Genomic DNA, 247150 nt, shown 5'->3' with positions numbered 1-247150 from the left:
CCATGGAGGGTGCCTTCACTTTGGGTGTCTTAGACCTCAGAACAGAAGAACCCCACCTTGTGTTCCACAGTGGTACCAGATGAGGCTCTGAAACCGCATCTTTTCCAAGTCAGTAACAACATGTTGCCAAAGGGGAATCTCTTCTCTCCCCCTCCTTTGCTTTTATACACATCTACCTTCATTGACCTTCATGGTAATAGTCACAGCTTGCACCTGGGTAAACGACAAAAGCATCAGCTCTGCAATTTGTTTTAATTTATTCCTCTTTTGACGTCTTCCTTAATTAATATCAAGAATCTTGTTATTGAACTTGAACTTCAGGCTCCAGACCGTAAGGCCCTGTACAGTACTTCCTCCAGGAAAGAGCCCTGTCCCATGGAGGTCCACTCCCAGGATGTAAATCACAGAAACCAAGAGAAACAAAAGGGAAAAATTGCCCAGTGTGACACAGCAGAGGAACCTGGGAACACAACCTGGATCTTCTGATTCCCACAGTGTCTTACCCAGACTTCGAAAAATACCTTCAGAAATTTGGAAGGGGTTCAAGGTCTGGAGAACCTGCCCATGGAGCATGACTAAAGAGGCTCCAGCTCCTTCACCAGCAAAAGGGAGGGCTGAGAGCAGGCCGCCCAGGGGAAGGTTTCTGTACATGAAGGCTCTTTCATCTGATAAAAAAAAAAGTCAGAGCAAGAGTCCTGTAGAAATAGGACCTGTTTTGTTTTTTTTTTTTTCCTCAGGGGAAGATAATCAGACTGTGAAATAACTCAGCTGGAGACACGGTGCCCTCTCCACTGCTTGACATAGTTAAATCAGAGCCAAGAGCCTTTCTGAAAGATGCATCTCGGCTCCTCCAGCAATTACAGGCAAGATGCCTTCGATGAAACTCCGCTCTGTGATGCAGGAGAGGAAATCAAAACACCTCTGATTTCTCGTCTTGATTTATAAGATGTGATTTGGGCCAGCACTCTGGGCTCTAGAGCACGCTGCCCTCCAGAGCAGCCCACTGCTGGGATGCCAACTTGCTTTCAGTGCAAAAGCACTACATGGGCAGGGGACGGTGAGGATGGCAGGGAATAGCAGGGGATGGGCAAAGGAAGGCAAGGGATAGCAGGGGGTGGCAGGCAGTCCCTTTCTCTGCGCTGGGAACCAGAGGATCTGCAGAGCCATGACACAGGCACCTGGGTGCTGCTGTGCATTGGGGAAACAGGTGTGTGTGTCCCTCTTTGGCTCTTGACTGAGGATGCTGATGCTCCCCTCGAAGTCAGTGAGCTCTGCCTGACCCTGCCTCTCTCTCTGGGCTGGGTTTCAGCTGATTTCATCCCTTCACAGAGGACCTTGCAGAGCCCCATCCACTGCTTTCCCTGCTTAGGAGCAGATGGTGGCCCTTAATTCACACAGCTTAGTTCTAGGATCTAGATTTAAAGAACAAACCCTCTATTTTCTCCTCAAAGGGCAGGGTGATGGTGTCCCTCATTGGCAGCTTTCAGGCTCTGCAATCTCCTCTCACCTGCCGCCTCTCTGAAAACCTCTCACAGAGCCAGCCTCTTGCTCTCTGGGGTCCTGCTCTCTTTCTCCCTGCTGAGATGAAGGCTATTCCAGGCATGGTGAAAATAGCTTTGCAGTGCTTTATTACCTACAGAAAGGCACATTTCAGGTGCAATTATTTTCAGAAGACCTATTTTCACACTCAATTGTCCTGCCTTTTGTATAAATTCAGTGAAAACGCCTTCCTTCCTGTCTTTTTTTGCACCCTTTCTCCTGAAATTTTGGTGTCAGGTGTACCAGATGAACCTTTACTTGAAGACGTGGATGTTGAAATGCTCCTTAAGCCCGGCCCTGCTGTTTGCTGCTCCCTGCATGGGCGTCTCCTGCAGAAAACCATAAGAAAGTTAATTTCTTCCTGGGAAGCGGGTTCCCTGCCTGGTTGCTGCAAGCAGCGTGTGATCGTATCGTTACTGCACAATTTCTCTTTGCTGGGACGCCCAGGGATGCCCCACACTGAGGAGGGAGTCTGCCAGGGCTGCCAGTCTCGTGTGCTTCTGCTGATTCACAGGAGCCACAGTGGCTGTCAAGAAGAGCTGGGAGGTGAAAGTCAGCTCTGGCAACACCGATACAACCAGAGAGCAAAAGAAAGTGAACTCAGTGGAAGTGAGAGACTTCCAGCAGCCCCAGGCTCGTTATGATGACAGCAACAGTCCTTCAGCCCTTGGATTTAGCCTCATCCCCTGCTTGTGACACCAAAGAGGGCTGAAGAGGAATCTGTACCTCCAAGAACAACCACAAATAATTTGCACCATCAAAATCCTCACTAGGTTGAAACAGGCAACCAAATTCATGGGACAAGTTTTACAGCTGTTTAAAGGGAGACATGCACCTTTTTATTTGTTCTCAGCACAGCTCATCCTCTGCAATCCAGGTGGGAAGGGCTGTGCTACCTGGTGGTAAATACCCAAACTAAGCATTGCAATTGAACCGCACTGGACAATGGTTCCACCAAACACAAACCCCAAGGAGACTATTTCATGGACTCTTTTTTGGATATACATTTTTAAAACCTTCCCGTCTCTCTCTGTTCATCACTCTTGTACAATCAGTGAGGCCAGACAGATCTTGTCCTCTCCCAGGGCTGCTGGATTGTCTGACGCTTTGATGGTGGTGCTTCAAGGGCTGCCCAGTGTAAAATTGATTTTCCAAATAGACCCAAACTATTGATCCCTTTGTCAGAAAAATGTCAGAGGGAGAGATGCCAGGCACGAGCATTGCTGTCATGGGGCTTCAGAGTGTGTGACAGGAGGACTTGCTGCAAGGACCCCTCTGGGAGCTGGGAGCACTCATTCAGCACGCGGCGATGGGTTAGTAGCATCTGATACTCGAGGAGCAGGCAATCTATCCTCAGAGGAAATCACACCTGCGTGATCCTCCTGAATAGCCCATTTCATGCAGACAGACTCAATGATGAACACTTCTGGCAGCCGGAATGCCACCGTGGCTGCCTGTGCAATAGTTCTTCCTCTTCTCTTACGAATTGCCTTGGGATCCCAGCTACAGATACTGAGGGTCAATTTCTCCATTAGTGGTTTTTACTGACATCAGCCCAAAAGAAGGCAAAACCTGGTGTTTCTTGGAAAACTGGCCCACTCTAGTAGAAGATGTTAATATGGACAGTAGGGGTAGAGACACCTGAATGAAGCTGTACATCCAGCCTGCCTGTGGTCACTTAATGTCCTTTTCTTTCTCTTACAAGGTGGAAATACTTTTGGAAAATCCCCCTTTTTTCTTGTTTTACATATAAACTATACTTTTATATAAACTATATTTATACATGATCTATTAAGTTCACAAAACACGGCAGCCAAGGGTGGCTCTGGGCCCTGATCAGACAGTGCCGTGGTCCAAACAGTAAATTAACATGCCTCCTCCTGTTTCGTTACCCACTTCTGTAGCATCCCTGGCGAGGCTGCAGGCTCAGCTCTGCTCCCTTTCCAGGGGGAAGGCACCACGATGGGCAGAGCATCACCCTAACATGAGGCAGTGGTTGCTAAGCTGAACTCATCTTCAGTAACTGGCCACTTAATGCTTCCCCACTCACACTGGCGGGGTTTGTCTTGGCTCCCAAGGTACAAAGGACTGAGGAGCATGAGTGAGTGGTGGCCGTTCCCAGCTCTCGACACAAGGACCGCACTGGGGCCAAGCACGTGCCTCCTTGCAGAGCTGCCTGCACTGGGCTGTCTCTGTGCTCTCGGGGGCTGGTTTCCAGCGTACAGCATCATCCTGCCAGAGCCTTTGTCAGCTCAGCCCCTCCTGGCACATCCCCTTCTCACCTTCTCCACCCGCAGGAGAGCCTCTACGGACATGCAGAGCACACCAGCCGTGAGGATGGCATGGAAAAATCATGGATTAGCCACATTGGAAAAGTGACAACACCCCCTGGCCCCATTCAGATGTGGTAGGAAGGAAGGACCATGAAGTGGGAACAGGGCTGTCGCCACTACAGCTGGCAAAGGGACCTGGAGGATGTTATGCTTTTTCCTTGGTGTTGAGCACAGGCAGAGCTCAGGGCAAGGGACTCAGTGGCATATTATCAGCGTGGGGAGCAGAGCCAGGGGGTGCTGGGAGCAGCCTCTCTGCAGGAGGGATGCGATGCTTCAGCAAATGCCTCCCTGCAAGCACCGCAGCTGCAGCCTGTGCACACCTTGGCTGCATAATGAATGTCCACACCAACACTGGAAAAGCTGCCTCAGTACCTAGCCATACCCTGAAATGCTGAAAAAAACTTAGGGCCAATTTCAGCTGATTTCAGGCATATTTCATGCATTTATCTCCCTCTCTGAGGACCTGATCTCTTGGGCAGTTGGTTTGGAGTCAGGCAAGGCCACTTCCCATACATTTTCACCTGCTGTCTCAGCACTGGGAATTCAAAATGCACCCAAAGGACAGAGGCGATAGGAATGAAAAGCAAGATGCATGCATGCATCTGAAAACATGACATGCCTTTTTTTTTTTTTTTTTTTTTTTTTTTTAAGAAAACATCTCTTATTCTTTCCAGCTCTTCACCTTCCTGCTCCGAAGTGGCTGGAGGAGCAGACACCGCCAGACTTCAATACATCCAGTAATGCTTCAGGGAGACCAAGTGAAAAGAGGTCTAAAACCAGCAGTGTGCATGAGGAATGGCAAGAACCAGCCTTTTCCATCAGAAGGAAGAAATAACACAGCAACTGAAGAAATGGGGAGGTGCAGAAGACAAATACTAGAAAGGGAACTGGAAAAGACAGGCTTAATGGCAAGAGAAAAACCAAACCCCATCCAGGTTGATTTTTTTTATAACATTTGCAGCTTGTCTCTTCATTTGCTGCACTGAATCGGCACACAGCTGGTGGCGGTGAAGAGGATGGGGCAGTGGATGGATGTGACACAGCAGCCTCGGCGCATCCAGCCTTGGTGCATCCAGCCTCGGCACATCCAGCCTTGGCACATCCAGCCTCAGTGCATCCAGCCTCGGTGCATCCAGCCTCGGTGCATCCAGCCTCGGCGCATCCAGCCTCGGTGCATCCAGCCTCGGCGCATCCAGCCTTGGCACATCCAGCCTCAGTGCATCCAGCCTCGGTGCATCCAGCCTTGGCACATCCAGCCTCGGTGCATCCAGCCTCGGCGCATCCAGCCTCGGCGCATCCAGCCTTGGTGCATCCAGCCTCGGCGCATCCAGCCTCGGCACATCCAGCCTTGGCACATCCAGCCTCGGCGCACCCAGCCTCGGTGCATCCAGCCTCGGTGCATCCAGCCTTGGTGCATCCAGCCTCGGCGCACCCAGCCTTGGTGCATCCAGCCTCGGCGCATCCAGCCTCGGCACATCCAGCCTTGGCACATCCAGCCTCGGCGCACCCAGCCTCGGTGCATCCAGCCTCGGTGCATCCAGCCTTGGTGCATCCAGCCTCGGCGCACCCAGCCTTGGTGCATCCAGCCTCGGCACATCCAGCCTCGGCACATCCAGCCTTGGCACATCCAGCCTCGGCGCACCCAGCCTCGGCGCACCCAGCCTCGGTGCATCCAGCCTCGGCACATCCAGCCTCAGCGCTGCAGCCAGCTACCCGCCTCTGATCTCCACGACATGCCAAGTCCTTTCCCGGCTGCCGCATGAAGTCTCAGACGACCCCAAGGCAAAGTCTGCCATCAGCTGCAGTGCCCCAGGCAGGAACAGATTTGTTAGTCTTCTCCCTGTCATTTATCTTGAGTTCCCTGCTCCTGGTGCAAACAGCGTGCAGGTATTTTGCCTTTGTGTCCTAGTGACTTCCCAGAGCCTTTACAGGTGTATCCAAAATTTCCAGATGGTTGCACAGCTAGTTCCATTAACAGCATTGTGTCTTCCTTTGCTTTCTGGTATGGTCATATTTTTTCCCTCATCGAACTCTTCAGTCCAAGCCTCACAGTTGGAAATTTTATTTTCCTGCTTTTAAAGAGTAGAACAGTGCCTTCCCTGGCCTCTTCATTGTCCAAATAATTCAAGGACCTGAGCACAAGAGATAAAACCCCATGCCAGGCAAACCTGGCGCAGGAGGGCAGAATTTTCTGGAGCAGCCGGTCACAGCTCCTCTGCAAACATTGCCTTCCTTCCCGGCACTTTAAAATGTTTTTTGCACTTGATACATTCTCTTCGAAAGAAAACAAAATCCACATTAAGCAGATTTTAAAGGGCTTGCAAACTTCCCAGCAGCCTTGAACTCACACAAGGATCAACGCTTCATGATAACAAACTCATCTGCTAGCCAAGCCAGGCAAAACCCCTGGCACATTCCCGATGTTTCTGACACCTGGGGGGAATCCACACTTTATACCACATTTTCGTATCAACAAATGGGGTCAAGGAGGATAACAACGAAGATCAACACTCAGTGAGCCTAAGCCACACAGGGAAGATTGCCTCGTGCAGTTTAGCAGCCTGATCTCTTTTAAAATAGCACTAAATTGTGCACCACTGCTTGAAAAGCCCCTTGCCTGGGAGAGATTTCAGCAGGAAAAAATAGCTGGAAAAGGTGAGAGCCAAGTAATTTTGCAGAGTTTACCTCTTTCTTTTTATTTGTGGTACGTAGATGACAGGCTATCTGACTGGTTTATGGGGCTTTGGTGTGCTCTCCGAGAGTTTCCGTGGTATTTCTGGAGGGCAGCTATTAGATGGAAAGCAGCACTTGCTACCATTCAGGGTTCTGCCCTCTCAGACATTTTGCAGCTACTGGAAAGATGCAAAAAGCCTCAGACAAAAAACCAAAAACCAAAAAAACAAAAAAAAAAAAAGGAAGAAAAAGGATCAAATAATAATAACAAATTAAAATAAAAACAATACATTCCTGAATTTCCAGAAGTAATATTGGCTCATAGGGAGGGAAGTGCAGACAACAGCTTATGTTGCTAAAAACCCAAGTTTGCACTGTTTTGGGTTCAGCGTTTTAGCCAACTGCTAAGAACTTTAGAGTAAATCTCAGCATTTCCCAGGGCCCAGATTGCATATTGGACCATATACCCTGAAATGTTTTTATTTAATTTGAGTCCACATTATGCTGCCTACATATGGTGACACACACATTTCATTTTATGTAGCAGATGCTGCTTTGCTATTGAGAATGTAATATACTGAGTACATTATAGTATCATTTGGTCTAGGGTAACTGCAGTGTTTTTTAACTCTGATTAGCCTTAATTTTAAACCTGATTTCCTAAGGAAATGAAGCCTATGACATCCTGCTCTGTATGCATGCCGGTGTATGCTGTGTATCTGTTCCCTTACCCATCATTCTCCTATTTCTTTAGAGCTCGGGGCCCAATTTCAACACAGTAGGGGAAAACCCAGTTTGCTTCCCCTCACGGTGCACAAAATGACTTCATGAGGGAGATTAAGTTCATGGTGCAGGTTCATGAGTCCCGGGAAACTGAGCTGACATAGCACTTTCCCCAAACCATCAAGCACTTCTGAAAATTAACGAGATAAGGCTAATAAGGCCATTCTCCAGCAGCACCTGGGAAGAGGTATCAGTCAGGTTGAATTGTGCTGCTCCATACAGGGACAAAAGCCCATCTCTGTTTTAATTAGAAGCTGATTAAGGTCTACAAGTGATTTCAGCTTGGCTAGCCTCCCTGCTAGCTCACCTTGCGGTCCCCCAGTTTAATCTGCAGCGACCGGTTCTCCATCCCAGCAGCGATCGCGTTGTGTCGGGGCAGCCCCGAGTCCTGGCATCAGGCGGGTGATGCTTGGCCATGGCTCTGACTGCATCCTGCTGACTGCGTCCAACCTGCTCGCTCATGTTTCCAGATGATTTCCACCGCATCAGCAGAGCTCCTTTAGGAGGCAGTGGGGCACAGCTGCGACTGAGACGAATGGCGCTGGGAAAGCCAGGTGACGCTTTTCTGCAGCTAATGTCAATGGTGCTCTGCACTTCTCTGGCATGTCTCAGCAAAATATCACGAGAGAATAAACAGCAGAATAACCGCATGCCCGTGCCCACCATTCAGCCAGCACAAACAAGAGCTTGGTCCCTCTTTAACAGACCAGACAAGGTGGGTTCTTCCCTCCATGGATCTCCAGAGCTTGGACCAGAGTGTTGGGGTAACAGGGCTGTGTGCCGTGGGCCAGTGAGGGGAGTGGGTCTGCAGGAGGACAGGAGCTGGCAGTACCACCACACTGGCCTTGCAGGGACCCCCTCTGCCCCCATGCTGGGCTGCCAGACCTCAGCTGTGCCATCGGCTGTGCCCGCTGCGGTGGAGGCGATGCTTGGGTTGATGCATGGCACAGCCAACACCTCAGGCTCCGCTCAGCCCTGAATTCATGAACTCTGCCATGATACAGTACAGACTCCGCCAAGAATGGCCATAAACAGCACTTAGTGATGCATAATATATGAAAATGGCTCATGCTGAGCTTTTAGATACAGAAGGATTTTTTTTCTCTTAATGCTATTACAACATTCTCCTGCAGCCATGGAAGCACCATCATAAATATTTAAAAGGAGGTTTAAAAGACCCAATCTGTACGAATTGAATATTTATGGCCACCAACCCCCCGACCTTTAGATTTAGGGTACGGCATACATAAACCAACCTTATTAAACTATACTCCACAGGTCAGCCTGGGGATCAAATCTGAACGGAAATCTCCTTCTGAGCATTTAGCATTTTTAAAGTTCCTAGTGGTAAACAAACAGAGCGTAATAAATAGGGATTCAGTCCTGGTAGAAGAGGGGTGTTCAAGGGTGAGCAAGACCTGCGAGGCCAGGGCTCTCCTCCCCACACTGGGGGAACAGCATCTAAAGCAGAGTGAATAATAGCAATGGGGTAAACTAACAAAAATTGGCCAAGGTGTGAAATGCAGAGAGAAGTGCAATATCGAGAATAACAGGCATCCCTTCTGTTATTGGAGAGTTTCCTCCAGCCAGCTCTGTTGCCTTGGATTTGCCCCATTATGGTGCTGAATCCCCCGTAAGACAAAGCCAGGTGTGCTCAGCCAAACCAGGACTTCAGCACCTTCATTCAGGTTTTTCCAGGAGACTTGCTGCAGCTGAATACTTCAATCAGAGCCAATCAGAGATTTTCAAAACCACCGTGCTTCCCAGCTGGCACATTTTTTTTTGTTTGGTGGTTTTTTTTTTTTTTTTGTTCCATTTCTTGAGAATTATGACTCACGCTCAGTGCTTTCAAGTTAAAACCCCACATTCCCTCTGCTTGCTCAGCTCATCAACCCAGTGCCCGAGACAGAGCCAAACCCACTGTGGAGAAGGATGGGAAGGGGGAGCCCTGCTGCACGTGCTGGCCTGCACCCCAGGAACCCCCTCACTGCAGGCAGGTGCCAGCACCAGGCAGATGATGTTGGGGCTGGGAGGACAAAGGCAGGAGCTTCTGGGAGCCAGGATTGGACCTCACACCAGATCCATCGTGGAGACGCAGCAGAGGGGATGTGCAGTGTCCATGCACTTGTGTGTTAGGTGGTTTGTTTTATTTAGGGTAAAGCAGGATCCTTTCAAGACCTCAAAGGCCCTTCAGATCTATTTGTAGTCAGGAGTTTGAAATGCTCCTCTGATGCATTCATGTATTTGAAAATGAGAGAGAGGCAAGAAGATAAAAGGGAAGAGTTTGTGCGTGGCAAGCACTGACCTGCAGAACCCAGTGCTCACAGGGACCACAGAAACATGGCACCTGATGAAATCCCATTCAAGCTAATGGAAAAAGTGAAAACCGTGAATATTTTCATCCATTTCTATTTGTCCTTGTCCCACTCTTGCCCTTTCCTTTTCCCTGATTTTTTTTGTTCTTCCTCCCACAGGAGAAATTTCCCTTAGCTGCCAGAGCACAGGTAGACAGGGCTGGGGCTGCAGGGACAAGCATTCAGGTTTCTGGCAGTTCATGGTCGAGCAGAACCGTGTGTGCCAGAGCCCATGTGTTAAATAACCCAAGCCCAGCACGGATGAGCAAGGAGCAAGGCTCAAGTGCCATTTAAAGCTTAATGGGGTTGGTAACAAGTGCTGATGGTTCAGTTTGGACAGTCACATTCTGAACTCATTTGCAGCGCGATGCCAGATGAGCACCACTCAGATGCCACTTACAGTCCTTCAGGGAAGAGGTACTGCAGGGAACGTTAGCAGCCACGGTTTTATATGTGCTGCTGTGTTTTCCAAGTGCAATCTTTCCATCTAGCCAGTGGCCAGTGATAATTAATGGGGCAAATGGGCTTTTATTGCTTTTCTGATGATGTTTTCCATGATTCGCGTTCACTTCTGCGAGGCGTTCCTATTCCCCTGCCATAGCGCTGGATTGATTGTGGCACTAAAACTGTCTACCAGGTGCATGTCACAAATTATCCATGGGAACTGGACATCATTTTTCTGACATTCCCAGATTTGTTAGCTGGAATTGATCCTGCCGCTACATTAGCTGGAAAATAAACAAAACCACAGCCAAGCTGGCCGCATGCCTATTGCTAGGAACCTGCTGGAAAAGATAGAAGATCCAATATTGCAATTAATAGGTCCGCAGGGGTGTTTTGAGAAGTGCTTCAGAGTCTTCACTTTGCTCTAAGCCTTTGCAGCGCCTTCAGTGCCTGCTTTCAAACTGAGCCAAAAGCTGCTAAGGATGATACCTGTGCTCCCAAGCTCGCTCCCCATGGAGACCCACCAGGATCTGCCTTTCTACTCCTGTTAGCGTTCTCCCAGGACCGCTGACAGCTTGGAGGGTTGCAAGGGGTAGCAGAGACAGCTGTCTCCACTCTTTCCACTGCAGTTCCTTGTAGAGACACTGGATCAAAGAAGCCTTTCGCCGCCCCGCACCCTGAGCGTGGGTCGCTTCATACCCAACCAGGCAGCAGCTAGAGGTGCTCGTGGGCAGCCAGGCTTTGAGTGAGGGAGCAAGCCTGAAGACTTCAACTTGGGTCTTTCTTAATCCAACCGTTGGTGGTTTGGGGTTTTTTGGGGTTTTTTTTTTGGTTGTTTTTTTTTTTTCCAAACCCAAGGAAATATCCTTACAATCTCTCTCCTCTCAAATTCGGATGGTGCCGGAGTTCCTGGGGGTGGAGCTGGCACAGAGGCAAGGCGGCTGCTTTGCCTTGTTTCCCCAGGAAACTCGCCCGCCTGCCAAACCCACCAGCAATGTTTCCTGGAGCCTGGGGAGCCAGAAAGAGAAACCATAATAATTATTTTTGTATGTAAATAGTCGGGAGACGTTCAGATGGGAAGAGCTGTGCGGATCACAGAAGGCCTTCGAGGGTGTAGGAAGGATTAATTAGTGTGAGTGGCTGTAGGATGCACAGGAAAGTGTGCTGGCTTTCATGGGTTAAAATGGTTAGGGTCCAGCTCTCATCTGGGGTGAAAAAGGCAAAGAAAACATCTGAACAGGTAGAACCAGACCTGTTTATGTCACTAAAGGATGTGTCCCTCTCCTGTAGCTTTTGGGAGCCTCTTTAATAAACTTGGCAGAGGGAAACATTTTCTCCAAGCTCTCCAAGGGGATACCCTGGGGAATCTTTGGCACATGAGAATTTGCGAACAGTCTCGCTGCTTTGTTCCCTTGTGTGCTCAGCAGTTTTGTCTCCTGTTCCCACTGTTTTTACAGGCTTGCTTTCACTGTATCCCTATCTCTGAGACTGATGGTCTCGGTGATGGGAAGAGAGTTCAGGGAATTACACCAGTCCCTGGGAACCCTCTGTCCCCTCCTGCTGCCCTAGGGTTTTGGTGCTCCAGCTCCCTGGGTTTTTAGCACCTGCCTGGGAAAAGACAAGGAGCCGATGGAGTTAAGCCATTTGCAGGGAGGGGGAAGGTTATATACATCATCCAAGCAAACCTTTATGGGTGTTTGACTAACAGCTGTTTGTAGGCACTCAGCACATTAGCAGTGATGCTGCCATTTATTGTGCAATCATCATTTTAAACCCTCTCCTTTTCTTCCCCTTACTCCACAATAACCAAAATGGTGCAATAAAAATCCAGCCCAAGGGAGACAAATAACCACCTTTACAGTTTGACCCTGGGCCTGATGTGCTTGCTGCTGGAGAGCTGGCTGGGAGCACGAGGGCTTTTTTGCTCTGCCTGGGGAGGGGGGGAGCAGCACAGGGACACCCCAGAGCTCTGCTGGGACCCTGCCTGGGGTGTCTGTCCCCCAGGGCTGGACCCAAAGGGGAAGGTGTCATTTCGGAGCAATCCCAGCCAAGCCACCTGGCGAAACCTTTCCAGTTTGAAATTGGTCCTGCTTCCCTTTTCTGTCCTCAGGGAGAAGAAAGCTGAGACCATGAAGGGAACTAAGCTGTTATTTTTGCTGGCTCAAAGGCACTCCAATAGCCATGGTTTTTTAAAAAAAATTAAATGCTTGCATCCAATTGTATTTGCACTGTGTAATGTCCTTATCCAACGCAATCACTTCAAATCACTGTTCTTCAAATCCTCTGGGGCATCTGCAGTGAACAGAGGGCCCAGGTCAAATATAAACCTTCTGGCTGATTTGGGAATGTGTGTGTCAGTGTTACCACTGCATTAATGAACCATGTAAATCATAGCCAGTTGTTAAATAATGGAAGGGAGAAGGAGGGGAGGGCAGAAGGGACTTTATACCCTTTATACAGAGACGTTTGCAGCTACAAGAAAATCTATGTCAGTGTTGCAACTTGCCAGCTTGGAGGACATAAGTTTTCCATCCAAATATTGCTTCTTCAGAGGCTCTTGCTGCTCCCAAGGGACTCTGTGGAAATTTGTAACTTCAGCATGCCTTTAGAGGCATTTGCAGAAGGCTAATAGGAATGTGAATATTTTTAGTTATTAAAAGAAAAAAAAAAAAGTAGAGAAAGACAGGTTGCTTGTCTTCTCCTTTAAGCTTTCCCTGCAGTGCTGGGATGCAGCGATCAGACTCTGCCGTCTGTCACTGACTCCCAAATACACAGCGATGGTTCTTGGTTTGTCAATCACCCTTCAGTCTGCACATGATAAAAGCCCAGTCCTGAGAGGGGTTCCTCAGTTCCACATAATGTACTGTCATTACTTTAATATTAAAGGAAAAGAGAGGGTAACCGGGGAACCGGACATATTGCTTGGCTGGCATTGTATTTTTTTTTCTGGCTGTCTCCCTTTCCTCTCCATCTGTCCCAAGCTTCAACACCCTTTCCATTTCACAGCCCAGAACGCAGCCCTGCCTTGCAGACAGGCTAGCTGGGTTTGCTATTTCACCCCTTCTCGGCTGGATAAACCCCTTTCCATCCCAGGCATTGGGGCCGACGGCTTATGGGCACCAGCTGAGGGGCCACACCAGAGAAGGCACCTTATTTAACAGCCAGGGAGGTGTAAGATATTGCAACTAGAGCAGAATACAACATTCTATCAAGAAACTACCTGGGCTGCCCTAGGACAAGCACCCACCACTAATACACATGTACCCAATGTTAAAGTTACTGTATGGGGAGTGTTTTGGGGCCTTTTATACTCTGTTTGTCATGCTGCTCACGTCACCTGCAAAAAGTTTATATTTCCTATCCATTTTATCAAGGAGACTTGTTTTCCACTGCATTTCCTCTCTAGAAACTTGGCACTTACCTATCCAGTGGAAATCCTTACTTGCTGCTGATGGGTTGAAATCGTAGCTTCAGTCTTTTCCTGTCGATACTCCTTTCCTGAAAATACAAACCAGGACGGTATAAGGCAGAATTGTAACTGTAGTTATCGTTTTCCTAAGTCATCTTTACTAAATTCATCGTGATGTTCCTGCCTGCAGTTTGGCTTGGGTTACTGTGGGCAAGGGTGTTTTGGGAGCTTTGTGTTTTGACATCAGTTGACAAAGCAAGTGAGATAAAAAATAAATAGTTCCTAATGATTCTCATCTATTACAAAACCCCAAATGGGTTATTTTTAAAGTTAGCTTTAAATATTCCAGTTTTTAAAAGCTGCCAGCAAAAAGAAAGGAAATGATTTTTTGCAGTTCCGCAGATGACCATCAGCTGGGTCCCTTCCGCAGCACCCAACATCCATGCTTCCCTCCGGGTGCCACATAACAGCTGGCAAATGGAGCGGGAGCCTGCGTTAGGCCCTCAGGTATGAAAATGTCAAGCAGGGAGACAGTTTGGTTCCAGATCTGGGTTTGCTGAACTGAAATACGCTTGAAAAGCCTTGGAGAAATGGTACCTAAAAGCTGTGGGTTGGGCTGACTGGTGACAAAAGAGACTTGGAGCAGCAGTGAATCATCGCAACGCGCTGCGCGTGAGCATCGCACCCACTACAGAGCCGTATGTCATCCGTGCACTGATGGGCTCACGCTTTGCCATCCTGATCCAAAGTACCCCGCTAAACACAAGAAGAAAAATACGTTAAGCTCATCCAACAACACTGGGACAGTATTTTCTCTTCACTCCTTATTCTCAGCATCAGATTGCTTAGATCATTTACCAGAGCTATGGAAGAGATGTGTTTACTTACACCGGCTTGCACTAGGTCAAGTCTGGAATCAGTCATCCACGGGGTAAAGAGTGACAATATTTCATGCCCAAGTAAACCGCCTTGTGAAAGAAATGAAGCTTACATGGTGCTTGGGCTCATCTGATCTTTATTTCCCGAAGAGACATATTTCCAGTGCTCATCATCATTATTAACACAAATGTTCAGAACTGCATGCACCAGGCGGCTGCTAGGAAACATCCGCCGCAACAGCAGCCTGAGCGAATTCAATTTGCCCTGCTCTAATAGCAGAGCTGGTCCTTGATTAGCCAAGGTGGGAGCTGACAGATCGGGGTGGCTGGGGGGTTAGCTGCCTTGTTTCCAATTTCGGCTCAGCTGGCTGTGATTGCTCGTGCATTCCCTGCTCCAGAGCAGGGCAGAGCGTCCCTGCATGATGCATACAGCATCTGCAAGTCCCCCTTCTTCAGGGGGACCCAAGAGACTGAGCAACAGAGCAATGATAGACTTGAGCTTACTGGTCCGTGATGGAGCTGTCGGCTGGCCATCAGGTTTCAGGCAGTTATAGCTGCATCAGAGAGGGCTTCAAAGCAGCGTGTCCTTTAACATCCTCTTCCAGTCAACTACGTACAAGAAGGCCCTCCAGTTTATACCCATGCCAGCGTCATGCAGCACATGTTGGTGATCAGGTGGGAACGCAGGTAGAAGCGTGGCAAGGGGGTGGTTGTCCATAGTCAAGGAAGAGGCTGGAAAAGCACTACTTATTTCAGGGAGCTCAGGGCCAGGCGAGCAAAGGTGGCTGAAAATAAAAACCCTGCCCAAATATTTTTCTCCAGCTTCTAACCAAGTCAGCTGGCTACTGCATCCCGGGAGCAGTGCTAGTCCCCTCAACCATCATCCCTTTCCCCATGACAGATCCTGAGCGAGATGAATTGGTGACTTAGGAAGAAAGGGGAAAGAAAACACAGGAACTGCAAATGAAAATGGTTTTACTATTGTGCCCCTTGATTAACTAATGCTGCTTTGTACACTAGTTTTCTACAGAGAGTGTGCAGCCCTGGTCTGAAGCCTAATGAAGCGTGCTGGCATGTGGGACGTGACTCGACTTACCCTAATTGCCTTCATTACAGCGTGTCCACAGCAACCCCCCGATTTGTTTCCCTTAGCTTCCCTCTGACCAGCGATGCCTCGCAGTGTAAAACCAATCCATTTCCATCTCTGCCAGGCCCACAGTGCTGCTGCAAGTTTTTCTTCCTATTTTGAGGCTGACATTTGCAAATATATGTATTTATACATAATCCCTTCTTTTGCTGAGGTGTTTTTTTAACCAAGCTAGAATGAGACAGATAGACATTTTTTTTATTTAATAGCGAGATGCCATCAATGCTTCAAGCTTCACATTTTGCTTCCGCGGGAGTCAGGTATTTACGTGCTGGAATAATGAACCATCAGCTGAGTTGCTGCAGAGTGACAGGGACATTCTGCATTTTATGGCTTTTTGTGCAAACAGTCCCCAGTCAATAAGTACAGATTTTCTCAGTAGACGACCCTATTTGCAATTGATATTTTCAGGGAAACAGTAAGGTCTGAGCTGGCATGATTCAGGGCAACAGCACAGGGTGAGATGTCGCTGTGTCGGAAATAGCCAACGATCAGTTCAATTGATCCTCATCTAGATGTGGTTCTTTGGGACCTGGAGTTGGAGAAATGTAATAACAACATAAATTTCTATTTTCTCTGCTGAGATTAGTGGCTTTGAAGCTCCATTACCCTACCCTTTCTCTGTGATTTGGTTTTTGGTGGGTTTTTTTCAGTGTTGATGCCTAATGCCAAACACCTGGCAGGCAGCATCCTCCACCCTGGAGTGTGCTGGTGACAGTGGGACATCACCCCGAGGGGGTCACGGCTCCCCTGCACACACTGTGCAGACTCAACCTGCCAACACAACCAGAAGAGCTGGAGAAAACCTGAAATTTCCACTCCCTGAGTGGTTCTAACAAGTGCAATGAAGCAAAGGAAAGCAAGCACAGAGCCAAGGCGAAGTGTAGTGCAGGGGTTAATAATACCAGCAGCAATGAAACATTTTGAAATGTTTGATAAGAAATGATTCCTTGCTTCCAGGCTTGCAGTTCCCCTTATTTTTGTCCCTCTTTGAGAGATTTTAGAGCGGTAAGGATTTTAAATACATCCACCTAATGCAGCTTCAGACAGCAAACAGGATTAAAACCCGACTCTAGAAAGGGAAAGGAAGTCAGATTACTTGTCAAAATTAAATTTGCCTTTGGATGCCATTACTTTCTACATTAAAAAGCTCTGGGGATCAGGAGATAAAAGAGCTAAATCCAATGTGGAGACAGGCGCAGAAGAAAACGTCAGCCAGCCAGTAATCCAGGCTCTATTCTCTAATAGGATCCTCCTGAAGTCAAAGAAAGTGAGAATAATTATTTAATTCCATTTTGAAGTCTGGCTTCTTTATCGACCCGGCTCAGCATTGCTGTTTCAGTAGTAAATCAACCGGTGGCATGGATTTCACAGCTCTCACCAGCTCCATGAGAAGTTTACTTTACCCTCCGTGCAGAACAGACCCCACAGGTCTCAGTGGCATTCACCGATGGATTTCACCGCGACTAAAACATGCCCGGCCAAGGAGCAGGGAACGGTCCACCTCGACCCGAGTGGTAATTCTTCACCATAGCCTGTGGCCAATACTTAAAGTCCTCTCTCGGGTATTTTTTTTCTTTTTTAAGGGTAATAAATAAACCCACATATTATGCTGAAGCACAAACGTGCTGTTGCACCTCCTTATGCCACAACCACCATAAAAGCCTGTCCCTTTCCATCTTCCAAAGAGCCAGAGGAACCGAGCCTTTTCTAGCAGATTCTACTTTGTCTTTTGAAGTACAGCCACAGAGCCAAAATTACAGCCTGCCCCAAATATCCTAGCACCTAAAAAACTGTAACCATGGTTGCACAGTCATCTGCAGGCATGGTAATCTGCACAGACACGCATGTATTGACTCAGAGGATGATATAATTCTTCAGCATGGGATAAAAGACACGAGAAGCCCCGTGCCTTCTGATACACTGGTGGATTCAGGCCAAAGTTTTCTTTAACCCGAGCACTGGACAAAGCTCTTTGGCTACCGCTATGGATGGAATTTGCAATCAATAAACATTGAAGTCTGTTAGGGTTTAGTGTGAAACCGTACACGAGCAGTGCTGGTGGGCACGTGCTCTGGTTGCCAAACCCAGGGAGATCAGAAGATGGGCTCTACTTGGTCTTGTTTAATGCAGGCCCAGATCATCCCAGCAGTTCAGAGGTGGGCAAGAAGCAAGTGCTAGATATAAGAGTGTTATTTTTAATAGGAGAAGGAGAGCAGGCATCTCTGGAGAGCTACAGAGATCATGCACTGGAGTTCAGCTGAACGTGCGTGTCAAACTGCAGGTCAAGAATTATTTATCCAGAGACACTCTCCTACTCTAAAAAGAAATCCAAAAATAGCCTTGAAAAGCAATAGGCCTCTACCATCAAGTAAGGAGAACACAGGCTCTACTAGACCTCAACAACTTTGGGGCTGGAAAACGCACCTTTTTGCATTGAGAGGGCAGCTGTGTAGCTTGTAGGTGATCCAGAAGCTAAGAAAACATCTAACAGGATGAAAAAAATGGCTTTTAATTCCTCCTATATGGACTTACTAAGTATTTTTTCCTGCTACTCCTGGCACATGTTGGTACTCCAGCGGGGAAGGGCAGGGCAGGAGGCTCCAGTGGTGTCCCCAGCATCTGCACCAAGTTGCTTTGCTGGGGGCTGCAGGACCAAGAGCTGGTGATGCCTGCGGGGGCTGCCTGTGGGGTGGGCTGCTCCAAGGTGGCAGTGACTGTCAGTTGCTGGTGGTGGCCAGGAGGATGGTGCTTCCCACGCACCAGCCATGAGAAGTGCTTCCTAGTGGGATGTCGCGGGGTTCTGTGCAGGAGCAGGGCTGACAGCCCCTCTGCAGGGCTCCAGTCACCACGGGCACACTGAGATAGTCCTTTTAATTTCTTCCTCTTGTTTTCCTAACACAGTTTCTCCCCAGCCAGCTGCCTGTGGATGCCTTGTTACTCCTCAGCAGCTGGCAGTGACAGGTAAGTACTTGCACTGGGACACGGATGGACCAAATGTAGGTCACAAGCAATCCTTTGCTCCCCTCAGGAGCATCTGCCAGCACTACTGACTTCTTGAAGGCAGGAAGAAAAGCAAGCAGCCCTCCACATCACTTTGTCCTCCAGCAAAGCCAGACCCAGGGGACCCCCACCACCTCCCTTCCAAAATTAAAGACCTGTCTCTATCCTTCAGATGTTCAATATCATGCACCTACAAGTGGAAAGGACAGCAAGGCCATTGCCACCAACCTTGGCAGCCCATGTCATGGCCACAACTGCTGGCAGGGCCAGACAGTCCCTGCCACCCATCCTTCCCGCAGCCCACCGCATGGCCACGAGCAGCGCAGGTGCTTGGCCCCGGAGGGATGGTGCAGAGCAGGGCCTCGCTCTGCTGCATTTGCTTCTCCTTTTGCAACCAAACTCTGCGGCTCAAATGTTTGAACCTGGGGGTATGTTAATTTATACAAATAAGGGCAGTGAGGGGAAAAACTGCAGCAAAGCCAGCCAAGTGGATGCACCGGAGGGGTTTCTGGAGCTGGCAATGTGGGTTTAATGACAGAGGAAAGAGTTTGGGTGACATGGATCCTACTGGGATGCCATCGTCAGTGCCCGTGCCAGCCCTGGCACAGGCAAGGAGGTCCTTCATGCCTGATGCATTGCTTTTTTTTAATTACACTAGCTGTAGGGAAATATAACATTTTCCTTCAGTAATTCATCCCCATGGCTCTCCTATTCTGTCATTTTAATTAAAGCCAGCCCCAGCCACAGTTTGGATGTTTGCGGCGATTAGTATTAAATCAAGCTCAGGCCATGGGGACTGCCCCCTCTTTTGCTTTTTCTTGTTTTTTTTACAGCAAAACCCAGCAGGGTCTGAGGCTGAATGCATGGAAAGGGCAACACAGCTGCCAGTGTTTAGGCTTCAGACTTGGTTAGGGAAGATTTTAACTCATTTTACTGAGTTCCCACTGGCTTTGCTCATCACGGGGAGAGAGGCAGCCAGGTCTGGGGCTCTGATGGTGAAAATGGGGAAAACCAGCTCCTGGGAAACTTGCTGCTGCCGGAGGCAGGACCGTGACCACCACCTCCTCCTATGAGCCGCTCACAGGTTTCTCTGGGATGGAGAGCAGGCAACAGGGTTGCCATGCGCCAAAGCTCAGCCTTGGGACTTCCCATGGTTGAGCTGAATTTTTCAGCCAGGTATCTCAATTTGATTTTTCTTTGGAGAAGAGCCAGCTATTTATTTTGATTCTCTCTCAGTAAACCCACTCTGAGCCCTCATCTTGCATACACAGAGCAAAAGAGAGTCCCAGACCTTGTAAGGTAAGGAGGTAAAAGAGCCAGGAGCTTCGTTACCTGCCCTGGGTAGATGATGTCTGACCTGGCTCTGGCCATCCCTGCCTCCCAGCATGTGCCCATCCTTATCACTGGAATTTTCCTTAGTGCCTATCTTGAACCTTCCTTTGTTCAAGGTGAAATAATCTACCCAGAGCTGCTTTGATCATGGCCTGTGTTTTAATCACGAGCTATAAGGTATTTGGTGTTTTTCTTAAACCCACAGCTTCAAGGCTAGGTAGTTACCTGGGAATCACACAACTTACTGTAAAAAATCTTTTCTTGTTATCCTTTAGTGTGTCAGAGCCAAGGTGGAAAAACATGATCTGTGTCTCAGCTAATGGCTCAGAAACAAAGAAAGGAAGGAAAAGGAACCCAAGAAAGATTTCCTAAATTTTTGTCACACAGTTGCATGTTTTCCCTGTGCTTTATTCAGAGTATTTCTGAGCAGTAGCACGACAGTGCTCGGTGTTCCTGGTGACTAGCAGTTCCCAGAAGTCACAGTGTTGTCAGGGCACAGCATCATCATTGCCATAATCTGAATTTCACTCCTGCTTCTCGGCAGGGAGCGATTGCTGGAGGTGCACAGGACCAGAGCCTGGCATGAGCCGCCTCTGCTGCCCTCCTGACCCCCCAGCAGTCACCCCTTAGCATCAGCACCCATCCTGCAAACCCCTAAGGGTTTAACAGCCTGGGCATCCTGGTAGAGACAGCAGCTGAGCCCTCACTCCCATATCTGCCAAGGAGAGGAGTGTGGCGGGACTCCAGCTAAAAGCAGGCTGGCAAGGTGTCATTACCCAGGTAATAAAACCCGAACCAAACACCAGATCTACCGGCTGAAGGCTAAAGCCATGTGGGACCATGCACGTGTGTGGATGTGAAACTCCCTGAAGACAGTGGGTACCTTATTTTGACATTGCAGACAGGGGTGTCTTCTGCAGCGCAGGAGGATGCTCGGTGCTTTGCTGTGGCACGGAGGTAAGCGTGCTGGCCAAGGGGGGAAGTGAAAGGGAGGCAGTTCTGCCAACTCCAACTATCTGAGCAGAAGCAGATGGAAGAAACAGGAGGAAGTATTACAGAATGAGTCAAGACTGTGATTTTGCACAAGGCAAAACTGTTCTTTCCAAAAAACAGAAAAAAAACCCCAAACCAAAAAAGTTAATCTTGTCAACAAGTCCTTGAGGTCATGGAGACCGCAACCCTGCTGCAAACCCTCGCAGGGACACCCGAAACTGCCCCAGCTTTTTGCTAGACCTGAGCTGCAATTACACTGCTGAAAGCATGCACAGGAGTTCAAGCAAAGGAAACAGAGGGCTGTGCAGGCAGAAGCGGGGTTTGTCTGTTGGCGTCTCATCCTGTGCACGGTACGGGGAGGAGGGCAGCTGCAGGCAGCGGTGGTCGCCCCTTGCCCCTGCGCTGCTCAGGCTCCCCCCTGCAGTCCTCCACACCTTTAGCAAAGGTGTCCACGAGGGCACACATCCAGCCACTGGGTATCTGCCTCACCTTGACCCCTAGAAAATGAAACTGTGTATACAAAGACAGAATCCACAGCCTGAATACCAAGACCTCAGAGAAATAACAGCCATAGCTAAATGCCAAGCAAAGCGTGGAAATATTTCAGCAACAACCATAACCTCTAAAGGGAAGGACCAAAATTCTTGCACTAACCTAGAAGCACAGAAAACCTTCTGCTTTCAGCCACTCTGACATGTATAGCCTCCTTGGTAATGACTTGGTAATTAATAGTCATTAAAGTTACTCATCACACCTGACTCAGGCTTGCCTTTGACAAGGCTGTAGAGACTTTCTGTGATGGAAGGCAGTTTAACCCCATCCCTCCCCAGAATCTCTGAGCTGCTCCCTGCTCTCACCCAGGCTGTTGGTGCCTCTCGGGGCCTCCTGTGCACCATGGGATGCTGCACGTTAGCATCAAGCTGTTTCCAGATGTTGGGAAGGCTGGGGCCAGCCTGGGTCCTACCCCACGTCTCGAAGTCATATCTGAAACGTCAGACCACAAACCTGAATGATGCAAATGTTTTTTCACCACAAGCTGTGTTTCTGCCTCGCACCCAGCTGCCCACAAGCCATGACTGTGAGGGGGAAACAGGGACCTGCAAAGCCAGGGAAGCATCATGTCAGAGCTCTTCCCTGCTGTCCCGTTTCCAGGAGCAGCCAGTCCCAGGATCAAAGCACTGTTTGCTCCACTGCAGAATGAGCTGAGCGAGGGGGCAGACACAGCCCCCAGAGTTACAACGGGTCTGCGAATGCTGTGGGCTTGCAATGAAACACCCTGCACTGAAGAACTTACTGAACTGACCTTCCTGGAGTTTAAGGGCGAAGGGATGCGTGGTGCGTATCAGCACAGCTTTATATGAGTGCTACAGAAATGCTTAAGAATAAATTAAATGCATCTGACTCCCATTAGAAAGTCGAATCAATCTCATTTGCACGTCTCACTCACAACTCTCAAAGTGCTGATGCTGGGGGAAAGTTCCTCTGATTTTCCCTTTATCTCATCGTCTGTCTGTGCAGACTGTTGTGGTTTAACCCCAGCTGGCAACTAAGTGCCACGTAGCCAATGGCTCTCTCCCCCTGGCCCAGTGGGATGGGGAGGAGAATCAGAAAAAGGTAAAACCTGTGGGTTGAGATAAGAACAGTTTAATGATTGAAATAAAGTAACATATAATAATAGCAATAATAACAACAACAACAAAAAGAAATAACAAAGAGAGGAATAAAACCCCAGACAAAATGATGCGCAATACAATTGCTCACCCCCCACTGACCGATGCCCAGCCAGTCCCCCAGCAGGACCGGCCCCTCCCAGCCAGCTCCCCCGGGTTTATATACTGAGCATGACATTTTATGGTATGGAATAGCCCTTTGGCTAGTTCAGGTCAGCTGTCCTGGCTCTGCTCCCTCCCAGGTTCTTCTCCTCCCTGGCAGAGCACGGGAAACTGAAACATCCCTGACTTAGGGTAGGCACTACTGAGCAACAACAAACCAGCAGCGCGTTATCAACTTTGTTCTCATACTAACCCCAAACCACAGCACTGTACCACCTACTGGGAAGAAAATTAACTCTATCCCTGCCAAAACCAGGACAGACCTCTTCGCAGTCTCCTGTGTCTGAGCAATCTTGAACAACATGATGCCAATGCCTCACTGGGAGGCTGGAGCTTGACCAGACCCTGAGGAGGAGGATGGGCACCTGCAACTGCCTTCCTGGGCTGCCACTTTGTGCACAAGCTCATCTGCTGGTGCTCCCATCACGCTGCCAGCCCCAGCGCCCGAGGGCTGGTGGTTCTTGCTCACGGGCTGTCCCACGGGGTCTCTCCCCTCCCCCCCGATCTAGCCAACTCTGATGAGGGTGAAGAAGGTTCAATGATAGTAACGCAGAACTCGCTATTGCTAAATTCAGCTATTCCTGACAACGACATGGCAGGAATTAGCAACCCTGGTTAAATTAGTGCTGGGGCATCGTTCCCCTGTGATGCTACCTCCGACCGAAAGGAGCTTTCATTACTGGATTTTTCAGTATCTTTCTATCTACCCCGATAGCAGCGAGGGCTGAGCCCAGATCAGCCACTACGAAAACAAGTTCTGCAGAGACTTCGGCTGCAGAGACTCAGTGCGGGTTATCGCAAAGGAATCACTTTTGCTTTACAAAGGCCAGCAAGGAAAGCTTTCTCTGCTAGGTTCTCCTGGTGCTAAGATGAGCTATAAACTCAAGCTGACTGGAAGCCTGAAATATTAATCGATCAGCCTGCTTCTGCCGGCCATGCAGAAGTAATTGCTATGGAGTAAACCAGAGAAGAGATCCATTTATATCTCTCATGGAGTATTTTTCCCCAGAGGAAATTAGCACCTCTCTCCTAAATAGGGACTGTATGATTTTTAGTCTCTTTTTGTATGCTTGACACACTTTTTTCCTCCTTTGCTCATCCTAAAATGAACAGAATGAGGGAAGAAATGCTAAAGAATGGGAAGAAATATAAATCACAAGTTTTTATCGCACATACTAGAGAAACACTGGGGTGATGCAGATTTCTGGTTACCTGTGGAAGAAATCTGTAGGTGTAAAGATGTGCACATACAGAAGTAATCGAAGGGTAAAGCTGAGTCTTCTCTGTAGGTCAGGTACATCTCCAGCGTGGGATTCACGCTGGTGAGCCTCAGCGAGCCCCCGAGGTACCCACTGAGGGCAACAAGGATGCAGCTAGAAGTGTGTGCTGTGAGTGACAGCTGCCTACGCCTGCGTGTGCCGCCGGGGCTGCTGGCAAGGGAACGGAACACCCAGCTGGTGCTGGGTTTGGAGGGTAAGAGAACAGACTGGTGGGAGGGAGGATGCTCTCCTCCTTGGAGGAGGTAAACACCATTGTAACTGCTGGGCATGCACCCTTTGGGCTGAGGCACTCTGGGAGGTAAAGCAGACATTTATCTGGGATTTCATCCCGATCGCTAGCATTATTACTTGTCTACTTCTAAACTGGAACATAGTTTATGGTCAGGAAATCTTTGGTTATAAAATCTTTGGTCCTAAATTGATGAAGTCTAAATTAATTTGATCCAGCTGGGAAAGGGCTCTGAAGCCCACTGTGGTTTATTTCCATAAAAACATCTGGTTGAAGCACAGCTGGAATGGTCTGAACTAAAACACCTTCCTGGAACTGCAGAGCCAGGCAAGAAGTGTCCAAAGGGATGTGTGATATGAGCAGGGTGCATGTTTTGTCAACAAAACTACTTTCTAGGAGTGAGAAAGAGAGGTGACTTGGTACCTTTCTCCTTGCAAGCTTGAGGCTCTGGGCATGCTCCCCAGCTGGCACCAGCACCCACCGCCAGCCGAGTTTAACCCTCAACAGTGCATTTATATGCTACTTTCTGTGGCAAGAATATTTACACACAATGAATAAAAAATAATGATGTAGTATCAGCTTTATGGGCTTGGCTCGCTGGTACAGCGTAGGAGGAAGCCTGCAAACCAGCGTTCGTTATGAGCCATACATCCTCAGTTGTTGTACGTAATAGTCTGTTCCTAATGAAGCTTGAACTGATGCCAGCGAAGTTGTACAAATGTAAGGGAGAGGAAAAAATGCCAGGCCTTGTGCTTTAAGTCTGCATTAAATCTTGTCTGCTGAATAGATATTAAATATTACAGATCATTTTGCACCTGTGGGTGACGAGAGGCAACAGTGCCGGATACAGCACCTGCTGTATTTAATGCTTAGAGCCTGCACACTGGGTATCCAAGAGAAATGTATTGGGAAATGTAGCTCTGCACATCTTGTTAAACATGATATACATTGTGCCAAACTCTTCAATGGTTCAGCACAGTCTGTTGAACCACTGTAGTGAGGAGGAGGAGGAGCCCCTACTCAAAACCACTGGTTTATGAATGTGGACTTCATACATTAAACTTGACTGCTATTTAGCAGACTAGGTCTGGCAGCTCTGAGAGTGATTTGGAAACAGCAAATCACTTAGTACATTGCCTCCAAAACTGAACTAAATAAAACCCCCAGGAATAACCCAGTCCATGGTCACTGCTTCCATCGAGCTCTTTGCCCTTGAGATGTTTTTGTCTGCAGTCACATTACAGTGGTGCTGCAGGAGTATCTGTCTCATTTTAAGCATGTAACTGGAGATGCTCCAGTTTTATACTTTCCATTCCCCCCCTTTGAACACCAGTAGAATGGAAGGTGCAATGTCAGAGGTATGAGGAGAGAAGGAACATTTTACTGGGCTGCTCACCTATTGCTGTACACACACGCTCACAGCTGGTAGGTGCCAGATCTCTCTGCAATCCTTTTTCCATCATTCCTTGATGTTGGGGAACATTTGCTTTGTTTCAAGGGGTTAATCAGTACCCCAGACTGGAGGCATTTTTTTCTGATGTTCATGCTGGAGAACTGAGCCAACAGGGCGACAAGCAGTAAATGCCTCCTGTTCACTTAAAACCTGGGTGGTGATCAGTACCAGTATAGCTTAACAGAGGGGGATTTAATTGTAAACAAGACTTAAGCTGCCTCAGATTGTTCCTGGGGTTTGATCAGAGACAACTGAAATCATTAAGAGCTTTGCCAGTGACTTTATCAGGCGCTTTATTCAATTCCCAACTGATCCCATAAGAGCTGGGCTTGCTCCTAGTAGGTATTGATCCTACTTTGGCACCACCTCACACCTGAGGGATCCCTGGTGGTCTCAGGGAGGAGTTCCCTGCACTAGCACCCGGGAGCTGAGCAGGATACGGGGCCATGGGGGCGCAGGTGCTGCACCAGGGTCTGCCTTTCCGTTGCTTCCAAGAGGACCAGCCCCACCAAGAGGAAGACACAAAAGCCCCATGTTTACTCTGACCCATTTGTTCATCAGGTGAGGAGCAATGCAATACGAATCCTCTGTGACAAACAGATTTCCCCCAAGAATCCCATAAAGGATTTGGAAAGGACATTTATGGCTTCATAAAGCACTTTGCTAATGACTTGCTTTACCACTGCTAAATCAACTGAAATCATTTAACGCTGTCCTCTTGTAACTTTCTGCATTTGATCTACAGGGGAATTAAAAAAAAAAAAAAGAAAAAGAAAAAAGAAAAAAAGTGCTGACATTTGCAAAATACATCTCAACCCATATTAGATGGTGTTAATTAAAATGACTTGCTGGGTAATGAGCTACAAAAAAAAAAATATCAATCAGCGTCTTAGCGCAATTAAATCCAGCAAACCCTGCTCTGCGCTGGCGTGGGCAGCACCAGCTGCTCTGGCCCCAGTGGCACAGGGCTTACCTTGCAGCTGAGCCTGTGCAGCTCCCTTCGATGAATAATCCCTTCCACGAACCACCTCCTTCATCCCTGCAACACGGTATGATGGGATTGCCACTTTCGCAGGATTAAACAACTCCCGTGGGTGCCCCCCCAGGCAAGAGGAGCAGCCAGGTGTGCCTCGGCAAGGCACTGACGAGGCTGTGCTGAGGGAAAGCAAATGCTTCTGCTGCCCTTTCTTCCCCAGCATTTCTCCCTCCGTCCTCTCAAGCAGACCGTTTCCATCATTGCTGGGGACCAAGCACTGGACACAGAGGCTGCAGGTAGCACAGAGCCCCTCGGCTGCCCTGGCTGACCCTGACTTTGCTCAGAGCACCTGTGTCGAGACCTGGCTTTGATCAATACCAGCGATAACTTAAAGGATGCTCCAAGAACAAAAAGAAGAAAAAAAGCAATGGAGGGGGGAAAAAAACCCCAACAATACGAGCAAAATACACCGTTTCATCCCCAAAAAGGTGCCTTTCAGGTGGTTAGACTGTAGCGCAGATTAACAGCAAAGCGAACATTTCATAACATCATTGCCGGCACTCCGTGTATTTGAAAACCGAATTACAGAGTGAAATGCAACCACATCTCCAAGGTGGAGGATTTCTGTGCCCTATTGTGAAGCGAAGCTCGGCTGTGTACTCTCTAAGCGTTTTGCAGCTTCTGCTCCAAAATTGATGTAAACATCTGCCTTAGTTTAAGTGCTTCCTTAATACCAGTGCTTTACTGAGCAGGGGCCTATTTCAGAAAATGCAGTACAAGGCTTCTGCCTTCTAAAGCTCTTATTAAGTGTCAGAACAAAATGGGCAAAACTTGCTGGTAAAAGGAGCCTGGCTGACAGCGTTGGAGAAAAGTGGCCTGTATTCATCTTCTGAACAGATATATTCAGGCAAGCGGCGATAAAAGCTTCTCTGCTTTTCCGAACCCAGCCCTGGAGGACAATATGCAGAGATCGAGAAGAAGTTTAGTCTCGCAGGTTTGCCACCAAATCCATACAGCATATCATAAATAACAGTAACGGTCCTTTCTCATTGATTCTCTCTCGAGACTGTCATCCAAGTCACCAGCCTGGGGAATTGCAGCAGGGGCTTGGAGGGGAGAGGCGGCAGTGACTGCTCAGCTGGGCTGAGCAGGGTCTCCCAGCAGCTGTGAATTTTAGTTAATTCCTCTCTCTCCATTTTTGGCTTTGAAGCCATGCTGCAGAACCAGAAGTTTGTATTTTCAGACTTATTTACTACACCGTTACGCGAGATGTCAAACACCGGGGCCAAAGCATTCACACCTCACTGTTGTAGCTGTGCTTCTAGAAGATGGGGAAAAGTTAAAACAGAACCAGCAGACACACAGCTTTTCCCTCTCTCTAGCTCTCATCACCCCTTGTGTATTCAGACAGCCACAGAGCTGAGATACCTTTCAATTTTTTAAATAAGTTATTACTGCACAAGTATCCGGGAGCCTCGCCGGTCCCCTCCCTCTGTTCTTCCCTCCCCAGCTGTGTTTATCGCACACAATGGGAGCCGGGGCAGAGCCGCCTGGAATCGGCAGGAGGCTAAACAGGGAGAAGGAAGAGCATCTTCTGTTCCCAGAGCTAACGGGAGAGAGCTCTCCTCCCATCTTACACTTGCTCCCATTATTCTGCCATTAACAATGAGGCACAGCTGTGATGACTATGTAGGAGGAGAAGCCCTGGATGGGGCTTGATAAGCTGCTCACACACACAGCAAAGGAGAGGAGAAAATTCCTACTTGTCACCAGCAGCAAAGCAGGCACCGTTAAGGGGAAACCAGGATTTTCGCTTTCAGCCTTTGGGCTGTTCACCAGCAACAACTGGCGCCATGGCACGGAGCCTCTCCCTCCTAACATGGACCCAAAGAATTGATAAGAGCTGTCAGAAGAGGTTTGAATGAAGGCAACAGCACCAACACACCATAAGTGGAGGCTTTTATTTATTCCAGCAAAGCCCCTGGTGCGTGACCCTGTGAATAAGGAAGGTGGTCACACACACACTTCAGATTTAATTTGCATGACCCCGTGAATCAAAAAGGTGGTCACATACACGCTTCAGATTTAATTTGCTTAAATAATGTACTGTTAGGACAGATGAGAACCGGGGAAGTGCTCTGGCAAGTCTGTTTGCGGTGATATACTGAAGGCAGCTCTGAAATGTCATCCCTTGCGATACAGCTCTTCGGAGGACAGGGCAGATCATCGATCAAGATTTAAGCCTATGTAAAAAATGGATCATGTGCAAGAACACATGTAGCGAGTTGTTATGAAAACCCCTCCGCCTCCCTGCTGACAGTGATAAATAGCCCTGAATTTTCCCCCATGAGTGAGAAGAGCGCCAGCCTTCGCTCCGGGGAAGGCAGATCCAGAGAGACAAGTAGGATAGCAGATCACGAGTGAAGAGGATGGGGTTTTGATCAAGCAAGGAGGGGGGGGGGAATGAAGTGTTTTGACAAAGCTGAATACCAACACGGGGCTGGGAGGGCTCCGGGTGCTGCAGTTGCAAGCTGGAGCGTGCTCTGGCAGCTCAGGATGGATGCGCCCCCCCCCCCCCCCCCCCCCCCCCCCCGCTGCAATATCCCAGTGCATGGAGCCTGCCTGCTCCTCACACCTCGGGAGGACTGGTGCACCTCCCCCACACTTCTACAGCCAGCAAAAACGTTCACATTTTCTTAAAGGAAGACACCAAGCAAACAAATGGGAGTATAAGCTATTCATCACTGTCTGAAAATGATTCTCTAACTCTTAGGAAGTTCAAAGGCTAAAATGCAGGAGCAGACATGCTCGGCTGCACCTGAGCTGCTTCCAAATAGCTCCGCTCGGGATGTGTGTGCATTTTTAATTGCCTGTGTTGAGAGAGTGTGTTTTTCTAACTAGAAGGAAGATGGGAGGATAAATATAAATCCCTTTTCAGAATGAATTTTTATAGAAACCAAGCTAAGGTTTGTGCACACCATCACTTTTATATCCAAATTTGAAAGACTAGCACAGGGACACTACAGTCTTCTCTTCCTCCCCAGTTTGAATTTTTGTAACACAAAAATTAACACAACCTAGTTCTCTACCCCCCAAAAGCACTGGGAACCAACGTCAGGAGCAGCAGGGAGACTTTAGCATGTAACTGGCGTTGAGATGGGAAGGAATCATCCTCTCTTTCTTGTAAACCTGGCAAGACTCCCTTTAGCATAAAAGCAAATAAAAAGTGCCTGTGTCATTAAAAAACCCATATGGGTTGAAGAAATCATCAACAGAGACAGAGATACCAGAGGAGCCTGTTGCCTTCAGAAAACACTTATCAGCATCTTTGTCAGAAGGAAGCCTTATTTTCCTCTTTCTTCATAAACTACCAAAGATGATGGGATGCAGAAATAAATGATGAATGAAAGTCCTTAATTAAATACAAACCAAGAGGGACTTGGGGCACTGTATTTTAATTCAATCTTCTGACAGCACTTCATAAGCCTTGGGACAGTGTCTTACTCGCATTTTGTAATGCAAATGAACTGCTGCACTAGCAACCTTCACACACCCCCCCCCCCCCCCCAAGAGAAAAGATGGAAAAGTTAAAAGCTTTAGAAAAAACACCTCTGAGGGGCCAAGAAGAATTAGCCATTTTTGAGAAAAAAGAAGTGCTGCAGCCAGCAGTTTGCTTGGGCTCCAAAAGCAAAGCCCTGTGAGCACAGAGTGTCCTCCCCAGCCCAGCCTGGCTAGGTGGGATTTCCATGGGAGCTGCCTGGAGCAGCGTAGGGAAATTCAGTTCCCCCAGGAGAAAAGAAAAGGCTCCCATGGTCTGAAACGAGAGATTGTGAGAGGAGGCATCGGGAAAGAGGGTTCTTCTGCACTCGCCTTCTCCCATCAGAAGATGAGCCCTTTCTCTTGGGTGGGTCTGATCAGGAATTGGGCTCACATGGCTCTGAGCACATTGGACCCAAGCACCACCGGTGCTGTTAGAGCATCATGAATCTGGGCAAGACGCAGAAAAATCATGTTGTGGCCTCCAAGCCGGAGAGGGTCACCAACACTTAATGTAAGAAAAATAAAATAAATTCCATTAAAGCGATAAGAAACATCTTCCCCAAAACTTTGAGGGACTTCATATATTCTACCCAAAACATTGAGCCTTTACACCCATCTGGGGCCAACTCGAATAGCTGCTCCCTGCAGCTGAGATGGTAAAGGATAAAAAGGAAAGGATCAGCCACTGGTGTTGGACTGTTCCACTATAAACACATAGCGACCAAGTAACACATTAACACAGTGAGACTGCAAAGGTGCCTCCTAAAGTAGCATTTCATGTTCGGTCCACGTCGCTGCAAGCACAGAAAAAGAACTGAAAAAGCATTCCCTCTGTGAGCTTTTCTTCTTTTCTTTCCCCCTCTAGTCCTTCCAGATCTAATAAACAGGGCTAATAGACAGCTATATCCAGAGATTTACTGCGTTTAAGCCTGACATGAGGATCCAGAGATGAAGCCCTTAAGAGCAGATTTGTATTCAGCATGAGCTGTGAGTTCGGGGAGCAACGCCAAATGCGGCGCTGCAATTCCTGATTTCACAGTGGAAGACTTCAAAGGCTACAGGCACAGTGTCATCAGAGATGGGCTGAACTCATTCATGAGGTTTTTAATAAGACTCCCAAGCTCTCCGTTTCGGTTCTGGGAGGATTTATGGGTTTAGAGAAGAGCGGTTCTCGATACATCTTATCAGGAGTTCAAATAGGAGGAGAATAACTCTCTGGAAGACAAATGACAGTGGCTGGAGCTGGCGACAAGGGACCCGACTCCTGCAGCTGGTTACGGTCCCATTCCCAAGCCCCTAAAAAAAGTCTCCTTTTTTGCCGGCCAGCCTGGAAGCTGGAGGAGGGGCAGAGAGGCAGGATGCTCATCCACAACCCATTTTGCCTCCTCATTTGCCTCTGATATCTCTCACCTTTCAGCATTTCCAGAAGCCTAGAAGCATTCCAAGCCTTTTTCTTCAGCTGTACCCCCAGGAAGCAGAGCCTTTCTTCCATACAGCCCAGGAGCTCACTGATTTGGGGGGGCCTCACAGAGCAATCCATGTCAGAAAACTTTTGCAGGATCAGGGCTCAGGCGATACACAGAGGTCCCAGTGAAGGAAAAGCAGGTACCATTGGCGTCCCAGTACAAACCCATCTCACATGTCCCCCTCCAGGGCTGGACAACTGGTGTCCCTGTCACTGCTGACAGAGCAGAGCTCATCGAGCGCTGGGAGACAGACTCACTACTCATCTCTGGCAGACAAACTGACAGCTTAGTGCTCAATCATCAATATTAATTGGCTCATTAACAAAGGCTTTTAAAACCAGTCCCAGCCACAGGGGGAAGGGAAAGAGAAAAAGGGATGAAATCAGCACGCCCATCTATCTTCAACATTTTTAAGCTTTTGACTATGGATTTCTTTCTTCTACCCAGCATCAGCCGGAGCAGGGAGGGGGTGAGACTTGTGCAGTTAAACAAATCAATTGATGAATTTTCTCCGTGACATTCAGGGGCTGAGTCCAAGGCTAATCGTAAAAAAGAACTGCCAGAGGATTTTAATAAATCCCTTTAATTAAGTGATATGTTTTAGAATTAAATTATGATGAAAACTATAAATCCTTTCCCAACAAATGGAGTTCAGTGTGCACAGAAGGAAAAGGGCATTTCTCTTCTTTTATCTTTCTGGTTTTTCCACCCCATAATACATAGGATTCAAACAATTAATTACCAAACAATACAGGAGGCCACGTCATTTATCACCCTGCAATCCAGTCTTTTAGATTAGTAGGATTTGACCTTGCACTAACTAATCCTGTGCTAGGAAAATGGTTTAATATTTACTTTTTTTTTTTTTCCTCCTCTCTGAAGGGCTCTGGGACTTTGCTCCAAGGTAGTTCCCACTGCTGAAGCAGCACTGCAACCACCTCTCCATGCAGGTGGCCCAGCCTGGGACCTCCCTGTGAGATGTCTGAACAGTGTCCCCTATTAAATGCGAGCAAGGTCCATCCATGCCCTCAGCTCACCAACACCCCTTTAGAAACCTCAGCCCTATGCATCACCCCCAACATCGCATACAACTGGCCAGCCCCAAGGATATACAAGCAAAAGTGTTACTCATGCCACTAAGCACAGTGAAATACCCTTATACATGAGGGGTTTACATAGGGAGACTAGAATAATTTGGCACCAGTAAATGGGTCACTTGTCCCTGCCCACAAGGGACTTTGCTCATGCACCTCTTCATGATCAGAGTCAGCAGCAGCACGAAGACCCATTTGTGCTGGCTTTGGCAGGAACAGATTAGTGTCCTGCTCCTGCCCTTGCACATCCCTGGGCACACAGCAGGTGCTTGCCTGTTTCGCTGTATGTGGTTTCTTGAAATGAGAAGCATCCCTGTGGGACCAAGCTCAGCACCTTGCAAAGTCCCACCAGAGAAGAAACCTGCTGTCACGCAGGAGCATGCAGGTAGAGCAAGGAAAATCCCCTGTTCGTTCATCCTGACCAGACCCAAAGGCAGGGTGGAGAGCAGCTCCTCTCTGTGTGTAGATGTGTGGTTTATTAAGGGGGCTGGTAGTGAAATGAGAATTACAGAGGGATGCAGAGGAGGGAAAGGCATGTCTTGCTGTGATGCTCACACCACCCTTCCCTTGTGTTTGTGCCAGAGTGGCTCTGCTGAGTTTGTTTCTCAATTGCTCGTTTGTCTTGTAGATTGAACACAGAACTCATACAGTTCAGGATGGGGAAACCTTGAACCAGGGCAGCCAAGAGCAGGAAAGATCAGGGGTACATGAAAACAGTCTGGGAGAAGGAAAAAAACCCAACAACCTACAAAACGCATACAGTGCTGTGCACGAAGCTTCACCAGCTCAATAGGTTGCTTTAACCATCACCATTTTGTTGTATAGCACAAGAGCTGTCTTAATGCAGCACAGAGAGTCAATAAAGATGGGAGAGAAACTAAACAAGAGAGATTGTTCCCCAAGTTACAGCCCTGTCACAGCCGAGGCTCCCCGTTAGCCTATTTACCTTGCTCCACTATCAGACTTGCTGCATAAATAGAACTGTTCATTTTCTTCTCCCAGCCAGCTCACCTCCTCCGTTGGGATCTCAGTGCAAACAGCTCAGGGTACCAGGCCACTGCAATATTCTTTTCCAACAAGGCTGATGGCAATTTCAGGAAGGAAGAAAAAAAACAAAAACCTGAAACAAACAAACAAAAAAAAAATCCAATTGGAAGAGCTGCTGAAAGATTGCAAACAAGGAAATATACAAGTAAAACAATACAGTACTGAGAAAATAAAGAGGCTAATAATAGGAACTTTCTTAATATTAAATTCTCTGTTGCTATAGCCGGACTAGTGCCCTGCTGCTATTTCTGTAATCCACAGAGGCTGCACTAGGACCAGCAACGGCACTTACCACAACCACAGCTTTCACTTTTAAAAATGTTTCTCCATCACTAAGCAATTTACCCCCAAACCAAGCAGCATTACAGCCAGTTAAATTTCCCTCATGAATCTTTTTCAGTATTTATATTTGGGGAATCTATAAAGTCACAGAATTTTTTCACATTCATTAAAAAATATCCATTATTCTGATCAAAAGAAACCCCAACCAACTAGATCTTGGTCAGGTTTTTCAATTTCCAATGCTACCAGGACTAAACCTTCTGACTTACCTCCATCTGAATTCAGAGGAAAGGCATACATGAAGCAAGCTGCTTCCCAGTTTGCAAAGAAGAAGAACCCAGTAGCTGCTGGCTTTTTATGAGGCAAAAGCAATCAGGAGCCTCACCTGCTGAAAAGCCTGGTTTGCTACCATGTGCCTCAGAATGAACCCTCTCAAATCCTGGTAAATAGTGCAAGCCTGAATACTTTTCAAAAGGAAACATGACACAAGTAGCCCTGAGGTCTCCCTGTCTGGAAACATTTTCTGGGGCTATTCCTTTTTTTTTTTTTTTCCCATAAGCATCACTATTTGCAGAACAGGGGCACTTTGGACAGGGACATTCACCAACGTCACCTCGGGGTGGCACATCCATACGTTACCTCTTTATTGCCCAACAGCATATTGATCCCATGCTTTTCTGTCTCTGGCAAGATGTGAAAACCTACAGGAATCACAAGAAATATGAAAGTGAGAGAAAAAGGAACAGAAGCTGCTGTTTACCCATCCCTTAGTGAAACAGAAGGACATAAATTTCCCAGTAAATTCCCATCTCTTAAAAGATGGCAATTGATGAAACACAACTTATTGCTGGTAAAACACAATTGTTTTCAATAATTAATATACAAGTTACCTTTAAGAAAGGCAGAGGTCCTGCGGATTGGAAGGTGCAATTACTGTTTCATTAAAGATTGATTACATGTGTGGCCAGTCATTTGAATAATGGCTCTGCTGACACCTTAAATGGAATGATAAATGAGGTTGGGTCCACTGCTGTGACTTGATGCACAAGTTGACTCATGAATGCTAGTGAGAAACAGCAGCATCTTTCCAGCCCAAAAGGTCATCTGAAATATTAAAGAGCTGAAGATCAAGTAACTATGAATAAGGTCAAACAGAGTGTTGTGGTGACAGGACTGGAATTAATTAAATTATAATTATCCTACATTTATACATTCATTTTTATTTTCTTTTTGTTATGGAAGAAATCCAAAGGGATGGCCTCACTCAGCAGTGACAGGCAGGGTGTTTGTAACCAGCCACAGCAGAACAGTTTCTCTGCTGAGAGGGGAAAGGAAGGTGCCCATTTTAAATGATGGGAGCCATTGGTAAAAGGGTGGTTGCCACCACAAAGGTGTCATCTGATTGCGGAAAAAGGCCCATGAAATCTCGAGGAGAGAGAGAAGCCACCTCTCTCTGATCAGCAGAGCCTGCGGGACGCCCTCCCCTCTCCCCGCTGAGCAGGACCAGGCGTTTTGCACAGGATCCTTTGGGGAGGGCAGAAATGTGGTGGCATTTCTGAGGCTGCAGCATGGCGAAACTTGGCAAAGGCTCAGAACAGCAACCCCTGCCTGCAGTGCTCATTAGCTCTTCCGTGGGCAGGTCTTCCCACACCTGAATGATGAGCCTGGTGGGATGTCATCATTCCTGCTTGCACATTTTGCTGGGCAAGGTGGATCCAGCCTCCCCAGGCTGGGGCTGGCAGCCTGGGGATTTGCAGGAGGAGATGGAGCCCTTGATTTTCTTCCTGTAGCCATTGGCAGTCGCCTACACAGTCATTGCACACCCCTGTAGCTCCAACTCCCCTCAAAGGAAACATGAAAGGAAAGCATCCAGAGCACATCGTCTCAGGGAACAGGGGTGGGGGGAACAGGACGGACACACACAACGTTTGTTACTAAAAGTACAGCTTGCAGTTCAGCCCCACGCTTAGGGCCTGGGAAGGCGAGCGATGCTCTGTGGGTTTGCACCCCGAGGGCTCGCTGCAGCACCCATGGGAAGGAGAGCAGCCCAGGGTGCACATCGCAGAGACACGGGGAACCATCAGTGACTCTTCTCCCCCCACCCCTCAGTGTTCCTCACAAGCCCTTGCACTATCATCGAAACTGTGCTCGAGACAAAAGCCTGAAGCCCACAGTGTCTTGGCTGCAGCATCCTTGGGTTGTGGTGGCTGGAGCCAGCACAGCAGGGGGTGAGGCGGTCCCCTCTTTTCAATGGCAAAGGGGGGAGCAGGCCAAAACTGATGTCCTTCTGCAGCCAGCAAAGCTTGTAAGGCAGGAGTTACAGTAAGGAAGAACAAATATGCGTTGTAAGTAAATGCCTTAATTATATTCATGATTGGTTTTGTCCTAGACTACAGTGCTGAGGAGACCCTCTTCTATCAAAGTCAATTAAATGCTTGCTATTCTCCTAAAACCCAGCAATAAAACAAGAGCTGTACATATCCATTAAACTGCAGTACACATCCATTAAACTTGCTTTTGCTGCTGCAGTTCATTTACTGCCAGGTTTGGACTTGATTCTGATCTCGTTTATGTGAGTTTTACCCTGGTGTAATAGCAGAGACGTGGCAAAGTCAGTCTGGCTGATTTACTCCAGCTTGGTACAGATACTGACACAGTTACAAAGGGGGTGAGACAGATACTTTCATTTCAAAGACCTGCAAATAATCTTTGTGCATCAATAAACTCAAGAGATTAATGGTTTGCTAAACAGCCAGGTTATTCTACACACACACACGCACACACGCAGGTGCACATACAAATCTATATGCAGCTCTTGAAACAAATTTCTCCTAGAGATAGGAAAGCTTTCTCCTGGCAGGAAACCTTCAGGAAGTTTGTACACGAGAGGAGCACTGTCTGCCCACTCCTCCGGTCCCCTGGATCCTGGGAAACAGAGTTGGAGGTGACCACGGAGGGTGCAATGCTGGGGCTGGGCCATCTGCACAAAGCTGATCTCCCTCTGCAAAACAAGCTTCATTCCTAAGTTAGCAGCAGAGCGATCCTGGGCTGGGAACTTCCAGCTGTACTCACTTGTCAAACTAAATCACTTAAGAACAAAAGCTTCCCCCCCTTTGTATGAAACTTGGCTGGGAGTTTGCTTGTGTCGAGGGGTGTAATGCCCTTAAGTCTGGGACTGAGTTTCTCTGCTGTGTGCTACCCACCACCAAGAGCTTTACTGGATCCTATACTGTGCTGTCAGCCGTGCCAACACTTTCAAAATAAACATTCAGAAAAACATCCTGAGCTTCTCTCCTTTGCAGAGACTGAAATCCCCATCCCACTTCCACCTCATCCCCCCTCGCCCCACCATGAGGTCTAGTAGTGCCCTGGGCACAACAAATGTATATTCCCTCCTGCACAGTCAGGTTTTATCATATAGACAGTGCCCTGGGTGATGCTGTGGTGGCAGATAGAGCTCAGCCACCAGGCATGGACCATAGCGCATCCGGAAAGTTTAACAAGTTTAACTTTTTATAACTGCTGTTGGCATTTCAAAGAGTTCGTGGGGAATCTGCGCCTGCAGTGCAAGACAAGGTGTTGAAATTACCAGCACTTTAAAGATGCCTTTGCTGTCTTAAAATTTCCTTAAGAAGTCTCACAGTATTTTTCTTGAAAGGAGCTGAAGATAACAGGGAAATAGTAGAAAGGTAGAAAAGGGAAAGCAGAAATCAATGTGTGCCAGTAGGCAGAGCACAAGGGAAGTCAGGCAAGCAGAGGGACACTTCCACAAGCATCTACATATATGAAAAGCTTGTGTTGCAGTGGCTTTCATACAAAGTTGAACAGATGCCTTTGAAAAGAAGATTCCTGCATCCCAGCAGACACCAATACCTCCATCCCTTTGCCTCTCTGGAGGCTGGCCACCGTTAGCTGCCCTGTTTCTCACTCCCCTGCTCCAAGGAGCTGTGGATGCGCAGAAAGAAATGCACACGTGAAGGTAGAAGAAACCAAGGACTTCTCCGTTTTGGATGATGGGCTTGATGTGCCTTTGGGGTGACCCATGCTTATGGCTTTCATTTTGCCTTTAAAACAGCTGCCAGCACAAAGCTATAATGCTTCGTGGCAATAAGCAGGGCTGTAATGAACCTGACGAGAAGGAAAAGAAAAGGTCACCATGCCCTTGTCTATTAACTTGGCCCTGCAGAAAGACCCAGTGACTAATTAAAACTGTGGGCTTCACAGCCAGGAATACTAATGCTTACAGTGTACTGGCCTTAATTATCTACCTCTGTGTGCTTCTTCATGAAGGGGAAAAACATCCCATATTCAATCTAATTGGCTTAATTTTTATAACTATGTTTCCCCATGAGATCTATTTCTAAAACAATTTGGACTGTTCTTTCAGTATCCTTTTCTTATATCCTTATGATCATCTCATTCATTCTAATTTGGAAAGAGGCCCCATGAAAGAATACAAAAATCCTCGAGTTTCTTTTGTGCTGTGTAATGCATGATGTGCATTTCCTGACAGCAAGACTTCTGGGTCTCCTCCTCAATAATTCTTTATTTTTTTATTCCTGACTAGGAATAAAACCTGCATTTTTAAGGGAGAAGATGAAAAGCAACAGCAGCAGTGCTCCAGTGTTTGTGGTGGAGTCTTCTTGATTTAAAAATCAAGACAAGCAATATCTGCAAATGAAAAGTTCAGCTTCAAAGAGGAATAAATTCATTTACATGCAGGAGGTCTGACTGGTCTCTCTCTGCCCGCTAGTCTGTTAATCTTGGACTCCTGTTCACTGGGTGCTCCAAACCTTCCAGAAATACCCCTCAAAAAGCTGGAGTTTGCAAAGGGTTATAGTCTTTCTCCTTCTCAGTTTGGATTTTAATTATTGAAGAAAAAAAAACAAACCAACAACAACAACAAAAAAATGGTGAGAGCTTTGAGATTTATTGCATCCATAAAGGCTCTGTACACGGTGATTTACACAGCCCCAGCAGTGGTCTGACTCCAGCAAGAAAAATGTGTGGGACTGTGATTTACAAACACCTACCTGGCATTTTCAGAATTCTTATAGCAGCAAACTATTGGGTCAATAACTCTGTTAGTGATCACCACTGGGCGTTAGGTCAGATCCCATACACCTTTGTGCATGTTTATTTGCTTTTTGAATTCACATTGCCATCAATACTTAGTAAGGACGATGTATGCCCCCCTAGGACATAGGGGTATGTACCTGCAGGGTCCTAATCATGGCTTTAGGCTTGTTTTCATGGCCAGCTGCAGGAAAGCCATCAAAGCCAAGTCTTTATTTCAGCTGTTTCAGCTTCCCAGGGTGAAGTCCCCGTGGCTGCAGATGCTGAGCAGATGGGGAGCTGCTGAACGGTGCCAGAGGGCCACATTTCACAAGTGCCTAAATCCCTTTTCAAATTTTTCCTAAAAGCGTGATCCAATTCTTCTCTCCTTGGTTAGCTACAGGTAAAGCAACTAGTTTCAGGTGTGCTATTAAATTTGAGTCCCTCGGTTCAGCAGGGGAAAGAAGCAGCTTCTGAAAGCTCAGGTCCCACCTGAGGAGGCTGCAAACTGCTCCAGTACTTGCTGCCTATGCCAAGAAGGATGTATTGCCTCTTTAATCAATTCCGCAATGGTTCCATACCTTTGCTGTATAGGAAACCGTATCTGGGAGTGTCACACTGGCAAATAACAGCAGAGGGAAAGAATAATTTAATGCGCAAGGCATGGGAGCTAAGATTATTCCAGCGAAGAACTGAAAAGCAATGGGGAGTTGATGAAGATGAACAGGGAGGAAGGCTGACTCAGAGGTGTGATGGTGTGGAGGAGGCATGGGGGATGTTGAAGGAAGAGGCGGGCAAAGAGCCCCTCATTTCTTTTCCCCTCTGTGGTGACGAGCAGGAGATCCGTTCCCTGGAAATACACACTGGTGCAAGCGCCCTGGTTCCCTGGAGCTGGGACGGCAACAAATTATGGCGTGTGAGAAACCTTTAAAACATATTGATGTTTATGGGACGTTGTTTCATTTGCAAGCCATTACAGCAAATCTCAAGCTGGACATGAAGCTGAGCACCATAATGCTCTCTCCTCCTGATTCTTTTCCCTTTCCCCCGGCTCCTGAAATACAAAGCACGCCTTCGTGCCGAAATATATATATAGCCAGCCTAAAAGCGATGGAATAAATGAGTCAGCAGCATCCGACTTCAGTAATGAGATAACTCCTTTGAGCAAAAGACGGCGGGAACTACATGCCATAGCTAAGCTCTGAAATACCAGCCCCATGCCAGTGGGCCCTCGCCAAAGGAATATTTTGTTTTGTTTTCTGGGAGGGAAGCGAGCGCTGCTGGTCCTGCCGGCGGCAGGGCGGAAGCTCACCGGTAGGGACAGATGGACCCGGCCGTGAGTCACGGCAGGGAGGCTCCTCACGGCAGACGGCGAGAAGGAAAAACAACTCCGTGGTGTGGCAATCTGCCAGTCTCCCCATCCGCACCAGCAAAGTATGGGCAAAGCCATGCAGGAGCAGCCCCCGCCAGCCGCCCATCCCCCTCGCCGGCTGCCTGGACCCTGCTGCCCCCCAGCTCAGGATACCCAGGGAAGCCAGGCTAGGTCCTTGCATGGTCCTTGGAGGGAGACTCCTCCAGGTTACTGGAGGATGAGCTGCTCTCAGCCCTCATCTGCAGTCTTGGATCCACCCCTAGAGCTTCAGCTAGAGGGAATTGTCCCAGACATGGGGACACGATGGAAAAGTCATTTAGCACCATGTTGGGGCACGCACACACAGGGGAAAAGGTGCGGGAGAAGAGGTAATCAGTTAGAAATGATTTTTAGCAGAAGTTTCTTGATCATTATCATAAAAACTTAATGAAGTTTTTAATAATATGTTAACCTTTCCTCATTCCTCCACCCTGGGAAAAAAAATCACACCACTTCTTTGGTTCAGCAAAAAGGGCTGCCCTGGGGGGATGCAGTTCTTCCAGCTGAAACAGTCATTAGATTTAGCATAAGAAATAGGTTCCCTCTGGAAAACTCTTTTGGTGGCTGAAGGCCCCCCCAGCCACCAGGATCCAGATCCAAGGCCCAGCTCCCTCCTCAGAAGAATCTGCTTTTTCTATTTATCTTGTTTCCTTGCTGGCGTTTATTTATTATTTGGTGGATTTTGTTTTTCCATAAGCGAACGCGATGGTGTAAAAACTCAGCAGGGATAATAGATGCTTTATAGATGCCAGAAACGAAACACCAGCAGATGCTACACGGAAACTAAAGGCGTTGAAGAGCTTTCACTGCTCCCGTGCTCTTTGGGAAGTGCTGTTCCTTCCTCCAAAACTCAGTTTAGTGAACGACACTATGGTTTTCTCACACAGTATTTCATACAGAAGACTCCAGTTACTAACCGAGGATGCATGCTAGGGCAAAGGAGATCTCTTCCTCAGTCTCAGAGAAAAATAGCTTTGGAAAAAATTGATTCCTTCACTCCTTAAAGCCTTTATTTCTCACAGGTGGCTCCCCCAGCCTCTCCTGAAGCAGAGTCAGTCCAGATGATTACATATTATTTCTCCTCACTACTAGTGTTGCCACGGGCTCAGAAATATCGCCTGCCTCAAACACCAGCTCTGCAAAGGGCTAAGGTGGAACCGAAGCTCTGGACATGCCACAGGTTTGATGAATTCAGCATCAGCCCTAGCCTGGTGGGTCTCGTAAGCTCCTATAATTTCATTTTTCCTGCTGTGATTTATGGCACAAGGTAGAAGACAGTGTTTGTGATATTTTTGAGGAAGGCACTGGGGGTTTGCAAACAACTTTGCTCTTTGGGACAGAGTTGACAGGGGGAAAGAAAATGGCATTAACAGCAGCAGCAGCACATTGCGAGATTCCACGCAGCTTTGTAGGAAGAAGGGATGTGGAAACTTCTCACCAAGTATCTTAGAGTTGTGGATGGCAACAGAAATACTAATCTTTTCTTGATTGCCTGTCAACTGAAATTATTCATCCCGGGTGAGCAGAAATTTGCAAGGCTGCATTTCTTTGGTATTTAAACATATGGGCAGAGGATCCATCACTGTGATAAATGAATCCCGACAGATTTAGAAAATCAGCTACACCCCAAATCTGGACAGGGACCAGGAACTTTTTCCCCACTTTGGGGGAGCTGGAGCCCCCCCACCTCCATGCACCACATCACAAGAGAAACCTGCCCTGCGGCAGGTGCATGCAAAGCAGAGCAGGGACCACCGAGTCTGGACAACAGTAAATAAATCAACAAGTAAAACCAGTACAAATGGAAAGAGATGTTTATCCCCTGTGGCATCCCACACCACCTCTGTCACAGCCAGACCTCCTAAACATCCTCCTGCTTGATTGATACAGACCTGGGAGGTGATTCACCTTCACGTGCTCTGGTTCTGGAAGCCTGGCTCTGAAAAATAAGGGGAGTATGAGACCCCCGTCACAGCCAGGAACCGTGGAGCTGGGTGCTTCTCCCTGCACCCCTGTCACCCCCAAACGAGTCTGATAAAAATGCAACTCTGTGTCCTGTGTACAGGAATGAAGCCCACAGACCTGATCCTCACTGGGGCAATGGAACACGGAGCCACTGGCATCAATAGAGCATCAGCGCTCTGTACCAGCTGGGAAGAAGTCTAAGACTGGTTTATTGAGTGCAGTCAAGAAAGCATCTTTATGCAATCCTCTCTATAAATCATCTATACAGCGCCTATAAATCTCATCAGTCAAAAGAAGCAATACTCAATGATTTATTTTTACAGTTGGCTGGAAAATTTTCCTTGAAGCATCTCTTTTAGGAGAAAATAGCTTTTTAACAATATGGACATCTGGCAAAGTTTCTCATTTTGAAAAGTTTCTCACCCAGAAAAGAGCCATTTCTGAAGATTTCTGGAATTTTGAATGATGAAAGGAAAACTTAATATTTCGGTTTAGGTTTCTCCCTCTTCCCCACAAGAAAAGGGATAAATGTATTTGAATTCTATTTCATTTTTCATGGTTAGTTATGTTTAGGCTTCTGCCACATTGGGGGGATGCATTACAGGGCATCCATAGGATTACATGATACAGAAAAATCTCTGACTCCAGAAACATAGTTAGGCATGAAATATAAGGGATGAATTGTGAGAAAAGAAAACAGGTAGAAAAAGCTGCAGACTTGGAGAGGCCAACAGGCTGGGACCCAACCATGCATTTAGTCCCTTTACCTCAAACTCCTTGTGCCCTTGACTGAGTCATTTAAACCATCCTCTCCCCAGCTGCTGGGAGAAGGGGTAAGGCTGTCGCATCCGCTGCAGACTTGTTCTTGCTCCTGTCGCTTCTGTCTCTCCTCCCTTGTCCACGCATCAGCCCCTATTTTCAGCCAAAGTCTTTCAGGGCTGCTGCAATAAACGATAACAGCAACTATATAATGAGATCCACACTTCCCCCCCACCCCCCCGACCTTCATTTTCTTTTTCAGGCTTGATTACTGAACTCATATTTCCTCCAGATAATTTACACTATCTTGGCTGCAAACAAATGGGCAGTTTATCTGCAATTGGCCTCTGCAAGAGGATTGTGGCTGTTCTTGTACCGATGGGTTCGAGCTCTGGGTTTGGTTGTTTTTTTTGTTTTTTTGTTTGTTTTTTTTTTTACCTCTGAATGATATTTCTAAGCCCTTTCCCGGGCAAGGAGAGATAGTGCATTTGTTATTGATAGAATTTCCATTTAAATTGAGGATGTTGCTCAGTGCAACACGTGTACCAGTTAAACGAGACACTTTCCTCTGGCAAAAGGCAGCAAATTGTATGAAGGAAAAAAAAATTGTTGGGAAGGGGAGGGACGGAAAGGGAGAAATCAGAAAACTTAATTTGAAATCCAGCCAGATATATGTCTGCAATAAAACATCTAGATCTTAATAAAGCTGTGGGTAAAGCTTGGATTACATGCCCAGCTTTATATGCTATCTGCTATTCAGCAGCTGCTTCTCTTGAAAGCTCCTTTCTCTGCTTGCCAATCCGATTAGCTCTCTAGAAAATTAGAAACAAAACAACATGAAATCTTTTGCTTTTAAAAAATAAATGCAGCCATGAGAAGAGGGCTGGATCAGCCCCAGAAAAGCTTTTTTCAAGTGGATAATGGCTTCATGGGACAGACGTTTCAGGTGGATTTCCCTTTAGTCACAAATTGTTATTTGTACTGGAAATTAAAGGGAGGGATCCACTGAGCCATAGGAAAACGCATCCTGGTGTGGTCTGTGAGTCCTTCCCAGCCCTTCCCCAGCAGAAAGAAGGCTCCAGAGCAGCAGGAGGAGGATGAGCCTCCTCTCCTCATGGCCACACACCACCAGCTCTGCAGCAACGCCTGGGCAGCCTTCTGCAAGCATATTAAGGGGGTCCTGACCACCCCCACACCACACACCACACCCCCCCTCAGCTGGAGCCACCCAGGCTCTCCTCCCAGGTTAAAAAGCACCAACACAAACCAAACCCTGCAGCTCTCCCATTGCAATGTGCAGTGTTCCATCGGGTCACACACTGCAGCCCTCAGAAGGGGTTTGGGCTAATCCAGAGTTTGGGTCCAGGACTCTGAGCACCCTCACTCCAGCAGCCCAAAGCCAGGTGAGTGTAACTGGGGGCCTGAAGATGCTCCTGTCCCCGTGGACTGGAGCCCAGGACAGCAGGCAGCAGTTACCCAGGGCACAGGGGGTGCAAGAGGCAGCTCGCTCTGCCATGGGTGCTTTCTAGCCACAAGGACCCCGTCCTACCCGGTGGGACAGCTCATCTCCACCCACCCTCAGCTTTCTATTTCTTATCGGGAAAAAAAAAAAAAAAAAAAAGAAAGAAAAAAGAAAGAGAAAAGAAAAAAGAAAAAAGCCTTGCAGTGAACCAGCCTTGCCGATTACATCTTATCGGCTCTGGGCAGCTGGGGCAGGATCCAGTAGCCACATGCATGCTGGCCCAAGTCCCATCATCTTATTAAGTATAAAATACCCGTGTAAACCACCTTAATCTCTGCAGAAGTGAAACCATCCCGCATCTGCTTCAGAAATATGCTCAGGCATGGACTCAGCTGGCCAGGCTGTCCCTGCTCTGGGTGCTGGGGACAAAGTGGGGACACGGGGACTGTAAGCTGCTTTCTAGGACTAACGTGCTGAGCCATGTTTCTGTGCTGGGCTGGTTTGTTCCTCCCAGCAGCACAGGATCCATGAGATAGGCTCTTTTTTTTTGCCATTTGCAGGGTCACCTCTAAGTCTAAATCACAGGTGTGAAGTAATCAGCTCCATATTGTACGTTGGCGGTTGCTACGGGGGAAGAAATGATTAATTTATCACCCATTCCAAGATCTGAAGAAAGAAAGATAGAAAGGGAAAGAGGGAAGGAAAAGAAAGAATAAAAGGAGAAAAAAAAGAACCCTCAGAATAATTCTGCCTGAGGTGAACAGGAGCATTATTTACAGTCCAAATTTTCCACAGCCATTTGAATGTAAAGCAGAATCAAATCATCAATAACATTGTGCCCTGATCGGAGGGAAAAGACATCCGAGAAGGAAGAGGAGGGAAATGGCATATTTTCAGCTAGCTGGGGAGATTGCAAAGGGATTTTAATTCCAAAGATGCTGAACAATTTGCAGATGAGACTCTATGAGAATAAACAGCGTCTGGTCATAGATCAGCACAACTTGATTTTCTCCCCTTTAAGTGCAATGGTATCAATCTTTAGAGGGGAGGGAGTGAAAAAATCAAGGTGGCAAATGAATTATTCCTCATACCTTTCTCCTTACACAGGAGAAAAAAACCCCCACAGTGTGAACCAGGCACGCTGCTCTGCTGGGCAGACAGGCTTTGGCAGAAGAAGGAACTGAAATGCAAAGCAGGAAAGAAAGTGATGGGGGAGAAGGTATTTATATACAATAAATATTTAATACTGCTTAGTGTTTCCTCCTGAAGAAACTTAGAGCAGGGATTAATTTTTACACATTCTGCCTGCTCCGCTAATGCCCTTCGGCAAGGTTAATCTTTGCCCGCTGCAAGTTTGAAAATTAAATCCATGGTGGTGTACAAACTTCCTGCGTAGTTAGATTCAATTTCTTTCATTCGCCACCGAAATGATAGATGCATTTGGAATTCACAAACGCTTCCTCTTAGAGCAGGTAATTCATGAATAGATGCTCTCCTCCTTCCTTCTCCCCGCTCTCCCTGTTGTGTATCTTAATTAACGTTTCAAGTCTGGCAGCTTTTTGATTTCCGTTTCAACAGGGTCTCTGATCAGCCTGCTTGAAAGAAAAACCTTAAAGAGGGACAATTTTTTTTAAACTTTTTTGGCAGCTGCTCCTGCTTTCTCCTGAAATTCAACATCATGCCGGCAGCAGCAAGGAGCAGCTCTGGGCTGGGGTCCACCCTGCTGGGGAGATGCTTCAGTGCTGGGGGAGATGAGGGGTGAAGGGACGCACTTTCCCAACCCAGGCTTCTGTCTGGGACCCCCCAGCAGACTTCTGGATGTAAAGTAGCACTGCCATCCCAACAAGACCAAACTCTTCACCACACTTGTGTACGCGGACAAGAGACCACCTGTGGCAGAGGGTCCCCACCAGCAGGTTCATGGTCCCTGCTCAGCTTCCCCGGGAGAATTTTTTTGCACTTTAAGAGGCACAGTCAGTGCATTGCTTCCCTCGGGGTCCCCAGCAGGGCAGCATTACAACCCAGCATCCACCTTTTGCAGGGCAGGGATCACGGCTTGGCCACACCAAGGGATGTCCCCAAGGTCAGGCTGGCAGCCAACACCGACACGATGCTCGCCCAACACTGTTACTTTCTTGAGCACCCCAAGGTGCCCAGGGAAAGGTTCCCCAGGCGCAGCCCATGGCTCTGCCCTGCTTGAGCTGAGGAAATGGAGAAGAAGGAAAATTCACCAAGTTAAGGAGCAGCTGAAAAAGAGCCAAGCACAGCGTAGAAAAATTCCTGCAAAGAACATCTCATTGTCAAATTAACATATTAATAATTAGGCAGAATGAGAACGTTAAGTCCCAACACAGGGCCTGAAGATGGCATGTCTGCTCTCGGTGTTCAGCTGTGTCGAGCAGCGATTCCAGGGGTGCCTCTGAGCATGACAGCCTGTGCCTTACAAGATGTAATTGTAGCGCTTCAGAGCTCTTTTAGTTATGCATCTCTTAAAAAACAAGCGTGTTGGCTTGTCTCTGAAGGAGAAAAACAGCTTCTTCTTTAGGGTTTTCGTGTATTTGATTTCTTTGGGGTGTTTATTTTTGCTCTGGGCTATTTGAGAAAACCCATTAAATACAAGCATAAATTGCTAAGTTTTGTTTGCTGTGAAGGTAGAAACACACAGGGCCTGTCTGAACTATTGAGTTTGTGCCTCTGGAGAAAATCTCTTTGCTGCCATGATGCCCCAGGATGGAAAATATCTGCAGCCGGAGAAGTTACAAGGAATAAATGAAATGGCAATAGGTGTCATAAATACGACTATAGCACATTAACACTCCTCCTGTTTTGGAGATCAAAAGCAACAGCAGCTTTCAGCGCTGTGACTTGGGGAGAACCCATTATGAGCCCCAAATCCAGGAGGTGGATTATGTGCCCAGAGAAGATGCTGATACTGAAGCTTTCCTTGATGCGAGAGGGGTCCACCATTCCCCTCAGCTGGAAGCACCAAGGGAAGGATCAGTTGAGAGTAAATATTTCCAAAGATCCAAAGGATCACTTCATGGTGCTTTCAGAGGATAATCCTGCTGGAGAAGAGCTTGGTGGTGGTGACCTTACAGTGACAATCTCCGGTGGGTCACTAGCAGTGGCACAGCACCCTGCTCCTCTGGGAAGAGGAGCAGCACCACAGACCTATTGCGCATCCCAGTACTTGGCTGTAAGCACCAAAGGCCAGGGCTGGTATTCAAGCTTTGTGTTTTCTTGTCATTGCTCAAGTCACAAAGTTGCACTTTTATACTCTTTGGTGTCAATAGTGCCTCCTGGTTGAAATCAGAGCTTGGATTAAGCCAGACACCTTGAAAAGCGTTAAAACTCCGCAGTTTTGGGCTGTTGCCTAACAGCAGGAGAGCAGCACCACTTAAACAGTGACTGATAGATGTTGAGAACATCAGCTCAGGTTGGCTTCAAAGGTTGCTTTTGCCTTATAAAAAGAAAAATTCATGGAAAGAAAACAGGATGGAAAACCCAGAAGTCCTTACTGCGGTGACACTATGATTTATAGGTAATTATGACAAACCATTGCTTCCCACCCGCTGCTCTTGCACTATGCAGCGTGGCAGAGCAGAGGGAAAAATGGAGCGAAAAAGGGAGAACAGAAGAGATGGCTTGTCAGATGAGCTCAGCTTTAGCCCTCGGCAGCATCAAGCAGCTGCAGGGCTGGATTCTGCCCCACCACCCCCCACAGCACTGGGCAGAGCCTGTGCACGGGCTGCCCTGGCCATCTGAAACACAACTTTTCTCTAGGAAAAAAAAGGCATCAAGTCACACAACGCTGGCAGGAGCCAGGGTTGTCCAGTATTAAAGAGGCCAAGCATGGCTGAGAGCCCTTGCACCGGTAACCCTCATTCCTGCTGCAAGCTGAGACGCTGCTGAGCATTTCCAGCCACGCCGTGGGTGAAGGTCCTGGGCATTGCTGCAGCCTTCACCCCAACCCCGGCAGGGGGATCCCAGGTTTGCAGGGCCAAGTGACACAAGAATCAGCCTGATGTGACTCACTGCTGCAGCAGCCGCCTGTCCTGCTCAGATCACCCATGTTAAAAAAATATATTTAAAAAAATCTGGAAATTGCCTGGCTGGCGGATTGCCCGACTGGCAGAAAAGGCAGAGCAGTGAGTTTGCAGTGGCACAGTTCCTCTGCCAGGTGTTAAGAGAGAGGAGATACACCTGACTTGCACGGTATTTGCTTTTGCTGGAGACTCTGCAGCTGGCAGACTCTGCCAGGAGGCATCTCCAGCTCACTCGCTCTTTCTCATAGAAAGTCATTGAAAGAGCTGGGGAAAATCTGACCCAGCCTTTTGATTGAGACATTAATCAAAAGTCAAACCAGGCCCAGCTGGGGAGAAGATGCTGGACAAAAAGCTGCTGAACAATGAAAATAGCTCTGGTTTGCCTTGCATGCTGCAAAAACGTCACTCTAAATACTCTCTTCATGCTAAGGACACTCCTCTCCCCTTCTCATTGTAGCCTCCCACTTTGTCTTGCTGCTTCTCTTTTTCCAGGAGAGCTTTAGTTGCACTAAGGAAGCCCAATGCTTTGTATGAAACACCCATTCACAGTTTTTCTCCTGGGTTGTTTTGCACAAACTCACCTAGACCATAGGGAAAAAATGCCAAGGATTTGGTCTCTAAATTTAATTTTAGCCAATGCTTCTTTTTTAGCTCTTTTTATTTTTACCAGCCTCATGTAAACACAGTATTTAAGGAGCTGGGAGGAGCATCACTTTGAGAGATAATAATAGAGCAGGGTACATCCCAACCGAAGCTGTTGTGTCTTGCAGAAAGCAAACGGTGTGATCATGGCACGTCCCCGCACGGCACAGACTGGGCTGGGAGCGGTACCTGGCAGAGCTGCACCTCCCGCAGCATGCTGGCCCCCCCTGCTCGGGCTGCTGCTCCTGCCTCCCTTCCCCACCAGCTCCCAGGAGCAGGAACCTGTGGGTCACTGGTGGTGCAGCCCCAGGGTCGAAGCATGACTAGAATGAACTGCGTTTTGGAACAGCCATCCGTGCCATGCCAGCCGGGTGCTCGGCATGGGCAGCAGGGCTGGCAGATGGTGAACCCATGGATCCATCCCAGCCGGCCCCCACGCACCGGCTGCTCCCACACAGCCCTGGCCAGGAGGTACCTGCACTTCACCCCATGCCAGCAACAGGTGCAGGAGGCTCCTGTCCAAAGGGTAACTTCTCACTGGAGTCTCAGATGACTAATACATGGTTGAGCTTACACCAAAGGCTCTTTTCTCTGCCCCACTGCCTACACTTACAAACCATATAGGAGTGTACTTTTTTAGGGACAGCCAGTGCTCTACCAGCCAAAGCAAGCCAAGGGACCCCAAGATAAAAGACAGGGAGCCAACAGACACAGCCTGCAGCCCTTCCTTCAGAGAGGAAAAACCCCCAAACAAACAAAAAACCAAACCAACCAAACAAAAATATCCCAAGCAGAGCAAAGCAGACACCAGTAGCACTGCAACCCCCCCTCCCCTGCCCAGGCCAGCTCAGCTGCTTTTAAAGGCTGTTGGAAATGCAACTGGGTTCAGCTGCACTTGGTAACTCTCACTCCCTATTGTACGGGGGGTGGGGTGGTGGTGCTGCTCTGCTCCCCCACGGGCTGGGGTGGGTGCTGAGCTCGATCCTCTTGCTGCATCCTGAGGTTTGAGCTGCTGACCCTGCCCTCGTGCACCATCCCTGAGGCAGGGGAGGCAGCTGCTGTGCCAGGACCCTGCCTGGGCAGAGCCCCTGGGGGGTGCATTGCTTTGGGGTCAGCGGTCCCATCTGCAGAGCAAAACTCAGCTGTCTGGGGTGCTCGTGCTGTTTTGATAATCTGCTGCTTTCTGTTGTGGAACTTCCAAAAACTACCCTCTGTTTTGCACCTGGCAGAGTTACTGCATTGTGGCTGTAGCACCAAATCATGAACTTTCCTGTTATAGGAAAAGAGGTGAAAAATGTGCCATTGCTTCTGGGGCTGGCAGCACCAGAAAGAGTCAAATCCTTTCTGGGATCTCTGCTTTTTCCTAATGGCAGATCAAAGCTCCTCTTAGCAGTGAGACCAAGGCATTTGCTAGAAGTTTTTGCTGCAACCAGAAACGATTGAGTGCAAATCACAAGTGGCGAGTCAGCACGGGTGAGGTTAGTTCACCTTGAAGCACCATCAGGATCTAAGCTGAATCTTCCTAGGCAGTTCGAAGTAAGGCTATTTCCCCCCTAGTTTCTTCCAGCAGCTGTGGTACCTCCACATTTCTGGGGTCCATTTGGATGAAGATTTGGCCATAATATCCCAAACCTGTTATCTGTTTATATACTTTGACTAAAGGACGTTTGCTCCTTATCTGAACATCTCTCTTAATGTGAGATTACTGCCAATTGCAGGGACACAGCTTGGCTTGCTCATTGCAAAGCTTTGTGCATAGAGGTGGGCTCGTGCACACACATGTGTTTGTGCTATATGCACCTGCAGTGTTGCGACTAAGGACACGTTTCTAAGGTGCAAGCATCTTCCTGAACCTGCAAACCAGCCGCACCACCCAAACGTTCTTTGCAAGAAGCCCTCGAGAACCCGAGCGAAGCAAATCCAGCAGCGGCGGTTGGTGCTGGCAGGCAGACGCGTGCCACTTTTTACAGTGGTTTCTAGAGAAGCCGTCATCTTCTGGCACATCCCTGGAGCAAAACCCACAGGAGTTAAGGAGGAGAGGATGACCATAGCATCCCCCACGTTGCTTCCCCCAGCACGTCCGTGCAGCGGTGCCCTGGGGCCGAGACATGAGTTTTGGGGTTGAGGAGCTCATCAAGAAGCAGGAAAAATGGCTTGTTTCCTCAGTTCGTCTCAGGAGGAGAAGATCAGCTAGAGCAAAGGCTGCATTGCCAAGCAAAGACTCCTCAGGTGCCGTTGCCGCTGGGGTGGAGAAGCTGGTGGCCACTTCATGTCCTCATCCAGATCCCAGTCACCAAGATCCTCAGGCTGGACTTTTGCACTGTTGAGCTGATTGGAGTTTATACTAGAGGAAAAAACCCAAAGATTCCAGGCCTGGAAGTTCTCTGTCTGATGGGTTTAGTTTATTATTTTATAGCATATATTACCTTTTAAGCAGTTTCCCTGCTACTCTGATGAACTCTTCAGGCTCCACTGAGCAGAGGGGTCGTGGGGAAATGATGCTGCAACCAACTTCAAGAAGACATTCACATCACGTTGGTTTAGGTGGAAACAGTAAACTTGATTTATTGAAAAAAAAATCTATTACATTTATTCCTTTATTACACAGGTTTAAAATATTTAAAAATAGCTCTTATGGGCATTACACTTAAATTTTGACATGTTTATTGGACTTTGAAGAAATGTACAATATGTCATTTGACACTATATTTTAAAAAGGGCCTTATGTACTAAAATTTTTTTCCATAGGTTTTATTTTTCTTATCAACATTTGTTCAAGTCATATATATTAAGGGAGGAGGGAAATAAAATTACACAAAAAGAACGTCTGCAAATACAAGTAGTAATTTTATTGCAATATACCGTAGCTAAGTGGTCTGGGGAAACTGGAACAGTTTGGAGCTCAGTACAATTACAACACTGTGGAATTCAACAGAGGATTTTTTTTCTTAAAGCAAAGAAATAAAGGGAAAAAATAAAAGAAAGAAGCTCCCTTGATGAAAATTTGTAACAGAATCACATGACCTAGACAGACACACACGTGTGTACATACATCAATATATGGCTTTTCTGTTGCAGAGAGGAATGTGCAACCTTTTCTGACCTTCCCACTGTTCCTGAACAAGGCTGTTGCCAAGGTGACTGAGAAGCTGAATTCTCCTATATATTATTATATACTCCTTTTCACTGCTTTGCTGCCGGAGTCTGCAGTTTTTAGGGTAGCACCTTTGTTTTTTCCCCCCAAGTGGAAAAAAAAAAATAATTACAAGAGAACACAACAGAAGAAGGGAGATGGATGGACATGGTTCTCCTGGACCAAAAAGCACCGGGCGGCATCGCCGCTCTCTCCAGCATGGCTTTGCCTCCCTTCCTCCGATGCTGCTGCTCTCTGCTCGGGAAGGAGGAAGGAAAAGACATCATATGTAGGCATTTCTTCACAGTAAATGTGATGTCTTTTCCTTTATGGTGAAAGACCCCCCTTGGCTCAAGTGTTGTTGTAATACTCCAGGCCAAATAATAATACCCCCCCACACACCCTGCAACATCTATTTTCCAGCTGAAAGATCTGAACAAGGAAAATGGCCAAGGAGAAAACAAACAAACAAACAAACAGAAAAAGAAGATGGTGTCAGCAGGTTGCAAGCTGAAAACCCTGCACGGAAGAAAAAAAAAAAAAAAAAAAAAAAAAAGCCATCCTGGCAGAGCCACCGTGGGAAGACCAAGAAAACTGCAGACTCCCGGGAGCGCTCGGCGGGCAGGCACCCACACGGCTTCAGCATCACGTCAGGACATCCAACAAATACATAAATTAGCACCACAAACATTCAGCGGCTGAGTACAATCTGGTACGGTTCCCACCATATAAAACGCATGAATATTCTTGGGGGGGGGGTGGGGGGGGAGGGGAAAGATGTAAGCACATTTAATACTTTTTCTACGTGGACCGCACAAGCTACTGTGTACAATTAAGGAAAGGAGCAGGTCTTCTACATAACAAATATGAAGGTGGCATGCATTTATAATCAAAGACTGTAGCAAAAGCCTGCAGTCTGTGTTGAAAGTGGCTATAAAGCAAAGGCTGGTGGGAGATTGGCCAATGGCAGGGTATCACCAGTGTTGTATTAAAGTTATTCAAATAGATAGCACCACAGAGACATGTAAAAATAAAAAGCACCTTTTTTTTTTTTCCTTTTTTTTTTTTTTTTTTTTGTACCATTTTGTATTCAGAGAGGACAGATGGATTTCCCCTGCCACTGCAATCTGCCGCTGGGAATGGATTTCTTTTTATTACTATTATTTTATAAGAATGCTGAAGGAAAAAAAAAGAAGAATTAATTTAAAACACATATGTTAAGGTAAGCAAGTGTATAAAAAGGCAGAGACTTCAAGCAGATCCTGCTTTTACATCAGGGTTTGGTAGAAATCTTGTTAAAAAGTGGCTTTAATTTGCTTATTTTGAAATTAATCATTCCGAAAGACATCTGGGGGCTGGGGTTTGCCACTCACTGGGGCTTCATCCTGCAAAGACTCGTGCCTGGGCATAACTCCAGGGACCCCCAGATCCAGGCTTGGGGCTGAGAAGAGGCAGGAGCAGTGGGGACGTGAGCTGTCGTCTTCATTCCCAGGTGGATGCTTGGCTGGGATGGTGGTGGGAAGGGTGGTTGGTTTTAATCCAGACAGGGTCACATGCATGTTTTGAAGCCAGAAACATTTAAACATTTAAAATAATATACAATACAAATATTTACTTACAAACATACAAAAATATAAGCACCTTTAATACATGGGAAAGAGATGCCCAGTGTGAATTTTAGCTATCAAATTCATGGGGTTAAATTTTAGAAAACGTAAAATTAGGCAATTCCATGGAGAGATTAAAAATTCTGGAAATGGCCATGACGTCTACTTGCTAGAGCTGATCCAAATCTCGTGGAAGTCAACGAAATGCCTCCGATGAGCTTCGGCAGGGTTTGGATTGGAGCCAGGACTGCCAGGACTTCAATGTCAAGCTGAACACAGGAGTTTCAAGTTTTTTTTCCATGTTTCCTTAGAAACAAACAAACACACAATAATCTATAGACAAGCGCTTGGTATCGCTCCATGGCAAGAAGAAGTCTTTGATGGTGGTGGGGTCTGCCCGGTGGCAGTGGAGCAGCAGGGGTGGCAGCGGCGGTGGCAGGGGCAGGTCTCCGGGCCACGCATGCGGCGGTTGGTCATGCAATTCTGGATTCTGCGTCTGTCGTAGGAACGGTCTTCTCGGTCGGCGATTCGGTACGTGGGGGTGCGGTGGCACAGAAAAACTCGGGCGAAATGAAGAACAAAACAAAACGGAAAAAAATAACCCATCGCTGTCCAGTTTCAGAACGTGCATGTGACAAGAAATTCTTTTTTTTTCTTTCTTTCTTTCTTTTTTTTTTTTTTTTTTAATTAATTAAATGGCGCAATGAGGTTACGAGGTTGCTCATTTGGAGACTAGTTTTCAGGTGGCTCTTAGCCCATGAAGCAAGCTGGTCCCACCTCGAATCCAAATTTCTGTGATGCTTCTCCAAAGTCATTGAACATGATGTCGACTATAGGTACTTGCTCTACTTTGGGTGTGTTGATTTCCAGGATAGTCTTCTGATAGCCCTTCCTTGCCTGATGAGGAGAAGAGGGAGAGAGAGAAGCTCTGATGATGCCTCCAACTCAACAACAGCAAGTTAGCGTGAACAAGCATCCACCAGTCAGCTGGGAATACAGTGACGCTCTCACCCAGGCATTTTCTGAGCTGAATTAGAGGCACCCAGCACCCAAACCCCCATTTGCCCTGCAGATTTTAGCAGATGCTCTCCAGTGGGATGGTGACCACTGAGTGAACCCTGGGGAGATGACCGTCCTGAGCCCAGAATCTGGAGCAGAAGCAGCTGCTGCCATGCAGACCAAAAGACACCAACTCTGCTGACAGCACATCTCAAAGCTGGAATAGGAGCCTGGTAAAATTTCAGTGGCTGTGGTATAGCTGTTTTGCCTCCCCAAGGACACGCATGGGTTGTTGAGCAAATGTGAGCGATTTAATTTGAATATATTAGTTTGACTATTATCCGAGCACTACCGAAAAGATCACATTTAAAGTTTGATGGAATTCACAAGGTGATGTTGTCTTTTTATCGTGCCTGGTAGCCATACAGTTATTTCTGAAATATAAATAATTATTAGAGAGGAGCAGAAGTGCACCCGAGGGCATACAAAGCTGCACAAACAAGTGAATTTATGGAGCAGCTTTTGGCTCTACCTTACCCTCTGATTTGTGTGTCTCAGAAGAATAGGCTATATCACAGCTACTGAGAAAGGGCTGTAAGATCAGGAAAAACACATTCAACTAATAGCTTGAACATTAGCCCTGGAGATCATAGCTTGAACATTAGCCTGGCGCCGGCTGCAGCAGCCTCTGTCACGGCCGGAGCGCGGGCCCTACCAGGACCTCTGCAGCAAAGCCACGGTGGGCAGCACAACCACTTTTCACATGGTAGGGCTCGATCTTGAATATCCTGCCTCTAGGTCAAGGAAGGATGATCTACCAGGGTACCAGAGATGGTAAAGGAGATGCAGAGCCTCTTTCTGCAAGGCTGCAATAAGCTCCCTGGGCATATTTTACCTACTTGTTAAAGCCTACAGGAACACGTCTTGCAAAAAGGAGGGATGTGGCATGCCGGTTTGGAAGCGATGCCCAAAGCTCTGAGCCAGGAGACGACACCTCTGTGCCCCACCATCGCACCAGGGCTTGATCAGCCTCTCCTGGTGTCCCCAGCACTTTAGATCTTGCTGTAGTTATTTGCAGCGCTGCAATTGGCTGTGCTAATAGCTGCCTGTGAGAAGCAACCAAGCAAATAAACCCCAAGGACCTCCAGTCCTCTTTCCATGCAAATATCCTGCATTAGGGAGGGGAGCACAGGGCACCTGATCACTTAAACCAAAAGGGTTTTCAGCGAGCACATCTGCCTTAAAATGTGCAACGTGGGATCCTGCAGCATCCCTGAGACTTGAGAAGGGAAAGGGAGGGGAGGGCACTTTTTACCAAGGACACGTTGCATTAGCAGGAGATATGAAGTGCTTGAGGATAAACTTCCCCACATGGCTTCTGAGTGTTTCCAGAAGCGGGATGGATGCCCTTTCCCTCTCTTCGAGGTGTTAAAAGAAGTGATTCTAATCCGGTTTTCCTCATTGCTCCTACAGTAGAAAACGTGCGTGTGCCAGAACAGAACCACTTTCACCTCAAATTATGCAGAGGGTTTTTTCTGTCAAACACCTCCATCTTTCCGTCCCGTGGGCTTCAAGCGCTGCAGTTGCAGAGGGTGAGAATTATGCGTGCTTTTGCACCAGCAAGCTGGGTCTCAAAATAAATGCAAGCTGCACCTGCTTTGCCAAATTTTTAGCTCCTGAAGACAGATATTTTCAGAGCTTAATCCCCAATCAGGCAGCCGACAGAGCAGGCAGAAGCAGAGGGAGGATGCTGGGCCCCTTTGGGAACCCTGACGGCTGCTCGTGGGCAAAGTGAAGAGCACCGTGGGGAACAGAGGGCTGCAGCTAACGCCTGCTTCTGCACTCTGGGCAAAAGTCATGGGGGTCAGAGCTAGAGAAAAAGGTGCTAAAATTTGCATTTGAAATGTGAGCAGGGATGTGAACCTGTCTCCTGCATCCCATAGCATCACCTCATCTGCTGTATAGTCAGACCTTGCTTTGGTTTGTCTTTCGCAAGGGCACAGGTGGTTCCCGTGAAGGGCAGGGGCTTGCGAGCACAGAGCAAACCAAAGCACTGTGCCCGGGCTCCTCTGGTGGGCTTGGGGGATGCTGGGCTGGAGCTGGGTGCACCCCCATGACCAGCACAGCCCAGCGCCCTACCGGGGCTGCATGCAACCGTGAGCTGCTAAAAAACCCCAACCAACCCAATGCCAAACCCTTAGTGCTTGGCCTCCCAGATTTCCTGAGAGCAGTTAAAGAAATTATTGCCAAAGCTTGCAAAACTCACACACAATTGGGTGCTGTCATTGCTCACCTCTCTCCGTGTGAGTAAAGGGAATAAGAGCAAAAGCAAGGGGGGACATTTAAAAGCAACTGGTGGTCTTAGGCAGGTCCCTTCCTTTATGCACAGCCAGCAATAAAGCAAATTGATCTGATACCCAGAGGTGCTGCCGCTCCCCCTGACCTTGAGCGGCATCATGTATTCTCAGCATTAGAGAAGAGCAAGCCTGATGTCTCCCATGCTGGGGACAGCCCTCCAGGCAACTCCATCAACAGGTGCAGGGAACCTGGAGGCAGTCTGCTGGGAGCCAGATGGCATGGGACAACCAGGAGGGGGGGGCAGACACCTCCAGCAGCAACCCCTTTTGCAGGGACTGGCTGAGACCAGCTCTGCCCACGTACCGCGCAGCCGTCGAGGGCAGCTCGGATGTAAGGGTTGTTGTCGTAGGACATCTCCTCATCGTTGGAGCCCAGGAAGCGGATGGCCTTGTCGTAGCTGTTGGTGGTGGCGTCGTGCCAGGCTACAGACTGGTAGCAGTTGTAAGTGATGTTCTGGTGGGCTGAAGCGCTCAAGAGCCGGAGGAAAGTCATCTGCACCACTCCGATGGGGTTCCCATCCGAATCCACGTAGGAGAGCTATGAGAAGCAGAGAAGGAGAAACACTGGGCAGTGAGGGGCAATGCAGCGTGTCTGGGGGGGCTCTGAGGACCACCAGTCTCACCCATCTTTATTACGCTGTGCATGGGGCTGGGGCTCACCACCCCACCGGGGGGCAGACACTGCTGCTGCCACACTACGGGCACGGGGCTGCTCTGGTGCTCCTGCGGCCAGGGCAGAGCTACCAAGGGGCAATTACTTCTCTTCACTGGATGTGATCTGAGTGTGAGCTAAAAAACCTAAGGGTAATGGCAGGGCAGGAGGAAAAAGGAAGGGAGATTTCAGCCCTGATTGCAAAAGGGTGCAAATTTGGGGATATTTGTCTCAAGTTTAAGCCAGTATTAAGTGTACTACTTCAGCTTTAGAAGAGGAAGAAAAGCAGATTTTTTTTAAGGGTTTGGGGCTTTATTTGTCTGTCCTTTTTGACATGATTTTCTGACTCCTGTGGGTGTTTTGTTCTGCACACGCTGGGGTATTTCCCATTCATTTTTCCTGGATACCAACACACCATATTTTTAGCAATCTTTGCACTTAATCTGCAGCAATTCTGTTCCTGCTGATAAGGACTCTGTGCTACCCTGGTCGGCCAGGCTATGCTCAGCTAAAGGGAAAATGTATTTGTTGCCCTTAGGGCATGTCATCAAACACAGAGCTGCACTTGCACGTTGGGATTTGCTCCATTCTGCTTCTCAGGCTTCTTTTTCTCCCTTGTAGAAGAGTGTCTAGAAATGTATTTCTGCAAAACACAATTTATTGAAACCCAATGCCAGCGCCTAGGGGATTCAGGACTTTCTGGGACTTTCTCTCATACCCCACCAAAGAAGCAAATGCACAGAGGCACAGCTAGTTTGCATGTATAAACTGACTGTACTTGAGGTGGCATCTCCTGCTATGGCCAAGCTACCAGAGCTTCTGTTCATTACTGTCCTCTACAAGACAGCGGGTTTCTTTAGAAATAACCAGGAGAACCAGGCACGCAAACAGCGTAGTGTTCTTCAAGGTACATCAAGTTGCGGTGCAAGCTGCAAACAGTAGAAGAGATTCATAACCAGGCAATAAAATAACGAATAAAAAGATAATAAAAATAAATAAATATACCAACCGGTTGTCAGGATACTGTTGCACTGTCCTCCTGAGAGTTAAATATGACTGACCATGAGAGAGCCACGCATGCCAGAAGGAGAGCTACCAGAAAACCACCAGGACGTGGAAGGAAGGGGATGCAAAATGCTGACTACTTGGCACACACCCAAGGACACGTGGCACTACTGATCTGCAGGACCTACCTCTCTTTATTTGTTCTTATTTCAAATCGGTGCTGGGTTTGGGAGCCTGACTGCTAGATTAAGGGGTCTGGACTGCTGTTCTGCCTCTGCAGACAGCATAAAGGCTTTGCAACTGGAGCCGCTGGGAACCGGTTGTGCACATAAGGCTTGCTCGTGGGAACACGGTTTTTGCAAAAATCACTCCTTTCCTGTTTTCTCTGTGATAATTTCCCTGTGGCAGATGCCATATGGCTATGAAGGATAACAGGACAGGATGGGTGGCAGGCCTTGTTAGAGCTACTGGGAATTGTAACACACACAGAGGGAAAGCAGGGTCCAGAAGAAAACATCTGCAAACCTTTTATCCCTCTAAATGCAGTTTGGCTGCATCATGAGAAACAGTAAGGAATCAGCTCCAAGTACTCTATGTTATTGTTTAATGATGGTGCAGAAGCATCATAACAAGACCGTTACTTTGTATTTCATATTTATGATATCCTTCTTGCTTTAGATAGCCACGGAAGAAAGGCAAGCATCTTCACAGCTGTGCACCTCCTGCAAGCAACTGAGATTCACACAGAGCCCCCACATCAGCAGCCTGCACTCTCTGCAGTGCCGAGCAGCCAGGTGGGAATCTTCCCCTTGGCTTCAGAGATCCCTGTGGGCTCAGCCCCCAAAAAGACTGTGCTTGGGCTGTGTGGAAAGACACCAGGGACCTTCTCCATGGAGTAACAGGAGCAACGCCGCACCCAGAGGGGAACTCAAACTCATTCATCCTGCCCATCTACACACAGATTTCAACTGATCTTACATCCAGGCAAATGTCTCCCTAATTTACCAGTCTCATGGTTCCAAGCACTGACTGGGGCAAAATGAGAGGTACTTTAAAAAAAAAAAAAAAAAATCAAAATTTACTTTCATGGTTTTATGGCTTGTGTTTTTAGCAGTTTTTTGAGTTTGTTTAGGCAGGTCTTCTACGTGCTGGTGGCTTTTTTCCAAACAGAAAACGCAGGACAGGTAAAGGTGGCAAGAAAATGGCAACAGAGAAAGATGGAACAAAGGGCTCCAAGAGGCACTGAAATTCCTATTTTAGGAGATGGGCCCTAAGCTCTAGGTTGGCAATTCAGCTTCTAACGTAGCTGATAAACAGACTGCGAGGGGAAAAAAAAAAATAAAAGCAGAGAAGATGGAGAAATGGAGGTACTCATAACATTAACTGATGAAGTGCTCTGTAATTAAGCTATGAGTAGTTGCCCTCCAAGGAGCTATGAGGCTGAAGCCTTGGCTTTGCGGCCTTATTTGATAATGCAGAAAAGCTGCAGAAGCCATATCCTTCTTGTGGGCAGAATCAGAGCAGAATGTGTTTAGTGGCGACGCAATGAGGCTTAGGAAAACAACGCCGCAATTTTCTTTGTTGTTTGCCTTTTAAGGTGGAAGTTTGGGGCACCGCAAGAAACCTCTGCCTTGGGGAAAGGATGCCTGCAGGAGGCAGCTCAGCGTGGGACGTCAGAGCACCTCCTGCTTGTGGGGACAAGTCAGTTTTATCTGCTGAGTATTCCTTTCTTCTCTAATTCTCCTGATTTGACTGAGCGTGTTGCCTGCATCCTGCTAATCCTACAAGAATTGATACACATGCGGGAGATCTCTGTTGCTTAAGGAAACCTGGCTCGCACTCATCAGTTGCTGCTCTGACATCCCTGACCAGGGCTTAGGCTCCATGGCAGCGATCTATCCACAACATGAATGCCCTGTTACAAGACAAAATATCAGAGTTTTCTCTCTGTTTTATGTGTTACTGTCTTGCTTGACTGCTGACATCAAACGTTGTTTGACTGTACGACAGTTGTCCTTCCTTGAAAAAAAACAAACCTTAACTGTGACTAACTCAAATTCCTGCCCACCAGGCTTGGCAAAGGCACAAGGTTTGAGATCTTCCTTTAAACCAACAACTTCTTGCCTCCCAAGCTCCGGGGGTGGTGGGGGAGCCCCTCTTGTGGCTCATCTCCAGTGTGGGAGCCAAAATCCATCCTTTGGGGGAAAAATGCCGCAGGTCAGCGATGTGCGGATTCACCACTTCAGCCTGAGTACCAACAAGGAGGGGCTGCCCAAGGCAGCTGCAGGCTAAAGCATCACATTAGGGGTGTCTCAGCTGGTGGTATATGGGTACGATTATGGGGGACAGCAGCATGTGGACACCTTTTTTTTGCCGTAATGGGGACTGCTCAGGAGACAGCAACAGCCCTCCTGGCAGGATGCAGCACTCCGGCAGCGCTCTACAAAGAAAGCCCTGCCACAGCTCCAGTTCTGCAGGGTCCCCAGCCCCTCCTAATGCAGGGGAAGCTCGTCACCCGCTCCTACGTCTTCAGTCAAAAAGAATGGGAAAAAGTGCCCCTAGTGGGTTTCGTTTCTTTTTCCGTATTCCACCTTAAATGTTTTTACTGCAACTTGCGATGGGTATTAGTCCAGCATGCAGAGTGCAACAGGTCTGGCCATACCAAAGCAGATGACGTGCTCTGATTCAGACTAGAGGGCCAAGGTTAGCCACTTACCAAAGACCCCCGCTTGTACTGACTATACCATGTGGAAGGCTGTTCTTTGGGCCAACGAGCCATTTTACTCTGTAAAATATGACAGGGGTTAAAGAAAACAGAAAGCACCAAGATGCATCTTACCAGTTTACCGCGCTTGAATTCACTGAACCAGGAGCCTGGGTTTTCCTTTGGCCAAGAAGTAATTCTAGCCTAGTTTGTGGATGGCAAGGAGGGAAGAGAGAAAGAAAGAAAGAAGAAAAAAAAAAAAAAGAAAAAAAAGTTACAATCAGTTCCACAAGCAAAGTCTGCATGTCTTACTGAAACTGTCCCATTTCCTCAAAAACATTTTCTTAATCTTTATACACCAGGAACGAGAGCAGTTGGCAGAGCCCTAAGGTGCCAGCAGCCTCTTGAGCAGAACGAGGTGCTGCTGCCCCGGCTCCCCAGAACTGCCTCAGCACCAGCCTCCTTTTCCAGAGCCTGATCTCTGCCTCTTCAGCACTGGATGCAAAACCAGCAGTGCTGTCTATCGGCAGGAGAGATAAAAGGAAAGATAGAGAGGACAAAAGGAAATATCAATGGTAAAAGATGCGTTGATCTTCGTGGGAGGGCTGGGGTGGAAAAGCAATGCTGATAAGAAGGCTGCTGTCACTCCAACGCCAAATCCAGACACTGTGGGACTGGGAAAGGCAAAGAACGTGATTATGGAGAAGCTTCTGCCTGCGCCCTGCGTTCGTGCAGCACCAAGGTAGAGCACATCCTCCACAGTTGGTGCTGGACCATCGCACACGATGGAGTTCCAACTAGCTGGAGCAAGGCAGGGGGTGACCTTGACAAGAAATGAGCTGTTGGAGCATCCTTTACGGCAGCCCCATGTAAGCAGCTGAATTGTTTTTTTTGAGTCAGAGCACAAGGAAGGAGTGTGGCTGCCGCTTGCTCCCTTACCCTCCCACGAGCTCCCTCACTTCTGCTGTAAATCTCTCCAACAACAGCCCAGCTATAAGCAGGTGTCTTGGGATTGTCCTTTCCAGTACACGAGCCATAAAGCAAGTCAGTGTGTTTCTGCTGGGTTAGGGATGGACTGAGAAGGGATACTACTTCTTAAACTGCTGTGGCTTGTAATAAAACAACACGGCCAATACTTAATGCCGGTGTAGTAGCTGTTTTCATTTCTCTACATGGAAAAAGAGCAGGCTGAAGCTTTTTTCTTATTTACGACAATATTACAGAAGCGTAGCACAATTTGCATTTGAGGAGCATCGCAGCGGTCAGAAGAGCAGCTCCACAGTGGATGAGATGGGGCCAAAGAGCCACTTGCAGAATCATCATGGCAGAAGTCTGAGCAGCTGTAAGATCATGGGCAGACTCTGCTTTTATAGCTGTCACCATTTGGAGGAGAGCCATGGCAAGTTAATGCAAAGGAGAAGAAATCCATCTCCTATTTAAACAACCCGAACAGAAACTCCAGGAAGATTTACGTCGCATGTTATTTGCCCTGCACTGGCACATATTTCTGGCGGATGAAATTCAGCAAGCAAAGGGCTCTCCCTGAACAGCATTGCCTGCACCCTAACCCAGCTGAAGCACAACTGTGTCACAGGGAGAGCTCCCCCCGGCTCCTTTGCAAGTTTCTGCTTGGCCAGTGCAAGAGCTGCGCCCCAGGCGTCGGGGAGAGCAGCTCTGGAAAGCAGAGCGCGTGGGCGCAGGACAAAAATTATGAATATGGTTGAGCTAAGAACATCATTACACAAATAACTTAATCAACCTTGTGCATCGGAGCCAGGAAGAATGCTGAGACTAGTTGCAATCATTTAAGATCATTTACCCACAAGAAACACCAGGAAAAATGACAGGAGAGAAACATTTATCTGCTGCGCCTGAAGACATGGTAAGGGTAGAGGAATCAGCGGTGCTGATGCATGCAGACGGCAGAGCAGCAGCCCGGATGCGGGAGGGGAGGCAAGGAATGAGTTAAACAAAGCTCATGGGTGCCACAGTTCCTGTGCCAACACAGACTTCTCTGCCTTAGTAAAGCAAAGTAAAAAAAAAAAAAAATAACGTTTTAGTTTATTATGCCTGGGAAATCATCAAAGGCTTGTCCCAAATCACAGTTTAAATCTGACTTACTCAAAGAAATTCTCTTTGTAAACATATTCCTTATTATTTTAGAAGCCAACATTGCGTAACAAAGTAGTTCTGGATCTTTAATCCTTACTTGCTACTGTTCAATTCTCCTGAAATTGACTGTATATGAATATTCATATTAGGAAACAAGCTCTTAGCACCATAATATAGGAGAGAGAGAAAAAAAAAAAAAAAAAAAAAAGTTGTGTGGACTTACTCCTTCAGATTTCTTATCAGGGAAGATGCAAGTCTCTCCACCAGCTGTGAAATTACAGTAAACTTTGAAAGAGTCCCTGGAACATCCTTGGTTAGGATCAACCCAGTATTCACCTGGATGCACGAGAGGATAAAAGAATCAGCACTGTGGAGGAAGAATGATGAGCACTTCAGCAACCATCTTACCGGGGGGGGGGGTTCATTCCTGTCATAGGCTACTATTTACGTGTATTTTTTGGAGGAGTGGTTATGTTCTGATTCCACATAATACTGTGGCACCTTACAAGAATATTTTTTTTTTCATCATCACATATCCCCATTCTTAGAATACGGTATTTCAGTTGGAAGGGACCTACGACAGTCATCTAGTCCAAGTCTCCTCTAAGTGTTCCTTCTTTGTCAGCCACATTCCTCATGGGGCACCAGTGCCAGGGACCCCTTAAATCACTTCTCTTCCTGCACTCCCTTGTATTCACTGCACGGAGCTGGGAAACCCACAGTTTTTTCCCTGCCCCCCCCTCTGTCCCGGGACACACCATCTGGGAAATCAGGGTGACAGAGCTGCAGATCCTTGCAGGTACGCGCTGGGTTATGTTGAGTGCCCAAGGGATGCTTCATTTGCTCAATTTCCAGTTTCAAGGAATTCAGTGAGCCAAAAATTTCCTCCATGCCATCTGCATAGTCCATGTAGTTGTCAGCGTTTCCGTCGTCCACCAGCTGGCTGGCATCAATGTTTCGCCTGGTCCTCTTGGAAGACTGGATGGGCAGTGGCTGGATGACTTCTCCAGGAGGACCCTGATTTGTGGGGAGAGAAGATACGGCTTCTCATTGCATTGGCAGTGGGGAGGAGACAGAAGAGATGACCAAAGCAGCCACCAGTGCTGAGAAGCAGCATCACAAGATACACACTAGCCATGTAAAACACCCATGATGGTACTGATAAAAATGCTGGCCACCAGGCTTGAACACCGCATCCATCTTCTCTTGTCACCTTCCTAGTACTAACTTCTCCCTTCACATTCTGCTTTTTCCCCAGCATCTCCAAGTGCTGCCAGTCCACTGCTAGGACTCCTGATATCCTGATTCTTTGTCCAAAAATCTGCTTCTTAACATTACACCACCATTAAATCTGAGCCTCATTTCACTGTACTTCACTGTACACACGAACTTCACGTAATGGGTTCTACTTACAGGAGGCCCTGGGGGACCAGGAAGACCCGATTCACCCTTTGGACCTGTTGGACCCTGGGTGGAAAAACAAGGGAAAAACATATGAGTTACTCAAGAAAAAGCACTTGTCACTTATATCACATCTCAAACATTACTTCTTTTAATAGTCACTTGTGGCAAAAACTTTCTTCCTGTCCTTTCAGGCGCACAAGAGAAGTCTCCTCACAGCCCCCCAAGAAAATGCTGGGCTTTTTTTGTTGTTGTTTTTGTTACCAATGCTTAGGTAAAAGAAAAGATCAGTCAAATACTTGGGGTTAAACAGCCAAATTTTGCATAGGCTCCTCCAGAAAAGGAAATATCTTCCAATATGTGAAAATGTTAACACTCAAACCAATTCAAGGGTTTTAGAAATCAAATAAAATCTCAAAATTAATAAAACATTGAATTCTGCATGGGAACAAGACGTTAGGAAGTTGCCTGAGAGGAATTTTTAGCTGCCTGCATAGAAGATCTGTTACATGAAGCTTGCTTCAGCGTCGTATTTCTCACCGAGTTCTTCGCTTTTCAGCTTGCCACCTCCCGCTTCACAGTCTATTTTTAATACCCTCCAGCTTCCAGCAGTAGGTTTCCTTCTAAAGGACTAAGCACTGCATTCCTCCTCCTGATCTCTGCTGCACTGATGTTCAACGAAGTCCAGTGTGTGCAGCAGAAACCTTTCCCAATTACCATTTCTGCCTTAGACAGCCCGGACAGGCTGCATTTGCTACAGTCGTCTGGCTAATTGCCTTAATGCCACTGATATGCAGGAGTCGCAGCAGGTTATGCACTTAATAAAAGCCTCCTCAGCCTCTTTGTTTAACCATGTCTATACTCACTGATGATCCTTTAGCACCTTTGGGACCAGGTGGACCCTGTATAGAGAAAAATACAGAAAGGAGTCAGTACATTTCCTAGCAGAGAAGTCATCAGTCTTTCCTTAGAGAGAGACAGAGTGGTGTTATACAAGGCTTTTTTTTTTTTTTTTTTAATTCACTTCCCTTCTGTTTCCATTTTTCACATCCACTTGAGTTTGGTGGTGCTTTTATTTGCCTACATACAAAAAGCATTTGTGTCAGACCAATCTGTGTCAGCACTTGGCATTCCTGCTCGGACAGGGACTGGAAAAAGCTGTTGTGTGGTTACCGCAACCCGGGGCTAGCAAATGCTGGTCACCCAAGGGTGCAGGCTGCAGCCTTTGGGCATCAAATGGGGGGGAAAAAAAAAAAAAAAAAGATGCAAATAGCAAAAAAAAGCAGCAAGAAATCACCATGTGATTGTAGACAATCCAAAAGAAAGGGGGAAAGAAACAAGATGGGCTCATTCCCCTGCCTCCATCACACCACGGCACATGTGCCCATCTCTCAGCTCACACATCACACGTCACCCCCCCAGTGCCCCTGTAACTCAATCAAGTGGTTCTAGTGGGCTCAGCTGGGCAATCCCATTCCCATCAGCATTCTCATACAAAGTCAGGCCAGAAGGACTGAGCTGGGTATATCTGGGAGCACCATGAATGACTCCAGGACTGTGTAATTCCCTAGGAATTAAACAATAATTATTTGCCACATACTGGTAATCCTGGTGGCCCTGGAGGTCCAATTGGTCCAGAAGGACCTGTGATACCCTGAAAAATAAAAGCAGAACAACATGGATTTGCGTGCAGCGATGCTGGCATATAACTATACAACTAACACCTGCTCACAGATGACCACCTGGTTTTGTAGGACTCCATTCAAACCTGAAGCTTTAGCTGGTTTTTATGCATGTGCATGATGCAGACAAGAGCGTGACCAGGGAATCTCATATCTCGTTTAGGCACACAGCTTGAAAAATCAGCCCTCTAGATGCATACTTATTGTTACCATTTCTCCAAGTCTATTCAACTCTTTTCATATGACCCTTGAGAATCTGCTTGCTACTAAAATGGGTCATTTTGGAGCATCTCTACATTTCACATGTAGAATAAACCCCATTAATAGAGAAAATAGAAAATATTCCTCAAAAATGAGCCTCTTGCTAAGGTTGACCATCTCTGCTATGCCCTACCTCCTCAAAGGCAGCAAACCCCACAGCTCAAAAGCACATTCCATGAAGGTCTTACGGAATATTTACCTGTTCTCCTTTGGGTCCTGCTGAGCCCTGGGGGCCTGGGAGACCTCTGTCACCTTTTTCTCCTTGCTCTCCCGGTGGTCCAATAAGACCAATTAAACCTGGATGACCCTAGGGGAAAGCAGCAGATGTTAATTATGATCTCTCGCCGGAGGTAACTGAATGCCGAAGTGACCCAGCAAAGATATTTCTAGATAAAACCCCAAATATCTAAGCAAGGTGATAGGAGTTGGTAGCTGCCCCTGACACCTGGAAGTGGCAGAGCAGGAAAAGCACCAGATTTTTGCAACAGAAAATGCTACAAATGCAGAAAGGGAACTGCTGCACTAGAGCACCTGCTCGTTTTGTGTGCTACCATATATTACATAAATTTCTACAACACTGAGAATCATGCCCTAAAGCAAGCCAGGTGTCTGCAGCTCCCTGTGCCTTCTGCTAACGTGCCCGTGTCCAGGCAGCCTTGACAACTGGAGCTGCCATGGACTGCAAGGGCCAACATAGAGGAATGCAGCAATTTGGCTCCTCCACGTCACCTCATCATCACCACTGCTGGTGATACGGGGATGGGAAACCCAGACTGGGATCCAGACAGGCAGTGGCACATGCTTACCCACAGCACAACCTGTTTTATTTCTTGGGGCACACTCACGACTCTCCATTGCTCCTCTAAAGATATGTCCAATGCTTCCAGAACATAAGGGTGCGCACGGGGGGCTGGTGGCACTCCTCAGCCTTGTCCTGCCAGCTGCAGGACCCCTCTACAATGACCTTTTTTCCCCCACACCCAGGTCATGCAGCAAGATGGTGTGTGCTGTTCTTACCTTCTCCCCTTTAGGACCAGAGTCTCCTTTAAGACCAGGCAAACCTGCTGGGCCCTTTGGGAGATAGCAGGGGGGAAAGAAAAAAGGAGAGAATGAACTAATGTAAAATGCATTCACTCGTTTCAAAACCTCATGGAATTTGATGGTCTGGACATACCATTGGGCCTGGAGGACCATCTGGGCCAGGGGATCCTGGGAGACCTTGTTCACCCTGTAAAACAGTGCAATTCCCTCAAAACAATTATTCATGGTAGCACTGCTCCCACTGGGATTATTCACCCATCCTCATCTGGTCCCTGTGCCAGGTAACGTTTGCCCTGGCTTCTCACAGATGGTAAAGGCAAGAGGATTTGTGTTCCTTTCATGCTCAAATCTCCACTGGAAAAGGGACTTTTGGAAGTCATGGAAACTCTCACCCATGGAGAGTGGGAGCTCTTGGGAGCAGACCCAAGATTTCAATAAAACACGCTGGGAGATGATATTCGCTATGGTACTGTTTCCACTAAATATGTTTTATCTGCTGTCAGGCATTTAAGCATAGAGAGACCATTACACTGGGAGAAAGGCATCTTCCAAGGCAGACATTACGGTAAAGCACCAGGAACAACCCTGCCCAGAAACTTTCTCAGACTTTGCTCAGTTTGGGAATACTTACAACTGGACCAGGAATCCCTCGAAGGCCATCAGGGCCAGGCTTCCCTGGAGCACCCTGGGGACCAATTGGGCCAGTCTTCCCAGGAGGTCCTTCCAAACCAGCTTCACCCTAGATGCAAGAGGCAGCACGGTTTAATTTGCATTGGGGCATCAAATGATCTTCTCAAATACGCTGTGGCTGCTGCTAGGATGTCACAGAGTGAATGCAGGTCATGATTAATGCAGAATCCCAGAGGCAAAGTATGCAGAACTTTCTGTTCGTTGATTTTCCTACCACTCCCTACCCCTTATGCACTGAGGACAAGCCTCCAAACTTGTTCGCTTTCCACCCTTGCCTGTTTCTGCTGATTTCCAGCAGGAACAACCCTTTGGCTGTGAGCTCTCTGGAGCAGAAAGCTGTCCTGGGCTCAGTCCTGGGAGATGAGCTAGCAGAGGACATCCTTCGCCATCAGCTTTCCTGCAGCCGCCACAACAACTGGATCTATAATTTGCAATCCCACCCCACATGTCCCCACCACCCCTACCAGAACGGTCACGGTCCAGTAACACTGTGTTTGCCTTGGGAAAGGATGTAGGGCTGTGCACACCATATTATTTACAACACATTAAATTACCAAATATGGCACTTTGTCATTTCAAAACATGAAAAACATTCCCATGACCTTATCGAGCCCTAATTGTCTCCTCCGAGTTTGTTAAAAGATGAAACATAAGCTTAGACCTGAGGCCAATGGCCCCAAATTCAGCCTAATTTTTTGTTATACACAGCAAAATCAAATCCCTGTCATTTAAACACCAGCATTGTCAGAGGGTTATCTTTTAGGGATACAAAGGACACAACAGAAGTGAAATCCCGTTCAGCTCTTACCTTGGCTCCTTTCTCTCCTTGTCTTCCTTCAGGACCGGCTGGGCCAGGAGGGCCCTAGAGAAAGCACAAAATAGATGCAAAACAATTAGATTGCACTGATCTGCAACGGTCTATTGGAATTAGCAAAATGATGCTACAGCCCCAGGGAAGGAGACAAAATGGAGACAAATATCTCTGAAAAGCTTTTTAAATTAGCTTCTTGCTAAATGAATCCCTGAGCTCTGCCAGCAAGGCAGGAAGAGCAGGAGCACCTCACATTTGTGTTTTCTTTTGGGTGTTAAGATCTCAGAAAAATCCATGGGATTCGGTTGACAACTTCCCATCAATTTCCAATGGCTGTTGATGGCACATAAATGATTTTTTGAAATTATTATCTATTTTACACGCTACTGCCTTACATTTACCGTAGATCTAGAAATAACATTAGTTTCAAAAAGTCAATGCAAATACATTTGGAAAAATGCTCCTAAACAATCAGCTTACCCTTTTTCCTGGGGGTCCGGAGGGGCCTGGCTCTCCCGTGGGACCAGGGGAACCCTAGATGGAGAGGGGAGGAGAACAAGCCATAACTGCACCACGAGACATGGGAAGGAGGAGCAAACATGTAAAACTCGAGTCGAGATCTAAAGTTTATGCTAAGCCAAGGCGTGGGCTGCTAGTACAACTCCCGACACCTCCTCGGGGCTGCAGGTGGTATCTTGTTTTATCCCTTCCCACCACGAAGTACCATAAGGCATGGCAAAGTTAAGATGAAAGACTTAGATTTTGTTTTTCCTTAAGTTAATTTTTGCTTTCAGGATGTATTGCTAAGCAGCCTGGATGGATGGCAGCAGGCAGGCTGACACAGACAGGAGGGACAGGTATCAGGGGACCAGTGAAGCAGAAGCTGGTGGGAATTAGACGCTGTACATCATTCTGTGTTAAAAGCCTTTGGACCTGCACACAGAAGCTGTGGGAACTGGTGGGGAACAGATCTCATCTATCCAGTTACTTACAGTCTGTCCAGGTTCACCATCATCACCTTTGTCACCAGGGGGACCATCTTGACCCTAGAAAGGAAGAAGAAAGAAACAAGCAGGTGTATTTAGGGTATGAATAGGGTTGAGCAGACTGTTAGCAGCAGCAGATGTGCTTCAGCTGGTCTTCATGTCACCAAGTACTGTCCCTTCCCATCCCCTGCTGAGAACATGGGCAACAGCAAAGGTCCTGTGCCAAATCCTGTGGGTAGCAGCAGCCACATAGCTGCTGTCCCAGAGCTTGTAGCATGGTCAGATAATCTTATGGTAGGACTGCCTACTATTCCCAAAGTAAAGTAAATGCCTGAGAAGCTGCTGGTGAATGAACAGCGCACAGTTGATTTTCCAGTAAACCAACAGGAGGAACTGAATGGCCCTTCCGTGAGACAAACACTTACAGCTGGACCAGGTTCTCCAGGAGGACCAGGGTCACCAGGGAAACCAACTGGACCCTGCAAAGAGAGAAGGAGGATATCCCCAAGTCAGAGAGACTGCAGAGCACTACTGCCTGCTACCCTAGCGACAACACAGGGAGTCACCCTACGGAGCAAACCCTCAGTTCCCTACCCTCAAACACAACCCCCGACCGCATCCCATCTTTGCATCTTCAGTAATTCCATTCAGTCACTGCCACCAGCTCAGCTCTGCATCCAGACTATGCAAAGCTCCGAAGGCAACACTAGGAGCTTCATCTAGTTTTTCTTAAATATATTGGACAAGCGACAGCGAAACCCCCACAGCTTTGGGGAATGCGCAGATTAGAAGACTTTGCTTTTGCTTACTACATGATGTGCAACATTTTTTCACAGGAAGATCCTCTCAAAGCATTTAATGACTAAAACATTTCACTATTCTTCTCCATACAATGTCTATTGTGTACTTCAAATGATTTTGAGACCAGCTTTCAGATAACAGACTTCAACCAATAACACGATATCCCAAAAACCCATCTGTTAAGAGATGACTAACTCCCCTGCTTCCTCTGCTGTTTCATGCCATCTTTGCTTATCGCATAATAAATTTCTTCAGCCAGCAAGCATCAAAGAAGCCAGCAAGATAAATACTGTACCATTGTCATCTGGTATAAATCAGTATAGCTCTACTGGCTTCAATAGAGGCACAGCAATTAGCATCAGCGGGGATCTGATCCTAGAGGTACAACTCCCAAATTCACATAAATCTCCCCTAGACTATTTTGGAAGCTTTGCTCTGGTGCAGAGGACCTTGGCAATACGTAAACTCAAAGACGAAGTAAACCTGCTGCAGGCCCTCTCCATAGGGGTGAGTTTTCTGCTAGCCTGCAAAAAAAGACTAAGAATTCAAGTTTTTCTAGAAGATATGGTATGGCTGGGTCTTTCCTTCATTACCATCCTAAAGAAGGGGACTAATATCACATATTAGTGGAGTGATGGTAAACCATTTCAAATTTCCACAAAAACCTCTGGAAAACATATCTCCATGCAGAAGTCCCTGCTGGGCAGACAAGGAAGCACTGCTTGGGCAGGAGGGGGTACTTACAGGGCTGCCTTTGGGACCGTCATCACCTGGTGGACCTTTGGGGCCAGGTGGACCAGCAGCACCAGAGGGACCTGCTTCACCCTTTTCACCTCTTTCACCTTTAGGACCCTGTAAAGCAAAAAAGGTGTTTCTATTATTCAGGAAAACAATTTACGGCTCTCTAATTATCCTTTAATCAGTTCTGAGGAAGAAGCTCTATTTGTATCTCCAAACACGAGGATATGATTTAGCAGTCCCTTCCCACAAAGATTAAATGGTGTTCATGGTGTTCAGTCGTGGGTAGCCCGTATTCGATGACTAAACGTTACGCTAAAAATAACAAGTAACATGGCACTGTGTTGCCCAGCACCCAAACCAAGGATGTGGCTGGTTCAATCCTGCAGCCCCATCCACATCCATGTCTCTGGCACCCCTTCAAGCAGCTCCCCAAGGGACAGCGCTGAAGATAAGCTCTCCTTCATCAGAACAAGAGCCACTCTGTAGCATACTTACCGGGAGGCCAACCTCGCCGGGAAGACCAGGCTCACCAGATTCACCAGGTTCACCCTGCAGAGGGCAAAAAGGGATGAGCACGCTTATATTTCTGCAGGGTGTCAAGTCTGCTGCTGATGTAGCGAAGCCCCTGCATTGAGTGTTGTAGCAAATTCCTGAGGGCTTCGATCAGGTTTGCCTGGATGTTTTACCTTCTCTCCAACTGCACCAGGATTTCCTATTCCCCCGGAAGGACCCTGTGGACCATCTGCTCCTGGTGGTCCAGATGGACCTCTGGGTCCAGGTGGGCCTGGTGGGCCCTGAGGAGAAGGGGAGACAAATTTAAGACATGTTTCTTGGAGCAACGTCTATGTCAGTGATGAAAAGAAAGTATGAAAGCATCTCACCATTTGCCCAACGTCACCTGTTTCTCCCTTCTCACCAGGTGGCCCAGGCAAGCCCTGTGGAGGTGGAGGGAATGAGTTTTAGCTGTGAACATCTCAGGTGGAGCCCCAGTTCTCGTTACCCTAAGCCCTCCCTCGATGCTGCAGATTACCTGCAAGCCCACCGGGCCAGGGGGACCGGGGAAACCTCGGGGTCCTTCATCACCTTTCTGACCAAAGAGGCCTTGCTGTCCTCTGGGACCTGGCTCTCCATCGGCACCCTACGAGGCAAAAGTCTAACACAGCTTAGCAAGGACACGAGGTAGATGCAAAGCCCCGGCCCCACCGCCTCCTGCTGCAACCAGCAGCAATGCCCTGACGATGTGTTGGGCATCATCATCAGTGCCAGACAGAAACCGCCAACCCTTGCAGAACTTCCCAGATTTTATGGTAAGAAAGGGCATTTTTGCTAACAGGGAACAATACTCACAGCTGGGCCAGGCTGGCCGATGGGACCCTGCGGGCCAGTAGGACCTGGTGGACCCTGTCATGAAACACAAGTGCAATGTCAGTGTTAGGAGCACAGAGTAAAAAAAAAACAAACCTCACCTGGAAAAGGCAACGCCCTTCAACACAGCCCCCATTAAACATGCACTAATTCCCCAAACACAGACGGAGGACAGGGTCAAGTCTTCTGGACACACCAGCAATCCTCAGCCCTGGTGCCAGTAGCAAAGCAAATACGTCTAAACATATTTTTGCTCCAGCAAAGCAGTATCACACCACTCCTCTCTAGGTGCTGATGTGTAATTTATCTTCCTCAGGCTCTGAGCAGCACATAAAGGGTGCTTCGGGGTGCTGCAAGCAAGAGAAAAGGAACTACAGCCAAACCCAGCTTCAACGGCAAGGGCTTCTAATGTTTCACAGGTATTTACACAGTACATGAGGGACATGGAAACTTCTCAGTGTCTTGCTGGGAGCCGGAGGCTCACACTTCAGGCACTCACTCTTTTTTTACATCGTGTAGGTATTTGGAGAAGAAAGCAGATGACAAAGCAATGACAGAAGTAAATTAAGATTATATTGTTTTCTGTTTCCAGCAAGTCTCACAAATAACCATGCTCCTCCAGGGAAGCAGCTACGACGATGTCCACCCCACTCACCTGCTCTCCTTTGTCGCCCTTGCTGCCCTTCTGGCCAGGCTCCCCAATCTCACCCTGCCAGGTACAAAGAGCCACAGTTAGTTCACTTGGTGCCCACCTCCATATCTCAGCATTCAAGCATAGTGCTGTGTATCTGCATCCCCATCGCAGAGACGTCTATTCCCACAGAAATACCCAAGAAAGTTCTGGAAAAGGCCAGAGATTTGGCCACCCCAAGTGTAACCAAGCCCTTTTATATTCTCAAACCTTTCTTAGCTGCCATGTGATGCAAGAAACAGTATTTTGCAGACCTTGTTAGCAGCAATAAGTGATTCATCCCAGCTAACGTTTTCTAAGAATCCTTCAGTCCAGAGGGGCTTAATGAGAGAGTGGGGAAAGGTAATTAATTTGGAAAAGCCAGGCACCTGCGGGCAGGCCACCTGCTACAGGCTTTGGGGAGGCGAACTGTGATTTCAGCAAGCAGTTTGGCTGGCAGAGCGCACGCATCCCAGTTCTCCTGCTGCTCCCCAGACTGAATGCTGCTGACCTCGCGGGACTGCAAGCGCCAGAAAACATCCTGGTGTTACGACCAGCTGCACATCCAACACGACGTGGTGGAAGGCAGCATGGTAACAATGGGGCACGTTGCCCGGTTCCTTCCCAGAGAGACCCTGCACAGCAGGGAGCTGCTCTCACCTTGTCTCCATCCTCTCCGGGGGGGCCGACAGGACCTGCTGGACCCGGCAGTCCCACTGGTCCCTGGATGCCATCCCGGCCAGCCGGTCCCTGGGGACCCTTCTCACCCTGGAAGCAGAACAAGCAGGCAGGTCACACCGAGCTCTCCTCCACCCTCCAACCAACCCCTTACATCCCATTAATGTTTTATTCAGCTGCTAATGACCACCCCTGACTATATGGGCACATATAGCAAAACAGGTTTCCAGCTGATACTTCACTGGGCTCTCTGTGCTCGCTATCTAAAACAAGATAAAGTTTCTGTCTTGAAAGATAAAGAAAAAAAAAAAAAAAAAGACAAGTATCAACAGTGAATACCCAGAGAACAGCTGCGATTTCATTGCTGTAGCAATATAATCAGATTTAATCTGAACCCTCTGCCATCTCTCTCTGGATGCCAAACAAGACCCCAACTAATTTTTATTCTCACAAGCCCGTTTTTAGTGATTCTGTTCCTGGCTGTCCCAGCACACTCACTGCCTGCTCCCTCCCTGGCTGATCCCCAACAAATGAACATTTCTCAGGAGGCACCGAGCTCACTCCTGAGCTTCTGGACAAAGGAAAACACCTAAAGTGAATAAAGCAATCTCTGCTGGCCTCCTGCTTAAAGATCCACTCATATTCCTCAGGCCTGGAGCCTTCAGTCAAATTTGTTTGTTTATAGGAACTGAACAGTGAATATTTTTCAGTTTCCTTGTACATAATTTAATTGCATCTGAATCCTGGGTGCTCTCTTCCGAATAATTAGATGCCACATAAATTGCCTATTCATCCATCCACTGGTACATCATATAGGTACTTGACAGGACAGACATTCATAAAGCTGATTCACTAGGAAATTTTTGCCTCTGGACTAGCTGCTGGAGTTTCTAATAAGCCAGCAAATGTGGAATACAGTGGCTGATAAAACACTTCTGATAACAACCATCAATCACCGTAAGTGTCCTCACGGAGTCTGAAATCACTAATGCCAACGTTTGCTCATTTTGCTGGTCTGAAGCTGAGCTTAAGATTGAGGCAGGCAACCCAAAAGTCCCTGCAAAAGCCTTTGGGCATGAATTAAGAGGCACAGCCTTCCTCCTTAGGTCTGTCATGGTGCTGCGCTCTTCAGGGACAGGAATAGTCATCCCAGCCCACGTTCTCCTGCCTGCACGTGATATTTCACACGCGTGCCTGGGGAGCGAAAGACGTGAGAGTTTGCGCGGGCTGGCTGGTGAAGGCTCAGGAGAGGGACCATATGGCAGGACTCAGCCACGCTCTGCTCGGGCTCCTGCTGAGCGCAGCTCTTTCCATGGGCACCAGCGGGATGCCTGGGAACACTGATGCTGCGGCAGCATGCAGCATCCCGGGAAGCGGAGCTGAAACCTGCACAGCACCTTCCTGCGCTGCCCTTCAGCTGGGTCAGAGTGCGGGTAGGGATTTATTTGGGCTCAGTGGGAAGTGCTGCTACCATTGCATCCTCGTGAACAGTGATGGAGCTAGCTCACTTCTTTGCCCAGAGGCTTGTCCTTTGGCTGTTTGTCACCAGAAGGTCACACAGGCTGTCATTCCACCTCTTCAGTCCTTATCCCTTCTCATTGCCTGAAGACATTTCAGCCCCTGGGATCACATCCATTTTTGATAGCACGAGTGTCACAAACAGGGCAGATAAGCAGCTAATGTGCAGTGGCTTGATGTACCCATGATGAAAAAAATTGCTTTCTAATTTACTTTTTTTTTATTTAAGTCTTTTATACACCTACCCCAGGGACTGTGTCTCCATGCTCAGCTCCCTACTGTACACATTTCTATTTGACACACAGCTGTTAATATTTATACTGGTACTTACTGGGGCTCCCTTTTCACCTGCGGGTCCCGGAGGTCCCTGGGGGCCAGGTCGCCCTGGCAAGCCTATCGGGCCGGCTGATCCGGCGGGACCGCGCTCGCCAGGAGAGCCCTGTTCAGGGAAGAAGGAAGGAAGCGTTAACTGGAGTATCAAGCTTCATCTATACACAAAGAAAACCAGCAGTAGGATGCTGCAAATGCATCATCAGTGAGTGAGCACTTTCAATTGGGCGACTGCCACGTGATGATTTAGTACCACCAGCCTAAGGGGTCCTGCAGGTCTTTTTTGGGTTAAAATCCCTGGAAGGGCTGGGTTCTCCTCTGGATGGTGCAGGCAGCTCAGTTCCTGGGGGCACATTATCAGCTTGGAACAAGAGCACAACCTCCCTTCATAGCCAAGGCATCAGGGAGGTTGGATCCTGAGTGTTTTCTTCCAGGAGCGCTGCACTGAGAACAAATCTCAAGTGGGGACAACTTGCAGAGGGCAAGCAGGTGATTAAGAAGCAAAATCCTTGATGTCCTGAATCATTCCAGTTCCCTCAGCTTGTCACGTATGTTCACAGCTGGCACCACAAAATGACTGAACTATTACATGCGTGTCTTGTGAAATGAAGCAATATCCAGCAAGTCGTTGGTTAGTGCAAAGGAAATAACGGGTAAAGGCCTGAGCTGTGACTAACCCTCTGGCTTGGCTTGCCAAGCTTGTAAAGGCATTAGGTGGTGCCTGTAAGGGCAAGGATACTCACTGCTGGACCTGGGGGGCCTGGGGGACCTTCGTTGCCTTTCAGCCCTGGAGCACCCTGGAGGGAGGAAAACAGAGTCATTTGGGGAGGTGGGTGCTGCACCGCCCAGGCATCCTTCCCTCTGGAAGGACCGAGCAGCCTCTACTCACAATGGGACCAGGGAGACCTCTCTCTCCGGGGAAGCCTCGCAAGCCGGGGGGACCGTCCTTCCCTGGGAGGCCGGCGGGACCAGGGTCCCCCTGCAACGAGAGTGACAAATAGCTGAGGATCTGCAGACTCCGTAGAGACTCAGGTCCTCTCTCCGGGCTCAAGTCATGATGAGACACTGTGAAGCATCATTTCGTTTCTGAATCATCCTTCTCCATCTCTGCGAGAGGGGCAGGCAGCCGGGCTTGCACAGAGGGTGAATTCAGGAGGCTGCTAGTTCCTACCTTGGTCCCTTCTTTTCCAGTGAGGCCAGGAAGACCTTGTTCACCTGGGGGACCTGGAGGGCCTGGATGTCCCCGCTCACCCATTGGCCCCGTCTCACCGGTCGGACCCTGAAGAAACAGAGATCAGGGAGGAGGAGATGGTGGGTATCAGCAAAACAAGCACTGAAGGAAGAGGTACAGGCCATCAGTTTATAATCCTTTAGGTTGCAACTGCATGGAAGACGCTCCTTCCCTTAGTTGTCCCAGGCAGTGGCACCAGGAATCCCTGGAGAGATGCCTCCTTTGGCATCTAAAGGGACCTTGTTTTGGAAGCAGGCAACACTGCACTTGACATACTAGAGGCATTGGGAACCTCCGGAATGAAAGGGTTCACATAAATGAGACATGATGACTACACCTATTACGCTTAGGGTTTGGGTTTTGTTTTGCAGTGGTTTTTTCTTCAATTGAAAACTTCCTAGGTACTCTACAATCATGCTGATTTTCTTATATGGGGCGTAAATAATGGATTAGGCTTTTACTACATGGCAATTACTGACTGCCTCTGTGCTGTACACGGGCACTAACGGTGACGAGTGGAGCATTAGCCCCAGTGCAGAAGGTTCCCAAGTGGCCCATTTTGGAGGAGGACAAAAGCCACATGCATGAGACTATAACACCCCTGCACGGTGGTGTCCACTGGGACTGTGGTTGTAATTCATGTCACGCTGCAGGGTGCCACTTAATGTAAGCAGAACGATAACACTGCAATCGCTCAGCAACCACAGATCACGCTAACTACGCGCAGCAGAGCCAAATAAAATTGCCATAGAACCTAATTTGCACTTGAGAAGACAGACACAGCCAGGGAATTGCCCCTAATCAGGGAATTTACAAATCAGGGACTTTACACTATCATTAAAGAGGACACATTAATTACTTTCTAATTAAAGAGCAACCTCCCCAGTAGTTCAGGAAAGAAGACTCAACCCAAAGCCAGTCCTGTTCAGTCTAGGACTTCCTAAAGAATTGATCAGTGAGCCTCACATGCCTGTAGTTAAGGGGTACAAATTCTGGTTGTGCAGTTACTATTTCCAGATTTCACAGAGTTCTTTGTGACTAAAAGAAAAATAGCCCAACTCTGACAGAATCTGGCAGCACCTGATATTAAAGGAGGATGTATTCCTTCACAGCGGCATGTAAGAGCACTCTGGCATCACGCTTACACTGCCCAGCCACTGTACAGCCCTTGGAGATCTTGTTTAATTCTCTGGCTGCTTCAGGTTTTTCAGTCAGGTTGTGTGTAGCTGGTCTCTCTCTCACGTTACACCAATTTTACACCAGGGTAGCTCTGTTCAGCTCACAGCAGCCACCTTATTTACAGCAGCCTTCGGGCACATTTTCTAAATAGCATCCTTACGCCCCAACAGGGTGGGCTGGGACCCACTGGGGTATTTCACACCTTGGCCAGGAATTTCAAAGCTATGAAGCTTGCTTCAGTGTGACTTCACCTTCCCTGGCAGTCTCTATGCTGTGTAAACCTGCAGTCTTAGCAGCTCCGGCTGAACCATCAGAGCTGGGAGAGCCCACAGACCCAAACTGGGGAAGATGAGCTGCAGAGGGCTGCTGCAAGCCATTTGTTTCTTACCTGAGGGCCTACAACACCGGGGGGTCCTGGAGGGCCAGTCTTGCCTTGGAAACCCTGTAAGAGAAAGGTAAAAGAGAAAGAGATGACACTTGTGCCAAGGAGTACCCCAGCGAGGGTCACATACGCCACCCAACTGCTCCTCCTCTGGTGAAACTACTGACCGGGAAGGGATGGACACCCAAAGATAAAAGAAACAAGAAATCAAACAGAAAGTGGAAAATACGTCTTTGTACATTTATACAGGAGTGAAACAGAGGAAGAAGAAGGGATTCTGAAAGCTCAGCTCTGCTGTTTTCATGGAGCTTTTGTGGTTTGGCTGAGGGACTGGCCATATATATAAAAAAATCTGCTATGCTCATAAAACCTATAGAGGAAATAACTATTAAAAAATCAGTGTGTTTCTTCATGCTGAGCGATTCTTCGAAGCCATTCCCTTCTGTTCTGGTCCTGGTTTAAGCTTAGCTCTGTTTCAGGCTGAGCTCCCAGGAGCTCGGAGGCTGGGTGACCGTCACCCACTTTTGGCACTGGCAGCGCCAACCCCCGCCGAAGCCTGAACCCCCCAGCCTGGGGGGCTGAGCGGAGCTTTATTTCCTCCCTCAACATCTGTTGAAAGAAATCACAAACTTGTTTCTCTCCAAATGCTGACGAGTAGCGAAGTCTCCATGACAGCTACTCATAATGTCATTTTGAAGAGTGACAATAACAAACTATCACTGCTGCCATTGTTTAGCTCTCCTAAGCCACTCTTTAAAAAGCACATTAATTATCATTCTTACTATAGCATGCTGACAAGCTTGAGAAATGTCATTTAGGGCATACAGGCTATTTTCTCATTGCCACAAAGAGTATCAGATAAATCCCAAGCCAACGGTAATGTGTCATGCTAAAAAAACCTACTCAATGCTATTCTAGCTGTCTGCAGATCACAGAAAGTATCCTGTCATTGATGGGGAAATAGCAAAACATCTTTGTGAAATGAATGTACAATTTAAACTCTTATCGCAGAAAAATATTTCAGCCATTTCTATGCATGACTTTTCCTGTTAATCCGAAGAAAGGGGTTTCCTTTTATCCTATTTGAGCCTTGGGCACAGGGTATTTAGAATTTTTCATGGGTTGTTTAGATCCAATCTTTGTAAATCTAATATGGCCAAATATTTCTGCATCCTTCAGCACGCCTATTTGCTGCTAAATGAAAAGCAAAGCCCAGGGAAGTTTCTGACACACAGATTTCATGTCTAGGTTTTCTTGCACGAAGGTACATAGTGCACTGACAAGGCTACTGCTGGGGAAATAGTATTTAATTTGGTTTTATGTTTCTTGCCTTGCTTTTTGGCACTGTGTAAGGGAAAGAGGGACAAAAAAGGGACTCCTGCTACCTGGGTCTGTATGTCTGCGTGCATCCCAAGAGGATGCAGGGGAAAGTGGTCTTCACAAGCTTGTTCACAGCACAGATTAACAGAGTTTTTGCTTTCTGGAAGGATTGCCTGTGATAGGCAAGCTACTGCTGCAATGATTGAAGGAAGCTATTAGGGAGTACTTTCAGACCCAAAATAATTGAAAGCCTATTTCTTCATCCATATCCATGCAGCCCTGGAGTTTGAGGCTTTATTCCAGCCTCAAAAGTTGACAACAGCAGATGCAAGCAAAGTTTTTACTGCTGCTTCCAATTTGAATGTAGGTGTCCTGGATGTTACACATCACTCAGTCAAAGACGACTAAATGTCACAGTTAGGCTCTGGCAGGTGAAAACTCCTCTCTTCACCTTTAAGTTAATCCTGACCTAAGGACTGTGCGTTCGAAAATACCACAACCACTGCCTTACAGTCTTACGGAGTGTAAATAAATATCTGGTGTTGTGCCGAGCAGTATTTGCATTGCCTAGCTTAGCAAATGCCAGGCAAGTTAATTAAATTGTTGTGTGATAAGTTGAGGGGAAAAAATGCATAATGTGCAAAGCCTTTTTAATGCTCATTTGCTAGGAAAGGCAGTGGCGAAAAATGCAAAGCTGAGTAGAGGAAATCGGGTTTTCTTTTCCCCTGTAAAATAAACACAGAACAAAGAATCTACCTGCTAACATGCAGCATGCAGTGCTGGGGAGAGGGACATACCAACAACAGCGAATGAGCTGGATTGTAAACAGCTGAGGAAAAAGAATAAACATCCCCAAAAATGCCAAACAGAAGGATGCTAATTACTGCATGCAGAGGAATACATGGCAGAAGGGTCATTTTTGCTTAGGGTATCCTTCAAGCAAAATAGGTGCAGAAAACAGACCAGAGATGCACAACAGCCAGGGTATCATACCTTCCACATGCCTCATCGTTCTCCTTTGGTGAGAAACAATGATTACATCTGTGTAACAAAACCTTTTAAAATGGACAAAGCAGTACGTGTACAATAGTGAGGTACCTAAACAGCCAGGAGCCGCTCCCTGGGTTGCAGCAAGGGGTTATTGCTGGCAAGGGCTTAAGCAAAACTTGGTGAGGCCCTTGTGTGTAGCTCTGGCTAAAAGGCAGCGTCAGCAGAGATGCTGTTCTTACTTGGGTGCTAAGGCAGCAGCTGATACACAAACATGCTGCAGTAACCGGTGTGGACAGAAAAACTACAGCAAAACCATTGCGCTCCTCATCTTGGCCAGGAATTGCCTTCCTCCCAAAACAAGCATGGCCAAAACTGAGCTGTAACTCTTCTCTGCTGTGTAACAGTTCTTGGCATTGGCCACATGGTGCATCAAGAAGCAAAAAGCATTTATTTCTCCCCATTGCAGGTTCCAGAAAAAATAAAACCGCCCCTAACCCAGCTGGGTGTGGAAAGCTGAGCTTGCAAAGGATGGAGCCCGTCTCACATGAAAAATCTCGGCTATCACAGCCCTAAAGTTACGTCTCTGGAATAGAGAGATGTAGAACCTGCATATCTCCAAAGGACAGAGTGGGAAAGCAAGCACGGACTCTGCCTGTAACGCTCCGAGGAGTGGAGGCACAGCCTTCCCCCTTGGGAGGGCAAAGGGGTGAGCGCTCTGGTGAGTCCTTGGGGTACAGAGCCTGGCTGAAGGAGCTGCTCAGAAATCCCCCCACAGCTTCTTCTCTACCTCCCGAAAGCAAGAGCCACACTAAGTGCTGGTTTGTGCTGGTGTTGACCCAGACTTAACCCCAGCCAACATCCTCCCACCTCGCAAGGAGCTGCCTTCCTGCAGCAGCCATCACGGCAGAAACCCAGCTGCCTCCGATGCCGGTCACTGACATCGCTACATCTCTGCTCACATTTTCTCTACATGATACACACGTTGACCTCCCCAAACTACTAAAGGGATAGAGCTCAGAGAGGAGTTGGTGCGCAACCTCCACATAAATCATCATTAGACCGACCCGTCCTGCTCAGAAAAGGGTTGCTTCCCATAGACCATCCCGTGGAGCTGGAGAGACACAGACCTTCAGGGAAAGCAAACGTGTGGCCACATCTCCCCAGCTGCACAGAAAGGTTTAGAAAAAACAACCGGCAAGACGACTCAGGACTAATGATCTGCCCAGGATTTTTTGGCTACTTACAGTTTCTCCTCTCTGTCCGGGGTGACCAGGCAATCCATCCTTCCCAGGAGGACCCTACAGCAGAAAAACAGGGTGAGACGGATCATCACTAAGTGCTCAGTAGTAAAACTATGGTAAGGACTGAATCAAACCTGCTTGCATCCTTGCATTAGCCCCTATCCATTTTCAAAGTAAACCAGGGATGCTCAGAACCCTAAAAAGATACAGCCCTTTCCCACACTTCTCCCAAGGAAAGATTTATCTCCCAGGTTCAGAGCAGGAGCGAGCTGTTCACCACAGGGAAGAACATCACTCCCAAAAGGTTTCTGAGGGCCCCCACCAGTGTATAATAATTGCAGACACAGAAATGTTGCTCTGTTGCGCTGTCCTCCCAGTATACAGAGGGAAAATAAAGAACAGAGCAACCATGAAAGATCCTAGTGATATTGAGTCATTAGGAAACGAGCGTGTATAATCAGCTGCTGCAATTTACTTGGCTATTTAAAATCTTAAACTGTCGGGTTATTATCATGATGTCTCAGTAATGCCTTTTATTGGGTACGTCACCGCTTGTCAGAGGAGCAGCTAAGACTGAGCTGGCACAGGCAATCACAGCTGGATGGGAAAGACTTTATGTATTTCCTTGCATGTTCTAGAAAGAGAGTTACTTACAGGGGGGCCTTTTGGTCCAGGAAATCCAGTCGGTCCTTGAGGCCCTGGTGGTCCCTGGGATGCAAAACAAGCCAGAAAACACGGTTAAGGAAGCTGTAACACTTTACTATGAAATACTAGCTCTGTATGAACAGCAGATCGGCACAAAGGTATGGAAAGACAGCTACTTCTACCCCAAAGAAACACCCCAAAGTGCAAGAATAGCTGCGTGAGACCATCCCTTGAAAAAAAAAATGCATGGCAAGGTAAAAACCACCAGGTATGTTTAACCGAGTGGCCTGTCCAGCTGCATAAGGCACTGCAAACACAGGCTAGCAACCTCTTTGTGCCTTTCTCTCCCAGTGCTAAGAAAAATATGTCTTTTCCCATCCCAGCTCAAGTGAGAGCACCTGGGAGCTACCAGCTCCTGCAGGAATGAAGGAGAGCCCAGTGGCTCCAGGGCCAGTGCTGTAAGGCAGCTGATGGTCTTCCGAGAGCTGCTTCCCTGGAACGGTGTCAGCAGCAGCTCCCCCTCGCCCCGTGGTCACAACCAGCAGATGTGAAGCAGGGACCGTTTTCATACATTTCCTCCCTGGGCAATGTTGTAGAAAATTTACAAACAGTACAAAACCCAGGAGGGAAAAGAAAAAAAGTGGAAGTTGAGGCTAAAAGTCATTAAAGTCTTACTGTTTCAGTATTTTCCCCTTAGCATGCTGTAAGCAGCACGAGGTTCTAGGGGACCACCTCCTTCAGAAAACCTGGCTGTCAGCACAAAACCCATGGGTGACTCCTCTTTTCCCATGGAGCGATGCTTACCAAGACACCCAAGGTCCCATTCGAGCCTTCCTTGGAGAGCTCAGAAAGGACCTACGGACTGCAGGTGACCTGCGAGACCTCTCTCCACACAAGCACCTTCACCTTGGGCTTTGAAATGGATTTTTTCTTTTTGCTGATGGAGGTATGCTAAGCTGCACTGTGGCTCCAGCGGGCTGCCCACCCCTCTCTGCCTGACAGGGTACTTGGTAGGATGCTCACTGCCAAAAAACCTTCATCACCATCTCAGTCTTGCAAACCCGCCTCATCTGCCATGTCAGACTAACGGGCTGGGACTGAGTCCTGCTTCAGCTCCACCAGTTGGTCTTACCCTTTCGCCAGGAGGACCAGGGGGGCCATCACCACCAGAGTTGCCCTTTTACGAATAAAGAAAACAACACACCATTAAAAATACATATATCAACATTGCAGCTGCTGTGCACAAAGACTTCAAATGGCACCAAGCCCACGATGACACCACACCCCACTGACTCCCCCGGTCCCTCTCTATTAATAATTCTGTATCAGGAGCAGCATCCAGTGACAAACAAGCAGCTGCTCGTTCCCCCCACATTGGTTAATAAAAATACAGGAGAGATAATGTCAGCGAGCTCAGGATATTTTCACCACATAATGGCCTCCCTCCGAGAGATAAATGCCGCTGCAAAGACGAGGTATTTATCAAAAATTCATGCCAACACAAAGCCAAGACATTTATTTTTTAAGCTGGCAGCATGGTGGTGACAACGTCTCACTACAAAAGCTTTGCTTCCATCATCTCTGGCGACTGATGGTCAGTTAATTGGTCTCTGGAGCAGGTACCGGAGCTGAGCGTGCCTCCAGATTGGCTGGCAGGAAAATACTTATTTTGCCCGGTGACCAATCGTGGGCCAACAGTGTGCATGTAAAGTGGCTAAGCAAGGTGCAAGGTTCTGGAGACCACCAGCAATACCTGTCCCTTCATCCATGGCACAGCTTAAGGCTGCTTAGGTGGTTCAAACGCTACTTAAACACCAAAAAATAGGGCTTAGGGGAAGTGTCAGTGGATTGTAGGGTTGTGCTGGTCCCCGATGGAGGGGTGCTCACTCCCCTGCTGGTTGCAATGGCCCTTAATTCATGCATGCACTTAACGTCCTGCTGAAACACGGGCCAACATATTTTTAGGACGTGTGCATACTTTATGGTTGGACTAGGAGCCATTTGGCTGGGTAACGAAGCTCAGGCGGGCTCAGCTTTCAAAATATAGTGAAGAAAGGAGAGAAGGGGAAATGGAGAGCAATGAACCAGGTGGTCTCCTACGCCAACACTTTTTAGGACACAATGCCACTAGGCTTCCCAAAACCTTACCTTTGGGCCAGGTTTCCCAGTGCTTCCCCTAGGGCCTCTTTCCCCACGTGGACCCTTAATAAGACACAAAAGACGAGATTTTAGTTCTTGCTACCCACAGCACTTTGATCAGTCAAAGCACCCAAGTGCCTGAGCTGCACCAGGTCAATGAGTTGTCCCTCCAGCAGCAAGGGGATGACAGGAGCCTTCATCACTGATGCTGGATGGTGATGACTTTAAACCATATTCACTGGTGAGATCCAGCCCCAAATCCCTGCATCCCCTCTGCTCAGCTTTAACTGCAGAAGGCCAGATCCTTCCCAGTGAGGACACAAATCAGACTCCACTTTTCCCTGGCCTTAACAAGCTTTCAAAATGCAGAAGAACAAAGAAATGGACTGTTACCGTTGGACCGCGCTGCCCCCTTGGACCTGGTTTGCCAGGTGTTCCCTGGAATGAAAAAGAAATGAAGAGGAGTTAGCGGCCAACATCGTAGGCTGAGCTCTCAGCAGGTGAACCCCAATGGAGCCTATTGCACACAAACTGCCCCCGAAACCTCACCCGTTCCCATTTGCAACAAAAAGGACAACAGCAGGTTTACTTTCATCTCCTGATTCTTCTGTTTATTTTGATTTATAATGCTTGGGCAGGGCAGGACAGTAATCCCAAAGCCCAGATGACATCTACCATCTGATGGAAGGAAGCTCTTAAGAAAAAGTATCCCGAGCCCCTTAAAACACCACACAACTTTCAAAGACAAGGCCACCCCCTCGGACCATGCAGTCTCCTAAAAAGCCAGCCAAAAAGCTATCCAGCTCTGCCACCAACACCCATAATCTCTTCTCCCACTGATCTCTGCTCATCAATTCACCCAGCTCCTGCTGTGGGGAAGGGCTGGTCCTCTCTCCAGCTGGGAGCATGGCAGGCTGGCTTACACCGACACACACACACGTGTTGCAAGACCTGTGCTGTTAAATATTTAAGGAATGACAGCAGAAGAGTCGGATTCCTGCTCCGAGCAGTTATTTTATGCCACACAAGCCAATTAAGCTGCCCCACATATTTACAAATCTTTCTTCATCTCTGTGAACTTAGTGCTAAACAAGTAATTTAAGACATTGTTTTGCAGAAGCGACAAAGCAGCAGGCTCATGAGATCTGACAGATGCACTCAGCTCCCTGTAATGGGGGACTGTGATTAATCCTGACAGAAAAAAGACAGAGATGGCTGTGTCCTAAATCTGGCACTACGTTAAACTCCATTACCCCGCGCCTAAAACAAAACGAATGGGCTAGAGCTTTCTCCCTAAAACCACTATTTTGCTGGTGTCAAGTTTCCAAAACCATTCCAACAGTTTTAACTTTCTTCCTTCGGACCTGCCATCCACTATCGTTACCCATCACCTGTCAGAGGAAGAGAAAGACTTGCTTTCTATGTAAGGAACACAGAACGCTTAAAATATCACTTGCCATTTTCTGCCCCAAATCCATCATCTCAGAATCCTGCCTTCTCGTATTTGGTGCTAATTAACCAGGCGAACATAAAACAGAAGCTAGAAAACTTTACAATCAACTTTCTTCAAGCTACTAAAATTAGTCCCGCTGAATCCTCCTTGTTCGGCGGTTCCATTTAATAACGCCTGCTGGCATACCTGTTTTTAATTAATTGCAAAAATCATTTTAAAGTATTCCAGCTGGTTTTCCTTTAGCTACAGGAGGCTAAATTCAGAGCTGGTGGAGAGGAGTGTGTGCCACCTCCCTGCAGGTAGCCCCACAACACTCCCCTCCTTCTTCCTCAATTCTATTTTTAAGCAAAATATTCCCCTGCTTATTGCTATCATTAATCATGCATACAGCACTGTGTACTGATGCAAGGAATTTATATAGCACTGTAAATGTACACAGACCTATATTTTTCAAACAGGGATACCGAGGGAAAGGCATCTAAATTCAGATTATTTTCTAGGCACCCAAATAAATGGTCGGATTTTGGTACTTTGGTGCACTCCCCGCACCCCAGGCTCTGTCAGACAGGGCGAGCAGGGAGATCTATAACCTGGTGCTAATGACAGAGGTCTATTAGCTCTAAAAATAAGACCACTTATTCACATCTAACTATTGATTTTATGATCAGGTTTCGAAAACAGCCAAGCAAGCTCACCCGAGCTCACCTCTGGCTGCGGGCAGCTGGGTGAGAACGGGCACGGCGACGAGCATCCTCTCGCCAAAACCATCTTGATATTTAACAGGTCACACTTCTCCGAAAACTCAAAAATTCCTCCCACATTTTTAACTTTGTGAGCCCTTTCATGCAGCTGAACAGCCAGGAGCTGGGAGCTTTAGCACCGCAGGCTCTGCCAGCACCACAATTCTGCTGCCCGTGCTCGTGCGGGCAGATCTGCTGGTGCTGCTCTTCTGCCTTCGGCTTTCACCCTTTTTTTTTATTATTTAAGGACTTGGGAAGACTACTTATATTGCTGAAATAATGAGCTGGAAAGCATATTTCCATTCCTAGATGATGATGATTGTAAGAGAAACGTGTGATTCATATTATCCTGGACACATAAACAACTGCGTTGAACAGCATAATAGTAACACCATGTAAAAAGGAAAGACAAACAAATGATTTTTGGTTATTTCAGCTGCAAATTGGGTTACTCCACAATGCACTGGAAGAAGCAAATATTAGAAGGTCTCTTTCTTGATTATATGTGGACGTGTTCATAAAAATAGCAAATTTAGTGGTCTCAGGAGAAACTGGGGGGGGTTTATCAAGTCTAACTCAATGAGGCTTCAATTAAGTTGATGGCCTCCGTTTGGGTTGGCGCGGTGTGATCCCAGCTCAGTCTATCATTCTGTATATAATTGCTTTCTACTTATTTTAAATCGGATACTTGGGAGTGGGGGAAAAAATGATACCAAAACAGATACTGAAAACCACTATTTCTGCTATTCTTAAAACATTTTCAGGCTGGGCTCCTTTTACTAAATGAGGCATTTGTCCATGAAAATCTCTCTCTCTCCTTCCCCCACCTCACACATACAAGTACACTGATAAAACAAGCGCAAGCTGCTGGATTGGGTGTAAAATGGCAGAAATAGTCCAATCACACATTGGAGAGAGAGAAAAAAATGAAATTACCCTAAAATAACCCAATATATTTCTCTTTGACAGAGGCGTGCCAGACCATGCTCCCTCTTAGGGGTTGGGGTGCCTTCCCCTGCTCCTCACACACAAAACCCCCTTCACTTCTCCTCAAATTCCTGTCTCCTTCCATTACACCAGCGGTTTGGGGGCTGCTACAGCATGTTCTGGAGCCCGACCTGGCCCAGGAGAGGGACAGTGCCCACCAGGCACCTCTCAGCTCAGCAGCCAGTACAATATGGGCTTCTTGGCTTGAGATGCAAAACTCCCTTTTCAATTCCTAACCTGAAGATGTGTGGGGCATGCCAGGGGTGTAATTAAGTGTCCTCACTACCTCCTCCTACGAGCACAAACCTCATTTAGCATAAAAGGGAGCAAAGTGTTCCATTCTCCTCTGATTGCTGCTTGGTCCTGAAAGTCGGGCCCCTTCCCAGCATGTCTGCTCCCTCCCTGGTCCCTTTCAGGCTGGACATTGCCAAAATTCAACCAGCCTAACCCTTGGGTTTTTTTCCAATCTCATAAACCACCAGCTCCCGGTACCCACTCTGCTCCCTGAAAGGTTTCACATCCCAGCAGTCTGGCTCTCCATCCCACCAGAATAAAATTAGCAGATGGAGCAAACGGGATGTGGATGCTTGGAGATGCAAAGCAGCATGTCCCTGCCTCGCCGATGCCCTGTTTTTAGACCACCAGAAAATCCAGCCCAAGGATTTTATTGCTGTATATTTGATAAGGCGGGTGGTAATTATAGGGCTACAGTGAATTCAAGGCTGTCGTGGCAGCTGCCTTATTCATGGCCTCCCTCCTCCCGCCCAGCCGGAGCAGAGGGAGGGGAGAAGATGCTGCATTTGTAGTTTAGAATGAAATAAAATTACACAGTGGGGAGGAAAAAAAAAAAAAAAGAGGGGCGGATATAAACCAAATTTCAGTGGCATGATATTAATGCAGTGCAAAGTGATTTATGTTTTCTGGGCTCCTATCAAACACGTCTGTTAGAAGTCATTTGTATTTAAATGAGAGTAAAAAGGAAACTAATTCCACTCCCTCTCCTCACTCCCCCTTTTTGTCCCTGTGACCAGGGCTGGTGCAGAAAACAACTTGATGTTTGTACTCTTGAATTCAAGCACGTCTTCCACAAAATAATAAAAAAAATCACCAGTGTATTTAGACAATCCCTACCTGGAAGCAAAGTTGGTGGAGGTAGGGTGGGAGGTAGAAGCAAGTCTGTGGGATGGAGCCCCCACATTTTAAGGGTGTTGATGAATTTAGAATAGCTCCACTTGTTAAAAGGATGAACTTGTGTCTTTTCAGCTACACGTTTTGAATCTCAAGTTAGGCTAAAGATGGTTCTTGCTGCGTCTGAACAGATTCACCCATCTCTAATAATTACTGTTAATTACAAAGCTCTTCGTGCCCTAAGCAAAGTCTGACAGCGCAGGACGGATTCAGGTTCAGAGAAACCTCTTAAAATATCTTGAGGGAAAAACTTCCAGCGTTTAATTGGAAAGCTGCTGTCTGCAGAGCTTACTGCTATTACCAGCATCCTCCTTTCCAACAGCCGGCATCGGGAGCCTACTGCCGATCCTGCACTCCCTGTGCCCGGGACTTCATCCCGGGATGCCAGCAGGTGGGATGACGCTCTTTGGGCAACCCCTTTGTGCAAAAGCAACCTGAGCATCACCCAGCAGCTGCCTGCAATGGAGCATCCCCTGCGTCCTGCCCAAGGATCTTTCTTTGGAGAGGAAAAAATGAGCAAAGCAGCTAGACATAGCGGCTCTTACCCGTGTGCCCTTCTCTCCATTAGCTCCTGGAAATCCTGGGAAGCCGATTGAGCCCTTGGGGAAAGAGCAAAGAGAGAGAGAGAGGTTCAAGACATTGAAAGGGGCAGCTCTGTGCACCCACACCGGCACCCGCCAGCCTGGAACAACCCCTAGCGAGTGCCTGCTGGCATCTACAGCTCCCAACATTTGTTTTGTTTTAAACCTCCTTTTAATAAAAATAAAACTGAAACCAGACCCAAAATGACCTCAGAGATGAACATTAATCCAAAAATAACAAAAAAACCCAACCAACCAAAAAAATCCCAACCCAAACAACAACAACAAAAAAACCCCAACAACCAAAAAAACCAGGTCCACGCCTCATTAGGAGTCACTGCAAAGGCTCAAGCCCACGGTTCTACCTGGCGCCTGGGGAACAGGCAGGCTTTTGTTTTTTAGCTCCTAAGTCACTACGTTGCACATGAAATTTTAACTCCTGGCTTGTTCCTTTCTGATGTGAGTGCCTGGAGAATAGCTGCTGCTGCTGCTGCTTTTAAAATATAAATTAGTCAAAGAAATGCAAACCTCCTCCCACCCCCCCACCCCCCGATATAAAATGCAAATTAAAAAATAAACCATCAACACCACAACCAGGAAACAATCTCTTGCAGATAATTACGTCTCCAGTGTTAAACAAGCCTGCCTTTTTTCAAGCAATGAACATGAATAATAAAACACGATTCTAAAAAAAAAAAAAAAAACTTAACAAAAACAAGTTCCCAAGGCCTCCAGGGCACGTAAAAACTGGGCTGCAGCCTCAGTCTATACAGCAGAACTCAGAGCTTTAATTTAAAAGAGCATTTGAAAATGGCCCAAATGAAGGTTGGTGCATAGCTAAGATGCAAAGGATGTTTGCAAATCTGCAAATGGCAGTTTTATTTTAATTTCAGGGAGACCCTGGTTCATTAGTTATTCTCCTTAATTAGTTAACACTAGTGCAGACCTTTGAAGACACAATACAAGGAGGACTGTTACGCCTATTAATAGCATGGAAGCTCACATGGAGCCTATTTATAGCTGTCACCAAAGCTGTCCTGCATGCCCTTGGGGGCTGCAGCCCCTGTCCCCTGCATTCTTTCCCAGTGCTTTGCAGGACACTGAGGTGACACAGAACCAACCAGTCACCGATTGTCACCAGCTGAGGGCTGGGAGCTGTCGAGACCCATCTATATATTTGTCCTGCACGAGTGGGAAGGAGGGACCACGCAGGAACCATGTGGTAGGAAATACTACTGTTCCACATCGTCCCGTTAGCGGGGGCTGATCCCTCTGCACAGCACCACCACCAGAGCGGGCCTGGTGGCCCTGAGCCCCCCAGCATACCCCACACCTCTCGAGGACAGATTCCAGCCGAGTTACCTTTGGACCCTGCCGGCCCGGGTAGCCGGGCAGTCCTGGCACACCGAGTTTTCCCTGAAACACAAATAAAAGGGCATTAGCATGGGCGAGAGAGACCTCGTGAGCAGCTTCAGATTTGCACCAGCAGAAAGGGGAGATGCAAAGTGCAGAGAAGTCAAGAGCAAAGCAGACCTGGTGTGGCTGGAACAAAGCTGTTAGGGCACTGCCATCATCCTCTGCCCACCCTGGGGGAAGCCCAGTGGGTGTGATGTGGAGTGAGCACTGTAAATGTGTAGGGACCTAGCAGGGAATGCTTATTTTTTGCCATTTTTTTTTTTCAACTGGATGCACCCAGAAATTAAACTGGAGTCCACAATACTTTCAACTTCTCTATTTTTTTCCTCTGGACTTTTTTTCAAGACATTGTGCCCAAGCAGATAACCCCAAAGAGACCGTCGTCTCAATGCACTCAAATCACATTGCTGCAGTAAAGCCATGTCCCCTGGGTCTCCTCTGGTCTTTGCATTGAACAACTCAGGCCAGCCTTCATCCCGCTGCTCCTCTTCATCCTTCTGCCCTAAAACTGTACCCCCCCCGCTCCAGGCACTGCCCCAGCCACCCACCTGAGACACCCAGAAGCGGCTTTTACTGTAAAACATCTGTGGGCAACTCCACCCTTGAGCCTCACCTTTTCTCCAGCAGGACCAAGAGGACCAGGATCTCCGTTGGGGCCAGAGCGACCTTTGGGACCTTCAGGACCATCCTCACCCCGGGGGCCAGGAGGCCCAATTTCCCCCTGTTAATCACAAGACAAGCGTTGACAAGGCAGGCAGGTCCCAAACCCCGCGTTTACTGACAGCACCACCCTCACGGCTGCAATCAGGTACTTCATGGAGCTGCAAATACAATTCTTGGAGAAAGCTGGTCTTCACCAAGAGGCTCAGGTAAGACTGCAAACTGTAAAGTGTTATTAGAACACCAAGCTTCCACTCACGCAGCCTGGCCATTATCTCCAACAACAGCCGTCTTTTCCTGCAGCCCAATTATCTGCATGCAGCACCTCTCCACCGAAGCAGCCTTCATTAGCTCTGATTGCAAGGCACCCTTTTACCCACCCCCTGGTTCCCAAATTGCAGTTTGATGTGCAAGCAAGCCCTGGGAAGTGTTTAATTGAGAGTTGAACCAGACAACGGGAAAAGAAAGACCATGCTGGAGCTCTTGTACTGAAAATCATTAGGAAATCCGAGAGCAGAGGGGACCGAGCTATTAATGTGAATTGTTGTGACACTGCAGACTTTGGCACAAAACCCAACAGTTACCATTTTGTCACACAGGGTAACAGGAGATGCTGCCATGCTGGGAACAGAGGCAGCCGCCTTCTTGCTCACCAGAAGCTGGGTGGATGCAGATTTATCTGCGAGGCACTCAAGCACCCCTTGTCCTTTCATTGCTCATAAAGCACAAAGAGTTTGATGGTGGGAACTGGTGTCGCGAGCTTTGTTTGAAGGAGCTTATGTCTATCCGCATTTGGTTGGGACAAGAGTCACCTCCCTGAGATGCCACCTTCAGCCCCTCTTCTTTAGCAGGAAGTGGGGGCTGGGGAAGCTTTCTGTTGTTTTAACTGTTTAATTGCACAATTAAACACCAGACATGGAGGATTTGATGTCTACTTTCAGAAGCCTTCATGGAAGGCATTAATTTCTCCTTTAAACGTGGGGATGAATGACGGCAGACCTCTTGTGATCCCTGGGAGAGCTTCAGAGCTCGAGGGGACACCAAGCCCCAGGCGATGCAGCAGTCAGATAAAAAGGGGGGACAAGAACAGCCCCTTGTCCGCAGGGGCTGGCTGTGAAGATGGGCAGACAAGCTGCAAAGCCCTGTGCTGCTGCCGCTGCCTGCATCCAAGCGTGATTTGGGGTTTCTGGTGGTCTGTGTGTTCCACTCATTTTAAAAGCTTTTACAACCAGGCAATGTGCCCTGCTGCTACAGATACAAGCCTAATGCGACACTCCACCCCTGGCATTTTTCACAGTGCTGCTGTGGTTTCTATTAAAGTCTGCTCCCAGTAACTTTACACTTCTCGTTGATGGTATGGAATCACATTAGGCACGGCAAATAAAGATGCCTACCAGACCCTAGCTGTAATATTATGAGGGGAAAAGAGATACTGAAAATAAATATGTGATACAGCTGGATCATGCAGTATTCCTAGCTGTCAAACCTCACGGCGGGGCCCTCTATCTATTATTACTCAGTTTTATTTTACCTTCAAGGTGGAATTAGCAAATCCAGGGATTTACAACATGAACATGAAATTCCTGTGTTCCTGCCCTGGAGGTCAGACACGCCAGAAGGACTCTGACAGGAGCCCACCTCACTGCTCCCCCCAAGCTGTGTTTGCAGGGTAACACACAGGCTTGAAAGGCAAAGCAGCACAAGATCACATCGGTCATAGACTCTTACCCGGTCTCCTTTGATGCCCATATCGCCTTTGAAGCCAGGGAAGCCATCTTCACCCTAAATAACAGAGGGGAAAGAACAGACAAGGTGTACAGATGGAAAAAAAGAAAAATGGCTTCTCTAGTCTCAGTGTATGGCCCCTGCCCAGGATGACAAGATTAGATTCCCACGTTGCCCATCACATTGGCTCCTGTAAGCCTTTGGCATGCAGAAATGGGCATGGAAACCCAGCCAGGCTGCGACTGCCAAGGTCCCCTAGGGACCACAGCAAGTATTCCCTACATCCCATCTTGGCTGCAAGTCGAGATCACAAATCTGGCCCCATATGAATAACAATACCTTGCCAGTACTGGGAACCAATTATTTCTGAAGTACAACTGGTTTTATTTTCACGGAGGATGTTTTACACCACGCTTCGAGGCAACCTCTAGGACAGTAGCAATATTTCTTTCAGCCAAGAAGGTTTAATTGCAGAGCTCAAATCAATAATGTATTTCCATCCTACAGCAAATCTCTCATAGGCAATGAAGACACAGTTCCCAGAAAGACTTTTAAAGTTTGGAAGGTCCCTGCCAGGATCCCCTAGCTGAAATTGCTGGCTTTGCTGCTGAATTGCTGGAGGCAGGAATGAAAGCACATGGATCTGCTTATGGGACTGGGAGAGATTTTTCTACACCTCCTGCTCTTCCTCTGGGAGAAACCAATTGCATCTTTGAAACATGCTGAGACAGACTGTGTTGCCTTTCTTATTGACCTGGGTTTCACAAGCTGCTCTGATGACCAGGCTGGGCAGCATACCCCAGCTGTAAGGCACCACAAACCCTTCACAGCTCCACTGAATCACCTGAGCTGCCAATTTTGTCAGGAGGAAATCATCGCAGTGCTGGACCCTGAGCCATCAGTAACGGCTGGCCCCAGCAAACAGCTCAACACCTGAGCATGTCACTGAGGCTCAGTTACTCCCAGGTCCAAGCCAAGATGTGGTAGAACATCACAGCAAGTACCCAGCCTGCACCCACTCCAAAAACAATGAGTTACCAGTCCTTTGGGTGCTCATCCCCCTTGCTTGTCCAAGGGAAACCCTCTGTGCAGAGGAAAACGTCACGTGGAGCATCCTGAGGGACCAGTCTGCAAAAATGCTCAGAGGCTGCAGAAGAACCAATCCAAATGTGCAGTGTTAACTCACCTTTTCACCTTTGGTGCCCTTCAATCCACGAACACCATCTGCTCCCTTGCAGGATATAAAACAAAACGTTACAAGGACACAGGTAAGCTTAAGAGGTGCTTATGGTGATTTTTGATATGGTGATATCACTACTTATGGTGATTTTTGCTTCCTCCAATGTTGGCAATGGTATCTCTGTGAACTGTGATGTTCCTAAACATATTGCTAATCAAATATCAGCCACCAATCTGGCTTTTGGGTCACCAGACAGCACCTTATAGTCACAGACCTCTGCTGATTTGATTTGGCAGGTGGGGTTGGTGGTCTCTGCCCATTCCCTGCCGAGGAGTTAAGCTTCCAGGGTAAAACTCACTATGAAAAGTTTTCCTGCATGTATCTTCCCAAAAAACATTTCCACAAATGCCTTGCCAGCACACTGAGCTCACTTGAGTATTGACAGAAAAACCAGTGCTCAATCTGTGTCTGGACACTTGGGAAGTAAATCCATATTAAAATATCTGAGCACATAGCCAGAGATTCCCCCGCTGCTCTCCAGTGGGTAGCAGCATCGCGTCTAACACCCCTAAAGGTTAAGTTGGCTCTTTTTTACCATGGTTTTCATCTCTGTGCATGCACTACCTTATTTAAAGTACATTTAGGCACCAAAAAGCAAAAAAAAACCCAAACAAAAAACCAAGTAACATGACTGGTGTTATGCACTTGTGACATGGTGCAGAAGCTCTCCAAAGCTTCACCAAGGCAATCAGTCCATGGTGGGTGCTGAGAGTGGTCAGGATCTGTCCCCTGCTACAACATCAGCCCATACCTGTTGGGGACCCCCATGCTTCCCATCAATCCTGCCTCTTGGGATAAATAACCTTCAGGTATTTACATCAGGTGTACCGTGCAATGCAACTCTCAGAATAAATAACCAAGCTTTTATTTTGAGGAATAATATTTTGCTTGGGGTATTTTAAATTTTTTATTCCCTTCAGCATGTCAAGAAAAAGTTTAATTAAAGTACATGAAAATTTGTGCAGCAGGACTGGGTTCTGGTAAGTGAGGCAAGATCTAAAAGTTATTTATAACTGCAAATGCAATGAGACACTTTTTTTTTTTTTCCAAACTGGAGGCTTGTGCAGTGAATAGAACACTGCTTGTAAGAAGCAAAACCTTGTCTGTATGCACTACAGGTTTGGTGCACGACACACTTTCTCTCTATCACTCTAATGTGGAACAGTTCCGCTTTAGTGGTAAACACAACAGCAAACCACCCCTAATGGACCACTACATCTCAGTCTGCAACCTTGCAAGAAATGAGATGGAAGCTTGCTTTGGCTAAATACATCCCCCTTAAATTTTGAAGGCAGAACAGCCCATGGGCTTCTGCTGTTGAAAAAAAAATAAATGTACAAAGGGGCTTAAGAGGGCTTAACTTCACCTGTAGTCAGTCCCCAGGCGGTGTTTGTATCTGCTAGCACAGATCCCTGCAGATTCATTGGACCTTTGAGATGCAGGATGCATCTGCACCTGAATTAATACGTCTTGATGGGCATAATAGCCACAGCTGAATAGGGAAAAACATACCCACCGCCGCCTTATCAGCATGCAAGCGCTGCAGGCAGCGGGAAGGAGGGAAGAACTGGAATTCAATCTAGTGAAAAAGCACACTGCTGAGGCGCCCCAGCTTCTTCTGACAAGGTTTTGGATCAGAGGCATGAAAAGCTTGCTTTGTTTTAGTAATAGGCTATTTTTTAAAAAATTAACAAGCCTTGTTAAAGTCTTCACATTCTGGCTGAGATTTACTTTGGTTGTAAACTGGGAACTGTTGGAATGGGACAGACGATGTTCACGAAAAATGAAAAGACAAATCTCTCCAAAGCGCTGAACGATGCTAAGGGTTATTGGAGAGCAGGGGACTTGCAATCCTCATTGCCTGAGAGAAGACCCTGGACCAAGGCTCACTTGAGCAGTACAGTTGGTCACTGAGGTGTCCCTACATGCCCTGGTAGGACATCTGCACCCACTGGCAGTGTCCACCTCCAGCACAAGCTGGAGAACTCCAGTCAAACAAGCAACATCACGGACACTGTCTCTGTGTCCTCCTTACCTTGACTCCGCGTGGTCCTGGATAACCGATGGGGCCCTGAGGACCTGGTGGACCCTGGGGCGAAAAAACACATGCGAACAAGAAAAACACATCAAAATTCAACGTGAAGGTGCATCTATAAGGAAAGTGCGTGGAAAACAAATATCCCAGCCATCTGGCTGCTTCAGACCGGGTGGAAATGGTAGCGGCCACCTGAAAATAGCTCAAAATAGCACAGAGAGTGACAGGAACATCACCTTGAGCAGGTACACTGGGCTGAGCAGATGGCAAAGATCCATATAATAGGAAAGGAGGATGAGAGAGTCAGGACAGCAGTGGTTCCTTAGAGAGGGGATTTATACATAAGGCTGACAATTTGCCTCTTGGATTAAAGAAACTGAGTTCTCTGAAAGAAGAAGAACATGTCCAGCTGTCTTCCCCCTTCCAAACCATCCTGGTTTTGCAGTAACGCAACAGAGCTTGTGAGGACGATGATCACAGAGAGGAGTTATTGCTTGAGGCACCAGCCTCGGGGTGATGTCCTTTGGCCTCAGCTATGTGGGGGAGGTGACGCTCATGAAGCTTCTTTCTGACATCAAAAGCTGCAAATCCCCAGGGACAGCAATGACCTGTGCTAGACACGGTGCCCAACATGCCCTGCAAAAACTCTCCTTCCCACCTTCGCTGCCATGCTTTCTTATACCTGCAAATAAATCATGTTCTTTATTGAACCCAGTTGGCTTTTATTTTGCTCAACTCCCTAAAACAAACACCCTTCCAACTTCTCCCAGACTGAGACAGCCCATTTTTTCCAGCCTGACAGCCAGACGGAGCTGACGGGTCCACCAGCATCCCAGACCTCGTGCGAATGTTGGCTGGCGGAGACCTGCAGCACCAGTGCCGCTACAAAATCACTTTCCTGACATTTGCTAAATGCCTGCCAGCCCAGGGAGCACTGGCACAACCACTTAATTGGCTTCTCATATTCTGCAGGGGCTAACGAATGAATTTTCAGCCTGGTGTGACACCAGCCGGACAAACGGCTGCGGCTGCGAGCTGGGCTCTGTGCAGCGCCTGAGCAAGGCTCGAGCCGACGTCCATCAAAGCAGACTGTGCTCTAATCAAAGACTTTTGACAAATGTAACGTTTTTTCAACTGAATGGGACGCAGTGGGAATGCAGATGGTAAATCTCCCGGACAGACAGACGACTGTATAATTCAAGGACTCTAGCCTCCAGCAATATTCTCAAATATATTGTTAAAGAGGGACTTTGAGGTGGAGGAGGAAGAAAAAGAAAGACCAGGAAATACAAAAAGAGTTATTTTCTGCATTCCTTCTGCCACGAAGGGTACTTATTTGTGTCTGATTAAGGGAAGGCTTCCCTTCACAGCTTCAGTTTTTGTGCTGCTTGCCAGGAAAGCTGGGAGGACTTGAGAAAAGACCAGCCCAAGCCCCAGAAGACACTCTCAAGCAGACGCAAGCTGGGCTCAGCTTTCAAATTTCATCAGGGTTTGCTTCTTACCACTTCCACTGCCCCACATCCCCTGGCTGCCCGGCCGTCCCAGGCGCCCATGCAGATCTGTCCCATCCAGCTACCGTGACCTTCCCCTTCACAGTGACGGGGACCTTCTTGACACCTACCTGACTGCCCTTCTCTCCAGGAGGACCTTCTTTGCCAGGGTGACCCTATTAATACAAGAGACAAAGAGAAGAGGAAAATGGGTTTAGCACACATCTAATCCTTCCGAAGCCAACAAGCTCACTCAGGCAGCTACAATTTATCTGTAGGAGAACATCTGCTCCCCGGGAAGCTCTTACCGATATAAGCAGCCCCCCCCCCCCCCTCCCCCCCAAAGCCAGCTTGCAAGAGTAAGTTTTCCCCCAAAGGAAGAGAGGAGCATTTGGGTCCTTGGTGGTATTCTACCTGGTTATTTATCCTTTTACTCTTCACTACCTTTCAGCAGAGAGGCACAAACCATTTTGCAATATTCCTCACGTATTAGAACAACCTCCATGAGTTGAGCAGAAAGCTGCATATAAATTTTGCAGATAGGAAAACAGGTAAAATTTACTCCATGTGTTAGCAAACTTGTGAAGGTCACAAGATGCTCAGACTGGTCGGATCCCCTCATTAATTTCCTAATTCCTAGAGTCCATTACAAGATCCCATGACAAATGCTGAGCTAACCTGCATCCCTGCTAGACGGCGGCTGGCTGGATGCTGGCCAGCATTCCTCCTGGGATTTGATGCTGAATAACTCAACATCCAAGAGTTTCCAACATTCTTATTCACAGCCTTTAGAAGTCTTTTGCTGTAGGTGCAGTCAGTAGAAAATAAAGGTGTGAATTGCCTCAGAGCTGGAAGGATTAGTGAGAAATGGGGGAAATCCATGAAAGTGTTTTTTAGCGTTGATTTCTCTGCTGTCAGAACCAAAATGGAGCCAGGTTGGAAGATGACTCTTTAGGTGGCAATGCCTGTACAAAAGGAATAAGCCCCTGCAAAGGCACTCACTGCACACCCAGGGACCTTTTGTTTTATAAGGAAGATGAAAGCACATCCAGCTGCTCTAAAGCCACCAAGACCTTCTGCGCTCAATGGTTTCTTTACTTATGAACTCTCCTCTAAATACACAAAAAGCTTTCTACCAATATAACAAGGAAAAGCTTATGAGCATTTTCCATCATCAGTCTTCAGAACGGGAATGTCAGGCAAGCCAGATTTCAATAAACAAGCTGGCTTAATAAAGAAACAAAACGACAGCTGTCATTTTTACATCAACGCAATGTAGGAGGAAGATGCAATCTGAGTTTGTCCTGTGAGATTAAATGGCACCAAGAGCATCAGTGCACAAAAGGAGTCCTATAACCGTGCTTGCCTTCAGCTCCTGCTATCTCCCTGCACCCTGAGGGAGGCAAAATGGAAGAGCAGCAAGATTTCAAAAGCCTTTGTCCGCTCTGCACTAAATCATCACTATTTTCAAAATGCCCATCTCCATTACGGCTACTAAAATAAAAAACTGATGAGCAATTTGGTTGGCTTTCACAGCGAGATACTTCAGGGATTTTCAGGTATCTTCCAAGACCAGTTTCTACAAAGAGAATACGCGTGGGGTGTTTGTCCTTGGAAAGAGTGACCTGTATGTTTACAAACCTACAAACTGCATGCTACATGGCTACCTGCAGCAAGGGACCCGTGCCCAGGCACAACCACCTGTGCTCGGCTTGCAGGTCTTATACATCCTTCAGTCTGCATAAAAATAGACCTGGCATCTTCTCCAGCTGATCTTCCCTGGAGGCTGCTGCAGGACTTTCACATCAAAAGCTACAGCTTTAGAGATGTTCTGGGCTTTGCTTTAGCTGCTCTGTTGACTCAGCTAACAATTGTATGAATGTTCGAAATGCCCTCTGTAGGAATGATAATCCAAGGGTGGGAAATGTGATTTAATTTTTTTTTTTTTCCATGCTCTGCATTTGGATTAGTGGAATGTAACTATTTCACATTTGTCATTCTTAAAACCAGGTGCCTCTGAGGTGTGTAAAAATGAGATCAGGTTTAAAGGCCAGAGATTTTTAAGCCCAATTTCTAGAGGAAGGAGCAAATTACGTTTAAAGTAGGCTTAGGAAGAATGCACAAGAATACAACATTGACATGCAATTTCAGCCTGTGCTTATCACTGTTCTGCAGCAGTGCCCAGCAGCCCTGAGCGAGACGAGGACCACCCAGCGCGGGTGCTGCGGTTCACACAAACACACACATGGAGGAGACCATCTCGACCTTGGTGAGTTGCCAACCCATGTCAAACAGAGAGGAGAGACAGGAGGAGGGGAAAGAGAGGCCTGAAGAGATGGTGAGAAGCACCCAGCACTGTGCTGCGAGGCTGAGCAAAGCTTGGAGCAGGGACAGGGCTTCTCAAAGCCGTCAGCCCAGCCACAACGCAGGCAGGGTGAGCCTGACCTTTGCTGCACAAGCCCTTGGTGAACCCCAGGGTGGATGGGTGCAGGATGAGGCCCTGCAGCCCTGATGCTGAGCAGAGACCCAGGAAATAACAACTTACCGGAGGACCATCTGCACCAGGCATGCCAGGAAGACCAGGTTTGCCCAGCGGCCCCTAAAAACAAACAGAAAATCACCAGCTGCAATGGTCTGAGCCTCCAGAGCATCAGCGGACGGGGCTTTTCCAGACATGCCTTGTGATTTTCCTAGGTGTGAAAGGCTGCAGCGAGGTGAGTCTGTTCAAAAAGCTGCTGTGACTGGTAGGGAGTCTGCTTATTTCTGTGGGCAGAGTTGTTCCCACATCCTGGGAAACCGCGGCGTTAGTGCCAGCACCTCACGCATACAGGCCCAACAGAGCAAAGCGAGCTCAACGGGAGACTCTGGGTCGTAAGGCACCCAGGTGCCATCCTGCCACAAGGGCACGGTGCTGCACAGGTGGCTGGGGACAAGTCAGAGGACAGCAAACGACGGGGCTCACTGGACCAAGAAATGCCCATTCTTTGGTGCCCCATGGCAAGGCGATTAACTGGCAAAGGAAGAGCGGAGCTGCCCCAACCGACTGCGCTTGCCGCTTTAACGCCGCTCAATGATTACCTTTTTAATTAAGCAACCCCCTGCTTTCTCACACCACCGAGGAGTGCTGCCGCTGTTGCAAGTGTGTGACTCAGCACCGAAACACAAGTGCCCTTTTCCTGGCAGAACTGTTAACGTGCTCCTTCACAGGAGAATGATTGATGATGCTTCGAGTCCACCCCACGCTGCCCACACAGGCAGGGGGTTCTCCTGGTGCACACACCGGGACACACGCTCTGTCTCTACTCAACGGGAGCTGAGCAAACACTCGGAGAACTGCTACTCTGTAGGCAAACCCCTTCCCCTTGTTTAAATCCTGATGGTCCCAGGGCTGCCTGGGGGAACCGAGGCCAGCATTGACCCCACCACGTCAACAGCAGAGGAAAATCAGAGAGAGCTGGCACAGGCGGGGAGGAGGCAGAGGATCTCGGCTGAGCCAGCCAAACCCACGGGGCTCTTCCCATTACCATCCCGCTCAGAATTCCAGGCATTTAGCCACAGAAGACGACAATTTTCAGTCCTCTCCTGTTTTACCATAGGCTGCCTTCAAAATGTTTCTCTTAAGAGGGGAAATGAATGCAAATATTATGAATTAGAGGTAAACCGTGCTTTCTTGTCTCTCTTCTGTCTGGAATGAGAGGCATTAGACTTTCATAGACACGGCTGCAAACAGATGTTGTACATGGGGCAAAGGAGGAGCTGAAGTAGAAGCAAATGCATATCAATGGCAACAGTTGTCTTAAGTCAGAGCTGCAGCATTTAAACGTACTTTCTCTCCTGGGGGACCAATAGCGCCTTGTGGACCTGGAAGACCCTGCAAAAAGAAAAAAAACACCAAACAACTAGGGTCATTAAGGAACAAGTTATCCCTTCCAAATGCATTTTGGCAGTGCCTCAGCTGAGCATCATTCTAGTGCCTGCAAAGGCTGGGGACTTCCCCAGCTCCATTCATTCTCAAAATGTCTTGCAATAGATGATAAAATTTAGATTTTGCATGGCATGCCTCCTCTGGAGGGCTGCACCGCTCGGCCATGTGCAGCCAGGCTCATCCCCAGGATGGAAACAGAGATGCTCAGGAGTGAGACTTGCTGAGATCCGTGGAGAAGGCTGACAGCAAGGCTTGGACATCTGTATTACCCACCTGGCTCCAGAGCAACTGGATCGTGGGGTGCTAAAAAACAGACATAAGCCACAAGATGTGGCTCAGACACAGAGACTGCTTGGACCTGGGTTTGGCTTTGCATCATGGCAGCAAAAGCCAGGTGAGAACTGGGGGATCTGAAACCAGGAGCATTTTCATGAAGACTTTGGGCCAGGAGGAATTGTCAAGCCAGTTCCCAGCAAATCCCCTCATTGCTGGTCCTGTCTGGTGGGGGAGCAAAGCCCATTCAAAACCATCATTCCTTCTTCCTACTGATGCAAAGGAGTCCTCCTCTTACCTGAGCACCTGGGTTACCCTGCTGTCCTGGGGGACCTGGCTCACCTTGAGGACCCTGCGAGGAGACAAGGGCAGAGCTGAAGGCAGGAAAGGGGAGCGCAGAGCTGGTGCTTCCTCGGGTACCACAGCTTCTGCACTCCGCACAGCCCCGCGCCCCCCTGCAGCATCTTGACACCCTCTCTAACACATCTCCAGTAACCAAGAGCTCCTGGGAATGGGAAACAGCTTCTCTCCACGGTGGGAGGGGTGAAGTTATTTCAGGACACACGCATTTCTCTGCATGGACATGCAGCCCAACTGAGCTGAGCAGGGCTCTGACACTACCTGTTTTTGCGCTGGCTCTTCTGCAGGGAGTCCATTTTATCCAATTAGTACCAAGTATGAGCACATCATACAGATTTCTTTTTTTCCTTTCAGTTAAATTACTATATTCTGATATTCATTACAACAACACACATCTCGATGAAAATGTTTGATCTTTCATGGGGAAATAATGTGTAATTCCATCAGAAATTATAATAAATTAACATCCATTTGCTGTAGGAAGATATTCTCTGTGGTTTTCACAGGCTCTGATAGGAATCCAGACCAGGTGAAAAAGCAATTAGCAAATCTAATTTAATCGAGTACATTTTACATTTCCCTCTATAGAATATCCGAACTGTCTAAAATTTGCAGTGAAAACTTACCACATTCCCCTTGGGACCTGTTTGTCCATCCATACCAGCCACACCCTGAGAAAGGATTTAAAAAAACAGCACTAAGAAAGTATCTCTTTATTTTGCACCATGAATGCAGAGAAATTACCATAAAAATAACAAAACATCAGGAGGCCTTCTGGACTGCGTGGAAAGGGAGCAATTTTCTAAAGGTGTTTGCTAAAGCAGCCAATTTCACAAATCCAGTTTACACTTTAAAAAGTCATTTCAGTGTTTTCCTCACCAGTTTAACCTGCCCGTGAGGTAGAATCAGCGCCAGGTTGAGCAAATCCCGGCTAAGTACCACAGCCGGATTACCTCCAACAGCAAGCAGGCATGGGGTAGCAAATAAAGATGAAAAACGGGAACAGGACAACAACAAATGAGAAACGTCTCCGCTCAGATGCAAGCGCATCATTCAGCAAGGCAGCGGTGAAGGCAACGGGGCTGCGCTGCCTTGTGGCAAAACGGACGGCAACTGGGGTCAAACACTCCCTGAGCATCTTCATTAAGGGAGTAACATGGGCAAGTGGAGATGTCCTGCTGGGGGTTCCCCTGCCACCATTTTGCTCTGGGGCAGGGGGGGGGTAACTGGGGTGTAACATCACGCTCGTGAGAGATGAGACAGTTTTGGAGCAGGTCCTGAACCCTCATTAAAGTTCAGCAGGACTAGGAGCTCAAAGCAAAGATGTCTTTGTATCCCAGGGGGGTTAAGGGCTTCACCACGCGCACCACCACACGCTGACTGCCTTAGCTCTAGCAGCAGCCCAGGTTTTGGTTTTTAAGTTCTGGGACTTCAGCAAGGTGCAGTGATTTATGGAGAGAGCCCCTGCATCAGCACTTCCAGCAGCGCACGGCAGATGAGGTGACTGTCTCACGAATTAAAACCGGCATGTTCCTTCCTTGGCTTTCACCCGAAATATGAACAAACTGCTTTAAAGTCTCACCAGCCCTCAGGCAAAAGCTAATAGCAAAGTCACTGTGTTAATAACTCTCATTCTTCCCTTTCAGCCTGAGCGAAGCATTAATATTTACTCAGGTGGGCCAAATCTTCAGCTGCCATAAATGAATGTGATGCCACTGAAAATGGGGGAGAATATGGACTTTGAGCCATCACTTTTTTTTAATACCACTTTTTTTCATTACACAGATGTATAAAAATATGCAGCTGTATCATCTGCTTGGATGACTAATGGGGACAGGGCATTTTGCTCGGAAGGCTCAGCAGCCCTGGGAACTCACCGGTGGCCCCGGGGGTCCAGGCGGCCCCTTCGGTCCCAATAGTCCTCGGGGTCCCTGTTGGGGGAAACAAACGGGGTTAGTGGTCCCAGTGCCCTGCCACAAGTGTGGATCAGGGGAAGCTCGTGCACGGCTGAGCATCGCACTGCCCGGGGAAGCATCAGGGCTGGCATGGCAGTGACCTTCCTGGTTTTGCGGTAACAGCAACTTTCTCGGTTTACAAACCAGTAGAAGAAATCCTGTGGGCGCATATTCTTGGATTATAAAGATAAGTAATATAGGCACAGACATTTATTCTTTGGATTGGAAGAAAGCCCACTTAAACCATTTTTTTAAATTTTATTAATTTAATCATATTCCTGGATTACCCTGTAATGCACACGACGTAAAACACTTTGCAGCCAATTCATTCTAGCTGGAGAGTTTTACGAAGAATGACGTGATACCGCTAATGGATCATTAGGGTTAGCATTTCAAAACCTCTCCAGATTTAATTTTTATCATTGACAATCTATACAATTCAGCAAGGCTGGAAAAGGTTTTCAGCCTGTAGCATAAATGTACGCTTTCAAAGGCATTTGGTTCTTAAACCTTAAGCAGTCAGGACTCCTGGTATCATGGTGTTTTCTTTCCATTTCTAGCTTTCTTTGCAGATTTAACTTCGCATCATCTTCAGGCAAATTGGTAGGGTTGGAGCATCACATTGAATAAGCAGAGACATGGCAGGAGAATTGTATTCACTCTAGAGCAAGCTTTGCAAATCACACCCCTGCACCTCTTCTATCTGGAGCCCTCAGGTGGGTTTGTAGTAAAAGGAAAGGGATGGGGTCTTGTGTGTACTCAGCTGCAGATCTCAAAGCTCACCTTTTAAATGCAGGCCCTTTCTTAAATTAGGGAGAATTCTCTGAAGTACGAGAACTCTGGGTATTGACAGGGATGGTGCTCACTCACTGCCATGGAGGAAAATCGTTCTTGATTGATGGGCAGTTTTATCTGTCTGCCCAAATATTATAGATCCCCTGTTTCATTATGCAGAGGGGACAGAGGAATTAAAACTAAATGTTACAGGATAAAAGAGCAGACATTAAGGAAGTATCTGATCTTGGAGACTGCAGTGCAGGGATTTTGATTCTGCAAAAAACACAGTTTGCAGCAAAAAATAGATGCGTCGACCAAGTGGTCTGTCCCAGTCCCCTGAGACCTTCCTGGGCTAACGCCTCACACGCTGAGTCCCAGCAGAGCAGAAACTCGGCTTGTACCAGCTGACAATGGGAAATGGAAGGAAACAGAACAGGATGAAGAAAAACAAATTTTGTAAGGCCCACCACTAGTTTCAGTTACCACTCAATTTGGAAAGACCCTCTTTTGGCTCAGGGCAGAGAAAAAGAGAAATGTGCAGATTTACTTGTATACATTTAAACAACACGTTTCCTGTAATGCAATTTAAACCTTTACCCTAGCCATCACAGGTATTTTTACTTGTGGTGTTGAAATAAAAATAAACTTCCCTGCATGCATTATCATTATTTAAGTTCCTCTTTTGTTGCTGTGTTACCTGAGCACATAAATGCTTTTAAGAAGTTAATAACCCATAAGTTATTGCTTAGACATGTGCTAAGGAGATAGCTGAGTTGATTAATCTTTCCCAGAAGTTAATCAGACATCTCGTCTATAATTTAGTTCCAGTGAGTTTGTAAATGCCAACCCTTCCCTTTCTCACATGAAGTGTGTCCAACAGTTCTCATAAATTACTTTCAGGCCACCACGCTGGGCCTTAGAACAACAAAATAAGACATTTTGAAAGCAAAGCCGGTGGTAAATGATAGGTAGTTAATGTTCTTTTCCTAACAAAGGAAATGCATTTTAGATGAAGTAAGCAGCCAACAACTGTACTACACACACAAATCTACAGCCAGCCAGCAGCAGCATTTACCATTGCCAATAAAGTAAAAAATACTCGGTATTGGAGGAAAAACGCTTTCAAGAGTTTCAAATCGACAACCCAACTGTTTCTTTTCAGTGGGATACTCCCTGAAAGCATTTCTTTGGGTTGGTCAAGAGATTTTTGTTCAACACCACCAGCACCTCCTTTAGCCTTACTGATAACAGGAATTCCCTCCTTCGCTAGCCCTGGCTCAGCCACTCCGGCGTTCACAGCCCGTGGAGGCCCAACCATTGACAAACACTGCAGATTTATGAAGTTTTGTGCACCGTGAACAGAATACTGACCCCACTGAAGTCAGGGCTAAATGCCTCCTTGAGCTCAACCCTGCCAGGATTGCATCCAGCGATCTAAAAGGGATCACCTGCACCGCCCAGAACTAAGCATGCGGGCAAGGGAGCTACACGGCTCACAGGTAAAGCCTCTGCTCACTGCAGCTTGCTATGGATGCTCACGAAACACTATTTCACATATGTTTACCACGCAGAACTTCTACCCCAGCCTACTTACCTGAATCCTAAATCACACGTCAGAAAGAAGGAAAACAGGAAAAGGATGAGACCAATCTAAGCTAAGCTTTACCTTTACATTTTTTTCAAAGAGTAGCCAATGAGCAAACAAAATCAATGAGAATTTTGCTCATTAAGAAAAAAAAAAAAAACCACAAGCAAACCACAAAGAAAACCCCAAACACAAAAAAACAACGAAACAACAACAAAAAAACCAAAACACAACCAACCCCTCAGAAAGCATCTTATCTTCTTGGTAGCCATTTTAGTGAAAAAAAAGCAAAGCAGAGCTGTTACAGCACAGGTACTCTCTACACCATTCACGTGGATCTTCAAGCAAGAGAAGCCCAGTCCTGCAGGACCCCAGGGGTCTTGCTTAGCACCAGAAGAGCTGCCCCCCGGGACATCCCATATGAAGACCTTCACCAAAGCAGTGCTGCAGCACGTCAAGCCGAAGAAGATACTCACAGGTTCTCCAGGTAGACCTCTGGGTCCAACTTCTCCATCATCTCCCTGCTCAGCGGCGACGGCACAGAGAAAGGCAGCAGCAGAGACAAAACAAACCAGTTATATTTCACTCACATCACAGGTGTTTCATTCTTGTTAGATAATAATCACACAGAAAACCAGCTTCCCTGGAGCAATAAAAGGGTAGCCATGCATAAGGAAGACCTCGTAAACGTGGAAACTAATACAATGCGTGCAGAATTTACCAAGGATTAGAAATGCTGTAAGGATACTTCATAATTCATGTCGATGTTTATAAAGATGGATTTTGCTAACAGGCAAGATATTGCAGAAACAATTCAGGGCATGCGAGTCAATAACCGGAAGATTTATACCAAACCAAATGGCAAACCAGTACAGAAGCACCACCCTGGGAACGTGATTTAGCCAGATTAGGGCTTCTCAGATAAACCGGAGGTAGCAAAGGGGTAATTCCTCATCCCCCTGCTCCCATCGCCTGCTGATGCTCCACGGATCTCCCAGGAGTATGAGGTGGTGCTTCCCCTGAGCTGCTTTTAGATCACCCCAAACCTGAGGCTCCCTCTCAGGAAATCAATCCCAGCAGCCATCCCTTATAAATTCTCTTCTGCTGATAAAATTCATGCTGCTCTTCCCAGTTATGCCCTCCGAGCTCCTCTCCCTGCACACCTCAAACGTTTTCTTTTTCTCTTTAGGATTAAAGTTCTCCAGACACTCGTTTTTCCGCCGCAAGACATGGGTTTGGTCTTTTCAACTTCAAAGCACTTTACAGCCACAACTAATTAATCCTTACAACCTCATGGTGAGAAAGGTGTTATTATCTGTGCTTTACAGAGGAAACAAATAGCCAAAGGTGGAAAGAAAACATTGTGGAAGGGGATTAGAGCCTGGGAAATCCATACTTGCTCCTCCAATTAAACCACGTGCTCCTCACAGGCATGGATTCAGCATTTTCAATCTCTCCCTCCTCTTAAACCAGCCATTCTAGGCCTGCAATCACTTAGTTTGAGCTTTGCTGAAGGCCTTAAACTATTAATGAAACAGTGGGGAAAAGAGAAGTGAACAATTTAATCTTTGATTCCCACACTGTCTGGAATTTCTGTTCTCCAAGTCTTCCAAGCTCACTTTGAGGATTAATATTTTTCTTGTGTTGTTCTTTTTCCTTCTAACAAAACCCGAGTTTTCTGACTAGATCTTCAAAACTTAATTATTCTTTTCACTTTTATTCCCACCTCATCATTCCCTCTCACCACGGCCACCCGCAACATCCCCAGGACACAAGGGCGGGCAGCCGATGACACTCTGATGCTCGCGCGCTGGCTGCTCCTGCCACGTCTCTGGCTGCTCCTGCATCTGCTTCTTGTTTACAGGAGTTACTTATGAATTCAAAGGGCTGCCAAATCCAGAGACAGACTTACCCTCTCCCCATCCTCTCCGGGTGCCCCCGGGGGTCCGTGGGGGCCTGGCTCACCCTATGAAAGGAAGGCAGAAAAGGCATCAGACACACTCGGGCAATGGAAAAGGTTGGGTAATGTTGATGAACCAAGCAATGGACTTGACTTTCTGCCTCCACTGTGTGCTGAAGGTACTCATACCCTCACGGTTCCCATCTCTGCGCTCTCTGAAGCAGCAGACCCTGCTCAGGGCCATGTGTGGGCTCCAGCTCTGACAGACTCCTGTTCTCGAGGGGTTAGAGCTCACGGGAATTACTGGTGACATTTCACCAGGGGTCTGGGAACCAAGCAGGCACCGTCGCTCCTTCAGGAGGGGGACTGAGCTCTGCATGCAGTTATTGCTTTACCCAAGGCATGTTATTCCATTTCTAGCTGATTAGGCATCTCTCTCAGGCACTGTCTTCCCGTTCCTGTGTAGCTTGTAATCACGATGCAATCTCCACTGTTCAAACACTCCCTGGCTTTATAAAGCAATGGCTGCACTCTCTAGGGAGGGGAGGCATGAGCAGCCTGCCAAAATAACCGGCTTCTTGCATTTTTTTCCCCGTCGTTTAATTATAAAGCAAAGAGAAGAATCGCATTATAGTTTTTGGCAATTTCCATCCATGACTGCACTGTCTAACAGCAGGTTTTGCCTCTTGCTTTATTTTTCAGTCAGTGTTTTGTTAAGGCAATTCCCCCACCCTGGCCCACCTTTCCAATTTCAAGCAGTCCCAGAAGGATCTTGCAGTTTCCCAGGATGTGAATACTGTGCCTGGAGGGATGCTGTGACATCCCACATGCTCTTACGGGACACTATCATCCTTTCCTAACTGCACCACTGTGGCTTGTCCCCAGCAATTCCGCCCCCCAGCCAGCACCTCCCTGCCAAGGTTTCATTACAGACAGTGGCCAGAGCACAAGGGGAAGAAACTTACTCTATTTCCCTTCTCGCCAGGCAAACCAGCCAAACCATCAAACCCTCGGTCACCCTAAAAGAAAAACCAGTTTAGTACACATTTCCACCCACTGTTGAATATCTTTCCAATTTGTTTCCTTTCTGTGTCAAGGAGGGATCGATTTTCTCCCTCAGAAATTCTGCCTTGAACTTCCCACCAGACCAGTGATGGTTTCAAAGTTATAGATTAGAAAAAGAGAAAAGCTCAAAGTTATTTTAACTCCCCTCTCTTCCCCCAGCACCTACAGTTTCAAATGTTTTCCCATGTGAATGTCAGAGCTTCTTTGGGTGACTTCTCCATGATCTAAAGCATCTCCCTTGTGCACAGGCTCTTCTAGCCCAATTATTTCTTTATTCATTTCCATGGAATTACAAATGACAATCCACTGGTGAGCAAACTGGACACTAGCATTCCCACACCTGCCAACGGGTCCCCCAAATGCCATCCTGAGTTTACTGCAATCCATCCCATACATCCTTTTAACCCTCCTGGACATCCTAAGGAGGCAAAGATTATATACAAATACATTATGGAAACTGTCTTAATGAAGTCAAGGTCTGAAGACAGATCTATTTTGACCTAAAAAGGAATTTCATCAGCTGGTAAATTTACTGACTTCTCATGGATGCTTAAAGGTGTTGCAAAAGGGGCATCTCCATCCTACCCTGCCAAGAGCAGCCTGCTCTGCCTGACCCCAGCCTGAGCAGGCAGAAAGCCAGCTGTGAGACCAGGGACATATAGGGGATATATAGCCCCGAATAATGGGAAGGCAAACCAAGGCAAGGAGGGCTCCCAACATTATCTCTCTCCTTACACATCTCCACTAGCTCCTGCCTGCTGCTGTAAATGCAGTTCCAGGCCAAACAGAGCTTTGGGCATCCTTCTGGGCAGCATGATGCCAAGCGCGAAATAATGAGCTCTGCTAAAAGGCTGGGTGTGTTAATTTGAGCTTGGCACCGTGTTGAGAAAGTCCTGCAACTTCACGCTGGCAGAGCGCAGGCAGCGCTTGCCAGCATCTGCCTGCAAATGACCATGTGAATGTCCCCTATGTGTGCTCGTCGCATCCCTTGCCCAGCTCCATGAATACTCCCAAAGGAAACTGGCAACAATGAGAAATTCAAGTGTGAGGAAGAAAAAGCAAAACCCTATTAGCCCTAGGGCAGGTGGGCTGCAGGACCCTGCCTCCCTGGAGCTTTTGCCCATGCCCATGCAGCAACTCCAGGTCAGAGTGTGGACAGCTCATGGTGAACCATGGCAAGCCACAATAGGGTTTCTCTCCAAACTTGTGCCCTGATCCAGTCTCCTCTGTTCTGGGGGGAAATGGGGACAGGAATGCACAGAGACAGCCTTTTCCCCAAAGCTTCAACTCTTTGGAAAACAGAAAAGACACAGGGATGTTTGCAAGTCATGGGTGACACCGTCTCCTAATGACCAAGGTGGAAGGCATGGAGCACCACCCAGCAGAGAGAAAAGTCCCTTTGTCTCTATAAAAAGGTGAAGCCACTTGTATTTTCACATACTGATGGTATGTGAAAATAGTACCAGCTCCTCCCTTCTACAAATCCTTTACCTATTAGCAAGGAAAGGGAAGTCGATTACACCTGAGCAGATGGGAGGACAGATGGATCAGGCCAAGGCTGGCCAAGGTGCACTCAGGGTAACCAGCAGCTCTTTCCTTTTGGCAGGTCCTAGAGTATCGCTCTGTCTCTGCTAGCAGCAAATCTCCTTCTCCTTTCCAGGCGCTGCTCGTTATTCTGTTTTCCCTTCTTCCCTGGCATCCACTCCTTTGAGGGCAGTCGACGCTCATTAGAGCACTTTACTGGATAAATGATTTGCAGTCTCCTGTCTCTGTATCAAAACCTCCATCTATTCCAGCTTTAAGTATCTACATAATAAAGTACTTAAACCTTCTAATACATGATTCCCTGAGCAAACTTTCTCTGCATTCAATTTCAGTGGAACAGCTTCTTTCTTGTTTGATAATACCAGCGGATCGCAGCTGAATGAAGGGATTTTGTCTCAAATAAAAATACAGGGCATTAAAATTCCTCACCACGCCCTCTACATTTCCTCACCCAGTTAATAGGTATTTTTTTGGTAGTTATATTTTAGGATATTTCCAACCGCTCATTCATGTTTGTTTTTCATAATTGGGATTCCAAAGTATTTGTTCTACAACTGCAGCCAAGGGAGCATATTTCATTCTTAAGAGGATCCAGCAATTTTTAAAAGTTGCATTAAAAAAAAAAAAAAAAGAGAGAAAGAAAAAGAAAAGAAAGGAAAGATCACTATTCTGCCTTCTAGGTGTGTGTTTAACTTCCTCCTCTCAAACGTGGAGAGCCCATGACTTCACAGGAGCTGCTGAACCATTTCAAAAACCTCCTCCAAGCAAGGTGGGTTCCTTCTGCCATGGGTCCCCCAGTTCACGCTTGTTAAAAAGCAGATGCAGATTCTAAAAGCACATAAAATACGTGGCGCTACCTTTGGTCCTGTCTGGCCGGGCATTCCCCGGGCACCATCGCTGCCAGCTCGTCCCTGCAACAAAGAAAAGCGAAGTCAAATACAAAGGGTAAGCCAGGACCGCAGGGACATCTGCTCTTTGGTCTGCGGCTGAGTGAAGTTTTATTTAAGTCAGAGCTCACCGGCTGGGGAGCAGCTTCCCTTGGTGAGGGAAAAAATGCTGGTCTGTTTTTGAAGCAGCATTCCGGGCTCAGCCTGGCGCTAATGAGGGGTGTGAGACAAATAGCAGCAAAGCTGCTTCGCTATGTGGGATGCTGGGACATGGTCATTGATTTTAATTTGAAATAATTATCTTCCAGCACATTTGAAGATATGCTAATGATGATGTCCACAAATTGAAATGAGATAGATTTATTTATTTATTTATTAAGAAAGCCAGAAGTGGGTCACAGAAAAGACTTTCTCACTTCTTCCTCTGGCCAGCCAAATCATGACGAGCCAGAGGATGGCGTAAAATAAAAATGAGCACCAGGGATGTCGACAGAGCGAGTGAGCACAATTTATACCAACTCCAGAAACCCTCTGGGGACTGGATCCTCCTCGCACACTCCCGAAAAATTGGGGACCATACAAACCATCCCAGAGCATTTATGCAGCTACAACCTCAATGCCACAGAGAACAACAGAAAATAATAATAATTAAAAAAAGGCAACAGAAGAGTGGGAAGCATAGACTTGCAGTTCTCCCCACACTGTCTGCCTTTTAACTCTCATCCTCGTTTGTGTCTGCCCAGATGGATGGAGAGGTCCTGGACAAGCCACCAGCTGGCCTCCAGCCTGCTCTTGTGCAACGCTCTTCGTGCTCAGAAATTGCTTGGCAGCAGAAACAATTCCTAGCAGAAACTGTAGTTAACGCAGTCGTCAGCGCAGCTCCCAGGACACTCACCCTACGGCCAGGTTTTCCTGCTGGACCGGGAGGACCTTGGATGCCTCGTGGACCCTGCAAGGCATCAAGGAGAGAGGAAGAAATGCCATCACCCAAAGGCACAGCAGACGGACCCGGTGCCTGCTGGCATCGCAGATCAGGTGCTGAACCTGATGTGAACCCCTCGAGCACAGCCCGTAGTTCAAAATACAGAGGGAGGGCTCAGGACTGAGCATTTCTGGCCAGGAACTGCAGACGTTTCTCCATGAGGAAGTTTTTGCCCTGCAAGCAGCACCACATGGTGCAGACAAATCACTTCCCCCACCATCAGAAAAATGGGAATTTTCCCTCAATGCAGGATTTACAACTTGGAAGAACCATTTCCTGAGCATTAGCAAACTGCCCACACTCCAACCTATCTGGTATTTACAGGGCTCCTCTGTGGATATCTTTGCAGGAAAGGGCTACCACCTGCAGAATTTTACACTATTGCCTTAAAATTATTGCGAGTCCTGCATTTGGATACTCAAAGGGACACTTATACGCAAAACAGGCGTTCCCACACCTCCCTGCTTTCAGCTGGCTTTGGGTTACCGATTTTCTCCTTCACAGCAGCCTCTAAAGCGGGATCGCCTGCTTCACACCTACAACTCCCCCCAACCCCCCAGTCGCCCAGTTTGCCCATACACACCTGGGGTCCCATTTCTCCAGCTTCTCCCTTCAGTCCTCCGCTGCCTGGGGGTCCCTTTGGACAGAGAACATAATTTATTAACTTTTTTCCACAACAGAGCCCGAGGGAAGATTCATACCATGTTAAGGAAGAGCCATTCAGGTAGGGTAACCCAGAGCATCCATGGAGCTGGTGCCAGCTGGCTCTGCTCCATCCTTGCTGGCTCGTTCACTTACCATGGGGCCTGGCCGCCCCGTCAGACCCATCGGACCCGCTGGTCCTCTCAGCGCCAGCTGCAACAGAAAGAGAAACGTTGCTCAGTTGGTGCCTCTGCTCCATTCCTTCAACAGGACAAAGCCACCATCACACCACCAGCCACACATTCTCCCCCACGCCCCGAGAACCACGACTCCATGGTGCAATGTCCATACCCTCAGTGAAATTACCTAAAAACATCCAACCTGCTGTGCACCAAGTCCTTTCTGCACCCACAAATGGGCAAAGCTCCTGGACAGTGCATAGCTCTGCTGAGAGGACATGTGGACCTACACCCCGTCTGCCGGTAGCATCCTCCCCCCATACACCCACCGCGCACAGGAAGTACAAAACCCCTGTACAGACACGTACAGACACCCCCTGGCCCAGACCCAGGGCAGATGGAGGGGCAAGGAGTTACCTGCATTTAAACCAGATGAGAATCTGCCTCTGCAGGTCAGATCCCATTCTCCATCACCACGTAGAGACACAATAAAATGGATGCTTTTGGCAACAAGTCATTGAAGGCAAATGTAAAAACTTTGCCTGGACAAGCTATAGGCATTTGTTCACACATATTTAAAACCCCAATTATTTGGATTTAGGATTATTTTTTTCTTTATGATCCTAGGAGTTTAATTTTGGAGGATTTTTTTCCTTTTTTTTTTAGTTTGCTATTTCATATACTACAAACAGAACAGCAATTCTATTTGCAACAGGGGGCTTTTAGCTCAATAATTAAGGAGTCAAGTAACCATACATCAAGTCAGTAATTTCCATGGTGGGTAATGGGACTGGTCCACACTTTAAAACATCACTCAGACAATTTGTTCCCTCGTGACAATTCAACACTTTAAAAAGAGTTGTAATTATCTGTGTACTCCAGTAATTAAAATCTACCCATGATTGCACTTGGAATGGCATAAATATTGCACAAATGCTAGATTATGTAGCTTCTTTTTACAACACCCCATTAAAAGGGAGATACTCTGAAACACTGCCGGCTGGGACAATGTTCAGTGTCTAATGAAAGCCAAATTTTAAGGGAATAAATCAAACTAATAATGCAATTAAGAACAACGATAACGAGAAAAACAAACCCCCCAAAAGGAAAGAAGCCGGACTCCCTTTTCCATTCCTGCCATACCCTGTAACTTCCCCACAAAAAAAAAAAAAATCCATGTATTTCCCTTCCTGCTTTGCTATCAGGGCTGTCAGCTGAAATTGTCTGACAATAGGTTGAAGTTAACCAAAAAAATGATTTTTTTTCCTTTACAGAAATATTCAACTGGTCATCCACAGCCCAAAAGTCACCCACAATTTGGTTTTTTTTCAATTTTTCCTTAAAACTGAAAACAAACAAAAAAACCCCACCACCAAAAACCCCAAACAAACAAACAAAAACAGAGGAAAGGGACTTTGAGTGAGGGGAGGGAGGTTCTTTGTGTTTTTCATAACATCACAATATTCAACAGGCAGAAAAAAAAGAACAAAACCAGCGAGTCTAAGAAAGCAGATGCTTCTCATGGAATGTTCATCTGGTCAAAAATCCCTATTTCCCAGCAAAATAAAATGCTGATGGAAAAAAATGGAGGCAGCCTTGAAATAAAGACTGACAAGGTAACACCAGAAAAATAATTGACCAATACTACTCTCAGAGCAAGGTTTATGGACAGGAAAAACGCGGTGGCTGGTGGCATCAGGGACATGCACTCTACCTGAACATGTAGAAAATCAAACTCCTTTGTAAAAGGGGAGTTGGATGGAAACCAGAATAGCCCCAGCTAAGCCAACCCCCCTCCCCTTATAAACCTAAAAGGGGCACGTGCTACCCTGCTGGGTGGAGACCCCAACGGCCTTTATTTCATTCAAGGGTGAAATAAATGGCTTTTTAGCTTATTTCAGCAGACTGGCCCAAAAGGTCTGTGCTAAAGTGACCGCCAACAGCTCAGAATGACAGACAGGCTGTGTCCGAGCCACGCGACCCAGGCACAGACAGACGGGGGCTTTGGACCAGAGGAGCACACCTAAGCTCCATCCCCGGATGGCTGCATTTGGCAGGGAGAGGAGCAATGCCCCCAAAGCTGTGTTCCTTTGCAAACTGCCTCCCCAAACTATCTTCTGTTTCCCCCTTTATGCAAGGGTGTGCTTACAACCAGAATTTGGTCCCTCCCGGGCAACATCAGGGCAAACACAGGAGGAGGGCACTTCTGGGGTTGCCACGTGTTTCCTTCTGCTGAAATTGTGGCTCTTGCATCTCTGCTTTTAACATGTTGATGATCAAATGTAACTTCACACAAGTTCTCATGGAAGAAAAAACCTCAAAGCTGTACTGGCTAGAAATTAAGTTTGATTTTAAACAGATGAGTATGAAGCCTTTTACACTAAGGTACTCATCTAGGTAGGGAACAGGAGTTGTACGGGGAACATGCATGGTTGATCTTGTTTCACCAGTGAGCTACATAACAAATGCCACCAAGAATTACTTGATCATCAATCAGTAAGGTCATCCAAGGGGAAAACATTCACAGGGATAGTCACCATGGATTTTCAAATAAATATGTTGAAGAAAACGGCAGCCTGCCTGTTGAGATTTGCGGAGTTGGGAACCTCTTAAATCTGTGACATACATTTAATTATTACAAATTCACTGGAAAAGGGGAAAAAAAAAAAAAAAAGATAAATCCTTACAGCACCTTACAGCACATAGCATATATATATAGTTCATATAGACTCAAAACTGTCAGCATAAACAGCAAACACTACTGAGGGCAACAGGTCTGTGCCTACTGGTGCCAGCAGAAGGCCTGGTCCAAGGTCCGTAGGCAATTAAAAACCATGTCTCTAGGGCTTATTGCTGGCCATTGGTAAAAGGCCAAGTCATCCAGATGCCCTCACACCTCAAACCACACAACCAATTCCATCACAGATGAGAGGCGTTAGCATTGCCAGCACCATGGATGGTGCAAGTATGAAGACATCTCCAACACATTTATCCTGATTCTCCTCCGCTTCCTCAGGCAACTGCTGCAAGAGACATCCCCACCACCCTTCACTTACCCTGGCCTGCTGCAGGATGGCTTGGGCTTGGGCCTCCTGGGCTGAAACGAGAGGTCCCTTAGAGCCAGCATCTCCTCCTCCACTAAAGCGGAACTGATGGGAACAAGATGGAGAAAGCAGGTCACAGGGTTGCTGTCCCTGCACCCTCACTCTGGCCTGACTCCTAAACAATTCTGTTCAGCATGACTGACCCAACCCCATCCCTGTCCTTCCAGACCATCCCATTAACCAGCGCGCTCTCAGGTCACCCAGCTCACAGGCACAAACCGACTGTTCCCCGTCTCCGTCCCCACACAGCAGATTCTGCCAGCTCAAAGAAATGCACAACAAGAGGGATTGTAGGCTCTGAACTGTGAGGACCTCACACACCACTGTTCAAAACTAAGTTCTCACAAGGCTGATGTTCCCATGCGGATGCTGTTGGCCTGGAGACCCCTGGAGATGGGGTTGCATCAGGTTACTTGGCTGTAGCTGCCCGTATGCCCTGGGACAAAGGCTGTATTTCTCAAGCGTGGCAGGATGCTTCAAAGAACAGAGTTTGGCCGATTGTTCAAGCCAGGATCCTTCAGCACACAAAGGATTTAAAAAACCCCCAAGCATTAATGCTTTATTTTCCCAGACTTGAAAGGAGTTTAATGTTTTCTTCTGCCTCTTCTACCCCCCCAGCTACAAGCCCACTTCCCAGGACACACCCCCTCCTCCTGCCTTTAATTGCATGTGTGTTTGGGGTTTTGCAAGGAGGACTCTCCAGGCTACAGAACCTACTTGGACAGCTCTTTCACCTCCATTTCACCTCTGCATTCCACTTGGTTGGCGCTAGGTATATGACCACATGAACTTGGCAAGCAGATTCAAAGAGATGCAATTTATAGGCCTACAGTTGATTACTGTAGGGGCCAACAAATGTATTGTAATGGCCAGCTAAGCTCCATGTTGAGCGCTTGGCCCAGGCTGTCCTAGGCACCCTGCCAGAAACCTACACAAGTATCACCCTACCATTTGGAGCTCATACAAGAGTTTTGCGGTTTTTCACTAAAGACGCTTTCCCTTTGGTACCTAACCACTTATTTTCAGCAGCTGGTTTCCATAGGGTTTCCTCACATCAAAGCAGACACAAAAAATAACCATTCCTTTAGCATCCCAGGACCAAGAAGGCTGACTTGGTACTTGCTAGCTTCATGTAGAAGGGAAAAAAAAAAAAAAAAAAAAAGCAAAATAACCACTGGTCATTAAAAGAGAGCGGTTCATTCAGGTGCTTACAATTTTGGCATCTGCTTTGAAGAGCTGCTAGAAGGAGGGGTCTGCCTGGAAACTGGGCCCTTGGAGGTGTATTCCATTGCTTCTTCATGACTTTCACTCTCCAACACCATGCCCAGTCAGAAACACTTAAGCTCATTCTTCATTTATGGAAATTTAAACCTGCCTGCCCTGTGCTTTTGACCAGTGAAGAAGTTACAGCACTTTGCAAAGAGCAAATTTAAACAGGGAACTACCTGGACTCATCTTTTATACCAAGGAAAATGTGTCCTTGGTATAAGAGATGGGAGATTTCTGCAAGAACAGTCATTAAGAAGCAGCAAAGCTGAGAGGCTCGATTCATTTAAATGTTTTTTTTAGTTACATTTGTACTTACAGGCAACATAAGCATTGTCCCTGGTGGTCCTGGTAAACCATCTGCTCCTGGAAGACCTGGGCGACCAGGTGGTCCCTACAAGAAGAATAAATAGAAATAAACTCCTGTAGTGTCATTTTAGTTGCAACCATACTTGAGCAGTTGCGGCTGTAAAGGCACGTATCACAATACAAAAGGTCCCCTATCTTGACTGACTGGCATCGAGCACACAGGCATCCCAACGCTATGGCAAATTTTGTAGAAACACATCTGTAAGCACGTATGATTTTTCTTAAGTAATTCCCTCTTCTTACATCCTGGCCCCCGTATTTCCAGGGTCTGCCATATGCAGTTTTCGAGCGAGCAATAAAAGTCTTTGCAATGTTCCAAGTTAATGGAATCAATGCTTAGTTGGGTCTGTTAAAACCTATTAAAAAAGTATATGAAACTTCATAATTCAAGTCAGTGAGATAGAAATGTGGAAAGATAAATACATTTCTGTGTATGCTCAGTCGTCTGGGTCATTCCATTTTTCTCCCTTCTGTCTTTTTCTTTTCCCAGTCCTATGAGGCTACTTCCATCTACAATGGAGTGATGCTGTCAGCGGCTGTAAATCAGCAAAACTCTCAGGATCTCAATGGAGCCGTGCTGATTAACATCCGTTGTGTATCTTTAACTTGTACTAAAGAAACAAGCATGCAGTAAAAGATCTATTGATGAAGCTATAAATAATCAAATATGGCCAATTTTCCTAAGACAGCCCATAGATTATTTGTATTCCCAACTGCGTACTTGGCAAAAAGTTTAAGTTAACACAAATGTGCACATCCATCCAGCAATCCTACATGCAAATGAGGATGACATCCAACTACTCGATGCGCATGCCTAATTGCAATTTTCACATCAGCTCGAGAAGCCGAAGGCTTCACCACTCAAGTCCCAGTGATGCCAAGAGGAGCCCTGGTGCTCATTTCATGGCAAGGCAGGCAGGACTGCCCGTCCAACAGCTCCAGCTTGAGGACTTGGACAGTCCCCTATTTACTAAATGCCAATAATAAATCCATCTGCGGAGAACCAAAGTGCTTCGAAGGGCAAGCAACAAGTATCTATGTTAGTTCTCACTCTCTTCAACCTGCCTGAAGCCCTCCAGCCTGTGCCAACGCCAAACAAAAGTGAAAATAAAACCCTGCCACAAATCACAGACATACGTGGACACGCTACAGAGACACAGAGGAGCCAGATGCTGCCCTAGGAAGTCGCACACTGATCCCACAAGGCAAAGGGAGGTAGATAAAGGTGGGAAAGGAGGAGGGAAGGAGAAATAGCCAACAAAGTCACTAAAAAAATGGAGCATTTAAAAACAACAAACAACCAAACCAAGTCATTTGATGTGTTATCCTTGCCTCACTGTCTTCCAGCAAGATTTTGGCGCATGACTTGGCACCTCTCACAACTCTTTGCTCCCTCTTCATCCGTTCCCCTCTATGCCACACTCCATTTAACATTTGTCTCCCTCTTAAACAGGAACCCAAAACATGGAAGCCAAAGTTTCAAGCGCTAAATTAGAGCCCAGCACCAGGGTGGGGGTGAAGAGCTGCCAGGGCTCCACCCAGCCACAGGCAGAGCATCGCTCCGCTGGCCTGTGGCCGGACCCGCTCCGCAATTACAGGGCAGAGCAGCGCTGCGGCCGCCGAGCCCAGGTCTGCACCGCAACCGGCCCGGAATAACAACGCTGCTCCCAGCGCTGCAGCAGACAGCACTGCAGCCAGTGATTTATCAGCAAAAAGAGAAAAAAAAATCAACAACCCAGCAGCTCCCTCAGCACTGAAGGGAGACTGCATAACACGCCAGCCCATCCATTTTTCAAGACAAGCTCATGATGTTAACATTCACGCTGTTTACTTAGTCTGGCCAACACTGGAGTCCCTGACTCCGCCGATGAGGTGCAGAGGGCAGTCCCATCTGTTGGAGCAGAAGCACAATAAATAATTTAGGCCAGACTCATTTTATATAATAAACGTTCCTCCATCTCCCTCTTCTTTAACTCTGGTCCTGCACATGACAGATCAGGAATGAGCCTGTTTAGCTCTCTGTGTGTACTCTGCCTGACAAGCCTTGATGCAATCTTTTTATCCATAAGCGCCTCTTTTTGTTTCAGGTTGGGTGTGTGAGGTCTTTGCCTTGTGGGGTGCAGCAGCAGGGGGCAATGGTATGGAGGCAAATCAAACCCATAAAGCACTTCGTAAATTTAAATTCATGAATGCCTTTAAGAAATGCAGCACGCCAGAGTCTCAGTTGGTGTAAATCTGTGCACTCTCATTATGTAAATAGAGATCTGCTGATATATAGCAGCCAGAGATGGGGACTTCAGCTTTTATTTGGTGCAGTGCACTAAAATGCCATGCTGAGTGCAAACACTAGTGCAATAATTCAAGGGAATGTTTAAACTGAAACCTCGGGGTGTTAGTGCTCAGGCTCCTTGAGCAGCAGACAATGACAGACAGAGCGATGCCCAGCAGCCCACAGTATTAAGCCTCAAAATTTGTTTTAAGTGCCTCTCTCTAGGATTATTTTTCTGATATTTTCAGCCCTGGTCAGAAAATTAGGCAACTGAAGATCTTTCTCACAGTATTTAGTGTCTTCCAGGTAAGGCATTGCTTAACATCTGATGGAAAAAAAAGGGCATCCCTGAAGATGTCAAGCCTTTCAGAACCCCAGTAAGGATTTTAGGGATCCTCTTAGACTTTTGAGATGCAAAACTGTTCTCAGGGGGAATAAGTCCTTTGGGATGCAATGATTGAATGGTCTTGGAAGACACAGCTAGTGCTTTGCGACCAGCCTTACCCCAGAGGCATGCTGATCAAGCCCAGAGCACCCAGACACCCCAGATTTCCAAACATACAGCAGGGTCAGCGACAGAGCTGCAGTTTGCTCTAATGCTGCACCTCATCTCGTTCAAAAGGGCACGTTTTCCCACTTCCTCCATTCCAGTCTGGAATATCCATGAAATAGCTGCCTGGTCTCCTAAGTGCCATATTTCCTTTTGCCCACAGCTCAAAGAAACCTGCCTAGAGTCATCCTAAACCACCTCCCCCCAGATGAGTCCTCTGAAACCTCCCACTAACAGGCTGCTCTGCAGCTCTGCCGGTGACACAAGCTCTTCTTCGCGTCATAAAGTAACTGGGATAAATGAACAAACTGACATGATGAATAAAACAGAGCTAAACGAGTGTTGGCCAATATTAACATAACTGAATATTGTTGGTGTATTAATTCAGTGCACCTGCCTGATTGCAAATAGAAAGTCTTTCTATCAGAGGCGGGCATAGGAAATGTTCCTCACCGTGCACATATAAGTGTCATGTAAATTCATGAGCTATATGCAGGGTTAATAATAAACAAATTAAAAGAGGAGCTGCTCTAATTGAAAAGGAGTATTTTAATACAGTTGCCGTTCCTGGCTCTGCAAGTTCATTGCTTCTCTATGCATAATATGTTGTATTACACTCTGTTCTGGACGCTCAGAAAAGCAGGATGTGCCGTCTGTGCTAGAATGCAAATTACGCCTTTCATTGCAGGGTGTGGAACAACATCATCGGGGACAGTGTGTCTGCTGCTGATTGGCTTTGCACAGCCATTCAAGGGGAGCCTGGCCAGCAAACGTCTGCATCTGCCTGGACAAGTGGCAAAGATACAGACTGCCTCATCGCCGGGGTCAGCATCCATCCTGCCAGGCAACTGAACTCTTTGGAGCAGAAGCAGCACGTCACGGGGAGAAGAGCAAGCTGGACAACACGTAGCACCCATGCAGGATGAAGATGCGCCAAGAGCCCCATGAAGCCACATGGCTCTTTTGACTAATCTTAGACCACTGCAAGATGCAAACCGCTGCTGAGACTGTTGCCTAGCTCGCCCATCCTCTATGAAGGCCAACACCCAAGGATGCAGAGCCCTCGCGTGGTCCTTCTGCTGGTGTAGTGTAAGAGGAAGCAGGACCTCAGTGCCTCAAGGGTTAAGCCAACCTCTGAGCGGTGGCTCTGGCTCCCGGCCATGGGCTGAGCCTGCAGCTGTGTATTGACTTTCTGAGCTTGCAGGCACCCGATCGATGGAGCACAGTCAGGGTTTCTCGTTCTCAATCATGTCACAACCGCAAGATACGTTATTACTGTGCCATCAAAAAACAATAAATACAGCAGGAGTGTAAATGAGGTGGGGCAATGCTCTGGGGAGGTGTGTGTGTGTGAGGGGGCGGGGGGGGGGGGAAGTGCAGCAGCCAGCGGACTCCAGCCAAGTCCCCAGGGACCAAGGCGGCAAAAAAAAGAGCCTTAATTAAAAATAATACAGGACCCAGGTTAGGGTCATTGCCACAGGAATGCCCCCGACACCCGAGTGATCTCCTCAAGTACACCTTAAAACTGCAGCACTTCCCAGTGCAGGCCAGCAATGATTTTATTTCTTTCAGTGGTTGTATTTTCCAACGTGCACATCATGGGGCTCGGAGGTGAATAATGTAGCTTTGGAGCCAGCTGGTTGCTTGGTCCTCCAGCGGGCAGGGAAGCTAGGAATCCCACCCCTCCTGCCTGTGTCCCCCAGGAAGACAGCCAGGTCCCAGGGGATCCCAAACCCATCCCGATGGGATGGTAATTTGGAAGAGCACCAAATCCCAGAGGGGCATTTTCCCATCTCTTGCTTACTGCTGACAAGCAGGTGGGATGGAGAACCACCAGGATGGGTGGGAAAGGAGCAACGGCAAGAGCAGCACTAGGGAAGTACAACAGCTCAAGGGTACATCGGCCAGAAAAGGGAACACAGCTGGATTTTAAAAGCTGAGGGGAGAAGGGAAGGGTAAATACCAACTTAAACACCTCTGCAAGGTAAGGCACAGCGGCTCAGCCTCAACTTAACCATACAGAGAGCCAGGCCGGGAAGGACTTTGGGAAAAATATTCAGTCTTTCTGTCTAATTGGTGTTTTCATGGTTTGATACATCCCTTCCTGTGTTCTGGTGGATAACCGTGCTTGGTGGCTTCCAGGGGTGCCTCAGCTGGTGTTGCCATGCCCGCAGCCAGGCTGGCAGTAAGAAGAAATGAAAACCAGAGGGTTTGATGCACACCCGATGGTGACCACAGAGACAGCCACGGCAAACCCCTGGCATCACTCCGGCATTTAAAAAGAGGCTAAGGTGAGATCCTAAGTAGTGCAGAGATCTTGTTCTGATCCTCTGCAATGGAGTGAATACTCCTTCCTATTCTTTCTGGGTCTTAGATTGCTTAATTAAGACCAAAAAAAAAGGTTTTTTGAAAATAAAAGATAAGCAAGGTCACAACACAAATCCTTAACAGCAGTTACAGCAATTAGCGGTGCTAAGACACACAGCAGAACAGCACAACCTCTTTATCTATCCCCATTCGAACCTGATCATTGGCTTTTTCCCCCTTGTCTGGGCAGAATTCAACCAAAATCTGCCAGAAGAATTGGAAGCCCTACAAACACAGAGAGCCTGGGTCACCCCAGCTTATCCAGCAAAGAGGATGCGGTTCCCCATCTGGAAACAACTGGATCAGCGGAGGATGCTGTGGTGCACAAGAGCCTGCCACGGGTAGCAGGCTGCCTTCTCTGACAGAAGAACAGAGGTGCTCACGACCTCAGAGATCAGATTAGGGAAGCGTTTGCTGATAAGCGCTCCCTTCCTTAGAAAGATGTTTTGCATTCACGGGTGACAGCACTGAGAGCTGCAGGATTCTGCGTGTTCAGGGGCATCTCCTGTCATCTGTGTCACCGCTGCTCTCCTCCCTCCTGTGCTTTCCAGAGAAAAACCTAGAAAAACAGACCTGCAACCACACCTGCCTTCGGAAACCCACCTGTAGGCACAATTTTTGCCCTTTTCGCTAATGAGACTGCTGGGATGCCTCAGGCCAAAATGAGCCATAGGTAGAGGCTGGCACTGGGGCTGCTGGGAGTCCCATTCCCCAGATGAAACAGCAGTACGCTAGAAGCTATTCTGAAGGCGTATCTGACGGCACTCAGCATCAGGATGTGCCAAGGCACTGAAGCAGTGTCAAGCTCCAAGCTGCGTTTGTTTTACTCATGCAAACCCACTGAAATCAATAAATTTACTCAGGCGAGACTGCTGCTGGTACACACACAGCCCTGTGCCGCTGCTGCACCAGCCCGTAGCCCTTCACGCTGGTCCGCCGGGCTGCATCGCGGCAGGAACAGCTCTTCCCTGCCAACACTGCCCCAGTTTTGGTGCTCCATCACCCAAACCAGTATTGCTCAAGGGTGCTGTGTGCACTCCTCTAGTTTCAGACCCAAACTGAGCTGCTCTGGCAGCCAGGGCTGATCCCACCTCAGCCTCTGCGCAAAGCCAGAGCCCATCTGTGCTGCAGGGAATTTCCCCCTAGGTATCAGGCCAAAATTCCCACTGGACGCAGGGTGCAGCCTGGTCCCCATCCACCCAGGCAGCTTGGCATGAGTACCTGCTTACCTGGCTGCCTCTGCCAGGGAGGGGGAAGAGGCTTGAATGGTGGGTGGACAAAGGCAAATGAGGAGCATGTTGGTATGAGGGTCATTTCAAAGGCTCAGCTTGGGGAGTGAGGAGAGTAGGTTTTAATTTTTGGCGTTGCCAAGTACACAGATTGCCACTCGAATGGTGCTTGTGCACCACTTACTGACCCGAGGCTCAAGTCCAGCAGCTCCCAAAACACAGGTCGTTTCTGATCCCAGCTGAGGACTCCACAGTAACAAATAAATATGCAGCTCTGACTGAACTGTGGTGCTAAACTATGGAATTTGGGGTCACAGTCCACACAAATGCTTGGGAGCAGCTGCCTCTGATGAGACACCCTAAAGCTGGAGGCTTCTGCTGGCAGCAGTTCACAAAGCAGCGGCTGCCAGGGACAAAACTGATTTAAAGTACCATCAAAACCAAACACAAAACCTAAGTTACTGCACTGCTAAAGCACATGAATCAGTCTCTAGTGCTCACGGGTACAGACCAATAATCCACCTACAGAAAAGGCGAGGTGCTGCACAAGAGTCACCTTCCCACCAGGTGCGGTCTGGGACACCAAGCGGGGGTGAGGAAAGACCCACAGCAGTGGTGCTGGTGTGACCCTGGGACCATCCTGGACCCAATCAAAACCACCCCCCCTGCCAGGACTCACGACATCAGCTGGAATGAGGATGCAGAATTATGGCTGAGCTTTGCTTTACTGTGCCAACGGCTATTTCATTTGTGTTGTGCTCATCCTGGTTTTCCCAGTGCCCCAGCCCAGCTCCTGCACTGGAAGGAGCAACCACATGCCAAAGGGCACGGATAGAGAGCAGAGGCTTTGTTAGCCATACTCTTGCTTTTAACCTGGAGAAAACTGCTTACTGCATTTGACTAGTGTGGTTGTTCCCCAGCTCTTTGCCCCTGGATGCCAAGGTCTGCCCTGTACCCTACCCACAAGCTTTTTTGGGGGCTGACCCAGAGGAAATTGCTATTGCAAGATGAGCAGTATTTTAGGGCTCCCCACAGTCCCACTTTGCACACAGAAAAGGACCGAAGCCTTCAGCCAAAAAGGAGAAAAACATGGGTACTCACTCTCTCCCCAGGGTCACCCATTAAGCCCACAGGTCCAGTTGGTCCTGGAGGTCCTGGAAGGCCCTAGCATAGAAAAGACAGAAAAAACCATATAAGCTGCTAAAGGAAAATGTGTTATTATTTGTAACATATTTGTAGAAGCAGGAAAAGAATTAGAGCTTTCTGTTTATTTTTGCACCAGAAAGCCGACCCCAAAGCGGTCTGTGCACATGCGTGGCATATGGAAGCAATAGAGCCCAGGAACAGCTGTGTGCTGAGCCCTGCCATGTGCACTCAGCACCCCAGAGCCACGCACATCCTTCCCTGCAAGGTACAGACAAAGTGCCACTTACTGCTGGGCCTTCGGGACCGGGCGGACCTTCCACCAGCATGCCCTGAGCAAGAGGAAGAAAAAAAAGGTGATTAGCCAGGAGCATCCTCAAAGTCACTTTGATTACAGAGCTGGAAAGCCCAATGCTTTATCCGTTCTCAAATATTTCAGGTCTTGCTGCTAGGTCTAGGCATCCCAGAGCTGAAGGGCTTCCAGTCCCTCTAGATGACATCTCCTGTGTTCCCGTTCCCAAAGGCACAAAGGGCACTGCCCATCAAAAAGCCAAATACCATTTATTTGAATTGCACAGGGCGCAGCAAAACAGTCCTTCCCCCAGCACCAAGCCCACCCTTGTCCCAGCACAGGGTCCCCTTCCCAAACACAACCCTTCTGCCTTAGCTCCTGGCCAAAGAGCAAATCCTGGGGTAGGTCCAGCCTTGATGGTGCCCAAGCAGGAGAAGAGCTCATCTTCAGCAAGAAGCTGTTTCTAGACCCAAGCAACTTTAAAAAAAAAGTTAATAATCAAATTGCAAGGGTTTCTTTTTTAAATTACTTTCCCAGCAGACTGCATGCTGTGATTTACTTTGTGTACCTAGGAAATCACTGTGTGGGCAAAATGGTAGAATAATGTTATTCCATGCCTTTTAATCTAAATATTTTGTCATAACTTTAAATCAAGTCTATCATGTACTCAGTAGAACTAAGCTGCTTTTTTTTTCTTCCTCCTCATGGGTATGTAAGAGGCAGGAAAGAATTCTCCCAATAAAATAAAATTTGCCCATGGCAAATGCTTTCCAGAAGGCATCAGCACGATCTGTTGGGAAAAGCCCCACAGCGAGAACTACCCTTTTAACTCTGGAGCAGTGACCACGCCCCCAGCAGCACCCAGGTAAAGCCAAAGCAATCCCAGTGCTTCCCAGTTCTTCCATAGCAAACAGGGACATCTATCCTGTGAGATGAAATCAGCCCGTGAAAATCTAGACAAGCAGCTGGCTCGTATGGGAGAAGCCTGGAGGAAGCCAGTGCCAGGACTGGTCCCGGGTCATCCTTAGCCGTTCTCCTGGGCTCAGGCTCTGGTGCTAAAAGCCTCAGCTGACCCCACGGCAGCAGACAGGGCTGAACTGAACAAAACTGAAATATCTGAAGGAAAATCCAGGCGGTCCTGCCCCAAAAGTAAAACATGCTGCCGTGACCATCCCTGCTTCCATTAGTGGGATGCGTGTTTCTGCACTGCTAATGCGTGGCCAGCGCTACTTTCTGTCTTTCCCCAGTGTCCACACTACTCATTACCACCTCATTTACAATCTGGCTTCCACTTTGTTTGGATGTCTTAGGGGAAATTTTTTGGTGCTGTCATCACCGAAGCACCTGCGCGGTCGTTCTTCACCAGTAAAGAATTTAGGTCACAGACTTCACCCCATGCCCATTCGACAGCGGTTTGCTGCCTGCCTGCCTGCCACAGTGCTGCTGCTCTCTTCTGAGGTGGGGAGGAATTAGGGGTCGACCCTGCATGACATCCCTCCAACCTGCCCCAAATATGAGCTGTTTGCTGTTGGAGCCTACCGAGAAGCAGTGAGCTATGCTGATGGAGGTGTCCCCCAGGACACCCACTAAGCACCAGCTCCCTCTTCAGACACATGATGAGGACATCACACAGGAAAACCCAGAGCTCCCAGCAAACCTCTCCCCTGTGTGCTGGCTCCATCCTTGTTGAGACCAACCACGGGACATTTTGGCGTGGGTGTTGTGGCTGGGCTGGTGCAGAGAGCCAGAGCCCACACAGGTCTCTCCCCAGGACACTCCTGGGCTGCTGGATGCCATGCTCTGAGCACGCACAGCACCACAGCTCCACTGCCCATCACCAGCTGCAGAGGCTCCTCCGCACGGGGGAAGAGGTTGGGGTAATTAGCCGGTTTGCAATGCAAACATCCTTGGCATCTTCCCATATTTATCTGTTGGTTTATGTTGAGCTCTAGCTTTAGGGACAGCTGGAGATTCTCCTTGGCAAGAAATCTCCACTGTTTATATGACTGCTCATCAACAGGAGCAATGGAAATGTGGGAGGGTTCTGGGACCAGGACCGGTGGGGAGATGCCACTGAGGGCAATCACCTTGGGGTAGCAAGCAAACCATGGATTTAGGACTGTCCAGGGGGTGAAACAGGGTGCTTCTTCTAGTCAATCAACACCCAGGTGCTACCCACAAGCGAAGCCAGTATCACAGAAACAGCCCAAAAGCTGACTGCAATGCACAGAGGTGCTGTGCAAGGGCTGACCACCACCCCGCACACCCCGCCCGTCAAAGGGTCTTTGAGGAGGCGAAGGCAGCCTGGTGGCTCCGGAGCTGGGATGCAGGGTGTCCCAGCCAACCCCAGCTGCATCCTCCTTGCCCTGCTCCTGTGCTGCCCCGCTGCCTCCAGCAAGTGTCAGCACAGAGCAAGGATTGAAGGACAGACGGTTTGAACGAAAAGGAGAGAAAATCCAGCAGAATGACTTCTGCATTTGGTTTTTATTCCCCCTTTGCTGCAGCTCCCATTTAAACAAAAAAAAAAAAAAAAAAAAAGCAGCACAGCAAATCTGAATTTCTCTCTGCTGAAGAAGAACCGCACGGAGAGGGAAAAGGCGGCATTTGGTCTTGTTTACTTTCTGGCAAAAGCTATACATGCTCCAGTGTTTTGAAATAGCAAAGGCAGCCAAATTCTTTCTGGATGATTAAACTTAACTATTTTGTTCGCTTTGTAGCATTTCAGATTGGTTCTGGCCACGGCAGGCTGGGTTTCTGCCATCGTCTTTGTGGGGTTCGCCTGCCCTCCGCCCTTCCCACACCTCCAACAAGCAAATCTCTCACTCTTCCTTTTGTTTGCAGAGCGGGAGCAAGACACAGAAAGGAAGAGAAGGAAGGAAAGGTTGGAAATGCCTTTGTAAGGTGCTCATTCAGGCCTTTCAAGCCCTAGTGCTGCACCCCAGCTCTCCCTGCCCCCCACCCCGCCCCTGCTATCTGCAAAAGCGTCAGGGCAAAGAAGGGAAGGAAGGAAGAATTAAAAGAAAAATAATGGCTTCCGAGTGATGGGAAGTGCTGCCGCGATGCTGGGCGCCACGCTGGCCCTCTGCCAAGGAAAATTAGGTTAATTGAGTTGCTGGTGTGCAGTGAGCGTGCGCTCAGCCCTTCGGGGACAAGGCTCAGGGAAGGTGGTTGCAAGGACCTGAAGCCCCATTTCCAGCCCGGGGAGGAGCAGGCATGGGACCCTCAGCATCCTGCCACGCCATGAGGGACAGACACATGGCCATGGACCAACAGCCTCTTGCTCTGCTCAGCGGGCACCTTGGAGCCAACAGCAGCCGTCCCCCACCACCAGGGAAGCTGGGGAGCGGCTCCATCCTCACCTCAGGGGGTGTTCAGTTGGGCACCCAGGTTTTTTTGCAGACTGCAAAGGCCACAGGCAGTTTATAACTGTTCTTTAATAAGAAAAACAACCTCAGAAACAAGCTAGGGCAGAATCACAAAGAAAGAAAGCGCCAGATTCCACTCCAGGGATGACACAGGGTTTCTTCTGTAAGTGGAAAGCTGGTGGGACACTGGAGCAGGCGCAGGAGCAAACCTCTTCTCCCCTGCAGCTGTGTGCAGGGAGAACCCTTTTATTTCCACAGAGATGAACCCATTAGTTGCACAATTAAAGCCAGCCCCAAGCTGCAAGTTCAGGTCAGGATATGACCTGGCCGCTGCCTGTGGGTGCTCGTGGGAGCAGCATCGCTGCTGAGCCAGGGGCGCTTCCAAACCTCTGGAGAGGTGAGACATGCCCTCTCTGCCGAAATGCTTCGGTTCTAAAAGGCCTAGGTTTTATTTGGTAAATGAGAGATTTCATGGGAAATTTTGCACTTCCTTCATAATTTAGGTCACTTCTTGAAGTTTTAAAAAAATAATAATTACAGTATTTTAATATTAAAAGTTTTTAAATCAACCAAGGAATTCTTCCATGGGAAATTTTCCTCCCAGCTGTACCACTGAGAGCACCACACCATACCAAACATACCCCTTGTACCTTTTATCTTGGGGGGGGGGGGGGGGGGGGGGGCAAAAAAAAAAACAAAACACAAAAACACTGAAAAAACAGATGGTCCTTACCGGCTCAATAATTGCAGGCTCCCCCTTCTGTCCTTTCTCACCCCGTGGGCCACCGATCTGTAGCAAACAAGGGTGAGACAAAGCCAGACCGTCAAAGAGGACATCAGCATCACCACTTCCAGCAGGAACTGGAGGTTCTGGGACAACTTCTGCAACCAAAGCGCTGCTGATGCTCGGGTGGGAAAGAAACAGGGCACCTCCTCCTCGCCCCGTGCAAAACACACGTGTTGCAGGTGGCTGAATCCAAGTGAGATGCTCTCACGGGTTTTGGCATTGCTCATCTCTATGCTACAAACCATGGGAAGACAAACACTTTGAATGAGGCTTACCCTCGATGGAAAATTAACTCTTACCCCTTCGTATATGGTGTCCTGGTTAGCAGGCATGCCAGGGCCAATATCAGGAGACACTGTTCGGTCGTAATAGTTATCGTAATAATTCCCATCGTATTCTTTTATTGTTTCCTCGGTGAAATCTTTATCCAGGTCATCTCCTCCTTGAGCAGCCTGGAAGCAAAAGAGCAGCAAGATGTCAGGCTGCAAATCTCTCTAGGCTGCACACTTCAGAAATATAAAGGGTGCGGTTTTTGCAAAGTGAGGATGCCTTATAATAATAGGTGCAAATAAAAAGCATAACATGAGTTAAATTCTGGAGATTTTAGGTCTCCAGTGGCCTCTAAGGGTCTTCTCCAATAGCATCCAAGAAGGATGGGAGAATCTTTACGTCAAAGTGTACAGCCTGGCTTTCCCTGGGATTTCTCTGTTGACCCCTGAAACAACACTGTGAGTGTAAAAGTTTGAGCAAAGAAAAGAAAACACAGCACAAAGCATCAGCTCATGTCAGGAGGGTACCCCACAAACACTGAAGGCCTGAAGAAAGAGGGAATGGAAGTTTCAGACTCCAAGCCCTACCCATCTCTCACAGGCTCAATACTAGAGACACTGCATTATTAAGCCTAAAAAGTCACACTTCCAGTCCTTTTAAAATGCACATCAGAAATGCAATGTGTCATTATGAGTATCCGATTACAGGAAGAAATGTGGAAAAATCTGAGTTCGCTTCTACGAAAACCTCCTGTTTGTTTAGTCTGGGATCCAATTTATGATTGTGCTTGTCCAAAGAGCAGACGAAGAAAGTTTTTACAGACTTGAGGCATTAATCCCTGAACCCTTTCTGAATCCTTGCAGCAACAGATGCTACAGACCACAGGCAAGGACATCGAGACAAGTATCAGAATTTCCTTGCTTCTCTCCATACCCCTCTGTTTTCTGCAGCCTGCCAGGCAACCGTCTCCTGGCATCCTTCGCTCCGACCAGCACCGTAAAGAACAACATGTGCTAATGATTTTTTTGTTGTTGTTTCTGTCCCATCCAGGTAATGATCCGTAAGTGGACTTATTTCCAGTGCTTCCCAGAGATATTATCTCCTCACCACTATGAATTCAAAGTCACTCAAACGCCACCACCACTTCCAGACTTTGTTTCTGTGCCAAAACTGCTCAGAACCCATAAGCATGAGCATCTGCACTTAAATTCAAGAGGTTTTAAAGTAAAACTAAGCCTAGTGCTAAGGCAATCATCACACTGCTACCCCATCTTCTTTTACCTCTGCAAATACCAGCTGGTCTTTGCAGAAATTATGGTTTGGTAATTACTCAGTCAGAAAACTTGGAAAGTTAGCATTATTTTGTCTTTGTACCGTTCAAACAGATCTATCACACGTATCTTTTATCCTCTTCAAAATCTTTCATCTTGGTTTGCACTTTGAAACCTTAAAATCTGTTTATCTTGCTAGAAAGGTTTTTGAGGATAACATAGCAAGCTTTCTTCAAATTGCATTTCTTGAAATTAATGTCAAAAATGTCTGGTTAGATATTTTGATTAAAGGCCCCCAAGTCAATATGCATGGACAGATATGGTATTTTGAATAACTGGGCAGAGGGGGAGGAAAGTTCTCCATGCTGAGATTTGCAAGTGCTTTGGAGAAAAACCAAACCAAAAGCCTAAAAATAATCTCCTTAACAATGCTGTTAAGGCAACCTGCATCAGAAAACAGTCCGCAAAGAAAAGAGGAGGTCCAAAAATCAGTGTGCAAAGCACTGTGACTCTCCTTTGCTGGTAACAGCTTCATTTAAATCACCTTTTACTCTTCCCTTCTGAGAAGCGATGCAGATACGAAGCCCTGGTATATGCATCTGGACAAGTAAAGCAAACTGCCTGATGAATAGCAGGCAATGAACAAAATATATCTGTCCCCAGCTCCTCTTGTTCATGGGAGTATTGCTGCCTACTAAATCTTGGAATTGCTTCACTGGCATTTATCACACAGTTATTAGCCATAATGAAACCCAAGCCCAGGAGAGTTCAGTGAGTACACCTACCTCCAAAACCTCTCACACGGGCTCCACAAAGTTTCACTTGTGTGAAACTAAATCCCCTTTTAATTCCCGTTGTAGCAATTAAGAGTCTTCCCAAAATACAGACGGGCAAACTTCAGCAGCGACGGGCACATCCCAATCTTGTGACAGCTCCGTGAAGGGGTGCTAAAAGTGCACCAGACCAACATTGTCCTGCTTGACCCCACAACCCACAGGGAGCAGTGCTGGGCTGCTGGGGGGATGCTCAGTGTCCCAGCCCACCTCTGCCCTCCCACACACCTCTATCCTTTGCAACAGCGTGGGGGCTCCGGCTGCCTTCCCAGTGGCTGGCAGAAACCCGGGACCCCTTGAAATTATGCCACACTTACTCATGACCATAAGCACTACTTTGCTTCCTAAACTAGCCAAAGAACTGATGAGATTGGTTTATTTTTTACCTTTTTTAAGAGCAACTACACTTCTCCAACCACTTTAGCAGGCTGTGTTCTCCCCTACTAAAACGCTATTTCTAGTAACAGGCAATTACACACATGAGATCCTGATCCCCACTTTCATATTGCCCATGAAGCAATAAGCAGGGGTCTTAGCTCGCACATCCGAGGTGTAAACCTGAAATACCTCTTGGGTATTTGTCCGGCTGGCTGGCATTTTTGAGGAGTCTTCCCTATGTCACGCTGCATTAGCCTTTGCCTTAGTGCATGGGAATCTCCTTCAGCCAGGCAAGTCATGTCCTTTTCTCTGCTCATCAGCCAACAGATTCCCTGGAGCCTCCTCCTGCACTGGAGCAACCCTGCAGCCCTCCCCTAGACACCCGCTCTCCCGGCGCTGCTGCAGGCGCAGAGTTTGCGCCCTCTCCCCACGAGATGCTTTGCCAAGAAGAGGCTGAGCTTTCACATCGGAAAGCTGTGCCATGTGTTTCCCTGCCTGAACTTTCCTCCTCTTCCATTTCCTTTTCCTAACTACTAAAGTGGCCCTTGAGCCTCTTATTTCCTCTTCCTTTTTTTTTTTTTTTTTTTTTTTTTTCCTTAAGGTCCTTCTATCCAGTCTTTAATTCCTCTCTCTTAGAAAGTTCAAGCTTGGCCAAAGATTTCTGGCTTTTTGTCAGGAAACAAAAAAGTTTCCCATCCATGGGCTCCCTCCGGTTGGCATTCACTTCCTCAATCCACTGGAGCCTTTTCTGTTCCTCTCTGTGTATCACTTTGGGCTGCTCAACCTCCTCCACCACATTTTTTTTTAATCCCCAGCTGGCTGGGCTCGATCCCCGCCACGCCACCAGCCCTGGGGGTGGCTGGCTCTCCTCCTGCCTCACTCCAGCTGCTCAGCTTTTTGCTTGGACACTTTCCCCGACACCTTTTCAATTCAGGCTCCCAAGTCCAATTCCAAATACGTTGGCCAACTTTCGCCGTCTCTTCCGCCACTCTCCAGTGCCTCCCTGAAAGCCTTGAGTTTTGACAGCCCCACAATTCATTCTCCATTTCAGGAACCACCCCAAACCTCTGCCAATTCCCACCCTACCTCCCAGGAAACATCATCCCACTATCGACTCCCCTTGCTGATGATGCTCCTGGATAACAAATAATTTGCCTCGTCTGGAGCAGTATTTTCCCGCACGGTGAGCTATACCGCATGCAGCCCGGTGACAATTTATCTCAGTCTCATCTAAGGACAAGACCAACACTGACCTATTTGAGCACCAATATAAAAGGCAAGAACTGGGCAAGTCCTTAGAAAAGTCTCAGTGCGATGTATTTCAGTTAAAGCATATTAAAGTGCGTGTAACTAAAACTGTAATGGCTCCAACAGAAACGTCAGCTGTGGGATCTGGACTGACCTCTAAGATCTGTGCACAAAACAGAGGGGCTCTCCCTGGGTGTATGCAGTAGTTTGAAATTAAGGGTTTGTCCCAGTGTTGAAATGTTTTTTAAAAAATTACGGTCTGAGAGGTGCTATTCAATGAGAATGACAAAATAAAAAACATTGATGTTCTCCATCCAATCAACATTTAAAGGATTTATATTAACAGCTTTGAAATAAAATGTTTTAACTTAGATTTTAACATTCACCCTCATTTTTCTTTTTGTTAGACAAGCACCTCACACAGGGAAATTCAGATGTCAGTATGAACAGATTTTTCCAGGGGAATAATCCTTAACCAGATTCTAAATGTCTGTGTTCCGCACCCTGAAATATCTGGAGTGAAAATATTTTACGAGAGACTTCCTCTTCCAAGAGCTGCCCAAACCACTTACAGATTTACCATATGGATGATCACATCTCCTTTGCTCTCAGGGCTATGACATACCAGGATTAATAAAAAACAAAGAGAAAAGGAAAAAACACTCATTAAAATTACATCGGTCTCATTGTAGGTGATGACAGTACTCGTGGGGAGTTCAGCTTCCACGGCGTTTTCAGTGAGTCCACCCTGGGGGTCCACTTCTTCGTTGTAGTTGACATCTTCATAGGGGAGAGGCGTGAAGTACTCTTCATTAATGGTTTCATAGTTGTACTCATCCACAAGCGGGTCATCCACCGTAGCATCCTCTTTCACCTGCTTGCCAGGGTCCCCTCCATCAGGTGATGGTGTGGGGGCAGGGTAGTCCTATTGCAGAAATCAAATGCCAGAATCAGGGGTGGGGGAAAAATAAAAGAAAATTCTGCATCATCCTCCACCTCCCCTTCTATAAAGGTGCCATTTGTCAACCACAGCTTTGCCAGGACCTCACGCTGGTACCTGCTTGGTTTCAGGTCTCTTTCCAGCAGCCACTTCGGGAGCGCTGGGTTTGGTGGTGGGTGCTTCTGGCTTTACAGCTTCATCAACGTCTTCGTAGTAGGGGTACTCATAGTAGTAGGTGTCACCTTCTCCCTCCCCGTCGGTGTACTGCGAAGAGAAGATGAGAAGCAGAAAACAGACATTTTTAGACATCATGTCAGCATGGCCATGTTGTGATACAGATCCATGCAGTGAAATCTTTCCCTTCCTCTTGTTCACCAGCTTCCATGAAACCTTCTCCAAGAGGCTGGCTTTGGGCTGCTTTGGCAATGGTTGTGATCTGAGGAGGTTCCCAGTCACCTCTCGGTCCTGTGGCACGTTCTCCCTTATCAGAGAGGATGGACCTACCCTGCAGCAGTTCAGTCACCCACAGTAACACAATAAAAAAAGAAAAAAAAAAAATATATTTTTTTTAACCTCAGACTGTTGAGACCTCCCAGGTCACACATCTGACATATCGAGAGAGGGGAAGAAAACATCGGAACCGTGCAGCTGCTCTGAGAAGCAGGGATGCTATTTTCACTCATTCAACTGCACTAATCGCATCCGTGTGACTTCCCATCTGCCCGTGGCCTGCAGGCAGGAGGGCTCGGAAAACAAGATATTTTCAGCATTTTCCACAAGGCGTCAGTCATTCTTCAAAATGAAATACAAACAAAACATTTGGTTACAGCCTGGCATGGCAAATTTCTTTGCTGGTCCATCGCTCTCACTGGCAGCCAATGCCGGCATGTGGAAGAGTTATTCTTACACGGAGCAACACAGCCCTAAGACAAGCCAACCCTTGTTGAAGTGCTGGCTCCAAAATAAGAATTTTATTTTCCTGCTACCACATCTTTTGACCACGCCGAAGACTATTTATTTTACTTATTTATCGTTTCTCCAGAAGCACTGGCAGAGTGGTTATGGCACTTCCCTGGGGTTGGGCAGCTGTGCCTCATCCATAAGCATCGCTCTGCTCCCCAAAGCTCTGCTAGGCACAGGTTTTTAATACAAACCCAAAAGCTAAGCCAGAGCGGGCTGACAGCACTACAGCTTTGTGGGCATTCGGCAGGAGCCTGCAGATCTGAGAGCAGCCGAAAGCAAGAATGTGCATGGACCAACAAATCAGCCCAGGAGAGCAGCCAAGATGCTGAAAAGTGTCTGAGGGTGCCAGACACTAATTGCTGTGAGCTGAGTCTAAGACCTCTTAAAAGTCTGTAAAATTCAGGTGATGCTCTTCTAGGAATCAGCCACACAGACATGACTAATTGAGCAGCAGAAATAAAAAGGCATCCTGTATCAGGGTGTTTTTTTTTCTTTTCTTTCTTTTCTTTTTTTTTAAAGAAAAGGTCCGAGGCCAACTCTTTGTAGAAAAGATACTGAGCACAAGAGCTTATACAGATGAGTGAGGAGCATTCCTGCCAAAATGAAATTCCAATGTCAAATTCATAGGCAAAAGCGTTTCCCCCTTCTTTAACACCTGTAGTTTTAAAGAATGGTGAAAAAGAACTGCTTAATCTTTTTACAAGTTCAATAGTAAAGTTGGAAATTTAAAAGCAAGTGCCTGTTTTGGATAGGATTCGACCTGCAAGGGAAGGTCAGTGTTTCACACTCAGCTCAGGCTGTCTCTCCCACAAGTTTTTGAGCTCCAAGCAAATATTCATTTCAGTCTGGAAATGCAAGGAGCGCAGAAAGGAAGGGAAACTCCCGAAGGCAAGAGCCAAGACCAAAACCTGCAAATCCTAAACCCAAGCTGTCTCAGCTCTTACAGATGAGTTGCAGGGAACCTGAACAGGAGGAAGAAGCTGAGTGTGTTTCCAACCGCAATATGGAGCTGGCTCCTGGTGCCCCAAAAGCGTCCCCAAACCCTGCAAGGGACTCACATATTCATCCTGGTTGGGGTCCTGGGACTGGGGGGAGTCTGGGATGGCGGTGTCGCAGTCAGGGCTGTAGTGTTCACAGTAGTCATAGGCTGCTCGGGGGTCTGCCACGATCAGGAGCTGCTGGATGTCGCCCTGCAGAGAAGGGAAGATAAGAGTGTCAGGGGGATGATGGATGGTGCACGTGGAGCCACCAGCCTGAGAACGCAGTCAAGAGGATAAACGCCACCAAGAAATGGAAAGCAAAACACTTGGCAGGGCCACCTCCCTGACCAGGGCATGTCACCTGAGATGAGCCAGGCAAAACCCCTCCATGTCCAGGGCAGGGTCAAGCAGCTGCTTATCTCTGGCTGTTCCATGAGGTGTAAAGGCGCTGTCCTTCATACACCGTCCCAAATGCACCTTCCCAAAAGATAACCACATCTGCGGAGAGGTCACCCCCACGTCTGCAATGCAGCAGCACTGACAGCCCTGGGCAAGGCAGGTGCAGTAAAAAGAAAAGGGCTCTACACACCCTGAATCAGCAGTGTCCTGTGGACAATAAAAAAAAAAAAAAAAAAAAAAAAACACACACACCAAAAAAAACCACTTCCCTGCCTGGTCCCATGCAGCTTCACAAGCTCCAGTCCAAAAGACTGTTCATTGGCCTCAAAATTTCTCTGCTTCTCCCACCCCATCAGTTGGACTCATGAAAGACATCACCACCACCAGCCCTTTCTATGTCCTGCCTCACCTCAATTTTCCACCCACAACAGTGAAGCAGACACAGAAAGAGATTATAAATGCAACTGATAATCCGAAAAAGAGAAAAGAGGGAGGGGGGTTGCAATGGTTTATTGAAAACCAGGTGCAGAACAAGCCCATGAGGCGATAAGGCTGCTTATCAGACCCCTCACTATACAGCAAGGAAGTTAGAGCTGAAATCACGCTTTAGTTTCCTAAAGAACCACCACAGTGCTTAACCACAACACCAAAAACCAGTTTACTCAGTAGACAGTTGCATAAGACAAGAGTTTACTACTTGGATTATTAGAGCTGATACTTTAATTAGGGGAAAAAAGATCTTATTTAATAATAGAAAAACATGGCTAAGGCATCAGGGGAAAAAGAAGGAGAATTACAGCAAAACTGGGAGGATGACTTGGGCATGTAATGGGAACCAGAAGCTCTGAATGGAGCCTGGCCAGACGGGTGAACAGCCCCATGGAAAACCAAAGGATATTTTTGAAATTACGGGCCAAATCTGCCTTTGTGCATGCAGGCTGCAGACGGTCCAGCCATGAGTGCCACTGGATCCATGGGGAGCTCAGCCTCCCATGAACGTGTGAACATGTACCATCGACTCCACCAAAAAAAAAAAAAAAGCAGCATTGTTTACACTTTTGGCAGAGATCCACTGGTAACAGAGGTTGTAAGGACTGTGGGGACCTAGCTCCGAGGGACAGGGACAGCTTGTGGCTGCCTGGGGTATCCCTCCTTGATTTCCAGGTTATCACATCCATCTCTGCAGCACCTCACCATAATGTCTGAGCACCTCTTGGATGCTACACAACTTAAAACTGAGCATTGGTTTAAGCTTATTAGTCATTGTTTCCTGTGAATAACCTTTAAAAAATTAACAGCAATGTCTGCAAAGTGGTTTTCAATTTTCTATTTTGAGAAAGAGAAATAGTCTCTTTCCTTCCCTTTCCTTCCCCCCCATAAATCTGTAGAACAGTTCTGTCATTACTGTTCTGGATTTTTTTTTCTTTTTATTTTTTGTCCCCTCAACGTAACCACCAAACATGGGGATGCAGTATTGGGGAAACAGAAAATGCCACATTTTTGTCTTGTAAAACATTTCCCATTTCCAGACAGCTCTGGCCATCACCTGACAACATGATCTGCATGGGGAACTTGGCCATGGTGTGACCTAGAGGACATCGCCCAGCCCTGAGCAGAGGCTTGAAGGAGCCAGGGGGTGCGATGGGGTTACTCACACCCACATCACCATCCCACCCTTCAAAGGTAATTCTGAGCCACAATCCCTTTGGAGTTTTCTCGAGTGGAGGATGCCCAGCGCAGCCAAGGCAACTTGCTTGAAGTTGATGGTGTGAAGGTCCCTCCAGCTGCTATTTCTGCACCCAGGACCTCAGCCACCCCTGCCCCTCGTTGACACCCCAGTTAAGCCATTTATGCCCTTCTCTCATTTAGGTGGTTAAAGCTCCCCAGTTTCCACAGGGTTATGGGGACTGTCCAGCACTGTTGGGATAAGCTGAAATAAAACAGCCACACAAGCAGACTTAGTACTTGTCTCCAAGAGGCAAGGAAGGAAGGCTGAAAGCTTTTTCTTCCTGATAAGGTTGGATTTACACCTCAAGGAGAGCTGATAGTCTGTGTCCTATAAGTGACCAGGACTATAACCGTGTTTCCTCGAGGAACAGATAAAGCAAAGAAAGGCATGCTGGCTAAACACAGTGCAAAAGGTTAAGCAGAAGAGAATTTGCTAAAGCTGAGTTTGCTTTTAATCTCAGCTGATGGCAGCTCCTGAGCTCTGCAGGGGGAGAAATCCTGGCCTGATCCCACCCTGCAACACAACAGGAGCTGAGCATCCTCTGGGTCCCATGGCTCAAGGCACTGGCAGCACCTTTGAGTACATGGAAGGACATCACCTGCATGTCCCAGGAGCCACAGGCTCAAGCCTTGGGGTCACAGCAGAAACCCCAGCCCCACTCAACACCCCAAAGGACAGTGTTGACCTGGTGGTTGCTGCTGAGTGAGCAAGGGAGGATGAACAATGGAAGCTTCCTGCTAGTTCTGGGTCAAGAACCTGAGAAAATCAGTGCGTTACTGAATAAATTTGGTACACGAAGGGTGCCAGGAAAAAGCGTGAGCCGCATCAGACAGCTCCTTCAGAGCTCACCACGCTTCATGAGCATCGCTCAACATGCCTACTATTTTCCCATTTCCTTTTCAAACCAAATCAATCACCCTGCCTAGCAAAGTTCATCCTTTTCTTGTTGTTCCAGCAGCAGCGCGCAAGCATGCAAAATCAAAAGAAAAACCAATGCACCCAATTTTGGAGGAATGAGAGCCCCAGGGAGCATCTGAACTCAAGTACACTAACATGGGTTGAGCAGCTTAGTGGTAGGGGAAGGAGGAGAGCTCTCGGGGTTGCTAGACCATTCATCTTTGTTTCATTAACAGCAAGTGCACAGCACTGGTGGATACCCTGTGTTAACACTTGTAAAAAGCAGACAGGAGTAAAACCTTGTTAGAAAGATTCCCAGTCAACTGACCTCATCCCTCAGTGCAAAATAATAAAATGGGCTAATTTAGCCTGTAATAAAAAGCCCCACTATCTGAACTTCACAAAAGATGCACAAAGCTCTGCTGTCAAGAGCACCATTTCTTTGATTTAAAAAGCCGACTTTAAATAGAGCAAGCCGTGATGGGAGGTTCACAAGCCTTTTGTGTCCTCTCAAGTGTGTTGCCGCTAATAAATTTCACCAAGAGATAGCTGCCCCCAGCCCCGGCATGGGCTGACAAAGGCGGCAGCCAGCTCCGCTCCCCTTCCTCACTCAAGTGTCTATTTGTTTCACTGTTACGGTTACACAAACCACCCAAGCCTCTCTCCTTCCTATGTCAGCATCTGCTTTTTCAGCAAAAGCAGCAATAACGAAGATACTGTTAATTCCTCCCCCAACACACGCACACACAAGACCTATGGATTTTCCATGAAGCCTTTGTAAGAGAGCAAATTAACAATTACACTAAGAGAATGGTTTAAAGACTTTACCAGCCAAGTCCTTTACGTTTTTAAAACTTATTTTCAAGTAAAGAGGTAGCTAAGTCTGGGAGCAAGGCAGTAACCTGCTGGTATTGCTCTGAAGGTCACCAGCAGTGTCCTCCAGCCCCAGCCACCCATGCAGACAGTGGGGAAAGTCCTCTTTTGGCACATGAGCAACTCAGGCGCATCTGGGCACACGGAGCTCAGGAAAGTGCTCCAGAAACTGGGGTACTTCTTAGCATGCAGAGGCAAGGCACAGCTGCACTTTCCTAGTTTGACAAGAAAAAAAATCTGAAGCAGAGGGGAAAAAAAAAAGGTCAATTTTTGCCTGAAAGTAACCAATATTTCATCCATCAGAAGAGCTAGTTTTTAAAAAGGGGAATAAATCACATTTTGACCTTTATTCCTAGAGCTTTCCATGAAGAGGAAGAGGCAGGACAGCACATTTATGAAAACGATTGTGAGTTGCGAGGCTTTTACTTGCTCTACCAAACAGATGTAAGCGCTAACTGTCAGGACCAGTAAGAATCTGTCTGACATTTATGGTAAAGCCATTTATGCCTGATGACTCATTTGCTTTATGGATTAAGTTCCATCAAGCCAGTTTAATTCAACTTCCCAGCCAGATCCCAGACAAGACTGGAAAAGATCTTCTGGAGCATTTTTTAACACTTATTCTATATGCGTGCAAAAATGTCACATCGCTTCCAATGACATCAACCTCAGTAACTTGGAGAAATCGCTGTGGTTCAACAAAAACAGCTGGCGAGGATAATGGGAGTGACTTCATCTGGCATTGGCAGCAGCTCCATAAATACTGGGATTCTTCAGGGCTCTCACTGCAACGTACTGATAATTAACTGGACTGTTGCTTTAGTGCATTACCCCAGAAGTCTTAGAGACTCTTTAACATCCATAAGAATAAATACTGCTCGATGTGCTTTTTTTAACTCCTACATTTAAACTGGATAACCGCAGGCCCAGGATGTACAATTGTACCAACCCCCAAGACAAAGAAATTCTTAAAAATTATTGGAAGCAATTGGGATGTTGCTGACTTACAACAACAAACTCACTGGTTCCATAAATGCAAACCCAGTCCAGTGGCTTAAGAGTGGCAAAGGTTCAATGCAGCTTTATGATGAAGTGAAAGCTTAGAGATCCCAGCCACCAGCAAGCTTCCAAAAAACCTAATCCCTGTCTTGGAGACAACCTGCCAGCCCTCAGATGTTCCACTTGATAAAACCTGTCATCAGCACTTGCCCATGGATGGAGGCTCTCCACTAAGGACACAGCAGCTGCCCTGCTCCAGGGCTCCAAGCAGCTCCTTGTCTGCACTGGTTGGAGTAAGAGTGGTATTGGAGAAGTCAGTGAAGAAAGGAGTAAGGAAGCCCACCGTGCCCTGGCTCTGCCGGTGTAGTGAGACCCCAGAGGTACAACAACTGCTCAGAGGATTGGCACATCCTTTGTTGTACCGGCATCATCCCAGGGATGCTCATTTAAAAACAGCTGCTCCAGGAAAGAAGTTAAATTGCAGCAGTGGGGTCAGACGAAGCCTCCTCACCCCCACCAGCTCCTGTACCTGTGCCCTGAACCCCTCTCGCTGGCCAGCCACAGGCAGGAGCCAGCTCACCAGATGAAGCAACTGGTACCCAAAGGGCATCCTTTGAGCTTCCAAAATTTTCATGCTACGAAACGGAAAGGCAGTAGTTGGTTGTCTGGCTCAAAAAGAAAAAGAAAAGGCTTGACTCACATGCAGTCATGAGTCAGCTACAAATACTTGGTGGTTTGGATAAATCCAACCCGGATGTTTGCTTCCCCATCCTGAGCGGAGGGGCTGCAGGAACGGACAGGGCAGCTTTGCTGTGAGACCTCTGCTATTTCCCCTCTCGGGCTCCAGTTACAGCAAGAATGGCTCCCTCCGGCTTTTGGCACTCAGATAGGAGCCTCTTGAGCCCTCTTTAGAGAAAAAAAAACAGGTTGAATTAGGCAGAAAAGGGATAGAAGGTTCACTAGAACCAAATATGGCTTTCAAGGGAAAAATCTGTCTTACAGGCTGATAATAGTTTCTTTTTCTCACGGCATCACCATCTGGAAGAGGAGGTACCCTAAGAAACCCTGCTTTCATGACACGTCAGCCTAGTCCTGCATCCCCATCCCAAAGCTACATTGTTAGCATTTCTGGTATTAACCTTACAGAAAAAAAACAAACTACGGCAAGTATTTGGACAATCCACATGCCTCTTTCCCTGACCACAGCAACAAGAAGAAAATAAGCTCTTTAGCTCAAAGGTAATTAAACTCCCCAGTAATTTTCAACCTTTATATTTTATAATCCCAGGGATGAACCCAATTTCCTATCATACAAGGATCCATTAGCTCCCTGTTAGCCCTGGCCACTGGCTTTGAAGGAGCAGGGCAGGGAAGCGTGGTCCCCTCCTCTGCACCTCTTCCCCCTTCCCTGAACCTGCTGCCCTCCCCTCCGAGCTGTCCTCAACACCCAGCCCTGCTCCAACTGATGGAAAGGGATGGATGGATGGATGGTTGGGCAATGCCACGTCATGCTTCATCCATCCATCACTGCTGCGTCCCTGGGTCAGCCACTCCACGGCTGTTTCTTAGAAAAGCAGTTTTTCGGAGCAAGGGGCTGTATTTCATACACGCTTGCAGAGACCACAGCATGCAGTAGGTCTGTCAGTGTAACACCGCAACACAAATTATGAGCAGTTTAGCAAGGACTCCTTAACTGGAAGGGAAGGACAAGCAGTTGTCTAAGAGAAGAACAAAAGCCAGATGGCTTTGCTAATTCTGGAAAGCTGTCCTGGAGAAGCTGTTGCTCTGCCAATACCCAAATACCAGTCAAGGACTCGAGTCATTAGCAGAGCAGCAGACGCTAATACGAGGTTCATTTCCAGGCAGCTACTTCCCCACCCCAGCCCCAGCTCCGATAACCACGCAATGTAAATAACACCCTACCCTAATGTAAACACTCCCCTGGCAGCAACCACAGCCGCCGGCGCAACACCAAGCACTCTCTGTGCTTGCCGGAGCAAATGTGAAGCCAGAGCTTATGCCAAAGTCCTTTTTTGTTTAAGTGACAACGCAGAGCTAATTCCCAAAGACAATATACACAGTATTCATCAGCAGTATGGATTATTTACATGACAGCACTTTACAGGCGACAGATGGACCCATCCACCATTCCAGTTTCCTATCCTCAACGGGTGAAAGATTTTCTTGCCTTTCCAAATGGCTGAGTATGTCAAACCCATTAATCATTGCTGACTTCTTCCTGCCACTTTCCCTAGATTCCTCACCAAATCCTGACAGCCCAGAGCCCTTTGCTCTCTACAGTCCCACGCTACATCTCTACAGTTGCCCTTTCCTCAGCCCCCTGCTACCCTCGGGCACTTAACCATCACATCCTGCCCCGAGAGCTTCTCATGTAGGCGCTGGCACTGTCCTGAAGAGAATAGAAAAGGGATGAGATGAAAAAACCTGGCCAAGCTTAAATGGACATTTAATGATGGGGCAAGAGCCCAAGCCAAGCTCCAAACTCACCACCCGGACCGCACAGTCCCATCCTCCCTGCCTCAGCTCCCCATCCCTTCAATGCCAACACTGATTCATCCCCAGGCGCTTCGCCTAATTGAAACCTCCATCCTTTCAGAAGAGACATCTAATCACCAGTTTAAAGATCCCATAAAGCTCTGGGGCTGCTTTATGCTTTGAGGCAATCGCAGTTCACCTTATTCAACCTTGACCCTGACTGACTGAAGGGGACCATAGTGCTCAGATGAAGCATTACGTGCGCATCACACAGTTTGTTACCCCGTGGCTCCCACTGTAAGCCATGAATGAGCATTGCTTCCAGCCAGCGACACGTCCTTCCTAGCTAAAAGCTCGTGCCTAGGCCTTGGAGGACAGTTTTTGTTCAAAAATTTACCAAATGGGTGGAAAAACCCAGATAAGGCAAATAAACAAACTGTTGTTTAATTAAGATCCAAGATCTTAGGGGACACAGGGAGGAGAGGAAAAGAATCCTTAAGAAAGAGGCAGCTTAGAAAACAGGTGGCATTGGCAGAAGCACAGAAAGCAGAACCACAGAAAGCATCAAATCTACGAAGTATTTACTGCAAGGTTATCGTAGCAATGCCTTTCTCCAGGGCTTTTGTTTCAGAGCTGGAAAAACCATGGTAGAGACAGGGCAGCATCCCTTGGCAGGTCTGCCCCACGCAGCCCTCCTCCAGCTGGGGCACTGATGGGGCAGGACCTGCAGAGCCCGGCTGCACACGAGGCGCAGGTACTGATAGCAAGGGGGGTTTTCTTCAGGAAACAGGAAAATTTAAGCGGGGGAGGGGGAAGAAAAAAAAAAAAAACAAAAACCCACCCAGGAAAAAAAATCCAAGGATATACACAACCCCAGCAGCAACTGGACTGTGGTTTAAATCTCTTGTCCTTACAATGCCGGCTGAGAGGCTCCCACAGGAGCATCCCAGGTCAGGCAGTGCAGAGCATCCATCCCACGCACGTACTGGGGGACGTGTCCAGCTTTCCCTTGACTCATGTCTGCTGCTGCAAGCCACCAGACACGCTGCTGCGTGCTCCCCAGACTGCCCTGCAAAGCGGACAAGTACTTTTATTAACTTGCAGCTAATGGCACATGGGAACGGGACCCACCCAGAGAAGAAATGACTCCTCGGCTTCTGTTTATCCTCATAGATCTATGCAGGCGGCCTGACATCAGCCGCTGCAAACGTGATGGCATCACCACCATGCACAGAAGTTCTTTGGAACAGAATATTTGCAAACTTTGATTTTTCTTTTCCACTTCAAGCTCGCTGCTCCCCTGCTAACCCAGGTCCCTCTTAAAAGCGCCGTCATCCCCAGGGCTGGTGCTCCACTGTTGATTTGTCTGCATTCCTCCTTTTTCCAGCAAGCACAAACAGCGTAACCCTACGGGATGGGAAGGGACGGCCAGGGCAAAGCAGCAGCCAAGCAGTAGGGACTGCAGGAAAGGAAAAGGCTGCCAAGGTGGCTTAAAAAATAAAGCAAAGACCTGCTAAAAACACCCCAAAAGAAACAGATAGCCTTAAATCAACAACCGTCATGCTCAGACACTCTGCCGGCTATTATTATATATTTATGTCTGTTAAACAAACCACAATCTATCTGCTAGGATTTTGGGGTGTGAAAATCAGTTATGGACACAGAAAGCAGGATGCGACCAAACCTACTCTGCAGCCCCAGCCTGGAACGATGGAGAAACAGGGAGAGGGGCTGCAAGACTGCTGTGACAAAAGGCTGCTTTATATTCACTCCTTCTCTACAGCCCGGCCAAGCACTGTGGTAACACAGGCAAAAATAATACGAGAGGTTTCTGCAGCTATTTTGCAAAGAGGGGAAAAATAATCGTGCACAGTTCAGGTTTTTAAAGGAGGGAAAAAAAAAAAAAAGAGAAAGAAAAGAATCCCCTGACAGTACCACCTCTCTCCACACCAATAAAGAGAGGACATGACTCTCAAATTTCATTTTCCTATTGTAAAGTCAGTTCTTTATATTTGCAAAATGAGCATTTTTAAACTTTTTTTTTTAAAATAAATTGTGTGTTCTGGGCAGATGGTCTAAACTCCCCCAGCAGATTAGAAACACATGCGAAGAACAAGGAATCTAAACCACACATTTTTATTAAACTGCATGACTTCTAGTTCAAATTTCATCACATTGAAGTAAATATTTTCTCTCTAAAGTAGCAGCTGCATGTGAGGTTACGCAGATGTTTCATATATGTACACACGTGCACACATGCATGCAGGTGCCCATATATGCACACCCCATGCTCCCTGATAAACTTTCTAGCTGTCAATGTGATACCACTACGGCTGAAGCCAATTTTGCAATTTTTCTTTTAAAAAAGGAATCTGCCTGTACGCAATTTAAAAAAAATCAAAGCTGCAAGGGTTGCAAAATTTCCGAAATACCAGATTTAAGGTTGCATACCCTAAATATATCACTCTGTACAGACATATTAGCATACAGTCTTTAATTATTACCCAGGAACATGATACTTTTGCAGTGTTTCCACCTTGTGTGGTGCACAGGTGACAAAACCACTTTCCTCCACAGCCCCTTTGCAGGCTCCTCTAAGCTCCACTTTGCAGCTGCGGTGCTGCATACATGTTTTGCACATCCATACTGGTATCTAAGCATATCTATCTTTAAGTGTGACATCTACAGATGCAGATGTTAAGCACTGCTAACTTGAACGAGCTCCTCCACTGATAGAGGAGGAAAGCATCCAGATTTGGGTACTTTTGAAAGGCTCTGACTTCCTAATGACTTAGTTTCCACTTCTGGCACGGGACACGCACCCTGCTAAAGCCTGACATATCCCTTGCGGCTTTCCTGAAGCCAAGCCTTAATCCTTATCCCTGACGTCTTTCCTGCAAAAGCTGGGATGTGTCAAACACAGCTATCGCCGGGTGTTTACAGAGCGCCTGGGCACTGCCTCCGGAGCTGAGCACGTGTTTCCCGCTGCTGGAGCACTGACCACATGCCACATCCACAGGGATGGACCCTGACCCAGCCAGCACAGCCTCAGGAGCCCATGTCGGAGGTGCTGATCTTACCATGAAGCAACCTGTAGCTGAGGGCAGGCTCCCTGTCCACCCAGCCCTTTGGAGGACACCAGTGCTCTCCATCAGCCTTGAACCCCTCTCCTCTGAAGGGCTGACCCACACCAGCTTGAAGCCAGCTGAGCACGTGCCATCTACCTTCCTCACCAGTCACCCAAGCCAAGCCCTAATAATGCTGCAGATGATGGAAATCCCAACCAGATGCAAAGCCAAGCCACAAGACCTGCTCATGGTATCCACCAGTGCTCTGCTTTCAGCCCCAGCCGTGCAAGAAGCCCACAGCCTCAGCTGGTGAACACCAGCTCCAGGGGGAACCTTAGGGCTGGAGGATGAAGAACTGCATCCATTTCCAACCAGCAGCCTGCTGTGGCTCTCCTGGCCAGCTGAGGACCAACCTCAGCTGACACTCATGAGAAACCATTTGCAGGTCTCCTGCAGTAACACCTTCCCCAAGAAAGGAAAATGGGACAGGAGCTGGAGTCCCTTGGATCGCAGAGACTGAGTCACCAAAGGTTCTCATAGCTGTGGGATGGAAACCTTGCAATGTGATCTTTCTAGACCATGGCTTGACTGGAAGAAATAACCCCTTTGCTGGCTTGTTTTTGAGGTGCTGGCTAGGCAAAGGTGTTTCTTCTATTTCAGGGGAAGAGTGAAGAAGAAAAAAAAAAAAAAAAAAAAAAAGAAAGGTAAAAAACCTGACTGCAGAGAACCCTTCCAAAGTGACTCAGTTTTCTTTGGCTGCTCCAGATCTCCCATGAACACGGTAAATAGTCTGCCTTTCTTTTCCCCTCTCCAGTTTTGACTGAAAAATAGGAAACCCAATTCTGAGAAGAGCTGGAATGAGAGAAAAGCAGGTTTAGACTCCGCATGCAGGGCCAGCTTGGCAGAAGGACTTGGCACACTTGCACCATCTCCTAGGGAATCTGTGAGATGTTAAGGTCAGACCTGGTGTAGGTCCTTAGCAGACCTGATCTGTGCATACTCCTTGTGTGGGATCTTAAATGCCTCCATGCAGCTGGGCAGAATCAGTTCTTGCATTTTTGCCAGCACAAGATGCTACAGCAGAACAGGGTCTCTCCCTACAAGAGGAAATCGGAGCAGAGCTGTTGTACACATGGCAGGCACACCAGAGGGTAACGCCTTCAACCCAAGAAACAACCCAGCCTTCTGGCTACGTCTGTAATTACAACCACTAGCAACTAAATATTCATCTCTTGTGTGGATCAGAAATGACATCGGGAATTATTTGATTTGAAGGTTTAAACTAACACATGAAGAAGCATTCCCCCCTAATGAATTCATTAGGACAGCAATGCATTTTTTTGGCTGGTTTCCCCTGAAAGCAAGCCATGTGTGATCTCTTTGTGCAGCCACAGGTGTGTCCGTCTATCTCAATAACTCTTGAATCTGATAGCTGATTTCAATCACTTTTGACAGAGGAAAAAGGCTCAAGATAATTAAATTCTTATAACTGTCATGGAAACAGACAGCTAGGTAAAAGAAAGGCATCACACAAGTTCATTGTCTGAGGGGAGGCTTTGCAGCAAGTTCACATCTGATCAGCTATAGGCATGCACAGCAAGAACACATCTCTTTTCTTATGGTAGAAACATTAAAGTTTAAGCAACCACGAGACACAAATTAGAAGGAATCGAGACCTGACTAATCTCAAGGCATCTCTAAGATGCCCAGTTCCCGCAGTAACTGGAAAAAGATGAACTGAAGCACCACAAAATAAGCAGTTGTTCTTGCATTTCTGCCTATACATGGAAAACACCCTCTTCTCAATTTTCCAGACCCAAGGAGAATGGAGTTAAAAATGAAGTATCTCCGGGTCTCAGCAAGCCAGCTTCTCTGGCAGCTCCCCGAGGAACATCACAGAACACAGCAGAGCCCACGGGTTCCTTGCTACCTGTCATCAGACGCCAGCCACATGCAGGCTGGCATTGCCACCCATGCAACCTCAGACGAGCCTTTACTCAAAGAGCGTGGCTTCTTCATCTGCACAACAGACTTGTAATCGGTACTGGCTCTTCGGCAAACACGCGAGGATCAAACCCTAAGAGCAATTTTTTCCATATGACCACACAGCAGCTTGTCACTCTGTGATTTCTGCCTCCAAACTCTTCATTTGGTAGCTCAAAATCAGCATTTATGTCATACGCCACACAAATTACAGCATTGATCCCTAAAAATAGAGGCCCCACAATCACCATGTGCTCTGTTGTCACTGTCTTTACATCTAGCCCAGAGACAACCTTTATAGTGTGGTCACTATATGGCTGTTGGTTGCCGCCCCCCCCCCCCCCCAGTGTAAACCTACAGGATAGCTTTGAAAGAAACACTAAAAACTGCTAAAAAAATTGTATTGCCAAGTTTCCAGGTATTCTTTAGATGTACCCATCGTCTGTTTACGATATTAATATGACAAGCTGAGAGGGGCTTCATAGCAACAGATTATTAAAAAACCCCAAAGCTATCCATCAGATATCTACCCATCAGATATCTACCCAGAATTTAAACGTGGTTTTCTTTTTTAAGTTGTTGTCTATTCCAAAGTGTTCACAATGTAACGAGTGTGAATAACTCCACAGCAGAAGTTTTTTCAAGCATGTTCCTTCCGATTGTTTTCCAATAGGAGCTGATTTGGCTCAGGTCTATTCACACGGTGTGGTTTTGTTCCCTAATTGAAGCATCAAGTCAGATTATGCTTCTGAACCCTTACAAGCAGCAAATTAGTCTATTCCAAAAAAATAAAAAATCTCTTAATACTTGCTCAAAAGGTTTGCTTCCATGGCTATGCTTAAGCAGGGCAAGTCTGGAGGCACCTGGCAATAGGCTTTTGCAACTGTAGCCTCCTCTTGACAGTCAAGGAAAGACATTTTCATGCAAGCATAAAATCACAGGACAGCGTGGTGGTGCTCTGCCCAACAGGCATCACAAGTGCCCAGCAGGGCTCAGACCCTGCCAACCAGCGATGCTGACCGCTCCGACAATCTGGCAAGGTACCAGGCAAAGTTTGGCTTCAGATCACTGGTTGCAGTGGAAAAATTAAATTAAAAAAAAAAAAAATTAAAAAGAAAGATTTTCCCCTCCTCTGCATGCACACCCTGCCTGATGCTGCTGCGGTGCAGGGGAGGAGCAGGCAACAGCTTGCACCCACACCACCGTGCTCAGTCTGGGTGCTGATCGCTTTGGTGGTGCCCGAGGCCAGGGTGAGAGGACCAGCACAGGTTGGTATTGCTGGGACGAGAGCCCCACGGGCAGCATCCCACAGAACCCACATTCAAGCCTGCTGGAAAGCCACATTAACCCATAGCCTGCACACTGTGGGAGGCATTTACAGAAAGGGAGGATAGTGTCAGCCTGACCTTCCACTGTCCGGCGTGGAAATGAAAAAAAAAAAACCAATAAAAAAATAACAACCCCCACAAAAGCCCAGCCCAGGCCTCTGAGAAATGAATAGGACAAAATGAATGGATGTCATTGTCTATCATGATCTGCCAGCCCTTTAACTAGAAGTTAATAAAGCTGAGAGGGAGAAAGATGAAACAATGAGCAGTTTTGAAATAACACCCTCATTTTGCATCCGGTGTATTCCAAATAACTGCCTTTCTAAAGCATACACTCAATATCCTGCGCTCCATAGAACAGGCTCAAAAAAGTGATTTTCTCCATCTTCCTCACTGCATTCATTAGGAACCCCTGGAAGAAACCCAAGTCCCCGTTTCCCCTTGTCCTCCACCGCTCTTTGGGCACCAGGTAGCCCAGGGCAGGCCCAGCTCTCCCCCACTAGTGCCACCACTCTCCAGGTCCCCAGTTGTCACCACCCAAAGGTCATCCCCGCTGCAGCAGGGCCCAACACACGTGGCCTGATCAGGCCCCCCAGCCTGGCTGGTGTCCCCATCCGCAGCCCGAGGGTCGATGCCCTGCGATCCAGGCTCTGTTTCACGTACAGAATGAGGAAACTGCTGCCTTTTCCTTGGAGAGGAGATGCAGCCTGGAGGGGAGCAGCGTGCAGTCTCCGAAAATGCCTCATAAACCCAAATTAGAGCCCGAAAGGCTGCCAAAGGCTGCCCAGCCTTCACATTTCTTCTTGTGGTCGTGCAGATCTGACCACATACTCAAGCTCCCTATTTTCTTTACTGTTCCATTTCGTGCTGCATTTCCTCCAGCCAACTTATCTCCTGATGTCACCGCCTTACCAAGGGCTGATCACACTGTTCCAAGTTTCCTCTCCTCATCCAAATCAAATAATCCGCTAATAACCAAGCTAAAGGGCTGGCTTTTTCCTATAGAAGTTATTTTTCAATGACATATGTGTGAACCATAAGGGATAGTTTAAAAACAGATTCTCCCTCATTACAAGCTGCGGCACAGCACAGCGCGGTGTTGCTCTTTTGTGTCTTCCCGCTCCGCGCTGAACGATGCCGTTTCCTGGCTCTGGTTTCACGTTGATTTATTTCCCTTTCATCTATGGAAAATTAGGAACGAGATCAGCTTCTGCTGGCTGCGCCGCCCACACGAAGATGGATACGCCAGCGTATTGTAAGGGGGACTCTCTCACAGTGGAAAATATGTAGTAAAGTGAAGCTCTTGGCTTAAGTTACACATTTGAAAACTCGCTGTTGGAGCTGCATTGAAGCAAAGTGGAGGTAGTTGCTCAGTTTTTACTCAGCCCTGTATAAACGGGGGCACAGTGTCTGCCTGGGAGGTGTTGGTCCCAATGATCCAGAAAAGCTTTGGGCTTCGTTCCCACCCCTGGCTACAATGGAGGTGGGGGATGCCAAGGGAAAGAGAGGGTCTAGGGAAGGTGGTGAACAGTCAAGAGAGACTTGAGGGGCAGCCAGTCTTGGGACAGAAAAGGAGGCGGCTGCAGGGAAGAAATCCAACCCAAGGTCTCCAAACATTTAGCCATCCGTGATGGTCGAAGAGCAGATGACATTTTGCAGCTCCACCAGCCACTTCACACCGCTGCTACAAGGGCAGGGAGAGCAGCCGGGGGCAGCCCCATGCTGCTGCTCTGTGAATTTCCTATCCTTTCCCCTCCTCACTCCCTAAACACTTCCCAAACTCCAGTACAAAACCCCAGGCCAGCCCTCAGACAGCTCCAAAGCCCACTGCTCATTTTGGAAAGCCTCAGTCTGTCCCCGTCCCCCCCAGTCTGGGCTCACTTCCATCACCAAAGGGTGGCTTTTTGCTTCCAGCATCACGTCAGGGCTTCCTGCTCCCATCTCACAACAGCTGGAGCTCTTCTGGGTACTAAGGTACCCAAAACCACACATCCCTTGGTTTTACTTTTTTTTTTTTTTCTTTTCTTTTCTTTCCCTCATAGCTGAATTAACCTGCAAGCTGAGCTGTCATTTTCTCAGCCCCACAGACAGGCTTTTCCATCCCTTGGCTGCCACAACACCAAGATCCACCCTAAGGTTTTACCCTCAGCCCTCCACACCAAGGTGGCTCAGGATCAAGGGGTTTGTATATACAGAGGCTTTTAATCAGGACTTGGAATGTTTTCTGCCCCAGGAGGTAAATCCAGAATCCAGGTTTTATGGATTAAAGGGAATGGGGGGAAAATAAACCTGGCTGCCAAAGTTATCTCAGGATATAAGTGGGATTACATGCTTAGCTGTGGGGATAGCTGCTGACACACTCAGAATTTAACTCAACACCAAATTTTGGTTGGGAAAGAATTTTCTTGTGCTTGGCTGGCGACAAATCACCAAACCGTGGAGCACTGAGCATGACACATCTGCTGGGACCACCTGAGAAGGAAGCTTTTGTGCAGGTTCCTATTGCTGTTCCCACCGTTGCTGTGAATTTGGCCAGAGCTGCTCAGGAAAGAGCTGGAAATGGAAAGCTGAGCTAGTGTGCACATGCAGGCATAACACCTCTCTCCAAAAAACTGGACTACCTCCTTTGTCAGTGTTCACACACCTCCCACCTCCATGCTCCAAAGTATTTCTGCAATTATGTTTCAACACTGCTAATCGCCCATGAAAGATGATTTAGGTTTGGTTTGGGTTTTTTTGGGTTTTATTTTTTTGGTTGTTGGTTTGGGTTTTTTTTTTAAATATTCCTGCAAGAGAACCTCTGTGCAGCATCACATATTCAGCATTCAAAAAGTCTTGTGTTTAAACCCAGAATCCTGCACAGCTCCCATAATAAAGCAAACTGGGCACTACCCAAGCTGTTCATCCCAAGAAAGGGAGCTGGGTTTGCACACCCTACAGCCTGAAGAGCAGATGGGACGTGCAGCCCAGAAATGTGGTTATCTGAACAAAACCCATTAAGGACCAGGAACGGATGCAGCGTGGCCGGTGTGGCCAGCAGCAGCTGAGCATCACAGCTCAGATTTCGATATTCTGAGCAGCAAGCTGGAAGAGGGTAAACATCATTGGCAGATAAATTTGCTTATGCAAGGCATCAAAGCCTCAGGAAAACCTTGCTATGTTTGCAGACATTCCAGAGCAGAGAACAGTGCACAAAAGTAATATTCACCACAAATTCTCTCATCTCCCCACACATTTCGCTTCAGTGGCTAAAGCACTGTCTGTTTGAGCAGACGACCTCCTGAACCACAGCCAATATGTGGCTACGTGTGGAGAAAATAAGCCCACGGTTAGAGACTTTTTTCTGTGTTCTTGGAGGGAATAGAAAACACACATACATACAAATACACCAATCCCATCCAATATTCTGCACAACTCATTAGGAATACCCTCTTCCAGCTTCCGTCCCTAGGGTGATGCATTTATTGTGAACATATACATTCGATCCCACTCTGCTCTTTCAAAGTAAGTAGTACACCTGCACACTGGGGATGTCTGGAGTGGGCTAGGATTTTCCTTTGGGCTTTGGCAAGCAGCCCAGACTGCCTCAAAAAAAAAAAAAAAAAAAGAAAAAAAAAAAAAAGAAAAAAAAAGAAAAAAGGCCTCACCATGTGTAAGGAACATGTGTTTCATTTGTTCGTACCTAAATGACAAGGGAATGGGTTGAATGCAAAGTCAACTAAGACTCTAACTTAGGATGTTATGTTTCTATGTTGGGTCTACTCTGTCCTCGCTGCAAGGAGAGGCTATGTGCATAAAAAACGAGCTTAGAGAAGCGACAGACTTCAAAGAGTTGTCCCACAAAGATGAGACAGAAGCAATAAAGACCTAAATTTCAAAGAAACAGCTTGATCACTGCCAGGTCAACAAGAACACAAGCCCACCCCCCTGCCTGACCAGTTTGTTGCAGAGCTTAATGCTTCACCATCCTCTTCCTCGGTACGGTGGTTCTCCTGTGAGTTTGGCTCAGATGAGCCTGTACTTCCTAAAACAGTTTGCTGCAACAATGCAAATCAACCAAGCTTTTTGTCTATAGAAGAGGGATTTTTCCTGTCTCCAGGATTCTGTTCCAGAAATTCACTTTTATGCAAGTAAGGCTAATTGGTGTGTCACCTCCCACACAGAACAAGGTTCCCAAATTAGCAGGGAAGGGGAAACATGCACCGATCCGGGCCGGTGGCACGCTATCGTACTCTGTTCTCAATAATCACTTTTCCATATTGCATAGCAATGCTGCCAATGAAGTTCAGCTGGAAGCTTCTCCCCAATAGCATGAGCGTTTGGCTTTCCCCCCATGCTCAAGTTGAGGAAAATCACCTTCCCCAAACATGTCCAGCTCTCCTCTTCAGTACCTTTCTAATGCACTCTGGGTCCCTTTGTTGTGCCTTTTCTGCTCCTGAAGACCTGTCCTGCTGCCTGCTCCCTGCAGACATCCGTGTCCACAACGCCGCTGCAAACCTTGGCATGATGTCACTGGAGAGGAGCAGGTTTCCAGCATTACATCACCCTGTCTGGGCTCGGCCATCAGCCTCCTGCACCTCAGAGTTTCCATGGAAGAAACCAAGCCCCCTCCTTCTTCCTCCCACTATCCAAGGCGGGGGAAGCAAACTACAAATGAAGCCATCAGCCGAAAGAGTAATGACACTACACCTAACAGCATCCATCACGTGTGGCGAGCCTGCCTGGGCTGCTCCCTGCCACCATTTAAATATCAAACTCTGCCAGGTGACAGTCAGAAACAACCAGACACAACTCTGCTCCCCAAACCCCACAATCCCTGTGGCAGATGGAAATTCTTTTGTAGGATGAGATTTGCTTTCCAGGACCACTCCGTTTTCCTCCTTAGCAGTTCCAACCATTTACCTCACTCTGCAGGAGGTATCCCAGGCCAGAGTAAGTTGAGCAAGAGCCTACCTGTCCTCTCTGTGCCATGGCCCACGACAGCAGTGACGGAGAGCATGGTATTGCTCAGCATCTCTCCCCAATGACAGTTCCTTTCAGTTCCCACCCAGTGTCCCTGCCCACCCCCCTCCACCCCACCCCCAGAATGCAAAAGCTCATCCCAACCAACTAGCATGCAGGAGTCCCCAGTAAGGCAACCATCAGGCTCCAAACTGCCTATTTGAACCATAATAACAAAAAAAATTGTTTATTCCCCACTTTGCCAGCCCCTGGAGCCATGGCACGTCACTGCTATTGAAGTGACTATCCAGGAGCAGGCAGGGAAGCCAGCGGTTCCTCAGACCAGGGTGAGGTCCCATGTCCTTCACTGGCCGTTAATCCTGGATTTTAATGCCTAAGTGCCCCATGTCAGCAGCATTCACCATGCTCTGCTAACAAAATTGTGATGAGGAACCCCTCCAGAAGAAATCACTGGGGGCTGGATGCCTTTTCCCATTTACCATCCTGCACGCAGGCTCACGATGGGTGAGCAGGGCTCCCTGCAAACTGCATCTCACCACCAGGTTCCTCGGGGTGCTCTGATGCTACCAGCGCTTGAGGGACTCAGCCTGTACCTGAGACAATTACACATTAAACAGGCTAAGCGGCATGCCTGCCCACAGGTACTGCACAAATGGGACTGCGCAGTGAAGCATCTATTTAAAAGCCCTTACAGTGACACCGAAAGGGCTAAAACCCCTTTTCTAGGCTAACGGGACACACCAGCGCCGAGGCCAGGACAGGCAGCCAGGCACACCGCTATTACACACTGCCCGGCTTCCTGGGATTCTGCTTTCTCCCCATCTCCTTCCATGCAGAATCAAAAAAAAACCAAACCAAAAGCCTAAAAATAATCTCCTTAACAATGCTGTTAAGGCAACCTGCATCAGGAAACAGTCTGCAAAGAAAAGAGGAGGTCCAAAAATCAGTGTGCAAAGCACTGTGACTCTCCTTTGCTGGTAACAGCTTCATTTAAATCACCTTTTACTCTTCCCTTCTGAGAAGCGATGCAGATACGAAGCCCTGGTATATGCATCTGGGCACATCCTCTGCTGGACGCAGGAATACAGAGTGCTTTGGATAACTACAGCTTCCCCTTAGCACCACCTCACACAAGATCAGCAGGGCATAAGGGCCACTCCACCTTATTTTTTTTAATTACAGCACACCCCACATGCCCCTGATTGCAGAGGTCGGGGGAGGATCACTCATATTAACTCACACAGGTGTCAAAAAGAACCCCAGACCCCCAGCAGCCAAAGCCCATCAGGCACAAGGTAATGCTGTAAGTTAGAAGCAGCCTCCACCCAAAGGCACCCTTTGCCTTGAGGGTAACACTGCACAGCACCCATCCCGAGGCGAAACGTCTTGCAGGAGGACCCAGGAGGTCTTGACTCTGGACAAACTGCAAGAAGCTCTACGACCATGCAGCTTCCTAGGCTGATGTTTTAACTTGGCGATATTACAAGATAAATGATGCACTGCATAACCGTTAGACATCAATAAAAGTACTTTTATGATCTGTTTGAACAATAAAGCATGTCTACCTGCACACTGTGTGCTATCAGAGGCCTGAAGGCATTTGATACCAGCAAACTGCAGTAATTACCTACATATGCCAATGCACAGTTTCTTTCAGTTTATGAAATGAAGTTTACCACTGACCAAAATAACCCATCCCCACCCCACGCCCCAAAATCAAGAAAAGTTAGAAGCATTAAATATGTGTATTTTGTAATCATGACTAATAAGGCTACATCATTACAGGCAACCCTGACCTAGTCACAAAGCTTGACTGCAGTCCAGATGGCTAAACTGGCAATTACCCGGCAAATCTAAATGAAAAACAAGAGTTTCAGCTAAGTGTATGCAAACAATTAATCTGATATTCCCACGCAAACTCTCACTTTCCTTGCTGGCACCTGACAGTGAGAGGTCAGATGAAATGGTGTCAGTTTAGGGTTGAAATGAAACGACCTGAAGCACAGACTTAACTTTTACAAGCTGTTTTGCAATTCTTATTCTGGATCCAGTCCTGCCCCTCCCTCGGTACAGACACACTGATAAAACCAGATGACGTCCCTGGGCACCTGTGTAAGACGATGCTGTGCGTGAGACTTTGCCAACTCGAGCCAAATATCACATTTGGGTTTTGATTAGACTGACTGCATTGCTTGGACTCTAGCACAAATATCTCACTATTAATTGCAAACCCATCCAGAGGAATAATCTTCAATAATTGTAGACATTTTCTAGACAGCATTGCTCTTCTGGAAGAACCTGGTTCTGTGATTTAATCCATATGTCTCAAGTGCACCGTTTTGCTCAAGAGGATCCCTTTGAAAAAAACAAAAGCTGAAGAAATGACGAGAAAACCAGTGACTAAATGGAGAATTATTAGGAGACTGGGGAAAGCTACAGACATCTTCAATAAAGAACCCTAATGCTGGCTCAGAATGTTTTATTTTCCATCATCTCACACCATGGTATATGCTGGTGGTGTAAAACATTGACTCTTTGCACTCCCTGAAATGCTCTACAGCAAAAGAGGTGAAATCAGATTTGGCAGGACCAGGAAAGCAGGCAGCCAGAACTGTAAATTAGCTTCTTTCAGCAGTCTGCCGAGGTAGGGAAAAATACACAGGAGCATGGATCTGTGGCGCATCTTGACAGAGAAATTCACCTTAGTAAAAAAAAACTAATTAATTAAAACAAATTGCTTTTTGAAGGTTAACAAAAACTTAATAAGCACGAGCTCTGCCCAGTTCTTTCCTGACCCTCTGGGCTAAGCCCAGGTCTTGCAGAACATGATGGATTCCATGCCACGCTCATGAGAAGCCTCACTGAGCTCAGCGAGGCCATTATGATGGTTTGAAGATATTGGGGACCTTGGTGCTTCCTCCTGTACACAAATAAGTGTTCCCTCACACTTCACACCTCGGCACTGCTGTTTATATTTGCACAAGACCCCCCCTGGCAGCAGGAACAGCCAAGACAGCCGTGCCAAAGCAAGCTTGCATCTAGATGTGACTCAGGCATGGATTCAGCCCCGAGGCTCCCATGGTATGTTTGTCCCTGTGAGCTCAGAAGTCTGCAAATTTTGCAGTTACCACCAGTTTGCCTTGCCCCAGCCTCCCACAGTGGTAGACAGAGGCTATGTGACATGCTTACAGCAGATCTGCCTGCAAGAAGGGGCTCCTAAATTTTTCCATGCTCAAACACCAAAAAAAATACCCTAAGATGCACCTACATGTATAGGAACCTATTTTCATTTGTACACCATTCGCTAAAGCAAAAGCTATTGATGATAATCTTATAACCTCAGAGGTGTCTGAGAAAAATAACATACAGAAACTTTAAAAATCAGAGCACTTTCCAGAGCTGGAAATGCTACAGCCAAGAGCATGGGAAGGGAGGGTGAAAAGCCTGACAATAGTGAAATGAAATCTGGGATTATCAACCGCAGTGATAATTGTTCTTTAAGTGTAAACAAGGCAGAAGATGAAAAGAGAGTTGGCATTTCAACCCAAGAGCAACACAGCACCTGAACGGCCCCAATGTCTCTGCTAAGAGCATTGAAGCGTCTATTCTGCTTTGTCTTGTTGCGCCTTGAAACATTCAACAGCCCTAAGAGCACCTCTGGCACCTTGCCCAGGCTTTCTGGCTCATCCCGGCACAAATTGCTTTCCCTCCATTTCTGGATGTCTTGATTTCACCAGTGGTCTTCAAAAACACAAAGGAGGAAAGAAAATAAAAAGCACCATCCTTTCAGCATCATCAAAACCCCAGCAGCACACCGTATCTCAACCCAGGACAAGCTCTGGCACAAACTAACAACAAATAATTTGTCAGCCCCTCAGGGTTTCATGGTGGTGGCAGGATGGTGTCTGCAGGTGTCTGGGACTCTCTCACTTTGCACCATGTTTGGCAGGATCAGAGGAAACCACTTAGTTTTACAGTACCAGCTAGAGCAATGAGACACAGTTACGGCACTCAGCTGGGCAAAATAAGCTCCTCTTGTCTCCAAAGGAGCCAGCAGAAAAGGACATAAAGCTTGAAAAGCAATACAGACATGCACTGAGCTTTTCCACTTATGGGAAAACTAATATCATCTACACCAATACCAGACACCGCTGCGAACCGATGTTATTTCCAGAAGGTCAAAACACCAGTTACCTTGTGGGACAGTGCTGCAAGATTTTAAACAGGTGAACCAAGCATAATTTACATCAAATGGACTTGCCTGTTGTTAGGGTGTCCTCTGCAATTTTACCAAAACACCCACACCACAATTTTAATGATGCCATGGCCAGCTCTGCCAGCCAGGTGCACACTGTCAGCACAGCAGCCTCACGCAATAGCCTCTTCCTGACAGATCAGAAGACAAAATGGGATATCTAGCAGAAAGATGAAATACTTCACCATCTGGGACTTTGGCAAGATCTGAACAAATTTCATTTTGTTCATCAGCCCATCGCTGTGAAGCGCTGGTCTACAGAGTAATGCTGAGCAGTAGAACAGGGCTGGACCACACAATACTGCAAGAACTAAACTTCTTTCCATGGGACTACATGAGATGCTTCAAAAGACCATCACAAAGGGGTGAAGTTCACCTAATGCAGCCCAGAGACAGTAACATTTACCTGCCACAGACACTGTGCAGCACTTTCCACGCATAAAGATCCTCCAGCTGTGGGTTATGGGATTTCTCAGTTCACTGCTGTAATACAGCCTCTTCCAGGACTGAAACGCAGCCCAGTGACCCTACTGAGCCAGGGTCTGAACTTTGTTTCAACCCACATCTGCTAACCCAGAACTTCTCCAGCCCACAGCCAGCTGAACTGCTTTTCCACCAGACCACCACGGCAAACAGCAGGTTGGAAAAAGCCACCCCATGGGGAGGTACCATCCCTGTGGTCCTGGGACACGGTGGCCAAATGGATTATGTGAGCTTCATGCCGTTGTGGCTAAAGATGTCAGAATTTTGTCAGGCTTTGGTTAGGGGTGGGAGAGAGACCGTATGCAAGGCTGACTGCTCACTGTGAGGGAAGGAGCAAGCCCCAAGGAGTTAGATGCTGTCCCCTGACCCCAGTGACAAGTTGTGCATGGAGCAGAAATTCCTTGGCATGAGCATCCTCCACGGACAATCTCAGATGAAAGCCCACAAAGCATCCCAATAGCCTACAGCCAAGTTTGATGGGCGCAACGTGCAGCAGAAGCATACTTACAACAGCCAAGTAAACCCTCGGGCTGGCAAAGTGTTGGCCTGACAGTTGCTCAACTTATTCTCGGCTCTTCTTACACCAGCACAGGCTACCAGGGATCAGCCCAAGCAAAGGCTGACAGCTCAGTTCTGGGATCCACACCCTGCTGCCAGCAGGGACGGGCTCACAGCTCCAGTTTCTCGTTACCCGTGCAAGAACTGATAGGGTCCTGCACAAAAAGGTGACTCCTGCAATGACCACAGGCACTAGGCAGCTCCTGAGGCGCATCGCTGCAGAGTGGAGGCAGGAGCGGGGTCATCACATCCCTGGGATTTTTTGGAAAGTCTCCCTGGGTTTCAAGCAGAAGATGCTTTGCTTTCTGGGAAAGGGACTTTCCCAAACTTCATCCTCTCTCTGTTCCTACGCCTAACCATTAGACTGTGCTAGGACTTTGTTTCTAATGCATGTTTAAAAAAAGCACATCAAAAGAAACAGTTAATCCCTCTAAAAATGAGATAACATTCACATGTCTTCTAACTTCCTTCCAGCACTGCTACAGCCACAGGAACGCTGCTTACTACAGCCTGCAAGCAGAGAGAAAGTGTTTATCCCGCACCATGGGCTATTTCTTTTCTCCCCCTCCCCTGCAAAAAGCCCTTTGCTGTCTCACAACAGCATCCTCTCAGTCACAGCTTGAAGCCGGCCACCACTTCCCAACCCCGGCGTGAGAGCCTGTCCTGACATTTGTAAACTTCTGTTTTGAACAACAGCTCAGCACAAAACTTAACTTGTATAACCTAGGCTCCGGGCTTGGCCCCTTTTCAAACCTACCCAGCATTCCCCCAGCCGTACAGAGAGATCCACACAGCCTCCGAACTAATTGAATTTTAATGAGAGGAAGTAGGGGTTTTTTTCCACTGGAAGAATGTTGTGCTAGAGAAATATTTTGAAACTCCTCTAACCTTCCCTGCCAGGCTTTTTCTGCAGCAGAGCACGAGCGAGGGAGTCCCCATCGGGGCACTCGAGGGACGAATGCAGCAGGGCTGCTCCACTTGCGACCCCAGCTAGACCCCCGAGCTTGAATAATTACAATTTTCAAAACAAAACAAAAAGCGTTTGGGGTTTTATTTGATTTCAGCCCTGACAAGGAAGAATGAACTCCCACTACTTACAGCTCTCGCTGATTCGTGCTGAGGCACAGCCCGTCCCAGCCCTCCCATCCCACTCCCAGCTAAACTGGGTTATTTTCATTTCCAGCAAAAAAAAAGCAACAAACGTGTAAGAGCCGGGCAACTCCACAGGTCCCAAAAAGACCTGGGGAACATCTTGTTAGCTAACGTTTGCAGAGCAGTCGCCTGCAGGATGCAACGGCTTCATCTCATCATTGTGCATTCAGTCCAAAAATTATCAGCTTTCCAGGAAAACCTAACTTTAACAGTTTACACACATTTCCCACTGTTTTGAGCCACAATTTTCCCCTATAGAGAAATGGGTTTGCTTGGTTCTGCTTAGGCTTGCAGAAAGAAGAAAGGAAGGGCCAGAGGAAATAAAGTTGCTGAGATATGAAGGAAATGAGGTTATAGTCCACTGTCTTCATGAAACCTATTAATTACATTCATGTAAAGCTGCTGGTATCTTGATTAGCCTGTGTGTGGATATGCCGAAAACCCTCTTTGCCTGATGAGCATTACAAAAGAAAAAAGGGCAAATACCAGAACTAGAGGTGGCTTTTTATATACATGCTGCACAGCATCAGTACATAAAAGATAGAGGAAAAAACATACTTGGTAATTGTCCAGTTCTCCGTAAGCGCCTGCAATGATCTTGTAACTACATCCCGTACCCAGGACGGGCTCCAGTGGAGGGGAACACCTGCTCTGTTTTACCCCACCTCCCAGGACTGAGGAGGTTTCACAAGCCCTCTGAGCTGGTACCCCCCAGATAAGTCCTTTTCAGCAGGGGAGCTGTGGCCAGCCCCATGGGATGGGCTGACAGCAGAGCTGGGAGAGCTCTGCCACCCGTAAATGTGCATCCCCTTGCCTGGCAGGGGGATCAGCGGTCCTAAATTCAGGTGAGCGCTAAAAGCCACCCTGGAACATCTCAAGCTTCAGGAGCAGTTTTGGAAAGGGTGTTACTTTGCAGAAGTAGTCGAAAGTGCAGGTTTCTTATCCAGTTTGGATGTGCTACAAGATCTTTAAGTGGCTCCCCAATTTATATAACAACTCCACTTAAAATAAGGCAACCAGTGCTGAGATTTTTGGCAGAATGTCCCACACTTGCAAAAGACACTCCAGTGCCCATTAAACCCAGCTTTTACTTTCCGTTTTAATTGTTAAACTTCCCAGGGAATGTCTATTAATTGAATACAATTTAGAGATTCAGCTCTAACTCTGTAACTGGGATTTTGGCAGCAAGGGTCAGCCCATGCATTCTTGCTCTGTTTACAGCAGACCAGCTCCCAGATGTTGGTAATGCTAAACAGACTGGAACCCTCCTCCCGAGCAACAGCAAAATGCAGACGAGAGCTGGCTTCGCTATGGCTGTAATTATCCACTGATAAGAGACGTTCCCCATCCCTTGCTGGGTCAGGGAGGCCCATGAGATACAGCTCTTCCTCCACATAAATGCAATAAAAGTAAGGAGATGGAGATTAATAGGTCTGAGTTTACACTTCACTGCACTGGCACTGATTTCAGGGAAGCAATTCTACCTTGCAAGAAAGACCAGAGACAAGATTCTTATATACTTGAAAGCCTCAGAAGTGCAGCAGACCACAGAAGTTGAGATTGCTAGTGAAATATATGTATTAAACTAGTTGCTGAACTACGGGAAGACTACCATATGTACCTTGTCTATAAATAATCCTCTCTCTCTTTGCTTAAATCAGAAGAGCTCATGGGAACATGCCACCCATCACGATTTTGGTTTGCTTTTTAAAAGCAGTTGCTGCGTCGGAGGTGACAGGGCTGCCAAACAAGCTGTCGAGGAGAGTCCCCTTATGTCATGGTGCAAGAAACCAAGAATCAATGGCCAAGGCATGGGAAAAGAGCAAATTCCAACAGCCCCAGGGAGAGCTGTGACTTGCAGGGGAGCTTCTTTCCTCAGCCTTCATTTACTGCCCCTGCAACTTTATCCAGATCATAACACAGGGATGAATGAAAACCTCACGAGCCCTTCCCATGCTAAATGAGCCGAGAGCACAACAGCTACAGACCTACAAAATCCCAGGGCAGGAGCTGGTCTAGAACCAGTGCAAGGGCATAAAAGCAGAGGAGCTCACTCCAGTCAGTCACCTGGCCCACTGCTTTCATCACTACTGCAGAAAATATTTACCTAGTCAAAACAAAAACTAAAAATAAAATAAAATAAAATTCAGATTACATACCATGGTGTTCTGTTATGCAAAAATCCAATACTAGTTTCAAAAGATGAGCTGTAAATACCTCATCAGCCAGAACCCAGCTCATCATCTCTGTGGAACATCTTCAGACCTGCTCGTTGTCATGACTTACCTCAAAGACTTCCTCATCCAATATCCTTGTTCCAAATACAATGATGCCATTGACGTCAATGATGGGATGGTCACTTCGGTCCAAGAACTTGGTTATCTTCTTTTTACAGTCCAGAATCAAGGTGACATTTTTCTTCTGCACGCTGATAGCTACTCTGTGCCACCTAGAAGAATACAGTCCACAAATGTATTAAACAGAGCCTTGGGCTTTCAAGAACAAGGTAATGACTGCACAACAGTGAAGCTTTCATAAAGCAATATTCTGCAAACCTTCATGCCAGCCATCGTCTGCAAACATGTGAAAATCATCCTTGGGCAGACCCTAAAGATTGCATTAGAAATAGAAAGGCTGTATTGACAGATGATGCCATTCACTTCTCATCCCTCCAAAACAGGTAGGAGGGTGCCAGTTCTGGCTTCAACAAGAGGCAGAAGAAAGAAACCACACCAGTAACTCCCTACCTATCCCCCTTTTTCCACCCTCCTTAAGTCCTGCAAAAAATTCAGTGTGGATTTTGCAAGACACACTGATTTCTTAAGGCCCTTTGCAGCACAAGTCAGCAGTATTCCTGCCTCTCCACAAGTGTCAAGACAATTTGTACTGACCGGTGATTCACACCTTTTATACGTGCAGCATATATTCACCGGAGGGCAAAGCTCAAGAACGGGACACTGGGCAGCAGTCAAGTGTGTATGTACATTTATATATGCACGACTCCTATTTTACACAGTTTGCAACATGCTGGCATTGACATAAACAAAGTACCGTTTTTTTTTCCTTTGTGCACAAAATTTCACTTACTTGCCATCTGCTAGGTTAATGCCTCTAAAGAGAGGATAGTCTTCTGGGCCTGGCTTTCCTGTATGGTCTTCATACAGGAATACAGGAGATCTACCCAACTCCACACCAATTTGCTGGATCCCTTGCTCATTGTAAATTGAGATCAAGAAGGACTGACCTCCTTTCTTCGCTTTTACAGTGGTTAGAATGGAGAAGTCCTCTGGGAATGGGGAAGCTGGAGTGGAAAAGCAAAGAGGTTAGTCAGGTTTTCCTTGAAAATTAAACCTTACAGAAACAGTCCCGTTGTCTAATGACCCATGGGGAGACCTCTGGTTTCTCTCTCCAGATGCATGCACATCTGCAACCCTAAGAATTTATACAGGGTGGCATCTTAGTTGCCAGGTGAAGATCTGGCTTTCCCCCAAAGCCTGTTGTGATACAGCGTTGGGATGAGCTGCAACCCGAAGTAGACTGCACCAGCAAAGCTGCTGTAGAGCAGTGTCCTCCAAGGTCTACCTGCTCTAATGGCATGTTACAAACCCAAGCACAGAACTCGGCATCTCTAAGGATCATTCGTTTATGGTAAGAAAGCCTTTTTCCAGCCCTTACTGCAACCTGGCACAGTGCCAAAAGCCATCCCACATTTGAACTTGTGAGCAAAAGATGGCATGGCAAGGGGTCTAGTGTTTTGGGATCAGCCCATAGAGCTGGGGAAAGAGACATTCTGAAAAAGCTGTCCATTTACATCTGTATTATTTGCACCTAAGCCTTCCTTAGTATGCTCTAGAGCTTTTTATGAGACACGGCAAAAAACTTTTTGTCGTATACCATGAGGTTCCCAAATTAACTTAAGATGTCAGAGGGATGGAGGAAATTAAGCATCCTGTGCCATTTAGGCACACACAATATTGAAGGGTTTTATTTAAGGAGTAGGGAAGTTGCATCAGGTTTTGCCTATTCCAGACAAGAACAGAGCATTCTGTGGCTTTGGCTTTCAGGGGTGGTGCAGACACAAGAATCTGAACACAGAAATAAATCTGGCAAATAATTTGTCTGCCTATTAAAAAGCATGTAACAAATTTCCCAGCTTTTTCTCCACTCAGGAAAGCAACCCTGTCTGATGTCAGGTGATTCCTGTCTGTAGTTTGGCAAGGTTTGGAGGATTAAAGCAAATAAAGTATGGAGCGGTACTGTCAGTACAGAGGCAAAGCTCTGTGCAGCAGAAGGGTCAATCCCCTGCGACACCAGACAAATACATTTTAAATTTCAGGTCAATATGGGCATCAAGTCACACCCTGTGCAGCATATAACTCCCCTGCTTGGGTTTTCACTGCCATTCAGACTGGAAAGACAAACCCAAATGGAAAAGCCTGGATGCATATCCCAAACAGAACATCTTAAAAACACCAGAAGTATTGGTAAAGGAGCTTCCTTGATCAAATTATTGGAAACAGCACCCATTGAAACAGAGGGTACATACAGCCCATAACCTCCTCGATGCTGGATGTCAGCAGCGTGAGACTTGCAGGCTATCTTTCCTTTAAGGTCCAGGCTTTCAAAAACAAGGATTGCATTGTACCCCTGGGTATCGGCTTGAGAAATCTTAAACCATGGCGGGGCAGAGTAAAGTGGGGCAGCCCCGCCACGGGCGCAGTGGGGTGTGTGCCGGGACTGTCCACATGTGTGGCAGCCGGCAGCACGCAGGGAAGGGAACACCACAACGGAGCAGTTTTAAACTGCAGATGCAGAGCTGCATAAACCACAAAAAAACGTCAAGCTCAGTGCCCACAAGCTTCAAATAGATCCCCTTTAACCCTTTCAGGCTTTTCTTAGATGGTATCCCAAGGCTGCATCAGGGATTTTGACCCAGGGAGGGGACCAGGAAGATGGGAGCAGGGAATTCTTCCAACCACAGCAAAGCTAGCGAGTTCAAACGCTAAGAGGCCAAGAGCTTTCCTCTTTTGCCTGGGAGTTGCTTTAACTTTTGTTAACAAACCAGTGTTTTAAATGCCTCTAGCTGCCTAGCACAGGGCTGCATCACCCGGCGGTGGAGGAGGCAGGAGGCACGGGCAGGCTGGGTTGCATCAAACCCCAGCACTGCTACAAACAGCTTGTGCAAACAGCAGACACCGAGGGAGATCTGTGAGGATACCTACAGAGACACACACTGTTTGCACCGACTTAATATTCCTCACCTTAGTTAAATAACATTTGGAAAGAAGCACAAAGCAGTATCCTGAATAGAGGACTCGCAGGCAGTAATTAAATGCCATGATTATAGCCCGATTTCCCCCTAGGACACAGACCCAGATATTTTGCAAATGCAGGCATCCGATTATTGTGCCTCCCATAGGATGCACTGAGCTTTATCTCCCTCTTGCCGTATACAAATCCTCCTGTAGAGCTGAATCAAGACCATACGCCTTCCTGGTTCCAATTACAGGCTACAGTTTTGGGCCTTTTATGTAAAATAGTTCATGTCCAAAATTTCATTATGAATCCACAATACAGTACCTTTCAACTTGGACAAGCTGCCAACTCATTAAAAAGCTGCTTTTAAATTTTTTTTCATTATTATTAAAATGTCTCCATGGTGATGTGAGTTTCTCAACCCAAATAACCATAATGGATGAATTATAGCTGACATTACTCTGTTACTGCTCTGCTGTCCTGGCAAAATAACAATGCCTTCACTGTCATAGCCAGAAATGACCCAGGCTATTGAATGATGTATGAAAACACATCCACACAGACAGCGATACTAATAAATACATCATAATAAATATATGAAGCACATAGAAATTGACCCAAATCCCCTTAAAGACAATGGAGACCCCACCCCCCCACCCCAACAAAGGGTTTGGGATTAAGCCCTTATATTTGATTCACTTCAAATGAGCTCATGCTGGGAGATGTGGCACATCCATCACTGGACGGCACTGCACCAATGCTGAATTTGGCTCAGCATCACTCTTTTACCCCATGGCCAAATCCTTTCAAATTCACTACACTCAGCCTCCTGCAAGGCAGCAAAGGGTTAAGACTCCAATTTCGCAGATGGAGCCACGGAAATTGCTGAGGAGGTGCAGGGTGGGCACAGATCCCTCCATCCCACTTGGCTCCCCGCACAGCACACCGATGTCACTAGCTTCACTCGAGCAGACTGCATCTGTGCTATGCCCCAATATGCAAACCAGTAGAGCCAGGCTGAGTTCCTTCTTTCCGAAGGACCACAACCAGGGATAAAAAGCTTTGGTACAATCTCATGGTCTTCAAAATAGGAAAAAGGTTCCAGCTGTCCCTAACCCAGATTCTGCAGGTGTATCCCAACACAGCCCAAAATAAAGAGCCCTGCTGCTGATCTGGGCAGAACAGGAAAGCTTTAGCTGCTTAAATAGCAAAAAATCAGCAAAAACAATGAGCTGATCCAGTTCCTGACACAAACACAAAGTGGATCTGCTGTGCGAGATGCTATCATTTCCAGGGCCACTTTTCAAAGGAAACAGCTCTTCAACAGTGTAACCAACTTCTGGCCTTTTTCTTCATCTGAGAAGACTCTCAGTTTTGGATTGGCTTGTTTTCCTCAGAGATGACTGTTCAAGCTATAATAGAGATTTTTGAGCTCTTTTTAAACATATATATACATATATATATGCAGACACCCACAAGCAGTGTGGAGAATACAGAGTTTGCTAGAAGAATGCAAATGACATTTTGCTGGCTGCCACTGAAAACTTTGCCTTTCTTGCCTCCGCTGGAAGAGCACGGTTTTTGATGGGAAGCAGAACTTATTTAGGGAGCAAGGACAAAGAGCATCTCAGCAGATCTTCTCACTCTTGTGAGCTTGAAAAAACAGACAAGCTTTCTAAAATATATATAGATATATCTTGCTTTGCTGGCTGTGGCTGTGGCAGCAGAATGCAAAGCCCATAAAATTACCATCTTAGAAAAGCACTGACTTCTAATTAGCACAAAATATTATGTGCAGTGTACATTTGCCTAGGGTGCTCTATAGCAGAGAGGGAAAGTTATGCTACAACCCACCCGCCTGTTAACACGAAATCACTAAAACCACATCTCCCCTGGTACATTGCACTGCAATTACTCTGTTATCTTTATCTCCTCTCTCATTCATTTGGTGGTGTGAGCTGAAGTCACATCTAGTTATGGAGATGTACTGAGAAAACATCTGTTGATCTGATGGAAAACACTGGGGGTTCTTCACTTCATTCTTCCCTTCCATCTCCTTAGCAAGCAGCAGAACAGACTCAATGACTTTGGAAGTCTCTGGAGACAGGGCTGCTTCAACCACCCTGTGGTTGTCCAGATGATGAAATGATTGAAAAGTTGCTTGATGACACCAGGGAAACACCATCCAGATCTTCTCACCCAAGGAAGACAGTAGATGCAAACTGAAAACTCGGTGAGGACATGCAAGTAGGAAGATGGGACAAACCCAAGAAAATCTCCTACAATGCTGAGTCCTCCCCCGTGACCACGATTCAGCTCTTCACGCTGTTTTGTGTTAACCTTTGTCACAAGGGGTATCATCCAGTCTCCTTTCTATGACAATTAGCCAGAATACTCTATCCTTTTTTTTTTTTATCTATCTTGAGGTCACCACTGTTAGCTGGTTTCCATAACACAATTGGCTACGGCAATACTGGAAAGCTCTCGAATCCACTACAGCTGTATGTTCCCAGCTGGAACCATTTCTTCAAGTGCTTCTGAGCCTGAAGATACCAGCTGGGCTAACACTTGGAGTCATTTCAGACACACAGAAAGAGCACACAAAAGCTGTTCAACACATGCTGGGGAGGTTGGGCTGATCTTGCCTTGGGACAGAAGGATGGGCTCAGAGGCCACTGCAGGGCACTTGCAGCCTGTCCTTGGGACAAATAGTCCCCATATCCACAGGGCACAGCCCTCTGGGATGTGAAGGTACAGCCTGGCAGAGGGGTGCAGCTGGACACTTGATGGATTATCTATGGTCAGAAAAGACTGTCCTGCCTTGGGCAGCAATAAAAACAAATACACTGTTCTGCACATGCTGAAACAGGGCTTAAAAAAAAAACAAAAAAAACAAGCAAGCAGGTCCTTTGCTAAGGGTTGACCAGGCGACGAAGGGCTACCAGCCCACAGCTGATCTCATCTTCATGTCAGACTCTCAGTTTGTATGCAAGACACAGGGCATGCTCCTGCTCACCACGGAGTAAATATAATTCACCTGCTAATTGTCACAGCAGGGTAATAATGAAGTCTGAAAATAACCTCAGTAATAACACATGCAATGAAGGAAACAGAGGACTGGAAGATGCAAGCGCATCGGCAGTCCACCTCCGAGTCCTCATTTAGGCCATTGACAGCCTGGGTCTGATAGATACAGCAAGTTAATTAAAAAGCATTGGTAGTGGCATGCCACATTACCTCTGATTTAGCTAATGCATTTTATGTCATTAATTCTTTCACAAACACCAAAGGAGAATGCATGCACCTGCTTTGCTTAAGTTCCTGCTTCACAGATGAGTTACATGCAGCATCTTTCTGCCTTGTTGCTAAACCTCTCTCAGCAAAGGCGCTTTTCTCACCAAACCCAGAAAATCCCACCACGCCTAGTCCCAGCGCCCTTGCACCCTCCCCTGTAAATCAGGGATACAGCAGTGCTCCTGTATGGCTTTGGAAGGAAGAATTCTGATGTTGACTACGTGTTCAAGAGTGAAGCTCTCAGGCACTGAGAAGGTTTAGGTCCATAATTATGTCCAGCCTTTTTACGAGCACATTTTACTCCACAGTAGTGATTGTCTCTTGGCCTGAAAAATTAAGCTCCAGTGCATCCTCAGTGACAAATGAAATAGTAGCCCACAAGCTCTTCAAGGGCTTTGTGAACTCCCACATCTTAGTGGCATTCTCTAATGAACCTCCGATTTCTTCAAACAACTGTTCTTGGGACATCTGTTCTTGTGGGGCAGTCTATTATTTTTATATGGTGATTATTTGTGTTATGAGAGACACCACAGCCACAGAATAAGACCCTACTGTGCTTGGCACTCCACAAACGCAGAACAAAACAGTCTGCGTTCTTTTGCATCTTCCAAGTCTCTCTCCCCAGCTGGATGTCACTGTGTGATAATGAGACAGTAGAAACTTTCTAATATAGGAGGGAACAGATGTAGGCACTGGCCGCATCTTCTGTGGTGAAACCCACCACTATGTACAAATGCAGTAAGAAAAGAACCTACTGTAATGTTACTTGATGACTGAAAGTTTGCAGCCCCCTGAAACAGTAAAATCACTCCCTGCCAAGGGAGCATGCAAGCACACTTAAAAGATGAAGGAATTATGCAGTGTCCTATACATGCCTGTGGAATCTGAGAAAAAGGGTCAGATGGTTACATATGACAAAAAGCTGTGGACTCACCAGGATACAGCTGCTTTGTCGGTGCACTAAGCTGAGCATCTTTTGTTACTCTATAAGCAACATCTGCTTCTTTTGAAGATCTTCTGCTTGTGCAAAACCCTGTTGTTTTTGTTATACCATCAGGTAAATTATGAAAATCTAATACCTTCAAGAGGTCTGCAGGTTCAGCTGTGGAAAAAGAAAAGGAGACAAGAATTAGCAGGCAATAGGACTGGTACTTGCTTACTTGCTCAGATCGAAATCAGTATTAGCCTGCACCCCACAAATCAATCATCACAATTTTAAAAACATGAAATAAGTTTTCAATACGTCTACAGATACAACATTAATACCAGCTTCAAAGCTAGGATGTTGTACTGCTGGTCAAAGACACTAATTCAACGCAGAGACGAACAGTTGATCAGCTGTCTGCGCTGGGGCAGTAGGGAGAATATACCATCTTATTAGCTACAGCAGTTATATTTTCTGGATGTCTTCACCCAATCTCCATCATTCAAGCACATGCTGAAGACTAAGCATTAGACAGGAAATTCATGATCTGAAAGAAAGGCTTTAAATCAAGAGGTTGCCAACATTTTCATTCTTTTTTTCTTAAATTGGTTCATCCAAAAAGTTATTTGGAAGCAAATACCTGAGCAAGCTTCCCTGAAGGATTACACACACCATGCAAAACAACCGCATGCAAAGTCACACTAGCTGGGATAACAGCTAAACCCACAAGACGCGCCTCAGGGTACGAACAAGTTATGGCAGAGCAGCATCCCAGCACAGCGCTTTGGTGCTTGTGGGCTGGCCGTGCTGCCAGCAGGCTCACCCAGACCCTCGCAGGGTTTGTGCACAACGTCTAACTCTGCCCAGGGTGCAGCAAGGTGACACAGGGCAGGGATGCATCACAACTCCACTGCAGGCAGCCAAGTGTCCCCCTCTGTTAACTCAGCTCAAGCCCAGGCAAGTCCCGTTAAATAGTTCCCCCTCTCTGCCAGGTATTCCCCCCTGTGACACCGGAATTATACGCCCAAGCACCAGTGTGTATAAGCAGACAGAAAGCCAACAAAACACATATGCTGCACAGAAGAGGAAAAATCCACGTGGACATTTTGACTGATGACATGAAGAAAAAGGCTCCTTCCCTCAACAGCCCTCCTTGACCACATCTCGTTAGGCTTATATCCTGGGGCTCCTGCTGCTGCAGACATTAAGCTAGTTAATGAAGGGAGTTTGTCTGACACCCAGTGGTCCCCACACCAAACTCAGGGCCGGTTCACCTTCAGATATTCAGGTCTCTAGAGCATCAATTAAGTAATGCAAGTGATACATCTCACTAACTTCATAATCTGGTCTTGCTCACATCAGGAGATATAGTGTCTCCAGAAGTGGAATATTCAGATCTGACTTAAAATGCTTAGTTTGAATTTTGACTTGATATTTGGAGCAAAGTGCTGTCAGAAATATGAGACACCCAACTCAACCCACCAGCAGTATTCAAAAGCAAATGTCTGCCTGACAGCTCCATTTAGCCTTGCCTGGGCGATATATCACAGCTGTATCCTTTTGCTACCTGATACATTATTTTTCCCAAAGAGTGATATTATTCGGATCCCTCAAGGACAGCCACACATTACATAGTCTGATGTCTGCAATGATACCCAGGACTAACCCCCTGGTCTGGCTGCCCCAGCTTCCATCAGGATCTCAGGGCATCGTGCCATGCTGCATGGCCAAGGGTGCAAAGCTTGTTACCAGTTTGCAGAATGATCACAAATAACCCAGCTACATTCAGGAAGGTGCATGGCATTTCTGCTACTGCAAAAAAGGGGACAGCTCCGAAAAGGGCAGGAAAATACAGGACTTCTTGCAAAGGGGAAAAAAAAAAAATTGGCCTCACATTAGCATCATGCCTATTACTAGAAAGACCAGGGAGGAAAGAGGGAAAGGATTTGCAAGGGATTCACCATCCATGGGGAAGGGCTACAGCATGGCCATCAGCACCGAATCCAAACACCTCAGCAATGGAAAGAAACAGCATGAACAAATCTTTTACAATATAAAAGGTTTTGGTTACCAAGATGATCGGCCTAATATTTGCATGGAAAATTTGTGTACGTTGTTCGACAGTTTTTACAAGTTTCCACAATCCTGAGGATTTTGGCTCTCAATGAGAGATTACAAACATATGGCAAACCCAAGTCAACACTGCAGATAAACCAGCTGAGAGCTTGGCCTGAGCAGCGTACAGCTGTAACATTTCCTCATCTCTCATTCTTGTTAGACAGTATGCGGATGACACACATTTGTCTAAGCTGTCCTTGCCGCCTGGATCTTCCTGCTGCCTTTCAACCATGTTTTACTTCACACAGGAATATCTGTATACATACAACCCAAGCTGCGTTTAAGCAACTAAAGCTACAATAAAACACCAGTTCTGCTTCCAGTTACCTCCCTCTGCTCCAAGAGATTCAAATCAGCCAGCTCCTAAGCTGCCTCCAACATTTATTTAGGGAGGAGAAGGGAAAAAGGCAAATGCAAGGGGGAGGGGATGTGAATTCCAGACTCCTGACATCAGCCCGGTCCCCACGCAGGGGGATCTGAGCCTCGCTTGCAGTGCTGCACATCAGCCATCCTGCGGACAGTAGCCACGGTGGGGCTGAGGCATCTGCAGGACCAGAAACGGCTGCAGAAGAATCCATCATCCAAAAGCTCAGCTGCTGTTATGACAAAAACTGTGTGAACATCATCTCCTTTGGCAAGGGAGCCCCAGCTGACACCAGAGCCAGCCATGGTCATCTCTCACAGGAAACAAGTATACGGTGCTGGGCGAGTGAAACGCTGCTCATTATCACGATCTTATAGCTAAAATCGTGGAGTGTATTGACAGGAAGGAAGCACAACATGAAAACTGAAGGTTTCACCAGCTCTGTACCTCAACAGAATGACACCACTTGCAAGCCATATGGCAATTGCTGGCCAAAAGCTCCAGCAGCGGTTATAGCAAGGTGATGGGTGTCCAGGGGAGCTGGACCTCCTCCAGAAGCAACCAGCCATGAGCAGGTAGCAGGCTCCGTGCTCCAGCTCCTGCCCCGAGCCCTCTCATCTCCCATCCATCTCAGCTCCCACCCATCATCAGCGCCCTGGTACAGAACTTCTCATTTGTAAAAGATGATTCAAGCATCTGCCAGCCTCCCTCTGCTGCTGTGAGCCTCCAAACCTATCACACAATTAATCTTCATTTTGAAGGAAGATCCTCTATACCTCCATAACTATGATGGATTAGGTCAAGGCGAGATACTAAAGTAGAACAACAGTCTGGGTATTGCACAAACTGCAAAGCATGCAGGTAATCAGCAGGAGAGGAAATACCTTCTGTTCACAGATGTGAGCAAGTGTCCCACCTCTGCTTGCTCCTGGAGATCAAAGAGGAGGCAAGGAGCCAGCTGAAGCCCTATAGACCACTCAATGTTGCACTTCATCACTAAGAGCATCCGTTTGAGTAGGACTTAAGCAGCATAAAAGTATCCATCTCTTTCCAGAAAGATGGACTTCACACAGGAGCAGCTCTTATTCCTGTCCAGCTAATCAGTTTGTTTATTTCCCCTTGATTTTTCAGTCCAAACTAAATGTAATCTCCTGTTAGGAGCTCTGACAGCATCATGCCCAGGACAGAGACGGAACTGACCAAAATCAGGCTCTACAGGGTATTTCTTACAAGCTTGCACTGGGTTTGGCCTTCATCCAAGAACTGAATTAGCTGTTGCTTTATGAAAGCTTTTTTTTTTTTTTTTTACTTGCTATTTTATGAATAACATTACTATGCAGCATTACACACAGGATCATTCTTTCACTCGAGATGCACAGGGCTCCCCTAAGAGACCAGCAGCTCAGTCCCTGCTGTGCTGGAGGAGGGTATACAAAAATATATAGCCAGTATACAAAGAGGCAAACCCCAAACATCCCAAATTAGACCAAAATCAGACCAAAGGCTTCCCCAAAAGCATGTACCTAGCAGCATGTACAGCCCTTGAAAAAGACCCAAAAGGAACATTACTTCTCATTTTAACAGTGGAGATGAGTGCCTCCCTGACAAACCAACAGTGGCAAAAGGAGGAATTAAATCCTTAATTCCTCCATGTCCAACCAAGGGTTTAACCACAAGACCAATCCTTCTGTGTTAATCTGATTTCCAATTATTTAATTACCTGTTAAAACCTGGAACAGAGGCAGCTGGTATTAAGTTTATAACTCTACCCCCACTCAGCAGTGGACAAAAGCCACTTTTTTTTTTTTTTCTTTTCTTTCTTACACTTCCATATTAAAGCAAATTCAGCAGCATCCATTGAAATAAACTCCCTGGCTTTGGGCTGGGCACAGGCTCCAGCCAAAACATGGTCAGTGTGGCCATGCCCTGCCACCCTCAACGAGGGCCAACCCACCTGCTCGGACTGAGCTGTGGGATGCGGGAGCAGAAATATCCCCAAGGAACTCCAGAGGAAACAAGACCATCATTAATCATCATTAACAGCCCCAGGCAAATATTAGACCACACTGAATGCCCCTGCCTGTGGGCAAACCCCATTCCCAGCATGACTGGGTTGTCCATCCTCACCTTTCCTTTCCTTGACTGTTCTTTAAATCAGATTTTAAGACGGAAAGAGGTCTTAAGCCCTGCTGATCCTTCAGGACATGTGCAATAATAAACAAAGATTTTTTTATTTTTTTTTTTTAATGCTATTACACTTATAAGTCACAGAGCAGAAAAGGCGACAACCAACCCTTGTTTAGCAGCTGCAGTAAAGGTCAGTTGAAGTCTTTCTGCACACAACCACTATGCAAAGGTTAAACAGTTTGGTTTCTCTACCAAGCTTGATATCAAGCCCAGACCCTCCTAATTTTGCTCCCCCCCCCCCCCCTTCCCCCAGGGCCAAGGCATTTGCTTTGCTTTCATCAGGGGAAGCCACACTGTCCTCACTTCGCTCCAGTGTGGGCTAACAGGTGTCAGCCCAGAGAAGGCACTTGCCACCAGTTCCCTCTTTGTCTCATTTCATCACCCCCTTGTCAGCCTGATATTCTTAAAAGCAGGATGGATCAGCAGGAACCAAGACAGTTTTTTTTCCAGAGGTGGGAATAATAAGTCAAGACCCTAATGGAAATGGTGCTATTGAAATTCAGCGCAAGATGGACCTGCAGCTTCTGTAGGCTACGCTGAAAATCCCAGCATATACAGCATTAGCCAGAAGTCATTAATCTAAGTCATATTTATGCCTGCAATAATAATTTTTTAACACCTGAAACAAAGCTCTCGCAGGGGCCCCAAAGCACTTTACCAAGCGTCAGGATACATAAGTCGCTTATACATTACTTGTGGGTATCACGTTTCCAGTGTCTGAAAAATTACCAAATTACAAATAACAAACCTCAAAACAATTCTCCCTCCCATCATTTTTCAAGATCTTTAATTAAATCCTTATCCCCAAGGAAATTCGCAATATTTAAACTTGCCACCGAGTTGAAGGCTGCAGCACCTGTAGCCATGCGGTGCTGGTGCCGGACACTCTCTGTGGGCTCCTGCTTTACACCGCAGCATTCAGAGGGGGCTGCTCTCCCTGACACCCTGCACAGCCCACTGGGGTGAACTGGGCAGCACAACTGGTCAAAAGGCAAAGCCAGCCATGCCAAATGAGTACAATCTGGATTGCAGTAGATTACAGAGTTAAGTATGTTTATTTTCCCAACTATATACTACTGTCAGTTTTATAAATCTGTTGAAGTCAAATCATGCACAAAAAAAATTTATTAATCTCTTCTGAAAGCTGTCTCCCAGTTTTTCAGTGTGATCTTCAAGCTTTTTCAGCTGCCATTTGGGAAGATTTTTTTTTTTTTTTTTTTTTTTTTTTTTTTGCAATGAAGCTATCACATGGCTCCAGGAGCAGAAATTTTCAGAAAAAGCAAGAAAACCCCACTAGGTATCACAAGACTCCTCAATACAAACCCCAGCAAGCTGGCAAAGTCACGACACTATATCGCAACAGCAAACATCCACTGTGCTAAGCCTGGACTGCTAACGAGGAGTCCAAACGATGCAGCCTCCAGGTGTCGGGTACACAGCAAGGGGTGGAAGGAGCAGAAATGCTGTTTCTGTAGCACAGACAGCACATCTGGGAGACCCTCCCCAGTTCTTTGGGGCTCCGTTGCATTCGTTTGATTGCTGGGGAGAGGCTCTTGCCTTGACATTCCCAGAGATCAAAACCAACCCTCTGGAACACCCGCAGTAATGACAGCAGGTGAGTTCCCACACCGTGCCCAGCCTGTTCGTCCTCCGAGGGCCTGGGAAGACCACACATCCACCAGCCAGCAAGAAAACCACTTTCCCAATCAGCCCAGCATCCTCATTGCTATGAGTGCCGCACCTACATTGCACACTCCAAATGAGTTAGCCCCCAGACCTAGCCCTTCCTCTTTGACCTCTATGCATTTTCTAGTGGAGCTGCCGAGGATGCTATGTACTTGGTGTACTGCTGAGAACAGATCTGTTTTTCCAACTACCCTTTGCTCATCTCACCGAAAAGGTCAGGAAGCCCCCAAGATCTCAGTGGACCAGAAGCTGAAACGAGTTTTAGAGAACAGTTCAACCCACCAAAACTGCACACGCCCCACTAGCACCGCCCGGTGCAATGTGCCGTCCACCAGACAAGAACGCAGCTGCGCTGCCACGCAGCAGCTGTATTACAGCTGTGTCCAAAATTGGGCTTAAGAGATCAAAGCCTTCCCCTTTCACTAACTACCGCTGCCGTCTTAAGGTACACCTTATTCAGTCTTACCTGGCAACATTGAGCCAGCCTTCAGTCTTCACTGAATGCATTCCTAGAACTTGAAGAGTTAAGAAAACCCCCTTTCTTCCACTTTTTGCCTTACAATACCCTTCAAAGTGGAAAAAATCCCTCATCAGCATCCTGAGACACACATTTATTGTGCACAGCTGACCCGTTGTATTAATGCAGTAACTGAGACATTTGGGTGTCTGAAGAAGGGGTCACCATCCCATAACAGCGGAGAACCATTCTTCTATATTCGGTTTCATAACAGCTAAAGGGCATCCAAAGACCTTCAGCACTTAATGACATAGCACTTAGTCATACTATAGTTTATGTGCAATTATTGCCAAAGATTTCAGGTCGTAAGGTGAAGAATGAATAAGCATTTATGTTCCCAGCTCATTCCAGGTGCCCTCTGCAACTTTTCTCATCATTTAATACGTAACTCAGCAGTCCGGGTATTTGTATCCAAGTGTCTGATCACGAGTGAGGAACACTTACTGGGAAGCAAAGCCTGCCTAGACGAACAACCACTATAAAATAAACTTGTCATCTTATCCCACAGCAAGTAATAACAGTGAAGTGAATAAGGATTGTTTCAAGAGTAGCATCTCCTTGAAAAGTGCCTCAAGTCACACAGAAAGGCAGAGTGAGTCATTTTCATAGGAAAAGCAAAGCTATGCACTGCAGTTAACCTGCCCACAATTAACCAGCTGGCTTAAATCGCCTTGTTTCTCTTGCACACAGATGTCTAAACGGCACCCAGGCTGGCTGGGGCGGCTCTGGCCTGCCCACACTGCTGTCCTGCCTCCTCAGCATCAGCAAAGTGAGCAGCTGGACCCAGTGGCCTGGCGCTCTGCTCCAGTCCCATGGCTGTGTGTGGAAGCACCATGCTTGGACATGGCCAGGAGCGTTCCTGGATCTCCTTCCCTGCCTCCTTAACCACTCATCTCACTTCAGACCTTCACCAGAAAGGTAGTTTCATATGCTTCAAAGCGAATGGGGATCACGCAAACTGATGCAAAACAACGAATAACGTGAATCCTATTCAACAGATGAAAAGCAGGGACCTTCTGATATAAAGGCAGTAGATTAAAGAAACGAGAAATTAAATAAAAAGAGTTGGATCCTGTGCTTGACTACAGCAAGGTAAATTCAGTGATCTGAGCAATAGCTGCCCCAGGTTTCCATCACCACCTCCGAGAGCAGAATACCCGGCCCCGAGCAGGGGCAGATCCAGCTCCTGCACCCAGCTGGGCTGCTGTCTCACCCGCACAGCCCTGAGCCAGCCAGCTAGTGCCAGGTAATCTGGTAGGCAAGGTGAATCTAAAAGTCCCAGCTTTAATGAAACAAGGTCCACTTCTGCCACCCGAGAACCTACTCCTTAACATCCCCATCTCTCTTGTTTGTCATCTTTAAGCCAGAAAATGTTGCGTTGTGGGGAGATTAGAAGAGGCACAATTTTATTAGGCACTTTCAGGTACTCAGGTGACAAGTATGAAGTTATTACCATATTTTCCCCAATTAATATCAATGTATCCGGCACAAACAACATCAGGCAGAGCACCGCTCTCTCACTGCATTACCATCTCCAAGCGGAAAGGAGGATTCTGCAGGGCTGCCTGAATGCAGTGAAAACCCATTCCTGGGAAAAGAAGCCATTACATATTTTTAAAGGAAAAGGTGATTTCCAACAGAAGCCCAAAAAGCCCCTGAGCTGCGAGAGGTCAGACCTCTCGCATCCATCAGGGACAGGAGGAACCAGCTGTGACTCAGCGCCACGCTTTAATCCTGACCTAGGAAACCCAACCAGGGTCAGGATGCCCCCAGGAGGGTGCTGAGCCTCCACACTGACCAGGCTCCAGCAAGGGGAAACACTCCGCTCCAAACAGACCCCTTCCCTTCCATCTTTACCGCCTTCTGCTTCCCCAAATACTTTCTTAAGATAGTTTATTCTTAGCGCTAAATAAACACCCAATTATTTCCTGTAGGGGACCAAACTCAGACCTGCAGCGAGGCAGAGCAGAGCACGCGGAGGGCAGGATGCCCTTTCACCAGGCTTAGGGTTTCTCGCTCTCCAGGCTGCTGCCCAGAGGTTGACATGGACGTCTTGCCTTATACCAGAAATTAAACACCAAGGGGTAAATGCTCCAGTGCTCAGATCTGTAAGAGACAGCAACACAGGTGAGAACTGGAAGCTGCTTCACTTTACACCATATTTTTATGGAGCCTGGAATCTCCAGGTAATGTCTATGGGATTTCAAGAATGTCTACTCCTTATTCAAATACTTTTCACCACTGTTGACCTCCTAGCTGCAGCACATGGATAACGGACTAAACCAAGATGGAACAGGTTAAAACAAAATATAGACAAAAAATAAGAATATAAAGCTTCAGTTGCCACTGCTCAAGCATCCTTTGGATGGACTTAATAGAGCCCCTTCAATTCTTCAGCATCCCAGCAGCCCAATCAAATAAAATGATATATTTGGACAAAGAGGAAAGGCACTTTGAGGAGGAGAACCAAGGAATCTGAACTGCAGGACTGAAGATAGGGAAGTTTGTTCCCTAGAAAGGGGCACAATGCAACAAAAAAAGGCCAGCTACGAAAGGGGTCAGATACTCATCTGGTGCACATCAGCTCCTTCCAATTGCTGCAACAGAGCTGTGTCAATTCCTATTGCTCTAGATAGGCGAATATTTCACCAATGACTCATGTCATCCCCTTATGGTGGTTTTTTTTTTTTTAAAGGCCCAAATAGTCCCAACTGTGAACAAAGGAAACCATTATGCAGAGCCAGATTCGAAAGATCGTATGCATAATCCCAGAAGGGAAAGAAAGAAACCCAGAACTGATACTGGAGCAGCTCTGCAAGACTACATTAAATTCAAAGAATCAAATAATCTTTGTTCCTTTGAGCGTAAATTTTTTTTTTTTAAATAATCAATCATTTTGGTTTCTAACAAAGCAGTGGTGTTAGCAGCTAACAGCAAGCAAAGAGCAGGCCTTTCCCCCACAGAATATAATTAAACCACGCAAAAAAAATCTCTGCTGTGAATGCCATGCAAAACTTACAGACACAATGCACAGAAGAGAAGCAAACACTTAAGATTTTGGGAGAAATCCCAGCCCCTTCCAAGAGCTTCAAATATCCCATTCATTTTGGAGAACTGGGGATTTCAGATTCTCCCCTGCTAAGGGGAAGAAAAATCCAGCGGTACAGGGCTGGCTCTGTGAGCACAGGGATTGCTCGGCAGAGGAAAATAGGGTGCTAAGGGGGAAGGGAGGAGGACAACGGGCTTTCTTCTGAGATGGGAGAGGATCTGGCCAGGGTGACTCCTGCCCCACGCCAGCGTGGGAGCCAGGGCATGGCCAAGTGACACATCTGTCACTGGGAAGCTGGGGACAGCCTGCTGCTGCCTGCCAAGAGCACGCAGAGGAGAGCGGCCACAGTGAGGGTTTCTCCTCCGTTCAAGCAGCTGCTGACCCCCATTTCCACAAATCCTGGGGGAAAGCGATGAACAAAACCTAGAGCACAGGGAAAAAGTGGCAGCAGGGTCCCCAGGAGGGCAGGTCCGAAGGGGCAAAGCCAACGCTCAGCGATCCTTTCCCTGCTCATGGGCAGCCTCCCCTGGCCCCACAGGGGAGAGGGGGATTTGCACCAGGCTTCACCAGTTGTCCCCAAGAAGGGGGCAAACACAACTTCTTCCTTCCCCCTCGCTCCCCGCTGAAGCAAACCATCCCGTCCAGCCAAGGGAAAAGCACGGAGCCTTTTCAGACAGAGCGCAAGCCGAGCCCCGCCAAACCCCCAGCCCACGTCAGCGCTCAGCACGACTGTTCAGTGTCTGAGGAGTTTTTACGGGCCAGTCCTGACAGCAGGGTCAGAAGAATTAGGTGAACCCTCAGCGTTGCAGTGGCTGCCGTTGCCTCTGCTCGCAGAGCTGGGCTGCAGCGGAGATGCCTCGCATACCACCCTGCCCACGGCGCTGCTCCCATCCCCACCAGTCCCGCTCCCCGGGACCCACAGGGAGCTTTCCAATCCCCCACCAGTTGGATCAAGTATTTCTGGGTCGCCGTGACATTTCGGGAAGTTTTCCAGCAGAAGTTTGATTACTGGCAGGAGTCTTGCCCTTTACAAAACAACTGAGGGTGAAGGGAGTCTAAAACTTTTAGAGCTATTAAAACTAAAAACTCACACACTCAGCAGATCCACAAAAGGAAATGGTGACGGAGCGTGACTCCATCTTCTGAATGATTAACTGAGCGGTCTTAGAGAGCACTCAGCTTTAGAAGCAGTTTCTGAAAGCGAGCCATAAGGGGACACAAGTTATGTTCAAACAAACAGGCACTCTCCCCTCCTTCCCTCCCACCCAAAGTCTCTGGTTCCTTTACTGAAAAAAAAAAAAAAAAAAAAGAAAAAAAAAACACCCAAAAAACAAAAACCCACTTTCAAATCCTTGTGAAGCCCCTGGATTGCCTCAGCCCTAAGGGAGCATTTAGAGATGTACCAGCAAAAGATGGAAATCACATCCAAGGCGCCTGTTACTCTTCCCGAGCAAAACCTTGGCACAGTCTTTTGGAAAAGAGCTCCACAGGTGCAGCCCCGGGGGTTACTGGGCTGAGGTGGGGCAAAAGCACCTCTGATGGGAGAGCCGTCCCCTCCCTGCCTATGGCACCTCACATCTTTCTGCAGGAGGTAACCAGGAACCGGTTAGTACCCCTGCAGACACCTGACCACATGGCCCAGCTTGGTGACAGGGAGGTTCTGATGTCCACGGGCAACATCTCTTTCACGTCGAGCTGTGCCAGCACAAGGCAGAGCTCATAGCTGGAGCCCAGCACCGTGTGTGCAAAGCTGAGCGCTGCAGGGACCGTGGGCACATCAGCATCACCTGGGGACCTGTCAGACCCCACCAACACTGCATATCACGCAGTCAAGGCATCCCAGCCAAACTACAGGTTTCACTTCAGGGTAATGACTGCTTCAAGCAAAACATTCTTCACTGCTTCTACAAGCGATGGGTATTTGCCTTGCCCAGTTGCGCTGTGCTGCCCGCGGGACTCGCGCCTCAGCCAGCTGCAGGCAACACCAGGGTTCCTGTAGCTCCCAAGCAGATGCATTTGAAGGTGGAAAAGGGCAGTTCAACCTTTTGTCTTTGCTCTAAGGAGCACCAAGTGTTTCCAGACTATCTGGCACTTGGACTTCATTTGCATTTTCAAAGTACTTTGTAATGATCAACCACTTAAAGCTCTGCAAGATTTAATTAGGGCCTGATCTTGCAGCAGCACATTAAACTCAACAGAAGTTTTGCAACCAGTTCTAATGGGGTGCAGAGCAGTTACTCCTCCAAGGAGGGAAGAAGCTGGCATACTCATCTCCCAGACAGAGTGGAAGCAACACATGAAGACCTGACATATCTTTGTCAAGCAAGTGTGAGCATCCTTCCTCAGCCGCTGCCAGCTGCAGTGTGCTGCCAGGGCCACCATCTGCTCCAGCCTGCTGCTCCAGCACATCAGAGGGCACCTTTCTTCCTCCTTTTTGTATCCAAAGCTATTTGGCATTGAATCAAGAACAAGAAGGGCATCACCCTTTGATGAAACCAGGGAGGCATGGATTAAGGTAGTAGCCTCCTCCACCTGACATTTAAAACATTAAAAAAAAAAAAAAAAAACCCAACAAAAAAAACCAAACCACAACAACAACAAAACAGCCTTCCAGAAAGAAAACCGAAGTTCAAACCGCTGAACTAAGATTTTCCTGCAAAAGCAATACTTTCCATCCAGTGGGGTCATTTTGCATGGGCAACCATCTCACTGCATCCCCAGGATGTCACAGAGCACTCACAGACACGGGATGGGAAGTGCATCGGGCAGGCTGGAGCCATCACAGGCAGATGTACTGTCATGCCCTACATGTAGGAAGCCCCAGCTCATCTATACTGGATGCTTACAAGCACCCAGCAGCCTCCATACGTGTCAAGGCAGTTTAGGAATGAAAGAGCTGTGGTCAGGGCTTTTCCCCCTCCTCCTCCTCCCATGCTAGTGGCTGGAAGCACAGTGGAATGCACCAGGATGAACTTAAGCAGCCTACAGCCATGTGAGCTGACCAATGCTTCATCTCTTCTTAACACTTCAGAGTTACAAAAAAGGTCACGGGCCACTTCCAAACTGGAAGGCTGTGCCAAGGGAAATGGGACCACCCTCACAAGTTCATTGCAAAGGATTATGTTCCCTCCCAGCATCTTCCAGCAGTACTTGGGGAAAATGAGAGATGCTGAAGAGGTACCACCAGGGCAGGCTGTCCAGCAAGCACAGCTGGAGCTGCTGTGGTGCAAGGAAAGATACAGGGACAAGAGGTACAGAGGGACAGGCCGCATCTTCTGTCAGCTAGACCAATACAGTCTGGAAAGAGCAGCCAAAATGGACAAGCTTTGAGGGAAACATTAACCATTCTGGAATAACACCCTCTCTGCAACCTTCCTATAGCCATGCCCAGCACTTTAATTTCTGTTGTGGTGCTGCAAGTGGATTGCCCAGCTATGAGCTTAATTAAACACATTAACACAAGCGCCTGCATAATTACAGTCATTTCCACCACGGTAAACATTGCCGCTACAGTCAGGCTGGCAATCAGCATCGCATGGTTGGCACATAACATCAGCCACTTAAAAGGGAACAAAACCACAGGGGGTTTTACTGCAGGGCACTACCCCACACCCATACAGGTAGCCCAGCTGGGATGCTTCCAGAACACAGTCATTTAGGAGCTAAAGACTCATTTTCATGCGCTGTGAGGTTTTTAGTTGCCTATAAAGTTAATGGGACCAAGCACAAGTAATTTTTATTTTTAAATATTTCATTGGATGATTTTAAAAGCCCAACACTGAATATTTCCAGCACTACTGTACACTTGAATAGTTTGACACAGGGAAAGAAATGTAAAAGGAGTTTTCTCTCAGACGTTTAAAGCTACGAACTCTTAGCATTTACTTTCTATCTGATTTTTCCTCAACAAAAATGTAGCCAGGAGGCAATTTTCAAATTAATATCCGCTTGATTTCATGGAAAGTGTGCCTGAAGCTTGTTTTCCAAAATTTTCTCAGGAGCATTAGTTCCTTTGAGTTTATATAGCCCACATCTGCACAACATAGGTGCTGCTTTCAGGGCAATAGCAGGAAGATGACGCAGGCCTGAGTTACCCACCCGCAGCCATGAGTTTCATCAGTTCTCAGCAAAGACCACAAACCGACCAAAGAGCTGCGATGCCCTCAAGGGAAGCCTGCAAGCAGGGAGAAATTCACCACTGAAGTTACTCATTCCTAATGATTTTCTCAGTCCTAATCAATATTTATTCAGATCTTATTCCTGATTAAGTGTTTAAATGGATTTCTTTGTTAACGTCACCAGGGAATGAACATTTTTTTTACTTTAGGTCAATTGAGGTTTTTTATGGACCAGCTAGAATAATATATAATCTGTTGATGTTCAGACACGCAGAAGAGGCTTATCCAAATACAACACACCAGCTCCCATTCCTTTCCGATTTCCAGTCCTATTATAAATAAAACGCAAGTACACGGCGTATTTCCCTACTGCCCAAATTAAGAAGTGGTACATCAGGAGGTTTTTGCATTAAAAGCACAGGATGCCTCCCCACACCCCCCAGCCCCTTGGTCCAGACAGCACCAAACAGTGGGAGGGGGTTTATTACCATGAACCCAGCACATCAAGTGGCATTAGGGTAACATCAAGAAACTCCCGTTCAGCCTTGACAGACCTTTGTGATCTCTGACCCTCGGTCATTAGGGGAGAAAGCCAACCCATTAACCCCCCTCATACACTCAGAGCAGTATCTCCATTACAAACAGCTATCAGGAGCCAAATAGGAGCTAATTACCCAGCACCAGCCCCCTCCTCCCTGCACCATCCTCCCCGTGATGGGAGACAAACCCTCCCGGAGGCAAAGCCACCATCAGAAGCCACCCCTCACTACTGTTTCAGGAGCTGATTTAAAGATGTGGATTTTGTGCTCATCATGTGGCAACATTCCTAGAAGATCATAGCTTCATCTGCTTGAAATCCATGGCTGACGCTATGGTGTTTGCAGCAGTGACCAAGTCACACAGGGACAAGAACTGATTTTAGGAAATTTGGGTCACAGCTGCATGATCATTTCCCACTCCCTTCAGATATTTTCTGTTAAAGTTGTTACAAAGTGATTTGTACATTGGCTGTTCTTGGAAATATCTGCTGTACTTAGGAGCTGAGATGTCATTTCAGGTTCTCCATTATACATGAAGGAGAATTCAAACCCAAAGATAGCATCTAAATTGAAATATGCTACTATAAAAGCTAGCAAGAACTATCCAAGATACCCATCCAAAAAGCTTTCCCAGGCCTCTAACACTGGCCCAGACAAATATTTACATAATCATTCACATGGGTTTGTTTTAAATAAAGAACCTTTTATTATTATTATTATTGCTTTGACATCAACCATCTAATTAGAGGCCAACGACAGTTCTAAAAACCACTGTGAGTTCTCCCAGCAGCACTGAGAGAAGTGGTACTGAGTGACAGGCAGCACCGGAGCTGTCGCTGGCCTCCTGCTTTCCCAGGAAATCAGGAGAGGGGAAATTTTGCAGGAAAATCCTATATATTCCCAGGAAATCAGGAGAGGGGACTGCTGGGGAAAAGGACTATTGCCCTGCAGACGCGAGGGGATGGAGGAGGGATGGCTTCTGCCTCTGGCAGACTGTTGGGGAAATGGCAAACTGATGGGCAAAGGGTCTCCTGGCACGAATAATGCCCACTCATGCCTTGTTTTTTCTCGGCTCTAACACCAACACTGTGCTGTGATGCTGGACTAGTCACCTTTATGCCTCTGCTTTACAGACTGGCTTTGGGGACTGGCCTTTCCCTGAATTCACACAAGCTACCTAGCAGAGCAGACCTCAGTTCTGAAGTATTGCTGTAGCATACAAATACAATATGGCTAGAAGTAATCTACTTACCACAGAAAGATCTAGATAAATGCATGCCAAGGCACTTATGGTGGTCTTTACGGTGAATAAAAGTGTGCAGGACCCAGTTTTAAGGTGAGGTTTCAAGTATACCGATGAAGCAGAAAGATAAGAAAACCCACTCCTGGCTAGCAAGAAGAAACGACCAAGAGATTTGTTCAGAGCCACCTCTTGCACACACTTCCAGATCACACCGATGGAGATCCCCAGGGCTTCCTGCACATGCAGGCAACTCAATCCTATTATTAAAACTGCCTCTTTCCACTGCTGGAACGTAACGAAGCTCTGCCTCCAGGGACCGTGCTTCAACAGGGAGCACAGCAAAGGCAGGAGAGCCAGTGAGAGCAGAGCACGAGCTGCAGGAGTAACACGTAGATGTGCTGGTCTGCAGCCCGTCTCCTCCAAGGCACCTTCCTTCTGGGCGTTTTTCTGGCTGTCCTTCATGCAGTAGCTGTAAAGGTCCCCACCAAACAAGGTCTTCCAGGTCTTCGCTACATGGCCACTTTTTCCTGGGGCCTGATTCGGGCGCTCAGCTCACAAACTCACAAATCTGAGCAAATAGTGAAGTTCAGCACCTAAATCCCTTCATGCTCCTGACCCTCTGGAAATGACCTTCCCCTACTGACTTGTTTCAATGAGTTCCTGCATGTCCATCCTCCAAGCCCTACCACCGCTTCAGCTGCTGGTTCCTAAGCCCCTTCCAACTTTGCCAAATCTTCTTGCCTCCTTCCCTTAGGAGACAGGCTATTCCCATCACAGCCTTGCTCACAACACGTGGGGAGGGAGCAGAGACCATGCTTGCTCCTGGGCACGACCCTCATTTTGCACGTGTAGCTCAGAGGTGTGATGGTCCATCTCGCCCCCACACACGCTGCCACCTCATGCCACTAGCCCGTATCTAGCAACGCATGGCTGAAATACATAATCACTTGCTGAATCTTTTTCCTTCTCTTTTTCTCACAGTTTTATTGTGCTCCTGAGGCCGTTTGAGCTGGGATTCAAGTTACTGAAAGCAAGACAATCCATCAGAGCATGGCTGAGAAAGAATAGAAATGAAGCTATCTGGGGCCATAAAGCTAAGCTAGAACAGTAAGAAAAATTTCTCAGCCCTCCTATTGATCTTTCCACCCCCAGGACAGATGTGAAGAGAGGAAAAAGCCAGCAAATGCTGTATTTAGAAGCTGCTACCTTCACAATAAGGAGGCAGTGCTAAGACCCCTGTGCCTCATCGCCAGTTGCTTGGTCAAAACAGAAGTCTCTGCAAGAGGTTCCTGGGGAGCCCGATGGAAAGGTGACCCTCTGTATTTGCATTTGCAGGGAGAACTTGAATCGCTGCAAATCCATTTAAACTCAAGCAAGAAAGCAATTAGTTCTCCCTCCTAGCAAAAAGGTAGATAAATAGCAACTAACCATCCCACGAACCAGTCCCAAAGCACCAATAAAAATACATTAAAGTATATTTTCCTCTACTGATTCCTTTGCAGCTAATGCATGGAAGCAACGGAAGATTTTCTTATGCAATATTCAGCTAGCGTGGTGACCAGTGTTGTACTTCTTTCTGTAGGTAAGAAAAGGGCTTTGTATTTCAGGAGCTCTATCTCCAGGGCATCTTTTCTCAGGCTGCAAGCTAAAGAACCTTGCAGCTGGGAAAAGTCAATTCCAGTCTCCAGCTTATTTTCCCTTGCCTGGAACTGGTTCGTGGCATGACCTCTTAACCATACTTGGAGGTTTAAAGAGCTCAGTTGCAACTTTGATCAGTCAGGCCTGTAATATTTGCAGACTGCTATAACGATGCTTTTCATATCCTAATACATATATACTCCCAACTTCTTTCAGGAAATTATACTTCTGGCTTCTTAACTGCAAGCAACTGAGATGACATTGAAAAAGGAGCTTGGCAGACAGATGAGGCGCTTGGCACTGCCGCAGGGTGAGTACCACCGCGGGCGAAGACAGCCAGACCCTGGCAGCAGGAAGATGCTGAGCCCTTCGAACCGCCACTGCCTGCTCCTGACAGGCAGCTGGGCACATTTCTCATTCCCAGGCACGAAAAATGAACAAAGCACCAAACAAGCAGGGCACCACAAAGGGTGGCACGTGCACGCTCTTGGCAAAGGGAACGAGTGGGATGATCTTTCTTTCACGCTTCTGCAGAGCAACTTGGCCCACCCTTTGCGCATTCAGCAGCAATTCCCACCACATTTTATTTGCTCTGCCTTTCCAGTCATGGCAGTCTTCCCTTTCAGGCAGAAGAGGGAAGCCCAGCAAGATATTGTCCCTCTTCAATGCAGGTTCCCCCCTCCCAGGTTACCATTGAACTTGTTCTTCAGATTGCAGTCTGTGTAGCACCTTAAACCCAAGCGCATGGATTTTGGGGGAATTAGCAGGATAAACAATAAAGAAGGAAGACACATAGGGACTGTGGGTGTAAAGAGTAATGAGTCATCCAGGTCTGAGCTATTTCAGAGCTCTACCAGGGGTCAGACACAACAGCAAATATAAAACGAAGTCTTGGTGCTCCATTACGGAAAGATCAAAGAAAAATCGAGGCTCACTGCCAGGAGTAGTGAAATGCCATTTTAATCCCAAATACAGACTCTTCCTCATGTTTCAGGCTAAACCCAGGAAACAGATTAAAAAGATGCTGAAAGAATAATTTCACTGTAGGGCCACACTCCTGATGTCCCCCAACATAAAATGGTGCCAGGTTTGGAAAGGAATTCAGAATTTTGTCAAGGAACAAAATACTTCAAGTTGTTCTGAGTCCGCACGGCACAAGTCAGACAGCTATACAGAGTCACTACATTTAAAGCCAGTGGAGTGCACAAGAGCAACACCTTGATACACCAGCCACTAAAAGCCACTATTTTTTTGGTTTTGTTTTGATTTTTGCTAACACTGAAGAACCAGTTTCCATCAGACAGCTGAATTTTCTAAAGAGAAGCAACTGAACTCCAGCTTTGTAAATAAAACTGCATGGCAGAGCTGAAGCTTTTTGCAAAAGCGTAGCACAGCCATATGCTCCCCCCATAACTCTTCCATGCCCTGTTCCCACTGAGGAACAGTATCTCACTTTCCTTTCAAATGATTCCAATATGTTCAGTGGGAATTTACTTAAGGTAAGTAATTGTATTATTGATATATATATATAATATACTAAGGTAAACATAAAATGGGAAAACTTGTCCCTAAGAGATGAGTAATCAAAAATTAAATTCTTATCAGAACACAGCACAACAAGCATTCATTTACATGATGTTGAGCAATGCAATCACAGCAAAAGAGACACCCAAGCAAGATTTAGCACTGCAACCCTGGGTACCTCCAGCAAAGTCAGTGCCCCAAGCTCCAAGGGTAAGGGACTCTGCTCCTGTACGAAGCCATGCAGCCCCTGAAAGACATTTGGCTTCAAGTGATCCATCCAGCCCAGCTAGACTAAATGTAGATTGGTATTGATGTGTATTCTACCTGTGTCTCTTAACTACAGTACCAGCAGAGCCTGCATCATTCTTACCCTTCCAAAAGGTGCAAAAATGCAGCAGGTGAAAAACAGATGAGTAAAAAGCAGCATAGAAATCAATGCCCTGACATATTAAGCATTGTAAACTGTTCTCTGTAGCATAAGACATTTACCCTGACAACATCCCCTTTATTTGTTTTAAAGGCTCACAACAATTCTTGTTAAATATATTTTCTGCCATTAGCATAAGCTAATAATATAAGTGGCCTTGAGCAAGGTCACAGGATTCAGTGAGAGATGAAGGGACAGTTCATCTGCAGCTCTGAACGTCAGACCATGCTGACTTGACCAACCAATAAACTTCCCCTTAATCACCTATGTTACACATTAAATGTTAATTAAGCATGTGCTTTAAAAGCCTTACAACAGATTTTTTTCTGCCACTGCTATTCAGTCCCAAACACATCATAACATTTCCCCCAAGCACATGACAAGAACCTGCCTTGGCTCCCAAGCCATTGAGCAGACCCTCCGTAATGATGTGTCAGTCACCCTGTGAGGATGGCTACTAACTTGCCCTGTTGCCCTTTATCAGTTTTTAACAAGGTCCCAGGCTGTTCTGAGCAACAAGCTCACAGGGCAGGAATCTGCTTGCACACAGTGTCTGCAAAAAGCAGCTGCTGGCCACCTCCATCCCCAGGCAGCCCCAAACACCCAGCACCTCCCACACACGCGCAGCCCTGGGTGGGGAATTTGTAATTGTTTGCTTCTTTCCATTTCTTCAATGAAGATCTGGCAAGAAACACACCTGTTTTTTAGAGCAAAGCACGCTGGAAGCCACTTCTCACCATTGCAACACTCACCCTTCCTTCCCAACTCCATCCTCTATCCCCTGGGTGAGTTCATCGCATTTCAGTGCAGCTGCGAGCAGAATCAGCACTTCTATCCTCACAGTTAAAATGTTCCCTTATCTCCCTTGTTCTTCCCCATTTCTGCAGAGGGCATAGGGAAGAGACCCCCTTTCAGGCCCCTGATCTGCACAGCAGCAGAGCACTGTCTGTGACAAACTCACTTTCTGGTTCTTTCCCCTGAAGAAATTGTACAGCATCCCAAAGTGTTCTGGGTTGTTTTTGTTTTGTTTTGTTTTTGGTTTGTTTTGTTTTTTGTTTTTTTCTCTAGAAAGCACCATGGTTAAACTGCATGCAACACCGATCTCCTCTGCCAAGCACACCTTGCACTCAGAAATAAGTAAAAGCATCATCCTGGCAAAGGCATCAAAATGAGAGAGGCCTTCAGGAGGGAAGGGACATACAGGGATGCTCTGGAAGGACAGCTGGCTCAGATACATTTGGAAATATTGCCAGCCTACATCACCTCCACCCCGCGTGGCAGCAGCCACCATTGGTACCAGCCCAAGGCAACAGCACAGGTGGCTGAAGAGTGGAAGACAGAGGATGACGCTGGACCTGCAGAGATGTTCTAAAGCAGCTGGCTGACAGGGCAAGCGGCAGTTCGGCTGGGGACCATAAAAGTAGCCAGGTGACTGAGGGATGCTGCATTCCAGGGTGGTCACCGAGAACAGAGCTGGAAGTGTTTTCTCAGACAAGTCTGTGCCTGCGTGAAGGCCAGGGCTTTGATCAGCAGCAGAAGGAGGATTTTGATTAATGAGATATTGATGAGGTGGGAAAATGGCTCAGCTGTACATAACCAGGATACCACAGCAGATCCTCATGTGGTGTAAACGAGGATCACTCCACTGAAGTCCTACAGAAGTGGGTAATTCATTGCAGGGAATGATCCTTCTCCTACACATGTAGAAACCACAGCCTCAGCACATGACAGTTGGCACATGAGAAGTTATCAGGTCCTTTGTTTGGACGTGATCCTTGAAAAGGAGCCAGCCAGGATGAATGAAGATGCCACTGAGTAAGAATATTTCAAATTCAAAGATGACAGCAGTATTAAAATACCCATGGAGGCAAGTATTTGAGGGAGTCACAAATAGCTGCCAGCTTTAGGCAAAAGCAGATGGAAAGATAATCCGAACTACAAGGGTGCAGTCCCATCCCAGGGGAGCTTTACAACACAAGCAGGAAATATTTGGGAAAGTTTGGAGCCTTGCAATTAAAGTTCCTTCCAACTTAATCCGAAGAGAGAAGACTTGTGTGAGCCAGCACAGCTGGGTATGCACAGGTAGAAAGGGAGCTGAAAAACTTTTCAAAAACTTTAGTCGCCGAGGTAAAAAGAAAGGGTCAAAGGAGAAAAATACAAGCAGGATCAAGTCTAATTAAAGGAGCAAAAATAAGTGACAGCTACAAAAAGGCAGGGGCTATTTTCATACAGAGCAAAGGGTCGCTGACACATATTTGCCGAGCCCCAACACCCAGAAGGCAGGGAGAAAAAGAGGTCCTTTGTGAGAGGGATGGGGAAGGCATGGGAACGCAGGAGCCCTGGGGTAGCTCAGAGGCATTACTGTACTTAGCACAAAAGAGAGAAACAATAGAGGGCAAAAGGAGACGGGACTGTTTATTTTTCCGGGTATGGTAGGCAAGGGAGGGCTCACGAATTGTCTTGGGAGACACTGGGAAAATTGGCCACTGAGGAAGAGAAAGTATCAGGCCCAGGTAACAGACAGAGAGGCACAAGGACCATGAGGTTAAGAATGGGGGAATTTCTAATCTAGGGATTAAATAAGATGTTTCCCTCAGGTAAACCGTAAACTGGCAATCTGCCTAAAGAACTGCTGCAAGGTATCTTCTGAAAAGTGGAACAAGGGTGCTTGAGAAACGCGAAGGATTATTAGCAGGTATTCTCTAAAAAATCCTTTACAAGAACACCCTCTCTTTTTATACAAGGCAAAATGCAGGGTGGAACCCGAACGCTTCAGCATACATGCACAGTCATTGTTTCTACAAAGCCTCTCGGCTCTGCCTCCCACCCAGGGGCTGCATGAAATACCGAGCAACTCCCCGGAGCTCTGCTGCATTGCCAGAACAAGGGTAGCCACGACGCAAACAGACCCCAGGAGTGAAACGGCAGCAACCAAGAACTACATTTTCTGTTATTGCTTTGATTTCAACAGGACTGTCCTGAGACTCACCCACCCCAGTTTCCCAAAGCACCAAGAGCTCAGAGCTCTCATCCAGAGAGCTGTTCAGCTGAAATTGAGTCCTTCATTGCCCTAACTCGGGCACCCAAATCTAGCGTTAATCCCTGGAGCTCTGCCAGCATCTGACCACAGCAACTTCTCTACAACCCTGCTACAATTCCTATTCCCAAAGAGCCTAAGAACTTGCCAAGACATCTTACAAATAAAAGCCCCACCAGCATCCTCTTGCAGATAAAGTAGAAGGGCAAGATTAAGAAGATTAAGGGTAGATTTAGAGCTCACTGGAGTGCAAGAGATGCAGGTATCCCAGCACTGCAGCCACAAGGAGGGCACCAGCAAGGCCCTTCCCAGGCAAGCTGCTGCGTTCCTGCCGTGCGCAGCAGAGAAGAAATCCAAATGGGAACTAGATAACCCTTAGGGCCCCTTCCAACCCAACCCACTCTATGATTCTTTCAGTCACCGAGCCATTCTTCCCCCAGAAGACATCTCTCCCTACCAAGGCCAAACCCAGCAATCCCCATGAAGGCACACAAAGGCTGGTCATCCTGCTGCAAATCCAGATCCATACATTGCTGGAGTCACATAGTTTGGTGATTGCATTTCAACTCCCGAAGGCTGTTTCTGCTACGGAACATGCAGCTTCACTCCACGCTGGTGAAATTGAGACAAATATCACTCCATCGCTTCAGTTCAAGTCTGGCTGTAATTAATTTCATTGAGTCTGACATTTGAAATAAATGAAGGAACATGCTTCCACCATCTGGAAAAGTGCATGCTGACACTTCCAATCATTTGTGCATCCACTCGTGAATGTGTGTAGGTAATGTCTGGTATTTTTACATATATAGAGAAAAGGTAAATGACAGATTAAGGCATCAATCCACGCAGACAAGTACAGCAGCCCAGCACCACTCATCATACAGATGAGCAAAAGGCACATTGAGTAGTGGAAGTGGCCAAATGTGGTAAGAAAAATATTTGGGAAACTAGAGACAAGGCAAATGCCAAGAAGAGTTATCAGTATATTTTGAGAAGACTGATTTATACACGGAGCATGCTTGATATTCTCTCCACCGCTAAAATAAGCAATATGTATAGTACTTTGTACTGGGGTATACATAATAGCTTAAAAGTAATCTGTGCACATTTTATAGGCCCTCATTTATTACTCAAAGGGAAGACAGAATTTTCATAGCTACAGGAAAAGAAATTTTGTCCTTACAAAAGTGCAAAGAGGTCACTTACAGTATGTTTCTCTTCCCTTCATTAACATGCCAAGATATCTTTTCCAGAGCAAGAAGGGAAGAGGCATTCCCTTTGACATTAAGACAGTCATCCTAGGAAATACAACAACAGCTACACAAGACTCAAACCCGTGAGAGTTTGGAAAGGACTCTGCCCTTTACCAGTGCCAACCTGGCTGCTCTTGCCCACTCCTGCCAAAAGCATCTGGACGTGCACACAGGGAAGTTCCAGTTGCAAATCCATTGCTATATGCACAGATAGTAAAATAACTTCATATGAGAAACAGGACATTCATACTGTTAATTCAAAGCAGCCATAAACCCAGTGTAAGCATCGCTGAGCTTGGTGGCTTGAAACAGGAGTTTAACACTAACCAGGACCAAGCAGCCTGTATGAAAAGGCTCCACCAAGGCTGGAGCCACAGAGCTCACAAGTCCTCCTTGTTCAGCCCTGCACTCTTGCTTCTGCAAACATCTAAAATAACCATACTGCAGCCCTCAGTACAAAGGCAAAGAGTTTCTGCTTCTCACACCCATTAGTCCTTGGTGGAGCATTAGTTCCTCCAGTGGCAACTGCCTCCTCTCCAAGAGGCACTGACATCTGGCCGCACGGAGCAGCTCCTGCCCCGCATCCATCCCTTCCTCCACTCGCCCTGGGAGGCTTCATACACGGTGAGACACGTCAGAGCGTGGCAAGGCAGAGCTGCTTTCAGGGCCGGGGGGTGCTCTGGGGCTGGGTGCAAGCCTCACCTGTGCCAAGTATGCCACTTCCAAAAGGCTGATCCATCACTTGGCAGATTTCCAGGGGGCCAGATTAGGACTGTGGCTTGTCCAGAGCAGGTTGTTTCACCTCATGAGTTCTCCAGTGATTATTTCTCACTAGGCTTTCCTTCCTAGAAGAATTTTCCACATGCCTTATTTAATCCTGTGTCGACTGACATTACACAGGCATGACATACCTGCCTGCACTAACACTCCCCTCCGCTACTATTCATTGCTCACGAAAATGGAAAGAAAATTGTTGAAACTGATCCATTCCCCCAGATACATTTCCTGGGGCACGTCTGTACTTTTCGGTCCTCAGCAGAACAGAACCCATTTCAGTTTCATAGAAGCTCCCCCTCGCCTCCCACATCTATTTTCAGCCTTTCCATTGACTAAAATTTCCTATAAGCTACTCCGAGGCTGGGCATTTCACCATCATCAGAAAAATAATCAACTTGACCCACAAGTCACAACAGGAGCAGGTATAGGGGGCCCCAAATCCCACCCAGGTTCTTCAGAGGCCACATAAGCTAAAGCAAAGAAGTGGCAGATTTCACACGCACCCCCAAAAGCAGATGTTTCAGTTTCATCCATAAAAAGCTTAGTCCCAGGCCACAAATTGGCCAGCTCTGCTTAAGCAGCAGAGACTCTGCTATTTCCAGGCTCACAGGAATGGTGCTCATTTTAGCAGCACGTCTGTTCGTTATTTGGGATGAGTGTCCCCAGGGCAAGGAGGGCCCCGGCTTGTCTGGCCAAGGCTTTGGAGAAGGGAGCTGCAGGCAGAGAAGCACGCTGGTTTACTCGGTTACTCTAAATGTGCAGAACATCTTTAACTGATGTTCTGACTCCGAGAGTTTCAGAGCATCTCTAAGTTTATTGGTGTGAAATCTTAAGTACCTTCCAATGAGGAACTCAAAGTTCTTCACAGACATTTCCACACCCAAAACAAGCTCCACTTTTGGTTCTGGTTCATATTCCGTAGGAAAAATCTCAACCAGCTTGGTGTTATCCAAGCCTATTCCCCATTGCCACAAGAAATCACACTGCATTTTCCTAGGCTGAATCCCAACCGCTATGTAAAATGCTCCATAAACTGCCAAAAAAACACAGGCCTGTGGGCAACGAAGGCAAGTCAAAAGCAGTGGTAGAAAAGAGACGAAGGGTTGGTTTGGAATTTAGGCTTGACGATGCTATGCAACTTCACTGCCTAAATTCCCAAGGTCCACAGGAGCCGGGTCCCAGCCCGCATCCTCTCGGCAGCTCCACGTGGACAGACTCTTGCAACAGCGCAGTGCTGCAAGAGCTGGACACGCAGCCAAGCAGCAAAACCCCTGCATCTGCCCCACCACAGGGCCTTGGGCCAAGGCAAAACTCAGCGTGTAAGTGCCAAAGGGTTGGACCAAACCTCCTGGCTCACACACAGGGATGCTTTCCCCCTTGGTGCACTGGAATTCCCTAAGCAGGGGCCGTGGCTCCGTTCAGAGGCTGGATACAAAGCACTGCATCCAGCATCCTTGGGCGCTGCTGTCTGCCAAAGGTCGCCGGGCTTCTCACCGCGCTTCCCCATGCACTGGGGGAGTAAAGGGCTGATCCTGCCCTGCGAAGTGCTCACGGGGACCATCAAGAGTCAGACCCTCCTGTGGGAATGTGTCTGTGGCTGGGAAAGAAAAGGATGGTGAGACACTGCAGAGGACTTCACCCTCTGTGCTGGCCCTGGCAGAAGGGTTAAGCATGCCTGCTGCCTTTTCTATACATAGTCTTGTAAGACAATAGCCTCCAGCGCATAAAGTCTTCACTGCTTCCTGATATAGCTCTTTAATTACAGAGCACTGGGAAAATTGATGGTTCCAGAACAGATACGGCCCTTATTGTTTTTTTCTGTTTTGCATCCTGCAGGGAATCAGGACTGAAATTTAAAAACAAAAAAGCTATAGTCCATTAATAAGCACTGGGGTCTGTTTGCTTCTCCTCTCGGTCCCTGCTCCTGAGGTCAGCAAGGAAAGCAACCAACAGATGCAGAAAGACAGATTGTTTTAATTTAAACATTTGAGAGAGGCAGAGTGAGGGACTTTCTCCCGAAGTGTACAAGACGTGATAATATGCCTCTCCCGATCCCTGCAAACCCTTGCGAGAGAACATTCCTAGCAGTTTTCCTGTATGAGCACTCACCAGCAAGTGCCAAAGGCAGTGACCAGGATGAAAGCTGCTTCTTCTTCCCACCCTCACGACGCTTTTGGAGCACAGAAACGATGAGGAGATTCTTACTGATCTGCCCTCCCTGTTACAAAAAGCAGAATACCCAAGGGGATCAAGAGAAAAACATCGGCCTCAACAAGAAAAGCATCTGCAGCCACAGGGCTCCAGGCAAGCAGTTCTTATCCTTCAAGGAATCAACAGCTTTCCAAGATGAGACACTGAGCAGCCCACGGGCAGAGAACAGATGCTGTACTCTGGGGATGGACAGCCTCGTATCTTCCAGGGAGAACCCTCCAGGGGCACGTCCAGTGTGGCTCCTGCCCTGCAGCAGGCTCCTCCTGCACGCTGGCTCCCACCGAGTCACACGCCAGCAAGCACAGAGCAGCTCTGCTGGTCCCAGGCATCTCAGATGCTGCCAGAAGCTGTCCCCTGCCTATCAGCAGCCAAACGCACCTACCACCCACCTCATCCATCTGCAGAAATCTTTAACTTCCATGCAATACCACCACAAGGGTTATAGTCCCAATGCTTCACCACACAAACCAGGCACAGTCCTCCCACACATGAGCTACAAGCCATCAACTCCTGCCTTACTACAGCCCTCAGTCAGCATCATATGCTATTGCATCACTAGCAAATGACTCCCAGTTCCCAGCCATTTGAGATCAAATGGAATTTGTGCTGAATTTTCAGCCACCTTGGATCAAAGCTAAACCGGCAAATTAATTTTTGAAGTTGTTTACGGAAATGATCTTGCATTAGATGGGCAAGAGGAACAGTTGGCTTAATTTTCTACCAAAAGTGTATTTTGATGGAGGAGGATAAATCAAAACTCTTAAATTCTTAAAAGCTTTAGTTATTTTTGGAGGAATATCTGTTTTACACCGGAGAAGTGACCTCAGAACAGGAAAAATCCAATGGCTAGAAATCAAAAACGTAAATATTTTTATGTAACATCTCTCAGGATCCAAGTTCTGCCAAAACACCAAAGTGGTGCTAGACAATACGCAGGGGTGTCTGCCACAGCACAGCACCATCTCAAATGAACTGTGGATGTTTCCTTTCCAGGACAGTGAAACGCAATTAGACAAAATGCTAATCACCCCAAAGGAGGGTATTTCAGCCATGTGCAAAAGGAAACCCACAGGCACAGGAGCCCGTGACTTAAAGAAAATCTACCCCATTTAAAAAAAAAAAAAAAAAAAAAAAACACCAAAAAAAAACAACAACAACAACAAAAAAAAAAACAAAAAAACACACACAACAAAAAAACAACCCAAACATTAACAACTTCTGAACTGGCTTCTATTTTCTGGCCTCCTGGCCACCACTGCTGTTTTATTGAAGTTACCCCAGCAGTATCAATTAAAGGAAAACTCTGACCAGGTCCCCATCCTATCCCACCCACTTGGCATCAGCCCATCCACAGCTCACCACTCCCCCTTCCACACGTGCGACCCACGAGCCACATTTCTGTTTTCAGCACTCTGCCAGTGTGGTTAACCAGCTGCCTGGGGCTTGTCAAATGAAGCTTTTGGGCAGGAAATTAAAAAAGCTTAATTTACCACTGGGCATTTACTAGAGCCAAGGCAAGGGATGGGCCCCTGCGTACCTCCAGGCACACTGTAGCTCACAGATGTCACCACCCTGCTCCAGCGCTGCAGCTCTGTCCCCTAGGATGGTGCAGGAACCGAGCTATGACCTTGCTGACACCCGTTGCTCAAGGTGCACACATTTCCTCACCAGCATTTCAAGAGGTAATACCGTCCCACCAAAGCACCTTCGTAACACTAATAACCCTCGCTCTAAGTCTTGGAGGAAAGCAGCCTGGCTGAGTATTGGGGGTCTACACATCAGTTTGGAGGTGGCCTTTTCTTCTGGGTACCACTGGGTGTATAAAGCTGAGCACAAGAGCTTACTAATACTGCAGGCTCCGGCTGTTTGTTTTGCAAAAGAGCAGCAATGAGTCCCATGCTTCCAGACCATCACCTTGAGTTTCTGCACACAGCCTACATCAGCCTTTGGAGCCCCCGGTCACTGCAGCTGCCGAACCCCATCTCCAGCCCCTCACTCACTTGTAGGTGCTTCAACACTTCAGCAGATCTCAGCTGAGATTCACTCTTGTAACTCCCTGAAAGTACAGTGAAACGGAGCTGTTTGGCACCAGCTGAAACACCTCACTTGGAAGCTCCTTTTTTTCCATTTCTTCTGAGCAGAATGACACTTGTATTCACAGTGACTCATCTCCTTGACCTTTCTATTCACTTTTAATGGTGCAAGCTGGAAATAAGGGCATACAAACAATGCATTCATTATTCAGCTGGTGAACTGCAGCCCTCAGACCAAATCTCTACCCTGCAGCAGACAAGAGCAGAGTAGATATTCCAGCACATCTAGGATGAGCCCGCTCAAAGACCATACAAACCACTAACTTTGTATTCGAGGGGTGCAGCTGAATGAGCTGCACCAAAAATCACTGTGTACAATGCTGCAGGAGTACGAAAGATCCTGGGAATCTGGCAGTGTCATCTCCAGGAATTCAGCTGCAGTGAATTCTTACTAAAGTATTGTCTTGGAAACAAAAAAGGGGGTGGAGGGAGGAACAGCAGAGGTCTCCATGAGGATACATGAGCTCAGCCAACGAACAGCTCTTCCTATATATCCATACTCAAAAAATAGAAACTCCAGCTGACATGCAAATGAAACTCTAAATCTGGCCACTAAAACTGCCTGACAGTCCCTTCAAGCAGGAACTCCAGCAGACCCCTTCATGACCTCTCTTCTCTTTAGGAGTTTTCCCCCCCATCAACTTCTTACAACACTTCCAGCAGAGCTGCAAACTCCCCCATCTTTGCAAGTTACAGCAGTGAAGTGCAGAAAAACAAGGAAGGAGGAAGGAAAAGGGCTTTCAACAGTTTGCTTAAAAAGCTGAGCCAGGGGAAAACTTACTGCTTTTTATTTATTCTGAAAGAATTAGCATCTCCCTGGCTGCAGATGCAGAGCTTGGTCCAGGCAGGGATGGCATACAGGGTCATCCCCAGCTGACAGTAAGATCTGCTGCATCTAAGCTTGGCAGATCATTCAGGTCTTCAGCAAGCTGCTGCTTCCCAAGGAGAACAAAAGCCCCCACCCCCAAAGGTGACCCTCAGCCCTCATAAGAAAACAGGGTGCCTAGCTCCTTCAGGTGACACCTGGACACTGCTGAGGCTAATGGAAAGCTGACCCTGAGCACAGGAAGAATGGGGTTTGGTCTTCAAATATTTCTCCAGTGACCCTAGAGCAGCAGGGCTGAGCACCCCAGGAATACAGCATCAGGCATAGGAGACATCTCAAGGAATCAAACCCACTCGGTCAGGATGAACACACTTAGCCCACAGCCTGTGGCAGAGCACTCCTCGACAAAATACGCAGGAATTACTTTCTCACATCAGCAAAACTGTTGAGTTTCGCCACCCCAAAGCCAGCTAACAGACGGACTGACAGCAGCTTACCTGGCCTCCTCTTCCTGCCCACAGCACAGGCTTCACATGCAAAACCCCACAGGGATATCCAGCACCCTGCTTCCATTGCCACCCCTCCACTTTCCAAAGAGTTTTTTTCCCCCCCCAGTAAACTGAAGCATGTGGATGCCCCAAGAGATCTGCATGCTTTGGATTTCATTTATAGATCCAATTCTTCAAAGCGTTCCAAAAGCAGTCAATAGAACAGCATAGTGGTCTGTATTGTAACCTATCTGCAAGGAATCTGTCCAAATCTAAAGAAAAACTCCAAATAACCTCCTGGATTTGCAATGTGAGGCACTACTGTTGCTAGACAGGAAAACACCATCCCAGAGAGGAAAAGTATTTTTAAAGTAGAAAACTCCTGGACCACAACCACTAACACAACCTGAGGCACAGGGATGAAAAGGAACTCTTAGAAGGCTCCAGTGCTTGAAAATATGTTGTTGGTGTATCAGCATCAAACATGTATTAAAGCAACACCTCAATACCAGGTTCCATATGGGGAGACAGGATCAGGCCCCAGGGCACGGGAGACAGACTTGCCTAAGGGCTGGGACAAAGTCTGCAGAGTTAGGAGTGTGCACAGAGGTAGCTCATCCCATTCATTCAATCCCCAAATGATCCTTTTTCTCTCCAGCTTATTACACAATTTTGAAGGAAAACTCCAGCATTGTAAAAACATTAATACCATTTTCATAGTTTCAAACACTACGTCTCTCAACATTCTGAAAGCTTCCAGATGATGCTAAGAATCCTGTTGCTTCTGGAGAAAAAGAGCCCAGACTCAGAGCAACCAACCTCAAAAATGCCTTTTGTGTAGTTCCTTCATTTATTTATTTTAGTTCTAAAGACTTTCCAGACACGTCCACAGAGAAACCACGACATCATTTGGATGGCTCACTCAGTGCTAGGCTTCGTTTCAAGAGCCTTAAAAACTTGCCAAGAGTAACCCAGTGGCTAATTGTACCATGTTGCCAACCTAAGATTTTCCATATAACATTAGATTTCAACAAAATTTTTCCATTCTTTCATGTCTCAATTTTTTTCCTGGTTTTGCTCGTTGTTCCCATGCTGTTGTTTTTTCTTTGCTTCACACAAAGGTTTATTTTATTTTTAAGAAAAAAACACCAGCTTACAATCTCAGTACCTATCACATAAGCTCCAGTCTAGCTCCTAAGAATAGAATCTTTGATACACAGCAAGGCTTGGCTGCAACTGGAGAAGACTGTCCCAGGAACCTTCCTCATGCAAGCTAGGAAGGCAAAGGAGAGGGAATGCACTGCCTAGATTGGCAACAGCCAAAGGTTTAAGCAGGTAACAGGCAAAAACAGGAGGCAGGAAAAAAAATCTTGAGGATCTGCAGATTGCATTCAGCTTGCCTTGGTCAAGGATTTCCACCCACAGCCGAAGAACCAAGCTGCTAGCTCAGGACACCACTGTTGATGCTCAGCCAAAGTGGGACAGCCAAACTCGATAATGGAACTGTTTCCTGATACAGATGTGAGGCTGCCTTCTCAAGAAAGCACAAGACAGTGTCCACCTGGAAGGGTTTCCCTTCCCAAAAATCTCCCAAAACCTCCCCAGCAAGCCACCATGCCATTAGCAGGGAATAAAAACCTAACCAACATTTTCAGACTGCTATTCCTGACAGCTCTGCAATAGCTGCACTCCGAAGGGGCCAAAACCAGATATAAATCCAAATAAAAGTAAGAAGAGCCCAAAAAGGCACTGAGCAGTCCCAATCCAGAACACAACCAAGCACCATGAAACTTCCATGCTTCAGTAGAACAGGAGCTTTTGGTTACACCAGCCCTCCCTTGGGGCTCCCCAGCACATCAGTTGATCCAAGGGGGACCCCCTTTTGTGGGGACAGGGTCTCTCCCAGCACAATGCCAGTACCGGGCCCTACTGCTTGTATCAAACACGCTTGCTGTATAGCCAAGACAGATGGTTGCGCTCCACACTGAGAAGTTAAAAGTCAAGGACCTACAAAGGTAGCGCAGGGAAACTGGTGAAGGTTATCAGGTTACCCAGCTGAACTCCAGAAGCAGCATAAATCACAGGCGCACCCACCTCTGACACAGACTTTTACTTTGGGACAAATCCTGCAGAACTTAAATTTGACCCAGCTCCAGCAGATGACTGTTTAAAGCCTCAGCATTCCCAAAATATCCTCAGCAGTAGCAATATCGGAGACTTGCAGCACAGTCAGGGCTTTCCTAAGTATGAGTAGAGCCTACGCTGGGTAAAAAGTGCAGAACAGGGAGTGGAAAAAGTCTTCCTCTACATGAAAAGAAGTCTGGGAAGAGGTATGTTTTGTGGTTCCTTCCTGGTTTACTTCCCAGACAATTCTTCTCTTTGCAAACAGCAGTTTCCATTCACCAAACCTACATACTGAAGAGTTATAATCAAGTCTTCAACAGAACCCAAACAATGTTTTAAACCTTTCTCTGCAGCATAATTCATTTTATGAAATGATAGCTGCATCCTGAGGATAGGACTCCTGCTAAACAAACCAGGCAAGAGCATACGTGGGCGAGTGTGTACATACATGATGAAGTGCCAAATTTATATTGTAACGCAGCAGGGATTTCCCCCGTCTTAGGGGCTGCTGCACTTCAAAGTCAATTCACGCGACAGCAGAGCATGAGCTCCGAATGGAATCGCTCTTCCCAAATCATCCCGGACCTGGGTACCTCCACCCCAAACCGTGCCATACGCAGACTGTCTTAATGCCAGCGGCAAGCAGCAAGGCCCCTAACATGACCCTTTGGAAGTCCTTTAAGGCCAAACAGCCCCCATCTGCACCATTTGTTTGAACAAAGTGCTGGACCCATGTCCACACCCGAGGCGTTTGCTGCCAGCCAATAGCTGCTGGGCTCAGCTGCACTCTTTTCCCAGGTCCCACCGCTCTCCAAGACATAGCCACAAGCAACCACACAAACACATAAATAGTAAAAGCATGAATCACCATGGTGATACCTCCATTTGAGAACTTTTCTTTTTTCTTTTTGTTTTACATACACCATTTCCCCAAGGACCTGCTGGTCTGCGCCCCCCTCCCCCCCTCCATTACCCCTTGTAGATTTGCTGGGCCAGAAAGCCCCTAATCCTCAATCTGCTCGTGGGGAAGCGTTCACAGCAGTATTGCTGCTCTGTGCCGTCTTCCCAAGCGTAGACTTTCACGTTCACAAAGAGTGACTGGCATCCATCCTCCACCTGCTTTGGGAAGGGCAAGGTTTGCGGTGCAGCCCCAGCATTCAGATAGCATGGGGAGAGAGAGCGCACAGGGAGCACGTCAGAAAGTCAGGGCATAAGACAAAAAGCTAAGAAAAGTAATTGTTGAAAAGACTTAATCGCTAATTCGCTTTACCTCCACAGAAGAGAAAAACTCAGGACTGAAGAGCAGTTTCCTGGAAAGTACTCCCACAGATTTACTTCTGAAGTCCAGACAAAACTCAGATTACCTAAAACGCATCTACAAATGGTGCTTCACACAAATGCCTCTGAGTTACTGGCATGTGCCACAGCAGCGCCTTCTGCTTCTCAGCATCTGTCACAACGCTCTGTTTCATCTTTGAGATCAGATCAGTAATTCAAAGCAGTTGTGAGAACACACACTCTAAGCCAGGCTGCAGGACAGACAGGAAAACTTTGAATCACCAAAGCAGGGACGGACAGGCAGCACCAGACCACATCTTCAGTGTCTGAAGAAAAGCAACTGGGTACATGCTACAGAGGGTTATAGGACATCTACGTGCCATTAAGGGTCCGGGCCTCTGGGACAGTGGCAAAGATTTTCATGTTGGAGCTCTGAGAAAAAGAAAAGGTGCTAGAGAATTAAAACTTTTATGTTGAACATAGTCTACAGCACAGCTGCTGGTGCCATACACAGAGAAATGGCACTCTGTCTTTTCTTGGGAGCTACCAGTAGGCTACACCCAGTTGAATAAGGCTCACGCCTCTGCATCTGCATCACCCTCCCACAGCACAGAGGTGGGAGATCAAAGCAGGAGCCCCATCACCGAGTTACACCCCAAAGGCTTCTGACAGATGTTGGTACAACCCCTGCAACACTGTGATCTGACTGCAAGTCACCACATACAGATCTCAGGTTGGAAAGGACCCATTAGGATCAGAGTCCAACTCCTCGCTCCTCGCAGGACTACCTAAAAATAAACCATATGACCAGGGACATCATCCAGATGCTCCTGGGACTCTGACGGGCTTGGTGCTGTGACCACCTCCCTGGAGAGCCTGTTCCAGTCCCTGGCCACCTGCAGTGAGGAGCCTTTCCTGACGTCCAGTCTAAGCCTCCCACACAGCTTCATTCCATTTCCTTGTGTCCTGCCCCTGGGGAGACAGGAACCTACTAGTTAGAGTTGCTCTAGATTTCAAAAAGGAATGAACCTGATAAGTCCATCTCTGACAACGAAGCGTAAGGGGCAGGGACAGTACCCATATAAAATAAGGATGCACATCCCCTTGATGGTACCTATTTGTTCTGGGGCAGACCATGTCTGCAAGCAGCAGGAGTAACACCAAGCCAGTTTTGTTCATTGGGTTCAAAGAGGTTGTATACGTGAGGATCCAGCATTACAGACCTTTTTTATTGGTAAAAAGAAGTTGTCTATGTGAAGGATCCTGCGTTACAGACCTGAGCGAGCAACGCCAGCGGGCAAGTCCACACTTTTGTCCCTCTTTGTATGCCAAGAATTAGCAACTCTTCAGCAGGTTTTTGCCTTAGAGCTACCCCTAAAGACCAGAGATGAAACGGAATTTCGTCAATCCTCAGTAAGCGATCGCCCAGGCAACACTGTGATGCTTCAGACTGAAGAGCTAAAATTCCCATCAGCTTTGGTGGGAGCCATCTTGTTGGCCGCGACTCTGAAACCAGCTCCCACATCCAGCATGGCTACAGCACCGCAGGGCAGCGAGCACGGGAGCAGCCTTCAAAAACCAACTCGAAGGGAAGGGTCAGCAAAGTTTCCCTCTTGACCCCAGCTTACATGGGAGAATAATATATTACCTCAGCTGAATGCCTCTGCTGCGTCCCCTGGCCGGGGCATGTTCAACAGCTGGGTGCTTTTAAGTTAAAGCCGTGTTCCAATCTGGCAATTCATTGACAGCACAATCCAGGTTTTACACTGGAAATCAGATGCGCCACCAATTCCAGACTTATAAAGTCATATTTCTTCTTGTAAAACAATATCAACACTTTTGATTGGCAAAATATTAAACAAAACACTTCTAACTGGCTGGATAAAGATTATTTTTTTTTTAGTTCATTCTAGATGACTGGGGAAGAGCCAAGGAGAAAAGCAACAGATGGTAACAGGATACTTCATAATTTCCAGCATTTTTCTTTCTTTTAAAGGGCGCGCCATGTATTCTTATTACACTTTTCTTTGCCACTAAAGGAAACTGCTGCTTCCAAAAATTTTCACCCAGAAACCTGATTTAATTTTATAGGGATTTGTAAAAGCAGAGACAGATTCCAACTTTGTCTGTGGGTTAGATTTTTGTGTGACATCATCTGTTAAGATATGGGAAAATCTGAGCTGCAAGGGCAGTGTTCAGAGGCAGTTCAGTTCGTGTCACCTTTGACATTTTTCTCTATTTTTCTGGAAACCCTCTCTGCAAGGTGTCTTCCCCCTTCCTTTGGAGCCACCTGATAAATCTGCTGTTTAAGATTACAGAGAGGATTCACCTCTCCATACAGAACAGAAACAAACAATCTGAGCCGAAACAAAACCAAAGAGAACTTAGAAAGATTTAAAAAAAAAAAAAAAGAGCGATAAAGAGCATTAGTCAATGCTATCAGCAGTCCCAATCTGACTCCTCCCTCATCCAAATTATTTGATGTCCCATTAAAAGGCTCATTAGGAAAACTGAGCTTTTCATTGCAAGAGGCATTACTTGGAGCTGCATATTGGCCCTACAAAAACTCTCAAGCCACGCACCACAGCTTCGCTCCAGCCAGCCCTCTGCTTCCCACCGCTGCGGCGAGACCAAAAAGTTTTAGTAAAGTTCCTAGGTACCACTAAAAGGAGCTAAGTCTTCTGTCAAAGCTGGCTGAAGGATATTCACCAACAGGCAAAATGCCTACGGATACTCTAAAACCATTAAACCGTTCACATAGACAGAAAAAGGAAATTTTTTTCATCTTTGCCTTGAAACTGAACTGGTAACAATTCATTTTCAACTAACACAAAGTAACAGAGCAGCCTGACAAGCTGGCTGGGCAAAAGGGGAACTTGGAATGAGCTAGGATCACTCCTAGATAGAAGAGTTCTTCTAGTCACAGAACTCTGAACAGTCCCTTACTTTCGCAGTACAGCAAAACTCTTGTGGTAGCTCCGTCGACCGTTAGTTTTTCCCACAGTGATGTTCTAGAGGCATTTTATTCATTGACTAGCAACTAATTTTCCATCTTGCTCAGACTTTGCAAGCAAGCCATTAATGAAAGCATTCCTCATACGCCCACCTTTTCTTCCTTAAGGTCATTTAACAACCTCGAAATTATAATTTCAGGCAATCACACTGCTATATACAGAATCCCACACGTGTTTGTCCTGGTAACACACAAACCACCCTGCAAACACCGCTTCCTAGAAAAAAATACCCAGAACACACAAAAATCCAGCATGAAAGTTGAATCCCAGGCAGCTCAGCTCTTCGGGGCACTTCTCCGTTTCTCGAGTTACCCTGCAGAACTCAGTTTAACTTTTCCCATTTCAAAAATCAGCATCGCCAACAAACCGCTTTGCATTTCCCCCCCTTGAAATACAACATCAAAAGCCCTTCAAGAGCCGATGCCTCCAAGTGTCTGCTCCATACTCAAGGAAACACTGGGAAAACACAGGGAAAACTTTTCCAGCAGACCTCCCGGTCTCCATCTGCCCTGCTCTGGCATTGCACAGCCCACCCGGGGAAGTCAGACATTTGGAAAGCAGAGCTCTCCAAACCCGCTCTGCAAACCCAAAGCGGCCAATTAGTGAAATAAAAGTATTTAGCCTCGCTCCTGTATGATTGTAAAATTTGAAAACAAAAAAAAAAAAAAAGGCATTCCAGGATTTTTCTGGCTGCGTGGCTAGTGCTGTTGCACATCTGGTACTTCACAGACTTTCCTTTTGCAACACTCCAGGATTTTAGGGAGAAATCCTGGTTTACTGGGGCTGGGGAGACTGGGGGGATGGGGGTGGTGTGTGTGGGGGGGTGTGTGCAGAGTGAGCCTTGGGGTCCTGAGCAGAAGCAGCTGCAAAAAGCTTTTGTGTAGCGAGATCTGCCGCTTTGATGCAGAGGGAACAGATTCCTGCAGGACAAAAAAAAGTTTCTTCTGCTCAAGGAGGAACTGCGCAAGGCGAGAGGTTTCCAGTTGCCTAAATATGCACTCGCAGATATATCCACGTAGATATATAAAGACCTAGAGCCTCCAGAAACCCATCCTGACTTTTGCTCCAGAAAAAAAGAGCCCAGCAACAGGCAGCTCTGCTCTAAGAAAAGCGAATAAACTATTGTTTTAGGTTTTTTTCCCCCTTTTACGGGCCCCCTGACAAACGGCATTCGGAGACTCGGGCAGCTAAAGGAGGCTGGGTGAGGTTTGGGTTTTGTTGGGGTTTTTTTTTCCTTTTTTTTCTTCTTTTTGTTCTCCTCCTTTCTTTTATATTTTTTCTTTTGTCTTTTTTTCTTTTCTTCTTTTTTTTTTCCTTTTTTTTCCGCCCCGGAATGCACTGAGCAAGGGAAGGCAACTGCCTTGCCCCGCACAACAGCCCGCTCGCCCTCCCCGCTGCCACCCGCCTCCCCGCCACCGTCCCGGGGATGGGGTGGGGGGCCCGGGGGGTCCCTTACCTGCCCGGCCGAGGGACAGGGCACCCAGCAGCACCAGGGCAGCCGGTACCCACCAGCTCCGTATCCAACTGCGCCTTTTCCACCGCGTGTGCGTATCCATGGTCCACAAAAAACGGGGCACCAGCTCGGGACAACTCGAGGGGAAAGGGTGAAAAAAAAATAATATATACAAGCGAAGAAAAACCGCTCAGACCCCCCCGCCAGCCCCCCCCGGAGAGCAGCCGCTTTTTATAAAGCCATGGGGCGGGCGGAGGGCTGTGGGGGGCTCCGCCGCGCTCACTCCCGGCCCCTGCCTGCTCCTGCAGCGCAAAACTTTTCTTTCTCTCCCCCCACCCCCCTTTTTTTCCTCCTTCTTTTAAACCCAAGGGCAGAGTTTGTCAATCCCGGAGCCGCGCAGCAAATCAGGGCGGGGAGGAGCGGCCCCAGCCCGGCCCCCGGCCCGCCCCGGCCCCGCGGCAAGTTCGAACGCTGCGGGGCTGCCCCGCACCCGGCCCGCGGCTACGGGCACCAGCCGCACTCGTCCGTCCCTTCCCCTCCTCCCAGCCCCCTGCTCTTCCCGACCCCCCCGGGGATAGGGCCTGGGGCTGGCAGAAGCATGGAAAGTGCAGGGATTTTTTTTTTTTTTGGGGGGGGGGAATAGAAAAAATAAAAAAAAATTGAAAGAGGCCACCGCCTCAAAACGTGAGTGCAAAGGGTAAAAGTGCAAAAAGTGCAAACAGGAAGGAGTGGGAGGGGAAGGTGGCATCCCCCCTCCAGGCTAGCCAGGCACTGGGGTGGCAAAACCCTCTGGCCAGCCAGCAAGGGGGCAGCTGGGTGGGTGTGTGTGTGCGCTTCAGGACATGGTTTAGTGGTGGACTGGGCAGCCCTAGGTTAACAGCTGGACTTGAGGATCTTAAAGGATTTTTTGCAGTCTGAAGGATGCTGTGACAGTAAGGGATGGAAGCGCTGCTGGCCGTCTGGCCACACGCAGCTTGTCCTGGTGCCCAGCACTGTCCTGCTCCTTGAGGCTCTTCCTCTCCCTGTGCCGCTGATCACCTTCCCACATCAGTGGTGGCTCATGCATCACACTGGTAAACATCAACTTCAAGTGATTCTACTTGTTCTGGCATTGTATAACAGCAATATTACAACAGGACTGAGAAAAAAAAAAAAAACAAACAAACAAACACAAAAGCTGATTGACTTCCCCACACCAGATCCCCTCCAGGGACCTGAGGGAGGGTACTGCTGAAGGAAAGGAAGACAGACCTCACACTGTAGGAATAGGTGGCACATGATGCTGCAGACCCCTCAACAAAACCAAGATCATGTCACCTGGAGACCAGAGGAGGAAGAACAACCAAAGGCAGCCCTCTTCCCTTCACAAAAAGGCTTTCAAGAGTATCCATACCTGCTTTGTCAGTGCCATTAAAGACCTGAACATCATTGCTAGCACCATCCAGGTGACAGACCCAGCTCCTGTGACTTTTGTAGTTGGAGTTGTAGTGATTTTTCACGGAGCAGTGATTTCATCTGTAGACTTACACCCTGAGCCACACCAAAACACCTCAGCCATCCCCAGTCCTTGCACAGCAGCATCCTTAAGGCCTCCATCGTTCCACAGGGAAAACACCATTGCCATCACCTGAGCTCCCACACTCTGCCTACCCGGGACTCCAGTTGTCTGTAGGCTCAGTCATTCAGCACTGCAAAGCACCTGAGCAGTCACTGGCCATTCCATTTATTACATTATTTATGTACAAGGAGGGCAACGTATGAGTCAGGGGTCACTCATCCTGTCCCTGCTTTGGGCTGCCTGATGGAAGACCTCAACACAACAGAGGCTTATGTTGAGCTTTAGCTTTTCACTCAGCATAAATCTTTGACCTGTTGGAATGAAAGTTACTTGGATGGATAACTGATATCAAACTAATGCACCAAAACCTACAAGCACAGGAGGCCAAATCCAACCAGACAGAGGGGAAAGGGATGCTCCCTGTCCTCTCAGTTTGTAGCCTGATTAAGTTATCTAACAGTTCAATGGAAAGAAGGGCTGTAGGAAATCTCTCCTTTACCTCTGAACCTGTTGAGATGCCTTTCTCCCCCTCCTACAAGCCTCCCCATGAAATTGGAAAGGCTGGAGCATGAGCCACACACGAGAAGAGATTCTTTGCTGAAAGAGCCTTTCACCAGAGGGAGGTGAGAGGCAGATTGGCCGCAAGCCCCTGCGTCAGGAGCTGGGAGGAGGCATGCAGCATGCATGTGCTGCCTGCAGCCACGTGTAAGGTGGGTACGGTGCCAGTGGCACTCCTGGGCAAATCTCTCAGATGAAAAGCCCTTCCAGTTCTTGCCTTTCATGAGTAACCAGATGACTAGAGGCTGGAGAGACAAATTAAGTGATTCTCCATATCCAGGAGGAGCCTGGAGGCAAGCTCTTCCAGCACAAATAACACCTGCACAGCCCTGCAAACACCACTGCAGAGCACCCACTGGATGCAGCCCAGCAATGGCAGCATCTGTCACCACTGCACCTTCCTCCTGCTTTTAAAACATCCCACCACTCACAGCAACAGCCCTTTCCACAGGCTCACAGCTGTCTCCGGTATGGGGCAGAGAAGCTACTCCACAGCTCACAGACACTGCACGACAGATCCTTTTCTTCCCATTTGTGTGGACCACGAAGCATCCCAGGCATATGGATGTGGAACTAGGACAGCCAAAAGCACCAGCAGACCCCGTGGGTTGCAAATACCCTCCCCTTCCCAGTAACCCTTCTTATTATGATAACAAAGTAATAACTTGAGCCACAGTATTTCTGTGGATGTCTAGTCACCCTTGAGAAGCACTACCAGCCCCGCTGACAGCAGGGGTGTCCGATTTCGGCCCCCGTTACACAAATGCCAGGATCCTGGGTCTTCTCATCCCAGACTGGCATTTCTGATCATACAAACAGCTCATTGTTTTGGAATGAGACCCTGTTTTGTCCTCTCCAGCTGCAAATGAAAATCCCAGTAACACCTGCACGCTGTAACCAAAGCACTGACATTCCCTGCCCTTCCAGAGGCATACAGCTGTAAGAAGGGGGATACCTAAAAGCATCAAGAGCGCTGCAGACAAGGAAATAAAAGCAGCTCAGAGCAGTACACTCACTCACCCACCACCCATTTTCCAAGGGCTCTCAACTCCAGAAGCAAACCAGATTACCCAAACCTGGACCCACATCAGATGCAAAGCAACTTTGCTTTACACCACTTGAAAACCTGGCCCAGGGAGATTTTGCCAAGTAGTAAGTCTGAGTTTCCAGGTGATTTCAAAGCTTGCACAGACCTGTTTGCCCCTCCTTGACAATAACAGGGAAACACAGAAATCAGCTTGTAATGGCAAACTGGAAAATTCCAGCATCTACTTGCCAAGTTTAAAGCACCAACCACGGAGTTGGAGCAGGCTGGATCATCTGGTGGTGCAAACTCCAGGTAGGTTTACATGAGCTGGCTTGGTCAACACCAACTCCGAAATCCCTCCAGCAGCCAGTTGGGGTAACATCTGAACAGCCAAAGGAATACAGTGCAGCAGTGGCAGATGGCCAAATATCTTTAAGGAACAGCAGTTTATAGAAGTATTTTCATGACTAAATGCATCTTGAGCCCAGCTGGCTGTTCTTTATAGGACAGAGGACACATTTGTGAGCTTTCAAAAAAGCTTACAATACATAGGTAATTTTTTTCCAAAACAGTGTATATGCTATGAAGCCAGACATAAGCATTCAGCCAAAAGCCCCAAAAGGCCATTACTCTGTAGTTTGAAAAGAAATATTGGGATAATCAGAAAAAATAGCCCTAAGTGTTACTGATAAAGCAGTTATACCCTATGACCAGCTGATGATAACAGACTGAAAAATGAGACTTTCTTAGAGTTACCTGAACTATTGCATAAATAACCAGGAAAGACAGCTGCTCTCAGGAATGATTTCAAATACTGTTTATGAAGAGCACATGTATCTGAAAAGACTGTTTTCCTCTGCAGTCTTACTGTCTGCCTTTACTCTTTACAAACGTATAAACAGTTATATCCCCACGCCTAACTCAAATTTTATGAATTGCCTTATGCTGAAGTCACAATCCTGACTTATGATCTCACACCTCTTGCCATGGAAATGATTGCTCAGCTTCAGAAAAAAAACACACATGAGAATTTAGTACTACTGAAACATTTTGGATTGAGCAACTTGACAAATAAAGGTATCCATTTACCCACAGCAGAAGCACCATATCTGGTATCCCAAAACTGAACACAGTCTCAAGCCTCAGTGCTCCATACAATCTTTAATCTGACCAAAGCATTTACTGCACTATCCAGGACTGTTCACATCCATCCCCATCTTGTTGAAGAGCTGCCGTGTGGCAGCAGCTTCCCCAACACCCCAAAACCTTTCCAAAAACATTGTTTTGAAATCTGCATTTCTAGAACATGGTGATTCACAACACAACACCACCAATATTGCAAGTGATCAGGCAATACCAAACATGCAGAGCAGATACTGCTGTGTTCCATCTAAGACTCCAGGCTGGCTGGTGACACAGTGAATAGATTCAACAGGTACCTCCCATGCATGAAAAATTTACAGCTCTAGAAAGAGTTAAGGATTTTCCAACCAGGAAGGAAGAAAAAATAAATAACATAACACAGAAATAAAACCACCACTCCCATGGTTAAGCACCTGTTTGGGCTCTGCAGGCCAGTTTCTTTGCAAAACAGACACAGTGCTGTGAGAAGAAGAGCTGGACAGCCAATTCTCCCAGATCCCAGCTGCTCTGGTGGAAATTCAAATCTGATTTTTGCCATGAGGTGGCACCAGGACAAGTCCCATCAGTGGAAAGATCCACCAACACAAGGTGGGATTTGTTTTTTGTATGTTTAAATGTTTCATAGTCAAAGAGGTTTAATAGAGGAAATAACATTATAAAGAAAACAGACTTTCCACTCCTCCTCTTTTTCCAGTGTTGTTGCCTTCTCTTCAGCTTCATGTGAAACAACTCCAAGCCTTGTATGTGTCTGAACCACACTGATCTATTAAATGCAGAAGGACAAATTGCACCACGGTGCCTATTGAGGAGGATGAACTCAGTTCACCTTCTTCCCCTTTCGTCTAGCTCCTCTCCGTGCCCAGAGCCAGCCTGGAAGACTGGTAGGAGTTGCCATTCCCTCTTCATATCCCTGTGTTTTATTTCCTCATGCCCTATGATCTGCAGTCAATGGCCCAGGCTAAACCCTGTATAATCTGTCTAGACTTGAGGGAGATAATCCTTGGTGCTACAGAAAGAGTTACATTAAACCACAAGGCTGCACATTAACAAAGACCTGTGACTTACCCTATGATCTTCACAAGGGTCAAAAAATGAAGAAGTCCCAAAGTGACTTGGACTAAACTCTCACTGACCCCAGCGAAGGTTTTGTTGAATACAGAGTTCATTTTCTAGCTCCAGTTTGTCCATCGCAATCATGCCTGAAGATTGAAGGTGAGCCCAAACCACAAAGCTTATGCACAGGTCCAAAGTCACCCAGCAACATCTGGCTGCAGGGGCTGAGCTTGGATGCCTGTTAGGAATGTTTTCAGCCGGACCACTGTGGTGTTCATTTTCAAGCCTTTCACAAGGAAGGCTTTAGATATTTTTCCCCAGGAAAAAATGTTGGTATTTTTCCCCAGGTTTGGGGTTTCCCCCTCCCTGTTACTCCAGAAATACAGATAAGTAGATGTGCTGGTAGTTTTGAGAACTGAGGTCACCTGCTGCCTTACATTTTCTGAAATAATACCAGGACAGGTGTTAATTGTGCCCCAGTAACCTTCCCTCATTACCTACCTCTTCAACCAATCACCAGGCTATTTTTGGCAAACATTCCTTGTATAGTTACTTCATATTAGTAAAAAAAACATCTTTGGTAGCTTCTAAGCATAAGCAAGATTTGGTGTCGCACCAAGGAAAAAGCCAGTAATTGGTTTTCCCCTACCACATTAGCTACAATTAGCTTCTTTGAGCCAAGCTCATTCCTAATGAGATGTGCACTAGAGTCCTACCCAAGAAAGCCCTCAATCCAAAATACAAATTGCTCGAAGTGCTGGGATACAACTTCTGCTGACTACTTATTCTGTGTAAGTCTTGGTCTATAGCATATGGAATAGCTTTTGAAGCACAGCAACCCAGCTTCTTCCCTGCAGAGCTTTCTTAGAAAGATCCATCTCTAAAGTTGTCTTTGAATTTCTTTGGGGGATTTTAGGACTGTTCCAGAGCTCTGTACTCTCCAAAGCAGCCCATGCAACAAGTGTGTGCTACCTGTGCGTATGTGAGGGCACCAAACACTTAAAGGTTAGGGCATGCATGGGAATGCTGGATGGGAATTAAATAGTGCAAAATTCAGCCCAAGATGTCAGGAAAAAAATCCTTACATTAAGATCTCCTCAACCATAGAAGATCTGTTAGAGTTCCTTGAAAGAAGCAGTGAAAACATCCCACTGCCTGAGTCATATCAAAGCCGTCTGGATAAACGTGTACGCTGTTGGGAACAATCCTGCACTGGCATGGGAGTGGGTTGGGTGACCAGAGATCTTTCCCACTGATGGTTTCCGCAGCTCAGTAATCCTGAAATAATTTGGATTGATTTCACAGGAAAATGTGGTCACAGCACGAAGACAAGCCTCGTGGCTCCTGCTCCCACCATTGAGCAAGTGGGTCGTTGGCATGTACGAGACACCCCAGCAGCCCCTCTGCCCATTTTGCCTGTGATAACGGTACATGCTTCAGGATAAGGAATGTCGTTTGCTACGTTTTCCACCCATACACACAAACTGACAAAAAAAAAAGGATTTGTCCCCATGAGATCTAACGAAACAAAAAATCTGTATGTTCTACACATGTCCAAGCACACCCAAAATTAGCATAATTTGTGAATTATTCTGCGCAGGTCTAGTAACTGCTTAAAGCATCCCAGTACGTTTTGGTTGCATCAGCTGATGGTCCTTCCATCCTGCAGTCCTTCCTCAAAAAAAGCAGAACAAGTTAAAGCTTAGAGATTTTATTTTACCAAATAATTCTCATCCACATTTTCCCTTCTCTAATATTTCTGTCAATTAACCATGTAACAATTTCCAGACAGCTATTTCCATTTATAATTTTGTTTCATTAACTATACCAAAAATGGCACATTCCATAGATTCCCCTTTGATTTCACAAGATTACAGGTTCATTCCACCGAGGGCTTCTGCAGAGACAAAACCCTTCATTTTGTCTTCTCCCCCTTGAAGTAGTGGTTTAGAAATTATGAGAGTACAAGGATGCTATGTGCACCACCCAGCCATCAAAAAGCAATTCAGACAACAGGCAACAGTCTTTGTACGTCTAAGCTACTTTCTAAATAGAGAGGGGAAAGAAAGTGTCAGGCAAAGCAGTCATTTTTGTGGATGAATCACTCGAGGAATCCAATCCAGCTATCAAGTGGTCTCTAACATGACTGATTTTTACTTCTGTCTGTTCAGTGTTTCCAGTAAGTCACCTTCTCAGATGAATCAGCACCTTTCTACAAGTCCCCACAGTAACTTCTGCTTTCTCCCCACTGATGACTTTCCCAGTTTGGGGAGCACTGGGGAGAGCCAGACAGCATGGCCAAAGGTACAGACCTTGGCCAAAACAAGGTGCCAGATCGTTAACATTTTTAACTAGAGGTACAGCGCTTGTACATCCAGATTAAGCACCAATATCCCACAGCAGCTCACCCTAGCCCTGCTCCAGTCCATGCCCTGGTCCATGCTCCAGTCTCAGCCTCCTACTTCAGCTGGGTTTGCAGGGTGCAGCACCCATGTATCAACCATATTTCTACAATAGATGCTCAGCTACCGCTTTGGGGACGATACCTTCTGGTGCTGGTGTCTTTCTATAGCATTGCACTCTTCTGAAATTGTTATCAGGTTTTACAGCTATCTGAAACTGCAGATTGGTTCATCACCTCTTACAGGATGTCTTGATCATTTTTTTTTTATTACAGGCCTGCTTTTGTTCCCAGTTCAATTCCAGACCAAGGCAGTATCCTAAAGCCTCCTGTCTACATATTTTATATGTGATTTTTTTAAAAAATTATTTTTACATTTCTTAGACACGCTTCATGGAAGTCCAAGGAAGTTTGGCCACACATTCTATCTTCAAGATCAGCAGTGCAAAATACTCTACCAGCATTCCACATCCCTTTGAGGATCTGACCCAGAAAAAAAATAGCCCTAATTGTTCTTTCCTGGGGCATTAAAAAGCAACTGTGTCTGGAAATGGGTAGCAGACAGACTGTGCTTTCCATCTTTGAATTGCAACTAGACCATACTTTTCTGAAAACATAAGCTATAAAGCTATATGTATATAAACACTATTGGCTTACTTTTTTTTTTTTGCCTGTAGCTCCCTGTCCAGAGGGCAAGATCTCTCAGAGAACTTTTTCTTGCCCTGTACATTATGACTATCTTGTTGGGTTTGAAGGGTTTCTGTATCACCATACCCAACATCAAAGTGCAATCACAGCCAGAGCTTTGTCACTCTGTGCAATTTTATTAGCCCTGTGAAGCAGCACTGTGCTTATTAGAGGTCCTGCAGATGTATACAGAGAAACCCCCAGACATCTAATGGGTATAGACAATTCCTAAACACTAAGAAATAGATATCTGCGTAATTAACATTTGGGGGAGATTAAGCTGGCATAGAGATTCATGTGGTTCTGATTAGGACCAGATGTGCTTTTTTTTTTTTTTACTGCTGGTGATCACAACAATAGGGATTTGGCAGCGCATCCTGAACGGGAGGGCTGGGACACTCAGCTGGGTCCTGCCCCTTCCCCAGGACCCAGCCCTGATAGCTGCTCACCTGGTTCAGTCCCTTCCACCTCTGAAACACACAGCCTCAGGATGATGCTATAGATTATCTCCCCCCCCCCCCTTATCAAGCCTATTCAGATTCATACAAACAAATCAAAAGCACAGGGCCATGGCAGACCTGTCCCAAACCCTCTGCTAAAGGGCATCAAATCCCCCTCCACAGAAGCAAAGTCCCTCTGGGAGGGCAGAGCCCTTGACAACTCATTACACCTTCCAGCTGCATGGCTTCCACATTTATGGGTGTCTTTAACCCTTTCCTGCCCCAATGCCTTTTATTTACCCATCATACAGCTTGTTTTCCTCTGGTGAGGCTTCCCCATGGATTGTATTCATAAATCAAGAGGCCAGGGGGATTCATGTTTCACAGAGGCCATGGGGCTTCAATGAATTAAGTCTTGTTTGAACTAGAGTATTTTTATTTTTTTTTTTAGCAAACCAAACAAACTTCTTGACCTCACTTGTTCTGCAGCAAAGCAAGCCCAGAAAGAACTCCTGGCTGCAGTGAGAAGGTCTTTTGCTTGAAAAGTCAAGTATAGCAGCTTCCTCATGGCACTGCTGAGGGAATGGAAGATCTGAGGAGACACCATTTTAGACATTATACTGGGTCCAAGGCTGACTTATGTAAGGGCCCTTTATACCCTTCTGGCAGCTCTGAAATTGCCATCAGTACCTTCTTGCACTTTAAAATGCTTTTCTTGGTATCCTGTTTGGTCCCATTGAGCAGTTTTTCCTCCCCCTTAGTCCCTAGCTTCAGCAGCAGAAATATATGTATATTACCCACATCAGTTGCTCAGCTGATTTTAATTGACAAGGCTCCATCAAAGGCAACAAGGCTTCATGAATTTATGCTCACAGCATCTCTGCCCCCATCCCTTCCTTTAAGTGAAAAGTAGTCAACTACTTAATCACCAAACATGACTGCAATTTCATTTCCAGGGTGATGTTAAATCTTATTGCTAAGTGGACTCTCACTCCACAATCTTCCACGAGATCCACAGAAAATCCAGTCCTTTTCCAGAAATGATTTTCCTTTCAGACAACAATTTATTTCCAGCTCGTATACAGCTTTCATGCAGGACTTTAAAAACTTACTGATCCATTCTACAGGCAGCACCAAGTAGCCAGCTGCACGAGTGAGGCTCCCACAATGTCAAACCTAAGATCAGAAATTCTGGGACTATTCGCCTCAGTCCTGTGCTTTGTTAAACCAGCTATTCACCAGAGGGATGGCCGATTCCACTTTTAAGGATCTGTGTATTTAAAAAGACAGAAGAGTCTTCAGATGAAGCATTCAATTGACAAAGGTCACCAGCAAACATGACTAATCCATTATGCTGTTAAACAACTCAACATGCAGGGGTTAATCAATGCTAGCCCAAGGTCTAATCCCTCTTTCTGCTAAATAACTCACTGAAAACAAACTCTGCCTACTAATGTTCTGGAAAGGAAGATAAATGCATACAAGGCTTGAGAAGGTTCAGTTTTCAGAGCTCTCCGTTACTATAAAGCCTGACTACTGTCAGTCCGGCCAGATGTTATTTCCATCCTTGCGAGGATATGGATTAAGGGAAGGCTGGCTGGCGCTCTGCCCATTTACAAGAGTCAAGGCACTGGTCTCCTCCTCAACCTGGGTTAGCAGGGCTGTCCTGCACAAAGCAAGAGTCACTATTCCCTTGGGGTTTCTGTGCATATTCCAGACCCCTATTTATAGCTGTGATTTGTGCTTTACAAGATGGTAATTTCATGCTGCTCATAAATCTTTCCCTGAAAACTGGTATTTGTAGGTCAGCAAGGAGAGGAAGCCAGCAACCAAAATTGCTGAACTTCTGCAGAAACCGTACAATTGGGCCACAAACACTGAAATGCAATTAGGAGGAATCAAAGAACCTTGTGTTGTCTCTTGTGTTGGAAGGGGACATATTTGTTCCGTGAGGATCAGCGGCTGCTGCCTACACATTGAGGAGGTTGTTTGGGATCTGGGAAGAGGGTGACACCATTTGCTTACCCAGCGGATACAGCTTACTGTAGCAATATGCCAGCCAAGTTTGGACTGGCAAGTCACATCACTGACATTATGTCATGAAAGCATTCTACCCTTTTGATATATATTTTTTTCCCCTTTCTTACACCTCTGGAATTGCATTTTCCCTCAAAAGGGAACAGACACTCAGCACAAAGCTATTTCCTTTGGTGTTTAAAGATACCGGGAGGAAACCAATACTAGTTTAGGCTCTACAGTGTTGGAAAGCCCACAGGTACCAATGCCAACCTGTGCTTAAGACCCTCCCACGTCCCACTGGTTTTGGGGCAGCCTTGCAGGAATCCAGTCCTTTGGAATAAACTGCCACACCAAGAGTTACTGCAGATCAGCCCAGCTTTCAACGAGTGGTATTGCAAGCCGAGATCCTCAATATGCAGGGTCTGATACCACATTTCTTTTTCCCCATCAATGCTTTCAACACTAATAACTGAAACCCTCAGGGCTATGCCCATCCTTGCATTCATTGCACTCATGCTGCATCACTGAAGTAAAATAGCTTTTACTCCAAATGCCCGTCATGTGCAAACAGGCTTTTTACAACTGGAAAAAGAGGTGCTCAATTCCTGAAGAAAAATTATTAAAACAACCCCTTTCCTAAGTTGCATTCAATTGCAAGGGCACTCCAACTTCCAAATAACTTTATTTTTCATCACAGCTGTTTAGCCTGCCTCTGATCAGCAGCAAAGTGACTTGCAGGATGCTTGTTGTTTGCCTAAGCACCCAAAACACTTGCTGCTTTTCTAAGCTGGTCTTTTTTTAATGGCAGGATAAACTACAAAGTTCACAGAATAGCTCTACAGTGAACTTGCAAGCTGTTTCTTCCCCTCCGAGTTCTCCAGGATCATCTACAATCTGATACACCAGAAGCAGCCAGCAAAAAAACAGTGATTACAAAGCAAAGGGTTAGTCTAAAACTCTAAGTAGCTTAAAAAAAAAAAATCAAGTCTCCTCTCAAAGACCCTGTGCCTGACCTCTGGTTCATTACACCCATGTCAGTAGAACCACATACAGCCAAAGCAATCCTGCTGCCCTACGAGCCTCTGACTTCATTGAGGTTTTTGCATACAAGAGAGCCCAGGTGCTGGTGCCTGGGATCTGAATAAGGACAGTCATTCATGGAAAGCCGTAACTGCATTCCTGCATGCCGCCTTCACCATCCCTCCCTGCGTGTTTCAGGCTATTAGCAGCAGGCAGCGCAGTCCCCATTCTCCACCATCAGGACTGGAGGGTCTGGGTTGGGTGAGTCCCTGTGGATGGTGATGGGGAGCTGGGATCTCACCCAGCAGCTCTCAGACCCTTGCTGGAGCAGGGGGCAGCAAATGTGGAAAGCAGATGTGCACGCGGAGGAAATCGGCTTTGCAGAAGACAAGGAAAGGAAGCACAGAGCAGCCTGTGGGAGCAGCACCTGTCCTGCTGAGGCAAGCTGCATGCTCTTCATAAAATGCCTTTGCAGCAGAGGCCAGAGCTCCAACCAACCAGTTCTCCCCCACATCCTCTGCTAATTTGTCTTAACGCAGCAGGAAGCAGTCTAGCCTTTAGGATACCAAGGGACATCAGCAGGGACAAGGCTGAGGGCTTCCAGCAGCAAGACGTGCATAGCTCCTGCCTGAATTGGTAGCTCACCATAAGAGCCAAAGGCAAGAGCCTTTTGACTGAGTCACTGGCACGGGGAAGAAACCTAAAGTATTTCCCAGCTCCTCTACTTACTGGTAAATCAGCCACTGAAGTCCAACAGCAGTCCCTGTACTGGCTGCAAAACTATTTGAGAAAAAACACTGAATGCTGGATATTTTGAGATGTAATACTCTCTACCTGATTTGGAGCACAGATTTTAGCCTGGCCGCCTCCTCCCCAGCTGTGGAAGATAAATGATAAGTTTCCACAAGGTTTAGTCCCAGAGAAGCAGAGCTTGCCAACTGCAAAGGAAGCAAACATATCAAAATTATTCTCAGACAGCTCTGAAAAATAACCTGTAAATCTTTCACCTGTGACTTTTCACTTGATCTGCTCCAAGGCAGGATGAAGGAAAAAAATTCAGAAGTGGCTCTTTTCAGGTATGAAGGTTTAATTCAGTACCAATTCTGGAGTACAGGAGCATTGGTCATGGGCACATGTGTAGTGTCATACTGAAAGCTGTTCAGCCACATCATATAAAGTTTAGAGGTTTTGGCATATTATAGTAGCTGAACTGTGTCCTAATGCTAGGAACATCGCAGATCTGCTGGTTCAATCATTTCCCAATAAAGCTATACCCTGACCTCTTCAGTGCCTGCATTTTTGCATCCCCAAATGATTAACTACATATTTCTGAATCTCTGTATTCCTAGAGTCTGTAGTTTAAGCATGGATTGAACAAATTCCTCAGGTTGGAAGCACACTTATGAAAATATAAGTCTAGAGTCCACTGTAAAATCATTATCCCACACACAAATCCCCATGGTCTAAATAAAGCCAGACAAGCCCAGTTGCTACTCTGCATTCTCCTTGCTACAGTCCAAATTCCCTGACACACACAGGAGGAGATGCCAGCCTCCCAAGGGTACTCTTTGAAAGGCCTAGAGCACACAACACCCCTCCACCCCGACCCCAACAGTGACTCACTTTGCTACATTTGCTTCCTGTGATTCATTCTATCACACACAACGTTATCCCCATGGGGCATGAAGAAAAAAATCTGTCTGGTGGCAGTTCTATTTACTGCCAGCTGCCAACTTCTACTCCAAGTGCTGCAGCATCTGATATGTGAAGTCTGACGAGCTGTATACATATCTTCCTTATCGTCCTGCTCCGGCTTTTCATTTACTCAAGTCCCACAAACACAGAAGCACAGAAGGAATATTGTCTTGCAATATACAGTTTGGCCTTCAGAGACACTGAGCATCTCTGTTCACTACAGATGTTCAACATGTGGCAGCACAAGTATTTAATAGCAGGATTGAGATCAACATTTGCTGCTAAAAATGTCAGTTCAGTGTAACTGAAGTTAATTCACATGCAGATCTTCCCAAAGCAAGACGAGGATGGCTGCTTGCGCACAAAACTGAACTTTGCCAAGAACTAGGCATACAACAGAGCAGATTCAGCATATTCCACAATAGCAGCACAAGCAAGAGAGTTTGGGGTGAAGTTAGGGCCATTTGTACAAAACTCCGGGGCAGATTTGCAGAATTTATCCTAGCAACTGTGAAAAAGTGGCATGCAATGGGAGCACTGGCGTTAAGAGAAACCACTGTAGAGGGTGGCTCACCAAGTGATGCACCCTGCAAATATCGCCACCAGGAGAGCTGCACCAACACAGAAGCACTACGTGCCCATGCAGTGCATCAGCAGCCCAGAAGAGCCTCTCATTATCACTCATTAACTGATCACCTTGTCAACAATCCAGTTGGAAGCAGAATGGGCAAACTGGAGCGCTTGAGCCATTGCAGCCCTCTTCTTGTGGCTCTCCTCCCAGCAAGGACTTCTCCCCTTCCCAGGCTCCAGTTATCAACAGACTGCCCCAGCACCAAGCATCACCATCATTTCTCCTGCACAGTGAGGGTTACACAATATGAACAGAATGTTTTTATCATTGTGCTTAAGCCAAACTGCAATTAACTGTACATGGTTATTCATCCCCTCGCTGGCTATGCTATGACATGGAGTTAACATTATTAGTTTAAATAGGAGCTCTGTTGTTACCTGAACACTGTGTTGGCATCAATAGCCCTGGGGATGAGGAAAAGAGCTGCTCTGTAGCCATCATTCCCATCTTTTAAAGCACAGAAACACAAAGAGGAGATAATCTACAGCCTTTGTTAGAAAAAGAGGCTGAAAAACTCCAGCTCGCTATGGCTTTTGCTAATTCTGTGAGCAGCCCTGCCAAAACATCACTCAGAGGCTGTCCAATGGCCCTTTCAGGCACACTGTCCCTTCTGGGGCACTCACCATTTGTTTCTTCCAAAGAAGAGGCATTGCTCCGGTGTTCGCCCCTCCTTTCCCAGTCCAGCTGCCATAGTGACTGCAACAGCTCCTGGGGGCCTTGGAAGGAATGATTTCCAGCATGCACTTCGAAGGAGCCACCAGGTCATAAACACAGATGTGCCAGCAGTACAAAAAAAAAATAACGCCAACTATTACTGCCACAGATCTTGAAATAAATGCAACTTTCTTGCCACCATGTCATGGTTTTGCCTCATTACGCTGCAGTCTCCTCTTTCCAGCTCAAGGTATTTACTTGCATGAACTGGGACCAGCATGGAAAAAATTTGGTATTCAGAGGTGAGAGACAAGACTACTGCTACACTTCAGAGAAAGGCAGAAAGAGGAAAGTGCTGTCATAAGTGTTTTGCTCTTGAATCTGCTCAAATCCTGCATGCAAGTTTAGAAATACAAGTCACATTGCTCCTAGTGAACAGGTAGCATGCGTGAATGTGCATGTGTGATGTAAGTGTTACTTTTTTTATAGCCAGGGAAGAGTTAAACTTGAACATTTCCAGGATATTTAGCAAGGTTAACTGAAAATAAATCTTTCAAGAAAAAGAACAGCACAGTATATCAGCCTTCTCCAAATTGCTGAATTACTTCTGGCTTTACCATGTTCATCACTTATTCTGTCCAGAGGTTTGACAACAGTGCAGTTGCAGCTGACAACACACATGGTGTGAAGATCCAGGACCAAGGCTTGATCCCACTCTGCAGGATACAGGCCATAATCTTAGCTGCTGGCTTCCAAAATTAGCCAAGCTATTTTCATTTCTCATACATACCATGGCTTTCTTTTGACGCAAGAAGAGAAAAAGGGATTTCTTCTTGCCAAACACATCTTGCAGCTAGAAGACATCATAATGAGTCTACCAGCCCCTTCGACACACAAAAAGATATCATATGGAAAAAGCTACAGTCCTCAGGACTGTTGGACAAATTTTACTTTTTCCCCTTGTTAGACCCGAGATGGACACAGGGAACAGCTGGGATGTTGTTTTTAAACAAGAGCAACCAGTTTAATGAAATGTGAAATTTATGAGCTGGTCAGCCTTAGGAATAATTAAGTTCAGGGACCCTCTGGGATCCAGAGGGTTTCTCAGTAATGGAAAATCAACTGTCTTCCTCTAGGATCTATAGGCTGCAATGAAGAAACACGTAACCCTTCTGAGTAGCCCAGGGACTGATGTACTACAACTGGCATCACGATACAGAAGTGAAATCCCAGTTGTGAGCTGGAATAGCAGACTCCCAGGGCTTCTACTACACTACACAGCTGGCTTTTTCATTTCTTCTGTGCTTTTGTTTTCCTAACTGCCTCCAGCAACACAAGCCTAGAGTTTTGTGAATCAAAGTTGCAGCAGGAGCTCCGAGTCCAGTTCTGACTTGAAGAATGTAAATCCACTAGCAAAACTGCACCTACAATAAGAAAAGTTGACATGCTCTGGCTGCACAGCAGCTTTCTGAGGCCATGGCAGCAGGTGTGGGATGAGCAGGGGTAGCCCTCCCTCGCCACTGCCAGCAGAGAACAGCCCTCCCTTACAGCACTGCTCCAGACACCAGTTTGCAGAAGAAATAAATATATCCCACAGATCAGGGCACCAAAGATCACGGATATGCTCCGAGTGCCAGAACCTCCTCTAGTATTCCTCCAAAGAAAAACAACAGCAAAGCACAACAATAACTGTAATAAACACGGCAGCTTCCAAAAGGGACAGATTTAGCCAGTCCCAGCTAATAGGATGCGCCTGGTGCCCACAGGGCTGTCCTCTTCACTTACCCACCAAAACACGAGACAACATTGTACAAAACCTATCACTAATACATCTGGTATCACCCAGCATCCAACCCCCTCAACACTCAGCATCCAGCCTCCTCCTAGGATGTTTCCAGCACCGCCCAGAGCACAAGTGCACCCGACGGAGCCCTGCTGCTCCTAAACCAGCTTCCCTGGCAATGGCAGCTGCAGAGGCCTGCAAACAGCAGAGTATTTTGCAGGAGCAACGAGCCCTGAGAAATATCCCACTCCCAGCTCTGAGGGGCAGTCTGCAAAGTAAGCAGCTTCCAAAGCTGTAAACTGAAACGGTGATTCAAACCAAGGAGAGTGGCCCAAACCTGGCTCCCAGAAACGCTGGCCAGCCATCAAGCCAAGCAAAGCGAGGGGATTGCTGTGGCTACGCTGGCTTCAGGCCCAGGGCTGGGGCTGCATTTGCCTGCTGCGTTCAACCGCATCCAGACCTTCACCAGCAGGCTGGGAACACCAGCAACCCTTGGGCAAGGAGGATCTGGGCAGCTCCACCACAGCCTGACCCTTCTGCAAATGCTTCCAGCTCCTCCAGATGCATCTGCAGTCCAGGAGCAGCTTTGCCACTCTTGTCATCACGGGAGAACAGAGTTATTTCCCCCTTCCCCTTTAAAAAAAGGTCCCACAAATCTTTAACAAATAAATCACAGTACCTTTGCGAAAACTTAATACCTGGCATTAGTAAGGAGCTGCCAAGACACTCTCATTTTTGAGACAGAAAGAGTCTTCTCAGAAATCCCAGTGTAGTAAATTAATCCCAGGAGGTAACAGACTGAGCTTTTGCTACTGTAAATAGAGTTTTTCATTATTCTGGAGCATTTTGAGGCCAAAAGACTGTCCCAGCATATTGGAAAGTGTAAGTAACTGTCTCACTTCTTTGCAGAAGAGGAACATTAAACAAGCAGAGCAAGACAGATTGATTAGTTCTTCCATTCAGCTGGCAGGGTGTAAAAAGTGACTGTTGTTGCTACTTGCACTTTTATCTTTGGCTGGGGCGGGTGGACACACACCCCAAAGCCCTCTCCACACACAGTGGAAAGAGCTGATGCTGGGAGAACAGGGGCCCAGGTCCATGTTGTCAGCAGCTTCAGTGATGTCAGCCACAGGGCTGGTACCCACCAAGAGCTGCCCCGCTGCTGGTTTTGCTCTCAGCTACAGACACCTTTGTCTCTCTTGGCCAAACACTACAAGGTGACACATGCAAGCTGTGATGGGAACTATAAATGGCTTTTCAAAACCCTGCTCATACTTTTACCCCTTTTTTAAATTAAATTAGGAGGTACATGTGCCACCTTCCTTATAGCAGGGTGATGGCACATGGTTTGTCCTAAGTAGGAAATTATTTGGGGAAGCTTTAAGCCCTCTCTGCTTCATGGAGTTCAGCAGCACAATGAATAAAATGCAGCACAATAAGCATCCCCACATCTTTGCTCTGAAATGAATGCACCAGTCTGGTCCCCTGTGCGGGAAACATGTATTTAGGAGACAGCTTGCTGCACTGAGGTGAAAGTTGAGCTTCCCTAAAGCATCTTCCCCCCCACACACACCTTTTTCTTAAATTGTGGAATTATACAAAACTCAATTCTGGAAAAAGAGTAGAGCATTATTTCAGCATGAAATTAGAGTAAGAAGCTATGCGAGATTGGTAATGGTTAATGAAGATTGACTGTGAAGCTGCTCAGTAGGAAAGTATGAGGTCAAGAGCCACGAGGCTATAAGCAACCTGTAAAGCCAAGAGGGAAGGGAATAAATACTCACACCCCTGGGGCAAGCCTGGCTTGTGCTTTCAGATACACTTCATGAGTCCAGACCCGATCCCAAAGTCCTTGTTTGAAAAAAATACATCAGCCCAGTGAAAAAAAAAACCAAAAATCTGCAATACCATTTTTACAGGGGATTGGAAGCAGAGAAAGACAGAAGCTCAAAGGACCAGATTATATCCTGAATAGGATTTTGGATCAAAAGCAACCTTTCACTTCCCCTCCCTACTGCTAGGCAGGGCAAAACACTTCCCCCCTTGTTGCAGCACAAGCAAGCTATCAGGCTGCAACAGGGCTTTACCGCCGGTCAGCGCTGTATCTCCCTCCTCCAGAGGCCAGACCACCCTGCTCCTCCCCCATCTGACCCTCTCTCCCACACTCCTCGGGCTATTTAAGCACTTAGCAGGAACCAGCTACACCTGCACATCATCCATGTCAATCAACCCACTGCCGCTGAAGCAAGGCCACAGCTGCACCTTATCAATGCCAATCAACCCACTGCCTCCATTCCTCTACACCCCCTTCCCTAGCCTGGGGGGACCCACTGCCCCCACCAGTAACCACCCCCTTTTCAAGCATCATCCCCACCACGTCCTGTGTGCACACACGGTCAGCCCAGTCTGGGCACAGCGCCTGGCTCCGCACACCAAAAAGCCAAATACCTGCCAGAACCTCCAGCTTCGGTGAGCTGGCTGGAGGGGCCCAGACCCTGGCAGGGCAGGCTCCCTGCCCCAGCCGCACCAGGGCACTGGGTCCAGCACAGCCCCAGGGATGTGGCTTCGGGAAGCACAGGAAAACCCTGCTGCAAGCTCAAGCACAGCAGCCACACAGCCACAGGGCCTCCTGACAAGCAGCAGCTGTACCTGATACCAGAGCTCAATTTCCACCTATTTAGCAGTACTGCAGAAAATACTTTTAAACAGCCTATTTTCCACCAGTTTCACATTTCCCCCCACCACTTCAATTAATTTCCCCAGGCTTTTAGCACCATTTTCAAGGGCCTGTTTGGTAAATGATGTCAGACAGACTGCAAGTAATGTCACCCTATTTCCTTTCACTAGTTTTATTGACACAGAGCAGCACTGATCCCACCATCCCCAGCTCCTGGACTCCATAGCAGACTCCCAGCCACCTCCCTGTGCTGTCTCAGGGATTGGGAATACTTCCCAGAAGCCAGAAACCCACTTATCCCATCTTTTTCCCCTCCCTCAAAGCCAGCTTTGACTTGCAGTCTGCAGAGGGATGCTGGGTGAGAGCCACCACGTAAAAGAGATGAGCTTCGGCTTTGATCTGGGCATGGAGAAGAAATTTCTTACGTGCCAAACACAAACATTTCTGCATTGGTGCACCCACAGTGTGAATGCTGCTTAGTGCACCTCAGTGTGCATTTACAAGCAGCATGAACAACTGTTTCTTGTAACTAGAGATACTGCACATAAATGGAAGCACCTGAAGACACCCAACAAGTGTTTGGAGAGAAACCTGCAGCTCTGCAGCCTGCAAAACTCAGCTCATCTTTGAGGAGAAGCTGGCAATTATTGCTAATAGCTGGAACTAATCCACCATTGATTGGGAGCACAAAAGACACTTGAGAAGAAAGCAAACCAACTCTCTAGGTGCATCTCAGCATCAGCAGAGCTACAGAACACCCCTCAATGTTGTGGGCACCCCAAACCTCCTCCTCGCTAATTCAGCACTACACATCTTAATTGTTCAAAAAATATTGGCTTTTAGCAACACTGCAAGGGGATGTCAATTCACATTGTTCCGGGACTTCAGGAGTTTTTCAACTTCAATCACAGCATCATGTTAGAGCTGCTAAACTCTTTTCTGCAAATAATTAAATAGTAATTTTGGAGTATCTCTAATTAACAAGGAAGAAGGCATGGTGCCTCCAGTCCCTGGAATGCTATTTTGTGGTTATGTTACAAATTTTATTTTTTTAATTGTTCAGGCTGAAAACTGTCTCCTCCCCCCATGAACATCACCCACTGCTCCTTCAGGGCTCAGCTGGACCTGAGCAACCTGCACCAACTTCCAGGCTGAAGCTACAAATGTGTTTTCATTATTTTAGGTCCCCACCTCACACAGAAACTTAAAAGCACAGGCATTGTATGCACACGCTGACTAGAAATCTGATTTTGCCACCAGCGGTCAATGGGGATTTTCCTATTGATGAAGGTATAATCGTTTCCCCATTGGCTTCAGTGGGAAGTATGCATAGCTCTGTGGTTTCCCTTCCCAGGGATCCCAGCCAACAGACATTTGGTTTCAGTTTAATTGGATTCACACCCCTTGACTTTAGTGTGGCTTTGACATGCAGGTTCAAGTGAATCAAGCTAAGCTGTGAGCAATAAATATCACAAACCAAGTTATTTTGCCTTCTTCCCTATCAGTACTAAGCAAAGCAAAAAAAACCCATTCATCGGAAAGTTCATCACTGTATTTGAAAAGCTACTATTCGTTCACAGGAGTAGTTCTTGTCCTCTAATTACATCCCACTTCAGCAGAAGTTAAAGTTTTCCAGCTAAAAGCAGCCTGTGCTCTCTCAGCAGGGTCAGAAGAGATGCACCGCTCCAAAAGCCAGAGTGACCTGGGGAGTGTCCTCAGCCCTCTGGGTTATAAGGCCATAGGAGAAAGGAGTGCCTTTTAGCTTTGTATGTCACATTCTGCACAAAACAACATACTAGTCTATTGCTAGGGTGCTGCTATAACACAAATACATTGCTTCTACCTAAGTGTACTGACTAATGATGTATCTTTCATACTAAAAATACACACATAAATAGCACCTCCCCACAATAAACACCTCTAGCTATATGCAGGCGTATGTCTGCAACTTCTAGATCACCCAGTAGCAGACTTGTTCTGATTCAAGCTATAATATTCAACCAGCTCAACATCACTCAGGAATTTTAACCTGTCATTACCCATGATATTCAACCTGGCCCACATCAAAAACATACAAGCTTTTTTTAAAATCAATGCGCAAGGAATATATAATAATCACTAGAAAAAAGAAAATACTCCTTTTAGTTTCATTCCCAGGTGGGGAGCCCTCCCCAGCTGCCTGCAGCATCCTCCATACCAGGAGCTGGTCCCAGTACCCAGACCCCACCAGACAGAGGGAAGCACTTTGCAAGAGAGTTCCTAGAGAGCACGCCCCACCTCCAGCATTCACTAAGGATCAGCATCTTGAAGGTGCTCCCCAAGGACAGCAGGCATGAAGAAAGACTGACACCCTTCAGCAACCTCAGAGGAGCAGGACCCAGTGGGAGTTGTTACCTGGTGTGTCTGTCCTCCAGCTCAGCTCTGCCTGCTCCAGCACCACTCCAGGAGAACAGAAGGCTACCTACGTGCTCCTAATAAAGCCCACTCCTGCTTTGCTCAATCACCCAGAACTAGACTCAGCTGGTAGCTCAGCTGTTAATAACATGAAACTTCAACCTCTTGCTGCTTTTTTCCTAAGCTTGGCTATTCTGAGGTGTTTCCTGTAAATCCTTCCCTCCTGTCCTACAGCCCTTCTTCTCCGGCAGAGGTAAAAACCCTGCCTACTGCCCTGCCAGGGCAGGGCTTGCCCAGCAGCCCTGTGCAGAGCCGTGACCTCTGCCAGCAGGACAGGAGAACATGCCATAGGATTTGTCCTGATTGCCCTGGAGCAGGCAAGCAGATGCGCTGTTGCAGATCTCTTGATGGGAAATAAAGAGGACTGCTCCCACCAAAGCACCGCTGTGCTGCGAGGGAGAGCAGAGGTGTCAGCCACCACTTTCCTGGCTAATTTCCACATCAGGGATGTGCCTTCTGCAGACACGAGTTCCCACTGCGGTGTAAATGAACGCAGAATTGTGTTTTATTTCCAACCAACTGATGGCAACCTTCCCTCTCTAACATCATATATATAATTCATCATACGGTAACATTTTGGAGCGTATCAACCCCATAGCTGCTACTGTGTCGCAACTTTACAGGTTTAAGAAGTGTCTGTTCCTTTGCATTTCTCTTCCCTTCCCAGCTGCCATGTTTCAGCATTCAGCCATTTTGCTGTACATCATTAAACCTCTGCTACGCTGCAGCTGAAAGATGGCTGCACGTCGCAATGCCAAAAAAATCCCTTTGTGTAGTCAGCTTGTAGTTCTTGTAAAGCACCGAAAGGCTGCGGGAAAGGCACCATCATAAATCACCATTCGGTTGGAGATTTGTGCAGCGATTACAAAACCAGGTCCCAGGTTAATGGATGAAACAATATATACCCTGTAATGAACCAACAGAGTGCAGACTGCGCAATTTTCCATTTGTATTTACAACTGTGTGATACCTCTTGGCATCAGAGCTCTGTTCACAACAGAAACCAGAAATAGGATTAGAACAGGACAACTTATTTACGTCCTGCCCTAATGGACGTTTGCCCAAACTTTGGATGATAACATCTGCCTGGATCCTCGGTGTTCGTGGGCCACCCCTGTTTATTGTATGTCGGTGTGGTTAAGTCACCGAGGCAGTGAGTGCAGGGGTTTATTAACCCCCCCAAGCCCACCTCGCTCTATGGCAGAAGCAGCCCCTTGACACAAAGCTGCCTGTTGAGGCCGGGGTTATTGATATGAGACAGAGCTTTATCCTTGCACTTGCCTTGAGTCCCAGTTGTCTTTTCTAGGTTAGTGTTAGGAAACCAGCAGCAACACCTTGTCGTAGAATGCCATGAAAATACGGAAAGCACGAGCCTTGGCATGAAGTCCACTCCACCTCCCTTATTTTGCCTTCTTCCTACCTGACATATAACCCTGTAGCTAAATACACGCACCTCAGCGCTTGGTTTGTTTGGGGCAGGTGGTCCCCATCCCTCCACGTGGGAAGCAGGACCCTGGTGCAGCACCGACTGTGTGTGGGAGCGTGGAAAACAGGCATGGGAACCAGCTGCAAAAATCCCACCTTTGGGCTGACTCCAGTTTATGGGCCAGGCTCCATCTGTTCACTCAGTCTCTTAATCTCCAACCCATTTGTACTCATCAGGTGCCGCAATCGGTGCCTGATCAAAGCCCTGACCCACTGGTCAGTGGCTGCATCTGAAATTTCCTGCCACCACAGTCACGATGCAGCTGCCTGCTGATACCTCCAGGGCTATAAATAAGAGAGAATATACGTTGATCTAGCAGTAAATACAGTTGTGTAAGTCAAAACCTGAAGCAAAACTTGCAGCAAGAGTGCTAGAATTTGATCACTGGTGACCAAAAAAGTGTAAGAAGCAACTCCTCATGTCCCCTGCCATACAGAAGGGGTGAGATCTTGGTTTCTAAAAAGCTTTTTGTGGAGCTGTACCCTTAGGAAAATAGCTGCCCGCTGACCCCGACCTTACCTTGCCTCTTACCAGCTTTGCTGGTCACGGAGGGGATGGAGTGGGTTTATTTCTGGGCACACGACATATGACTTACTGCAGAGGGACAAAGCAGCTCTCTGCTGCAAAGCAAACCTCCCAGGTGAGTGGTGAGGAACCCGAGAGCCTTGCTGCCCGGCGTGCACCAGGCTTTAAGTGTTTTGTGGGTCCGCAGTGGAGAAATCCCAGCCTGAAGAGATGAAGGGAGCACTCATCGGCATGCACGGGGAGAGGGTGCCGGGGAGAGGGTGCCAGGGATCGGAACCCACCACGGAGCAGGGCTTGGCTGCCTGGCTGGATAAGCTATACCATGGTGTGGGCAGAAAGGAGGTTTCTTTCCTGTAAAAATATCCATCACACCTTCCAGTTGCTCTGGCAAGGGCTAAGTGGAGGATTTGATTTCTGGTACCCAAGCCCTGAAGACAGCAGTGCTTATAAACAAGCTGATGTTTATACTTGTTCTGTGCTGCCATGCTTGGAGCTGAATCCACCGTGTCTCTCCAGCACAATAGTTTATTATTAATATATTAATAAGAAGAATGGAGGGAAAATAACTCTCTGGGGAGAGGTAGAAACTTTAATTTACCAGCTAAAGGCTTGGCTGCGCCAGCTGGAAATTCCTGGAGTTATGAACATGAGGTAATTCTGACGTAGGTGAGATGTGAAGGTGGAGCATGTCCTCGGAGAAGGGTTCAGAGCCTCCCTGGCACCTTGGGCTGCACCTCCCGCTCTGCCGCAGCCACAGCAAGTGCTGTGATGGTTGCTCTGCACCCCAACATTCCTGCAGCCCCGTGTCTCCCAGCAGCTCCTATCGGACACACATCTGGCTCTTTCCCACTGGAGCTCAGCCCTCCAGCCTGGAGAAGCCACCCTGGAATACAAAGACCAGCATGAAGGCTGCAGCCCTGCTGTTTGCTGTCGCAAGGGCATCCACGAGTCCTCTCCAGGACTGGGGTGTGAAGGTTGCTCACCAGCATTTATACTTTTATTTGGAAAAGGGACACAGCTCAGGAGCAATTATGATTTGTGCTGCAGCAGCACACAGAAAAGAGCAGCCTTGTGGTTAAAGGCTTAGATCTGGATTTCATCTCAGCTCTGCCACATGGTCTTTGCATGACCTTTGTCAAGCTGTTTAATTGCTCTGTGCCGGGGCTGTTCAGCTGAAAACGAGCAAATGTGGGTTTTTTTCTACCACTCCTTATCTTGCTTGCCTAACTTGCATCTAATTTTGGTCCAGCAGCTCTCTCTGACCATGCATGTCCACCACTGTGAGTCCACAAGAAATCCTCCGGTTTCCCTTAGTAAAGGAGATGGACAGATGAATCACCCGTGGATGAAGAACTTCCCTTGCTAAAGCAGCTTGGGTTGTTTAGCCCAGCAGAAGGGAGCAGAGGAGGTACAGCTGGGGAGCTGGACATGGCTTACAATGGAGTATCACAGTCAGTGCCACTCATACTCAAGAGGGCAGGTTTAGATTAGATAGTAGGAAGAAATTCTTCCCTGTGAGGGTGCTGAGGCGCTGGCACAGGCTGCCCGGAGAAGCTGTGGATGCCCCATCCCTAGAAGTGCTCCAGGCCGGGTTGGCCGGGGCTTGGAGAAACCTGGTCTAGCGGAAGGTGTCCCTGCCATGGGTTGGAACTGGATGATCTTTAAGGTCCCTTCCAACCCAAACCATTCTATGTTTCTATGCTGTAGCTGCTGGCTGAAGGGAGCGAGGGGATATGCAGATACCCCCTGGGAATAAACATGGGAAGAGCTGACACTCTCAGAGAAGGAAAAGAGGTGGACAGGGGAACATTTTATTTTTATGAGTTGAGATCCCTTTTCAGGTGAGCTATCAGTAAAGATCACACACAGCTATGCCCAAAGACCATTGCAGAGTTTGTACATCCTGGCCAAATACACATCCATATTTATGTATGCATATTTGTACAGGGTCATGCACTCTGCAGCACAGGATAATTCAAGAGAGGGTTAAGAGGGGCTGGCGGATCACAAGGGACCTATAGTGGGCTCCTGGCCTCAGAAACCTCCAGCTGCTGATCCATATATACAACGTTCCCAACCCTGCATCATTGCTTGGCACCCTGTATCAAGCAGCTGATCTTCCGAACCCACCCAGGACCGTAGCCTTGCGGCACATGGCAAAGTGTGCAGCCCTGCTCCGCTGCAGTTAAATTCCACAGCTTCCAGGCCTTTCTGCTGAGCTGTATTTTCCATTTACCACTAAACCATCTTTTTTTATTTTAACTTTAATATAATAATCTTTAAGAACACCATATCTTTGACTGGCTTCAGCATTTGAAGGGGACCTTGTGGTACTATTGGCTTTAATCACTTTCAGCAATAACATTTTTCTTTCTCCAACTATTCCTTTGTTAAGATGCTGCTTCTTCACTTCCCAAATAGTGGCAGGTTCCGGTGAACAAAGAAATGTGGAGAAAAAATATGACATATCCATCTTTCTTGAAGGCTCCTATGTTATAAAAGAGATGTTGTTCCTACCCCAGGTTGTGCAAAACAACCTGCAAGCAGCCGGTCTGATGTTAGAGGAGGGAGCAGAGGCAGCTAATCCAAACCTGGAGTGACCTGGTCGGTCCCTGTGCTCCTCTCACAAAAATCGCTGTTTAAATACCCAGGTCTACACAATGAAGCACAATGGCAAGAGTTTTACATCCTTCTTTTCCACTGAGAATTTCTCCTCAGCTTTAGGAAACCTCGGTTTGTAAACAGGATTTTTGCATCTTTGCCGGGACCCAAAGATAACCATGCTCCCTGCAAACACCCCCTTCCGAAGCCCATGCCCGGGTCATGCTGCTGCTTGGAAGAGGAGGATGCAGCCAGGGCTGCTGCTCGTCTGGTGCTTCCTCAGCCAAGAGATTTCCATTTTATACTTTAGCAAGAAATGCCATTCCTCTTCATTTTAACCAGGGAGCAGCTAAATAAGAAGTAGCTCAAGTGAGGATAATTGCTGGCTGGTAAATAGAGAAGGCAGAACTATTCCAGCAGACAGTGCAGTTATAAATTGAGCCCCTTATGGTTATTATATGACAATTTTTGTGAACTTTCTGTTTTCAGCAGTGTTTTTCTTGTAAAACCTGGGTAAAACTTTGCCAGCAGGAGGTCAAAGCACACCTTGCCTTCAAAGCTGGGCTGAGCCGAGGGCTGGTAGCGGAGCTGCCGGTGGGCTCTGGGTGCTGGCACCCCTGCCACAACCTCCACGGGCATGGGCCAGCAGTGGGCAGGCACTGCCGAGCTGGCACAGAGCCCTCTTCTCCAGGCCTGATCCAGAACACACCAGTGACAAGGGGAGCTGGTCCTCTGGCTTGGCTGAGCTGTGGATCAGGTCCTCAGTCTGAAACAGAGGACGCAGCTGGCCTGACCCGAGCTGCAGTTTTGTGAGCTGACAGAGGGAGAGGAGCGTCCAATTCTGAAGGAAATAAAACCCGAGTAAAGCTTAAACAACAGCCTCGGGACCAGGCTCAGGTTTTTGTCTCCAAGAATACCTACTGGCTTGCAAAGCAACCTGGCAGCTTTCCTTCTCTGTATAACATGCAGCTTGGAAGATGACAGCAGTGATAACACAGGATTCCTCAGCAGAATATCAAGTGCCAGCTCGAGAGCAGTATCCATCCCCTGTGACAGCTCTCAGAGCAAGTGGGACAAATGCAAATCACATCCAGTTTCATGGCTGCAACTCCTGTGTAATCTGCCAGCCGGAGCTGGCATCGTGCTGTAATCTATTGAGCAAAGTGCCTCAGACAGCAGTAGATCAGGACTCAGCATGGGAGAATCATTTTCAAAACGAGTTATGTGTTACATTCTCCTTGCTTGCTCATGACCAGCTTCAGGAAAAGAGCTGCCTGAAATTAGATACGACAAAGCAGTACCAGTTGCCCTGTTTTGTTTGCTGCGGGAAGTGTGCTTTCTTTTTATCCCGGAGAGATGTTAAAATAGAGAGGCAGCTTGAGCTGATGTAAGCCCCGTCAGAAGACTGGAAAAAAATTCCCTGTCACAGGGTATGCAGTGGACCTGGAAAGCATTGGATCAAGCTGAATGTCTTCCAGGCTCACCCAGAACAGGAATTCTTGACTGAGAATTTGGGATTGATGCGAGTCTGAAGTGGGGTCACTGGCCATTTCCACTGTGCTGGGTGCCAAGCCGTCCCAGTGAGATGCTGGCACGGGAGGAAGGATGCTTGTTTCCTTCAGCAATTTTGATTGCATTTTAAACATTTCTCAAAGTGTTCCGAGAGCACCTCTTGGCATTCCATGCACCCAAACAAACATTTAGGGCAACTCTGCAACTGCCAAGTGGCAACTACCCAAGTCCGCCAGTCACAAGAGCGCACTGGTGTTAAGAATTGATTTAGCTACAAAACAGGGGACGGGGAACAGGAAAAGTCCTTACCCCAGGCACAAACCCTGTGCGTGGCTAAACTGGAATTTGCTCCCAACTCAGCGGAGGAGCCAGACTCTCCTGTAAGCAGATTCCTGTGACTTGTGCCTTGGGCGCTGTGGGACTCCTCTTCTGCAATATGCCAACTGGGCTTGAAACACGGCGCTTTGCACAACTTGCTAGTGAAGCAGAAGGGGCCGTTCCAGCCATTGACCCTACAAAGTCGGGGGCATCTAATTCACTTCTCTGCAAAGGCTTTTGGAGACATGGCATATGGAAGGCGCTGTAAAAATCCATCTTCTGCTCTATAACCCATGTCACCGCTGGAGCTAATTGCCTATCAATATGCCAGGTTTTTATAAGGCAATTCATTCTTGTGCACTCCAAGGAGCATGCTATGGCAGGAGAAAATAACAGAGTTTCTTTGTTGTTTTCTAGCTTATTTTAAGCCTTTCCTGAATTGGTGTTTGCTTGTTTTACCGGTGTTTTTGAAGCATCCCTTGGTCCATGAGGCATATGTGCATATCATCCTACATACAATCATATGGTACAATATTGAGTATTGAATGAGAAATGTGGCTGCTCTGTGCCTGAGGAGCTGGCCCTAAAGGAACCAGAGGCAAATTAAAAAACTAGCAACTGTGGTTTTTTCAGAGGAAAAAGATTTTTTTATATGTTCAAGTGCAACAGCACAAGTAAGCAGTGCTAGATTCTGATTTTGATTAATAGTTGGCTAGAGATAAACTATTGGGGATTAGGGAAACAGTCCTCCAACACTGAAATCTTGGAAGGGAAAATCTGTCTGCAAGCCAAAAAGCTCAAGCACCAGCTTAGAAACAAAATAAGAAAGCAAAATTGATGTGGACAGAGTCTCAGCTGGTGGCAGCAATATTGAAACCTGTGGAGCTCTATGGCATCCATGGGCAGCGTGTTTGGCTCAGTCGGAGGGCTGATGTCCTTGGAATCAGAAGCAGGGAAGTTCATCAGGTATTTTCTCTGTCTGTTTTAAGGTGAGGGTTTGAAACGCATATACCTGCATCAAAAGCTTAAAAAAATCTGCAGCTGTGAGAGCCTGGCCAGCGCCGACGGGGGCTGCTGGAGAGGAGCCTGCGGCAGCCAGGGCAGCCGGCAGCTTCCCTGGGGGGATGCTTTTGTCCTTCATCTCTGTAGATTTTCTCAGCATGGAGGTTTATATCTGATTTGGGGGGCACCGCTGTTTTCTAAACTCATTCCTACAGCCGGGCCAGGGCTAGCTGTCTATTTGGGCCAAATCCCAGGTGGATGGAGGAAAAGCTGGTGCAATCTGCCCCGCTCTACTGCAAGCAGAACTCCAGCCCAAAAGGAGCAGGCACAGCACAGAGGACCCAGCTGCAGAGCGAGGGACCCACGGAGCAGCCCAGGCTGCCTCCAGTTTATTTCCAGTCCCACAGAGATGCCATTAAACACACCAGGCAAAACAGCAAGTGCATTTGGTAACCAGCATCCCTGGAGTCTCACTGATTTAGCCTGATAACAAAAGTCATCACAGTGGAAGCTGAATTGAGAGCAACTGAGCCTGGTGGTGTCCAAAGAGCTGCCAAAACCCCAGCGAGAGTCGGGTCAGAGACCCCAGACCACGACGGTGGGTCCCAGGGGACCTAACCATAAGATGCAGTTTGCTCTGAGCATCTCCACTCCAGTTTTGATTTAAATTCTCCAAGCAATTGAGGATGCATTATATCCCTGGGGAATCTGTTCCAAGGCTTAATTATACTCACTGTAAGAAAAGGATGGCCTATATTCCGCTTTTATTTTCTGTATGTGGTGCAGGGTGTGCAGGGAGGAGGAAGAGCTAAGATGGACAAAGTGCTGTGAGGATCATTAGGCAGTAATACACAGCTAGGGCCAGTTTCTTCCCTCTTATACAAAAATAACTGCCCGAGTAATATTTAAGAGCTTTGCTCAGGTCTCTGAGAGCAGGACTGACCTCAGCCGATTGTGTTCTCAGACAAAAATCTTTTGAAAAGCACGTGGCTCTTCTCACCAAGGACTTGGACAATTATTTCCCCACTGGAAAAAAGGCAGTGCTGGTACCTCTGTGAAAATACATCCGCAAGTGAATGCAGTTCTGCAAAACCCCATCAGTATACCCCTGCGATGACAGCTGCAGCAAGGTTTCCAGTTTTAATTTTTCAAGAGGATATAATCACCAGGAATTGGGAGCATGACCGGCTTCTAAAACTGCACAGCTCCCTAAGAAATCTATCGGTTTGCTTTGCCTATAAATCTCAAAGATGCAGAGACATCTCAACACGTTTGATCCTTCTTCTGTCTTGTGAAATCTCAAATTGTTAAGAATGAAATTCCCTTGTTTGTCTTTATTTATTAAGTGTGTCCAGTTGTAAAGTTATAATGGTAGGGTTTCTTTATTTCATTAGTGTATGTTTGATAGATAATAATTGTGGTTATGACTACATGTATTCAGGTTTAAGAGGAGATCCTTTATATATTACTTTCCATCAGATATTAAAGACATATGCTTTTGAACATGCAATAAATGTCTTATAATAAGAGAAGGACTAGATTTAGTAGCATAGGCTTTATTAATTTCTTAAAAATATTAGCCAATTATTGAAAACATACTTGCTGAAACTTAGCAAATCTGAAAGAGGTCTATACCTACAGCACAGCTAATCCTCAGTGTATTTATTTAACAATCTATTGACGTATATTTAACCTACCGGCAGAGCCAGTGTAGGGAGCAGGCAGGCAGCAGCAGGCAGGAGCTGAGCTGCCCTCACCTGCTCCTCGCTGGGTCTAACGCTGGCTCTGCTACCCACCCGTCCACCCAGATCACTATGGATGACACCACAGCAGGTGCCAAGGAGATGCTGAACAACTCCTCTGCACCCAGATTCGAGGCGAAACACCCACCTCACCTAGGACAGGCAACTTTCCTGCACTTGCAAGGGACCTGTTCTCCCACATCACCATGTCACCCCCATGGTGCCCAGAGGAGAAGGCCCCTGCCTCCACACTCCCAGTTACAAAGGCAAAGTGACTTGTCCCATCAGGAATTCAGGGATGTATATTCCTATATGATCCACGGGCATCACGCTCAGATCTTCCACTCAGGGCTGACACAATTCTGGCACCAAAATGGGCACCAGCTGCTCCTTCCCCTCCCCAGCATGCGGCTTCAGGGACCTCCCCATGAGCCCTTCATCCCCAAGTGCCACCCGAGGAAGTGCCTAGCCCTGCATATCCCAAACTCTGTTCTGACCTGTGCGTGGGGGAAAAGACAGTCAAAATCAATGAAGCAGCAACCTCAGTGCAAGGTGAGGGGGAACAGGAGCTGCTGTTTGCTGCAGGCTGACCGCTGGGTACATCCCACCGCTCTTCTGCATATCTCTGCCAGCTCCGAGCTGAGCACGTGCTCCTCAGCCCTGGCTGTTCCCAGACAAAATCTCCCACACGTGTGAACTCCCTTCCCAATTTTCTCCTCCCTGATGCCAGGGCTGAGGGTTTTCCTAGAGGCGGGTTCCTGGGAGTGAATACTCCATCTGCAGTTGAGTCTTCAGACGGAGGAGGATGCTGGGCAGCTGCTCCCAGCCCCGCTGCAGGGCAGTGACCCGCTGTGCCCACGGCCGTGTGGTCCCACAAGGCAGAGCTGGGGCAATGGCTTTTCGGAGTCATTCCCCATCCTGAGCCCAGCGCGGCAGCATAGCCTGTGCCCAAAATGCCTGCAGTGCACACAGGTTTATGTTGGCCTGCTCAACGAGAGCTGCAAGGGCCAAGGCAAACAAAAAGGGAGAAGTGATTCTAATTATTTAATGCATTAAGGGCAGTGACATTTCCAGGAAAAACACAAGGGGTGAGATGAGGTTTTTTTCTTTTGTGTGTTAAAGCACATGATATATTTTTTTCCTAGCTCCGGTACAAAGCATCACTTGTGAGCTCTGCTCGGGGATGCAGAGGATAAAAGGCAGCAGCAGCAGCAGAGCTGCTCGCCACATGGATGCCACCTCCAGGAGAGGGGTGAGATGTGGATTCATGGGGAACCCACTGTATTGACAAAGGAAACATTGCTCGTGGTGCTGGGGGAAATTGCCCTTAAAGATGGGAGCTTTGAACAGTGCTGCTACAAAGGATCCCATTTATTGTGCATCAGCAGAATTCAGCTAGTCTGGAAATTCCCCAGATTTTATTATCCCCAGATAAAAAAATCTTTACCTGCAGCAGCACTGCCAGCCCCAGCTCCCTGGTGGGGTTTCAGGTCCTCCTTTCTGCTTTTCCTTGCAAATTAGCAGCCTGGGGCTTGCCAGGGTGCTCGACCCAGTGAGCACCAGACTTTGGATGTGGCTTTTCGCCAGTCCAGGAACGTATACATGGGGAGTGGAGCTGGGCCCTCAAAAGAAGAAACAGCAAAGCTGCAATGATACAGTGGTGCACATGAAATACCCAGACTAACATAAAAAGGGAGCAAGCCTGGGCAGAATTAAGTCTGTCAGGCTTTTGTTGCTGTCCTTTTTGGTGGAAGTGCATTTTGTTCTGTGGATGTTGAAGGATGTGGCCAGTGGGCTCTCAGGTGAGCCTCCATGGAGGCTGGTACTGTGTGCCAAGAACCTGATGCTCATTTGACCGCAGCCTCATCCTGCCTACATGACTGAGCATCTTTACCATGTATCAGCTGCCTGAAGTCTAACATCTCCCTCCTGTTCAACACAAGGACTGTTCTTCCCCAGAGCAGCCCCTTCAGGCAAATCCTCCTTTTTCAGAAAAAATAGCAGCTTTGGCTGAGTTTTGTTTAGCCGTTTCCCAGAAGCAACAGGCTGCTGCTTTCTTAGTTTGGCAGGACAACAGCCACGCTGGGGAAAATCATGCTTTGGACCTAGTGAGCCCTAAGCCAGCAGTGCTGAGCAGCTCATTGCAAGCAGAAGTCACTTGGCTCAAGGGCAAGAGGCAGCTCAGCACGTGAACGGTGTGGTTGTTACAGGCCTGGTACAGTTAGACCTGTAAAGAAGCAGGCTGTGGCAGTAAGTGAGATGAGATCCTGGTGAGGACTGGGATTTAGCATGCTGCCTGGGGCATGCCTGCTTGCTTTCTTGCCCAAATTTCCCCCCACAAGTGTGCGGTGAAGATCTGTGAAATCTGTAACATCCATATTAGTGCTGTTCTGCTGTAAGGGAAACTGAAAGGGGAGCCTGGAAGAGCTGTGTGAGCACAAAACTTCAACGTAATTTTGCTGAGAACATCCCCTCTGCAGATATGTCTCATGTCTGTGGCTTAACCTGACCTCTGCCTAAAGCAAAACGGTTCATGCAGGTAAAATGCACCCACTTCTGCAATTCCCATGACTCTGCTCACGTGCAACGTGAAGTGCATTGAGCACCGGCCAGCGGCGAGGCAGGCACCGGGCAGCTGCTGGTGAGCCCTCGGTGTGGTGGGCAGATGGGCTGCTTGGCACCTACGTGGTGGCGAAGGGAAACCACACCATCCCCGGCAGGTACGTGCCTGTCCAGTGCTGTTACTGCTCCTCCTAACGCAGCCTGTCAGAAGATATTAATAGCAGCGTCCTCCACCACCTTGCAACATCCCGCTTCCAGTTCATTTGCATCTCCCAAGTGGATCTCACACTGTAGCAATTACTTAGCAAAAAAGGGTACTAATTAAAAGGCTCATTAATAGGGTAACTGGAAGAACCGCTTAACTAGAGAACTCCCTTTGACGCAGTAAGTGCAGAAGAAACAGGGAAGCGGTCTGGGAGCACCAAGATTGTCCCTGACCTTACTGGAGGAGGGGCTGCATGGTGGGGTTTGCCAGAGGAGGTTTGGGAGCCCCTGCAAGGGCTGGTGACCCAGGGAACGAAGCAGAGGTTGCTATGAAATTCAATTACAGTCCTGAGCGGTGAGCTTCGTGCAGATCCTTAGTGCTGGAACTTGATGCCTCGTTACTAATATCAGCATAAACTGCCTTAGGCTGGGGTAGATAATATTGATTTGAGTTGCCGGGTTTAGCTCCAGCACAGACTGGACCTTCGCCAGCTAAGCAAGGACCAGCTGCTGCCAGGAGAGGGTGAGGATCACCGTGTACCCTGCACTGAAAATCAGGCAAATGGGGAAATAAGTAACTGAAATGTTGAGCCGTTCTGGAAAGAGAAAGAAGAGTAATCAAAAAAAAAAAAAAGTAAAAAAGTTGTACATTAAGTTCTGTTATGTCAAGGAGTGTGCTGGTTGCTGCAGTGTGAAAGCTGGGGATGGGCCAGCTGGCCCGAGGCCAACAAGGACGATCTCACAGGTCCCCTCGTTGCAGACCCATGTGCGAAGCGAATGAGCAAAGGCAAGTCATTGAACAAGGAAGGGAGGAGCACGAAGAGGCTGTGAAATGCTGTTAGGGACACAGCTGGCAAGCCACCCGGCCATGCAGGCCGACACATCGCATTTTCCATGCAAAAGGGCCAGAATCTACTGGCCAGACAGTCCTGCCTGCAAGGAGCTGGGCGCTGACTAGAAAATAGCCCCAAAGTTCATGAGAAGGTCATGTTTCTGGCATGCTCTTTGGCATGGGCTGTCCAGTGGTGCCTCCAGGAACACGTATGCTGGAGCTAAAGTGGAGGAGACAAACCCTAGTCCTACCAGAAACTGCAAAATCCCAGGGATATAGAAGCACGCTTTTGAAAATGAGCTTTTTCACTTCTCTTTGGGCCACCATGGGCCAACCCTAGAGATTTCTCAGGTTTTGGTAGCTGGACAGCGTGGAAGATGGAAAGTCTGGAAGGAAATAAAACTTGCATGGGAAAAGAGAAAACAAGAATTTCTGACCATTCCCAAACATCTTTTTCTGGGTTGTTCTGTTAGATTTGGTTGTTGTTGCTATTTTTATTTACATGGATTCAAATTCTTTCTCATTCATGAAAAACATGTGGTTTGTCCTTGGTTCAAAGAACAGGGGAAGCGGTGGGAGAAACCCATCAGCCCTCTGTCCTCACATCCCGTGTTGACAGTGGAGGGGAGAACA

At 47.2% G+C, this 247150-nt stretch overlaps 1 protein-coding gene across 3 annotated transcripts; it reads right to left on the bottom strand.

Moving 5' to 3' along the window:
• Positions 1 to 51966: 51966 nt before the first annotated feature.
• On the bottom strand, positions 51967 to 212278 carry COL5A1 (collagen type V alpha 1 chain). Of its 3 annotated transcripts, none has more exons than XM_080400825.1 (66): positions 211937 to 212278; positions 173979 to 174146; positions 167582 to 167795; positions 166781 to 166943; positions 139391 to 139522; positions 137487 to 137633; positions 137106 to 137354; positions 132729 to 132881; positions 132376 to 132432; positions 128276 to 128317; positions 127944 to 128006; positions 120378 to 120452; positions 118745 to 118837; positions 115666 to 115722; positions 115451 to 115504; positions 114781 to 114834; positions 113856 to 113909; positions 111354 to 111407; positions 110401 to 110454; positions 108965 to 109009; positions 106049 to 106102; positions 104798 to 104842; positions 104110 to 104163; positions 103440 to 103484; positions 102159 to 102212; positions 99745 to 99789; positions 98124 to 98177; positions 96035 to 96079; positions 94852 to 94905; positions 93077 to 93184; positions 92410 to 92463; positions 91012 to 91065; positions 86492 to 86536; positions 86108 to 86161; positions 85092 to 85136; positions 83969 to 84022; positions 83318 to 83371; positions 79770 to 79823; positions 78143 to 78250; positions 77861 to 77950; positions 77715 to 77768; positions 76973 to 77080; positions 75106 to 75213; positions 74431 to 74484; positions 73758 to 73811; positions 73441 to 73548; positions 73292 to 73345; positions 73097 to 73204; positions 72906 to 72959; positions 72414 to 72521; positions 71294 to 71347; positions 70875 to 70928; positions 70363 to 70416; positions 69880 to 69933; positions 69013 to 69120; positions 68515 to 68568; positions 68358 to 68411; positions 67540 to 67647; positions 66998 to 67051; positions 66264 to 66299; positions 65410 to 65463; positions 64755 to 65013; positions 64220 to 64332; positions 61897 to 62088; positions 57828 to 58061; positions 51967 to 55064 (listed from the first exon to the last, which is right to left on the bottom strand). In XM_080400825.1, the coding sequence occupies exons 1-66, from the start codon at positions 212034 to 212036 to the stop codon at positions 54918 to 54920; spliced, it is 5637 nt and encodes a 1878-aa protein (XP_080256951.1). In that variant the 5' UTR covers positions 212037 to 212278; the 3' UTR covers positions 51967 to 54917. The 3 variants fall into 3 exon arrangements, with proteins under 3 accessions (XP_080256951.1, XP_080256952.1, XP_080256953.1); XM_080400826.1 differs by having other exon boundaries at positions 62020 to 62088; XM_080400827.1 differs by having other exon boundaries at positions 61897 to 61965.
• Positions 212279 to 247150: the final 34872 nt, after the last annotated feature.

This window comes from Falco punctatus (genome assembly GCF_963210335.1).
Source record: "Falco punctatus genome assembly, chromosome: 9".
In the NCBI taxonomy this organism is placed as follows: Eukaryota; Metazoa; Chordata; class Aves; order Falconiformes; family Falconidae; genus Falco; species Falco punctatus.
Note: the sequence above shows the minus strand (reverse complement) of the source record. Positions and strands in the feature narration are given on the sequence as shown.

Coding starts and splice junctions, on each gene's coding strand:
- COL5A1 (XM_080400825.1), bottom strand. CDS start 212,036: ATGGATACGCACACGCGGTGGAAAAGGCGCAGTTGGATACGGAGCTGG. Junction 83,372..83,968: donor CTGGACCAAAAGGCCCCCCT/GTAAGTAACTCT, acceptor TTTCTGCTGTAG/GGTCCTCCTGGGAAGGATGG. Junction 70,417..70,874: donor ATGGTGAACCTGGACAGACT/GTAAGTAACTGG, acceptor CTCTCCATCTAG/GGTTCCCCTGGTCCCACGGG.